The following is a 288,358-nucleotide window of genomic DNA, read 5'->3' on the forward strand; positions in this document are numbered from 1 at the left end:
TCCTCACCTGGGCCTCATCTGGACCTAGTGACTCTGGTCCCCACCTGGGCTTCACCTGGATCTGGCGACTCTGGTCCCCACCTGGACTTCACCTGGATCTGGTGACTCTGGCCCCACCTGGACCTCTCGTTGACCTGGTGACTCTCTTTCCAACATGGACCTCGCCTGGATCTGGTGACTCTGGTCCTCAGTTTGGCCTCACCTGGACCTGGTGTCTCTCGTCCCCACTTTGACCTAACTCAGAACTGCTGAATCTTGCCCCACCTAGGCCGCACCCAGACCTGGTGACTCTTGTCCCCAGCGTTGCCTCAATTCGACCTGATGAATCTGGTCCTCACATGGGCCTCACATGGACCTGGAACTCAGCTGGATAGAGTGGCTCTGGTTCCCACAATGGTCTCACGTGATACTGCTGACTGTGGTCTTACTCTATGCCTCAACAGGACCTACTGATTCTGTTCCCCATCTGGGCCTGCATGGCCCTAGTGACTCTAGTCCTCACCCAGGCGTCTTTGGGACCTGGATACTCTATTCCACACCTGGGCCTCACTTTGACCAGGGACCTCTGGTCCCATTCTGGCCCTCAAACTAAACTGGTTACTCTGGTTCCCCCTCTGGGCCTCACCCATACCTGGTGACTCTGGTCACCCCTTGGGCTTCACTTGGGCCTGGTGAATCTGGTCCTTAGCTGGTCCGCACCTGGATCTGGTGACTGATCGCCAACTGGGCCTCACCTGGACTTGGTGAATCCTGTTGCCACCTGCGCCTCCCCTGGACCTTGTGACTGTGGTCCCACATGGACCTCACCTGGATCTGGTGGCTCTGGTTCCCATATGGGGCTCTCCTGGACCTGGTTCCTGTGGTCTCCATCTGGCCTCACCTGGAACACAATGACTCTGATCCATATTTGGGCCTCTCCTGGACCTGTTGACTCTGGTCCTAACCTGGGCATCATTGGGACCTGGATACTCTCTTATATAACTTGGCCTCACCTGGACCTGATGACTGTGGTCCCACCTGGGTCTCACCTGGACGAGGTGACTGGTTCCCACAGGGACCTCACCTGGACCTGGTGACTCAGGTCCTCATATGGGCATATTGAGACCTGGTTTCTCAGTTCCACATCGGGTTCTCACCTGGACCTAGTGACTCTCGTCCCCACTGGGCCTCACCCTGACGTGGTGACTCTGGTCCCCATCTGGATATCACCAGAATCGGTGACTCTGGTCCCCCTCTGGGACTCACGCGGAGCTGGGAACACCGGTCCTCAACTGGGCCTAAACAGGGCCTGGTGAATCTACTCCTCACTTAGGCCTCGTCTGGACCTTGTGACTCTTTTCCCACCTGGCATCAATGGGACATGGTTACTCTGTTCCCCACCTGGGCCTCACCTGGACATGATAACTTTGCTCCACACTTTGGCCTCAACTGGTCCTGATGACTCTGGTCCCCCCACCTAGGCCTCAATCTGGACCTGGTGACTGTGGTCCCCACCTGGGTCTCACCTGGACCTGGTGACTCTCTTTCCCACATGAAGCACACCTGGACCTGGTACTGTGGTGTTTTTGTAGACCTCACATTTACCTGGTGACGCCGGTCCCCACTAGGGACTCACCTATATCTGGTGACTCTGGCCTCCATGATGGCCTCAACTGGACCTGGTGAGTGGGTTTGGCACCAGGACCTCAACCATACCTGGTGACTCTATCACCACGTGGGCCTCTTGGATCTGGTGAATCTGGTCCTTACCTGGTCCTCTCCCACACCCGGACTCTGGTCACCACATGGACCTAACCTGGACCTGGTGAATCTGGTCCCCATCTGGGCCTCACCCAGTCCTGGTGGCTTTTTTCCCCACCGGGACCTGATTGCTGTGGACTCTTTCTTGGCCACACCTGGAACTGGTGACTCTGATCTTATCTGCTCGTCACCCAGACCTGGTGAATCTGGTCCTCGCCTGGGCATTATTGGTACATGGTGACTCTGTTCTACACCTGAGCCTCACCTGGACATGATGACTCTGGAACCTCTCTGGGCCTCACCGTGACCTGGTGACTCTGGTCCCCATCTGGATGTCACCTGGACCAGGGGATTCTGGTACCCGTCTAGGCCTCAACCAGATATGGTGACTCTGGTCCTCAACTGGGCCTCACCTGGACCTAGTGAATATGATCCATCTTGGCCTCATTTGGACCTGGTGACTCTGGTCCCTACCTGGGCATCATAGGGATATGGTTTCACTGCATGGCCTGCAGGTTGGCCTCACCTGGACCTTGTAACTCTGGTCCCTACCTGTGCATCATTGGGACATGGTTCCTCTGCATGGCCTGCAGGTTGCCCTCACCTGGACCTGGTGAGTGGGGTTGACACCTGGGCCTCACCCATGCCTGGTGACACAGGTCCCCACGTGGGTCTTACTTGGACCTTGTGAATCTGGTCCTTACCTGGACCTCACCCGGAACTGGTAACTCTGGTCACCACCTGGAATCACCTGGGCCTGGTGAATCTGGTCCCCATCTGGGCCTCACAAAGTCCTGGTCATTTTGTTCCCCACCTGGGCCTGCTTGCTGTGGACTCCTTCTTGGCCTCACCTTGAACTGGTGACTCTGATCCTAACTGGGTCTCACCCAGATCTGGTGACTCTGGTCCTCACCTGTGGACCATTAAGACCTTGATACTTTGTTACACACCTGAGCCTCACCTGGACATGATGACTCTGGATCCCCTCTGGGCCTCAGCCTGACATGGTGACTCTGGTCCCCATCTGGATGTCACCTAGACCAGGTGAATCTGGTACCCCTCTAGGCCTCAACTTGACCTGGTGACTCTGGTCCTCAACTGGGCCTCACCGGGACCTAGTGAACATGCTCCCCACCTGCGCCTCATCTGGACCTGGTGACTCTGGTTCTACGTGGGCATCATCGGGACATGGTTACTCTATTCCTCTCTGGGACTGACCTAATCCTGGTAACTCTGGTCCTGACTTTGGCCTCTTCTCTACCTGGTGACTCTGGCTCCACCTGGGTCTCACCTGTAACTGGTGACTCTGATCCAAATCATGGCCTCACCAGACCTGGTGACTGTGGTTCCCATCGGGACCTCACCTGGTCCTCATGTCTCTGGTCTCACCTGGGCCTCACCAGGACTTGGTGTTTCTCGCACCCACCTGGGTAGCATCAGGATATGGTTATACTGTTCACTAACAGTGACCCAGCCGGACCTATTATCTCTGGTCTTCACCTCGCCACACATGGACATGGTGACACTGGTTACCACCTGGATCTCACCTGGACATGGTGAGTCTGATCCCCACCTGGGCCTCAATGTAACTGGTGATTCTCGTTCCCACATGGACATCATGTGGACCTGCTGGCTGCACTGTTTGTAGCTTCTCATGCACCTCGTGGCTCTGGTCCCCACCAGGGCCTCACCGGGAACTGTTGAGTGTGGTTGCCACCTGCACCTCACCTGGACTTTGCTGATTTTTGTCTGCCCCTGAGACTACCCTGGATCTGGTGACTGTGGTCCCCTCCTGGGCTTCACCTGGATTTGGGGACTCCGGTCCCCATCTGGGCCCCACCTGGCCCTGATGACCATGGTCCTCAACTGGGCACAATTGGGACCCGGTGACTGTGTTCCACAACTGGAACTCACCTGGACCATGTGACTCTAGTCCCCCTCTGGGTCTCACCGTGCCCTAGTGACTGTGAATCCAACTTTGGCCTGACTTGGACCTGCTGACGCGGGTTGCCACCTGCGCCTGACCTCGAACTGTTGACTCTGGTTCTTTCAAGGGCCTCCCCCGTACCTGGTGATGCTGGTCCCCACTTGACCCTCACCTCACGTGGTGACTCTTGTCAACACCGGGGACTCACCTGGACCTGCTTACTGTGTTCCACACCTGGCCTCAAGTAGACGTGTTGACCATGGTCCCCAAGGCGGCCCCACATGTACCTGTTGCCTCTGATCTCCACCGGGGCCTCACGTGTACCTGGTAACTCTGGTCCTCACCTGGGCCTCATCTGGACCTAGTGACTCTGGTCCCCACCTGGGCTTCACCTGGATCTGGTGACTCTGGTCCACACCTGGACCTCACCTGGATCTGGTGACACTGGTCCTCAGTTTGCCCTCACCCAGACCTGGTGACACTTGTCCCCAGCTATGCTCAATCGACCTGATGAATCTGGTCCTCAGGTGGGCCTCACATGGATCTGGGACTCAGCTGGTTAGAGTGGCTCTTGTTCCCACAAGGATCTCACCTGATACTAGTGACTTTGTTCTTATTGTATGCCTCACCAGGACCTAGTGATTCTGTTCCCCATCTATGCCTGCATGGGCCTAGTGACTCTGGTCCTGACCCAGGCATCATTGGGACCTGGATACTCTCTTATATACCTGGGCCTCACCTGGATCTGGTGACTCTGGCCTGCAGATTGGCCTCACCTGGACTTTGTTAGTGGGATGCCACGTGGGCCTTACCCATACCTGGTGACTCAGGTCCCCACGTGGGCCTCTTGGACCTGGTGAATCTGGTCCTTACCTGGTCTTCTCCCCGACCCGGGGAATCTGGTCACAACCTGGGCCTCACCTGGACCTGGTGAATCTGGCCCCCATCTGGGCCTAACCCAGTCCTGGTGACTATGTTCCTCACCTGGACCTGATTGCTCTGGACTCTTTCTTGGCCTAACCTGGAACTGGTGACTCTGATCCTATCTGTGGGTCACCCAGACCTGTTGACTCTGGTCCTCACCTGGGCATCATTGGTACCTGATTACTCTGTTCCACACCTGAGCCTCACCTGGACATGATGTCTCTGGGACCTCTCTGGGTCTCACCCTGACCTGGTGATCTGATCCCCATCTGGATGTCACCTGGACCAGGTGATTCTGGTACCCCTCTAGGCCTCAACCAGTTCTGGTGACTCTTGTCCTCAACTGGGCCTCACCTGGACCTAGTGAATATGCTCCATCTGGGCCTCATATGGACCTGGTGACTCTGGTCACTCACTGGGCATCATCGGGAAATTGTTCCACTGCATGGCCTGCTGGTTGGCCTCACCTGGACCTGGTAACTCTGGTCCCTACCTGTGCATCATCGGGACATGGTTCCTCTGCATGGCCTGCAGGTTGGCCTCAACTTGACCTGGTGAGTGGGGTTCCCACGTGGGTCTTACCCATGCCTGGTGACACAGGTCCCCACGTGGGCCTCACTTGGATCTGGTGAATGTGGTCCTTACCTAGTCCTCACCCGGAACTGGTAAATCTGGTCACCACCTGGGCATCACCTAGTCCTGGGGACTTTGTTCCCCACCTGGACCTGATTGCTGTGGACACCTTCTTGGCCTCACCTGGAAGTGGTAATTCTGATCCTAACTGGGCCTCACCCAGACCTGGTGACTCTGGTCCTCACCTGTGGACCATTATGACCTGGATACTCTGTTCCACACCTGAGCCTCACCTGGACATGATGACTCTGGATCCCCTCTGGGCCTCACCCTGTCCTGGTGACTCTGGTCCCCATCTGGATGTCACCTTGACCAGGTGATTCTGGTACCCCTCTGAGCCTCAACCAGATCTGGTGACTCTGGTCCTCTACTGGGTCTCACCTGGACCTAGTGAATATGCTCAATCTGGGCCTCATTTGGACCTGGTGACTCTGGTCCCTACCTGGGCATCATCGGGACATGGTTCCACTGCATGGCCTGCAGGTTGGCATCACCTGGACCTGGTAACTCTGGTTCCTACATGTACATCATCGGGACACGGTTCCTCTGCATGGCGCGAAGGATGGCCTCTCCTGGACCTGGTGAGTTTGGTTGCAACCTGTGCCTCACCCGTACCTGGGGACACAGGTCCCTGCTTGGGCCTCTTGGACCTGGTGAATCTGGTCCTTAACTGGTCGTCTCCCAGCCCCGGGTTCTCTGGTCACCACCTGGGCCTCACCTGGACCTGGTGAATCTGGTCACCATCTGGGCCTCACCCAGTCCTGGTGACTTTGTTCCCCACCTGAATCTGATTGCTGTGGACTCTTTCTTGGCCTCACCGGGAACTGGTGACTCTGATCCTATCTGCGCATTACCCAGACCTGGTGACTCTGCTCCTCACCTGGGCATCTTTGGTACCTGGTGACTCTGTTCCACACCTGAGCCTCACCTGGACATGATGACTCTGGAACCTCTCTGGGCCTCATCCTGACCTGGTGACTCTGGTCCCCATCTGGATGTCACCTGGACCAGGTGATTCTGGTTCCCCTCTAGGCCTCAACCAGGTCCTGTGACTCTGGTCCTCCATTGGACCTCACCTGGACCTAGTGAATATGCTCCATCTGGATCTCATTGGACCTGATGATTCTGATCCCTACCTGAGCATCATCGGGACATGGTTCCACTGCATGGACTTCAGGTTGGCCTCACCTGGACCTGTTAACTCTGGTCCCTCCCTGGGCATCATCGTGACATGGTTCCGCTGCATGGCCTGCAGGTTGTCCTCACCTGGACCTGGTAACTCTAGTCCCTACCTGGGCATCATCGGGACATATTTCCTCTGCATGGCCTGCAGGTTGGCCTCACCTGGACCTGGTGAGTGGGGTTGCCACCTGGGCCTCACTCATACCTGGTGACAAAGGCCCCACGTGGGCCTCACTTGGACCTGGTGAATCTGGTCCTTACCTGGTGGTCACCCGGAACTGGTAACTCTGGTCACCACATGGGAATCACCTGGGCCTGGTGAATCTGGTCCCCATCTGGGCCTCACCCAGTCCTGTTGACTTTCTTCCCCACCTGGACCTGATTGCTGTGGACTCTTTCTTGGCTAACCTGAAACTGCTGACTCTGATGCTAACTGGGCCTCACCCAGATCTGGTGACTCTGGTCCTCACCTGTGGACCATTATGACCTGGATACTCTGTTCCACACCTGAGCCTCACCTGGATATGTTGACTCTGGATCCCCTCTGGGCCTCAGCCTGACATGGGGACTCCAGACCCCATCTGGATGTCACCAGACCAGGTAAATATGGTACCCCTCTAGGTCTCACCTAGACCTGGTGACTCTGGTCCTCAACTGGGCCTCAACGGGACCTAGTGAACATGCTCCCCACCTGCGCCACATCTGTGCCTGGTGACTCTGGTTCTACCTTGGCATCATCGGGACATGGTTACTCTATTCCCACTTGGAGTGACCTGATCCTGGTAACTCTGGTCCTGACTTTGGCCTCTTCTGTTCCAGGTGACTCTGGCACCACATGGGCCTCACCTGTAACTGGTGATTGTCGTTCCCACATGGACATTATGTGGACCTGGAGGCTGCAGTGTTTCTAGCTTCTCATGTACCTCGTGACTCTGGTCCCCACCACGGCCTCACCGGGACCTGGTGAGTGTGGTTGCCACCTGCACCTCACCTGGACCTGGTGATTCTGGCCTGCACCTGAGACTACCCTGGATCTGGTGACTGTGGTCTCCACCTGGGCTTCACCTGGATTTGGGGACTCCGGTCCCCATCTGGGCGTCACCTGGCCCTGTTGACAATGGTACTCAACTGGGCAAAATTGGGACCTGGTGACTGTGTTCCACACCTGGACCTCACCTGGACCAGGCGACTCTGGTCTCCCTCTGGGTCTCACCGTGCCCTAGTGACTGTGAACCCCACTTTGGACAGACTTGGACCTGCTGACCCTGGTTCCCACCTGCGACTGACGTCGTACTGTTGACTCTGGTACTTTCAAGGGCCTCCCCTGGACCTGGTGATCCTGGACCCCACCTGGGCCTCACCTGGACGTGGTAACTTTTGTCACCAACGGTTACTCACCTAGACCTGGTTACTGTGTTCCACACCTGAGCCTCAAGTAGACCTGGTGACCATGGTCCCCAAGCCTGCCTCACATGGACCTGTTGCCTCTGATCCCCACCGGGGCCTCTCGTGTACCTGGTAACTCTGGTCCTCACCTGGGCATCATTGGTCCTGGTGACTCTGTTCCATACCTCAGGCTCCCCTGGACATGATGACTCTGGAACCTCTCTGGCTATCAACCTGACCTGGTGACTCTGGTCCCCATATGGATATCACCTGGACCAGGGGATTATGGTAGCCCTCTGGGCCTCAACCAGGTCTGGTGACCCTGGTCCTCAAATGGGCCTCACCTGGACCTAGTGAATATGCTCCATCTGGGCCTCATTTGGACCTGGTGACTCTGGTCCCTATGTGGGCATCATTGGGACATGGTTCCACTGCATGACCTGCAGGTTGGCCTCACCTGGACCTGGTAACTCTGGTCCCTACCTGGGCATCATCGGGACATGGTCCACTGCATGGCCTGTAGGTTGGCCTCACCTGAACCTGGTAACTCTCGTGCCTACCTGAGCATCTTTGGGACCTGTTTCCTCTGCATGGCCTGCAGGTTGGCCTCACCTGGAACTGGTGAGTGGGTTTGTCACCTGGGCCTCACCCTTGCCTAGTGACACAGGTCCCCACGTGGGCCTCACTTGGACCTGGTGAATCTGGTCTTATCTGGTGGTCACCCGGAACTGGTAACTCTGGTCACCACATGGGAATCACCTGGGCCTGGTGAATCTGGTCCCCATCTGGGCCTCACGCAGTCCTGTTGACTTTCTTCCCCACCTGGACCTGATTGTTGTGGACTCCTTCTTGGCTAACCTGGAACTGCTGACTCTGATGCTAACTGGGCCTCACCCAGATCTGGTGACTCTGGTCCTCACCTGTGGACCATTATGACCTGGATACTCTGTTCCACACCTGAGCCTCACCTGGATATGTTGACTCTGGATCCCCTCTGGGCCTCAGCCTGACATGGGGACTCCAGACCCCATCTGGATGTCACCAGACCAGGTAAATATGGTACCCCTCTAGGTCTCACCTAGACCTGGTGACTCTGGTCCTCAACTGGGCCTCAACGGGACCTAGTGAACATGCTCCCCACCTGCGCCACATCTGTGCCTGGTGACTCTGGTTCTACCTTGGCATCATCGGGACATGGTTACTCTATTCCCACTTGGAGTGACCTGATCCTGGTAACTCTGGTCCTGACTTTGGCCTCTTCTGTTCCAGGTGACTCTGGCTCCACATGGACCTCACCTGTAACTGGTGACTCTGATCCTAAGCATGGCCTCACCTGACCTGGTGACTGTGGTTCCCATCGGGACCTCACCTGGACTTCATGTCTCTGGTCCCACTTAGGCCTCACCAGGATCTGTTGTCTCTGCCACCCACCTGGGTAGCATTAGGATATGGTTACACTGTTCACTAACAGTGACCCAGCCGGACCTATTAACTCTGGTCTTCACCTGGGCCACACCTGGACATGGGGACACTTTTTCCCACGTGGGTCTCACCTGGACATGGTGAGTCGGATCCCCACCTGGTCCTCACCTGTAACTGGTGATTCTCGTTCCCACATGGAGATCATGTGGACCTGTTGGCCGCAGTGTTTCTAGCATCTTTTTTTAAATTTTTATTTATTTATGATAGTCACAGAGAGAGAGAGAGGCAGAGACACAGGCAGAGGGAGAAGCAGGCTCCATGCACCGGGAGCCCGACGTGGGATTCGATCCCCGGTCTCCAGGATCGCGCCCTGTGCCAAAGGCAGGCGCCAAACCGCTGCGCCACCCAGGGATCCCATGTGTTTCTAGCTTCTCATGTACCTCGTGACTCGGGTCCCCACCAGTGCCTCACCGGGACCTGGTGAGTTTGGTTGCCACCTGCACCACACCTGGACCTGGTGATTCTGGTCTGCACCTGACACTACCCTGGATCTTGTGACTGTGGTCCCCACCTGTGCTTCACCTGGATTTCGGGACTCCGGTCCCCACCTCGGTCTCACCTGGCCCTGTTGACCATGGTCCTCAACTGGGCAAAATTGGGACCTGGTGACTGTGTTCCACAACTGGACCTCACCTGGACCAGGTGACTATGCTCCCCCTCTGGGTCTCACCGTGCCCTAGTGACTGTGAATTCCACTTTGGCTTGACTTGGACCTGCTGACCCTGGTTGCCACCTGCGCCTGAACTTGAACTGTTGACTCTGGTTCTTTCAAGGGCCTCCCCTGTACCTGGTGATCCTGCTCCCACCTGGGACTCACCTGGACGTGGTGACCCTTGTAACCACGGGGGACTCACCTGGACCTGCTTACTGTGTTCCACACCTGGGTCTCAAGTGGACCTGTTGATCATGGTCCCCAAGCCGGCCTCACATGGACCTGTTGCCTCTGATCCCCACCGGATCCTCACGTGTACCTGGTAACTCTGGTCCTCACCTGGGCCTCATCTGCACCTAGTGACTCTGGTCCCCACCTGGGCTTCACCTCGATCTGGTGACTCTGGTCCCCACCTGGACTTCACCTGGATCTAGTGACTAAGGTTCCCACCTGGACCTCTCCTGGACCTGGTGACTCTCTTTCCAACATGGACCTCACCTGGATCTGGTGACTCTTGTACTCAGTTTGGCCTCACCTGGACCTGGTGTCTCTCGTCCCCACTTTGACCTAACTCAGAACTGCTGAATCTTTCCCCACCTAGGCCGCACACAGACCTGGTGACTCTTGTCCCCAGCTATGCCTCAATTCGACCTGGTGAATCTGGTCCTCACGTGGGCTTCACATGGACCTGGGACTCAGCTGGATAGAGTGGCTCTGGTTCCCACAAGGGGCTCACCTCATACTGGTGACTGTGGTCTTTTTCTGTGACTCACCAGGACCTAGTGATTCTGTTCCCCATCTGGGTCTGCATGGCCTTAGTGACTCTGGTCCTGACCCAGGCATCATTCGGAACTGGATACTCTATTCCATACCTGGGCCTCACTTTGACCACGGACCACTGGTCCCATTCTGGGCCTCAAACTAAACTGGTTACTCTGGTTCCCCTTCTGGGCCTCACCCTTACCTGGTAAATCTGGTCACCCCTTGGGCTTCACTTGGGCCTGGTGAATCTGGTCCTTAGCTGGTCCGCACATGGATCTGGTGACTGTTCGCCACCTGGGCCTCACATGGACTAGGTGAATCCTGTTGCCACCTGCACCTCACCGGGACCTTCTGAGTCTTTTCCTACCTGGCATCAATGGGACATCGTTACTCTGTTCCCCACCCGGGCCTCACCTGGACATGATAACTTTGCTCCACACTTTGGCCTCAACTGGTCCTGATGACGCTGGTCCCCCCACCTAGGCCTCAATCTGGACCTGGTGACTGTGGTCCCCACCTCTTTCTCACCTGAACCTGGTGTCTCTCGTTCCCACATGAACCACACCTGGACCTGGTGATGGTGGTGTTCTTGAAGACGCACATTTACCTGGTGACTCCGGTCCCCACTAGGGCCTCACCTGGATCTGGTGACTCTGGCCTGAAGGTTGTCCTCACCTGGACCTGGTGAGTGGGGTTGCCACCCCATACCTGGTGACTCAGTTCCACACGTGGGCCTCTTGGACCAGTTAATCTGGTCGTTAACTGGTCCTCTCCCAGACCCGGGGACTCTGGTCCCCAACTGGGCCTCATCTGGACCTGTGAATCTGGTCCCCATCTGGGCCTCACCCAGTCCTGGTGAATTTGTTCCCCATCTGAATCTGATTGCTGTGGACTCTTTCTTGGCCTCACCGGGAACTGGTGACTCTGATCCTATCTGCGCGTCACCCAGACCTGGTGACTCTGGTCCTCACCTGGGCATCATTGGTACCTGGTGACTCTGTTCCACACCAGAGCCTCACCTGCACATGATGACTCTGGAACCCCTCTGGGCCTCACCCTGACCTGGTGATTCTGGTCCCCATCTGGATGTCACCTGGACCAGGTGTATCTGGTACCCCTCTAGGCCACAACCAGATCTGCTGACTCTGGTTCTCAACTGGGCCTCACCTGGACCTAGTGAATATGCTCCATCTGGGCCTCATTTGGACCTGGTGACTCTGGTCACTACCTGGGCATCATCGGGACATGGTTCCACTGCATGACATGCAGGTTGGCCTCACCTGGACCTGGTAACTCTGGTCCCTACCTGGGCATCATCGGGACATGGTTCCACACATGGCCTGCAGTTTGGCCTCACCTGGACCCGCTAACTCTAGTTGCTACCTGGGCATCATCGGGACATGGTTCCTCTGCATTGCCTGCAGGTTGGGCTCACCTGGACCTGGTGAGTGGCGTTGTCACCTTGGCCTCACCCATGCCTGGTGACACAGGTCCCCACGTGGGCCTCACTTGGACCTGGTGAATCTGGTCCTTACCTGGTCCTCACCCGAAACTCCTAAATCGGGTCACCACCTGGGAATCACCTGAACCTGGTTAATCTGGTCCCCATCTGGTCCTCATCTAATCCTGGTGACTAAGTCACCCCACCTGGACCTGATTGCTGTGGACTCCTTCTTGGCCTCACCTGGAACTGGTGACTCTGATCCTAAGCATGGCCTCACCTGACCTGGTGACTGTGGTTCCCATCAGGACTTCACCCGGACCTCATGTCTCTGGTCTCACCTGGGCCTCACCAGGACCTGGTGTCTCTCGTACCCACCTGGGTAGCATTAGGATATGGTTACACTGTTCACTAACAGTGACCAAGCCGGACCTATTAACTCTGGTCTTCACCTGGGCCACACCTGGACATGGTGACACTGGTTCCCACGTGGGTCTCACCTGGACATGGTGAGTCGGATCCCCACCTGGTCCTCATTTGTAACTGGTGATTCTCGTTCCCACATGGACATCATGTGGACCTGGTGGCTGCAGTGTTTCTAGCTTCTCATGTACCTCGTGACTCTGGTCCCCACCAAGGACTCACCGGGACCTGGTGTGTGGTTGCCACCTCCGCCTCACCTGGACCTGGTGATTCTGGTCTGCACCTGAGACTAACCTGGATCTGGTGACGTGGTCCCCATCTGGGCTTCACCTGGATTTGGGGACTCCGGTCCCCACCTGGGCCTCACCTGGCCCTGTTGTCCATGGTCCTCACCTGGGCAAAATCGGAACCGGTGACTGTGTTCCACAACTGGACCTCACCTGGACCACATGACTCTGGTCCCCCTCTGGGTCTCACCGATCCCTAGTGACTGTGAAACCCACTTTGGCCTGACTTGGACCTCCTGACACTTGTTGCCACCTGCGCCTGACCTCGAACTGTTGACTCTGGTTATTTCAAGGTCCTCCCCTGTACCTGGTGATCCTGGTCCCACCAGGGCCTCAACTGGACATGGTGACACTTTTCAACACGGAGGACTCACCTGGACCTGCTTACTATGTTCCACTCCTGGGCCTCAAGTAGACCTGTTGACCATGGTCCCCAAGCCGGCCTCACATAGACCTGTTGCCTCTGATCCCCACCGAGGCCTCACGTGTACCTGGTAACTCTGGTCCTCACCTGGGCCTCAACCGGACATAGTGACTCTGGTCCACAACTGGGCTTCACGTGATCTGGTGACTCTGGTCCACACCTGGACCTCTCCTGGACCTGGTGACTCTCTTTCCAACATGGACCTCACCTGGATCTGGTGACTCTGGTCCTCAGTTTGGCCTCACCTGGACCTGGTGTCTCTCGTCCCCATTTTGACCTAACTCAGAACTGCTGAATCTTGCCCCACCTAGGCCGCACCCAGACCTGGTGACCTTTGTCCCCAGCTATGCCTCAATTCGACCTGATGAATCTGGTCCTCACGTGGGCCTCACATGGGCCTGTGACTCAGCTGGATAGAGTGGCTCTGGTTCCCACAAGGGGCTCACCTGATACTGCTGACTGGGGTGTGTTTCTATTCCTCACCAGGACCTAGTGATTCTGTTCCCCATCTGGTCCTGCATGGCCCTAGTGACTCTGGTCCTCACCCAGGCGTCACTGGGATCTGGATACTCTATACCCCACATGAGCCTCACTTTGACCAGGGACCTCTGGTCCCATTCTGGGCCTCAAACAAAATGGTTACTATGGTTCCCCCTCTGGGCCTCACCCTTACCTGGTGACTCTGGTCACCCCTTGCGGTTCACTTGGGCCTTGTGTCTGGTCCTTAGCTGGTCCGCACCTGGATGTGGTGACTTGTCGCCACCTGGGCTTCACCTGGACTTGGTGAATCCTGTTGCCACCTGCACCTCACCTGGACCTTGTGACTGTGGCCACACCTGGACCTCACCTGGATCTGGTGGCTCTGGTTCCCATATGGGGCTCTCCTGGACCTGGTTCCTGTGGTCTCCATCTGGCCTCACCTGGAACACAATGACTCTGATCCATATCTGGACCTCTCCTGGACCTGTTGACTCTGGTCCTTACCTAGGCATCATTGGGACCTGGATACTCTCTTATATACCTGGGCCTCACCTGGACCTGGTGACTGTGGTCCCACTTGGGCCTCACCTGGAAGAGGTGACTGGTTCCCACAGGGACCTCACCTGGACCTGGTGACTCAGGCCCTCATATGGGCATCATGGAACCTGGTTTCTCAGTTCCACATCGGGGCCTCACCTGGACCTAGTGATTCTCTTCCCCCTCTGGGCCTCTTCCTGACGTGCTGACTCTGGTTCCCACCTGGATATCACCAGAACCGGGTGACTCTGGTCCCCCTCTGGGACTCACCCGGAGCTTGGGACACTGGTCCTCAGCTGGGCCTCAACAGGACCTGGTGAATCTACTCCTCACTTAGACCTCGTCTGGACCTTGTGACTCTTTTCCCACCTGGCATCTATGGGACATGGTTACTGTGTTCCCCACCTGGGCCTCACCTGGACATGATAACTTTGCTCCACACTTTGGCCTCTACTGGTCCTGATGACACTGGTCCACCCACCTAGGCCTCAATCTGGACCTGGTGACTGTGGTCCCCACCTCTTTCTCACTTGGACCTGGTGACTCTCGTTCCCAGATGAACCACACTTGGATCTGGTGACTGTGGTGTTCTTGTAGACTCACATTTACCTGGTGACTCCGGTCCCCACTAGGGACTCACCTGGATCTGGTGACTCTGGCCTGCAGGTTGGCCTCACCTGGACCTGGTGAGTGGGGTTGCCACCTGGGGCTCACCCTTACATGGTGACTATGGTCCCCATCTGGATGTCACCTTGACCAGGTGAATCTGGTACCCCTCTGGGCCTCAACTAGTCCTGGTGACACTGGTCCTCAACTGGGCCTCACCGGGACCTAGTGAATATGCTCCCCACCTGCGCCTCATCTGGACCTGGTGACTCGGGTTCTACCTGGGCATCATCGGGTCATGGTTACTCTATTCCCCACTGGGACTGACCTGATCCTGGTAACTCTGGTCCTGACTTTTGGCTCTTCTGTACCAGGTGACTCTGGCTCCAACTGGGCCTCACCTGTATCTGTTGAATCTGATCCTAAGCATGGACTCACCTGACCTGAATTCTGTGGTGCCCATGGGACCTCACCTGGTCCTCATGTCTCTGGTCTCACCTGGGCCTCACCAGGACTTGGTGTCTCTCGTACCCACCTGGGTAGCATCAGGATATGGTTACACTGTTCACTAACAGTGACCCAGCCGGACCTATTAACTCTGGTCTTCACCTGGGCCACACCTGTACATGGTGACACTGGTTCCCACCTGGGTCTCACCTGAACATGGTGAGTCGGATCCCCACAGGGTCCTCTCCTCTAACTGGTGATTCTCGTTCCCACATGGACATCATGTGGACCTGGTGGCTGCAGTGTTTCTACCTTCTCATGTACCTCGTGACTCTGGTCCCCACCAGGGCCTCACCGGGTCCTGGTGAGTGTGGTTGCCACCTGCACCTCACCTGGACCTGGTGATTCTGGTCTGCAACTGAGACTACCCTGGATCTGATGACTGGGGTCCCAACCTGGGCTTCACCTGGATTTGGGCACACCGATTCCCATCTGGGCCTCACCTGGCCCTGTTGACCATGGTCCTCAACTGGGCAAAATTGGGACCCGGTGACTGTGTTCCACACCTGGACCTCACCTGGACCAGTTTACTCTGGTCCCCCTCTGGGTCTCACCGTTCTCTAGTGACTCTGAACCCCACTTTGGCCTGATTTGGACCTGTTGACCCTGTTTGCCACCTGCGCCTGACCTCGCACTGTTGACTCTGTTTCTTTCAAGGGCCTCCCCTGTACCTGGTGATCCTGGTGCCCACCTGGGCCTCACCTGGACCTGGTGACTCTTGTCACCACCGGGGACTCACTTGGACCTGGTTACAGTGTTCCACACTGGGCCTCAAGTAGAACTCTTGACCATGGTCCCCAAGCCTGCCTCACATGGACCTGTTGCCTCTGATACCTACCGGCGCTTCACGTGTACATGGTAACTCTGGTCCTCACCTGGGCCTCATCTGGACCTAGTGACTCTGGTACCCATCTGGGCTTCACCTGGATCTGGTGACTCAGGTCCCCACCTGGACCTCTCCTGGACCTGGTGACTCTCTTTCCAACATGGACCTCACCTGGATCTGGTGACTCTGGTCCTCAGTTTGGCCTCACCTGGACCTGGTGTCTCTTGTCCCCACTTGGACCTAACTCAGAACTGCTGAATCTTGCCCCACCTAAGCCGCACCCAGACCTGGTGACTCTTCTCCCCAGCTATGCCTCAATTCGACCTGATGAATCTGGTCCTCACGTGGGACTCACATGGACCTGGGACTCAGCTGGATAGAGTGGCTCTGGTTCCCACAAGGGGCTCACCTGATACTGCTGAATGTGGTCTTATTCTATGTCTCACCAGGACCTAGTGATTCTGTTCCCCATCTGGGCCTGCATGGCCCTAGGTACTCTGGTCCTCACCTAGGCATCATTGGGTCCTGGATACTCTATTACACACCTGGACCTCACTTTGACCAGTGACCACTTGTCCCATTCTGGGCCACAAACTAAACTGGTTACTCTGGTTACACTTTGGGCCTCACCCTTCCTGGTGACTCTAGGCACCCCTTGGGCTTCACTTGGCCCTGGTGAATCTAGTCCTTAGCTGGTCCACACCTGGATCTGGTGACTGGTCGCCACCTGCGCCTCACCTGGGCTTGGTGAATCCTGTTGCCATCTGCGCCTCCCCTGGACCTTGTGACAGTGGTCCCACCTGGACCTCACCTGGATCTGGTGGCTCTGGTTCCCATATGGGGCTCTCCTGGACCTGGTTCCTGTGGTCTCCATCTGGCCTCACCTGGAACACAATGACTCTGATCCATATTTGGGCCTCTCCTGGACCTGTTTACTCTGTCCTCACCTTGGCATTATTGGGACCTGGATACACTCTTATATACCTGGGCCTCAGCTGGACCTGGTGACTGTGGTCCCACCTGGCCTCAGCTGGACGAGGTGACTGGTTCCCACAGGGACCTCACCTGGACCTGGTGACTCAGGTCCTCATATGGGCATCATGGTTCCTGCTTTCTCAGGTCCACATTGGGGCCTCACCTGGACCTAGTGATTCTCGTCCCCCTCTGGGCCTCACCCTGACGTGGTGACTCTGGTCCCCACCTGGATATCACCAGAACCGGGTGACTCTCGTTCCCCTCTGGGCCTCACCCATTCCTGGTGACTTTGTTCCCCACCTGGACCTGATTGCTGTGGACTCTTTCTTGGCCTTACCTGGAACTGGTGGCTCTGATCCTATCTGAGCGTCACCGAGACCTGGTGACTCTGGTCCTCACCTTGGCATCATTGGTACCTGGTGACGCTGTTCCACACCTGAGCCTCACCTGGACATGATGACTCTGGAACCTCTCTGGGCCTCAACCTGACCTGGTGACTCTTGTCCCCATCTGGATGTCAACTGGACCAGGTGATTCTTGTACCACTCTAATACTCAACCCGATCTGGTGACTCTGGTCCTCAACTGGGCCTCACCTGGACCTAGTGAATATGCTCCAACTGGGCCTCATTTGGACCTGGTGACTCTGGTCCCTTCCTGGGCATCATCGGGACATGGTTCAGCTGCATGGCCTTCAGGTTGGCCTCACCTGGACCTGGTAACTCTGGTCCCTACCTGGGCATCATCGGGACATTGTTCCTCTACATGGCCTGCAGGTTGGCCTCACATGGAGCTGGTGAGTGGGGTTGGCACCTGGGCCTCACACATACATGGTGACACAGCGCCCCCGTGGGCCCAGTTTGACCTGGTGATTCTCGTCCTTACCTGGTCCTCACCCGTACCTGGTAACCCTGGTCACTATCTGGGAATCACCTGGACCTGGTGAATCTGGTCCCCATCTGGTCGTCACCCAGTCCTGGTGACTTTGTTCCCCTCTGGACCTGATTGCTGTGGACTCCTTCTTGGCCTCAACTGGAAGTGGTGACTCTGATCCTACCTGGGCCTCACCCAGATCTGGTGACTCTGGTAATCACCTGTGGACCATTATGACCTGGATACTCTGTTAAACACCTGAGCCTCACCTGGACATGATGACTTTGGATCCCTTCGGGACCTCACCCTGACATGTGACTCTGGTCCCCATCTGGATGTCACCTAGAGAAGGTGAATCTGTTACCCCTCTAGGGCTCAAATAGACCTGGTGACACTGGTCCTCAACTGGGTGTCACCGAGACCTAGTGAATATGCTCCCCACCTGCGCCTCATCTGGACCTGGTGACGCTGGGTCTACCAGGGCATCATCGGGACATGGTTACTCTGTTCCCCACTGGGAATGACCTGATCCTGGTAACTCTGGTCCTGATTTTGGCCTCTTCTCTACCAGGTGACTCAGGCTCCACCTGGGCCTCACCTGTAACTGGTGACTCTGATCCAAAGCGTGGCCTCTCCTGACCTGGTGACTGTGGTCCCCATCGGGACCTCCCCTGGACCTCATGTCTCTGGTCCCACCTGGGCCTCACCAGGACCTGGTGTCTCTGGTACCCACCTGGGTAGCATCAGGATATGGTTACACTGTTCGCTAACAGTGACCAAGCCGGACCTATTAACTCTGGTCTTCACCTGGACCACACCTGGACATGGTGACACTGGTTCCCACCTGGGTCTCACCTGGAAATGGTGAGTCAGATACCCACCTGGTCCTAACCTATAACTGGTGATTCTCGTTCCCACATGGACATCATGTGGACCTGGTGGCTGCGGTGTTTCTAGTTTGTCATGTACCTTGTGACACTGGTCCACACCAGGGCCTCACCGGGACCTGGTGATTGTGTTTGCCACCTGCACCTCACCTGGACCTGGTGATTCTGGTCTGCACCTGAGACTACCCTGGATCTGGTGACTGTGGTCCCCACCTGGGCTTCACCTGGATTTGGGGACTCTGGTCCCCATCTGAGCCTCACTTGGCCCTGTTGACCATGGTCCTCAACTGGCCAAAATTGGAACGCGGTGACTGTGTTCCACAACTGGACCTCACCTGGACCACGTGACTCTGGTGCCCCTCTGGGTCTCACCATTCCCTAGTGACTGTGAACCCCACTTTCCCCTTACTTGGACCTGCTGACCCTGGTTGAAACCTGCGCCTGACCTCGAACTGTTGACTATGGTTCTTTCAAGGGCCTCCCCTGTACCTGGTGTTCCTGGTCCCCACCTGGGCTTCACATGCATCTGGTGACTCAGGTCCCCCCTGGACTTCACCTGGATCTGGTGACTCTGGACCCCACCTGGACCTCTCCTGGACCTCGTGACTCTCTTTCCAACATGGACCTCACCTGGATCTGGTGACTCTGGTCCTCAGTTTGGCCTCACCTGGTCCTGGTGTCTCTCGTCCCCACTTGGACCTAACTCAGAACTGCTGAATCTTGCCCCACCTAGGCCGCACCCAGACCTGGTGACTCTTGTCCCCAGCTATGCCTCAATTCGACCTGATGAATCTGGTCCTCACGTGGGACTCACCTGGTCCTGGTACTCAGCTCGATAGTGTGACTCTGGTTCTCACAAGGGGCTCACCTGATACTGCTGAATGTGTTCTTATTCTATGCCTCACCAGGACCTAGTGATTATGTTCCCCATCTGGGTCTGCATAGCCCTAGTGACTCTGGTCCTCACCCAGGCGTCACTGGGACCTGGATACTCTATTCCACACCTGGGCCTCTCTTTGACCAGGGACCTCTGGTCCCATTCTGGGCCTCAAACTAAACTGGTTACTCTGGTTCCCCCTCTGGGGCTCACCCTGCCCTGGTGACTCTGGTCACCCGTTGTGCTTCACTTGGGCCTGGAGAATCTGTTCCTTAGCTGTTCCACACCTGGATCTGGTGACTGGTCGCCACCTGGGCCTCACCTGGACTTGGTGAATCCTGTTGCCTCCTGCGCCTCACCTGGACCTTGTGACTGTGGTCCCACCAGGACCTCACCTGGACGAGGTGACTGGTTCCCACAGGGACCTCACCTGGACCTGGTGACTCAGGTCCTCATATGGGCATCATGGGACCTGGTTTCTCAGTTCCACATCGGGGCCTCACCTGGACCTAGTGATTCTTGTCCCGCTCTGGGCCTCACCCTGACGTGGTGACTCTGGTTCCCACCTGGATATCACCAGAACCGGGTGACTCTGGTCCCCCACTGGGACTCACCTGGAGCTGGGGACACTGGTCCTCAGCTGATCCTCAACAGGACCTGGTGAATCTACTCCTCACTTAGGCCTCGTCTGGACCTTGTGTCTCTTTTCCCACCTGTCATCAATGGGACATGGTTACTGTGTTCCCCATCTGGGCCTCACCTGGTCATGATAACTTTGCTCCACACTTTGGCCTCAACTGCTCCTGATGAATCTCGTCCCCCCTCCTAGGCCTCACTCTGGACCTGGTGACTGTGGTCCCCACCTGGGTCTCACCTGGGCCTGGTGACTCTCGTTCCCACATGAACCACACCTGGACCTGGTGACTGTGGTGTTCTTGTAGACTCACATTTACCTGGTGACACCAGTCCCCACTTGGGCCTCACCTGGATCTGCTGACGGTGGCTTGCAGGTTGGCCTCACCTGGACCTGGTGAGTGGGGTTGCCACCTGAGCTTCACCTATACCTGGTGACTCAGGAACCCACGTGGTTCTCTTGGACCTGGTGAATCTGCTCCTTACATGGTCCTCTCCCAGACCCGGGGATACTGGTCACCACCTGGGCCTCCCCTGGACCTGGTGAATCTCTTCCCCATCTGGGCCTCTACCAGTCCTGGTGACTTTGTTCCCCACCTGGACCTGATTGCTTTGGACTCTTTCTTGGCCTCACCTGGAACTGGTGACTCTTATCCTCTCTGCGCGTGACTCAGGCCTGGTGACTCTGGTCCTCACCTGGGCAACATTGGTACTTGGTGACTCTGTTCCACACCTGAGCCTCACCTGGACATGATGACTCTGGAATCTCTCTGGGCCTCACCCTGACCTGGTGACTCTGGTCCCCATCTAGATGTCACCTGGACCAGGTGATTCTGGTACCCCTCTAGGACTCAACCAGATCTGGTGACTGTGATCCTCAACTGGGCCTCACCTGCACCTAGTGAATATGCTCCATCTGGGCCTCATTTGGACCTGGTGACTCTGTTCCCTACCTGGGCATCATCGGGACATGGGTCCATTGCATGACCTGCAGGTTGGCCTCACCTGGACCTGGTAACTCTGGTTCCTACCTGGGCATCATCGGGACATGTTCCACTGCATGGCCTGCAGGTTGGCCTCACCTGGACCTGAGAACTCTAGTCCCTACCTCGGCATCATCGGGACATGGTTCCTCTGCATGGCCTGCAGGTTGGCCTCACATGGACCTGGTGAGAGGGGTTGTCACTTGGGCCTCACACATGCCTGCTGACACAGGTCCCCACATGGGCCTCACTTGGAACTGGTGAATCTGGTCCTTACCTGGTCCTTCCCCGGAACCCGTAACTCTGTTCACCACCTGGAAATAACCTGGACCTGGTGAATCTGGTCCCCATCTGGGCCTCACCCAGTCCTCGGGACTTTGTTCACCACCAGGACCTGATTGCTGTGGACTCTTTCTTGGCCTTACCTGGAACTGGTGACTCTGATCCTATCTGCGGGTCACCCAGACCTGGTGACTCTAGTCCTCACCTGGGCATCATTGGTACCTGGTGACTCTGTTCCACACCTGAGCCTCACCTGGACATGATGACTCTGGAACCATTCTGGGCCTCATCAAGACATGGTGACTCTGGTCCTCATCTGGATGTCCCCTGGACCAGGTGTTTCTTGTACCCCTCTAGGACTCAACCATATCTGGTGTCTCTGGTCCTCAACTGGGCCTCACTGGGACCTAGTGATCATGCTGCCCACCTGCGCCCCATCTGGACCTGGTGATTCTGGTTCTACCTGGGCATCATCGGGACATGGTTACTCTATTCCCCAGTGGGACTGACCTGATCCTGGTAACTCTGGTCCGGACTTTGGCCTCTTCTGTATTACGTGACTCTGGCTCCACCTGTGCCACACCTGTAACTGGTGACTCTGATCCTAAGCATGGCCTCACCTGACCTGGTGACTGTGGTTCCCATCGAGACCTCACCTGGACTTCATGTCTCTGGTCCCACCTGGGCCTCACCAGGACCTGGTGTCTCTGGTACCCACCTGGGTAGCATCAGGATATGGTTACACTGTACACTAACAGTGACCCAGCCGGACATATCAACTCTGGTCTTCACCGGGGCCACTCCTGCACAAGGTGACACTGGTTCCCACCTGGGTCTCACGTGGACATGGTTAGTCGGATCCCCACCTGGGCCTCAGCTGTCACTGCTGATTCTCGTTCCCACATGGAATCATGTGGACTTGGTGGCTGCAGTGTTTCTAGCTTCTCATGTACCTCGTGACTCTGGTCCCCACCAGGGCCTCACCGGGACCTGGGAAGTGTGGTTGCCACCTGCACCTCACCTGGACCTGGTGATTCTGGTCTGCACCTGAGACAAACCTGGAGTTGGTGACTGTGGTCCCCACCTTGGCTTCACCTGGATTTGAGGACTCCAGTCCCCATTTGGGCCTCTCCTGGCCTTGTTGACCATGGTCCTCAACTCGCAAAATTGGGAACCAGAGACTGTGTTCCACATCTGGACCTCACCCGGACCAGGAGACTCTGGTCCCTGTCTGGGTCTCACCGTGCCCTAGTGACTGTGAACCTCACTTTGGCCTGACTTGGACCTGCTGACCCTGGTTGCCACCTGCGCCTGAACTCGAACTGTTGACTGTGGTTCTTTCAAGGGCCTCCCCTGGACCTGGTTATCCTGGTCCCAACTTGGGCCTCACCTGGACGTGGTGACCCTTGTCAACACCGGGGACCCACCTGGACCTGGTTACAGTGTTCCACACCGGGGCATCAAGTAGCCCTGTTGACCATGTTCCCCAAGCCGGCCTCACATGGACCTGTTGCCTCTGATCCCCACCGGGGCCTCACGTGTACCGGGTAACTCTGGTACTCACCTGGGCCTCATCTGGACCTAGTGACTCTGGTCCCCACCTGGGCTTCACATCGATCTGGTGACTGGTCCTCACCTGGGCTTCACCTGGATCTGGTGACTCTCGTCCCCACCTGGACCTCTCCTGGACCTGGTGACTCTCTTTCCAACATGGACCTCACCTGGATCTGGTGACTCTGGTCCTCAGTTTGGCCTCACCTGGACCTGGTGTCTCTCGTCCCCATTTTGACCTAACTCAGAACTGCTGAATCTTGCCCCACCTAGGCCGCACCCATACCTGGTGACTCTTGTCCCCAGCTATGCCTCAATTCGACCTGATGAATCTGGGCCTCACGTGGGCCTCACATGGACCTTGTACTCAGCTGAATAGAGTGGCTCTGGTTCCCACAAGGGGCTCACCTGATACTTTTGACTGTGGTCGTATCTATGCCTCACCAGGACCTAGTGATTCTGTTCCCCATCTGGGCCTGCATGGCCCTAGTGACTCTGGTCCTCACCCAGGCATCATTGGGACCTGGATACTCTATGCCACACCTGGGCCTAGTTTGACCAGGGATCTCTGGTCCCATTTTGGGCCTCAAACTAAACTGGTTACTCTGGTTCCCCTCTGGGCCTCAACCTTACCTGGTGACTCTGGTCACCCCTTGGGCTTCACTTGGGCCTCGTGAATCGGGTCCTTAGCTTGTCCGCACCTGGCCCTGGTGACAGGTCACCACGTGGGCCTCACCTGGACTTGGTGAATCATGTTGCCACCAGCGCCTCACCTGGACCTTGTGACTGTGGTCCCTCCTGGACCTCACCTGGATCTGGTGGCTCTGGTTTCCATATGGGGCTCTCCTGGATCTGTTCCCTGTGGTCTCCCTCTGGCCTCACCTGGAACACAATGACTCTGATCTATATTTGGGCCTCTCCTGGACCTGTTGACTCTGGTCCTTACCTGGGCATCATTGGGACCTGGATACTCTCTTATATCCCTGGGCCTCACCAGGACCTGGTGACTGTGGTCCCACCTGGGCCTCACCTGGACGGGGTGACTGGTTCCCACAGGGACATCACCTGGACATGGTGACTCAGGTCCTCATATGGGCATATTGGGACCTGGTTTCACAGTTCCACATCGGGGCCTCACCTGGACCTAGTGATTCTCGTCCCCCTCTGGGCCTCACCCTGACTTGTGACACTGGTCCCCACCTGGATATCACCAGAACCGGGTGACACACACGGAGCTGGGGCACTGGTCCTCAGGTGGGCCTCAACAGGACCTGGTGAATCTACTCCAATCTTAGGCTTCGTCTGGACCTTGTGACTCTTTTCCCACCTGGCATCAATGGGACATGGTTACTCTGTTCCCCACCTGGGCCTCACCTGGACATGATGACTCTGGATCCCTTCGGGGCCTCACCCTGACATGGTGACTCTGGTCCCCATCTGGATGTCACCTAGACCAGGTGAATCTGTTACCCCTCAAGGGCTCAAATATACCTGGTGACACTGGTCTTCAACTGGGTCTCACCGAGACCTAGTGAATATGCTCCCCACCTGCGCCTCATCTGGACCTGGTGACGCTGGGTCTACCTGGGCATCAACGGAACATGGTTACTCTGTTCCCCACTGGGACTGACCTGTTCCTGGTAACTCTGGTCCTGACTTTGGCCTCTTCTGTACCAGGTGACTCTTGTTCCACCTGGGCCTCACCTGTAACTGGTGACTCTGATCCTAAGCATGGCCTCACCTGACCTGGTGACTGTGGTTCCCATCGGGACCTCACCTGGACCTCATGTCTCTGGTCCCACCTGGGCCTCACCAGGACCTGGTGTCTCTGGTACCCACCTGGGTAGCATCAGGATATGGTTACACTGTACACTAACAGTGACCCAGCCGGACCTATCAACTCTGGTCTTCACCTGGGCCACTCCTGCACATGGTGACACTCGTTCCCACCTGTGTCTCACCTGGAAATTGTGAGTCAGATCCCCACCTGGTCCTAACCTGTAACTGGTGATTCTCGTTCCCACATGGATATATTTTGGACCTGGTGGCTGCAGTGTTTCTAGTTTGTCATGTACCTCGTGACTCTGGTCCCCACCAGGGCCTCAACGGGACCTGGTGAGAGTGGTTGCCAACTGCACCTCACCTGGACCTGCTGATTCTGGTCTGCACCTGAGACTACCCTGGATCTGGTGACTGTTGTCCCCAGCTGGGCTTCACCTGGATTGTGGGACACCGGTCCCCATCTTGGCCTCACCTGGCCCTTTTGACCATGGTCCTCAACTGGGAAAAATTGGGACGCGGTGACTGTGTTCCACAACTGAACCTCACCTGGACCACGTGACTGTGGTGCCGCTCTGGGTCTCACCATGCCCTAGTTACTGTGAACCCCACTTTGGCCTGACTTGGACCTGCTGACCCTGGCTGAAACCTGCGCCTGACCTCGAACTGTTGACTCTGGTTCTTTCAAGGGCCTCCCCTGTACCTGGTGATCTTGGTCCGCAACTGGGCCTCACCTGGACGTGGTGACCCTTGTCACCACTGGGGACTCACCTGGACCTGCTTACTGTGTTCCACACCTGGGCCTCAAGTAGACCTGTTGACCATGGTACCCAAGACGGCCTCACATGGACCTGTTGCCTCTGATCCCCACCGGGGCCTCACGTGTACCTGGTAACTCTGGTCCTCACCTTGCCCTCATCTGGACCTAGTGACTCTGGTCCCCACCTGTGCTTCACCTGGATCTGGTGACTCGGGACCCACCTGGACCTCACCTGGATCTGATGACTCTGGTCCTCAGTTTGGCCTCACCTGGACCTGGTGTCTCTCGTCCCCACTTTGACCTAACTCAGAACTGCTGAATCTTGACCCACCTAGGCCGCATCCAGACCTGGTGACTCTTGTCCCCAGCTATGCCTCATTTCGACCTGATGAATCTGGTCCTCACGTGGGACTCACATGGACCTGGGACTCACCTGGATAGAGTGTCTCTGGTTCCCACAAGGGACTCACCTGATACTGTTGACTGTGGTCTTATTCTATGCCTCACCAGGACCTAGTGATTCTGTTCCCCATCTGGGCCTGCATGGCCCTAGTGACTCTGTTCCTCACCCAGTCATCATTGGTACCTGGATACTCTATTCTACAACTGAGCCTCATTTTGTCCAGGGACCTCTGGTCCCATTCTGGTCCTTAAACTAAACTGGTTACTCTGGTTCCCGCTGTGGTCCTCACCCTTACCTGGTGACTCTGGTCACCCCTTGCGCTTCACTTGGGCCTGGTAAATCTGGTCCTTAGCTGGTCTGCACCTGGATCTGCTGACTGGTCGTCACCTGGACCCCACGTGTACTTGGTGAATCCTCTTGCCACCTGTGCCTCACCTGGACCTTGTGACTGTGGTCCCACCTGGACCTCAATTGGATCTGGTGGCTCTGGTTCTCACATGGGGCTCTCCTGGACCTGGTTCCTGTGGTCTCCATCTGGCCTCACCTGGCACACAATGACTGTGATCCATATTTGGGCCTCTCCTCGACCTGTTGACTCTGGTCCTTACCTGGGCATCATTGGGACCTGGATACTCTCTTAAACACCTGGGCCAAACCTTGACCTGGTGACTGTGGTCCCACCTGGGCCTCACCTGGACGAGGTAACTGGTTCCCACAAGGACCTCACCTGGACCTGGTGACTCAGGTCCTCATATGGGCATCATGGGACCTGGTTTCTCAGTTCCACATCGGGGCCTCACCTGGACCTAGTGATTCTCGTCCCATTATGGTCCTCACCCTGACGTGGTGACTCTGGTCCCCACCTGGATATCACCAGAACCGGGTGACGCTGGTCCCCCTCTGGGACTCACCCGGAGCTGGGGACACTGGTCCTCAACTGGGCCTCAACACGACCTGGTGAAGCTACTCCTCACTTAGGCCTCGTCTGGACCTTGTGACTCTTTTCCCACCTGGCATCAATGGGACATGATTAGCCTGTTCCCCACCTGGGCCTCACCTGGACATGAGAACTTTGCTCCACACTTTGGCCTCAACTGGTCCTGATGACTCTGTTCACCCGACCTAGGCGTCAATCTGGACCTGAATGCTGTGGACTCCTTCTTAGCCTCAACTGGAACTTCTGACTCTGATCCAGATTGAAGATCCCCAATCTGGGCCTCACCTGGCCTTGTCAACCATGGTCTTCAACTGGCAAAATTGGGACCCGGTGACTGTGTTCCACCCCTGGACCTCACTTGGACCAGGTGACTCTGGTCCCCCTCTGGGTCTCACCGTGCCCTAGTGACTGTGAACCCCACTTTGGCCTGACTTGGACCTGCTGACCCTGGTTGACACCTGCGCCTGACCTCGAACTGTTGACTGGTTCATTCAAGGGCTTCCCCTGTACCTGGTGATCCTGGTCCCCTCTGGGACTCACCTGGACGTGGTGACTCTTGTCACCACCGGGGACTCACCTGGACCTGGATCCTGTGTTCCACACCTGGGCCTCAAGTAGACCTGTTGACCATGGTACCGAAGCCGGCCTCATATGGACCTGTTGCCTCTGATTCCCACCGGGGCTTCACGTGTACCTGGTAAAACTGGTCCTCACTTGGGCCTCATCTGGACATAGTGATTCTGGTCCCCACCTTGGCTTCATCTGGATCTGGTGACTCTGGTCCTCAGTTTGGCCTCACCTGTACCTGGTGACTCAGGTCCTCATTTGGGCATTATGGGACCTTTTTTCTCAGTTCCACATCGGGGCCTCACCTGAAACTAGTGATTCTCGTCCCCCTCTGGGCCTCACGCTGACGTGGTGAGTCTTATCCCCACCTGGATATCACCAGAACCGGGTGACTCTGGTCCCCCTCTGGGACGCACACAGAGCTGGGGACACTGGTGCTCAACTGGGCCTCAACAGGACCTGGTGAATCTAGTCCTCACTTAGGCCTCATCTGTAACCTTGTGACTCTTTTCCCACCTGGCATCAATGGGACATGGTTACTCTATTCCCCACCTAGACATCACCTGGACATGATAACTTTGCTCCACACTTTGGCCTCAACTTGTCCTGATCAATTTGTTCCCCCCACCTAGGCCTCAATCTGGACCTGGTGACTATGGTCCCCACCTGGGTCTCACCTGGACCTGGTGACTCTCGTTCCCACATGAACCACACCTGGACCTGGTGACTGTGGTTTTCTTGTAGACTCACATTTACCTGGTGACTCCGGTCCCCACTAGGGCCTCACCTGGATCTGGTGAGTCTGGCCTGCAAGTTGGCCTCACCTGGACTTGGTGAGTGGGGTTGCCACCTGGGCCTCACCCATACCTGGTGACTCAGTTTCTCACGTGGGCCTCTTGGACCTGGTGAATCTCGTCCTTACCTTGTCCTCTCCCAGACCCGGGGACTCGGGTCACCACTTCGCCTCACCTGGACCTGGTGAATCTGGTCCCCATCTGGGCCTCACCCAGTCCTGGTGACTTTGTTCCCCACCTGGAACTGATTGCTGTGGACTCTCTCTTGGCCTCACCTGGAACTGGTGACTCTGATCCTATCTGAGCGTCACCAAGACCTGGTGACTCTGGTCCTCACCTGGGCATCATTGGTACCTGATGACTTTGTTCCACACCTGAGCCTCACCTGGACATGATGACTCTGGAACCTCTCTGGGCCTCACCCTTACCTGGTGACTCTTGTCCCCATCTGGATGTCAACTGGACCAGGTGATTCTTGTACCCCTCTAATACTCAACCAGATCTGGTGACTCTGGACCTCAACTGGGCCTCACCTGGACCTAGTGAATATGCTCCAACTTGGCCTCATTTGGACCTGGTGACTCTGGTCACTTCCTGGGCATCATCGGGACATGGTTTCTATACATGGCTTGCAGGTTGGCTTCACCTGGACCTGGTGAGTGGGGTTGGCACCTGGGCCTCACCCATACATGGTGACACAGGTCACCCATGGGCCCAGTATGACCTGGTGAATCTCGTCCTTACCTGGTCCTCACCTGCACCTGGTAACCCTGATCACCACCTGGGAATCACATGGACCTGGTGAATCTGGTCCCCATCTGGGCCTCACCCAGTCCTGGTGACTTTGTTCCCCTCTGGACCTGATTGCTGTGGACTCCTTCTTGGCCTCAACTGGAAGTGGTGACTCTGATCCTACCTGGGCCTCACCCAGATCTGGTGACTCTGGTCCTCACCTGTGGACCATTATGACCTGGATACTCTGTTCCACACCTGAGCCTCACCTGGACATGATGACTCTGGATCCCCTCTGGGCCTCACCCTGACATGGTGACTCTGGTCCCCATCTGGATGTCACCTAGACCAGGTGAATCTGGTACCCCTCTAGGGCTCAAATAGACCTGGTGACACTGGTCCTCAACTGGGTGTCACCGAGACCTAGTGAATATGCTCCCCACCTGCGCCTCATCTGGACCTGGTGACGCTGGGTCTACCTGGGCATCATCGGGAAATGGTTACTCTGTTTCCCACTGGGACTGACCTGATCCTGGTAACTCTGGTCCTTACTTTGGCTTCTTCTGTACAGGTGACTCTGGCTCCACCTGGGCCTCACCTGTAACTGGTGACTCTGATCCAAAGCATGGCCTCTCCTGACCTGGTGACTGCGGTTCCCATTGGGAACTCATCTGGACCTCATGTCTCTGTTCCCACCTGGGCCTCACCAGGACCTGGTGTCTCTGGTACACACCTGGGTAGCATCAGGATATGGTTACACTGTTCACTAACAGTGACCCAGCCGGACCTATTAACTCTGGTCTTCACCTGGGCCACACCTGGACATGGTGACACTCGTTCCCACCTGGGTCTCACCTGGAAATGGTGAGTCAGATACCCACCTGGTCCTAACCTATAACTGTTGATTCTCGTTCCCACATGGACATCATGTGGACCTGGTGGCTGCGGTGTTTCTAGTTTGTCATGTACCTCGTGACACTGGTCCCCACCAGGGCCTCACCGGGACCTGGTGAGTGTGGTTGCCACCTGCACCTCACCTGGACCTGGTGATTCTGGTCTGCACCTGAGACTACCCAGGATCTGGTGACTGTGGTCCCCACCTGGGCTTCACCTGGATTTGGGGACTCTCGTCCCCATGTGAGGCTCACCAGGCCCTGTTGACCATGGTCTTCAACTGGGCAAAATTGGGACCCGGTGACTGTGTTCCACAATTGGACCTCACCTGGACCACGTGACTCTGGTGCCCCTCTGGGTCTCACCATTCCCTAGTGACTGTTTACCACACTTTCCCCTGACTTAGACCTGCTGTCCCTGGTTGAAACCTGCGCCTGAACTCGAACTGTTGACTCTGGTACTTTCAAGGTCCTCCCCTGTACCTGGTGATCCTGGTCCGAACCTGGGCCTCACCTGGACGTGGTGACTCTTGTCACCATGGGGACTCACCTGGACCTGCTTACTGTGTTCCACACCTGGGCCTAAAGTAGACCTGTTGACCATGGTCCCCAAGCCGGCATCACATGGACCTGTTGCCTCTTTTTTTTTTTTTTTTAAATTTTTATTTATTTATGATAGTCACACAGAGAGAGAGAGAGAGAGAGAGAGAGAGGCAGAGACATACGCAGAGGGAGAAGCAGGCTCCATGCACCGGGAGCCCGACGTGGGACTCGATCCCGGGTCTCCAGGATCGCGCCCTGGGCCAAAGGCAGGCGCCAAACCGCTGCGCCACCCAGGGATCCCGGACCTGTTGCCTCTGATCCTCACCGGGGCCTCACGTGTACCTGGTAACTCTGGTCTTCACCTGGGCCTCATCTGGACCTAGAGACTCTGGTCCCCACCTGGGCTTCACCTGGATCTGGAGACTCTGGTCCCCATCTGGACTTCACCTGGATCTGGTGACTCTGATCCCAATCTGGACCTCTCCTGGACTTGGTGTCTCTCTTGCCCACTTTGACCTAACTCAGAACTGCTGAATCTTCCCCACCTATTACGCACCCAGACCTGGTGACTCTTGTCCCTAGCTATTCCTCAATTCGACCTGGTGAATCTGGTCCTCACGTGGACCTCACATTTACCTGGGACTCAGCTGGAAAGAGTGGCTCTGTTTCCCACTAGGGGCTCACCTGATACTGCTGAATGTGGTCTTATTCTATGCCTCACCAGAACCTAGTGATTCTGTTCCCCATCTGGGCCTGCATGGCCTTAGTGACTCTGGTCCTCACTCAGGCATCATTGGGACCTATATACTCTATTCCACACCTGGGCCTCACTTTTACCAGGAACCGCTGGTCCCATTCTGGGCCTCAAACTAAACTGGTTACTCTGGTTCCCCCTCTTAACCTCACCCTTACCTGGTGACTCTGGTCACCCCTTGGGCCTCCCCTGGTTCTGGTGACTCTGGCCTGCAGGTTGACCTCACCTGGACTTGATTAGTTGATGCCACCTGGGCCTCACCCTTACCTGGTGACTCAGGTCCCCACATGGGCCTCTTGGACCTGGTGAATCTGGCCCTTACATGGACTTCTCCCAGACCCGGGGAATCTGGTCACAACATGGGCCTCACTTGGACCTGGTGAATCTGGGTCCATCTGGGCCTAACCCAGTCCTGGTGACTATGTTCCCCAACTGGACCTGATTGCTCTGGACTCTTTCTTGCCCTCACCTTGAACTGGTGAATCTGATCCTATTACCTAGTCCTCACCCGGAACTGGTAAATCTGGTCACCACCTGGGCATCACCTAGTCCTGGTGACTTTGTTCCCCACGTGGACCTGATTGCTGTGGACACCTTCTTGGCCTCACCTGGAAGTGGTAACTCTGATCCCAACTGGGCCTCTCCCAGATCTGGTGACTCTGGTCCTCACCTGGGCCTCATCTGGACCTAGTGACTCTGGTCCCCACCTGGGCTTCACCTGGAACTGGTGACTCTGGTCCCCACCTGGATTTCACCTGGAACTGGTGACTCTGGTCCATACCTGAACCTCTCCTGGACCTGGTGACTCACTTTCCAACATGGACCTCACTTGGATCTGGTGACTATGGTCCTCAGTTTGGCCTCACCTGGACCTGGTGTCTCTCGTCCCCACTTTGACCTAACTCAGAACTGCTGATCTTGCCCCACCTAGGCCGCACGCAGACCTGGTGACTCTTGTCCCCAGCTATGCCTCAATTCGACCTGATGAATCTGGTCCTCACGTGGGCCTCCAAGGACCTGGGACTCAGCTGGATAGAGTGGCTCTGGTTCCCACAAGGGGCTTACCTGATACTGCTGACTGTGGTCTTATTCTATGCCTCACCAGGACCTAGTGATTCTGTTCCCCATCTGGGCCTGCATGGCCCTAGTAAATCTTTTCCTCACCCAGGCATCATTGGGATCTGGATACTCTATTCCACATCTGCGCCTCACTTTAACCAGGGACCTAGGGTCTCATTCTGGGCCTCAAACTAAACTGGTTACTCTGGTTCCCCCTCTGGGCCTCACCCCTACCTGGTGACTCTGGTCACCCCTTGGGCTTCACTTGGGCCTGGTGAATCTGGTCCTTAGCTGTTCCGCTCCTGGATCTGGTGACCGGTCACTACCTGGACCTCACCTGTTCTTGGTGAAATCTGTTGCCACCTGCGCCTCCCCTGAACCTTGTGACTGTGGTTCCACCCAGACATCACCTGGATCTGGTGGCTCTGGTTCCTATATGGGGCTCTCCTGGACCTGGTTCCTGTGGTCTCCATCTGGCCTCACCTGGAACACAATGACTCTGATCCATATTTGGGCCTCTCCTGGACCTGTTGACTCTGGTCTTTACCTGGGCATCATTGGGACCTGGATACTCTCTTATATACCTGGGCCTCACCTGGACCTGGTGACTCTGGTCCCACCTGGGCCTCACCTGGACCGGGTGACTGGTTCCCACAGGACCTCACCTGGACCTGGTGACTCAGGTCCTCATATGGGCAACATGGGACCTGGTTTCTCAGTTCCACATCGAGGCCTCACCTGGACCTAGTGATTCTCGTCCCCTCTGGGCCTCACCCTGACGTGCTGACTCTGGCTCCCACCTGGATATCACCAGGACCGGGTGACTCTGGTCCCCCTCTGGGACTCACCCGGGGCTGGCGACACTTGTCCTCAGCTGGGACTCAACAGGACCTGGTGAATCTACTCCTCACTTAGGCCTCGTCTGGACCTTGTGACTCTTTTCCCACCTGGCATCAATGGGACATGGTTACTCTGTTCCCCACCTGGGCCTCACCTGGACATGATAACTTTGCTCCACACTTTGGCCTCAACAAGTCCTGATGACTCTGGTCCCCCTACCTAGTCCTCAATCTGGACCTGGTGACTATGGTCCCCACCTGGGTCTCACCTGGACCTGGTGACTCTCGTTCCCACATGAACCACACTTGGACCTGGTGACTGTGGTGTTCTTGTAGACTCACATTTACCTGGTGACTCGGGTCCCCACTAGGGCCTCACCTGGATCTGATGACTCTGGCCTGCAGGTTGGCCTCACCTGGACCTGGTGAGTGCGTTGCCACTAGGGCCTCACCCATACCTGGTGACTCAGGTCCCCACGTGAGCCTCTTGGACCTGGTGAATCTGGTCCTTACCTGGTCCTCTCCCAGACCCGATGACTCTGGTCACCACCTGGGCCTCACCTGGATCTGGTGAATCTGGTCCCAATCTGGGCCTCACCCATTCTTGGTGACTTTGTTCCACACCTTGACCTGATTGCTGTGGACTCTTTCTTGGCCTCACCTGGAACTGGTGACTCTGATCCTATCTGCGCGTCACCCAGACCTGTTGACTCTGGTCCTCACCTGGGCATCATTCGTACCTGCTGACTCTGTTCCACACCTGAGCCTCACCTGGTCATGATGACTCTGGAAATTCTCTGGGCCTCACCCTGACCTGGTGACTCTGGTCCCCATTAGGACGTAACCCGGACTGGGTGATTCTGGTTCCCATCTAGGCCTCAAGCAGATCTGGTGATTCTGGTCCTCAACTGGGCCTCACGTGGACTTAGTGAATATGCTCCATGTTGGCCTATTTGGACCTGGTGACTCGGGTCCCTTCCTGGGCATCATCGGCACATGGTTCCGCGCACCGCCTGCAGGTTGGCCTCACCTGAACCTGGTGAGTGGGATTGCCACCTGTGGCTCACCCATACCTGGTGACTCAGGTCCCCACGTGGGCCTCTTGGACCTGGTGAATCTGGTCCTTACCTCGTCTTCTCCCAACTTGGGGACTCTGGTCATCACCTGGGCCTCACCTGGAGAAGGGGAACTGGTCCCCATCTGGGCCTCACCCAGTCCTGGTTACTTTGTTCCCCACCTGGAACTGATTGCTGTGGACTCTTTCTTTGCCTCACCTGCAACTGGTGACTCTGATCCTATCTGGTGACTCTGATCCTATCTGGGCATTACCCAGACCTGGTGACTCTGGTCCTCATGTGGGCATCTTGGTACCTGGTGACTCAGTTCCACACCTGAGCCTAACCTGGACATGATGACTCTGGAACCTCTCTGGGCCTCACCCTGTCCTGGTGACTCTGGTCCCCATCTGGCTGTCACCTGGAGCAGGTTATTTTTGTACCCCTCTGAGTCTCAACCAGATCTGGTGATTCTGGTCCTCAACTGGGCCTCACCTGGACCTAGTGAATATGCTCCATCTAGGCCTCATTTGGACCTGGTGACTCTGGTCCCTACGTGGGCAACATCGGGACATGGTTCCCATAATGGTCTGTAGGTTGGCCTCCTCTTGACCTCGTAACTCTGGTCCCTATCTGGGCATCATCGGGACACGGTTCCTCTGCATGGCCTGCAGGTTGGCGTCACCTGGACCTCGTACCTCTGGTCCCTACCTGGGCATCATCGGGACACGGTTCCTCTGCATGGCCTGCAGGTTGGCCTCACCTAGACCTGGTGAGTGGGCTTGTCACCTGGGACTCACCCATACCTGGTGACACAGGACTCACGTGGGCCTCACTTGGACCTGGTGAATCTGGTCCTTACCTGGTCCTCACCCGGAACTGGTAACCCTTGTCACCACCTGGGAATCACCTGGACCTGGTGAATCTGATCCCCATCTGTGCCTCACCCATTCCTGGTGACTTTGATTCCCACCTGGACCTGATTGCTGTGGACTCCTTCTTGGCCTCAACTGGAACTTGTGACTCTGCTCCTAACTGGGCCTCACCCAGATCTGGTGACTCTGGCCCTCACATGTGGACCATTATGACCTGGATACTCTGTTCCACACCTGAACCTCACCTGGACATGATGATTCTGGATGCCCTCTGGGCCTCACCATGACATTGTGACTCTGGTCCCCAGCTGGATGTCCCCTAGACCAGGTGAATCTGGTACCCCTCTAGGTGTCAACTAGACCTGGTGACTCTGGTCCTCATCTGGGCCTCACCTGGACCTAGTGAATATTCTCCCCACCTGCGCCTCACTGGACCTAGTGACTCTGATTCTACCTGGGCATCATTGGGACATGGTTACTGTATTACCCACTGGGAGTGACCTGATCCTGGTAACTCTGGTCCTGACTTTGGCCTCTTCTGTACCAGGTGACTCTGGCTCCACCTGGGCCTCACTTGTACCTGGTGACTCTGATCCTATGCATGGGCTCACCTGACCTGGTGACTGTGGTTCCCATCGAGACCTCACCTGTACCTCATGTCTCCGGTTACACCTGGGCCTCACCAGGACCTGGTGTCTCTGGTACCCACCTGGGTAGCATCAGGATATGGTTACACTGTTCACTAACACTCATCCAGCCGGACCTAATAACTCTGGTCTTCACCTGGGGCACACGAAGACATGGTGACACTGGTTCCCACCTGGGTCTCACCTGGACATGGTGACTCGGATCCCCACCTGCTCCTCACCTGTAACTTGTAATTCTCTTTCCCACATGGACATCATGTGGACCTGGTGGCTGCAGTGTTACTAGCTTCTCATGTACCTCGTGTTTCTGGTCCCCACCGGGGCCTCACCGGGACTTGGTGAGTGTGGTTGCCACCTGCACGTCACCAGGACCTGGTGATTCTGGTGTCCACCTGAGACTACCCTGGATCTGGTGACTGTGGTCCCCACCTGGGCTTCACCTGAATTTGGGGACTCCGGTCCCCATCTGGGCCTCACCTGGCCCTGTTGACCATGGTCCTCAACTGTGCAGAATTGGGACCCGGTGACTGTATTCCACAACTGGATCTCACCTGGACAAGGTGACTCTGGTCCCCTTCTGGGTCTCACTTTGCCCTAGTGACTGTGAACCCCACTTTGGCCTGACTTGGACCTGCTGACCCTGGTTGCCACCTGCTCCTGACCTCAAACTGTTGACTCTGGTTCTCTCAAGGGCCTCCCCTGTACCTGGTGATCCTGGTCCCCAATTGGTCCTCAACTGGACATGGTGACTCTTCTCACCACCGGGGACTCACCTGGACATGATTACTTTGTTCCACACCTGGGCCTCACGTAGACCTGTTGACGATGGTCCCCAAGCCGGCCTCACGTGGACCTTTTGGCTCTGATCCCCACCGGGGGCTCACGTGTATCTGGTAACTTTGATCCTCACCTGGGCCTCATCTGGACCTAGTGACTCTGGTCCCCACCTGGGCTTCACCTGGATCTGGTGAGTCTGGTCCCCACCTGGACCTCTACTGGACCTGGTGACTCTCTTTCCAACATGGACCTCACCTGGATCTGGTGACTCTGGTCCTCAGTTTGGCCTCACTTGGACTGGTGTCTCTCGTCCCCACTTTGACCTAACTCAGAACTGCTGAATCTTGCCCCACCTAGGCCGCACAGAGACCTGGTGACTCTTGTCCCCAGCTATGCCTCAATTCAACCTGATGAATCTGGTCCTGACGTGGGGCTCACATGGACCTAGGACTCAGCTGGATAGAGTGGCTCTGGTTCCCACAAGGGGCACACCTGATACTGGTGATTGTGGTCTTATTCTATGCCTCACCAGGACCTAGTGATTCTGTTCCCCATCTGGGCCTGCATGGCCCTAGTACTCTGGTCCTCACCCAGGCATCATTGGGACTTGGATACTCTATTCCTCATCTGGGCCTCACTTTGACCAGGGACCTCTGGTCCTATTCTGGGCCTCAAACTGAACTGGTTACTCTGGTTCCCCTCTGGGCCTCACCCTTCCCTGGTGACTCTGGTCACCCCTTGGGCTTCACTTGGGCCTGGTGAATCTGGTCCTTAGCTGCTCCGCATCTGGATCTGGTGACTGGTGGCCACCTGGGCCTCACCTGGACTTGGTGAATCCTGTTGCCACCTGCGCCTCACCTGGACCTTCTGTCTGTGGTCCCACCTGGACCTCACCTGGATCTGGTGGCTCTGGTTCCCATATGGGGCTCTCCCGGACCTTGTTCCTGAGGTCTCCATCTGGCCTCACCTAGAACACAATGACTCTGATCCATATATGGTCCTCTCCTGGACCTGTTGGCTCTGGTCCTTACCTGGTCATCATTGGGACTTGGATACTCTCTATACACCTGGACCTCACCTGGACCTGGTGACTGTGGTCCCACCTGGGCCTCTCCTGGACGAGGTGACTGGTTCCCACAGGGACCTCACCTGGACCTGGTGACTCAGGTCCTCATATGGGCATCATGGGACCAGGATTCTCAGTTCCACATCGGGGTCTTATCTGTACCTAGTGATTCTCGTCCCCCTCTGTGCCTCACCCTGATATGGTGACTCTTCTCCCCACCTGGATGTCACCAGGACCGCGTGACACTGGTCACCCTCTGGGAGTCACCCGGAGCTGGGGACACTGCTCCTCAACTGGGCCTCAACAAGACCTGGTGCATCTGTCCTCACTAAGGCCTCGTCTGGACCTTGTGAATCTTTTCCCACCTGGCATCAATGGGACATGGTTACTCTTCCCACCTGGGCCTCACATTGACATGATAACTTTGCTCCACACTTTGGCCTCATCTGGTCCTGATGATTCTGGTCCCCCGACATAGGCCTCAATCTGGACCTGGTGACTGTGGTCCCCACCTGGGTCTCACCTGGACCTGGTGACTCTCGTTCCCACATGAACCACACCAGGTCCTGGTGACTGGGTTGTTCTTGTAGAATCACTTTTAACTGGTGACTCCAGTCCCCACTAGGGCCTCACGTGAATCGGGTGACTTGGCCTGCAGGTTGGCCTCACATGGACCTGGTTAGTGGGGATGCCACTTGGGTCTCACCCATACTTGGTGACTCACGTCTCCACCTGTGCCTCTTGGACCTGGTGCATCTGGTCCTTACCTTGTCCTCTCCCAGACCCGGGGACTCTGGTCACCACGTGGGCCTCACCTGGACCTGGTGATTCCGGTCCCCATCTGGGCCTCACTCAGTCCTGGTGACTTTGTTCCCCACCTTGACCTGATTGCTGTGGACTCTTTCATGGCCTCACCTGGACCTGGTGACTCTGATCCTATCTGCTTGTCACCCAGACCTGGTGTCTCTGGTCCTCTCCTGGGCATCATTGGTACCTGGTGACTCTGTTCCACACCTGAGCCTCACCTGGACATGAGGCTCTGGACTCTCAAACCACTCTGGGCCTAACCCTGACCTGGTGACTCTGGTCTCCATCTGGATGTCACATGGACCAGGTGATTCTGGTACCCCTCTCGGCCTCAACCAGTTCTGGTGACTCTGGTCCTCAACTGGGCCTCACCTGGACCTATTGAATATGCTCCATCTGGGCCTCATTTGGACCTGGTGACTCTGGTCCCTATCTGGGCATCATCAGACATGGATCCACTGCATGGCCTGTAGGTTGGCCTCAGCTGGACCTGGTAACTCGGGTCCCTACCTGGGCATCATCGGGACACGGTTCCTCTGCATGGCCTCCTGGTTGGCCTCACCAGGACCTAGGGAGTGGGGTTGCCTCCTGGGGCTCACCCATACCTGGTGACACAGGTCCACACGTGGGCCTCACTTGAACGTGGTGAATCTGGTCCTTACCTGGTCCTCACCCGGAACTCCTAACTCGGGTCACCACCTGGGAATCACATGAACCTGGTTAATCTGGTCCCCATCTGGTCCTCATCCAGTCCTGGTGACTTTGTCACCCCACCTGGACCTGATTGCTGTGGACTCCTTCTTGGCCTCACCTGGAACTGGTGACTCTGATCCTTACTGGGCCTCACCCAGATCTGGTGACTCTGGTCCTCACCTATGGACCTTTAGGACCTGGATACTCTGTTCCACACCTGAGCCTCACCTGGACATGATGACTCTGGATCCCCTCTGGGCCTCACCCTGACATGATGACTCTGGTCCCCATCAGGATGTCACCTAGACTAGGTGAATCTGGTATCCCTCTAGGACTCAACTTGACCTGGTGACTCTGGTCCTGAACTGGGCCTCACGGGGACCTAGTGAACATGCTCCCCACCTGCGCCTCATCTGATCTGGTGACTCTGGTTCTACATGGGAATCACTGGGACGTGGATACTCTCTTATATACCTGAGCCTCACCTGGACCTGGTGACTGTGATCCCACCTGGGCCTCACCTGGACGAGGTGACTGGTTCCCACAGGGACCTCACCTGGACCTGGTGACTCAGGTCCTCATATGGGCATCATTGGACCTGGTTTCTGAGTTCCACATCGGGGCCTCACCTGGACGACTCTGACTCTGGTCCCCACCTGGATATCACCAGGACCGGGAGACTCTGGTCCCCCTCTGGGAATCACCCGGGGCTGTCGACACTTGTCCTCAGCTGGGCTTCAACAGGACCTGGTGAATCTACTCCTCACTTAGGCCTCGTCTGGACCTTGTGACTCTTTTCCCACCTGGCATCAATGGGACATGGTTACTCTGTTTCCCACCTGGGTCTCACCTGGACATGATTACTTTGCTCCACACTTTGGCATCAACAAGTCCTGATGACTCTGGTCCCCCTACCTAGTCCTCAATCTGGACCTGGGGACTATGGTCCCCACCTGGGTCTCACCTGGACCTGGTGAATCTCGTTCCCACATGAACCACACCTGGACCTGGTGACTGTGTTGTTCTTGTAGACTCACATTTACCTGGTGACTCCGGTCCCCACTAGGGCCTCACCTGGATCTGGTGACTCTGGCCTACAGGTTGGCCTCACCTGGACCTGGTGAGTGGGTTGCCTCTAGGACCTCACCCATACCTGGTGACTCAGGTCCCCATGTGAGCCTCTTGGACCTGGTGAATCTGGTCCTTACCTGGTCCTCTCCCAGACCCGATGACTCTGGTCACCACCTGGGCCTCACCTGGACCTGGTGAATCTGGTCCCAATCTGGGCCTCACCCATTCTTGATGACTTTGTTCCACACCTTGACCTGATTGCTGTGGACTCTTTCTTGGCCTCACCTGGAACTGGTGACTCTGATCCTATCTGCGCGTCACCCAGACCTGTTGACTCTGGTCCTTACCTGGGCATCATTCGTACCTGGTGACTCTGTTCCACACCTGAGCCTCACCTGGTCATGATGACTCTGGAACTTCTCTGGGCCTCACCCTGACCTGGTGACTCTGTTCCCCATTAGGACGTAACCTGGACTGGGTGATTCTGGTTCCCATCTAGGCCTCAAGCAGATCTGGTGATTCTGGTCCTCAACTGGGCCTCACGTGGACTTAGTGAATATGCTCCATCTTGGCCTCATTTGGACCTGGTGACTCGGGTCCCTAACTAGGCATCATCGGGACATGGTTCTGCGCATCGCCTGCAGGTTGGCCTCACCTGAACCTGGTGAGTGGGATTGCCACCTGTGGCTCACCGATACCTGGTGACTCAGGTCCCCACGTGGGCCTCTGGGACCTGGTGAATCTGGTCCTTACCTCGTCTTCTCCCAACCTGGGGACTCTGGTCATCACCTGGGCCTCACCTGGAGAAGGGAAACTGGTCCCCATCTGGGCCTCACCCAGTCCTGGTTACTTTGTTCCCCACCTGGAACTGATTGCTGTGGACTCTTTCTTTGCCTCACCTGCAACTGGTGACTCTGATCCTATCTGCGCGTCACCCAGATCTGTTGATTCTGGTCCTCATGTGGGCATCTTGGTACCTGGTGACTCAGTTCCACACCTGAGCCTCACCTGGACATGATGACTCTGGAACCTCTCTGGGCCTCACCCTGTCCTGGTGACTCTGGTCCCCATCTGGATGTCACCTGGACCAGGTGATTTTGGTACCCCTCTGAGCCTCAACCAGATCTGGTGACTCTGGTCCTCAACTGGGCCTCACCTGGACCTAGTGAATATGCTCCATCTGGGCCTCATTTGGACCTGGTGACTCTGGTCCCTCCCTCGGCATCATCGGTACATGGTTCCACTGCATGGCCTGCAGGTTGACATCACCTGGACCTGGTAACTCTGGTTCCTACATGGACATCATCGGGACACGGTTCCTCTGCATGGCGCGAAAGATGGCCTCTCCTGGACCTGGTGAGTGTGGTTGCCACCTGTGCCTCACCCGTACCTGGGGACACAGGCCCCTCGTCGGCCTCTTGGACCTGGTGAATCTGGTCCTTACCTGGTCGTCTCCCATACCCGGGGTCTCTGGTCACCCCCTGGGCCTCACCTGGACCTGGTCAATCTGGTCCCCATCTGGGCATCACCCAGTCCTGGTGACTTTGTTCCCCACCTGGATGATTGCTGTGGACAATTTCTTGGCCTCACCTTGAACTGGTGACTCTGATCCTATCTGCGCATAACCCAGACCTGGTGACTCTGGTCCTCACCTGGGCATCTTTGATACCTGGTGACTCTGTTCCACACCTGAGCCTCACCTGGACATGTTAACTCTGGAACCTCTCTGGGCCTCATCCTGACCTGGTGACTCTGGTCCCCATCTGGATGTCACCTGGACCAGGTGATTCTGGTACCCCTCTAGGCCTCAACCAGGTCTTGTGACTCTGGTACTCCACTGCACCTCACCTGGACCTAGTAAATATGCTCCATCTGGGTCTCATTGGACCTGGTGATTCTGATCCCAACCTCGGCATCATCGGGACATGGTTTTACTGCTTGGCCTGCAGGTTGGCCTCACCTGGACCTGTTAAATCTCGTCCCTACCTGGGCATCATCGGGACATGGTACCTCTGCATGGCCTTCAGGTTCGCCTCACCTGGACCTGGTGAGTGGGGTTGCCACCTGGGCCTCGCCCATGCCTGGTGACACAGGTCCACACGTGGGCCTCACTTGGACCTGCTGAATCTGGACCTTACCTGGTCCTCACCCGGAACTTTTAACTCAGGTCACCACCTGGGAATCACCTGGACCTGGTGAATCTGGTCCCCATCTGGGGTCATCCATTCTTGGTTACTTTGTTCCCCAACTGGACCTGATTGCTGTGGACTCCTTCTTGGCCTCACCAGGAACTGGTGACTCTGATACTAACTGGGCCTCACCCTGATCTAGTGACTCTGGTCCTCACCTATGGACCATTATGAACTGGATACTCTGTTCCACACGTGAGCCTCACCTGGACATGATGACTCTGGATCCCCTCTGGGCCTCAGCCTGACATGGTGACTCTGGTCCCCATCTGGATTTCACCTAGACCAGGTGAATCTGGTACCCCTCTAGGCCTCAACTTGACCTGGTGACACTGGGCCCCAAGTGGGCCTCACCGGGACCTAGTGAAAATGCTCCCCACCTGCGCCGCATCTGGGCATGGTGACTCTGGTTTTACCTGGGCATCCTCGGGAAATGGTTACTGTATTCCCCACTGGGACTGACCTGATCATGGCAACTCTGGTCCTGACTTTGGCCTCTTCTGTAGCAGGTGACTCTGGCTCTACCTGGGGCTCACCTGTAACTGGTGACTCTGATCCTAAGCATGGCCTCACCTGACCTGGTGACTGTGGTTCCCATCGGGATCTCACCTGGACCTTTGTCTCTGGTCCCCAACTGGGTAACATCAGGATATTGTTACACTGTTCACTAACAGTGATCCAGCTGGACCTATTAACTTTGGTCTTCACCTGGGCCAAAAATGGACATGGTGACACTGGTTCCCACCTGGATCTCACCTGGACATGGTGAGTTGGATCCCCACCTGGTCCTCACCTGTAACTGGTGATTGTCGTTCCCACATGGACATCATGTGGACCTGGTGGCTGCAGTGTTTCTAGCTTCTCATGTACCTCGTGACTCTGGTCCCCACCAGGGCCTCACCGGGACCTGGTGTGTGTGGTTGCCACCTGCACCTCACCTGGACTTGGTGATTCTGGTCTGCACCTGAGAATACCCTGGATCTCGTGACTGTGGTCTACACCTGGGCTTCACCTGGATTCGGGGACTCCGGTCCCCATCTGGGCCTCACCTCGTCCTGTTGACCATGGTACTCAACTGGGCAAAAATGGGACCTGGTGACTGTGTTCCACACCTGGACCTCACCTTTACCAGGCGACTCTGGTCCCCCTCTGGGTCTCACCGTGCCCTAGTGACTGTGAACCCCACTTTGGACTGACTTGGACCTGCTGACCCTGGTTCCGACCTGCGACTGACGTCGTAATGTTGACTCTGGTACTTTCAAGGGCCTCCCCTGGACCTGGTGATCCTGGTCCCCACCTGGGCCTCACCTGGACGTGGGAAATTTTGTCACCACCGGTTACTCACCTAGACCTTGTTACTGTGTTCCACACCTGAGCCTCAAGTAGACCTGTTGACCATGGTCCCCAAGCCGGCCTCACATGGACCTGTTGCCTCTGATCCCCCCGGGGCCTCTCGTGTACCTGGTAACTCTGGTCCTCACCTGGGCATCATTGGTCCTGGTGACTCTGTTCCATACCTGAGGCTCCCCTGGTTATGATGACTCTGGTACCTCTCTGGCTATCAACCTGACCTGGTGACTCTGGTCCCCATATGGATGTCACCGGGACCAGGGGATTATGGTACCCCTCTGGGCCTCAACCAGGTCAGGTGCCTCTGGTCCTCAACTGGGCCTCACCTGGACTTAGTGAATATGCTCCATCTGGGCCTCATTTGGACCTGGTAACTCTGGTTCCTACCTGGCATCATCGGGACATGGTTCCACTGCATGGCCTGTAGGTTGGCCTCACCTGGACCTGGTAACTCTCGTCCCTACCTGAGCATCTTTGGGACCTGGTTCCTCAGCATGGCCTGCAGGTTGGCCTCACCTGGAACTGGAGAGTGGGTTTGTCACCTGGGCCTCACCCTTGCCTAGTGACACAGGTCCCCACGTGGGCCTCACTTGGACCTGGTGAATCTGGTCCTTACCTGGTGGTCACCCGGAACTGGTAACTCTGGTCACCACATGGGAATCACCTGGGCCTGGTGAATCTGGTCCCCATCTGGGCCTCACCCAGTCCTGTTGACTTTCTTCCCCACCTGGACCTGATTGCTGTGGACTCCTTCATGGCTAACCTGGAACTGCTGACTCTGATGCTAACTGGGCCTCACCCTTACCTGGTGACTCTGGTCACCCCTTGGTTTTCACTTGGGCCTGGTGAATCTGGTCCTTAGCTGGTCCACACCTGGATCTGGTGACAGGTCGCCACCTGGGCCTCACCTGGACTTGGTGAATCCTGTTGTCACCTGCGCCTCACCTGGACCTTGTGACTGTGGTCCCACCTGGACCTCACCTAGATCTGGTGGCTCTGGTTCCCATATGGCGCTCTCCTGGTCCTGGTTCCTGTGGTCTCCTTCTGGTCTCACTTAGAACACAATGACTCTGATCCATATTTGGGCCTCTCCTGGACCTGTTGACTCTGGTCCTTACCTGGGCATCATTGGGACCTGGATACTCTCTTATATACCTTGGCCTCACCTGGACCTTGTGACTGTGGTCCCACCTGGGCCTCACCTGGACCTGGTGACTCAGGTCCTCATATGGGCATCATGGGGCCTGGTTTCTCAGGTCCACATTGGGGTCTCACCTGGACCTAGTGATTCTCGTCCCCCTCTGGGCCTCACCCTGACGTGGTGACTCTGGTCCCCACCTCGATATCTCCAGAAGCGCGTGACTCTGGTCTCCTTCTGGGACTCACCCAGAGCTGGGGACACTGGTCCTCAAATGGGCCTCAACAGGACCTGGTGAATCTACTCCTCACTTAGGCCTCATCCGGACCTTGTAACTCTTTCCCAACTGTCATCACTGGGACATGGTTACTCTGTTCTCCACCAAGGTCTCAACTGGACATGATAACTTTGCTCAACACTTTGGCCTCAACTGGTCCTGATGAATCTGGTCCCCCCACCTAGGCCTCAATCTGGACTTGGTGACTGTGGTCCCCACCTGTGTCTCAACTGGACCAGGTGAATCTCGTTCCCACATGAACCACACCTGGACCTGGTGACTGTGGTGTTCTTGTAGACTCACATTTACCTGGTGACTCCGGTACCCACTAGGGCCTCACCTGGATCTGGTGACTCTGGCCTGCATGTTGACCTCACCTGGACCTGGTGAGTAGGGTTTGCAACCAGGGGCTCACCCATACCTACTGACTCAGTTCCCCACGTGGGCCTCTTGGACCTGGTGAATCTGGTCCTTACCTGGTCCTCTACCAGACCCGGGGAATCTGGTCACCACCTTGGCCTATCCTGGGCCTGGTGAATCTGGTCCCCATCTGGGCCTCACACAGTCCTGGTGACTTTGTTCCCCACTTGGACCTGATTGCTGTGTACTCTTTTTGCCTCCCCTGGAACTGGTGACTCTGATCCTATCTGCGCGTCACCCAGATTTGGTGACTCTGGAACTCACCTGGGCATCACTGGTACCTGATTACTCTGTTCCACACCTGAGCCTCACCTGGACATGATGACTCTGGAACCTCTCTGGGCCTCACCCTGACCTGGTGACTCTGGTCCCCATCTGGATGTCACCTGGACCAGGTGATTCTGGTACCCCTCTAGGCCTCAACCAGATCTGGTGACTCTGGTCCTCAAATGGGCCTCACATGGACGTAGTGAATATATTCGATCTGGGTATCATTTGGACCTGGTGACTCTGGTCCATACCTGGGCATCATCGGGACATGGTTCCACTGCATGGCCTGCAGGTTGGCCTCACCTGGACCTGGTAACTCTGGTCCCTACCTGGGCTTCATCGGGAAATGGTTCCTCTGCATGGCCTGCAGGTTGGCCTCACCTGGACCTGGTGAGTGGTTTTGCCACCTGGGCCTCACCCATACCTGGTGACACAGGTCCCACGTGGGCCTCACTTGGACCTGGTGAATCTGGTCCTTACCTGGTCCTCACTCAGAACTGGTAACTCTGGTCACAACCTGGGAATCACCTGGACCGGGTGAATCTGGTCCCCATCTGGGCCTCCCCCAGTCCTGGTGACTTTGTTCCTTACCTGGACCTGATTGCTGTGGACTACTTGATGGCCTCACCTGGAACTGGTGACTCTCATCCTAACTGGGCCTAGCTCAATCTCCTGACTCTGGTCCTCCCCTGTGGACCACTATGAACAGGATACTCTGTACCATACCTGAGCCTCTCCTGGACATGATGACTCTGGATCCACTCTGGGCCTCACCCTGACGTGGTAACTCTGGTCTCCATGTGGATGTCACCTAGACCAGGTGAATCTGGTACCCCACTAGGCCTCAGTTAGACCTGGTGACTCTGGTCCTCACATGGGCCTCACGGGACCTAGTGAATATGCTCCCCAACTGTGCCTCATCTGGACCTGTTGACTCTGGTTCTACCTGGGCATCATCGGGACATGGTTACTGTATTCCCCACTGGGACTGACCTAATCCTGGTAACTCTAGTCCTGATTTGGCCTCTTCTTTACCAGGTGACTCTGGATCCACCATGGGTTCACCGGTAACTGGTGACTCTGATCCTAAGCATGGCCTCACCTGACCTGGTGACTGTGGTTCCCATCGGGACCTCACCTGGACCTCATGTCTCTGGTCCCACCTGGGCCTCACCGGGACCTGGTGTCTCTGGTACCCACCAGGGTAGCATCAGGATACGGTTACACTGTACACTAACAGTGACCCAGCCAGACCTATTAACTCTGGTCTTCACTTGGGCCACACCTGGACATGGTGACACTGGTTCCCACCTGGGTCTCACCTGGACATGCTGAGTCGGATCCACAACTGGTCCTACCCTGTAACTGGTGATTCTCGTTCCCACATGGACATCATGTGGACCTGGTGGCTGCAGTGTTTCTAGCTTCTCATGTACCTCGTGACTCTGGTCCCCACCAGGGCCTCACAGGGACCTGGTGAGTGTGGTTGCCACCTGCACCTCAAGTGGACCTGGTCATTCTGGTCTGCACCTGAGACTACCCTGGATCTGGTGACTGTGGTCCCCACCTGGGCTTCACCCGCTTTGGGGACTCCGGTCTCCATCTGGGCCTCACCTGGCCCTGTTGACCATGGTCCTCAACTGCGCAAAATTGGGACGCGGTGACTGTGTTCCACAACTGGACGTCACCTAGACCAGGTGATTCTGATCAACCTCTGGATCTCACCGTACCCTAGTGACTGTGAACCCCACTTTGGCCTGACTTGGACCTGCTGACCCTGGTTGCCACCTGCGCCTGACCTCGAACTGTTGACTCTGGTACTTTCAAGGGCCTACCCTGTATCTTGTGATCCTGGTCCCCACCTGGACCTCACCTGGACGTGGTAACTCATGTCATACCGCGTACTCACCTATACCTGCTTACTGTGTTCCACATTTGGGCCTCAAGTAGACTTGTTGACCATGGTCCCTAAGCCGGCCTCACATGGACCTGTTGCCTCTGATCCCCACCGGAGCCTCACGTGTACCTGGTAACTCTGGTCCTCACCTGGGCCTCATCTGGACCTAGTGACTCTGTGCCCACATGGGCTTCACCTGCATCTGGTGACTCTGGTCCCCCCCTGGACTTCACCTGCATCTGGTGACTCTGGTCCCCTTCTGGACCTCTCCTGGACCTTGTACTCTCTTTCCAACATGGACCTCACCTGGATCTGGTGACTCTGGTACTCAGTTTGGCCTCACATGGACCTGGGACTGTGTTTCCCATCGGGGCCTCACCTGGACCTCATGTCTCGGGTCCCAACTGGGCCTCACCCTGACCTGGTGACTCTGGTCACTCGTTGGACTTCACCTGGGCTTGGAGAATCTGGTCCTTAGCTGTTCCGCACCTTGATATGGTGACTGGTCGTCACCTGGGACTCACCTGGATTTGGTGAATCCTGTTGCCACCTGTGCATCACCTGAACCTTGTGACTGTGGTCCCACCTCTACCTCACCTGGATGAGGTGACTGGTTCCCACAGGGACCTCACCTGGACCTGGTGACTCAGGTCCTCATATGGGCATCATGGGACCTGGTTTCTCAGTTCCACATCGGGGCGTCACCTGGATCTAGTGATTCTAGTCCCCCTCTGGGCCTCACACTGACGTGGTGACTCTGGTCCCCACCTTGATATCACCAAAACCGGGTGACTCTGGTCCCCCTCTGGTACTCACCCGGAGCTGGGGACACTGGTCCTCAGCTGTTCCTCAACAGGACCTGGTGAATCTACTCCTCACTTAGGCCTCGTCTGGACCTTGTGACTCTTTTCCCACCTGGCATCAATGGGACATGGATACTCTGTTCCCCACATGGGCCTCACCTAAACATGATAACTTTGATCCACACTTTGGCCTCAACTGCTCCTGATAACTCTCGTCCCACCACCTAGGCCTCAATCTGGACCTTGTGACTGTGGTCCCCAACTGGGTCTCACCTGGACCTGGTGACTCTCGTTCCCACATGAACCACACCTGGACCTGGTGACTGTGGTGTTCGGTAGACTCACATTCACCTGGTGACACCAGTCCCCACTAGGGCCTCACCTGGATCTGCTGACTGTGGCCTGCAGGTTGGCCTCACCTGGACCTGGTGAGTGGGGTTGCACCTGAGCTTCACCCATACCTGGTGACTCAGGAACCCACGTGGCCCTCTTGGAACTGGTGAATCTGGTCCTTACATGGTCCTCTCCCAGACCCGGGGATTCTGGTCACCACCTGGGCCTCACCTGGACCTGGTGAATCTCTTCCCCATCTGGGCCTCACCCGGTCTTGGTGACTTTGTTCCCCACCTGGACCTGATTGCTTTGGACTCTTTCTTGGCCTCACCTGGAACTGGTGACTCTTATCCTCTCTGCGCGTGACTCAGGCCTGGTGACTCTGGTCCTCATCTGGGCATCATTGGTACCTGGTGACTCTGTTCAACACCTGAGCCTCACCTGGACATGATGATTCTGGAACCCCTTTGGGACTCACCCTGACCTGGTGACTCTGGTCCCCATCTGGATGTCACCTGGAAGAGGTGATTCTGGTACCCCTCTAGGCCTCAACCAGATCTGGTGTCTCTGATCCTCAACTGGGCCTCGGCTGGACTTAGTGAATATGCTCCATCTTGGCCTCATTTGGACCAGGTTACTCTGGTCCCTACCTGGGCATCATGGGGACCTGGTTCCACTGCATGGCCTACAGGTTGGCCTCACCTGGACCTGGTAACTCTGGTCCCTACCTTGGCATTATCGGGACTCGGTTACTTTGCATGGCCTGCAGGTAGGCCTCACCTGGACCCGGTGAGTGGGCATGCCACTTGGGCCTCACCCATACCTGGTGACACAGGCCCCTACGTGGGCCTCACTTGGACCTGTTGTATCTGGTAATTCTGGGCACCACCTGGGAATCACCTGGACCTGGTGAATCTGGTAACTCTGGTCACCACCTGGGAATCACCTGGACCTGGTGAATCTGTGTCCCCATCTGGGCCTCATCCAGTCCTCGTGACTTTTTTACCCACCTGGACCTGATTGCTGTGGACTCCTTCTTAGCCTCACCTGGAACTGTTGACTCTGATCCTAACAGGGCATCACTCAGATCTGTTGACTCTGGTCCTCACCTGTGGACCATTATGACCTGGATACTCTCTTCCACACGTGAGCCTCACCTGGACATGATGACTCTGGATCCCCTCTGGCCCTCTCCCTGACATGGTGTCTCTGGTCCCCATCTGGAAGGTACCTAGACCAGGTGAACCTGGTACCCCTCTAGGCCTCAACTAGACCTGGTGACTCTGGTCCTCTACTGGGCCTCAACGGGACGTAGTGAATATGCTCCCCACCTTCGCCTCATCTGGACCTGGTGTCTCTGGCTCCACCTGGGCCTCACCGGTAACTGGTGACTCTGATCCTAAGCATGGCCTCACCTGACCTGGTGACTGTGGTTTCCATCGGGACCTCACCTGGACCTCATGTCTCTGGTCCCACCTGGGCCTCACCAGGACCTTGTGTCTCTGGTTACCACCTGGGTAGCATCAGGATATGGTTACACTGTTCACTATCAGTGACCCAGCCGGACCTATTGTCTCTGGTCTTCACCTGGGCCACACCTGGACATGGTGACACTGGTTCCCACCTGGGTCTCACCTGGACATGGTGAGTCGGATCCCCACCTGGTCCTCGCCTGTAACTGGTGATTCTCGTTTCCACATGGACATCATGTGGATCTGGTGGCTTCAGTGTTTCTAGCTTCTCATGTACCTCGTGACTCTGGTTCCCACCAGGGCCTCACCGGGACCTGGTGAGTGTGGTTGTCACCTGCACCTCACATGGATCTGGGGATTCTGGTCTGCACCTGAGACAACCCTGGATCTGGTGACTGTGGTCTCCACCTGGGCTTCACCTGGATTTGGGGACTGTGGTCCCCATCTGGGCCACACCTGGCACTGTTGACCATGGTCCTCAACTCTGCAGAATTGGGACCCGGTGACTTTCTTCCACAACTGGACCTCACCTGGACCACGTGACTCTGGTCCGCCTCCGGGTCTCACCGTACCCTAATGACTCTGAACCCCACTTTGGCCTGACTTGGACCTGCTGACCTTGGTTGCCACCTGTGCCTGACCTCGAACTGTTGACTCTGGTTCTTTCAAGGGCCTCCCCTGTACCTGGTGATCCTGGTCCCCACCTGGGACTCACCTGGACGTGGTGACTCTTGTCACCACCGGGGACTCACCTGGACCTGGTTCCTGTGTTCCACACATGGGCCTCAAGTAGACCTGTTGACCATGGTCCCCAAGCCGGGCTCACATGGACTTCTTGCCTCTGATTCCCACCAGGGCCTTACGTGTACCTGGTAACTCTGGTCCTCACCTGGGCCTCATTTGGACCTAGTGAGTCTGGTGCCAACCTGGGCTTCATCTGGATCTGTTGACTCTGGTCCCCACCTGGACTTCACCTGGATCTGGGGACTCTGGTCTGCTTCTGGACCTCTCCTGGACCTGGTGACTCTCTTTCCAACATGGACCTCAACTGGAACTGGTGACTCTGATACTCAGTTTGGCCTCACATGGACCTGGTGTCTCTCGTCCCCACTTTGATCTAACTCAGAACTGCTGAATCTTGCCCCACCTAGGCCGCACCCAGACCTGGTGACTCTTGTCCCCAGCTATGCCTCAATTCGACCTGATGAATCTGGTCCTCACCTGGGCCTCACATGGACCTGGGACTCAGCTGGATAGAGTGGCTCTGGTTCCCTCAGGGGCTCACCTGATACTGGTGACTGTGGTCTTATTCTATGCCTCACCAGGACCTAGTGATTCTGTTCCCCATCTGGGCCTGCATGGCCCTTGTGACTCTGGTCCTCACCCAGGCATCATTGGGACCTGGATACACTATTCCACACCTGGGCCTCACACTGCCAAGGGAATTCTGATCCCATTCTGGGCCTCAAACTAAACTGCTTACTCTGGTTCCCCCTCTGGGCCTCAACCTTACCTGGTGACTCTGGTCACCCCTTGGGATTCACTTGGGCCTGGTGAATCTGGTCCTTAGCTGGTCCGCACCTGGATCGGGTGACTGGTCGCCACCTGGGCCTCACCTGGACTTGGTGAATCCTGTTGCCACCTGCGCCTCACCTGGACCTTGTGACTGTGGTCCCACCTGGACCACACCTGGATCTGGTTGCTCTGGTTCCCATATGGGGCTCTCCTGAATCTGGTCCGTGTTGTCTCCATCTGGCCTCACCTGGAACACAATGACTCTGATACATATTTGGGCCTCTCTTAGACCTGATGACGCTGGTCCTTACCTGGGCATCACTGGGACCTGGATACTCTCTTATATACCTGGCCTCACCTGGACCTGGTGACTGTGGTCCCACCTGGGCCTCACCTGGACGAGGTGACTGGTTCCCACAGGGACCTCTCCTGGACCTGGTGATTCAGGTCCTCATAGGGGCATCTATCGACCTGGTTTCTCAGTTCCACATCGGGGCCTCACCTGGACCTAGTGATTCTCGTCCCCTCTGGGCCTCACCCTGACGTGGTGACTCTGGTCACCCCTGGATATCACCAGAACCGGGTGACTCTGGTCCCCCTCTGGGACTATCCCGGAGCTGGGGACACTAGTCCTCAGCTGGGCCTCAACAGGACCTGGTGAATCTACTCCTCACTTAGGCCTCGTCTGGACCTTGTGACTCTTTTCCCACGTGGCATCAATGGGACATGGTTACTCTGTTGCCCACATGGGCCTCACCTGGATATTATAACTTTGCTCCACACTTTGGCCTCAACTGGTGCTGATGAATCTGGTCCCCGCACCTAGGCCTCAATCTGGACCTGGTGAGTGTGGTCCCCACCTGGGTCTCACCTGGACCTGGTGACTCTCGTTCCCACTTGAAACACACCTGGCCCTGTTGACTGTGGTGTTCTTGTAGAGTCACATTTACCTGTGACTCCGGTCCCCACTAGGGCCTCACCTGGATCTGGTGACTCTGACCTGCAGGTTGGCATCACCTGGACCTGGTGAGTGGGGTGGCCAAATGGGCCGCACCCATACGTGTTGACTCAGGTCCACACGTGGGCCTCTTGGACCTGGTGAATCTTGTCCTTAAATGGTCCTCTCCGAGACCCGGGGACTCTGGTCACCACCTGGGCCTCACCTGGATCTGGTGAATCTGGTCCCCATCTGGGCCTCACCCAGTCCTGGTGACTTTGTTCCCCACATGGACCTGATTGCTGTGGACGCCTTCTTGGCCTCACCTGGAACTGGTGACTCTGATCCTATCTGCGCGTCACCCAGACCTGGTGAATCTGGTCCTCAACTGGGCATCATTGGTACCTGGTGACTCTGTTCCACACCTGAGCCTCACTTGGACATGATGACTCTGGAACCTCTCTGGGCCTCACCCTTTCCTGGTGACTCTGGTCCCCATCTCGATGTCACCTGAACCAGGTGATTCTGGTACCCTTATAGGGCTCAACCAGATCTGGTGACTCTGGTCCTCAACTGGGCCTCACCTAGACCTAGTGAATATGCTCCATCTGGGCTTCATCTGGACATGGTGATTCTGCTACCTAACTCAGCATTGCCGGGACATGGTTCCACTGCATGGCCTGCAGGTGTGCCTCACCTGGACCTGATAACTCTAGACCCCACCTGGGCATCATCAGGACATGGTTCCTCGGCATGGCCTGCAGGTTGGCCTCACTTGGACCTAGTGAGTGGGGTTGTCACCTGAGACTAACCCATGCCTGGTGACACAGGTCCCAACGTGGGCCTCACGTGGACCTGGTGAATCTGGTCCTTCCCTTGTCCTCACCCGGAACTGGTAACTCTGGTCATCACCTGGGAATCACCTGGACATTGTGATTCTGGTACCCATTAGGCCTCATCCAGTCCAGGTGACTTTGTTCCCACCTGGACCTGATTGCTGTGTACTCCTTCTAGGCCCTCACCTGGAACTAGTGACTCTGATCCTCACTGGGCCTCACCCAGTTCTGGTGAATCTGGTCCTCACCTGTGGACCATTATGACCTGGATACTCTGTTCCACACGTGAGCCTCACCTGGATATGATGATTCTGGATCCCCTCTGGGCCTCAGCCTGACATGGTGACTCTGGTCCCCATCTGGATGTCACCTAGACCAGGTGAATCTGGTACCCCTCCAAGCCTCAACTAGACCTGGTGACTCTGGTCCTCAACTGGGCCTAACCGGGACCTAGTGAATATGCTCCCCACCTGTACCTCATCTGGACCTGGTAACTCTGGTTCTACCTGGGCATCATCGGGACATGGTTACTCTATTCCACACTGGGACTGACCTGATCCTGGTAACTCTGGTCCTGACTTTGGCCTCTTCTGTACCAGGTGACTCTGGCTCCACGTGGGCCTCAGCTGTAACTGGTGACTCTGATCCTAAGCATGGCCTCACCTGACCTGGTGACTGTTGTTCCCGTCGGGACCTCACCTGGACCTCGTGTATCTGGTCCCACCTGGGCCACACCAGGAGCTGGTGTCTCTGGTACCCACCTGTGTAGCATCAGGATATGGTTACACTGTTCACTCATATTGACCCAGCCGGACCTATTAACTCTGGTCTTCACCTGAGCCACACCTGGACATGGTGACACTGGTTCCCATCTGGGTCTCACCTGGACATGGTGAGTCCGGATCCCTACCTGGTCCTCACCTGTACCTGGTGATTCTCATTCCAGCATGGACATCATGTTCACCTGGTGGCTGCAGTGTTTCTAGCTTCTCATGTACCTCGTGACTCTGTTCCCCACCAGGGCCTCACCGGGACCTGGTGAGTGTGGTTGCCACCTGCACCTCAACTGGACCTGGTGATTTTGTTCTGCACCTGAGACTACCCTGGATCTGGTGACTGTGGTTCCCTCCTGGGCTTCACCTGGATTTGGGGACTCCGGTCTCCATATGGGCCTCACCTGGCCCTGTTGACCATGGTCCACAACTGGGCAAAATTGGGACCCTGTGACTGTGTTCCACAACTGGATCTCACCGGGAACAGGTGACTCTGGTCCCCCTCTGGGTCTCACCGTGCCCTATTGACAGTGAACCCCACTTTGGCTTGGCTTCGACCTGCTGACCCTGGTTGCCAACTGCGCCTGACCTCGAACTATTGACTCTGGTTCTTTCAAGGGCCTCCCCTGTACCTGGTGATCCTGGTGCCCACCTGGGCCTCACCTGGACGTGGTCACCCTTGTCAACACCAGGGACTCACCTGGACCTGCTTACTGTGTTCCACACCTGGGCCTCAAGTACACCTCTTGACCATGGTCCCCAAGAACGCCTAACATGGACCTGTTGACTCTGATCCCCCCGGGGCCTCACGTGTACCTGGTAACTCTGGTACTAACCTGGGCCTCACCTGCACTTAGAGACTCTGTTCCCCACCTGGACTTCACCTGGATCTGGTGACTCTGGTCCCCACCTGAAATTTACCTGGATCTGGTGATTCTGGTCCCCACCTGGACCTCTCCTGGACCTGGTGACTCTCTTTCCAACATGGACCTCACCTGGATCTGGTGACTCTGGTCCTCAGTTTGGCCTCACCTGGACCTGGTGTCTCTTGTCCCCACTTTGACGTAATTCAGAACTGCTGAATCTAGCCCCACCTAGGCCGCACCCAGACCTGGTGACTCTTGTCCCCAGCTATGCCTCAATTCGACCTGATGAATCTGGTCCTCACGTGGGCCTCACATGGACCTGGGACTCAGCTGGATAGAGGGGCTCTGGGTCCCACAAGGGTCTCACGTGATCCTGCTGACTGTGATCTAATCTATGCCTCACCAGGATCTAGTGATTCTGTTCCCCATCTGGGCTTGCATGGCCCTAGTGACTCTGGTCCTCACCCAGGCATCATTGGGACCTGGATACTCTATTCCACACCTGGGCCTCACTTTGTCCAGGGACATCTGGTCCAATTCTGTGCCTCAAACTAAACTGGTTACTCTGGTTCCCCCTCTGGGCCTCACCTTTACCTGGTGACTCTGGTCACCCCTTGGGCTTCACTTGGGCCTGGTGAATCTGGTCCTTAGCTGGTCCGCACCTGGATCTGGTGACAGGTCACCACGTGGGCCTCTCCTGGACTTGGTGAATCATGTTGCCACCTGCGCCTCACCTGGACCTTGTCACTGTGGTCCCTCCTGGACCTCACCTGTATCTGGTGGCTCTGGTTCCCATATGGGGCTCTCCTGGACCTGGTTCCTGTGGTCTCCATCTGGCCTCACCTGGAACACAATGACTCTGATCCATATTTGGGCCTCTCCTGGACCTGTTGAGTCTGGTCCTTACCTGGGCATCATTGGGACCTGGATACTCTCTTATATACCTCGGCCTCACCAGGACCTGGTGACTGTGGTCCCACTTGGGCCTCACCTGGACGGGGTGACTGGTTCCCTCAGGGACCTCACCTGGACCTGGTGACTCAGGTCCTCATATGGGCATCTTGGGACCTGGTTTCACAGTTCCACATCGGGGCCTCACCTGGACCTAGTGATTCTCGTCCCCCTCTGGGCCTCACCCAGACTTGTGACACTGGTCCCCACCTGGATATCACCAGAACCGGGTGACACACCCGGAGCTGGGGACACTAGTCCTCAGCTGGGCCTCAACAGGACCTGGTGAATCTACTCCTCACTTAGACCTCGTCTGGACCTTGTGACTCTTTTCCCACCTGACATCAATGGGACATGGTTACTGTGTTCCCCATCTGGGCCTCACCTGGTCATGATAACTTTGCTCCACACTTTGGGCTCAACTGGTCCTGATGACTCTGGTCCCCCCACCTAGGCCTCAATCTGGACCTGGTGACTGTGGTCCCCCCCTGGGTCTCACCTGGATCTGGTGACTCTCGTTCCCACATGAACCAAACCTGGACCTGGTGACTGTGGTGTTCTTGTAGACTCACATTTACCTGGTGCCTCGTGTTGTCACTAGGACCTCAACTGGATCTGTTGACTCTGGCCTGCAGGTTCGCCTCACTTGGACCTGGTGAGTGGGGTTGCCACCTGGGCCTCACCGAAACCTGGTGACTCAGGTCCCGACGTGGGCCTCTTGGACCTGTTAATCTGGTGCTTGCCTGGTCCTCTCCCAGACCCGGGTACTCTGGTCCCCAACTGGGCCTCACCTGGACCTGGTGATTGTGGTCCCCATCTGGGCCTCACCCAGTCCTGGTTACTTTGTTCCCAACCTGGACCTGATTGCTGTGGACTCCTTCTTGGCCTAACCTGGAACCGGTGTCTCTGATCGTATCTGCGCCTCACCCAGACCTGTTGACTCTGGTCCTCACCTGGGCATCATTGGTACCTGGTGACTCTGTTCCACACCTGAGCCTCACCTGGACATGATGACTCTGGAACCTCTCTGGGCCTCACCCTGACCTGGTGATTCTGGTCCCCATCTGGATTTCACCTGGACCAGGTGATTCTGGTACCCCTCTAGGCCTCAACGAGATCTGGTGACTCTGGTCCTCAACTGGTCCTCACCTGGACCTAGTGAATATGCTCCATCTGGGCCTCATTTGGACCTGGTGACTCTGGTCCCTACCTGGGCATCATCGGGACATGGTTCCACTGCATGGCCTGCAGGTTGGCGTCACCTGGACCTGGTAAATCTGGTCCCTACCTGGGCATCAACGGGACATGGTTTCTCTGCATGGCTTGCAGGTTGGCCTCACCTGGACCCGGTAAGTCTATTCCCTACATGGGCATCATTGGGACATGGTTCCTCTGCATGGCCTGCATGTTGGCTTCACCTGGACCTGGTTAGTGGGGTTTTCACCAGTGCCTCACCCATACCTGGTGACACAGGTCCCCACGTGCTCATCACTTGGACCTGGTGAATCTGACCCTTACCTGGTCCTCACCCGGAACTGGTAAGTCTGGTCACCACCTGGGAATCACCTGGGCCTGGTGAATCTGGTCCCCATTTGGGCCTCACCCAGTCCTGGTGACTTTGTTCCCCATCTGGGCCTGATTGCTGTGGACTCCTTCTTGGCCTCACCTGGAACTGGTGACTCTGATCCTAACTGGGCCTCACCCAGAACTGGTGACTCTGGTACTCACCTGTGGTCCATTATGGCATGGAGACTCTGTTCCAACCTGAGCCTCACCTGGATATGATGACTCTGGGTCCCCTCTGGGCATCAGCCTGACATGGTGACACTGGTCCCCATCTGGATGTCACCTAGACCAGGTGAAACTGGTACCCCTCTAGGCCTCAACTTGACCTGGTGACTCTGGTCCTCAACTGGGCCTCACCGGGACCTAGTGAACATGCTCCCCACCTGCGCCTCATCTGGACCTGGTGACTCTGGTCCCTACCTGGGCATCATCAGGACATGGTTGCTTTGCATGGCCTGAAGGTTGCCCTAACCTGGACCTGGTGTGTGGGGTTGCCACCTGGGTCTCACCCATACCTGGTGACTCAGGTCCCAACGTGAGACTCTTGGACCTGGTGAATCTGGTCCTTACCTGTTCCTCTCCCAGATTCGGGGACTCTGGACACCACCTGGGCTCACCTGGACCTGGTGGATCTGGTCCCCATCTGGGCCTCACCCAGTCCAGGTGACTTTGTTCCCCACCTGTACCTGATTGCTTTGGACTTTTTCTTGGCCTCACCTGCAACTGGTGACTCTGATCCTATCTGCGCCTCACCCAGATCTGGTGACTCTGGTCCTCACCTGGGCATCATTGGTACCTGGTGACTCTCTTCCACACCTGAGCCTCACCTGGACCTGATGACTCTGGAACCACTCTGAGCCTCCCCCTGACCTGGTGACTCTCGTCCCCATCTGGATATCACCTGGACCAGGTGATTCTGGTACCCTTCTAAGACTCAAGTAGATATGGTGAAACTGGTCCTCAACTGGGCCTCACCTGGACCTAGTGAATATGCTCCATCTGGGCCTTATATGGACCTGGTGACTCTGGTCCCTACCTGGGCATCATCGGGATATTGTTCCACTGCATCGCCTGCAGATTGGCCTCAACTGGACCTGGCAAATCTGGTCCCTACCTGAGCATCACCGGGACATGGTTCTTCTGCATGGCCTGCAGGTTGGCCTCACCAGGACCTGGTGAGTGGGGTTGCCACCTGGGCCTCACCCATACCTGGTGACTCAAGTCCCTACGTGGGCCTCTTGGACCTGGTGAATCTTGTCCTTTCCCGGTCCTCTCCTAGACCCGGGGACTCTTGTCAACACCTGGGCCTCACCTGGACCTGGTGAATCTGGTCCCCATCTGGGCCTCACCCAGTCCTGGTGACTTTGTTCCCCACCTGGACCTGATTGCTGTGCCCTTTCTTGGCCTCACCCGGACTGGTGAGTCTGATCCTATCTGTGAGTCACCCAGACCGGGTGACTCTTGTCCTCACCTGGGCATCATTGGTACCTGGTGACTCTGTACCACACCTGAGCCTCACCTGGAAGTGTTGACTCTGGAACCGCTCTGGGCCTCACCCTGACCTAGTGACTCTGGTCCCCATGTGGATGTCACATGGACAAGGTGATTCTGGTACCCCCTAGGACTCAAACAGATCTGGTGACTCTGGTCTTCAAAGGGGACTCACCTGTACATAGTGAATATGCTCCATCTGGGCCTCATTTGGACCTGGTGACTCTGGTCCGTACCTGGGCATCATCGGGATATGGTTCCACTGCATGCCCTGCAGGTTGGCCTCACCTGGACCTGGTAAGTCTGGTCTCTACCTGGGCATCATCTTGATATGTTTCCACTGCATGGCATGCAGGTTGGCCTCACCTGGACCTGGTAAATATTCTCCCTACCTGGGCATCATCGGGATATGGTTCCACTGCATGGCCTGCAGGTTGGCCTCACCTGGACCTGGTGAGTGTTATTGCCACCTGGGCCTCACCCATACCTGGTGACTCAGGTCCACGTGGGCCTCTTGGACCTAGTGAATCTGGTCCTTACCTGGTCCTTTCCCAGAACGGGGACTCTGGTCACCACCTGTGCCTTACCTGGACCTGGTGAATCTGTTACCCCTCTAGGCCTCAACAAGATCTGGTGACTCTGATCCTATCTGCGCGTCACCCAGACCTGGTGACTCTGGTCCTCACCTGAGCATCATTGAGACCTGGTGACTCTGTTCCACACCTGAGCCTCACCTGGACATGATGACTCTGGAACCTCTCTGGGACAACCCTGACCAGGTGACTGTGGTCCCCATCTGGATGTCACCTGGACCAGGTGATTCTGGTACCCTTCTAGGCCTCAACCAGATCTGGTGACTCTGGTCCTCAACTGGGCCTCACTTGGACCTAGTGAATATGCACCATCTGGGCCTCTTTTGGACCTGGTGACTCTGGTCCCTACCTGGGCATCATCGGGACATGGTTCCACTGCATGGCCTGCAGGTTGGCCTCACTTGGACCTGGTAAGTCTGGTCCCTACATGGTCATCATCGGGACATGGTTCCTCTGCACGGCCTGCAGGTTGGCCTCACCTGGACCTGGTCAGTGGGGTTGCCACCTGGGCCTCACCTATGCCTGGTGACACAGGTCCCCACGTGGGCCTCACTTGGACCTGGTGAATCTTGTCCTTACCTGGTCCTCACCCGGAACTGGTAAGTCTGGTCACCACCTGGATATCACCTGGATATTGTGTATCTGGTCCCCATCTAGGCCTCACCCAGTCCTGGTGACTTTGTTCCCCACCTGGACCTGATTTCTGTGGACTCCTTCTTGGCCTCACCTGGAACTGGTGACTCTGGTCCCCACCTGGACCTCTCCCGGACCTGGTGACTTTCTTTCAAACATGGACCTCACATGGATCTGGTGACTCTGGTTCTCAGTTTGGCCTCACCTGGAACTGGCGTCTCTCGTCCCCACTTTGACCTAACTCAGAACTGCTGAATCTAGCCCAACTTAGGCAGCACCCAGACCTGGTGACTTTTGTCCCCAGCTATGCCTCAATTCGACCTAATGAATCTGGTCCTCACGGGAGCCTCACCTGGACCTGGGACTCAGCTGTAGAGTGGCTCTGGTTCCCGCAAGGGGCTCAGCTGATACTGCTGACTGTGGTCTTATTGTTTGCCTCACCAGGACCTAGTGATTCTGTTCCCCATTTGGGCCCGCATGGCCCCAGTGACTCTCGTCCTCACCCAGGCATCATTTGGTGATGGACCCAATGATCCTCACCCTGGATACGCTATTACACACCTGGGCCTCACTTTGACCAGGGACCTCTGGTCCAGTTCTGAGCCTCAAACTAAACAGGTTACTCTGGTTCCCCCTCTGGGGCTCACCCTTACATGGTGACTCTGGTCACCCTTTGGGCTTCACTTCGGCCTGGTGAATCTTGTCCTTAGCTGGTCCGCGCCTGGATGTGGTGACTGGTCGCCACCTAGTCCTCACCTGGACTTGTTGAATCCTGTTGCCACCTGCGCCTCACCTGGACCTTGTGACTGTGGTCCCACCTGGACCTCACCTGGATCTCGTGGCTCTGGTTCCCATATGGGGCTCTCCTGGACCTGGTTCCTGTGGTCTCCATCTGACCTCACCTGGAACACAATGACGCTGATCCGTATTTCGGCCTCTCCTGGACCTGTTGACTCTGGTCCTTACCTAGGCATCATTGGGACCTCGATACTCTCTTATATACCTGGGCCTCACCTGGACCTGGTGACTGTGGTCCCACCTGGGCCTCACCTGGACGAGGTGACTGGTTCCCACAGAGACCTCACATGGACCTGGTGACTCAGGTCCTCATATGGGCATCATGGTACCTGGTTTCTCAGTTCCACATCGGGCCTCACCTGGAGCTAGTGATTCTCGTCCCCCTCTGGGCCTCATCCTGACGTGGTGACTCTGGTCCCCACTGGATATCATCAGAAACGGGTGACTCTGGTCCCCCTCTGAGACTCTCCGGAGCTGTGGACAATGGTCCTCAACTGGGCTTCAACAGGACCTGATGAATCTACTCTTCACATAGGCCTCGTCTGGACCTTGTGACTCTTTTCCCACCTGGCATCAATGGGACATGGTTACTCTGTTCCCCACCTGGGCCTCACCTGGACATGATAATTTTGCTCCACACTTTGGCCTCAACTGGTCCTGATGACTCTGGTCCCCCCACCTAGGCCTCAATCAGGACCTGGTGACTGTGGTCCCCACCTGGGTCTCACCTGGACCTGGTGACTCTCATTCCCAAATGATTCACACCTGGACCTGGTGACTGTGGTGTTCTTGTAGACTCACATTTACCTGGTGAGTCCGGTACCCACAAGGGCCTCACCTGCATCTGTTGACTCTGGCCTGCAGGTTGGCCTCCCCTGGACCTGGTGAGTGGGGTTGCCACCTGGGCCTCACCCACACCTGGTGATTCAGGTCCTCACGTTGGTCTCTTGGACCTGGTGAATCTGGGCCTTATCTGGTCCTCTCCCAGACCCGGGGACTCTGGTCACCACCTGGGCCTCACCAGGAACTGGTGAATCTAGTCCCCATCTGGGCCTCCCCCAGTCCTGGTGACTTTGTTCCCACATGGACCTGATTGCTGTGGACGCTTTCTTGGCCTCACCTGGAACTGGTGACTCTGATCCTATTGTGCATCTCCCAGATCTGGTGACTCTGGTCCTGACCTGGGCATCATTGATACCTGGTTAGTCTGTTCCACACCTGAGCCTCAAAGGGACATGATGACTCTGGAACCTCTCTGGGACTCACTCTGACCTGGTGACTCTGGTCCCCATCTGGATATCACCTGGACCAGGTGATTCTGGTACACCTCTAGGGCTCAAGGTGATCTGGTGACTCTGGTCCTCAACTGGGCCTCACCTGGACCTAGTGAATATACCCCATCTGGGCCTCATTTGGACCTGGTGACTCTAGTCCGTACCTGGGCATCATCGGGATATGGTATCACAGCATGGCCTGCAGGTTGGCCTCACCTGGACCTGGTGAGTGGGGTTTCCTCAACTGGGCAAAATTGGGACCCGGTGACTGTGTTCCACAAATGGCCTCACCTGGACCAAGTGACTCTGGTCCCCCTCTGGGTGTCACCATGTCCTAGTGACTGTGAACCCCACTTTGGCCTGACTTGGACCTGCTGACCCTGGTTGCCACCTGCGCCTGACCTCGAACTGCTGACTCTGGTTCTTTCAAGGGCCTCCCCTGGACCTGGTGATCCTGGTCCCCACCTGGGTCTCACCTGGACGTGGTGACTCTTGTCACCACCGGGGCCTCACCGGGCCCTGCTTACTGTGTTCCACACCTGGGCCTCAAGTAGACCTGTTGACCATGGTCCCCAAGCCAGACTCACATGGACATGTTGCCTCTGATCCCCACCGGGGCCTCACGTGTACCTGGTAACTCTTGTCCTCACCTGGGCCTCATCTGGACCTAGTGACTCTGGTTCCCATCTAGACTTCATCTGGATCTGGTGACTCTGGTCCACCCCAGGACCTCTCCTGGACCTGGTGACTCCTTTCCAACATGGACCTCATGTGGATCTGGTGAATCTGGTCCTCAGTTTGGCTTCACCTGGACTTGGTGTCTCTCGTCCCCACTTTGACCTAACTCAGAACTGCTGAATCTTGCCCCACCTAGGCCGCACCCAGACCTGGTGACTCTTGTCCCTAGCTATGCCTCAATTCACCCTGATGAATCTGGTCCTCACGTGGGCCTCACATGTACCTGGGACTCAGCTGGATAAAGTGGCTCTAGTTCCCACAAGGGGCACACCTGATACTGCTGACTGTGGTCTTATTCTATGCCTCACCAGGACGTAGTGATTCAATTCCCCATCTGGGCCTGCATGGCCCTAGTGCCTCTGGTCCTCACCCAGGCATCATTGGGTGATGGACCCAATGATCCTCACCCTGGATACTCTATTCCACACCTGTGCCTCACTTTGACCAGGGACTTCTGGTCCCATTCTGGGCCTCAAACTAAACTGGTTACTCTGGTTCCACTCTGGGCCTCACCCTTACCTGGTGACTCTGGTCACCCCTTGGGCTTCACTAGGGTCTGGTGAATCTGGTCCTTAGCTGGTCCGCACCTGGATCTGGTGACTGGTTGCCACCTGGGCCTCACCTGGACTTGGTGAATCCTGTTGCCACCTTCGCCTCACCAGGACCTTGTGACTGTGGTCCCACCTGGACCTCACCTGGATCTGGTGGCTCTGGTTCCCATATGGGGCTCTCCTGGACCTGGTTCCTGTGGTCTCCATCTGGCCTCACTTGGAACACAATGACTCTGAACAATATTTGGGCCTCTCTTGTACCTGTTGACTCTGGTCCTTACTTGGGCATCACTGGGAGCTGGATACTCTGTTATATACCTGGGCCTCACATGGACCGGTGACTGTGGTCCCACCTGAGCCTCACCTGGACGAGTTGACTAGTTCCCACAGGGAGCTCACCTGGACCTGGTGACTCAGGTCCTCATATGGGCATCATGGGACCTGGTTTCTCACTTCCACATCGGGGCCTCACATGGACCAAGTGATTCTCGTCCCACTCTGGGCCTCACCCTGATGTGGTGAATCTGGTCCCCATCTAGGCCTCACCCAGTACTGGTGACTTTGTTCCCCACCTGGACCTGATTGCTGTGGACTCTTTCTTGGCCTCACCTGGAACTGATGACTCTGAACCTATCTGCACGTCACCCAGATCTGGTGACTCTGGCCCTCACCTGGGCATCATTGGTACCTGGTGACTCTGTTCCTCACTTGAGCCTCACCTGGACATGATGACTCTGGAACCTCTCTGGGCCTCTCCCTGACCTGGTGACTCTAGTCCCTAACTGGGCATCATCGGGACATGGTTCCACTGCATTGCCTGCAGGTTGGCCTCACCTGGATGTGGTAACTCTTGTCCTTACCTGGGTATCATCGGGACATGGTTCCTCTTCATGGCCTGCAGGTTGGCCTCACCTGGACCTGGGGTGCCTTGCCACCTGGCCTCACCAATACCTGGTGACTCAGGTCCCCACGTGGGCCTCATTTGGACCTGGTGAATCTGGTCCTTACCTGGTCGTCACCCGGAACTGGTATGTCTGGTCACCACCTGGGAATAACCTGGGCCTGGTGAATCTGGTCCCAATCTGGGCCTCACCCTGTCCTGGTGACTTTGTTCCCCACCTGGACCTGATTGCTGTGGACTCCTTCTTGGCCTCACCTGGAACTGGTGACTCTGATCCTAACTGGGCCTCCCCCAGATCTGGTGACTCTGGTCCTCACCTGTGGACCATTATGATCTGGATACTCTGTTCCACACCTGAGCCTCACCTGGACATGATTACTCTGGATCCCCTCTGGACCTCACCCTGACATGGTGACTCTGGTCCCCATGTGGATGTCACCTAGACCAGGTATATCTGGTATCCCTCTAGGCCTCAACTAGACCTGGTGACTGTGGTCGTCAACTGGGCCTCACAGGGACCTAGTGGATATGCTCCCCTCTTGCGCCTCATCTGAACCTGGTGACTCTGGTTCCACCTGGGCATCACTGGGACCTGGATACTCTCTTATATACCTGGGCCTCACCTGGACCTGATGACTGTGGTCACACCTGGGCCTCACCTGGACCTGGTGAATCTGGTCCCCATCTAGGCCTCACCCAGTCCTTGTGACTTTGTTCCCCACCTGGACTTGATTGCTGTGGTCCCATTCTTGGCCTCACCTGGAACTGGTGACTCTGATCCTATATGCGCGACTCCCAGATCTGGTGACTCTGGTCCTCACCTGGGAGTTATTGGTACCTGGAGACTCTGTTCCACACCTAAGCCTCATCTGGAACTGATGACTCTGGAACCTTTCTGGGTCTCACACTGACCTGGTGACTCTGGTCCCCATCTGGATGTCACCTGGACTAGGTGATACTGGTTCTCCTCTAGGCCTCAACCCGATCTGGTGACTCTGGTCCTCAACTGGGCCTCAACTGGACCTAGTGAATATGCTCCATCTGGGCCTGATTTGGACCTGGTAACTCTGGTCACTACCTCAGCATCATCGGGTCATGGTTCCACTGCATGGCCTACAGGTTGCACTCACCTGGACCTGCTTACTGTGTTCCACACCTGGGACTCAAGTAGACCTGTTGACCATGGTCCCCAAGCCTGCCTCACATGGACCTGTTGCCTCTGATCCCCACCGGGGCCTCACGTGAACCTGGTAACTCTGGTCCTCACCTGGGCCTCATCTGGACCTAGTGACACTGGTCCCCACCTGGACTTCACCTGGATCTGGTGACTCTGGTACCCACCTGGACTTCAACTGGATCTGATGACACTGGTCCCCACCTGGACCTCACCTGGACCTGGTGACTCTGGTCCTCAGTTTGGCCTCACCTGGACCTGTTGACTCTTGTCCCCACTTTGACATAACTCAGAACTGCTGAATCTTGCCCCACCTAGGCCGCACCCAGACCTGGTGACTCTTGTCCACAGCTATGCCTCAATTCGACCTGTTGAATCTGGTCCTCACGTGGGTCTCACATGGACCTGGCACTCAGCTGGATAGAGTGGCTCTGGTTCCCACAGGGGCTCACCTGATACTGCTGAATGTGGTCTTATTCTATGCCTCACCAAGACCTGGTGATTCTGTTCCCCATCTAGGCCTGCATGGCCCTAGTAACTCTGTTCCTCACCCAGGCATCATTGGGACCTGGATACTCTATTCCACACCTGGGCCTCACTCTGACCAGGGACCTCTGGTCCCATTCTGGGCCTCAAACTAAACTGGTTACTCTGGTTACCCATCTGGGCCTCACCCTTACCTGGTGACTCTGGTCACCCCTTTGACTTCCCTTGGGCCTGGTGAATCTGGACCTTAGCTGGTCCGCACCTGGATGTCGTGACTGGTCGCCACCTGGGCCTCCCATGGACTTGGTGAATCCTGTTGCCAGTTTCGCCTCACCTGGACCTTGTGACTGTGTTCCCATCTGGACCTCACATGGATCTGGTGGCTCTGGTTCCCATATTGGTCTCTCCTGGACCTGGTTCCTGTGGTCTCCATCTGGCCTCACCTGGAAAACAATGATTCTGATCCATATTTGGGCCTATCCTGGATCTGTTGTCTCTGGTCCTTACCTGGCCTCATTGGGACCTGGATACTCACTTAATTACCTGGGCCTCACCTGGACCTGGTGAATGTGGTCCCACCTGGGCCTCACTTAGTCGAGGTGCCTGGTTCCCACAGGGATCTCACCTGGACCTGGTGACTCAGGTCCTCATATGGGCATCATGGGACCTGGTTTCTCAGTTCCACATCGGGGCCTCACCTGGACCTAGTGATACTCGTCCCCCTCTAGGCCTCACCCTGACGTGGTGACTCTGGTCTCCAGCTGGATATCACCAGAACCGGGTGACTCTGGTCCCCCTCTGGGACTCACCCGGAGCTGGGGACACGGCTCCTCAACTGGGCCTCAACAGAACCTGGTGAATCTACTCCTCACTTAGGCCTCGTCTGGACCTTGTGACTCTTTTCCGACCTGGCATCAATGGGACATGGTTACTCTGTTCCCCACCTGGGCCTCACCTGGACATGATAATTTGCTCCGCACTTTGGCCTCAACTGGTCCTGGTGACTCTGGTCCCCCACCTAGTCCTCAATCTGGACTTGTTGACTGTGGTCCCCACCTGGGTCTCACCTGCACCTGGTGACTCTCGTTCCCACATGAACCACACCAGGACCTGGTGACTGTGGTGTTCTTGTAGACTCACATTTACCTGGTGACTCTGGTCCCCATTAGGGCCTAACATGCATCTCGTAACTCTGGTCCATACTTGGGCATTATCGGGACACCGTTCCTCTGCATGGCCGGAAGGTTGGCCTCCCCTGGACCTGGTGAGTGGGGTTGACATCTGGGCCTCACCCATACCGGTGACACAGGTCCCCACGTGGGCCTCACTTGGACCTGGTGAATCTGGACCTTACCTGGTCCTCACCCGGAAATGGTAACTGTGGTCACCACCTGGGAATCACCTGGACCTGGTGAATCTGGTCCCCATCTGGGCCTCACCCAGTCCTGGTGACTTTGTTCCCCACCGGGACCTGATTGCTGTGGACAATTCTTGGCCTCACCTGGTACTGGTGAGTCTGATGCTATGTGGGCCTCACCCAGATCTGGTGACTCTGGTCTTCACCTGTGGACCATTATGACCTGGATACTCTGTTCCACACCTGACCCTCACCTGGACATGATGACTCTGGATCCCCTCTGGGCCTCACCCTGACATCGTGACTCTGGTCCCCATCTGGATGTCACCTAGACCAGGTGAATCTGGTACCCCTGTAGGCCTCAACTAGACCTGGGCATTTTGGTCCTCAAATGGACCTCACCGGGACCTAGTGAATATGCTCCCCACCTGCGCCTCATCTGGACCTGGTGACTCTGGTTCTACCTGGGCATCATCGGGACATTGTTACTCTATTCCCCACTGGGACTGACCTGATCCTGGTAACTCTGGTCCTGACCTTGGCCTCTTCTGTCCCAGGTGACTCTGGCTCCACCTGGTCCTCGCCTCTAGCTGGTGACTCTGATCCTAAGCATGGCCTCACCAGACCTGGTGACTGTCGTTCCCAATGGAACCTCACCTGGACCTCATGTCTCTGGTCCCTCCTGACCCTCACCAGGACCTGGTGTCTCTGGTACCCACCAGGGTAGCATCAGGATATGGTTACACTGTTCACTAACAGTGACCCAGGCGGAACTATTAACTCTGGTCTTCACCTGGGCCACACCTGGACAGGGTGTCACTGGTTCCCACCAGGGTCTCACCTGGACATGGTGTGTCAGATCCCCACCTGGTCCTCACCTGTAACTGGTGATTCTCGTTCCCACATGGACATCATGTGGACCTGGTGGCTGCAGTGTTTCTAGCTTCTCATGTACCTCGTGACTCTGTTCCCCACCAGGGCCTCACCGGGACCTGGTGAGTGTGGTTGCCACCTGCACCTCACCTGGACCAGGTGATTCTGGTCTGCACCTGAGACTACCCTGGATCTGGTGACTGTGGTCCCCACCTGGGCTTCACCTGTTTTTGGGGACTCCGGTCCCCATCTGTGTCTCACATGGCCCTTTTGACCATGGTCCTCAACTGGGCAAAATTGGGACACGGTGACTGTGTTCCACAACTGGACCTCATCTCGACCAGGTCACTCTGGTCCCCTCGGGGTGTCACCGTGCCCTAGAGACTGTGAACCCCACTTTGGCCTGACTTGGACCTGCTGACCCTGGTTGCCACCTACGCCAGACCTCGAACTGTTGACTCTGGTTCTTTCAAGGGCCTCCCCTGTACCTGGTGATCCTTGTCCCCACCTGCTCCTCAACTGGACGTGGTGACACTTGTCCCAACCGGGGACTCACCTGGACCTGCTTACTGTGTTCCACACCTGGGCCTCAAGTAGACATGTTGACCATGGTCCCCAAACCGGCCTCACATGGACCTGTTGCCTCTAATCCCCACCGGGACCTCACGTGTACCTTGTAACTCTGGTCCTCAACTGGGCGTCATCTGGACCTAGTGACTTTGGTCCCCACCTGGGCTTCACCTGGATCTGGTGACTCTGGTCCCCACCTGGACTTCACCTGGATCTGGTGACTCTTGTCTCCAACTGTACCTCTGCTGGACCTGGTGACTCTCTTTCAAACATGGACCTCACCTGGATCTGGTGACTCTGGTCCTCAGTTTGGCCTCACCTGGACCTGGCGTCTCTCGTCCCCACTTTGACCTAACTCAGAACTGCTGAATCTTTCCCCAATTAGGCCGCACCCATACCTGGTGACTCTTGTCCCCAGCTATGCCTCAATTCGACCTGATGAATCTGGTCCTCACGTGGGCCTCACATGGACCTGCTACTCAGCTGGATAGAGTGGCTCTGGTTCCCACATTGGGTTCACCTGATACTGGTGACTGTGGTTTTATTCTATGCCTCACCAGGACCTAGTGATTCTGTACCCCATATGGGCCTGCATGGTCCTAGTGACTCTGGTCCTCACCCAGGCATCACTGGGACCTGGATACTCTATTCAACATCTGGGACTCACTCTGACCAGGGACCTCTGGTCCCATTCTGGGCCTCAAACTAAACTGCTTACTCTGGTTCCCCCTCTGGGACTCACCCTTACCTGGTGACTCTGGTCACCCCTTGGGCTTCACTTGGGCCTGGTGAATCTGGTCCTTAGCTGGTCCGCACCTGGATGTGGTGACTGTTCGCCACCTGGTCCTCACCTGGACTTGGTGAATCCTGTTGCCACCTGCGCCTCACCAGGACCTTGTGACTGTGGTCCCACCTGGACCTCACCTGGATCTCGTGGCTCTGGTTCCCATATGGGGCTCTCCTGGACCTGGTTCCTGTGGTCTCCATCTGCCTCAGCTGAAACACAATGACTCTGATCCATATTTGAACCTCTACTGGACCTGTTCACTCTGGTCCTTACCTGGGCATCTTTGGGAGCTGGATACTCTTATATAACTGGGCCTCACCGGGACCTGGTGACTGTGGTCCCACCTGGCCCTCACCGTGACGAGGTGACTCGTTCCCACAGGGACCTCACCTGGACCTGGTGACTCAAGTCCTCATATGGGCATCATGGTACCTGGTTTCTCAGTTCTACATCGGGGCCTCACCTGGACCTAGTGATTCTCGTCCCCCTCTGGACCTCACCCTGACGTGGTGACTCTGGTCCCCACCTGGATATCACCAGAACCGTGTGAGTCTGTTCCCCCTCTGGGACTCACCCAGAGCTTGGGATATTGGTCTTCAACTGGGCCTCAACAGGACCTGGTGAATCTACTCCTCACTTAGGCCTCGTCTAGACCTTGTGACTCTTTTCCCACCTGGCATCAATGGGACATGGTTACTCTGTTCCCCACCTGGGCCTCACCTCCACATGATAACTTTGCTCCACACTTTGGCCTCAACTGGTCCTGATGACTTTGTTCCCCACACCTATGCCTCAGTCTGGACCTGGTGACTGTGGTGCCCACCCGGGTCTCACCTGTACCTCGTGATTCTCGTTACCACATGAACCTCACCTGGACCTGGTGACTGTGGTGTTCTTGTAGACTCACATTTACCTGGTGACACTGTTCCCCACTAGGGCCTCACCTGGATCTGGTGACTCTGGCCTGCCTGTTGGCCTCACCTTGACCTGGTGAGTGGGGTTGCTTCCTGGGCCTCACACATAGCTGGTGACTCAATTCCCCTCGTGGGCCTCTTGGACCTGGTGAATCTGGTCCTTACCTGGTCCTGTCCCAGACCCGGGGACTCTGGTCACCACCTGGGCCTCACCTGGACCTGGTGAATCTGGTCCCCATCTGGGCCTCACCCAGTCCTGCTGACTTTGTTCCCCACATGGACCTCATTGCTGTGGACTCTTTCTTGGCCTCACCTGGAACTGGTGACTCTGATCCTATCTGCGCGTCACCCAGATCTGGTGACTCTGGGCCTCACCTGAGCATCATTGGTACCTGGTGACTCTGTTCCACGCCTGAGCCTAACCTGGACATGATGACTCTGGAACCACTCTGGGCCTCTCCCTGAACTGATGCCTCTGGTCCCCATCTGGATGTCACCTGGACGAGGTGATTCTGGTAAGCCTCTAAGCCTCAACCAGATCTTGTGACAGTGGTCCTCAACTGGGCCTCACCTGGACCTAGTGAATATGCTCCATCTGGGTCTCATTTGGACCTGGAGACTCTGGTCCCTACCTGGGCATCATCGGGACATGGTTCCACTGCATGGCCTGCATATTGGCCTCACTTGGACCTGGTAACTCTGTTTCCTACCTGGGCATTATCGGGACATGGTTCCTCTGCATGGACTGCAGGTTGGCCTCAACTGGACCTGGAGAGTGGGGTTGCCACCTGAGCCTCACCCATGCTTGGTGACACAGGTACCCACGTGGGCTCACTTGGACCTGGTGAATCTGGTCCTTACCTGGTCGTCACCCGGAACTGGTAACTCTGGTCACCACCTGGGTATCACCTGGACCTGGTGAATCTGGTCCCCATCTGGGCCTCACCCAGTCCTCGTGACTTTGTTCCCCACCTGGACCTGATTGCTGTGGACTCCTTCTTGGCCTCACCTGGAACTGGTGACTCTGATCCTAACTGGGGCTCACCCAGATCTGGTGACTCTGGTCCTCACCTGTGGACCATTATGATCTGGACCTCTGTTCAACACCTGAGCCTCACCTGGACATGATGACTCTGGGTCCCCTCTGGGCCTCACCCTGACATGGTGACTCTGCTCCCCATCTGGATGTCACCTAGACCAGGTGAATCTGGTACCCCTCTAGGACTCAACTAGACCTGGGGATTCTGGTCCTCAAGTGTGCCTCACCGAGACCTAGAGCATATGCTTCCCACCTGCTACTCATCTGGACTTGGTGACTCTGGTTCTACCTGCGCATCATCGGGACATGGTTACTCTATTCCCCACTGGGACTGACCTGATCCTGGTAACTCTGGTCCTGACTTTGGCATCTTCTGTACCAGGTGACTCTGGCTCCTCCTGGGCCTCACCAGTAACTGGTGACTCTGATCCTAAGCATGGCCTCACCTGACCTGGTGACTGTGTTTCCCATCGGGACCTCACCTGGACCTCATATCTCTGGTCCCACCTGGGCCTCACCGGGACCTAGTGTCTCTGGTACCCACCAGGGTAGATTCAGGATATGGTTACACTGTTCACTAACAGTGACCCAGCCGGACCTATTAACTCTGGTCTTCACCTGGGCCACACTTGGACATGGTGACACTGGTTCCCACCTGGGTCTCACCTGGACATGGTGAGTCGGATCCCCACCTGGTCCTCACCTGTAACTGGTGATTCTCGTTCCCATATGGACATCCTGTGGACCTAGTGGCTGCAGTGTTTCTAGCTTCTCATGTACCTCGTTACTCTGGTCCCCACCAGGGCCTCACCGGGACCTGGTGAGTGTGGTTGCCACCTGCACCTCACCTGGACTTGGTGATTCTGGCCTGCACCTGAGACTACCCTGTATCTGGTGACTGTGGTCCCCACCTGGTCTTCACCTGGATTTGGGGACTCGGGTACCCATCTGGGCCTCACCTGGCCCTGTTAACCATGGTCCTCAACTGGGCACAATTGGGGCCCGGTGACTGTGTTCCACAAATGGACCTCACCTGCACCATGTGACTCTGGTCCCCCTCTTGGTCTCACCGTGCCCTAATGACTGTGAACCCCACTTTGGCCTGACTTGGACCTGCTGACCCTGGTTGCCACCTGCGCTTGACTTCGACCTGTTGACTCTGGTTCTTTCTTTTTTCTTATTTTTTTAATTTATTTTTTATTATTGGTGTTCTATTTACTAACATACAGAATAACCCCCAGTGCCCGTCACCCATTCACTCCCACCCCCCGCCCTCCTCCCCTTCTACCACCCCTAGTTCGTTTCCCAGAGTTAGCAGTCTTTACGTTCTGTCTCCCTTTCTGATATTTCCCACACATTTCTTCCCCCTTCCCTTATATTCCCTTTCACTATTATTTATATTCCCCAAATGAATGAGAACATATAATGTTTGTCTTTCTCCGACTGGCTTACTTCACTCAGCTTAATACCCTCCAGTTCCATCCACGTTGAAGCAAATGGTGGGTATTTGTCATTTCTAATAGCTGAGTAATATTCCATTGTATACATAAACCACATCTTCTTTATCCATTCATCTTTCGTTGGACACCGAGGCTCCTTCCACAGTTTGGCTATCGTGGCCATTGCTGCTATAAACATCGGGGTGCAGGTGTCCCGGCGTTTCATTGCATTTGTCTCTTTGGGGAAAATCCCCAACAGTGCAATTGCTGGGTCGTAGGGCAGGTATATTTTTATCTGTTTGATGAATCTCCACACAGTTTTCCAGAGTGGCTGCACCAGTTCACATTCCCACCAATAGTGTATGAGGATTCCCTTTTCTCCGCATCCTTTCCAACATTCGTTGTTTCCTGTCTTGTTAATTTTCCCCATTCTCACTGGTGTGAGGTGGTATCTCATTGTGGTTTTGATTTGTATTTCCCTGATGGCAAGTGATGCAGAGCATTTTCTCATGTGCATGTTGGCCATGTCTATGTCTTCCTCTGTGAGATTTCTGTTCATGTCTTTTGCCCATTTCATGATTGGATTGTTTGTTTCTTTGGTGTTGAGTTTGATAAGTTCTTTATAGATCTTGGAAACTAGTCCTTTATCTGATATGTCATTTGCAAATATCGTCTCCCATTCTGTAGGTTGTCTTTGAGTTTTGTTGACTGTATCCTTTGCTGTGCAAAAGCTTCTTATCTTGATGAAGTCCCAATAGTTCATTTTTGCTTTTGTTTCTTTTGCCTTCGTGGATGTATCTTGCAAGAAGTTACTATGGCCGAGTTCAAAAAGGGTGTTGCCTGTGTTCTTCTCTAGGATTTTGATGGAATCTTGTCTCACATTTAGATCTTTCATCCATTTTGAGTTTATCTTTGTGTATGGTGAAAGAGAGTGGTCTAGTTTCATTCTTCTGCATGTGGATGTCCAATTTTCCCAGCACCATTTATTGAAGAGACTGTCTTTCTTCCAATGGATAGTCTTTCCTCCTTTATCGAATATTAGTTGCCCATAAAGTTCAGGGTCCACTTCTGGATTCTCTATTCTGTTTCACTGATCTATGTGTCTGTTTTTGTGCCAGTAGACTCTAGTTCTTTCAAGGGCCTCAAAGGTACTTGGTGATCCTGGTCCCCACCTGGGACTCAACTGGACGTGGTGACTCTTTTCACCACCGGGAACTCACCTGGACCTGCTTACTGTGTTCCACACCAGGGCCTCAAGTAGACCTGTTGACCATGTTCCCAAGTCGGCCTCACATGGACCTGTTGCCTCTGATCCCAACCGGGGCCTCACGTGTACCTGGTAAGTCTGGTCCTCACCTGGGCCTCATCGGGACCTAGTGACTCTGGTCCCCACCTGGGCTTCACGTGGATCTGCTGACTCTGATCCCGACCTGGACTTCACCTGGTTCTGGTGACTCTGGTCCCCACCTGGACCTCTCCCGGACTGGTGACTCTGTTTCCAACATGGACCTCACATGGATCTGGTGACTCTGGTCCTCAGTTTGGCCTCACCTGGACCTGGCGTGTCTCGTCCTCACTTTGACCTAACTCAGAACTGCTTAATCTTGCCCCACCTAGGCCGCACACAGACCTGGTGACTCTTGTCCCCAGCTATGCCTCAAATCGAACGAATGAATCTGGTCCTCACGTGAGCCTCACATGGACCTGGAACTCAGCTGGATAGAGTGGCTCTGGTTCATGCAACGGGATCAAATGATACGGCTGACTGTGGTCTTATTCTATACCTCACGAGGACCTAGTGATTTGTCCCGATCTGGGCCTGCATGGCCCTAGTGACTCTGGTCCTCACCCATGCATCATTGGGACCTGATACACTATTCCACACCTGGGCCTCACTCTGACTAGGGACCTCTGGACCCATTCTGGCCCTCAAACTAAACTGGTTACTCTGGTTCCCCCTCTGGGACTCACCCTTACCTGGTGACTCTGGTCACCCCATGGGCTTCATTTGGGCCTGGTGAATCTGGTCCTTAGCTTGCCCTCACTTGGTTCTGGTGACTGGTCGCCAGCTGGGCCTCACCTGGACTTGGTGAATCCTGTTGCCACCTGCGCCTCACCTGGACCTTGTGACCTTGGTCCCACCAGGACCTCACCTGGATCTGGTGGCTCTGCTTCCCATATGGGGCTCTCCTGGACCTGATTCCTGTGGTCTCCATCAGGCATCACCTGGAACAAAATGACTCTGGTCCATATTTGGGCCTCTCCTGGACTGTTGACTCTTGTCCTTACCTGGGCATCATTGCGACCTGGATACGCTCTTATATACCTGGGCCTCACCTGTACCTGGTGACAGTGGTCCCACCTGGGCCTCACCTGGACGAGATGACTGGTTCCCACAGGGACCTCACCTTGACCTGCTGTCAGGTCCTCATATGGGTATCATGGGACCTGGTTTCAGTTCCACATCGGGACCTACCTGGAGCTAGTGATTCTCGTCACCCTCTGGGATCACCCTGACGTGGTGACTCTGGTCCCCACCTGGATATCACCGGAACCGTGTGACTCTGGTCCCCCTCTGGGACCCACCCGGAGCTGGGGACACTGGTCACCACCTGGGCTCACCTGGACCTGGTGAATCTGGTCCCCATCTGGGCCTCACACAGTCCTGGTGACTTTGTTCCCCACCTGGACCTAATTGCTTTGGACTGTTTCTTGGCCTCACCTGGAACTGGTGACTGAGATTATATCTGCGCGTCACCCAGTCATGGTGACTCTGGTCCTCACCTGGGCATCATTGGTACCTGGTGACTCTGTTCCACACCTGAGTCTCACCTGCACATGTTGACTCTGGAACCACTCTGGGCCTCACCCTGACCTGAAGACTCTGGTCCCCATCTGGATGTCACCAAGACCAGGTGAATCTGGTACCCCTCTGGGCCTCAACTAGACTTGGTGACACTGGTCCTCAACTGGACCTCACAGGGACCTAGTGAATATGCTCCCCACCTGCGCCTCATCTGGACCTGGTGACTCTGGTTCTACCTGGGCATCATCGGGTCATGGTTACTCTATTTCCCACTGGGACTGACCTGATCCTGGTAACTCTGGTCCTGACTTTTGGCTCTTCTGTACCAGGTGACTCTGGCTCCACCTGGGCTTCACCTGTAACTGTTGAATCTGATCCTAAGCATGGACTCACCTCACCTGATGTCTGTGGTGCCCATGGGACCTCACCTGGTCCTCATGTCTCTAGTCTCACCTGGGCCTCACCAGGACTTGGTGTCTCTCGTACCCACCTGGGTAGCATCAGGATATGGTTACACTGTTCACTAACAGTGACCCAGCCCGACCTATTAACTCTGGTCTTCACCTGGGCCACACCTGGACATGGTGACACTGGTTCCCACCTGGGTCTCACCTGGTCATGGTGAGTCGGATCCCCACAGGGTCCTCACCTCTAACTGGTGATTCTCGTTCCCAAATGGACATCATGTGGACCTGGTGGCTGCAGTGTTTCTAGATTCTCATGTACCTCGTGACTCTGGTCCCCACGAGGGCATCACCGGGACCTGGTGAGTGTGGTTGCCACCTGCACCTCACATGGAACTGGTGATTCTGGTCTGCATCTGAGACTACCCTGGATCTGGTGACTATGGTCCCAATCTGGGCTTCACCTGGATTTGGGCACTCCGATTCCCATCTGGGCCTCACCTGGCCCTGTTGACCATGGTCCTCAACTGGGCAAAATTGGGACCCGGTGACTGTGTTCCACACGTGGACCTCACCTGGACCAGGTGACTCTGGTCCCACTCTGGGTCTCACCGTGCCCTAGTGACTGTGAACCCCACTTTGGCCTGACTTGGACCTGTTGACCCTGGTTGCCACCTGCGCCTGACTTCGAACTGTTTACTCTGGTTCTTTCAAGAGCGTCCCCTGGACATGGTGATCCTGGTGCCCACATGGGCCTCACCTGGACCTGGTGACTCTTGTCACCCCCGGGAACTCACCTGGATCTGCTTACTGTGTTCCGCACCTGGGCCTCAAGTAGACCTGTTGACCATGGTCCCCAAGCCGGCCTCACATGGACTTTTTGCCTCTGATCCCCACCGGGGCTTCACGTGTACCTGGGAACTCTGGTCCTCACCTTCGCCTCATCTGGACCTTGTGACTCTGATCCCCACCTGGGCTTCACCTGGATCTGATGACTCTGGTCCCCACCTGGACTTCACCTGGATCTGGTGACTCTGGTCAACACCTGGACCTGACCTGCATCTGGTGACTCTGGTCCTCAGTTTGGCGTCACCTGGACCTGGCGTCTCTCGTCCCCACTCTGAACTACCTCAGCACTGCTGAATCTTGCCCCACCTAGGCCGCACCCAGACCTGGTTCCTCTTGTCCCCAGCTATGCCTCAATTCGACCTGATGAATCTGGTCCTCACGTGGGCCTCACATGGACCTGCTACTCAGCTGGATAGAGTGGCTCTTGTTCCCACATGGAGCTCACCTGATTCTGGTGACTGTGGTTTTATTCTATGCCTCACCAAGACCTAGTAATTCTGTTCCCCATCTGGGCCTGCATGGCCCTAGTGACTCTGGTCCTCACCCAGGCATCATTGTGAACGGGATACTCTATTCCACACCTGGGCTTCACTCTGACCAGGGACCTATGGTCCCATTCTGGGCCTCAAACTAAACTGGTTACTCTGGTTCCCCCTCTGGGCCTCACCATTACCTGGTGACTCTGGTCACCCCTTTGGCTTCACTTGGGCCTGGTGAATCTTGTCCTTAGCTGGTTCTCACCTGGATCTGGTGACTGGTCTCCACCTGGGCCTCACCTGGACTTGGTGAATCCTCTTGCCATCTGCGCCTCACCTGGACCTTGTGACTGTGGTCCCACCTGGAACTCACCTGGATCTGGTGGCTCTGGTTCCCTTATGGGGCTCTCCTGTACCTGGTTCCTGTGGTCTCCATCTGTCCTCACCTGGAACACAAAACTCTGATCCATATTTGGTACTCTCCTGGACCTGTTGACTCTGGTCCTCACATGGGCATCATTGGGACCTCGATACTCTCTTATATACCTCGACCTCACCTGGACCTGGTGACTCAGGTCCTCATATGGGCATCATGGTAACTGGTTCTCAGTTTCACATCGGGGCCTCACCTGGACCTAGTGATTCTCGTCCCGCTCTGGGCCTCACCCTGACGTGGTGACTCTGCTCCCCACCTTGATATCACCAGAACTGGGTGACTCTGGTCCCCCTCTGGGACTCACCCGTAGCTGGGGACACTGCTCCTCAACTGGGCCTCAACAGGACCTGGTGAATCTACTCCTCAGTTAGGCCTCGTCTGGACCTGTGACTCTTTTCCCACCTGGCATCAATGGGACATGGTTACTCTTTTCCCCACCTGGGCCTCACCTGGTCATGATAACTTTGCTCCACACTTTGGCATCAACTTGTCCTGATGACTCTGGTCCCCCCACCTAGGCCTCAATCTGAATCTGGTGACTGTGGTCCCCACCTGGGTCTCCCCTGGACCTGGTGACTCTCGTTCCCACATGAACCACACCAGGACCTGGTGACTGTGGTGTTCTTGTAGACTCACATTTACCTGGTGACTCTGGTCCCCACTAGGGTCTCACCTGGATCTGGTGACTCTGGCCTGTAGGTTGTCCTCACCTGGACCTGGTGAGTGGGGTTGCCACCTGGGCCTCACCCATACCTGGTGACTCAGGTCCCCACGTGGGCCTCTTGGACCTGGTAAATCTGGTAATTCTGGTCTCCACCTGGGAATCCCCTGGACCTGGAGAATCTGGTCGCCATCTGTGCCTCACACAGTCCTGGTGACTTTGATCCCCACCTGGACCTGATTGCTGTGGACTCCTTTTGGGCCTCACCTGGAACTGGTGAGTCTGATCCTAACTGGGCCTCACCCAGATCTGGTGACTCTGCTCCTCACCTGTGGACCACTATGACCTGGATACACTGTTCCACACCTGAGCCTCACCTGGACATGATGACTCTGGATCCTCTCTGTGCCTCACTCTGACATGGTGACTCTGTTCCCCATCTGGATGTCACCTAGACCAGGTGAATCTCGGACCCCTGTCGACCTCAGCCAGACCTGGTGACTCTGGTCCTCAACTCGGCCTCACCTGGACCTAGTGAAAATGCTCCCCACCTGCGCCTCATCTGGACGTGGTGACTCGGGTTCTACCTGGGCATCATCGGGGCATGGTTACTCTATTCCCCAATGGGACTGACCTGTTCCTAGTAACTCTGGTCCTGTCTTTGACCTCTTCTGTACCAGGTCACTCTGGCTCCACCTGGGCCTCACCTGTAACTGGTAACTCTGATCCTAAGCATGGCCTCACCTGACCTGGTGACTGTGGTTCCCATCGGGATCTTACCTGGACATCATGTCTCTGGTCCCACTTGGGCCTCACCAGGACCTGGTGTCTCCGGTACGCACCTGGGTAGCATCAGGATATGGTTACACTCTTCACTAACAGTGACCCAGCCGGACCTATTATCTCTGGTCTTCACCTGGGCCACACCTGGACATGGTGACACTGGATCCCACCTGGGTCTCAACTTGACATGGTGAGTCGGATCCCCACCTGGTCCTCACGTGTAACTGCTGATTCTCCGGCCCACATGGACATCATGTGGACCTGGTGGCTGCAGTGTTTCTAGCTGCTCATGTATCTTGTGACTCTGGTCCCCGCCAGGGCCTCACTGGGTCCTGGGGAATGTGGTTGCCACCTGCACCTCACTTGGACCTGGTGATTATGGTCTGCACCTGAGACTCCCCTGATCTACTGACTGTGGTCCCCACCTGGGCTTCTCCTGGATATTTGGACTCCGGTCCCCATCTGGGTTTACCTGGCCCTGTTGACCATGGTCCTCAACTGGGCAAAATTGGGACCCGGTGTCTGTGTTCCAAAACTGGACGTCACCTGGACCAGGTGACTCTGGTCCCCCTCTGGGTCTCACCGTGCCTAGTGACTGTGAACCCCACTTTGGCCTGACTTGGACCTGCTGACCTGGTTGCCACCTGCGTCTAACCTCCAACTGTTGACTCTGGTCCTTTCAAGGTCCTCCCCTGTACCTGGTGATCCTGGTCCCGACCTGGGCCTCAACTGGACGTGGTGACTCTTGTCACCACCGGGGACTCACCTGGACCTGCTTACTGTGTTCCACACCTGGGCCTCAAGTAGACCTGTTGACCATGGTCCCCAAGCCGGCCTCACATGGACCTGTTGCCTCTGATCCCCACCGGGGCCTCACGTGTACCTGTTAACTCCTGTCCTCACCTGGGCCTCATCTGGTCCTAGAGACTCTGGTCTACACCTGGGCTTCACCTGGATCTGCTGACTCAGGTCCCCACCTGGACTTACCTGGATCCGTGGACTCTGGTCCCCACCTGGACCTCTCCTGGACCTGGTGACTCTCTTTACAACCTGGTCCTCACCTGGATCTAGTGACTCTGGTCCTCAGTTTGGCCTCAACTGGAGCTGGTGTCTCTCGTCCCCACTTGAACCGAACTCAGAACTGCTGAATCTTGCCCCAACCTAGGCCGCATCCAGACCTGGTGACTCTTGTCCCCACCTATGCCTCAATTCGACCTGATGAATCTGGTCCTCACGTGGGCCTCACCTGGCACTCAGCTGGACCTGGGACTCAGCTGGATAGAGTGGCTCTGGTTCCCAAAAGGGGTCACTGATACTGCTGACTGTGGTCTAATTCTATGCCTCATCAGGACCTAATGAATCTGTTCCCCATCTGGGCCTGCATGGCCCTAGTGACTCTGGTCCTCACCCAGGCATCATTGGGACCTGGATACTCTATTCCACACTTGGGCCTCACTTTGACCAGGGACCTCTGGTCCCATTCTGGGCCTCAAACTAAACTGGTTACTCTGGTTCCCCCTCTGGACCTCACCATTACCTGGTGACTCTGGTCACCCCATGGGCTTCATTTGGGCCTGGTGAATCTGGTCCTTAGGTGGTCCGCACCTGGATCTGATGACTGGTCGCAACCTGGGCCTCTCCTGACTTGGTGAATCCTGTTGCCACCTGGGCCTCACTTGGACCTTGTGACTGTGGTCCCACCTGGACCTCACCTGGATCTGGTGGCTCTGGTTCCCATATGGGGCTCTCCTGGACCTGGTTCCTGTTATCTCCATCTGGCGTCGCCTGGAACTCAATGACTCTGATACATATTTGTGCCTCTCCTGCACCTGTTGACTCTGGTCCTTACCTGGACATCATTGGGACCTGGATACTCTCTTATGTACCTGGGCCTCACCTGGACCTGGTGACTGAGGTCCCACCTTGGCCTCACCTGGATGAGTTGACTGGTTCCCACAGGGACCTCACCTGGTCCTGGTGACTCAGGTCCTCATATGGGCATCATGGGACCTGGTTTCTCAGTTCCACATCGGGGCCTCACCTGGACCTAGTGATTCTCGTCCCACTCTGGGCCTCACCCTGACGTGGTGAGTCTGGTCCCCACCTGGATATTACCAGAACCGGGTGACTCTGGTCCCCGTCTGGGACTCACCCGGAGCTGGGGACACTGGTACTCAACTGGGCCTCAACAAGACCTGGTGAATCTACTCCTCACTCAGGCTTCGTCTGGACCTGTGACTCTTTTCCCACCTGGCATCAATGGGACAAGGTTACACTGTTCCCCACCTGGGCCTCACCTGGACATGATAACTTTGCTCCACACTTTGGCCTCAACTGGTACTGATTACTCTGGTCCCCCCACCTAGGCCTCAATATGGCCCTGGTGACTGTGGTCCCCACCTGGGTCTCACCTGGCCCTGGTTACTCTTGTTCCCACATGAACCTCACCTGGACCTGGTGGCTGTGGTGTTCTTGTAGACTCATATTTACCTGGTGACTCCGGTCCCACTAGGGCCTCATGTGGATCTGGTGACTCTGACATGCCAGTTGGCCTCACCGGGACCTGCTGAGTTGGGTGGCCACGTGGGCCTCACCCATACCTGGTGACTCAGGTCCCCACGTGGGCATCTTGGACCTGGTGAATCTGGTCCTTACCTGGTCCTCTCCCAGACCCGGGGACTCTGGTCTCCACCTGGGCCTCACCTGCACCTGGTGAATCTGGTCCCCATCTGGGCCTCACCCAGTGATGGTGACTTCGTTCCACACGTGGACCTCATTGCTGTGGACTCTTTCTTGGCCTCACCTGGAACAGGTGACTCTGATCCTATCTACGCGTCACCCAGACCTGGTGACTCTGACCCTAACCTGGGCATCATTGGTACCTGGTGACTCTGTTCCACACCTGAGCCTCACCTGGACATGATGACTCTGGAACCTCTCTGGGACTCACCCTGACTTGGTGAGGCTGGTCCCCAACTGGATGTCACCTGGACCAGGTGATTCTGTACCCCGATAGTTCTCAACCAGATCTGGTGACTCTGGTCTTCAACTGGGCCTCACCTGGACCTAGTGAATATGCTCCATCTGGGCCTCATTTGCACCTGGTGACTCTGGTCCCTACCTCGGCATCATCGGGACATGGTTCCACAGCATGGCCTGCAGGTTGGACTCACCTGGACATGGTAAGTCCTGTCTCTACCTGGGCATCATCGGGACATGGTTCCTTGCATGGCCTGCAGGTGGCCTCCCCTGGACCTGTTGAGTGGGGTTGCCACCTGGGCCTCACCCATACCTGGTGACTCAGTTTCCCACGTGCGCCATACGTGGACCTTGTGAATCTGCTCCTTACCTGGTGCTCACCCGGAACTGGTAACTCTGGTCACCACCTGGGAATCACCTGGACCTGGTGAATCTGGTCCCCATCTGGGCCTCACCCAGTCCTGGTGACTTTGTTACCTACCTGGACCTGATTGATGTGGACTCCTTCTTGGCCTCACCTAGAACTGGTGACTCTGATCCTAACTGGGCCTCACCCAGATCTGGTGACTCTGGTCCTCACCTGTGGACCATTATGACCTGGATACTCTGTTCCACACCTTACCTCACCTGGACATGATGACTCTGGATCCCCTCTGGGCCACAGCCTGACATGGTGACTCTGGTCCGCATCTGGATATCACCTAGACCAGGTGAATCTGGTACCCCTCTAGGCCTAAACTAGCCCGGGGGAATCTGGTCCTCAACTCGGCCTCACCGGGACCTAGTGAATATGCTCCCCACCTGCGCCTCATCTGGACGTGGTGACTCGGGTTCTACTTGGGCATCATCGGGACATGGTTACTCTATTCCCCACTGGGACTGACCTGATCCTGGAAACTCTGGTCCTGACTTTGGCCTCTTCTGTACCAGGTGACTCTGGCTCCACCTGGACCTCACCTGTAACTTGATACTGTGATCCTAAGCATGGCCTCACCTGACCTGGTGACTGTGGTTCCCATCGAGACTTCAACTGGACCTCATGACTCTGATCCCTCCTGGGCCTCACCAGGACATGGTGTCTCGGGTACCCACCTGGGTAGCATCAGGATATGGTTACACTGTTCTCTAACAGTGACCCACCCGGTCCTATTAACTCTGGTCTTCACCTGGGCCACACCTGGACCTGGTGACTCTGGTCCTCAGTTTGGCCTCACCTGGACCTGGTGTCTCTCGTCCCCACTTTGACCTAACTCAGAACTGCTGAATCTTGCCCCACCTAGGCCGCACGCAGACCTCGTGACTCTTGTCCCCAGCTCTGCCTCAATTCGGTCTGATGAATATGGTCCTCACGTGGGCCTCACATGGACCTGGGACTCAGCTGGATAGAGTGGCTCTGGTTCCCACAAGGGGCTCACCTGATACTGCTGACTGTGGTCTTATTCTATGCCTCACCAGGACCTAGTCATTCTGTTCCCCATCTGGGCCTGCATGGCCCAAGTGACTCTCGTCCTCACCCAGGCATCATTGGGACCTTGATACTCTATTCCACACCTTGGACTCACTCTGACCACGGACCTCTGGTCCCATTCAGGGCATCAAACTAAACTGGTTACTCTGGTTGCCCCTCTGGGCCTCACCCTTACCTGGTGACTCTGGTCACCCCTTGGGCTTCACTTGGGCCTGGTGAATCTGGTGCTTAGCTGGTCCTCACCTGGCTCTGGAGACTTGTCGCCACCTGGGCCTCACCTGGACCTGGTGAATCCTGTTGCCACCTGCGCCTCACCAGGACCTTGTGACTGTTGTCCTACCTGGACCTCACCTGGATTGGTAGCTCTGGTTCCCATATGGGGCTCTCCTTTACCTGGTTCCTGTGATCTCCATCAGGCATCACCTGGAACAAAATGACTGTGATCCATATTTCGGCCTCTCCTGGACCTGTTGACTCTGGTCCTTACCTGGCCATCATTGGAACCTGGAGACTCTCTTATATACCTGGGCCTCACCTTGACCTGGTGACTGTGGTCCCACCTGGGCCTCACCTGGACGAGGTGCCTGGTTCCCACAGGGACCTCACCTGGACCTGGTGACTCAGGTCCTCATATGGGCATCATGGTAACTGGTTCTCAGTTCACATCGGGGCCTCACCTGGACCTAGTGATTCTCGTCCCCCTCTGGGCCTCACCCTGACGTGGTGACTCTGCTCCCCACCTGGATATCACCAGAACTGGGTGACTCTGGTCCCCCTCAGGGACTCACCTGTAGCTGGGGACACTGCTCCTCAACTGGGCCTCAACAGGACCTGGTGAATCTACTCCTCAGTTAGGCCTCGTCTGGACCTGTGACTCTTTTCCCACCTGGCATCAATGGGACATGGTTACTCTTTTCCCCACCTGGGCCTCACCTGGTCATGATAACTTTGCTCCACACTTTGGCATCAACTTGTCCTGATGACTCTGGTCCCCCCACCTAGGCCTCAATCTGGACCTGGTGACTGTGGTCCCCACCTGGGTCTCCCCTGGACCTGGTGACTCTCGTTCCCACATGAACCACACCAGGACCTGGTGACTGTGGTGTTCTTGTAGACTCACATTTACCTGGTGACTCTGGTCCCCACTAGGGCCTCACCTGGATCTGGAGACTCTGGCATGCAGGTTGGCCTCACCTGGAACTGTTGAGTGGGGTGTCCACCTGGGCCTCACCCATACATGGTGACTCAGGTCCCCACGTGGGCCTCTTGGACCTGGTGAATCTGGTCCTTACCTGGTCCTGTCCCGGAGATGCGGACTCTGGTCACCACCTGGGACTCACCTGGACCTAGGTAATCTGGTCCCTATCTGGGTCTCACGCAGTCCTGGTCATTTATTCCCCACCTGGTCTGATTGCTGTGGACTCTTTCTTGGCCTCACCTGGAACTGGTGACTCTGATTCTATCTGCGCATCACCCAGACCTGGTGACTCTGGTCCTCACCTGGGCATTGTTGGTACCTGGTGACTCTGTTCCACACCTGAGCCTCACCTGGACATGATGACTCTGGAAAATCTCTGGGCCTCACTCTGACCTGGTGACTCTGATCCCCATCTGGATGTCACCTGGACCAGGTGATTCTGGTACCCCTCTAGGCCTCAACCAGATCTGGGGACTCTGGTCCTCAACTGGGCCTCACCTGGACCTAGTGAATATGCTCCATCTGGGCCTCATTTGGACCTGGTGACTCTGGTCACTACTTGGGCATCATCGGGACATGTTTCCACTGCATGGCCTGAAGGTTGACCTCACCTGGATCTGATAACTCTGGTCCCAACCAGGGCATCATTGTGACATGGTTCCTCTGCATGGCCTGCAGGTTGGCCTCACCTGGACCTGGGGAGTGGGGTTGCCACCTGGGCCTCACCCATACCTGGTGACACAGGTCCCCATGTGGGCCTCACGTGGACCTGTTGAATCTTGTCCTTACCTGGTCCTCACCCGGAACTGGTAAGTCTGGTCACCACCTGGAAGTCACCTGGACCTGGTGAATCTGGTCCCCATCTGGGCCTCACCCATTCCTGGTGAATTTGTTGCCCACCTGGACCTGATTGCTGTGGACTCCTTCTTGGCCTCACCTGGAACTTGTGACTCTGATCCTAACTGGGCCTCACCCAGATCTGGTGACTCTGGTCCTCACCTGAGGACCATTATGATCTGGATACTCGGTTCCACACCTGAGCCTCACCTGGACATGATGACTCTTAATCCCCTCTGGGCCTCACCCTGACATGGTGAATCTTGTCCGCATCTGGATGTCACCTAGACCAGGTGAATCTGGTACCCCTCTAGGCCTCAACTAGACCTGGCGACACTGGTCCTCAACTGGGCCTCAGCGGGACCTAGTAAACATGCTCCTCACCTGTGCCTCATCTGGAGCTGGTGACTCTGGTTCTACCTGGGCATCATCGGGACATGGTTACTCTATTCCCCACTGGGACTGACCTGATCCTGGTAACTCTGGTCCTGACTTTGGCCTATTTTGTACCAGGTCACTCTGGCTCGACCTGGGTCTCACCTGTAACTGGTGACTCTGATCCTAAGCATGGCCTCACCTGACCTGGTGACTGTGGTTCCCATTATGATATCACCTGGACCTTTAGTCTCTGGTCCGACCTGGGCCTCACCAGGACCTGGTGTCTGTGGTACCAACCTGGTAGCATCAGGATATGGTTACACTCTTCACTAACAGTGACCCAGCCGGAACTATTAACTCTGCTCTTCACCTGGGCCACACCTGGACATGGTGATTCTGTTCTGTACCTGAGACTTTCCTGGATTTGGTGACTATGGTCCCCACCTGGGCTTCACCTTGACTTGGGGACTCCGGTCCCCATCTGAGCCTCACCTGGCCCTGTTGACCATGGTCCTCAAATGGGCAAAATTGGTACCCGGTGACTGTGCTCCACAACTGGACCTCACCTGGACCAGGTGACTCTGGTCCCCCTCTGGGTGTCACCGTGCCCTAGTGACTGTGAACCCCACTTTGGCCTGACTTGGACCTGCTGACCCTGGTTGCCACCTGCGTCGGGCCTCGAACTGTTGACTCTGTTTCTTGCAAGGTCCTCCCCTGGACCTGATGATCCTGGTCCCCACCTGGGCCTCACTTGGACGTGGTGACTCTTGTCACCACCAGGGACTCACCTGGACCTGCTTACAGTGTTCCACACCTGGGCCTCAAGTAGATGTGTTGACCATGGTCCCCAAGCCGGCCTCACATGGACCTGTTGCCTCTGATCATCACCGGTGCCTCACGTGTACCTGGTAACTCTGGTCCCCACCTGGGCTTCACCTGGATCTGGTGACTCTGGTCCTCACCTGTGGACCATTATGACCTAGATACTCTGTTCCACACCTGAGCCTCAACTGGACATGATAACTTTGTTCCACAGTTGGGCCTCAACTAGTCCTGATGACACTGTTACCCTCTTAGGCCTCAATCCAGACCTGGTGACTGTCGTGCCAACCTGGGTCTCACCTGGAACTGGTTACTCTCGTTCCCACATGAACCACACATGGAGCTGGTGACTGTAGTGTTCTTGTAGACTCACTTTTACCTGCTGTCTCGGTGCCGACTAGGGCCTCACGTGGATCTGGTGACTTTGGCATGCAGGTTGGCCTCACCTGAACATTGTGAGTGGGGTTGCCCCTGGGCCTCACCCATACCTGGTGAGTCAGGTCCCCGCGTGGGCCTCTTGGACCTGGTAAATCTGGTCCTTACCTGGTCGTCTCCCAGCCCCGGGGTCTCTGGTCACCACCTGGGCCTACCTGGACCTGGTGAATCTGATCCCCATCTGGGCCTCACCCAGGCCTGTTGACTTTGTTCCACTCCTTTATCTGATTGCTGTGGACTCTTTCTTGGCCTCACCTGGAACAGGTGACTCTGATCCTATCTGCCCGTCACCCAGACCTGGTGACTCTGGTCCTCACCTGGGCATCTTTGGTACCTGGTGACTCTGTTCCACACCTGAGCCTCACCTGGACATGATGACTCTGGAACCTCTCTGGGCCTCATCCTGACCTGGTTACTCTGGTCCCCATCTGGATGTCACCTGGACCAGGTGATTCTGGTACCCCTCTAGGCCTCAACCAGGTCTGGTGACTCTGGTCCTCCACTGGACCACACCTGGACCTAGTGAATATGCTCCATCTGGGCCTCATTGGACCTGGTGATTCTGGTCCCTACCTGGGCATCATCGGGACATGGTTCCACTGCATCGCCTGCAGGTTGGCCTCACCTGGACCTGGTAACCCTGGTCCCTACCTGGACATCATCAAGGCATGGTTCCACTGCATGGCCTGCAGATTGGCCTCACGTGGACCTGGTGAGTGAGGTTGTCACCTGGGCCTCACTCATGCCTGGTGACACAGGTCCCCACGTGGGCCTCACTTGGACCTGGTGAATCTGGTCCTTACCTGGTCCTCACCCGGAACTCGTAACTCTGGTCACCACCGGGGACTCACCTGGACCTGCTTACTGTGTTCCACACCTGGGCCTCAAGTAGACCTGTTGACCATGGTCCCCAAGCTGGCCTCACATGGACCTGTTGTCTCTGATCCCCACCAGGGCCTCACGTGTACCTGGTAACTCTGGTCCTCACCTGGGCCTCATCTTGACCTAGTGACTCTGGTCCCCACCTCTGCTTCACCTGGATCTGGTGACTCTGGTCCCCACCGGGACTTCACCTGGATCTGGTGACTCTGGTCCCCACCTGGACCTCTCCTGGACCTGGTGACTCTGTTTCCAACATGGTCCTCACCTGGATCTGGTGACTCTGGTCCTCAGTTTGGCCTCACCTGGACCTGGTGTCTCTCGTCCCCACTTTGACCTAACTCAGAACTGCTGAATCTTGCCCCACCTAGGCCGCACAAAGACCTGGTGACTCTTGTCCCCAGCTATGCCTCAATTCGACCTGCTGAATCTGGCCCTCACGTGGGCCTCACATGGACCTGGGACTCAGCTGGATAGAGTGGCTCTGGTTCCCACAAGGGGTTCACCTGATACTGGTGACTGTGGTCTTATCCTATGCCTCACCAGGACCTAGTGATTTTGTTCGCCATCTGGGCCTGCATGGCCCTAGTGACTCTGGGCCTCACCCAGGCATCATTGGGACCTGGATACTCTATTCCACACCTCGGCCTCATTTTGACGAGGGACCTCTGGTCCCATTCTGGGCCTCAAACTAAACTGGTTACTCTGGTTCTCCCTCTGGGCCTCACCCTTACGTGGTGACTCTGGTCACCCATTGGTCTTCACATGGACCTGGTGAATCTGGTCCTTCGCTGGTCTGCACCTGGATGTGGTGACTGGTCGACACATGGGTCTCACCTGGACTTGGTGAATTCTGTTGCCACCTGTGCCTCACCTGGACCTTGTGACTGTGGTCCAACCTGGACCTCACCTGGATCTGGTGGCTCTGGTTCCCATATGGGGCTCTCCTGGACCTGGTTCCTGTGGTCTCCATCTGCCCTCACCTGGAACACAATGACTCTGATCCATATTTGGGCCTCCCCTGGAACTGTTGACTCTGGTCCTTACCTGGGCATCATTGGGACCTGGATACTCTCTTATATACCTGGGACTCACCTGGCCCTGGTGACTATGGTCCCACCTGGGCCTCACCTTGACGAGGTGACTGGTTCCCACAGGGACATCACCTGGACCTGGTGACTCAGGTCCTCATTTGGGCATTATGGGACCTTTTTTCTCAGTTGCACAACGGGGCCTCATCTGAAACTAGTGATTCTCGTCCCTCTCTGGGCCTCACCCTGACGTGGTGAGTCTTGTCCCCACCTGGATATCACCAGAACCGGGCGACTCTGGTCCCCCTCTGGGACTCACTCAGAGCTGGGGACACTGGTGCTCAACTGGACGTCAACACGACATGGTGAATCTAGTCCTCATTTAGGCCTCTTCTGTACCTTCTGACTCTTTTCTCACTTGGCATCAATGGGACATGGTTACTCTGTTCCCCACATGGACATCACCTGGACATGATAACTTTGCTCCACACTTTGGCCTCAAATGATCCTGATGACTCTGGTCCCCCCACCTATGCCTCAATCTGGACCTGGTGACTATGGTCCCCACCTGGGTCTCACCTGGACCTGGTGACTCTCGTTCCCACATGAACCACACCTGCACCTGGTGACTGTGGTTTTCTTGTACACTCACATTTACCTGGTGACTCCAGTCCCCACTAGGGACTCACCTGGATCTGGTGACTCTGGCCTGCAGGTTGGCCTCACCTGGACTGGAGAGGGGGGTTGCCACCTGGGCCTCACCCATACCTGGTGACTCAGTTCCACACGTGGGCCTCGTGGACCTGGTGAATCTGGTCCTTACCTGGTACTCTCCCAGACCCGGGGTCTCTGGTCACCACCTCGCCTCTCCTGGACCTGGTGAATCTGGTCCCCATCTGGGCCTCACCCAGTCCTGGTGACTTTGTTCCCCACCTGGACCTGATTACTGTGGACTCCTTCTTGGCCTCACCTGGAACTGGTGACTCTGATCCTGTCTGCGCGTCACCCAGACCTGGTGACTCTGGTCCTCACCTGTGGACAATTATGACCTGGATTCTCTGTTCCACATGTGTGCCTTACGTGGACATGATAACTCTGGATCCCTTCTGGGCCTCAGCCTGACATGGTGACTCTGGTCCCCATCTGGATTTCACCTAGACCAGGGGAATCTGGTACCCCTCTAGGCCTCAACCAGATCTGGTGACTCTGGTCCTCAACTGGGCCTCACCTGGACCTAGTGAATATGCTCCATCTGGGCCTCATTTGGACCTGGTGACTCTGATACCTACCTGGGAATCATCGGGACATGTTCCACTGCATGGCTTGCAGGTTGGCCTCACCTGGACCTGAGAACTCTAGTCCCTACCTCGGCATCATCTGGACATGGTTCCTCTGCATGGCTTGCAGGTTGGCCTCACTTGTTTCTAGTGAGGGGGGTTGTCACATGGGCCTCACACATGCCTGGTGACACAGGTCCCCACTTGGGCCTCACTTGGACCTGGTGACTCTGGTCCTTACCTGGTCCTCACCCGGAACTCGTAACTCTGTTCACCACCTGGGAATAACCTGGACCTGGTGACTCTGGTCCCCATCTGGATGTCACCTGGACCAGGTGTTTCTGGTACCCCTCTAGGCCTCAACCAGAACTGGCGACTCTTGTCCTCAACTGGGCCTCACTGGGACCTAGTGAACATGCTCCCCACCTGCGCCTCATCTGGACCTGGTGACTCTGGTTCTACCTGGGCATCATCGGGACCTGGTTACTCTATTCCCCACTGGGACTGACCTGATCCTGGTAACATTGGTCCTGACTTTGGCCTCTTCTGTACTTAGTGACTCTGGCTCCACCTGGGCCTCAGCTGTAACTGGTGACTCTGATCCTAAGCATGGCCTCACCTGACCTGGTGACTGTGGTTCCCATCGGGACCTCACCTGGACCTCATGTCTCTGGTCCAACCTGGGCCTCACCAGGACCTGGTGTCTCAGGTACCATCCTTGGTAGCATCAGGTTATGGTTACACTCTTCACTAACAGTGACCCAGCCGGACCTATTAACTCTGGTCTTCACCTGGGCCACACCTGGACATGGTGACACTCGTTCCCACCTGGGTCTCACCTGGACATGATGAGTCGTATCCCCACCTGGTCCTCACCTGTAACTTGTGATTCTCGTTCCCACATGGACATCATCTGGACATGGTGGCTGCAGTGTTTCTAGCTTCTCATGTACCTCGTGACTCTGGTCCCCACCAAGGTCTCACCGGGACCTGGTGTGTGTGGTTGCCACCTGCACCTCACCTGGACCTGGTGATTCTGGTCTGCACCTGAGACTACCCTGGATCTGGTGACTGTGGTCCCCACCTGGACATCACCTGGATTTAGGGACTCCGGTCCCCATCTGGGCCTCACCTGCCCCTGTTGATCAAGGTCTCATCTGGGCAAAATTGGGACCCGGTGACTGTGTTCCACAACTGGACCTCACCTGGACCATGTGACACTGGTTCCCCTCTGGGCCTCACCGTACCCTAGTGACTGTGAACCCCACTTTGGCCTGACTTGGACCTGCTGACCCTGGTTGCCACCTGCGCCTGACCTCGAACTGTTGACTCTGGTTCTTTCAAGGGCCTCCCCTGGACCTGGTGATCCTGGTCCCCACCTGGGACTTACCTGGACGTGGTGACCCTTGTCACCACCGGGGACTCACCTGGACCTGCTTACTGTGTTCCACACCTGGGCCACAAGTATACCTGATCACCATGGTCCCCAAGACAGAATCACATGGACCTGTTGCCTCTGATCCCCACCGGGGCCTCACGTGTACCTGGTAACTCTGGTCCTCACCTGGGTCTCATCTGGACCTAGTGACTCTCGTCCCCACCTGGGCTTCACCTGGATCTGGTCACTCTGGTCCCCACCTGGAATTCACCTGGATCTGGTGACTCTGGTCCCCACCTGGACCTCACCTGGATCTGGTGACTCTGGTCCTCAGTATGGCCTCACCTGGACCTAGTGTCTCTCATCCCCACTTTGACCTAACTCAGAACTGCTGAATCTTGCCCCATCTAGGCCGCACCCAGACCTGATGACTCTTGTCCCCAGCTATGCCTCAATTCGACCTGATGAATCTGGTCCTAACGTGGGCCTCACATGGACCTGGGACTCAGCTGCATAGAGTGGTGCTGGTTCCCACAAGGGCCTCCCCTGATACTGGTGACTGTGGTCTTATTCTATGCCTCAACAGGAACTAGTGATTTTGTTCCCCATCTGGGCCTGCATGGCCTTAGTGACTCTGGGCCTCACCCAGGCATCATTCGGACCTGGATACTCTATTCCACACCTGGGCCTCACTTTGACCCGGGATCTCTGGTCCCATTATGGGCCTCAAACTAAACTGGTTACTCTGGTTGCCCCTCTGGGCCTCACCCTTACCTGGTGACTCTAGTCACCCCGTGGGCTTCACTTGGGGCTGGTGAATCTGGACCTTAGCTGGTTTTCACCTTGATGTGGTGACTGGTCGCCACCTGGGCCTCACCTGGACTTGGTAAATCCTGTTGCCACCTGCACCTTACCTTGACCTTGTGACTGTGGTCCCACCTGAACCTCACCTGGATCTGGTGGCTCTGGTTCCCATATGGGGCTCTCCTGGACCTGGTTCCTGTGGTCTCCATCTGGCCTCACCTGGAACACAATGACTCTGATCCATATTTGGGTTTCTCCTGAACCTGTTGACTCTGGTCCTTACCTGGGCATCATTGGGACCTGGATACTCTCTTATATACCTGGGCCTCACTTGGACCTGGTGACTGTGGTCCCACCTGGGCCTCACCTGGAAGGGGTGACTGGTTCCTGCAGGGACCTCACCTGGACTTGGTGACTCAGGTCCTCATATGGGCATCATGGGACCTGGTTTCTCATTTCCACATCGGGACCTCATCTGGACCTAGTGACTCTCGTCCCCCTCTGGGCCTCACCATGACGTGGTGACTCTTGTCCCCACCTGGATATCACCAGAACCGGGTGACTCTGGTCCCCTTCTGGGACTCACCCGGAGCTGGAGACACTGGTCCTCAACTGAGCCTCAACAGGACCTGGTGAATCTACTCCTCACTTAGGCCTCATCTGGACCTTGTGACTCTTTTCCCACCTGGCATCAATAGGACACGGTTACTCTGTTCCCCACCTGGGCCTAACCTGCACACGATAACTTTGCTCCACACTTTGGCCTCAAATGGTCCTGATGACTCTCGTCCCCCCACCTAGGCCACAATCTGGACCTGGTGACTGTGGTCCCCACCAGGCTCTCACCTGGACATGGTGACTCTCGTCCCACATGAACCACACCTGGACCTGGTGACTGTGGTGTTCTTGTAGACTCACATTTACCTGGAGACTCTGGTCCCCACCTGGATCTGGTGACTCTTGCCTGCAGGTTGTCCTCACCTGGACCTGGTAACTCTAGTCCCTAGATGGGCATCTTCGGGACGTGGTTCCACTGCAAGGCCTGCAGGATGGCCTCACCTGGACCTGGTGAGTGGGGTTACCACTTGGGCCTCACCCATACTAGGTGAGACAGGTCCCCACGTGGGTCTAACTTGGATCTGGTGTATCTGGTAATTCTGGTCACCACCTGAGAATCACCTGGACTTGGTGAATCTGGTAAATCTGGTCACCACCTGGGAATCACGTGGACCTGGTGAATCTGGTCCCCATCTGGGCTTCACCCAGTCCTGATGACTTTGTTCCGCACGTGGACCTGATTGCTGTGGACTCCTTCTTGACCTCACCTGGAACTGGTGACTCTGATCCTAACTGGGCCTCACCCAGATCTGGTGACTCTGGTCCTCACCTATGGAAAATTATGACCTGGATACTCTGTTCCACACCGGAGTCACACCTGCACATGATGACTCTGGAACCACTCTGGGCCTCACCCTGACCTGGTGACTCTGGTCCTCATCTGGATGTCACTTGGACCAGGTGATTCTGGTACCCCTCTAGTCCTCAACCAGATCTGGTGACTCTGGTCCTCAACTGGGCCTCACCTGGACTTAGTCAATATGCTCCAACTGGGCCTCATTTGGACCTGGTGACTCTGGTTCTACCTGGGCATCTCGGGACATGGTTACTCTATACCCACTTGGAGTGACCTGATCCTGATAACTCTGGTCCTGACTTTGGCCTCTTCTGTACCAGGTGACTCTGGCTCCACCTTGGCCTCACCTGTAACTGGTGACTATGATCCTAAGCATGGCCTCACCTGACCTGGTGACTGTGGTTCCCATTGGGACCTCACCTGGACCTCATGTCTCTGGAACCACCTGGGCCTCACCAGGGCCTGGTGTCTCTGGTACCCACCTGGGTAGCATCAGGATATGGTTACACTGTTCACTAACAGTGACCCAGCCGGACCTATTGTCTCTGGTCTTCACCTGGGCCACACCTGGACATGGTGACACTGGTTCCCACCTGGGCCTCACCTGGACATGGTGAGTGGGATCCCCACCTGGTCCTCACGTATAACTGGTGATTCTCGTTCCCACATGGAGATCATGTGGACCTGTTGGCCGCAGTATTTCTAGCATCTTTTTTTTTAATTTTTATTTATTTATGATAGTCACAGAGAGAGAGAGAGGCAGAGACACAGGCAGAGGGAGAAGCAGGCTCCATGCACCGGGAGGCCGACCTGGGATTCGATCCCGGGTCTCCAGGATCGCTCCCTGGGCCAAAGGCAGGCGCCAAACCGCTGCGCCACCCAGGGATCCCATGTGTTTCTAGCTTCTCATGTACCTCGTGACTCTGGTCCCCACCAGTGCCTCACCGGGACCTGGTGAGTTTGGTTGCCACCTGCACCACACCTGGACCTGGTGATTCTGGTCTGCACCTGAGACTACCCGGGATCTTGTGACTGTGGTCCCCACCTGGGCTTCACCTGGATTTCGGGACTCCGGTCCCCATCTGGGCCTCACCTGGCCCTGTTGACCATGGTCCTCAACTGGGCAAAATTGTGACCCATTGACTGTGTTCCACAACTGGACCTCACATGGACCAGGTGACTCTGGTCCCCCTCTGGGTCTCACCGTGCCCTAGTGACTGTGAACCCCACTTTGGCCTGACTTCGACCTGCTGAACCTGGTTGCCTCCTGCCCCTGACCTCGAACTGTTGACTCTGGTTCTTTCAAGGGCCTCCCCTGTACCTGATGATCCTGGTGTCCACCTGGGCCTCACCTGGACGTGGTGACTCTGGTCACCACCGGGGACTCACCTGGACCTGCTTACTGTGTTCCACACCTGAACCTGATTGCTGTGGACACTTTCTTGGCCTCACCTGGAACTGGTGACTCTGATCCTATCTGCGCGTCACCCAGATCCGTCACTCTGGTCCTCACCTGTGGACCATTATGACCTGGACACTGTGTTCCACACCTGAGCCTCACCTGGACATGATGATTCTGGAGCCTCTCTAGGCCTCACCCTGACATGGTGACTCTGGTCCCCATCTGGATTTCACCTGGACCAGGTGATTCAGGTACCCCTCTAGGCCTCAACCAGATCTGGTGACACTCGTCCTCAACTGGGACTCACCTGGACTTAGTGAATATGCTCCATCTGGGCCTCAATTGGACCTGGTGACTCTTGTCTCTTCCTGGGCATCATCGGGACTTGGCTCCACTGCATGACTGCAGGTTGTCCTCACCTGGACCTGGTAACTCTGTTCCCTACCTGGGCATCATCGGGACATGGTTCCACTGCATGGCCTGCAGGTTGGCCTCACCTGGACCTGGTAACTCTAGTCCCTACCTGGGCATCATCGGGACATGGTTCCTCTGCATGGCCTGCAGGTTGCCCTCACCTGGACCTGGTGAGTGGGGTTGACACCTGGGCCTCACCCATGCCTTGTGACACAGGTCCCCACGTGGGTCTCACTTGGACCTGGTGAATCTGGTCGTTACCTGGACCTCACCCGGAACTGGTAACTCTGGTCACCACCTGGGAATAACCTGGGCCTGGTGAATCTGGTCCCCATCTGGGCCTCACCCAGTCCTGGTGACTTTGTTCCCCACCTGGGCCTGATTGCTGTGGACTTCTTCTTGGCCTCACCTTGAACTGGTGACTCGGATCCTAACTGGGTCTCACCCAGATCTGGTGACTCTGGCCTCACCTGTGGACCATTATGACCTGGATACTTTGTTACACACCTGAGCCTCACCTGGACATGATGACTCTGGATACCCTCTGAGCCTCAGCCTGAGATGGTGACTCTGATCCCCATCTGGATGTCACCTAGACCAGGTGAATCTGGTACCCCTCTAGGCCTCAACTTGACCTGGTGACTCTGGTCCCACCTGGGCCTAAACAGGACCTGGTGTCTCTGGTAACCACCTGGGTAGCATCAGGATATGGTTACACTGTTCACTAACAGTGACCCAGCCGGACCTATTAACTCTGGGTTCACCTGGGCCACACCTAGATATGGTGACACTGGTTCCCACCTGGGTCTCACCTGGACATGGTGAGTCGGATCCCCACCTGGTCCTCACCTGTAACTGGGAATTCTCGTTCCCACATGGACATGATGTGGACCTGGTGGCTGCAGTGTTTCTAGCTTCTCATGTACCTCGTGACTCTGGTCCCCACCAGGGCCTCACCGGGACCTGGTGAGTGTGGTTGCCACCTGCACCTCACCTGGACCTGGTGATTCTGGCCTGCACCTGAGAATACCCTGGATCTGGTGACTGTGGTCCCGATCTGCTCTTCACTTGGATTTGAGTGTCCGGTCCCCATATCTGGCTCTCCTGGCCCTGTTGACCATGGTCCTCAACTGGGCAAAATTGGGACTCAGTGACTGTGTTCCACAAATGGACCTCACCTGGACCAGGTGACTCTGGTCCCCCTCTGGGTCTCACCGTGCCCTTGTGACTGTGAACCCCACTTTGGCCTGACTTAGAGCTGCTGACCCTGGTTGCCACCTGTCCCTGACCTCAAACTGTTGACTCTGGTACTTTCAAGGGCCTCCCCTCTACCTGGTGATCCTGGTCCCCACCTGGGTCTCACCTGGACGTGGTGACCCTTGTCACCACCGGGGACTCACCTGGACCTGCTTACTGTGTTCCACACCTGGGCCTCAAGTACACCTCTTGACCATGGTCCCCAAGCACGCCTCACATGGACCTGTTGCCTCTGATTCCCACCGGGTCCTCACGTTTACCTGGTAACTCTGGTCCTCACCTGGGCCTAATCTGGACCTAGTGACTCTGGTCCCAACCTGGACTTCACCTGGATCTGGTGACTCTGGTCCCCACCTGGACCTCACCTGGATCTGGTGACTCTGGTCCTCACTTTGGCCTCACCTGGACCTGGTGTCTCTCGTCCCACTTTGACCAAACTCAGAACTGCTGAATCTTGCCCCACCTAGGCCGCACCCACACCTGGTGACTCTTGTCCCCAACTATGCCTCAATTCGACCTGATGAATCTAGTCCTCACGTGGGCCTCACATGGACCTGGGACTCAGCTGGATAGAGTGGCTCTGGCTCCCACAAGGGGCTCACCTGTTACTGCTGACTGTGGTCTTATTCTATGCCTCACCAGTACCTAGTTATTCTGTTCCACATCTGGGCCTGCATGTCGCTATTGACTCTGGTCCTCACCCAGGCATCATTGGGACCTGGATACTCTATTCCACATCTCAGTCCCACTTTGACCAGGGATTTCTGGTCCCATTCTGGGCCTCAAACTAAATGGTTACCCTGGTTCCCCCTCTGGTCCTCACCCTTACTTGGTGACTCTGGTCACCCCTTGGGCTTCACTTGGGCCTGGTGAGTCTGGTCTTTAGCTGGTCCTCACCTGGATCTGGTGATTGGTCGCCACCTGGGCCTACCTGGACTTGGTGAATCCTGTTGCCACCTGTGCCTCAAATGGACCTGTGACTGTGGTCCCACCTGGACCTCACCTGGATATTGTGGCTCTGGTTCCCATATGGGGCTCTCCTTTACCTGGTTCCTGTGATCTCCATCAGGCCTCCCCTGGAACACAATGACTCTGATCCATATTTGGGCCTCTCCTGGACCTGTTGACTCTGGTCCATCCCTGGGCATCATTAGGACCTGGATACTCTCTTATATACCTGGGCCTCACCTGGACCTGGTGACTGTGGTCCCACCTGGGCCTCACCTGGATGAGGTGACTGGTTCCCACAGGGACCTCTCCTGGACCTGGTGACTCAGGTCCTCATATGGGCATCATGGGACCTGGGTTCTCAGTTCCACATCGGGGCCTCAATTCGACCTAGTGATTCTCGGCCCCTCTGGGCCTCACCCTGACGTGGTGACTCTGCTCCCCACCTGGATATCACCAGAACCGGGTGACTCTGGTCCCCATCTGGGACTCAACCGGACCTGGGGACACTGTTCCTCAACTGGGCCTCAACAGGACCTGGTGAATCTACTCCTCACTTAGGCCTCTTCTGGACCTTGTGACTCTTCCCACCTGGCATCAATGGGAAATGGTTATTCTGTTCCCCACCTGGGTCTCAACTGGACATGATAACTTTGCTCCACACTTTGGCCTCAACTGGTCCTGATGACTCTGGTCCCCCCACCTAGGCCTCAATCTGGAACTGGTGACTGTGGTCCCCACCTGGGTCTCACCTGGATCTGGTGACTCTCGTTCCCACATGAACCACACCTGGACCTGGTGACTGTGGTGTTCTGGTAGACTCACATTTACATGGTGACTCTGGTCCCCGCTAGGGCCTCAACTGTATCTGGTGACTCTGGCCTGCAGGTTTGCCTCACCTGGACATGGTGAGTGGGGTCGTCACCTGGGCCTCACCTATACCTGGTGACTCAGGTCCCCACGTGGGCCTCTTCTACCTGGTGAATCTGGTCCTTACTTGGTCCTTTCCTAGACCCGGGGACACTGGTCACCACCTGGGCTTCACCTAGACCTGGTGAATCTGGTCCCCATCTGAGCCTCACCCAGTCCTGGTGACTTTGTTCCCCACCTGGACCTGATTGCTGTGATCTCTTTCTTGGCCTCACCTGGAACTGGTGACTCTGATCCTATCTGCGCGTCACCCAGACCTGGTGACTCTGGTCCTCACCAGGGCATCATTGGTACCTGGTGACTCTGTTCCACACCTGAGCCTCACCTGGACATGAGGCTCTGGACTCTCGAACCACTCTGGGCCTAACCCTGCCTGCTGACTCTGGTCTCCATCTGGATGTCACCTGGACCAGGTGATTCTGGTACCCCTCTCTGCCTCAACCACTTCTGTTGACTCTGGTCCTCAACTGGACCTCACCTGGAGCTAGTGAATATGCTCCATCTAGGCCTCCTTTGGACCTGGTGACTCTGGTCCCTATCTGGGCATCATCAGGACATGGTTCCTCTGCATGGCCTGCAGGTTGGCCTCACCTGGACCTGGTGAGTTGCGTTGTCACCTTGCCTCACCCAAGCCTGGTGACACAGGTCCCCACGTGGGTCTCACTTGGACCTTGTGAATCTGGTCTTACCTGGTCCTCACCCGGAACTCCTAACTCGGGTCACCACTTGGGAATCACATGAACCTGGTTAATCTGGTCCCCATCTGGTCCTCATCCAGTCCTGGTGACTTTATCAACCCACCTGGACTTGATTGCTGTGGACTCCTTCTTGGCCTCACCTGGAATTGGTGTCTCTGAATCTAACTGGGCCTCACCCATATCTGGTGACTCTGGTCCTCACCTATGGACCATTATGACCTGGATACTCTGTTCCACACCTGAGCCTCACCCTGACATGATGACTCTGGTCCCCATCCGGATGTCACCTAGACTAGGTGAATCTGGTATCCCTCTAGGCGTCAACTTGACCTGGTGACTCTGGTCCCCATATGGAAGTCACCTGGACCAGGGGAGTCTGGTACCCCTCTGGGCCTCAACCAGGTCTGGTGACTCTGGTCCTCAACTGGGCCTCACCTGGACCTAGTGAATATGCTCCATCTGGGCCTCATTTGGACCTGGTGACTCTGGTCCCTACCTGGGCATCATCGGGACATGGTTCCACTGCATGATTGCAGGTTGGCCTCACCTGGACCTGGTAACTCTGGTCCCTACCTGGGCATCATCGGGACATGGTTCCACTGCATGGCCTGTAGGTTGGCCTCACCTGGACCTGGTAACTATCGTCCCTACCTGGGCATCATTGGGACCTGGTTCCTCTGCATGGCTTGGAGGTTGGCATCACCTGGACCTGGTGAGTGGGTTTGTCACCTGGGCCTCACCCATGCTTAGTGACACAGGTCCCCACGTGGGCCTCACTTGGACCTGGTGAATCTGGTCCTTACCTGTTTGTCACCTGGAACTGGTAACTCTGGTCACCACCTGGGAATCACCTGGTCCTGGTGAATCTGGTCCCCATCTCTGCCTCACCCAGTCCTGTTGATTTTCTTCTCCACCTGGACCTGATTGCTGTGGACTCCTTTTTGGCCTCACCTGGAACTGGTGACTCTGATCCTAACTGGGCCTCACCAAGATCTCGTGACTCTGGTCCTCACCTGTGGAACATTATGACCTGGATACTCTGTTCCACACCTGAGCCTCACCTGGATATGATGACTCTGGATCCCATCTGGGCCTCAGCCTGACATTGGGACTCTGGTCTGGATGTCACCAGACCAGGTGAATCTGGTACCCCTCTAGGCCTCAACTAGACCTGGTAACTCTCACCTCAACTGGGCCTCAACGGGACCTAGTGAACAAGCTCCCCACCTGCGCCACATCTGGACCTGCTGACTCTGGTTCTACCTGGGCATCATCGGGACATGGTTACTCTATTCCCACTTGGAGTGACCTGATCCTGGTAACTCTGGTCCTGACTTTGGCCTCTTCTGTACCAGGTGACTCTGGCTCCACCTGGGCCTCACCTGTAACTTGTGACTCTGATCCTAAGCATGGCCTCACCTGACCTGGTGACTGTGGTTCCCATCGGGACCTCACCTGGACCTCATGTCTCTGGTCCCATTTGGGCCTCACAAGGATTTGGTGTCTCTGCTATCCACCTGGGTAGCATTAGGATATGGTTACACTGTTCACTAACAGTGACCCAGCCGGACCTATTAACTCTGGTCTTTACCTCGGCCACACCTGGATATGGTCACACTTGTTCCCACCTGGGTCTCACCTGGACATGGTGAGTCGTATCCCCACCTGGTCCTCGCCTGTAACTGGTGATTCTCGTTCCCACATGGAGATCATGTGGACCTGATGGCCGCAGTGTTTCTAGCTTCTTTTTTTTTTTAATTTTTATTTATTTATGATAGTCACAGAGAGAGAGAGAGACAGAGACACAGGCAAAGGGAGGAGCAGGCTCCATGCACCGGGAGCCCGATGTGGGATTCGATCCCTGGTCTCCAGGATCGCGCCCTGGGCCAAAGGCAGGCGCCAAACCGCTGCGCAACCCAGCGATCCAATGTGTTTCTAGCTTCTCATGTACCTCGTGACTCTGTTCCCCACCAGTGCCTCACCGGGACCTGGGGAGTTTGGTTGCCACATGCACCACACCTGGACCTGGTGATTCTGGTCTGCACCTGAGACTACCCTGGATCTGGTGACTGTGTCCCCACCTGGGCTTCACCTGGATTTCGGGACTCCGGTCCCCATCTGGGCCTCACCTGGCCCTGTTGACTATGGTCCTCAACTGGGCAAATTTGGGACCTGGTGACTGTGTTCCACAACTGGACCTCACCTGGACCAGGTGACTCTGGTCCCCCTCTTGGTCACACCGTGCCCTAGTGACTGTGAACCCCACTTTGGCCTGACTTGGACTTGCTTACCCTGGTTGCCAACTGCGCCTGACTTCGAACTGTTGACTCTGGTACTTTCAAGGGCCTCCCCTCTACCTGGTGATCCTGGACCCCACCTGGGCCTCACCTGGACGTGGTGAATCTAGTCACCACGGGGGGACTCACCTGCACCTGCTTACTGTGTTCCACACCTGGGTCTCAAGTGGACCTGTTGACCATGGTCCCCAAGCCGGACTCACATGGACCTGTTGCCTCTGATCTCCACCGGCTCCTCACGTGTACCTGGTAACTTTGGTCCTCACCTGGGCCTCATCTGGACCTAGTGACTCTGGTCCCCACCTGGGCTTCACCTCGATCTGGTGAGTCTGGTCCCCACCTGGACTTCACCTGTATCTACTGACTGTGGTCCCAACCTGGTCCTCTCCTGGACCTGGTGACTCTCTTTCCAACATGGACCTCACCTGGATCTGGTGTCTCTGGTCTTCACTTTGGCTTCACCTGGACCTGGTTTCTCTCGTCCCCACTTGGACCTAACTCAGAACTGCTGATTCTTTCCCCACCTAGGCCGCACACAAACCTGGTGACACTTGTCCCCAGCTATGCCTCAATTAGACCTGATGAATCCGGTCCTCACATGGGCTTCACATGGACCTGGGACTCAGCTGGATAGAGTGGCTCTGGTTCGCACAAGGGGCTCACCTGATACTGGGGACTGTGGTCTTATTCTATGCCTCACCAGGACCTAGTGATTCTGTTCCCCATCTAGGCCTGCATGGCCCTAGTGACTCTGGTCCTCACCCAGGCATCATTCGGAACTGGATACTCTATTCCACTCCTGGGCCTCTCTTTCACCAGAGTCCTTTGGTCCCATTCTGGGCCTCAAACTAAACTGGTTACACTGTTTTCCCCTCTGGACCTCACCCTTACCTGGTGACACTGGTCACCCCTTGGGCTTCACCTGGGCCTGGTGATTCTTGTCCTTAGCTGGTCCGCACCTGGATCTGGTGACTGGTCGCCACCTGGGCCTCACCTGGACTTGGTGAATCATGTTGCCACCTGCGCCTCACCTGGACCTTGTGACTGTGGTCCCACCTGGACTTCACCAGGATCTGGTGGCTCTGGTTCCCATATGGGGCTCTCCTGGACCTGGTTCCTGTGGTCTCCATCCGGCCTCACCTGGAACACAATGACTCTGATCCATATTTGGGCCTCTCCTGGACCTCTTGTCTCTGTTACGTAATTGGTCATCATTGGGACCTGGATACTCTCTTATATACCTGGGCCTCACCTGGACCTGTTGACTGTGGTCACACCTGGGCCTCACCTGGACCTCCTGACTGTGGTCCCACCTGGGCCTCCCCGAGACGAGATGACTGGTTCCCACTGGGACCTCACCTGGACCTGGTGACTGAGGTCCTCATATGGGCATTATGGGGCCTTGTTTCTGAGTTCCACATCGGGGCCTCACCTGGACCTAGTGATTCTCGTCCCCCTCTCGGCCTCACCCTGACGTGGAGACTCTGGTCCCCACCTGGATATCACCAGAACCGGGTGACTCTGGTCCCCCTCTAGGACTCATCCGGACCTGGGGACACTGGTCCTCAACTGGGCCTCAACAGGCCCTGGTGAATCTACTCCTCACTTAGGCCTCGTCTGGACCTTGTGACTCTTTTCCCACCTGGCATCAATGGGATATGGTTACTCTGTTCCCCACCTGGGCCTCACTTGGACATGATATCTTTGCTCCATACTTTGGTCTCAACTGGTCCTGATGACTCTGGTCCCCCACCTAGGCCTCAATCTGGACCTGGTGACTGTTGTCCTCACCTGGGTCTCACCTGGACCTGGTGACTCTCGTTCCCACATGAACCACACCTGGACCTGGTGACTGTGGTGTTCTTATAGACTCATATTTACCTGGTCACTCCGGACCCCACTATGGCCTCACCTGGATCTGATGACTTTGTCCTGCAGGTTGGCCTCACCTGGACCTGTTGAGTGGGGTTGCCACCTTGGCCACACCCATACCTGGTGACTCAGGTCCCCACGTGGGCCTCTTGGATCTGGTGAATCTGGTCCTTACCTGGTCCTCTCCCAGACCTGGGGACTCTGGTCAATACCTGGACCTCACCTGGACCTGGTGAATCTGGTCTCCATCTGGGCCTCACCCAGTCCTGGTGACTTTGTTCCCCACCTGGACCTGATTGCTGTGGACTCTTTCTTGGCCTCATCTGGAACTGGTGACTCTGATCCTATCTGCGCGTTACCCAGATCTGGTGACTCTGGTCCTCACCTTGGCATCACTGGTACCTGCTTACTCTCTTCCACACTTGAGCCTCATCTGGACATGACTACTCTGGAACCTCCCTGGGGTCAGCCTGACACGGTGACTCTGGTCCGCATCTGGAAGTCACCGAGACCAGGTGAATCTTGTACACCTCTTGGCGACAACTTGACCTGGTGACTCTGGTCCTCAACTGGGCCTCACCGGGACCTAGTGAACATGCTCCCCAACTGCGCCTCATCTGGACCTGGTGACTCAGGTTCTACCTGGGCTTCATCGGGACATTGTTACTCTGTTCCCCACTGGGACTGACCTGATCCTGGTAACTCTGCTCCTGACTTTGGCCTCTTCTGTACCAGGTTATTCTGGCTCGACCTGGGCCTCACTTGTAACTCGTGACTCTGATCCTAAGCATGGCCTCAGCTGAAATGGTGACTGTGGTTCCCATCGGGACCTCACCTGGACCTCATGTCTCTGGTCCCTCCTGGGCCTCACCAGGACCTGGTGTCTCTTGTACCCACCTGGGTAGCATCAGGATATGGTTACACTGTTCACTATCAGTGACCCACCCGGACCTATTAACTCTGGTCTTCACAAGGGCCACACCTGGACATGCTGACACTGGTTCCCACCTGGGTTTCACCTGGACATGGTGAGTCGGATCCCCACGTGGTCCTCACGTGTAACTGGTGATTCTCGTTCCCACATGGACATGATGTGGACCTGATGGCTTCAGTGTTTCTAGCCTGTCATGTACCTAGTGACTCTGGTCCCCACCAGGGCCTCACCAGGACCTAGTGTGTGTGGTCGCCACCTGTTCCTCACCTGGACCCGGTGATTCTGGTCTACACCTGAGACTACCCTGGATCTGGTGACTGTGGTCCCCACCTGGGCTTCACCTGGATTTCGGGACTCCGGTCCCCATCTGGGTCTGACCTGGCCCTGTTGACCATGGTCCTCAACTGGGCAAAATTGTGACCCGTTGACTGTGTTCCACAACTGGACCTCACCTGGACCAGGTGACTCTGGTCCCCCTCTGGGTCTCACCGTGCCCTAGTAACTGTGAACCGCACTTTGGGCTGACTTCGACCTGCTGAACCTGCTTGCTACCTGCCCCTGACATCGAAATGTTGACTCTGGTTCTTTCAAGGGCCTCCCCTGTACCTGGCGATCCTGGTGTGCACCTTGCCCTCACCTGCACGTGGTGACTCTTGTCCCCAACGGGGACTCACCTGGACCTGCTTACTGTGTTCCACACCTGGGCCTCAAGTAGACCTGTTGACCATGGTCCCCAAGCCGTCCTCACATGGATCTGTTGCCTCTGAACCCCACCGGGGCCTCACGTGTACCTGGTAACTCTGGTCCTCACCTGGGCATCATTGGTACCTGGTGACTCTGTTCCACACCTGAGGCTCCCCTGGACATGATGACTCTGGAACCTCTCTGGGCATCAACCTGACCTGGTGACTCTGGTCCCCATATGGATGTCACCTGGACCATGGAATCAAGGTACTTCTCTGGGCTTCAACCAGGTCTGGTGATTCTGGTCCTCAACTGGGCCTAACCTGGACCTAGTGATTATGCTCCATCTGGGCTTCATTTGGACCTGGTGACTCTGGTCCCTACCTGGGCATCATCGGACATGGTTCCACTGCATGGCCTGTAGGTTGGCCTCACCTGGACCTGGTAACTCTCGTCCTTACCTGGGCATCATTGGGACCTGTGTCCTCTGTATGGCCTGCAGTTTGGTCTCACCTGGACCTGGTGAGTGGGTTTGTCTCCTGGGCCTCACCCATGCCAGTGACACAGGTCCCCACGTGGGCCTCACTTCGACCTGGTGAATCTGGTACTTACCTGGTTCTCACCCGGAACTGGTAACTCTGGTCACCACCTGGGAATCACCTGGGCCTGGTGAATCTGGTCCCCATCTGGGCCTCATCCAGTCCTGGTGACTTTGTTCCACACCTAGACCTGATTGCTGTGGACTCCTTCTTGGCCTCACCTGGAACTGGTGACTCTGATCCTAACTGGGCCTCACCCAGTTCTGGTGACTCTGGTCCTCATCTGTGGACCATTATGAGCTGGATAAACTCTTCCACCCCTGAGCCTCACCTGGACATGATGACTCTGGAGCCCCTCTGGGCCTCAGCCTGATATGGTGACTCTGGTCCCCATCCGTATGTCACCTCACCAGGTGAATCTGGAACCCCTCTATGCCTCAACTTGACCTGGTAAATCTGGTCCTCAACTGGGCCTCACCGGGACCTAGTGAACATGCTCCCCACCTGCGCCTCATCTGGACCTGGTGACTCTGGTTCTACCTGGGCATCATCGGGACATGGTTACTCTATTCCCCACTGGGACTGACCTGATCCTGGTAACTCTGGTCCTGACTTTGGCCTCTTCTGTACCAGGTGACTCTGGTTCCACCTCGGCCTCACCTGTAACCTGTGACTCTGATCCTAAGCATGGCCTCACCTGACCTGGTGACTGTGGTTCCCATCTGGACCTCACCTGGACCTCATGTCTCTGGTCCCACCTGGGCCACACCAGGACCTGGCGTCTCTGGGACCCTCCTGGGTAGCATCAGGATATGGTTACAATGTTCACTAACATTGCGCCAGCCGGAACTATTAACTCTGGTCTTCACCTGGGCCACACCTGCACATGGTGACACTGGTTCCCACCTGGGTCTCACCTGGACATGGTGAGTCGTATCCCTACCTGGTCCTCACCTATAACTGGTGATTTTCGTTCCCACATGGAGATCATATGGACCTGTTGTCCACAGTGTTTCTAGCTTCTTTTTTTTTAATTTTTATTTATTTATGATAGTCACAGAGAGAGATTGGCCGAGACACAGACAGAGGGAGGAGCAGGCTCCAAGCACAGGGAGTTCGACGTGGGATTCGATCCCGGGTCTCCAGGGTCGAGCCCTGGGCCAAAGGCAGGCGCCAAACCGCTGCGCCACCCAGGGATCCCATGTGTTTCTAGCTTCTCATGTACCTCGTGACTTTGGTCCCCACGAGGGCCTCACTGGGACCTGGTGAGTTTGGTTGCAACCGGCAACTCACCTGGACTTGGTGATTCTGGTCTGCACCTGAGACTACCCTGGATCTGGTGACTGTGGTCCCCACCTCAGCTTCACCTGGATTTGGGGATTCCGGTCCCCATCTGGGCCTCACCTGGCCCTGTTGATCATGGTCCTCAACTGGGCAAAATTGGGACCCGGTGACTGTGTTCCACAACTGGACCTCACCTGGACCAGGTGACTCTGGTCCCCCTCTGGGTCTCACCGTGTCCTAGTGACTGTGAACCCCACTTTGGCCTGACTTGGACCTGCTGACCCTGGATGCCACCAAAGTCTGATTTCGAAAAGTTGACTCTGGTTCTTTCAAGGGCCTCCCCTGTACCTGGTGATCCTGGTCCGCCTCTGGGCCTCACCTGGACGTGGTGACTCTTGTCACCACCGGGGACTCACCTGGACCTGCTTACTGTGTTCTACACCTGGGCCTCAAGTACACCTCTTGACCATAGTCCCCAAGCCGGCCTCACATGGACTTGTTTCCTCTGATCCCCACCGGGGCCTCACGTGTACCTGGTAACTCTGGTCCTTACCTGGTCCTCACTCGGAACTAGTAAGTCTGGACACAACATGGGAATCATCTGGACCTGGTGAATCTGGTCCCCATTGGGCCTCACCCAGTCCTGGTGACTTTGTTCCCCACCTGGACCTGATTGCTGTGGACTCCTTTGGGCCTCACCTGGAACGGGTGACTCTGATCGTAACTGGGACTCACCCAGATCTGGTGACTCTGGTCCTCACCTGTGGACCATTATGAACTGGATACTCTGTTCCACACCTGAGACTCACCTGGACATGATGAAGCTGGATCCCCACTGGGCCACAGCCTGACATGGTGACTCAGGTCCCCATCTGGATATCACCAGAATCGGTGACTCTGTTCCCCCTCTGGGACTCACCCGGAGCTGGGACACTGGTCCTCAACTGGGAACAACTGGACCTGGTGAATATGTCCTCACTTAGGTCTCGTCTGGACCTTGTGACACTTTTCCCACCTGGCATCAATGGGACATGGTTACTCTGTTCCCTCTGAGCCTCACCTGGACATGATAACTTTGCTCCACACTTTGACCTCAACTGGTCTTGATGACTCTGATCCCCGCACCTAGGCCTCAAACTGAACCTAGTGACTGTGGTCCCCACCTGGGTCACACCTGGACCTGGTGACTGTGGTCCCCACATGGGTCTCACCTGGACCTGGTGGTCTCGTTCCTACATGAACCACGCCTGGACCTGGTGACTCTGGCGTTCTTGTAGACTAACTTTTACCTGGTGAATCCGGTCCCCACTAGGGACTCACGTGGATCTGGTGACTCTGGCCTGCAGGTTGGTCTCACCAGGACCTGGTGAGTGGGGTTGCCACCTGGGCCTCACCCATACCTGGTGACTCAAGTCCCTACGTGGGCCCCTTGGACCTGGTGAATCTTGTCCTTACCCGGTCCCCTCCTAGACCCGGGGACTCTTGTCACCACCTGGGCCTCACCTGGACCTGGTGAATCTGGTCCACATCTGGGCATCACCCATTCCTGGTCACTTTGTTCCCCACCTGGACCTGATTGCTGTGCCCTTTCTTGGCCTCACCTGGACTGGTGAGTCTGATCCTATCTGTGCGTCACCCAGACCGGGTGACTCTTGTCCTCACCTGGGCATCATTGGTACCTGGTGACTCTGTACCACACCTGAGCCTCACCTGGAAATGTTGACTCTGGAACCGCTCTGGGCCTCACCCTGACCTAGTGACTCTGGTCCCCATCTGGATGTCACATGGACAAGGTGATTCTGGTACCCCCTAGGCCTCAAACAGATCTGGGGACTCTGGTCTTCAAAGGGGACTCACCTGTACCTAGTGAATATGCTCCATCTGGGCCTCATATGGACCTGGTGTCTCAGGTCCCTACCTGGTCATCCTCGGGACATGGTTCCACTGCATGGCCTGCAGGTTGTCCTCACCTGGACCTGGTAACTCTGTTCCCTACTAAGGCATCATCGGGACATGGTTCCTCTTCATGGCCTGCAGGTTGGCCTCACCTGGACCTGGTGAGTGGGGTGGTAATCTGCGCCTCACACATACATTGTGACAAGGTCCCCACGTGGATCTCACTTGGACCTGGTGAATCTCGTCCTTAACTGGTCCTCACCCGGAACTGGTAACTCTGGTCCACACCTGGGAATAACCTGGACCTTGGGAATCTGGTCCCCATCTTGGCCTCACCCAGTCCTGGTGACTTTGTTCCCCACCTGAACCTGATTGCTGTGTACACCTTCTTGGCCTCACCTGGAACTGGTGACTCTGGTTCTTTCAAGGGCCTACCCGGTACCTGGTGATCCTGGTCCCCAATTGGGCCACAACTGGACGTGGTGACTCTTGTCACCACTGGGGACCCACCTGGACAGGCTTACAGTGTTCCACACCTGGGCCTCAGGTAGACCTGTTGACCATGGTCCCCAAGCCGGCCTCACTTTGACCTTTTGGCTGTGATCCCCGCCGGGGCCTCACGTGTACCTGGTAACTCTGATCCTCACCTGGGCCTCATCTGGACCTAGTGACTCTGGTCCCCACCTGGGCTTCACCTGGATATGGAGACTCTGGTCCCCACCTGGACTTCACCTGTATCTGGTGACTCTGGTCCCCACCTGGACCTCTCCTGGACCTGGTGACTCTCTTTCCAACATGGACCTCACCTGGATCTGGTGACTCTTCTTCAGTTTGGCCTCACCTGGACCTGGTGTCTCTCGTCCCCACTTTAACCTAACTCAGAACTGCTGAATCTTGCCCCACCTAGGCCGCACCCCGACCTGGTGACTCTTGTCCCCAGCTATGCCTCAATTCGACCTGATGAATCTGGTCCTCACGTGGGCCTCACATGGACCTGGGACTCAGCTGGATAGAGTGGCTCTGGTTCCCACAAGGGGCACACCAGATACTGGTGACTGTGGTCTTATTCTTTGCCTCACCAGGACCTAGTGATTCTGTTCCCCATCTGGGTCTGCATGGCCCTAGTGACTCTGGTCCTCACCCAGGCATCATTGGGACCTGGATACTGTATTCCACACCTGGGCCTCACTTTGACCCGGGACCTCTGGTCCCATTCTGGGCCTCAAACTAAACTGGTTACTCTGGTTCCCCCTCTGAACCTCACCCTTACCTGGTGACTCTGGTCACGCCTTGGGCTTCACTTGGGCCTGGTGAATGTGGTCCTTAGCTGCTTCACATTTGGATCTGGTGACTGGTCGCCACCTGGGCCTCACCTGGACTTGGTGAATCCTGTTGCACCAGCGCCTCACCTGGACCTTGTGACTGTGGTCCCACCTGGACCTCACCTGGATCTCGTGGCTCTGGTTCCCATATGGGGCTCTCCTGGACCTGGGTCCTGTTGTCTCCTTCTGGCCTCATCTGGAAGACAATGACTCTGATCCATATTTGGGCCTCTCCTGGACCTGTTGTCTCTGGTCCTTACCTGGGCATCATTGGGACCTGGATACTCTCTTACATACCTGGTCCTCACCTGGACATGGTGACTCTGGTCCCACATGGGCCTCACCTGGACGAGGTGACTCTGGAACCACTCTGGGACTCACACTGACATGGTGACTCTGGTCCTCATCTAGATGTCACCTGGAACAGGTGATTCTGGTACACCTCTGGGTCTCAACCCGATCTGGTGACTCTGGTCCTCAATGGGCCTCACCTGGACCTATTGAATATGCTCCATCTGGGCCTCAATTGGACGTGGTGACTCCGGTCCCTATGTGCGCTCCTTCGGGACATGGTGCCACTGCATGACCTCCATGTTGGCCTCACCTGGACCTGCTAACTCTGGTCCCACCTGGGCATCTTCGGGACACGGTTCCTCTGCATGGCCTGCAGGTTGGCCTCAGCCGGACCTGGTGAGTGGGGTTGCCACCTGGTCCTCACACATACCTGGATACACAGGTCCCCACGTGGGCCTCACTTGGAACTAGTGAATCTGGTCCTTACCTGGTCCTCACCGGGATTGTTAACCCTGGTCTCCACCTGGGAATCACCTGGACCTGGTGAATCTGGTCCCCATCTGGGCCTCACCCAGTACTGGTGACTTTGTTCCCCCCTGGACCTGATTGCTGTGGACTCCTTCTTGGCCTCACCTGGAATTGGTTACGATGATCCTAACTGGGCCTCACCCAGATCAGGTGACTCTGGTGCTCAACTGTGGACCATTATGACCTGGATACTCTGTTACACACCTGAGCCTCCCCGGGACATGATGACTCTGGATCCACTCTGGGCCTCACCCTGACATGGTGACTATGGTTCCCATCTGGATGTCACCTAGACCAGGTGAATCTGGTACCCCTCTAGGCTTCAACTGGACCTGGTGACTCTAGTTCTCAACAGGGCCTCACCGGGACCTAGTGAATATGCTCCCTACCTGCCCCTCATCTGGACCTGGTGACTCTGGTTCTACCTGGGCATCATTGGGACATGGTTACTCTATTCCCCACTGGGACTGACCTGATCCTGGTAACTCTGGTCCTGACTTTGGCCTCTTCTCTACCAGGTGACTCTGGCTCCACCTGCGCCTCACCTGTAAGTGGTGACTCTGACGTTAGCATGCCCTCACCTGACCTGGTGACTGTGGTTCCCATCGTGACCTCATCTGGACCTCATGTCTCTGGTCCCACCTGGGCCTCACCAGGACCTGGTGTGTCTGGTACCCACCTGGGTAGCATCAGGATATGGTTACACTGTTCACTAACAGTGACACAGCTGGACCTATTAACTCTGGTCTTCACCTGAGGCACACCAAGACATGGTGACACTGGTTCCCACCTGGGTCTCACCTGGACATGGTGAGTCGGATCCCCACCTGGTCCTCACCTGTAACTGGTGATTCTCGTTCCCACATGGACATCTTGTGGACCTTGTGGCTGCAGTGTTTCTAGATTCTCATGTACCTCGTGACTCTGGTCCCCACCAGGGCCTCACCGGGACCTGGTGAGTGCGGTTTCCACCTGCACCTCACCTGGAACTGGTGATTCTGGTCTGCACCTGAGACTACCCTGGATCTGGTGACTGTGGTCTCCACCTGGGCTTCACCTGGATTTGGGGACTCCGGTCCCCATCTGGGCCTCACCTGGCCCTGTTGACCATGGTCCTCAACTGGGCAAAATTGGGACCCGGTGACTGTGTTCCAAAACTGGACCTCACCTGGACCAGGTGACTCTGGTCCCCCTCGGGGTCTCACCGTGCCCTAGTGACTGAACCCCACTTTGGCCTGACGTTGACCTGCTGACCCTGGTTGCCACCTGCGCCTGACCTCGAACTGATGACTCTGGTTCTTTCAAGGCCTGCCTTGTACCTGGTGATCCTGGTCCCCACCTGGGCCTCACCTGGACGTAGTGAGTCTTCTCACCACCGGGGACTCACCTGGACCTGCTTATTGTGTTCCACACCTGGGCCTCAAGTAGACCTGTTGCCTCTGATCCCCACCGGGGCTTCAGGTTTCTGGTAACTCTAGTCCTCAACTGGCCTCATCTGGTCCGAGTGACTCTGGTCCCCACCTGGGCTTCACATGGATCTGGTGAGTCTTGTCCCCACCTGGACTTCACCTGAATCTGGTGACTCTGGTCCCGACCTGGACCTCTCCTGGACCTGGTGACTCTCTTTCCAATGTGGACCTCACCTGGATCTGGTGACTCTGGTCCTCACTTTGGCCTCACCTGGACCTGGTGTCTCTCGTCCCCACTTTGACCTAACTCAAAACTGCTGAATCTTGCCACACCAAGGCCGCAACCAGACATGGTGACTCTTGTCCCCAGCTATGCCTCAATTCGACCTGATGAATCTAGTCATCACGTGGGCCTCACAAGGACCTGGGACTCAGCTCCATAGAGTGGCTCTGGTTCCCAAAAGGGGCTCACCTGATACTGCTGACTGTGGTCTTATTCTATGCCTCAACAGGACCTAGTCATTCTGTTCCCCATCTGGGCCTGCATGGCCCTAGTGACTCTGATCCTCACCCAGGCATCACTGGGACCTGGATACTATATTCCACACCTGGGCGTCACTTTGACCAGGGAACTCTGGTCCCATTCTGGGACTCAAACTAAACTGGCTACTCTGTTTCCCCCTCTGGGCCTCACCCCTACCCGGTGACTCTGGTCACCCCTTGGGCTTCACTTGGGGCTGGTGAATCTGGTCCTTATCTGGTCCGCACCTGGTTGTGGTGACTGGTCGCCACCTGGGCCTCACCTGGACTTGGTGAATCCTGTTGCCTGCTGCGCCTCACCTGGACCTTGAGACTGTGGTGCCAAATGGACCTCACCTGGATGGTGGCTCTGGTTCCCATATGGGGCTCTCCTGGACCTGGTTCCTGTGGTCTCCATCTGGCCTCACCTGGAACACAATGACTCTGATCCATATTTGGGCCTCTCCTGGACCTGTTGACTCTGGTCCTTACCTGTGTATCATTGGGACCTGGATACTCTCTTATATACCTGGGCCTCACCTGGACCTGGTGACTGTGGTCCCACCTGGGCTTCACCTGGACGAGGTTAATGATTCCCACAGGGAAATATCCTGGACCTCGTGACTCAGGAGTTCATATGGGCATCATGGGACCTGGTTTCTCAGTTCCACATCGGGGCCTCACCTGGACCTAGTGATTCTCGTCCTCCTCTGGGCCTCACCCTGACGTGCTGACTCTGGTCCCCACCTGGATATCACCAGAACCGGGTGACTCTGGTCCCCCTGTGGGCTCTCCGGGAGCTGGGGACACTGGTCCTCAGCTGGGCCTCAACAGGACCTTGTGAATCCACTCCTCACTTAGGCCTCGTCTGGACCTTCTGACTCTTTTCCCACCTGGCGTCAATGGGACATGGTTACTCTGTTCCTCACCTGGGCCTCTCCTAGACATGATAACTTTGCTCCACACTTTGTCCTCAACTGGTCCTGATGACTCTGGTCCCCCCACCTAGGCCTCAATTTGGACCTGGTGACTGGTCTCCACCTGGGCCTAACCTGGACTTGGTGAATCCTGTTGCCCCCTGCGCCTCACCTGGACCTTGTTACTGTCGTCCCCTCGGGGCCTCACCTGGACCTGGTGACTGTCGTCCCCACCTGGGTCTCACCTGGACCTGGTGACTCTCGTTCCCACATGAACCACACCTGGACCTGGTGACTGTGGTGTTCTTGTAGTCTCACATTTACCTGGTGACTCAGGTACTCACTAGGGCCTCACATGGATCTGGTGACTCTGGCCTGCAGGTTGGCCTCACATGGACCTGATGAGTGGGGTTGCCACCTGTGCCTCACCCAAACCTGGTGACTCAGGTCCCCACGTGAGCCTCTTAGACCTGGTGAATCTGGTCCTTACGTGGTCCTCTCCCAGACACGGGGACTCTGGTCACCACCTGGGACTCACCTGGACCTGGTGAATCTGGTCCCCATCTGGGCCTCACCCAGTCCTCGTGACTTTGTTCTCCACCTGGACATGATTGCTGTGGACTCTTTCTTGGCCTCACCTGGAACTGGTGACTCTGATCCTATCTGCGCGTCACCCAGACCTGGTGACTCTGGTCCTCACCTGGGCATCGTTGGTACCTGGTGACTCTGTTCCACACCTGAGCCTCACCTGGACATGATGACTCTGGAACCTCTCTGGGACTCACCCTGACCTGGTGACTCTGGTCACCATCTGGATATCACCTGGACCAGGTGATTCTGGTACCCCTCTAGGCCTCAACCGGATCTGGTTACTCTGGTCCTCAACTGGGTCTCACCTGGACCTAGTGAATATGCTCCATCTGGGCCTCATTTGGACCTGGTGACTCTGTTCCCTACCGGGGCATCATCGGGACATGGTTCCACTGCATGGCCTGCAGGTTGGCCTCACCTGGACCTGGTAAGTCTAGTCCCTACAAAGGGCATCATCGGGACATGGTTCCTCTGCATGGCCTGCAGGTTGTCCTCACCTGGACCTGGTGAGTGGGGTTGTCACCTATGCCTCACCCATACCTGGTGACACAGGTCCCCACATGCGCATCACTTGGAACTGGTGAATCTGGTCCTTACCTGGTCCTCACCTGGAACTGCTAAGTCTGGTCACCACCTGGGAATCACCTGGACCTGGTGAATCTGATTCCAATCTCTGCCTCACCCAGTCCTGGTGAATTAGTTCCCCACCTGGACCTGATTGCTTTGGACTCCTTCTTGGCCTCACCTGGAATTGGTGACTCTGATACTAACTTGGCCTCACCAAGATCTGGTGACTCTGGTCCTCACATGTGGACTTTTATGACCTGGATACTCTGTTCCACACCTGAGCCTCTCCTGGATATGATGACTCTGGATCCCCTCTGGGCCTCAGCCTCACATTTTGACTGTGGTCCCCATATGGATGTCACCTAGACCAGGTGAATCTGGTACCCCTCTAGGCCTCAAATAGACCTGGTAAATCTGTTCCTCAACTGGGTCTCACAGGGATCTAGTGAACATGCTCCCCACCTGCGCCTCATCTGGACCTGGTGACTCTGGTTCTTCCTGGGCATCATCGGGACATGGTTACTCTATTCCTCACTGGGACTGACCTAATCCTGGTAACTCTGGTCCTGATTTTGGCCTCTTCTGTACCAGGTGACTCTGGCTACACCTGGGCCTCACATGGACCTGGTGACTCTAGTTCCCACATGAACCACACGTCGACCTGGTGACTGTGGTGTTCTTGTAGTCACTATTACTTGGTGACTCCGTTCCCCACTAGAGCCTCACCTGGATCTGGTGACTCTGTCCTGCAAGTTGGCCTCACCTGGACCTGTTGAGTGGGGTTTCCACCTGGGCCTCACCCATACCTGGTACCTCAAGTCCCCACGTGGGCCTCTTGGACCTGGTGAATCTGGTCCTTACCTGGTTCTCCCAGACCCGGGGACTCTGGTCACCTACTGGGCCTCACCTGGACCTGGTGAATCTGGTCCCCATCTGGGCCTCACCCAGTCCTAGTGACTTTGTTCTCCACCTGGACATGATTGCTGTGGACTCTTTGTTGGCCTCACCTGGAACTGGTGACTCTGATCCTATCTGCGCGTCACCCAGACCTGGTGACTTTGGTCCTCACCTGGGCATCATTGGTACCTGGTGACTCTGTTCCACACATGAGCCTCACCTGGACATGATGACTCTGGAACCACTCTGGCCCTCACCCTGACCTGGTGACTCTGGTCCCCATCTGGATATCACCTGAACCAGGTGATTCTGGTACCCCTCTAGGCCTCAACCAGATCTGGTGACTCTGGTCCTCAACTGGGCCTCACCTGGACTTAGTGAATATGCTCCATCTTGGCCTCATTTGGACCTGGTACATCTGGTTCCTACATGGGCATCATCGGGACACGGTTCCTCTGCATGGCCTCTCCTGGGCCTGGTGAGTGTGGTTGCCACCTGTGCCTCACCCATACCTAGGGACACAGGTCCACTCGTGGGCCTCGTGGACCTGGTGAATCTGGTCCTTATCTGGTCGTCTCCCATCCCCGGGGACTCTGGTCACCACCAGGGCCTCACCTGGACCTGGTGAATCTGTTCCCAATCTGGGCCTCACCCAGTCGTGGTGACTTTGTTCCCAACCTGGACCTGTTTGCTGTGGACTCCTTCTTGGCCTCACCTGGAACTGGTGACTCTGATCCTAACTGGACCTCACACAGATCTGGTGACTCTGGTCCTCACCTCTGGACCATTATGACCTGGATACTCTGTTCACCTCTGAGCCTCACCTGGACATGATAACTTTGCTCCACACTTGGGCCTCAACTGGTCCTGATGACTCTGGTCCCCCTCCTAGGCCTCATTCTGGACCTGGTGTCTGTCGTCCCCACATGGGTCTCACCTGGACCAGGTGACTCTCGTTCCCACATGAATCACACCTGGACCTGGTGACTGTGGTGTTCTTGTAGACTCATTTTTACCTGCTGTCTCTGGTGCCCAGTAGGGACTCACGTGGATCTGTTGACTTTGGCATGCAGGTTGGCCTCAACTGGACCTGGTGAGTGGGGTTGAGAACTGGGCCTCACCCATACCTGGTAACTCAGGTCCCCTCGTGGGCCTCTTGCACCTGGTGAATCTGGTCCTTACCTGGTGGTCTCCCAGACCCGGAGAATCTGGTCACCACCTGGGCCTCACCTGGATCTGGTAAATCCGATCCCCATCTGGGCCTCACCCAGTCCTGGTGACTTTTTCCCCACCTGGACCTGATTGCTTTGGACTCCTTCTTGGCCTCACCTGGAACTGGTGACTCTGACACTAACTGAGCCTCGCCCAGATCTGGTGACTCTGGTCCTCACCTGTGGACCATTATGACCTGGATACTCTTTTCCACACCTGAACCTCACCTGGACATGATGACTCTGGATCCCCTCTGGGCCTCAGCCTGACATGTTGAGTCTGGTCCCCATCTGGATGGCACCTAGACCAGGTCAATCTGATACCCCTCTAGGCCTCAACTTGACCTGGTGACTCTGACCCTCAACTGGGCCTCAACGGGACCTAAGGAACATGCTTCCCACCTGTGACTCATCTGGACCTGGTGACTCTGGTTCTACCTGGGCATCTTCGCGACATGGTTACTCTATTCCCCACTGGGACTGACCTCATCCTGGTAACTCTGGTCCTGACTTTGGCCTCATCTGTACCAGGTGACTCTGGTTCCACCCGGGCCTCTCCTGTAACTGGTAACTCTGATCCTAAGCATGGCGTCACCTGACCTGGTGACTGTGGTTTCCATTGGGACCTCACCTGGAACTCATGTCTCTAGTCCCACCTGGGCCTCACCAGGACCTGGCGTCTCTGGTTACCACCTGGGTAGCATCAGGATATGGTTACACTGTTCACTAACAGTGACCCAGCCGGACGTATTAACTCTGGTCTTCACTTGCGCCACACCTGAACTTGGTGACACTGGTTCCCACCTGGGTCTCACCTGGACATGGTGAGTCGGATCCCCACCTGGTCCTCACCTGTAACTGGTGATTCTCGTTCCCACATGGATATCATGTGGACCTGGTGGCTGCAGTGTTTCTAGCTTCTCATATACCTCTTGACTCTGGTCCCCACCAGGGCCTCACCGGGATCTGGTGAGTGTGGTTGCCACCTGCACCTCACCTGGACCTGGCGATTCTGGTCTACACCTGAGACTACCCTGGATCTGGTGACTGTGGTCCCCACCTGGGCTTCACCTGGATTTCGGGACTCCGGTCCCCATCTGGGCCTCACCTGGCCCTGTTGACCATGGTCCTCAACTGGGCAAAATTGGGACCCGGTGACTGTTCCACATCTGGACCTCACCTGGACGACATGACTCTGGTCCGCCTCTGGGTCTCACCGTGCCCTCGTGACTGTGAACCCCACTTTGGCCTGACTTGGACCTGCTGACCCTGGTTGACACCTGCGCCTGACCTCGAACTGTTGACTCTGGTTCATTCAAGGGCCTCCCCTGTACCTGGTGATCCTGGTCCCCACCTGGGCCTCAGCTGGATGAGGTGACGCTTGTCACCACCGGGGCCTCACCGGGACCTGCTTACTGTGTTCCACACCTGGGCCTCAAGTAGACCTGTTTTCCATGGTCCCCAAGCCGTCCTCACATGGAACTGTTGCCTCTGATCCCCACCGGGGCCTCACGTGTACCTGGTAACTCTGGTCCTCACCTGGGCCTCATCTGGACCTAGTGACTCTGGTCCCCACCTGGGCTTCACCTGTATCTGGTGACTCTGGTCCCCACCTGGACATCATCAGGACATGGTTCCACTGCAAGGGCGGCAGGTTGGCCTCACCTGGACCAGGTAACTCTGGTTCCTACCTGGGCATCATCGGTAAACCGTTCCTCTGCATTGCCTACAGGTTGGCCACACCTGGACCTGTTGAGTGGGGTTGACACCTGGGTCTCACCCATACCTGGTGACACAGGTCCCCACGTGGGCCTCACTTCGACCTGGTGAATCTGGTCCTTACCTGGTCCTCACCCGGAACTGGTAACTCTGATCACCACCTGGGCCTCACCTGGGCCTGGAGAATCTGGTCCCCATCTGGGCCTCACCCAGTCCTGTTGACTTTGTTACCCACCTGGCCCTGATTGCTGTGGACCCCTTCTTGTCCTCACCTGGAACTTGTGACTCTGATCCTAACTGGGCCTCACCCAGATCTGGTGACTCTGGTACTCACCTGTGGACCATTATGACCTGGATACTCTGTTCCACACCTGAGCCTCACCTGGACATGATGACTCTGGATCCCCTCTGGGCCTCAGCCTGACATGGGGACTCTGGTCCCCATCTGGATGTCACCCAAACCAGGTGGATCTGGTACCCCTCAAGGCCTCAACTTGACCTGGTGACTCTGGTCCTCAATTGGGCCTCACCTGGGCCTAGTGAATATGCTTAATCTGGGCATCAGTTGGACTTGGTGACTCTCGTTCCTACCTTGGCATCATCGGGACATGCATCCACTGCATGGCCTGCAGGTTGGCCTCAGCTGGACCTTGTAACTCTGGTCCCTACCTGGGCATCACCGGGACAGGGTTCCTCTGCGTGGCCTCCAGGTTGGCCTCACCTGGCCCTAGTGATTGGGGTTGCCACCTGGGGCTCACCCATACCTGGTTACACAGGTCCCCACGTGGGCCTCACTTTGACCTGGTGAATCTGGTCCTTTCCTGGTCCTCACCCGGACCTGGTAACCCTGGTCACCACCTGGGAATCACCTGGACCTGGTGAATCTGGTCCCCCTCTGGGCCTCACCTAGTCTTGTTGACTTTCTTCCTCACCTGGACCTGATTGCTGTGGACTCCTCTTGGCCTCAACTGGATCTGGTGACTCTGATCCTAACTGGGCCTCACACAGATCTGGTGACTCTGGTCCTCACATGTGGACCGTTCTGACCTGGATACTCTGTTCCACACCTGAGCCTCACCTGGACATGATGACTCTGGAACCTCTCTGGTCCTCACCCTGACCTGGTGACTCTGGTCCCCATCCGGATGTCACATAGACTAGGTGAATCTGGTATCCCTCTAAGCCTCAACTTGACCTGGTGTCTCTGGTCCTGACCTGGGCCTCACGGGTACCTAGAGAACATGCTCCCAACCTGCGCCTCATCTGGACCTGGTGACTGGTTCTACCTGGGCATCATCGAGACATGGTTACTCTATTCCCCACTGGGACTGACCTGATCCTGGTAACTCTGGTCCTGACTTTGGCCTCTTCTCTACCAGGTGACTCTGGCTCCACCTGGGCCTCACCTGTAACTGGTGACTCTGATCCTAAGCATGGCCTCACCTGACCTGGTGTCTATGGTTTCCATCGGTACCTCACCTGGTCCTCATGTCTCTGGTCCAAATGGGACTCACCAGGACCTTGTATCTGGTACCCACCTGAGTAGCATCAGGATATGGTTACACTGTTCACTAACAGTGACCCGGCCGGACCTATTAACTCTCGTCGTCACCTTGTCCACACTTGGACATGGTGACACTGGTTCCCACCAGGGTCTCACCTGGACATGGTGACTCGGATCCCCACCTGGTCCTCACCTGTAACTTGTAATTCTCGTTCCCACATGGACATCATGTGGACCTGGTGGCTGCAGTGTTTCTATCTTCTCATGTACCTCGTGACTCTGGTCCCCACCAGGGCCTCACCGGGACTTGGTGAGTGTGGTTGCCACCTGCACCTCACCAGGACCTCTTGATTCTGGTCTCCACCTGAGACTACCCTGGATCTGGTGACTGTGGTCCCCACAAGGGCTTCAACTGAATTTGGGGACTCCAGTCCCCATCTGGGCCTCACCTGGCCCTGTTGAACATGGTCCTCAACTGGGCATAATTGGGACCCAGAGACTGTGTTCCACAACTGGACCTCACCTGGACCAGGTGACTCTGGTCCCCCTCTGGGTCTCAACATACCCTAGTGACTGTCAACCACACTTTGGCCTGACATGAACATGCTGACCCCGGTTGCCACCAGCGATTGACCTCGAACAGTTGACTCTGATTCTTTCAAGGGCCTCCCCTGTACCTGGTGATCATGGTCCCCACTTGGGCCTCACCTGGACGTGGTGACTCTTGTCACCACCGGAGCTCACCTGGACCTGGTTACTGTGTTCCACCTGGGCCTCAGGTAGACCTGTTGACCATGGTCCCCAAGCAGGCCTCACATGGACCTGTTGCCTCTGATCCCCACCAGGGCCTCACGTGTACCTGGTAACTCTGGCCCTCACCTAGGCTTCATCTGGACCTAGTGACTCTGGTCCCTACCTGGGCTTCACCTGGATCTGGTGACTCTGGTCCCCACCTGGAATTCACCTGAATCTGGTGACTCTGGTCCCCAGCTGGACCTCTCCTGGACCTGGTGACTCTCTTTCCAACATGGAGCTCACCTGGATCTGGTGACTCTGGTCCTCAGTTTGGCCTCACCTGGACCTGGTGTCTCTTGTCCCCACTTTGACCTAACTCAGAACTGCTGAATCTTGCCCCACGTAGGCCGCAACCACACCTGGTGACTCTTGTCCCCAGCTATGCCTCAATTCGACCTGATGAATCTGGTTCTGACGTAGGGCTCATATGGACCTGGGACTCAGCTGGATAGAGTGGCTCTGGATCCCACATGGGGCACACCTGATACTGGTGATTGTGGTCTTATTCTATGCCTAACCAGGACCTAGTGATTCTGTTCCCCATCTGGGCCTGCATGGCCCTAGAACTCTGGTCCTCACCCAGGCGTCATTGGAACCTGGATACTCTATATCACACCTGCGCCTCACTTTGACCAGGGACCTCTGGTCCCATGCTGGGCCTCAACTAAACTGGTTACTCTGGTTCCCCTCTGGGCCTCACCCTTACCTAGTGACTCTGGTCACCCCTTGGGCTTCACTTGGGCCTGGTGATTCTGGTCCTTAGCTGGTCCGCATCTGGATCTGGTGACTGTTGGCCACCTGGGCCTCACCTGGACTTGGTGTATCCTGTTGTCACCTGCGCCACACCTGGACCTCCTGAATGTGGTCCCAACTGGACCTCACCTGGATCTGTTGGCTCTGGTTCCCATATGGGGCTCTCCTGGACCTGGTTCCTGTGGTCTCCATCTGGCCTCACCTGGAACACAATGACTCTGATCCATATATGGTCCTCTCCTGGACCTGTTGACTCTGGTCTTTTCCTGGCCATCATTGGGACCTGGATACTCTCTATATACCTGGGCGTCACCTGGAAATGGTGAGTGTGGTCCCACCTGGGCCTCACCTGGACGAGGTGACTGGTTCCCACAGGGACATCACCTGGTCCTGGTGACTCAGGTCCTCATATGGGCATCATGGGACCTGGTTTCTCAGGTCCACATTGGGGTCTCACCTGGACCTAGTGGTTCTCGTCCCACTCTGGGCCTCACCCTGACGTGCTGACTCTGGTCCCCACCTGGATATCACCAGAATCGTGTGACTCTGGTCCCCCTCTGGGACTCACCTAGAGCTGGGGACACTGGTCCTCAAATGGGCCTCAACAGGACCTGGTGAATCTACTCCTCACTTAGGCCTCGTCCGCACCTTGTGACTCTTTTCCCAACTGGCATCAATGGGACATGGTAACTCTGTTCCCCACCTGGGCCTCACTTGGACATGATAACTTTGCTCCACACTTTGGCCTCAACTCGTCCTGATGAATCTGGTCCCCCCACCTAGGCCTCAATCTGGAACTGGTGACTGTGGTCCTCATCTGGGTCTCACCTGGATCTGGTGACTTTCGTTCCCACATGAACCACACCTGGACCTGGTGACTGTGGTGTTCTTGTAGACTCACACTTACCTGGTGACTCCGGTCCCCACTAGGGCCTCACCTGGATCTGGTGACTCTGGCCTGCAAGTTGGCCTCACCTGGACCTGGTGAGTGGGGTTGCCACCTGGGCCTCACACATATCTGGTGACCCACGTCCCCTCGTGGGCCTCTTGGACCTGGTGAATCTTGTCCTTACCTGGTCCTCTCCCAGACCCGGGGACTCTGGTCACCACCTTGGCCTCCCTTGGGCCTGGTGAATCTGGTCCCCATCTGGGCCTAACCCAGTCCTGGTGACTATGTTCCCCACTTGGAACTGATTGCTCTGGACTCTTTTTGCCTCCCCTGGAACTGGTGACTCTGATCCTATCTGCGCGTCACCGAGATCTGGTGACTCTGGAACTCACCTGGGCATCATTGGTACCTGATTACTCTGTTCCACACCTGAGCCTCACCTGGACATGATGACTCTGTTACCCCTCTAGGCCTCAACCAGATCTGGTGACTCTTGTCCTCAACTGGGCCTCACCTGGACCTAGTGAATATGCTCCATCTGGGCCTCATTTGGACCTGGTGACTCTGGTCACTCACTGGGCATCATCGGGAAATGGTTCCACTGCATGGCCTGCTGGTTTGCCTCTCCTGGACCTGGTAACTCTGGTCCCTACCTTGGCATCATCGGGTCATCTTGCCTGGGGAGTGGGGTTCCCACCTGGATCTTACCCATGCCTGGTGACAGAGGTCCCCACGTGGGCCTCACTTGGACCTGGTGAATGTGGTCCTTACCTAGTCCTCACCCGGAAGTGGTAAATCTGGTCACCACCTGGGCATCACCTAGTCCTGGAGACTTTGTTCCCCACCTGGACCTGATTGCTGTGGACATCTTCTTGGCCTCACCTGGAAGTGGTAACTCTGATCCTAACTGGGCCTCTCCCATATCTGGTGACTCTTGTCCTCACTGGTGGACCATTATGACCTGGATACTCTGTTCCACACCTGAGCCTCACCTGGACATGATGACTCTAGATCCCCTCTGGGCCTCACACTGACATTGTTACTCTGGTCCCCATCTGGATGTCACCTAGACCAGGTGAATCTGGTACCCCTCTGGGCCTCAACCAGATCTGGTGACTCTGGTCCTCAACTGGGCCTCACCTGGACCTAGTGAATATGCTCCATCTGGGCCTCATTTTGACCTGGTGACTCTGGTACCTACGTGGGCAACATCGGGACACGGTTCCACATAATGGTCAGGAGGTTGGCCTCTTCTAGACCTGGTAACTCTGGTCCCTATCTGGGCATCATCGGGACACGGTTCCTCTGCATGGCCTGCAGGTTGGCGTCACCTGGACCTCGTACCTCTGGTCCCTACCTGGGCATCATCGGGACACGGTTCCTCTGCATGGCCTGCAGGTTGGCCTCACCTAGACCTGGTGAGTGGGCTTGCCAACTGGGCCTCACCCATACCTGGTGACACAGGTCTCACGTGGGCCTCACTTGGACCTGGGGAATCTGGTGTTTACCTGGTCCTCACCCGGAACTGGTAACCCTTGTCACCACCTGGGAATCACCAGGACCTGGTGAATCTGGTCCCCATCTGGGCCTCACCCATTCCTTGTGACTTTGATCCCCACCTGGACCTGATTGCTGTGGACTCCTTCTTGGCCTCAACTGGAACTTGTGACTCTGTTCCTAACTGGGCCTCACCCAGTTCTGGTGACTCTGGTCCTCACATATGGACCATTATGACCTGGATACACTTTCCCACACCTGAACCTCACCTGGACATGATGATTCTGGATGCCCTCTGGGCCTCACCCTGACATGGTGACTCTGGTCCCCATCTGGATGTCCCCTAGACCAGGTGAATCTGGTACCCCTCTGGGCGTCAACTAGACCTGGTGACTCTGGTCCTCATCTGGGCCTCACCTGGACCTAGTGAATATTCTCCGCACCTGCGCCTCGCTGGACCTGGTGACTCTGATTCTACCTGGGCATCATTGGGACATGGTTACTGTATTACCCACTGGGACTGACCTGATCCTGGTAACTCTGGTCCTGACTTTGGCCTCTTCTGTACCAGGTGACTCTGGCTCCACCTGGGCCTCACCTGTACCTGGTGACTCTGATCCTAAGCATGGGCTCACCTGACCTGGTGACTGTGGTTCCCATCGAGACCTCACCTGGACCTCATGTCTCCGGTTACACCTGGGCCTCACAAGGACCTGGTGTCTCTGGTACCCACCTGGGTAGCATCAGGATATGATTACACTGTTCACTAACACTCATCCAGCCTGACCTAATAACTCTGGTATTCACCTGGGGCACACGAGGACATGGTGACACTGGTTCCCACCTGGGTCTCACCTGGATATGGTGAGTCGGATCCCCACCTGGTCCTCACCGGTAACTGGTGATTTTCGTTCCCACATGGACATCATGTGGACCTGGTGGCTGCAGTGTTTCTAGCTTCTCATGTACCTCGTGTCTCTGGTCCCCACCGGGGCCTCTCCGGGACCGGGTGAGTGTGGTTGCCACCTGCACCTCACATGGACCTGTTGATTCTGGTCTGCACCTGAGACTACCCTGGATCTGGTGACTGTGGGCCCCACCTGGGCTTCACCTGGATTTGGGGACTCCGGTCCCCATCTGTGCCTCACCTGGCCCTGTTGACCATGGTCCTCAACTGTGCAAAATTGGGACCCGGTGTCTGTGTTCCACAACTGGACCTCACCTAGACCAGGTGACTCTGGTCCCCCTCTGGGTTTTTCCGTGCCCTAGTGACTGTGAACCCCACTTTGGCCTGACTTGGACTGCTGACCCTGGTTGCCACCTGCGCCTGACCTCGAACTATTGACTCTGGTTCTTTCAAGGGCCTTCCCTGGACCTGGTGATCCTGGTCGGACCTGGCTCACATCTGGACGTGGTGACTCCTGTCACCAATGGGGACTCACTTGGACCTGCTTACTGTGTTCCACACCTGGGCCTCAAATAGACCTGTTGACCATGGTCCCCAAGCCGGCCTCACATGGACCTGTTGCCTCCGAACCCCACCGGATCCTCACGTGTACCTGGTATCTCTGGTCCTCACCTGGGCCTCATCTGGACCTAGTGACTCTGGTCCCCACCTGGGCTTCACATGGATCTGGTGACTCTGGTCCCCACCTGGACTTCACATGGATCTGGTGACTCTGGACCCCACCTGGACCTCTCCTGGACCTGGTGACTCCCTTTCCAACATGGACCTCACCTGGATGTGGTGAATCTGGTACTCAGTTTGGCCTCACCTGGACCTGGTGTGTCTCGTCCCCACTTTGACCTAACTCAGAAGTGCTGAATATTGCCCCACCTAGGCCGCACCCAGACCTGGTGACTCTTGTCCCCAGCTATGCCTCAATTCGACCTGATGAATCTGGTCCTCACGTGGGACTCACCTGGTCCTGGGACTCAGCTGGATAGAGTGGCTCTGGTTCTCACAAGGGGCTCACCTGATAATGCTGAATGGGGTCTTATTCTATGCCTCACCAGGACCTAGTGATTCTGTTCCCCATCTGGGCCTGCATGGCCCTAGTGACTCTGGTCCTCACCCAGGCGTCATTGTGACCTGGATACTCTATTCCACACCTGGGACTCTCTTTGACCAGGGACCTCTGGTCCCATTCTGGGCCTCAAACTAAACAGGTTACTCTGGTCCCCCCTCTGGGCCTCACCCTGTCCTGGTGACTCTGGTCACCCATTCGGCTTCACTTGGGCCTGGAGAATCTGGTCCTTATCTGTTCCGCACCTGGATCTGGTGACTGGTCGCCACCAGGGCCTCACCTGGACTTGGTGAATCCTGTTGCCTCCTGCGCCTCACCTGGACCTTGTGACTGTGGTCCAACCTGGACCTCACCTGGACGAGGTGACTGGTTCCCACAGGGACCTCACTTGGACCTGGTGAATCAGGTCCTCATATGGGCTTCATGGGACCTGGTTTCTCAGTTCCACATCGAGGCCTCATCTGGACCTAGTGATTCTCGTCCCCATCTGGGCCTCACCCGGACGTGGTGATTCTTGTCCCCACCAGGATATCACCAGAACCGGGTGACTCTGGTCCCCCTCTGGGACTCACCCGGAGCTGGGACACTGGTCCTCAGCTGATCCTCAACAGGACCTGGTGAATCTACTGCTCACTTAGGCCTCGTTTGGACCTTCTGACTCTTTTCTCACCTGACATCAATGGGACATGGTTATTCTGTTCCCCACCTGGGCCTCACCTGGACATGATAACTTTGCTCCACACTTTGGCCTCAACTGCTCCTGATGACTCTCGTCCCCCCACCGAGGCCTCAATCTGGACCTGGTGACTGTGGTCCCCACCTGCGTCTCACCTGGACCTGGTGACTCTCGTTCCCACATGAAACACACCTGGACCTGGTGACTGTTGTTTTCTTGTAGACTCACATTTACCTGGTGACACCGGTCCCCACTAGGGCCTCACCTGGATCTGGTGACTCTGGCTGGAGGTTGGCCTCACCTGGACCTGGTGAGTGGGGTTGCCACCTGAGCTTCACCCATACCTGATGACTCAGGAACCCACGTGGTTCTCTTGGACCTGGTGAATCTTGTCCTTAGATGGTCCACTCCCCGACCCGGGGATTCTGGTCACCTCCTGGGCCTCACCTGGACCTGGTGAATCTCTACCCCATCTGGGCCTCAACCAGTCCTGGTGAGTTTGTTCCCCACCAGGACCTGATTGCTTTGGACTCTTTCTTGGCCTCACCTGGAACTGGTGACTCTTATCCTCTCTGCGCGTGACTCAGGCCTGGAGACTCTGGTCCCCATCTGGATGTCACCTGGACCAGGTGATTCTGGTACCCCTCTAGGTCTAAACCATATCTGGTGTCTGTGGTCCTCAACTGGGCCTTGTCTGGACCTAGTGAATATGCTCCATCTGGGCCTCATTTGGACCTGGTGACTCTCTTCCCTACCTGGGCATCATCGGGACAAGGTTCCACTGCATGGCCTTTAGGTTGGCCGCACCTGGACCTGGTTACTGTGGTTCTACCTGGGCATCATCGGGACGTGGTTACTCTATTCCCAGTGGGACTGACCTGATCGTGGTAACTCTGGTCCTGACTTTGTCCTCTTCTGTGCCATGTGACTCTGGCTCCTCCTGGACTTCACCTGTAAGTGGTGACTCTGATCCTAAGCATGGCCTCACCTCACCTGGTGACTGTGGTTTCCATCGGTACCTCACCTGGACCTCATGTCTCTGGTCCCAACTGGGACTCACCAGGACTTGTATCTGGTACCCACCTGAGTCGCATCAGGATATGGTTACACTGTTCACCAACAGTGACGCGGCCGGACCTATTAACTCTCGTCTTCACCTGGTCCACACTTGGACATGGAGACACTGGTTCCCACCAGGGTCTCACCTGGACATGGTGACTCATATCCCCACCTGCTCCTCACCTGTAACTTGTAATTCTCGTTCCCACATGGACATCATGTGGACCTGGTGGTTGCAGTGTTACTAGCTTCTCATGTACCTCGTGACTCTGGTCCCCACCAGGGCCTCACCGGGACTTGGTGAGTGTTGTTGCCACCTGCACCTCACCAGGACGTGGTGATTCTGGTCTCCACCTGAGACTACCCTGGATCTGGTGACTGTGTTCCCCACCTGGGCTTCACCTGAATTTGGGGACTCCGGTCCCCATCTGGGCCTAAACTGGCCCTGTTGACCATGGTCCTCAACTGTGCAGAATTGGGACCCGGTGACTGTATTCCACAACTGGATCTCACCTGGACCAGGTGACTCTGGTCCCCCTCTGGGTCTCACTGGGCCCTAGTGACTGTGAACCCCACTTTGGCCTGACTTGGACCTGCTGACCCTGGTTGCCACATGCGCCTGATCTCAAACTGTTGACTCTGGTTCTCTCAAGGGCCTCCCCTGTACCTGGTGATCCTGGTCCCCAATTGGTCCTCAACTGGACGTGGTGACTCTTGTCACCACCGGGGACTCACCTGGACATGATTACTTTGTTCCACACCTGGGCCTCAGGTAGACCTGTTGACGAGGGTCCCCAAGCCGGCCTCACGTGGACCTTTTGGCTCTGATCCCCGCCGGGGGCTCACGTGTATCTGGTAACTCTGATCCTCACCTGGGTCTAATCAGGACCTAGTGACTCTGGTCCCCACCTGGGCTTCACCTGGATCTGGTGACTCTGGTCCCCACCTGGACCTCTCCTGGACCTGGTGACTCTCTTTCCAACATGGACCTCACCTGGATCTGGTGACTCTTGTCCTCAGTTTGGCCTCACTTGGACTGGTGTCTCTCGTCCCCACTTTGACCTAACTCAGAACTGCTGAATCTTGCCCCACCTAGGCCGCACACAGACCTGGTGACTCTTGTCCCCAGCTATGCCTCAATTCAACCTGATGAATCTGGTCCTGACGTGGGGCTCACATGGACCTGGGACTCAGCTGGATAGAGTGGCTCTGGTTCCCACAAGGGGCACACCTGATACTGGTGATTGTGGTATTATTCTACGCCACACCAGGACCTAGTGATTCTGTTCCCCATCTGGGTCTGCATGGCCCTAGTGACTCTGGTCCTCACCCAGGCATCATTGGGACCTGGATACTGTATTCCTCATCTGGGCCTCACTTTGACCAGGGACCTCTGGTCCTATTCTGGGACTCAAACTAAACTGGTTACTCTGGTTCCCCTCTGGGACTCACCCTTACCTGGTGACTCTGGTCACGCCTTGGGCTTCACTTGGGCCTGGTGAATCTGGTCCTTAGCTGGTCCGCACCTGGATCTGGTGACTGGTGGCCACCTGGGCCTCACCTGGACTTGGTGAATCCTGTTGCCACCTGCGCCTCACCTGGACCTTCTGACTGTGGTCCCAACTGGACCTCACCTGGATCTGTTGGCTCTGGTTCCCATATGGGGCTCTCCTGGACCTGGTTCCTGTGGTCTCCATCTGGCCTCACCTGGAACACAATGACTCTGATCCATATATGGTCCTCTCCTGGACCTGTTGACTCTGGTCCTTACCTGGGCATCATTGAGACCTGGATACTCTCTATATACCTGGGCCTCACCTGGACCTGGTGACTGTGGTCCCACCTGGGCCTCACCTGGACGAGGTGACTGGTTCCCACAGGGACCTCACCTGGACCTGGTGACTCAGGTCCTCATATGGGCATCATGGGACCAGGGTTCTCAGTTCCACATCGGGGTCTCATCTGTACCTAGTGATTCTCGTCCCCCTCTGTGCCTCACCCTGATGTGGTGACTCTGGTCCCCACCTGGATGTCACCAGAACCGGGTGACACTGGTCACCCTCTGGGAGTCACCCGGAGTTGGGGACACTGGTCCTCAACTGGGTCTCAACAGGACCTGGTGAATCTACTCCTCACTAAGGCCTCGTCTGGACCTTGTGACTCTTTTCCCACCTGGTATCAATGGGACATGGTTACTCTTCCCACCTGGGCCTCACATGGACATGATAACTTTGCTCCACACTTTGGCCTCAAGTGTTCCTGATGACTCTGGTCCCCCGACCTAGGCCTCAATCTGGACCTGGTGACTGTGGTCCCCACCTGGGTCTCACCTGGACCTGGTGACTCTCGTTCCCACATGAACCACACCAGGTCCTGGTGACTGTGTTGTTCTTGTAGAATCACTTTTAACTGGTGACTCCAGTCCCCACTAGGGCCTCACGTGAATCGGGTGACTTGGCCTGCAGGTTGGTCTCACATGGACCTGGTTAGTGGGGATTCCACTTGGGTCTCACCCATACTTGGTGACTCACGTCTCCACCTGTGCCTCTTGGACCTGGTGAATCTGGTCCTTACCTTCTCCTCTCCCAGACCCGGGGACTCTGGTCACCACGTAGGCCTCACCTGGACCTGGTGATTCCGGTCCCCATCTGGGCCTCACTCAGTCCTGGTGACTTTGTTCCCCACCTTGACCTGATTGCTCTGGACTCTTTCATGGACTCACCTGGACCTGGTGACTCTGATCCTATCTGCTTGTCACCCAGACCTGGTGACTCTGGTCCACACCTGGGCATCATTGGTACCTGGTGACTCTGTTCCACACCTGAGCCTCACCTGGACATGAGGCTCTGGACTCTCGAACCACTCTGGGCCTAACCCTGACCTGGTGACTCTGGTCTCCATCTGGATGTCACCTGGACCAGGTGATTCTGGTACCCCTCTCGGCCTCAACCAGTTCTGGTGACACTGGTCCTCAACTGGGCCTCACCTGGACCTATTGAATATGCTCCATCTGGGCCTCATTTGGACCTGGTGACTCTGGTCCCTACCTGGGCATCATCGGGACATGGATCCACTGCATGGCCTGTAGGTTGGCCTCAGCTGGACCTGGTAACTCTGGTCCCTACCTGGGCATCATCGGGACACGGTTCCTCTGCATGGCCTCCAGGTTGGCCTCACCTGGACCTAGTGAGTCGGGTTGCCACCTGGGGCTCACCCATACCTGGTGACACAGGTCCCCACGTGGGCCTCACTTGGACGTGGTGAATCTGGTCCTTACCTGGTCCTCACCCGGAACTCCTAACTCGGATCACCACCTGGGAATCACATGAACCTGGTTAATCTGGTCCCCATCTGGTCCTCATCCAGTCCTGGTGACTTTGTCACCCCACCTGGACCTGATTGCTGTGGACTCCTTCTTGGCCTCACCTGGAACTGGTGACTCTGATCCTAACTGGGCCTCACCCAGATCTGGTGACTCTGGTCCTCACCTATGGACCATTAGGACCTGGATACTCTGTTCCACACCTGAGCCTCACCTGGACATGATGACTCTGGATCCACTCTGGGCCTCACCCTGACATGATGACTCTGGTCCCCATTCGGATGTCACCTAGACTAGGTGAATTTGGTATCCCTCTAGGCTGAACTTGACCTGGTGACTCTGGTCCTGAACTGGGCCTCACAAGGACCTAGTGAACATGCTCCCCACCTGAGTCTCATCTGGACCTGGTGACTGTGGTTCTACATGGGAATCACTGGGACCTGGATACTCTCTTATATACCTGGGCCTCACCTGGACCTGGTGACTGTGGTCCCACTTGGGCCTCACCTGGACGAGGTGACTGGTTCCCACAGGGACCTCACCTGGACCTGGAGACTCAGGTCCTCTTATGGGCATCATGGGACCTGGTTTCTCAGTTCCACATCGGGGCATCACCTGGACCTAGTGATTCTCGTCCCCCTCTGGGCCTCACCCTGACGTGGTGACTCTGGTCCCCACCTGGATATCACCAGAACCGGGTGACACTGGTCACCCTCTGGGACTCTCCCGGAGCTGGGGACACTGGTCCTCAGGTGGGCCTCAACAGGACCTGGTGAATCTACTCCTCACTTAGGCCTCGTCTGGACCTTGTGACTCTTTTCCCACCTGGCATCAATGGGACATGGTTACTCTTCCCATCTGGGCCTCACATGGACATGATAACTTTGCTTCACACTTTGGCCTCAACTGGTCCTGATGACTCTGGTCCCCCGACCTAGGCCTCAATCTGGACAAGGTGACTGTGGTCCCCACCTGGGTCTCACCTGGACCTGGTGACTCTCGTTACCACTTGAAACGCACCGGGCCCTGTTGACTGTGGTGTTCTTCTAGACTGACATTTACCTGTGACTCCGGTCCCCACAAGGGCCTCCCCTGGATCTGGAGACTCTGACCTGCAGGTTGGCCTCACCCTGACCTGGTGACTCTGGTCCCCATCTGGATGTCACCTGGTCCAGGTGATTCTGGTACCCCTCTAGGACTCATCAGATCTGGTGACTGTGATCCTCAACTGGGCCTCACCTGCACCTAGTGAATATGCTCCATCTGGGCCTCATTTGGACCTGGTGACTCTGTTCCCTACCTGGGCATCATCGGGACATGGTTCCATTGCATGGCCTGCAGGTTGGCCTCACCTGGACCTGGTAACTCTGGTTCCTACCTGGGCATCATCGGGACATGTTCCACTGTTTGGCCTGCAGGTTGGCCTAACCTGGACCTGAGAACTCTAGTCCCTACCTCGGCATCATCGGGACATGGTTCCTCTGCATGGCCTGCAGGTTGGCCTCACATGGACCTGGTGAGAGGGGTTGTCACTTGGGCCTCACACATGCCTGGTGACACAGGTCCCCACATGGGCCTCACTTGGACCTGGTGAATCTGGTCCTTACCTGGTCCTTCCCCGGAACCCGTAACTCTGTTCACCACCTGGGAATAACCTGGACCTGGTGAATCTGGTCCCCATCTGGGCCTCACCCAGTCCTCGGGACTTTGTTCACCACAAGGACGGGATTGCTGTGGACTCTTTCTTGGCCTCACCTGGAACTGGTGACTCTGATCCTATCTGCGGGTCACCCAGACCTGGTGTCTCTAGTCCTCACCTGGGCATCATTGGTACCTGGTGACTCTGTTCCACACCTGAGCCTCACCTGGACATGAGGCTCTGGACTCTCGAAACACTCTGGGCCTAACTCTGACCTGGTGACTCTGGTTCTACCTGGGCATCATCGGGACATGGTTACACTATTCCACACTGGGACTGACCTGATCCTGGTAACTCTGGTCCTGAGTTTGACCTCTTCTGTACCAGGTGACTCTGGCTCTACCTGGGCCTCACCTGTAACTGGTGACTCTGATCCTAAGCATGGCCTCACCTGACCTGGTGACTGAGGTTCCCATCGGGACCTCACCTGGACCTCATGTCTCTGGTCCCACCTGGGCCTCACCAGGACATGGTGTCTCTGGTACCCACCTGGGTACCATCAGGATATGGTTACACTGTTCACTAACAGTGACCCAGCCGGACCTATTAACTCTGGTCTTCACCTGGGACACACCTGGACATGGTGAGTCGGAGAGCCACCTGGTCCTCACCTGTAACTGGTGATTATCGTTCCCACATGGACATCATGTGGACCTGGTGGCTGCAGTGTTTCTTGCTTCTCATGTACCTCGTGACTCTGGTCCCCACTAGGGCCTCACCGGGCCCTGGTGAGTGTGGTTGCCACCTGCAGCACACCTGGAACCGTTGATTCTGTTCTGCACCTGAGACTACCCTGGATCTGGTGACTGTGGTCCCCACCAGGGCTTCACCCGGATTTGGGGACTCTGGTCCCCATCCGGGCCTCACCTGGCCCTGTTGACCATGGTCCTCTACTGGGCAAAATTGGGACCCGGTGACTGTTTTCCACACCTGGACCTCGCCTGGACCACATGACTCTGGTCCCCCTCTGGGTCTCACCGTCCCCTCGTGACTTTGAACCCAACTTTGGCCTGACTTGGGCCTGCTGACCCTGGTTGCCACCTGCGCCTGACCTCGAAATGTTGACTCTGGTGCTTTCAAGGGCCTCCCCTGTACCTGGTGATCCTGGTCCCCACCTGGGCCTCATGTGGACGTGGTGACTCTAGGCACCACCGCGGACTCACCTGGACCTGCTTACTGTGTTCCACACCAGGGCCTCAAGTAGACCTGTTGACCATGGTCCCCAAGACGGCCTCACATGGACCTGTTGCCTCTGATCCCCACCGGGGCCTCACGTGTACCTGGTAACTCTGGTCCTCACCTGGGCCTCATCTGGACCTAGTGACTCTGGTTCCCACCTGGGCTTCACCTGGATCTGGTGGCTCTGGTCCCCACCTGGACCTCTCCTGGAACTGGTGACTCTCTTTCCAACATGGACCTCACTTGGATATGGTGACTCTGATCCTCAGTTTGGCCTCACCTGGACATGGTGTCTCTCGTCCCCACTTTGACCTAACTCAGAACTGCTGCATCTTGCCCCACCTAGGGCACACCCAGACCCGGTGACTCTTGTCCCCAGCTATGCCTCAATTAGACCTGAGGAATCTGGTCCACAAGTGTGCCTCATATGGACCTGGGACACAGCTGGATACAGTGGCTCTGGTTCCCACAAGGGGCTCACTTGTTACTGGTGACTTATTCACCAGTGGTCTTATTCTATGCCTCACCAGGACCTAGTGATTCTGTTCCGCATCGGGGCCTGCATGGCCCTAGTGACTCTGGTCCTCACCCAGGCATCATTGGGACCTGGATACTCTATTCCACACCTGGGCCTCACTTTCACCAGGGACCTCTGGTCCCATTCTGGGCCTCAAACTAAACTGGTTACTCTGGTTCCCCCTCTAGGCCTCACCCTTACCTGGTGACTCTGGTCACCCCCTGGGCTTCACTTGGGCCTGGTGAATTTGGTCCTTACCTGAGCATCATAGGGATATGGTTCCACTGCATGGCCTGCAGGTTGGCCTCACCTGGACCTTGTAACTCTGGTCCCTACCTGGGCATCATCGGGATATGGTTCCACACAAGGCCTGAAGGTTGGCATCACCTGGACCTGGTAACTCTAGTCCCTACCTGGGCATCAATGGGACATGGTTCCTCTGCATGGCCTGCAGGTTGGCATCACCTGGACCTGGTGAGTGGGGTTGTCTCCTGTGCCTCTCCCATGCCTGGTGACACAGGTCCCCACGTGGGCCTCACTTGGACCGGGTGAATCTGGTCCTTACCTTGTTCTCACCCGGAACTCGTAACTCTGGTCACCACCTGGGAATCACCTGGCCCTGGTGTTTCTGGTCCCCATCTGGGCGTCATCCAGTCCTGGTGACATTGTTCCCCACCTGGACCTGATTGCTGTGGACTCTTTCTTGGCCTCACCTTTAACTGGTGACTCTGATCCTATCTGCGCGTCACCCAGACCTGGTGACCCTGGTCCTCACCTGGACATGATTGGTACCTGGTGACTCTGTTCCACACCTGAGCCTCACCTGGACATGATGACTCTGGAAGCTCTCTGGGCCTCACCCTAAACTGGTGACTCTGGTCTCCATCTGGATGCCACTTGGACCAGGTGATTCTGGTACCCCTCTAAGCCTCAACAAGATCTGGTGACTCTGGTCCTCAACTGGGCCTCACCTGGACCTAGTGAATATGCTCCATCTGGGCCTCATTTGGACCCGGTGACTGTAGTCCCTACCTGGGCTTCATCGGAACATGGTTCCACTGCATGGCCTGCGGGTTGACTTCACCTGGACCTGGTAACTCTAGTCCCTACATGGGCATCATCGGGACATGGTTCCTCTGCATGGCGTTCAGGATTTCCTCACCTGGAACTGGTGAGTGGGTTTGTTCCTGGGCCTCACCCATACCTGGTGACTCAGGTACCCAAGAGGCCTCACTTGGACCTGGTCAATCTGGTCCTTACCTGGTCCTCAACCGGAACTTGTAACTCTGGTCACCACCTGGGAATCACCTGGACCTTTTGAATCTGAATCCCATCTGGGCCTCATCCAGTCCTGGTGACTTTGTTCCCCACCTGGACCTGATTGCTGTGGACTCCTTCTTGGCCTCACCTGGAACTGGTGACTCTGATCCTAACTGGGCCTCACCGAGATCTGGTGACTCTGGTCCTCACCTGTGGACCTTTATGACCTGGATACTCTGTTCCACAACTGAGCCTCACCTGGACATGATGACTCTGGAACCTTTCTGTTCCTCACCCTGACATGGTGACTCTGGTCACCATCTGAATATCACCTAGACCAGGTGAATCTGGTACCCCTCTAGGCCTCAACTTGACCTGGTGACTCTGGTCCTCAACTGGGCCTCTCCGGGACCTAGTGAACATGCTCCCCACCTGCGCCTCATCTGGACCTGGTGACTCTGTTTCTACCTGGGCATCATCGGGACATGGTTACTCTATTCAACACTGGGACTGACCTGATCCTGGTAACTCTGGTCCTGACTTTGGCCTCTTCTGTACCAGGTGACTCTGGCTCGACCTGGGCCTCACCTGTAACTGGTGACTCTGATCCTAAGCATGGCCTCACCTGACCTGGTGACTGTGGTTCCCATCGGGACCTCATCTGGACCTCATGTTTCTGGTCCCACTTGGGCCTCACCAAGACCTGGTGTCTCTGCTACCCACCTGGGTAGCATCAGGATATGGTTACACTGTTCACTATCAGTGACCCAGCCGGACCTATTAACTCTGGTCTTCACCTGGGCCACACCTGGACATGGTGACACTGTTACCCACCTGGGTCTCACCTGGATATGGTGAGTCGGATCCCCACCTGGTCCTCACCTGTAACTAGTGATTCTCGTTCCCACATGGAGATCATGTGGACCTTTTGGCCGCAGTGTTTCTAGAATCTTTTTTTTTTAATTTTTATTGATTTATGATAGTCACAGAGAGAGAGAGAGGCAGAGACACAGGCAGAGGGAGAAGCAGGCTCCATGCACCGGGAGCCCGACGTGGGATTCGATCCCGGGTCTCCAGGATCGCGCCCTGGGCCAAAGGCAGGCACAAACCGCTGCGCCACCCAGGGATCCTATCTGTTTCTAGCTCATCATGTACCTCGTGACTCTGGTCCTCACCAGTGCCTCACCGGGACCTGGTGAGTGTGGTTGCCACCTGCACCACACCTGGACCTGGTGATTCTGGTCTGCACCTGAGACTACCCTGGATCTGGTGACTGTAGTCCCCACCTGGGCTTCACATGGACTTGGTGAATCCTGTTGCCACCTGCGCCTCACCGGGACCTTGTGACTCTTTTCCCACCTGGCATCAATGGGACATGGTTAATCCTGTTCCAGTCCTGGGCCTCAAGTAGACCTGTTGACCATGGTCCCCAAGCCGGCCTCACATGGACCTGATGCCTCTGACACCCACCAAGGCCTCACGTGTACCTGGTAACTCTGCTCCTCACCTGGGCCTCAACTGGACCTAGTGACTCTGGTCCCCAACTGGGCTTCACCTGGATCTGGTGACTCTGGTCCACACCTGGACCTCTCCTGGACCTGGTGACTCTCTTTCCAACATGGACCTCACTTGGATCTGGTGACTCTGGTCCTCAGTTTGGCCTCACCTGGACCTGGTGTCTCTCGTCCCCATTTTGACCTAACTCAGAACTGCTGAATCTTGCCCCACCTAGGCCGCACCCACAACTGGTGATTTTGTCCCCAGCTATGCCTCAATTCGACATGATGAATCTGGTCCTCACGTGGGCCTCACATGGACCTGCGACTCAACTGGAGAGAGTGGCTCTGGTTCCCACAAGGGGCTCACCTGATACTGCTGACTGGGGTGTGTTTCTATGCCTCAACAGGACCTAGTGATTCTGTTCCCCATCTGGGCCTGCATGGCCCTAGTGACTCTGGTCCTCACCTAGGCATCACAGGGACCTGGATACTCTATACCCCACAAGAGCTTCACTTTGACCAGGGACCTCTGGTCCCATTCTGGGCCTCAAACTAAATGGTTACTCTGGTTCCCTCTCTGGGCCTCACCCTTACCTGGTGACTCTGGTCACCCCTTGGTGTTCACTTGGGCCTGGTGATTCTGGTCCTTAGCTGGTCCGCACCTGGATGTCGTGACTGGTCGCCACCCGGGCTTCACCTGGACTTGGTGAATCCTGTTGCCACGTGCACCTCACCTGGACCTTGTGACTGTGTCCTCACGTGGACCTCACCTGGATCTGGTGGCTCTGGTTCCCATATGGGGCTCTCCTGGACCTGGTTCCTGTGGTCTCCATCTGGCCTCACCTGGAACACAATGACTCTGATCCATATTTGGGCCTCTCCTGGACCTGTTGACTCTGGTCCTTACCTGGGCATCATTGGGACCTGGATACTCTCTTATATACCTGGGCCTCACCTGGACCTGGAGACTGGGGTCTCACCTGTGCCTCACCTGGGCGAGGTGACTGGTTCCCACAGGGACCTCACCTGGACCTGGTGACTCACGTCCTCATATGGGCATCATGGGACCTGGTTTCTTAGTTCCACATCGGGGCCTCACCTAGACCTAGTGATTCTCGTCCCCCTCTGGGCCTCTTCCTGACATGCTGACTCTGGTTCCCACCTGGATATCACCAGAACCGGGGGACTCTGGTCCCCCTCTGGGACTCACCCGGAGTTGGGGACACTTGTCCTCAGATGGGCCTCAACAGGACCTGGTGAATCTACTCCTCACTTAGACCTCGTCTGACCTTGTGACTCTTTTCCCACCTGGAATCAATGGGACATGGTTACTGTGTTCCCCACATGGGCCTCACCTGGACATGATAACTTTGCTCCACACTTTGGGCTCAACTTGTCCTGATGACTCTGGTCCCCCCACCTAGGCCTCAATCTGGACCTGGTGACTGTGGTCCCCCCCTGGGTCTCACCTGGACCTGGTGACTCTCGTTCCCACATGACCCACACCTGGACCTGGTGACTGTTGTGTTCTTGTAGACTCACATTAACCTGGTGAATCCGGTCCCACTAGGGCCTCACCTGGATCTGGTGACTCTGGCCTGAAGGTTGGCCTCACCTGGACCTGGTGAGTGGGGTTGCCACCTGGGCCTCACCCATTCCTGGATGACTCAGGTCCTCACGTTGGCCTCTTCGACCTGGTGAATCTGGTCCTTACCTGGTCTTCCCCCAGACCCGAGGACTCTGGTCACCTCCTGGGCCTCACCTGGACCTGGTGAATCTGGTCCCCATTTGGGCCTCACCCAGTCCTGGTGACTTTGTTCCCCACCTGGACCTGATTGCTGTGGATTCTTTCTTGGCCTCACAAGGAACTGGTGACTCTGATCCTGTCTGCGCGTCACCTAGACCTGCTGACTCTGGTCCTCACCTGGACATCATTGGTACCCGGTGACTCTGTTCCACACCTGAGAATCACCTGGACATGATGACTCTGGAACCTCTCTGGGCCTCATCCTGACCTGGTGACTCTGGTCCCCATCTGGATATCTCCTGGACCAGGTGATTCTGGTACCCCTCTAGGCCTCACCAGATCTCTTGACTCTGGTCCTCAACTGGGCCTAACCTGGACCTAGTGAATATGGTCCATCAGGGTCTCATTTGGACCTGGTGACTCTCGTCCCTACCTGGCCATCATCGGGACATGGTTCCACTGCATGGCCTGCAGGTTGGCTTCACCTAGTGCTGGTAAATCTGGTCCCTACCTGGGCATCATCGGGACATGGTTCCACTGCATGGCCTGCAGGTTGGCCTCACCTGGACGTGGTAACTCTAGTACCAACCTGGGCATCATCGGGACATGGTTCCTCTGGATGGCCTGCATGTTGGCCTCAGCTGGACCTCGTGAGTGTGGTTGCCACCTGGGGCTCACCCATACCTGTTGACTCAGGTCCCCACGTGGGCCTGTTGGACCTGGTGAATCTGGTCCTTACCTGGTCCTCTCCCAGACCCGGGGACTCAGCTCACCACCTGGGCCTCACCTGGCCCTGGTGAATCTGGTCCCCATCTGGGCCTCACAAAGTCCTGGTGACTTTGTTCCCCACCTGGACCTGATTGCTATGGACTCATTCTTGGCCTCACCTGGACCTGGGGACTCTGATCCTAACTGGGCCTCACCCAGATCTGGCGACTCTGGTCCTCAACTGTGGACCATTATGACCTGGATACTTTGTTCCACACCTGAGCCTCACCTGGACATGTTTACTCTGGATCCACTCTGAGCCTCACCCTGACATGGTGACTCTGGTCCCCGCCTGGATGTCACCTAGACCAGGTGAATCTGGTACCCCTCTACGCCTAAACCAGACCTGGTGACTCTGGTCCTCAACTGGGCCTCAACGTGACCTATGAATATGCTCCCCACCTGCACCTCATCTGGACCTGGTGATTCTGGTTCTATCTTGGCATCATCGGGACATGGTTACTCAGTTCCCCACTGGGACTGACTTGATCCTGGTAACTGTGGCCACGACTATGGTCTCTCTGTACCAGGTGATTCTGGCTCCACCTGGGCCTCACCTGTAACCTGTGACTCTGATCCTAAGCATGGCCTCACCTGACCTGGTCTCTGTGGTTCCCATCGGGACCTCACGTGGACATCATGTCTCTGGTCGCACCTGGGCCTCACCAGGACCTGGTGTCTCTGGTACCCACCTGGGTACCATCAGGATATGGTTACACTGTTCATTATCATTGACCCAGCCGGACCTATCAACTCTGGTCTTCACCTGGGCCACACCTGCACATGGTGACACTGGTTCCCACCTGGCTTCACCTGGATCTGGTGACTCGGGTCCCCACCTGGACTTCACCTGGATCTGGTGACTCTGGTCCCCTCCTGGACCTCTCCTGGACCTGGTGACTCTCTTTCCAACATGGTTCTCCCCTGGATTTGGTGACTCTGCTCCTCAGTTTGGCCTCCCATGGACCTGGTGTCTCTCGTTCCCTCTTTGACCTAACTCAGAACTGCTGAATCTTGCCCCACCTACGCCGCACCCAGATCTGGTGACTCTTGTCCCCAGCTATGCTTCAATTCGACCTGATGAATCTGGTCCTCACTTGGGCCTCACATGGACCTTGGACTCAGCTGGGTAGAGTGGCTCTGGTTCCCTCAAGGGGCTCACCTGATACTGCTGACTGTGGTCTTATTCTATGCCTCACTAGGACCTAGTGATTCTGTTCCCCATCTGGGCCTTTATGGACCTAGAGATTCTGGTCCTCTCCCAGGCATCATTGGGACCTGGATACTCTATTCCACACCTGGGCCTCACTTTGACCAGGGACCTCTGGTCTCATTCTGTGCCTATAACTAAACTGGTTACTCTGATTCTACCTCTGGGCCTCACCGTTACCTTGTTTCTCTGGTCACCCCTTGAGCTTCACATGGGCCTGGTGAATCTGGTCCTTAGCTGATCCGCACCTGGATCTGGTGATTGGTCGCCACCTGGGCCTCACCTGGACTTGGTGAATCCTGTTGCCACCTGCGCCTCACCTGGACCTTGTGACTGTGGTCCCACCTGGAACTCAACTGGATCTGGTGGCTCTGGTTCCCATACGGGCCTCTCCTGGACCTGGTTCCTGTGGTCTCCATCTGGCCTCACCTGGAACACAATGACTCTGATCCATATTTGGGCCTCTCCTGGACCTGTTGACTCTCGTCCTTACCTGGGCATCATTGGGACCTGGATACTCTCTTATATACCTGGCCCTCACCTGGACCTGGTGACTGTGGTCTCACCTGGACCTCATCTGGATGAGGACACTGGTTCCGACAGGGACCTCACCTGGCCCTGGTGACTCAGGTCCTCAAATTGGTATCATGGGACCTGGTATCTCAGTGCCACATTGGGGCCTCACCTGGACCTAGTGATCTCGTCCCACTCTGGGCCTCACCCTGACGTGGTGACTCTGGTCCCCACCTGGATATCACCAGAACCGGGTGACTCTGTTCCCCCTCTGGGACTCACCCGGAGCTGGGGTCACTGGTCCTCAACTGGGCTCAACAGGATCTGGTGTATCTACTCCTCACTTAGGCCTCGTCTGGACCTTGTGACTCTTATCCAACCTGGCATCAATGGGACATGGTTACTCTGTTCCCCACCTGGGCCTCACCTGGACATGATAAGTTTTCTCCGCACTTTGTCCTCCACTGGTCCTGATGACTCTGGTCCCCCCACCTAGGCCTCAATCTGGACCTGGTTCCTGTGTTCCCCACCTGGGTCTCACCTGGATCTGGTAACTCTGGTCCCTACCTGGGCATCATCGGGACATGGCTCCTCTGCATGGCCTGCAGGTTGGCCTCATCTTGACCTGGTGAGTGGGGTTCCCACGTGGGTCTTACCCATGCCTGGTGACACAGGTCCCCACGTGGGCCTCACTTGGACCTGGTGAATGTGGTCCTTACCTAGTTCCAACCCGGAACTTGTAAATCTGGTCACCACCTGGGCATCACCTAGTCCTGGTGACTTTGTTCCCCACCTGGACCTGATTGCTGTGGACACATTCTTGGCCTCACCTGGAAGTGGTAACTCTGATCCTAACTGGGCCTCTCCCAATTCTGGTGACTCTGGTCCTCACCTGTGGACCATTATGACCTGGATACTCTATCCACACCTGAGCCTCACCTGGACATGGTGACTCTGGATCCCCTCTGGGCCTCACCCTGACATGGTGACTCTGGTCCCCATCTGGATGTCACCTAGACCAGGTGAATCTGGTACCCCTCTGGGCCTCAACCAGATCTGGTGACTCTGGTCCTCAACTGGGCCTCACCTGGACCTAGTAAATATGCTCCATCTGGGCCTCATTTGGACCTGGTGACTCTGGTCCCTACGTGGGAAACATCGCGACCTGGTTCCACATAATGGTCTGCAGGTTGGCCTCTTCTTGACCTGTTAACTCTGGTCCCTACCTGGGCCTCACCGGGACCTGGTGAGAGTGGTTGCCAACTGCACCTCACCTGGACCTGCTGATTCTGGTCTGTACCTGAGACTACCCTGGATCTGGTGACTGTTGTCCCCAGCTGGGCTTCACCTGGATTTGGGGACACCGGTCCCCATCTTGGCCTCACCTGGCCCTTTTGACCATGGTCCTCAACTGGGCAAAATTGGGACGCGGTGACTGTGTTCCACAACTGAACCTCACCTGGACCACGTTACTCTGGTGCCGCTCTGGGTCTCACCATGCCCTAGTTACTGTGAACCCCACTTTGGCCTGACTTGGACCTGCTGACCCTGACTGAAACCTGCGCCTGACCTCGAACTGTTGACTCTGGTTCTTTCAAGGGCCTCCCCTGTACCTGGTGATCCTGGTCCGCAACTGGGCCTCACCTGGACGTGGTGACCCTTGTCACCACTGGGGACTCACCTGGACCTGCTTACTGTGTTCCACACCTGGGCCTCAAGTAGACCTGTTGACCATGGTCCCCAAGCCGGCCTCACATGGACGTGTTGCCTCTTATCCCCACCGGGGCCTCACGTGTACCTGGTAACTCTGGTCCTCACCTGGGCCTCTTCTGGACCTAGTGACTCTGGTCCCCACCTGTGCTTCACCTGGATCTGGTGACTCGGGACCCCACCTGGACCTCACCTGGATCTGGTGACTCTGGTCCTCAGTTGGCCTCACCAGGACCTGGTGTCTCTCGTCCCCACTTTGACCTAACTCAGAACTGCTGAATCTTGACCCACCTAGGCCGCATCCAGACCTGGTGACTCTTGTCCCCAGCTATGCCTCAATTCGACCTGATGAATCTGGTCCTCACGTGGGCCTCACATGGACCTGGGACTCACCTGGATAGAGTGTCTTTGATTCCCAAGGGGCTCACCTGACACTGTTGACTGTGGTCTTATTCTATGCCTCACCAGGACCTAGTGATTCTATTCCCCATCTGGGACTCCATGGCCCTAGTGACTCTGTTCCTCACCCAGTCATCATTGGTACCTGGATACTCTATTCTACAACTGGGCCTCACTTTGTCCAGGGACCTCTGGTCCCATTCTGGTCCTTAAACTAAACTGGTTACTCTGGTTCCCGCTCTGGTCCTCACCCTTACCTGGTGACTCTGGTCACCCCTTGGGCTTCACTTGGGCCTGGTGAATCTGGTCCTTAGCTGGTCCGCACCTGGATCTGCTGACTGGTCGTCACCTGGACCCCACGTGTACTTGGTGAATCCTCTTGCCACCTGCGCCTCACCTGGACCTTGTGACTGTGGTCCCACCTGGACCTCAATTGGATCTGGTGGCTCTGGTTCCCACATGGGGCTCTCCTGGACCTGGTTCCTGTGGTCTCCATCTGGCCTCACCTGGAACACAATGATTGTGATCTATATTTGGGCCTCTCCTGGACCTGTTGACTCTGGTCCTTACCTGGGCATCATTGGGACCTGGATACTCTCTTAAATACCTGGGCCAAACCTTGACCTGGTGACTGTGGCCCACCTGGGCCTCACCTGGACGAAGTGACTGGTTCCCACAAGGACCTCACCTGGACCTGGTGACTCAGGTCCTCATATGGACATCATGGGACCTGGTTTCTCAGTTCCACATCGGGGCCTCACCTGGACCTAGTGATTCTCGTCCCATTATGGTCCTCACCCTGACGTGGTGACTCTGGTCCCCACCTGGATATCACCAGAACCGGGTGACGCTGGTCCCCCTCTGGGACTCACCCGGAGCTGGGGACACTGGTCCTCAACTGGGCCTCAACACGACCTGGTGAATCTACTCCTCACTTAGGCCTCGTCTGGACCTTGTGACTCTTTTCCCACCTGGCATCAATGGGACATGATTAGTCTGTTCCCCACCTGGGCCTCACCTGGACATGAGAACTTTGCTCCACACTTTGGCCTCAACTGGTCCTGATGACTCTGGTCACCCGACCTAGGCGTCAATCTGGAACTGATTGCTGTGGACTTCTTCTTAGCCTCAACTGGAACTGGTGACTCTGATGCAGATTGAAGTTCCCCAATCTGGGCCTCACCTGGCCTTGTCAACCATGGTCCTCAACTGTCAAAATTGGGACCCGGTGACTGTGTTCCACCCCTGGACCTCACTTGGACCAGGTGACTCTGGTCCCCCTCTGAGTCTCACCGTGCCCTAGTGACAGTGAACCCCACTTTGGCCTGACTTGGACCTGCTGACCCTGGTTGACACCTGCGCCTGACCTCGAACTGTTGACTGGTTCATTCAAGGGCTTCCCCTGTACATGGTGGTCCTGGTCCCCCCCTGTGACTCACCTGGACGTGGTGACTCTTGTCACCACCGGGGACTCACCTGGACCTGGTTACTGTGTTCCACACCTGGGCCTCAATTAGACCTGTTGACCATGGTACCGAAGCCGGCCTCATATGGACCTGTTGCCTCTGATTCCCACCGGGGCTTCACGTGTACCTGGTAAACTGGTCCTCACTTGGGCTCATCTGGACCTAGTGATTCTGGTCCCCACCTTGGCTTCACCTGGATCTGGTGACTCTGGTCCTCAGTTTGGCCTCACCTGTACCTGGTGACTCAGGTCCTCATTTGGGCATTATGGGACCTTTTTTCTCAGTTCCACATCGGGGCCTCACCTAAAACTAGTGATTCTCGTCCCCCTCTGGGCCTCACGCTGACGTGGTGAGTCTTATCCCCACCTGGAGATCACCAGAACCGGGTGACTCTGGTCCCCCTCTGGGACTCACCCAGACCTGGGGACACTGGTGCTCAACTGGGCCTCAACAGGACCTGGTGAATCTAGTCCTCACTTAGGCCTCATCTGTACCTTGTGACTCTTTTCCCACCTGGCATCAATGGGACATGGTTACTCTGTTCCCCACCTAGACATCACCTGGACATGATAACTTTGCTCCACACTTTGGCCTCAACTTGTCCTGATCAATTTGTTCCCCCCACCTAGGCCTCAATCTGGACCTGGTGACTATGGTCCCCACCTGGGTCTCACCTGGACCTGGTGACTCTCGTTCCCACATGAACCACACCTGGACCTGGTGAATGTGGTTTTCTTGTAGACTCACATTTACCTGGTGACTCCGGTCCCCACTAGGGCCTCACCTGGATCTGGTGACTCTGGCCTGCAAGTTGGCCTCACCTGGACTTGGTGAGTGGGGTTGCCACCTGGGCCTCACCCATACCTGGTGACTCAGTTTCACACGTGGGCCTCTTGGACCTGGTGAATCTCGTCCTTACCTGGTCCTCTCCCAGACCCGGGGACTCTGGTCACCACCTGGGCCTCACCTCGACCTGGTGAATCTGGTCCCCATCTGGGCCTCACCCAGTCCTGGTGGCTTTGTTCCCCACCTGGACCTGATTGCTGTGGACTCTCTCTTGGCCTCACCTGGAACTGGTGACTCTGATCCTATAAGAGCGTCACCAAGACCTTGTGACTCTGGTCCTCACCTGGGCTTCATTGGTACCTGGTGACTGTTCCACACCTGAGCCTCACCTGGACATGATGACTCTGGAACCTCTCTGGGCCTCACCCTGACCTGGTGACTCTTGTCCCCATCTGGATGTCAACTGGACCAGGTGATTCTTGTACCCCTCTAATACTCAACCAGATCTGGTGACCCTGGACCTCAACTGGGCCTCACCTGGACGTAGTGAATATGCTCCAACTGGGCCTCATTTGGATCTGGTGACTCTGGTCACTTCCTGGGCATCATCGGGACATGGTTCAGGTGCATGGCCTTCAGGTTGGCCTCACCTGGACCTGGTAACTCTGGTCCCTACCTGGGCATCATCGGGACATGGTTCCTCTACATGGCCTGCAGGTTGGCCTCACCTGGACCTGGTGAGTGGGGTTGGCACCTGGGCCTCACGCATACATGGTGACACAGGTCCCCGTGGGCCCAGTATGACCTGGTGAATCTCGTCCTTACCTGGTCCTCACCCGCACCTGGTTACCCTGATCACCACATGGGAATCACATGGACCTGGTGAATCTGGTCCCCATCTGGGCCTCACCCAGTCCTGGTGACTTTGTTCCCCTCTGGATCTGATTGCTGTGGACTCCTTCTTGGACTCAACTGGAACTGGTGACTCTGATCCAAACTGGGCCTCACCCAGATCTGGTGACTCTGGTCCTCACCTGTGGACCATTATGACCTGGATACTCTGTTCCACACCTGAGCCTCACCTGGACATGATGACTCTGGATCGCCTCTGGGCCTCACCCTGACATGGTGACTCTGGTCCCCATCTGGATGTCACCTAGACTAGGTGAATCTGGTACGCCTCTAGGGCTCAAATAGACCTGGTGACACTGGTCCTCAACTGGGTGTCACCGAGACCTAGTGAATATGCTCCCCACCTGCGCCTCATCTGTACCTGGTGACGCTGGGTCTACCTGGGCATCATCGGGACATGGTTACTCTGTTTCCCACTGGGACTGACCTGATCCTGGTAACTCTGGTCCTTACTTTGGCCTCTTCTGTACCAGGTGACTCTGGCTCCACCTGGGCCTCACCTGTAACTAGTGATTCTGATCCAAAGCATGGCCTCTCCTGACCTGGTGACTGTGGTTCCCATAGGGACCTCACCTGGACTTCATGTCTCTGGTCCCACCTGGGCCTCACCAGGACCTTGTGTCTCTGGTACACACCTGGGTAGCATCAGGATATGGTTACACTGTTCACTAACAGTGACCCAGCCGGACCTATTAACTCTGGTCTTCACCTGGGCCACACCTGGACAAGGTGACACTCGTTCCCACCTGGGTCTCACCTGGAAATGGTGAGTCAGATACCCACCTGGTCCTAACCTATAACTGTTGATTCTCGTTCCCACATGGACATCATGTGGACCTGGTGGCTGCGGTGTTTCTAGTTTGTCATGTACCTTGTGACACTGGTCCCCACCAGGGCCTCACCGGGACCTGGTGAGTGTGGTTGCCACCTGCACCTCACCTGGACCTGGTGATTCTGGTCTGCACCTGAGAGTACCCTGGATCTGGTGACTGTGGTCCCCACCTGGGTTTCACCTGGATTTGGGGACTCTCGTCCCCATGTGAGGCTCACCAGGCCCTGTTGACCATGGTCCTCAACTGGGCAAAATTGGGACGCGGTGACTGTGTTCCACAACTGGACCTCACCTGGACCACGTGACTCTGTTGCCCCTCTGGGTCTCACCATTCCCTAGTGACTATGAATCCCACTTTCCCCTGACTTAGACCTGCTGGCCAGGGTTGAAACCTGCGCCTGAACTCGAACTGTTGACTCTGGATCTTTCAAGGGCCTCCCCTGTACCTGGTGATCCTGGTCCGAACCTGGGCCTCACCTGGACGTGGTGACTCTTGTCACCATGGGGACTCACCTGGACCTGCTTACTGTGTTCCACACCTGGGCCTCAAGTAGACCTGTTGACCATGGTCCCCTAGCCGGCCTCACAAGGACCTGTTGCCTCTGATCCCCACCGAGGCCTCACGTGTACCTTGTAACTCTGGTCCTCACCTGGGCCTCATCTGGACCTAGATACTCTGGTCCCCACCTGGGCTTCACCTGGATCTGGAGACTCTGGTCCCCATCTGGACTTCACCTGGATCTGGTGACTCTGATCCCAATCTGGACCTCTCCTGGACTTGGTGTCTCTCTTGCCCACTTTGACCTAACTCAGAACTGCTGAATCTTGCCCCACCTATTACGCACCCAGACCTGGTGACTCTTGTCCCTAGCTATTCCTCAATTCGACCTGATGAATCTGGTCCTCACGTGGACCTCACATTCACCTGGGACTCAGCTGGAAAGAGTGGCTCTGGTTCCCACTAGGGGCTCACCTGATACTGCTGAATGTGGTCTTATTCTATGCCTCACCAGAACCTAGTGATTCTGTTCCCCATCTGGGCCTGCATGGCCTTAGTGACTCTGGTCCTCACTCAGGCATCATTGGGATCTGGATACTCTATTCCACACCTGGGCCTCACTTTTACCAGGAACCGCTGGTCCCATTCTGGGCCTCAAACTAAACTGCTTACTCTGGTTCCCCCTCTTAACCTCACCCTTACCTGGTGACTCTGGTCACCCCTTGGGCCTCCCCTGGGCCTGGTGACTCTGGCCTGCAGGTTGGCCTCACTTGGACTTGATTAGTGGGATGCCACCTGGGCCTCACCCATACCTGGTGACTCATGTCCCCACATGGGCCTCTTGGACCTGGTGAATCTGGCTCTTACCTGGACTTCTCCCAGACCCGGGGAATCTGGTCACAACATGGGCCTCACCTGGACCTGGTGAATCTGGTCCCCATCTGGGCCTAACCCAGTCCTGGTGACTATGTTCCCCAACTGGACCTGATTGCTCTGGACTCTTTCTTGCCCTCACCTTGAACTGGTGACTCTGATCCTATTACCTAGTCCTCACCCGGAACTGGTAAATCTGGTCACCACCTGGGCATCACCTAGTCCTGGTGACTTTGTTCCCCACGTGGACCTGATTGCTGTGGACACCTTCTTGGCCTCACCTGGAAGTGGTAACTCTGATCACAACTCGGCCTCTCCCAGATCTGGTGACTCTGGTCCTCACCTGGGCCTCATCTGGACCTAGTGACTCTGGTCCCCACCTGGGCTTCACCTGGATCTGTTGACTCTGGTCCCCACCTGGATTTCACCTGGAACTGGTGACTCTGGTCCATACCTGAACCTCTCCTGGACCTGGTGACTCTGGTCCTCACCTGGGCCTCATCTGGACCTAGTGACTCTGGTCCCCACCTGGGAATCACCTGGACCGTGTGAATCTGGTCCCCATCTGGGCCTCCCCCGGTCCTGGTGACTTTGTTCCCCACCTGGACCTGATTGCTGTGGACTCCTTCTTGGCCTCACCTGGAACTGGTGACTCTCATCCTAACTGGGCCTAGCTCAATCTCCTGACTCTGGTCCTCCCCTGTGGACCACTATGAACAGGATACTCTGTACCACACCTGAGCCTCACCTGGACATGATGACTCTGGATCCACTCTGGGCCTCACCATGACGTGGTAACTCTGGTCCCCATGTGGATGTCACCTAGACCAGGTGAATCTCGTACCCCTCTAGGCCTCCACTAGACCTGGTGACTCTGGTTCTCACCTGGGCCTCACCGGGACCTAGGGAATATTCTCCCCAACTGTGCTTCATTTGGACCTGGTGACTCTGGTTCTACCTGGGCATCATCGGGACATGGATAGTGTATTCCCCACTGGGACTGACCTGATCCTGGTAACTCTGGTCCTGATTTGGCCTCCTCTTTACCAGGTGCCTCTGGATCCACCTTGGGTTCACCGGTAACTGATCACTCTTTTCCTAAGCATGGCCTCACCTGACCTGGTGACTGTGGTTCCCATCGGGACCTCACCTGGACCTCATTTCTCTGGTCCCAGGTGGGCCTCACCAGGACCTGGTGTCTCTGATACCCACCTTGGTATCATCAGGATACGGTTACACTGTTCACTAACAGTGACCTAGCCGGACCTATTATCTCTGGTCTTCACCTGGGCCATACCTGGACATGTTGACACTGGTTCCCACTTGGGTCTCACCTGGACATGCTGAGTCGGATCCACAACTGGTCCTCCCCTGTAACTGGTGATTCTCGTTCCCACATGGACATCATGTTGACCTGGTGGCCGCAGTGTTTCTAGCTTCTCATGTACCTCGTGACTCTAGTCCCCACCAGGGACTCACAGGGCCCTGGTGAGTGTGGTTGCCACCTGCACCTCAAGTGGACCTGGTCATTCTGGTCTGCACCTGAGACTACCCTGGATCTGGAGACTGTGGTCCCCACCTGGGCTTCACCCGCTTTGGGGACTCCGGTCTCCTTCTGGGCCTCACCTGGCCCTGTTGACCATGGTCCTCAACTGGGCAAAATTGGGACGCGGTGACTGTGTTCCACAACTGGACCTCACCTGGACCAGGTGATTCTGATCTACCTCTGGGTCTCACCGTACCCTAGTGACTGTGAACCCCACTTTGGCCTGACTTGGACCTGCTGACCCTGGTTGCCACCTGCGCTGATCTCGAACTGTTGACTCTGGTAATTTCAAGGGCCTACCCTGAATCTTGTGATCCTGGTCCCCACCTGGGCCTCACCTGGACGTGGTGACTTATGTCAAAACCGCGTACTCACCTGTACCTGCTTACTGTGTTCCACATCTGGGCCTCAAGTAGACTTGTTGACCATGGTCCCCAAGCCGGCCTCACATGGACCTGTTGCCTCTGATCCCCACCGGGGCCTCACGTGTACCTGGTAACTCTGATCTTCACCTGGGCCTCATCTGGACCTAGTGACTCTGGTCCCCACCTGGGCTTCACCTGGATCTGGAGACTCTCGTCCCCACCTGGACTTCACCTGGATCTTGTGACTCTGGTCCCCACCTGGACCTCTCCTCGACCTGGTGACTCTCTTTCCAACATGGACCTCACCTGGATCTGTTGACTCTGGTCCTCAGTTTGGCCTCACCTGTACTGGTGTCTCTCGTCCCCACTTTGACCTAACTCAGAACTGCTGAATCTTGCCCCACCTAGGCCGCACCCAGACCTGGTGACTCTTGTCCCCAGCTACGCCTCAATTCGACCTGATGAATCTGGTCCTCACGTGGGCCTCATATGGACCTGGGACTCACCTGGATAGAGTGGCTCTGGTTCGCACAAGGGGCACACCGGATACTGGTGATTGTGGTCTTATTCTATTACTCACCTGGACATAGCGATTCTGTTCCGCATCTGGGCCTGCATGGCCCTAGTGACTCTGGTCCTCACCCAGGCATCATTGGGACCTGGATACTCTATTCCACAGCTAGGGCTAACTTTGACCCGGGACCTCTGGTCCCATTCTGGGCCTCAAACTAAACTGGTTACTCTGGTTCCCCTCTGGGCCTCACCCTTACCTGGTGACTCTGGTCACCCCTTGGGCTTCACTTGGGCCTGGTGAATCTGGTCCTTAGCTGGTCCACATTTGGATCTGGTGACTGGTCGCCACCTGGGCCTCACCTGGACTTGGTGAATCCTGTTGCCACCAGCGCCTCACCTGGACCTTGTGACTGTGGTCCCACCTGGACCTCACCTGGATCTGGTGGCTCTGGTTCCCATATGGGGCTCTCCTGGACCTGGTTCCTGTGGTCTCCATCTGGCCTCACCTGGAACACAATGACTCTGATCCATATTTGGGCCTCTCCTTGATCTGTTGACACTGGTCCTTACCTGCGCAACATTGGGACCTGGATACTCTCTTATATACCTGGGCCTCACCTGGACCTGGTGACTGTGTTCCCACCTGGGCCTCACCTGGACGAGGTGACTGGCTCCCACAGGGACCTCACCTGGACCTGGTGATTCAGGTCCTCATATGGGAATCATGGGACCTGGGTTCTCAGTTACACATCGGGGCCTCACCTGGACCTAGTGATTCTCGTCCCGCTCTGGGCCTCACCCTGACGTGGTGACTCAGGTCCCCACCTGGATATCACCAGAACCGTGTCACTCTGGTCCCCCTCTGGGACTCTCCCGGAGCTGGGGACACTGGTCCTCAACTGGGCCTCAACAGGACCTGGTGAATCTACTCCTCACTAAGGCCTCGTCTGGACCTTGTGACTCTTTTCCCACCTGGCATCTTTGGGACATGGTTACTCTGTTCCCCACCTGGGCCTCACATGGACATGATAACTTTGCTCCACACTTTGGCCTCAACTGGTCCTGATGACTCTGGTCCCCCGACCTAGGCCTCAATCTGGACCTGGTGACTGTGGTCCCCACCTGGGTCTCACCTGGACCTGGTGACTCTCGTTCCCACATGAACCACACCAGGATCCGATGACTGTGTTGTTCTTGTAGAATCACTTTTAACTGGTGACTCCAGTCCCCACTCGGTCCTCACGTGGATTGGGTGACTTGGCCTGGAGGTTGGCCTCACATGGACCTGGTTAGTGGGGATGCCACTTGGGACTCACCCATACCTGGTGACTCAGGTCTCCACGTGGGCCTCCTGGACCTGGTGAATCTGGTCCTTACCTGGTCCTCTCCCAGACCCGGGGACTCTGGTCACCACCTGGGCCTCACCTCGACCTGGTGAATCCGACCCCATCTTGGCCTCACTCAGTCCTGGTGACTTTGTTCCCCACCTTGACCTGATTGCTGTGGACGCTTTCATGGCCTCACCTGGACATGGGGACTCTGATCCTATCTGCGTGCACCCAGACCTGGTGACTCTGGTCCTCACCTGGGCCTCATTGGTATCTGGTGACTCTGTTCCACACCTGAGCCTTACCTGGACATGAGGCTCTGGCCTCTGGAACCACTCTGGGCCAAACCCTGACCTGGTGACTCTGGTCTCCATCTGGATGTCACATGGACCAGGCGATTCTGGTACCCCTCTAGGCCTGAACCAGTTCTGGTGACTCTGGTCCTCAACTGGGCCTCACCTGGACCTATTGAATATGCTCCGTCTGGGCCTCATTTGGACTTGGTGACTCTGGTCCCTACCTGGGCATCATCGGGACATGGATCCACTGCATGGCCTGCAGGTTGGCCTCAGCTGTACCTGCTAACTCTGGTCCCTACCTGGGCATCACCGGGACACGGTTCCTCTGCATGGCCTCCAGGTTGGCCTCACCTGGACCTAGAGACTGGGGTTGCCACATGGGGCTCACCCATACCTGGTGACACAGGTCCCCACGTGGGCCTCACTTGGACCTGGTGAATCTGGTCCTTATGGTCCTCACCCGGACCTGGTAATCCTGGTCACCACCTGGGAATCATCTGGACAGGGTGAATCTGGTCCCCATCTGGGCCTCAACAGTCCTGTTGACTTTCTTCCCCACCTGGACCTGATTGCTGTGGACTCCTTCTTGGCCTCAACTGGAACTGGTGACTCTGATCCTAACTGAGCCTCAACCAGATCTGGTGACTCTGGTCCTCACCTGTGGACCATTATGACCTGGATACTTTGTTACACACCTGAGCCTCACCTGGACATGATGACTCTGGATCCCCTCTGGGCCTCAGCCTGACATGGTGACTCTGGTCCGCATCTGGATGCCACCTAGACCAGGTGAATCTCGTACCCCTCTAGGCCTCAACTAGACCTGGTGACTCTGGTCCTCAACAAGGCCTCAACGAGACCTAGTGAATATGCTCCCCACCTGCGCCTCAACTGGACCTGGTGACGCTGGTTCTATCTGGGCATCATCGGGACATGGTTACTCTGTTCCCCTCTGGGACTGACCTGATCCTGGTAACTCTGGTCCTGACTTTGGCCTCTCTGTACCAGGTGATTCTGGCTCTAACTGGGCCTCACCTGTAACTGGTGACTCTGATTCTAAGCATGGCCTCACCTGACCTGGTGTTTGTGGTTCCCATAGGGACCTCACCTGGACCTCATGTCTCTGGTCCCTCCTGGGCCTCACCAGGGCCTGGTGTCTCTGGTACCCACCTGGTTAGCATCAGGATATGGTTACACTGTTCACTAACAGTGACCCAGCCGGACCTATTAACTCTGGTCTTCACCTGGGCCACACCTGGACATGGTGTCACTGTTTCCCACCTGGGTCTCACCTGGATATGGTGAGTCGGATCCCCACATGGTCCTCACCTGTAACTGGTGATTCTCGTTCCCACATGGATATCATGTGGGCCTGTTGGCCGCAGTGTTTCTAGCATCTTTTTTTTTAATTTTTATTTATTTATGATAGTCACAGAGAGAGAGAGAGGCAGAGACACAGACAGAGGGAGAAGCAGGAACCATGCACCGGGAGCCCGACGTGGGATTCGATCCCGGGTCTCCATGATCGCTCCCGGGGCCTAAGGCAGGCGCCAAACCGCTGCGCCACCCAGGGATCCCATCTGTTTGTAGCTTCTCATGTACCTCGTGACTCTGGTCCCCACCAGTGCCTTACTGGGACCGGGTGAGTTTGGTTGCCACCTGCACCACACCTGGACCTGGTGATTCTGGTCTGCACCTGAGACTACCCTGGATCTGGTGACTGTGGTCCCCATCTGGGCTTCACCTAGCCCTGTTGACCATGGTCCTCATCACGGAAAAATGGCACCCGGTGACTGTATTCCACACCTGGACCTCACCTGGAGCAGGTGACTCTGTTCCCCCTGTGGGTCTCACCGTGCTCTAGTGACTGTGAACCCCACTTTGGCCTGACTTGGACCTGCTGACCCTGGTTGCCACCTGCGCGTTACCTCGAACTGTTGACTCTGGTTGTTTCAAGGGCCTCCCCTGTACCTGGTGATCCTGGTTCCCACCTGGTCCTCACCTGGGCCTGGTGACTCTTGTCACCACCGGGGACTCACTTGGACCTGGATACAGTGTTCCACACTGGGCCTCAAGTAGAACTCTTGACCATGGTCCCAAGCCTGCCTCACATGGAACAGTTGCCTATGATACCTACCAGCGCCTCACGTGTACCTGGTAACTCTGGTCCTCACCTGGGCCTCATCAGGACCTAGTGACTCTGGTCCCCACCTGGGCTTCACCTGGATCTGGTGACTCTGGTCCCCACCTGTACCTCTCCTCGACCTGGTGACTCTCTTTCCAACATGGGCCTCACCTGGATCTGGTGACTCTGGTCCTCAGTTTGGCCTCACCTGGACCTGGTGTCTCTCGTCCCCACTTTGACCTAACTCAGAACTGCTGAATCTTGCCCCACCTAGGCCGCACCCAGACCTGGTGACCCTTGTCCCCAGCTATGCCTCAATTCGACCTGATGAATCTGGTCCTCACGTGGGCCTCACATGGACCTGGGACTCAGCTGGATAGAGTGGCTCTGGTTACCACAAAGGGCTCATCTGATACTGGTGACTGGGGTCTTTTTCTATGCCTCTCCAGGACCTAGTGATTCTGTTCCCCTTCTGGGCCTGCATGGCCCTAGTGACTCTGGTCCTCACCCAGGCATCATTGGGACCTGGATACTCTATTCCACACCTGGGACTCACTTTGACCAGGGACCTCTGGTCCCATTCTGGGCCTCAAACTAAACTGGTTACTCTGGTTCCCCCTCTGGGACTCACCCTTACCTGGTGAGTCTGGTCACGCCTTGGGCTTCACTTTGTCCTGGTGAATCTGGTCCTTAGCTGGTACTCACCTGGATCTGGTGACTGGTCGCCACCTGGGCCTCACCTGGACCTGGTGAATCTCTTCCCCATCTGGGCCTCACCCAGTCCTGGTGACTTTGTTCCCCACCTGGACCTGATTGCTTTGGACACTTTCTTGGCCTCAACTGGAACTGGTGATTCTCGTTCCCACATGTACATCATGTGGGCCTGGTGGCTGCAGTGTTTCTAGCTTCTCATGTACCTCGTGATTCTGGTCCCCACCAGGGCCTCAAAGGGACCTGGTGATTTTGGTTGCCACCTGCACCACACCTGGAACTGATGATTCTGGTCTGCACCTGAGACTACCCTGGATCTGGTGACTGTGGTCCCCACCTGGGCTTCACCCGGATTTGGGGACTCCGGTCCCCATCCGGGCCTCAACTGTACCTGTTGACCATGGTCCTCAACTGGGCAAAATTGGGACCCGGTGACTGTGTTCCACAACTGGACCTCTCCTGGACCACATGACTCTGGTCCCCCTCTGGGTCTCACCGTGCCTTCATGACTGTGAACCCCACTTTGGCCTGACTTGGACCTGTTGACCCTGGTTGCTACCTGCGCCTGACCTCGAACTGTTGACTCCTGTTCTTTCAAGGGCCTCCCCTGTACCTGGTGATCCTGGTCCCCACCTGGGCCTCACGTGGACGTGGTGACTCTAGTCACCACCGCGGACTCACCTGGACCTGCTTACTGTGTTCCACACCTCGGCCTCAAGTAGACCTGTTGACCATGGTCCCCATGCCGGCCTCACATGGACATGTTGACTCTAATCCCCACCGGGGCCTCACGTGTACCTGGTAACTCTGGTCCTCACCTGGGCCTCATCTGGACCTAGTGACTCTGGTCCCCACCTGGGCTTCACCTGGAACTGGTGGCTCTGGTCCCCACCTGGGTTTCACCTGGAACTGGTGACGCTCTTTCCAACATGGACTTCACTTGGTGAATCTGGTCCTTAGCTGGTCCACATTTGGATCTGGTGACTGGTCGCCACCTGGGCCTCACCTGGACTTGGTGAATACTGTTGCCACCTGCGCCCCCCCTGGAACTTGTGACTGTGGTCCCACCAGAACCTCACCTGGATCTGGAGGCTCTGGTTCCCATAAGGGGCTCTACTGGACCTGGTTCTTGTGGTCTCCATCTAGCCTCACCTGGAACACAATGACTCTGATCCATATTTGGGCCTCTCTTGGACCTGTGGACTCTGGTCCTTACCTGGGGATCATTGGGACCTGGATACTCTCTTATATACCTGGGCGTCACCTGGACCTGGTGACTGTGGTCCCACCTGGGCCTCACCTGGATGAGGTGCCTGGTTCCCACAGGGACCTCACCTGGACCTGGTGACTCAGGTCCTCAAATCGGCATCATGGGACCTGTTATCTCAGTTCCAAATCGGGGCCTCACCTGGACCTAGTGATTCTCGTCCCCCTCTGGGCCTCACCCTGACCTGTTGACTCTGGTCCTCACCTGGATATCACAAGAACCGGGTGACTCTGGTCCCCCTTTGGGACTCACCCGGAGCTGGGGAGACTGGTACTCAACTGGGCCTCAACACGATCTGGTGAATCTACTCCTCACTTAGGCCTCGTCTGCACCTTGTGACTCTTATCACACCTGGCATCAATGGGATATGGTTACTCTGTTCCCCACCTGGGCCTCACTTGGACATGATAACTGTTCTCCGCACTTTGGCCTCAACTGCTCCTGATGACACTGGTCCCCCCACCTAGGCCTCAATCTGGACCTGGTGACTGTGGTCCCCACCTGGGTCTCACCTTGACCTGTTGCCTCTCGTTCCCACATGAACCACACCTGGACCTGGTGACTGTGGTGTCCTTGTAGACTCACATTTACCTGGTGACTCCGTTCCCGTCTAGGGCCTCACCTGGATCTGGTGACTCTGGCCTGCTGGTTGGCTTCACCTGGAATTGGTGAGTGGGGTTGTCACCTGGGCCTCACCCATACCTGGTGACTCAGGTCCCTACGTGGGCCTCTTGGACCTGGTGAATCTAGTACTTACCTGGTCCTCTCCCCGACCCGGGGACTCTGGTCACGACCTGGGCCTCACCTGGACCAGGTGAATCTGTTCCATATCTTGGCCTCACCGAGTCCTGGTGACTTTGTTCCCCACTTGGACCTGATTGCTGTGGACTCTTTTTGCCTCACCTGGAACTGGTGACTCTGATCCTATCTGCAAGTCACCCAGATCTGGTGACTCTGGAACTCACCTGGGCATCATTGGTACCTGATTACTCTGTTCCACACCTGAGCCTCACCTGGACATGATGACTCTGGTACCTCTCTGGGCCTCACCCTGACCTGGTGACTCTGGTCCCCATCTGGATGTCACCTGGACCAGGTGATTCTGGTACCCCTCTAGGCCTCAACCAGATCTGGTGACTCTGGTCCTCAACTGGGCCTCACCTGGACCTAGTGAATATACTCTATGTGGGCCACATTTGGACCTGGTGACTCTGCTCCCTACCTGGGCATCATCGGGAGATGGTTCCACTGCATGGCCTGCAGGTTGGCCTCACCTGGACCTGGTAAATCTGGACTCTACCTGGGCTTCATCGGGACACCGTTCCTCTGCATGGCCTGCAGGTTGGCCTCACCTGGACCTGGTGAGTGGGGTTTCCACATGGTCCTCACACATACCTGGTGACATAGGTCCCCACGTGGGCCTAACTTGGACCTGGTGAATCTGATCCTTACCTGGTCCTCACCCAGAACTGGTAACTCTGGTCACCACCTGGGAATCACCTGGACAGGGTGAATCTGGTCCCCATCTGGGCCTCCCCCAGTCCTGATGACTTTGTTCCCCACCTGGAACTGATTGCTGTGGACTCCTTCTTGGCCTCACCTTGAACTGGTGACTCTCATCCTAACTGGGCCTAACTCAATCTGCTGACTCTTGTCCTCCCCTATGGACCATTATGAACTGGATACTCTGTTCCACACGTGAGCCTCACCTGGACATGATGACTCTGGATCCACTCTGGGCCTCACCCTGACGTGGTGACTCTGGTCCTCATGTGGATGTCACCTAGACCAGGTGAATCTGGTACCCCTCTAGGCCTCCACTAGACCTGGTGACTCTGGTCCTCAACTGGGCCTCACCGGGACCTAGTGAATATGCTCCCCAACTGTGCCTCATCTGGACCTGGTAACTCTGGTTCTACCTGGGCATCATCGGGACATGTTTACTGTATTCCCCCCTGGGACTGACCTGATCCTGGTAACTCTGGTCCTGATTTGGCCTCTTCTGTACCAGGTGACTCTGGATCCACCTTGGGTTCACCGGTAACTGGTGACTCTGATCCTAAGCATGGCCTCACCTGACCTGGTGACTGTGGTTCCCATCGGGACCGCACCTGGACCTCATGTCTCTGGTCCCAACTGGGCTTCACCAGGACCTGGTGTCTCTGGTACCCACCTTGGTAGCATCAGGATACGGTTACACTGTTCACTAACAGTGACCCAGCCGGACCTACTAACTCTGCTCTTCACCTGGGCCACACCTGGACATGTTGACACTGGTTCCCACCTGGGTCTCACCTGGACATGGTGAGTCGGATCCAAAACTGGTCCTCCCCTGTAACTGGTGATTCTCGTTCCCACATGGACATCATGTGGACCTGGTGGCTGCAGTGTTTCTAGATTCTCATGTACCTCGTGACTCTGGTCCCCACCAGGGCCTCACAGGGACCTGGTGAGTGTGGTTGCCACCTGCACCTCAAGTGGACCTGGTCATTCTGGTCTGCACCTGAGACTACCCTGGATCTGGTGACTATGGTCCCCATCTGGGCTTCACCTGCTTTGGGGACTCCGGTCTCCATCTGAGCCTCACCTGGCCCTGTTGACCATGGTCCTCAACTGGGCAAAATTGGGACCCGGTGACTGTGTTCAACAACTGGACCTCACCTGGACCAGGTGATTCTGGTCTCCCTCTGGGTCTCACCGAGCCCTAGTGACGGTAAACCCAACTTTGCCCTGACTTGGACCTGCTGACCCTGGTTACCACCTGTGCCTCACCTCGAACTGTTGACTCTGGTACTTTCAAGGGCCTCCCCTGTACCTTGTGATCCTGGTCCCCACCTGGGCCTCACCTGGACCTGGTGACTCTTGTCACCACCGGGGACTCACTTGGACCTGGTTACAGTGTTCCACACTTCGCCTCAAGTAGAACTCTTGACCATGGTCCCCAAGCATGCCTCACATGGACCTGTTGCCTCTGATACCTACCAGCGCCTCACGTGTACCTGGTAACTCTGGTCCTCACCTGGGCCTCATCTGCACCTAGTGACTCTGGTCCCCACCTGGGCTTCAACTCGATTTGGTGACTCTGGTACCCACCTGGAATTCACCTGGATCTGGTGACTCTGGTCCCCACCTGGACCTTTCCTGGACCTGGTGACTCTCTTTCCAACACGGACCTCACCTAGATCTGGTGATTCTGGTCTTCAGTTTGGCCTCACCTGGAACTGGTGTCTGTCATCCCCACTTTGACCTAACTCAGAACTGCTGAATCTTGCCCCACCTAGGCCGCACCCAGACATGGTGACTCTTGTCCCCAGCTATGCCTCATCGACCTGATGAATCTGGTCCTCACTTGGGCCTTACATGGACCTGGGACTCAGCTGGATAGAGTGTCTCTGGTTCCCACAAAGGGATCACCTGATACTGGTGACTGGGGTTTTTTCTATGCCTCAGCAGGACCTAGTGATTCTGTTCCCCATCTGGGCCTCCATGGCCCCAGTGACTCTGGTCCTCACCCAGGCATCATTGGGACCTGGACACTCTATTCCACACCTGGGCCTCACTTTGACCAGGGAACTCTGGTCGCATTCTGGGCCTCAAACTAAACTGGTTACTCTGGTTCCCCCTCTGGGACTCACCCTTACCTGGTGACTCTGGTCACCCCTTGGGCTTCACTTGGGCCTGGTGAATCTAGTCCTTAGCTGGTCCTCACCTAGATCTGGTGTCTGGTTGCCACCTGGGCCTCACCTGGACTTGGTGAATCCTGTTGCCACCTGCGCCTCACCTGGACCTTGTGACTGTGGTCCCACCTGGACCTCACCTGGATCTGGCGGCTATGGTTCCCATAAGGGGCACTCCTGGACCTGGTTCCTGTGGTCTCCATCTGGCCTAACTTGGAACACAATGACTCTGATCCATATTTGGGCCTCTTCTGGACCTGTTGACTCTGGTCCTTACCTGGGCATCATTGGGACCTGGATACTCTCTTATATAACTTGGCCTCACCTGGACCTGGTGAGTGTGGTCCCACCTGGGCCTCACCTGGACGAGGTGACTGGTTCCCACAGGGACCTCACCTGGACCTGGTGACTCAGGTCCTCATATGGGCATCTATCGACCTGGTTTCTCAGTTCCACATCGGGATCTCACCTGGACATAGTGATTCTCGTCCGACTCTGGGTGTCACCCTGACGTGCTTACTCTGATCCCCACCTGGATATCACCAGAACCGGGTGACGCTGGTCCCCCTCTGGGACTCACGCGGAGCTGGGGACCCTGGTCCTCAACAGGGCGTAAACAGGACCTGGTGAATCTACTCATTAAGGCCTCGTCTGGACCTTGTGACTCTTTTCCCACCTGGCATCAATGGGACATGGTTACTCTGTTCCCCACCTGGGCCTCACCTGGACATGATAACTTTGCTCCACACTTTGGCCTCAACTGGTCCTGATGACTCTGGTCCCCCCACCTAGGCCTCAATCTGGACCTGGTGACTGTGGTCCCCACCTGGGTCTCACCTGGACCTGGTGACTCTCGTTCCCACATGAACCACACCTGGACCTGGTCACTGTGGTGTTTTTGTAGACTCATATTTACCTGGTGACTCCGGTCCCCACTAGGGCCTCATGTGGATCTGGTGACTTTGGCCTGCGGGCTGGCCTCACCTGGACCTGGTGAGTGGGGTTGCCACCAGGACCTCACCCATACCTGGTGGCTCTCTCCCCAAAAGGGCCTCTTAGATCTGGTGAATCTGGTCCTTACCTGGTCCTCTCCCAGACCTGGGGACTCTGGTCACCACCTGGGCCTCACCTGGACCTGGTAAATATGGTCCCCATCTGGGCCTCACCCAGTCCTGGTGGCTTTGTTCCCCACCGGGACCTGATTGCTGTGGACTCTTTCTTGGCCTCACATGGATCTGGGGACTCTGATCCTATCTGCTCGTCACCCAGACCTGGTGACTCTGGTCCTCACCTGGGCATCATTGGTACATGGTGACTCTGTTCTACACCTGAGCCTCACCTGGACATGATGACTCTGGAACCTCTCTGGGACTCACCCTGACCTGGTGACTCTAGTCCCCATCTGGATGTCACCTTGACCAGGGGATTCTGGTACCCATCTAGGCCTCAACCAGATATGGTGACTCTAGTCCTCAACTGGGCCTCACCTGGACCTTGTGAATATGATCCATCTTGGCCTCATTTGGACCTGGTGACTCTGGTCCCTACCTGGGCATCATAGGGATATGGTTCCACTGCATGGCCTGCATATTGGCCTCACCTGGACCTGGTAAATCTGGTGCCTACCTGGGCATCATCGGGACATGTTTCCACTGCATGGCCTGCAGGTTGGCCTCACCTGGACCTGGTAAATCTGGTCCCAACCTGGGCATCATCGTGACACCGTTCCTCTGCATGGCCTGCAGGTTGGCCTCACCTGGACCTGGTGAGTGGGGTTGCCACCTGTGCCTCACCCATACCTGGTGACACAGGTCCCCACGTGGGCCTCACTTGGACCTGGTGAATATGGTCCTTACTTTGTCCTCACCCGGAACTGGTAACTCTGGTCATCATCAGGGAATCTCCTGGACCTTGTGAATCTGGTCCCCATCTGGGCCTCACCCAGTCCTGGTGACTTTGTTCCCCACCTGGACCTGATTGCTATGAAATCCTTATTGGCCTCACCTGGAACTGGTGCCTCTGATCCTAACTGGCCTCACCCAGATCTGGTGACTCTGGTCCTCACCTGTGGACCATTAGACCTGGATACTCTGTTCCACACCTGAGCCTCACCTGGTCATGATGACTCTGGATCCCCTCTGGGCCTCAGCCTGACATGGTGACTCTGGTCCCCATCTGGATATCACCAATACCAGGTGAATCTGGTACCCCTCTATGCCTCAACTAGACCTGGTGACTCTGGTCCTCAACTGGGCCTCACCGGGACCTAGTGAACATGCTCCCCACCTGCGCCTCATCTGGACCTGGTGACTCTGGTTCTACCTGGGCATCATCGGGACATGGTTACTTTATTCCCCACAGGGACTGACCTGATCCTGGTAACTCTAGTCCTAACTTTGACCTCTTCTGTACCAGGTGACTCTGGCTCAACCTGGGCCTCACCTGTAACTGGTGACTCTGACCTAAGCATGGCCTCACATTATCTGGTACTGTGGTTCCAATCGGGACCTCACCTGGACATCATGTCTCTTGTCCCACCTGGGCTTCACCAGGCCCTGGTGTCTCTGGTACCCACCTGGGTAGCATCAGGATATGGTTACACTGTTCACTAACAGTGACCCACCTGGACCTATTAACTGTGGTCTTCACCTGGGGAACACCTGGACATGGTGACACTGGTTCCCACCTAGGTCTCACCTGGACATGGTGAGTCTGATCCCCAACTGTGCCTCAATGTAACTGGTGATTCTCGTTCCCACATGGACATCATGTGGACCTGGTGGCTGCAGTGTTTTTATCTTCTCATGCACCTCGTGGCTTGGTCCCCACCAGGGCCTCACCGGGACCTGGTGAGTGTGGTTGCCACCTGCACCTCACCTGGACCTGGTGATTCTTGTCTGCCCCTAAGACTACCCTGGATCTGGTGACTGTGGTCCCCACCTGGGCTTCACCTGGATTTGGGGACTCCGGTCCCCATCTGGGCCTCACCTGGCCCTGATGACCATGGTCCTCAAGTGGGCACAATTGGGACCCGGTGACTGTGTTCCACAACTGGTCCTCACCTGGACCTTGTGACTCTGGTCCCCCTCTGGGTCTCACCGTGCCCTAGTGACTGTGAATCCAACTTTGACCTGACTTAGAACTGCTGACGCTGGTTGCCACCTGCGCCTGACCTCGAACTGTTGTCTCTGGTTCATTCAAGGGCTTACCCTGTACCTGGTGATCCTGGTCCCCACCTGGGACTCACCTGGACGTAGTGACTCTTGTCACCACCGGGGACTCACCTGGACCTGCTTACCTTGTTCCACATCTGGGCCACAAGTAGACTTGTTGACCAAGGTCTCCAAGCCGGCCTCACATGGACCTGTTGCCTCTGATCCCCACCGGGGCCTACGTGTACCGGGTATCTCTGGTCCTATCCAGGGTCTCATCTGGACCTAGAGACTCTGGTCCCCACCTGGGCTTCACCTGATTCTGGTGACTCTGGTCCCCACCTGGACTTCACCTGGATCTGGTGACTCTGATCCCAACTGGACCTCTCCTGTACCTGGTGACTCTCTTTCCAACATGGACCTCACCTGGATCTGGTGCCTCTGGTCCTCAGTTTCGCCTCTCCTGGACCTGGTGTCTCTCATCCCCACTTTGACCTAACTCAGAACTGCTGAATCATGCCCCACCTAGGCCGCACCCAGACCTGGTGACTCTTGTCCCCAGCTATGCTTCAATTCGACCTGATGAATCTTGTCCTCACGTGGGCCTCACATGGACGTGGGACTCAGCTGGATTGAGTGGCTCTGGTTCCCACAAGGGGCTCACCTGATTCTGGTGACTCTGGTCTTATTCTATGCCTAACCAGGAAATAGTGATTCTGTTCCCCATCTGCGCCTTCATGACCCTAGTGACTCTGGTCCTCACCCAGGCATCATCGGGATCTGGATAATCTATTCCACACCAGGGCGTCACTCTGACCAGGGACCTCTGGTCCCATTCTGGTCCTCAAACTAAACTGGTTACTCTGGTTATCCCGCTGGGCCTCACCCTTACCTGGTGACTCTGGTCACTCCTTGGGCTTCACTTGGGCCTGGTGAATCTGGTCCTTAGCTGGTCCACACCTGGATCTGGTGACAGGTCGCCACCTGGGCCTCACCTGGACTTGGTGAATCCTGTTGCCACCTGCGCCTCACCTGGTCCTTGTGACTATGGTCCCACCTGGACCTCACTTGGATCTGGTGGCTCTGGTTCCCATATGGCGCTCTCCTGATCGTGGTTCCTGTGGTCTCCTTCTGGCCTCACCTAGAACACAATGACTCTGATCCATATTTGGGCCTCTCCTGGACCTGTGGACTCTGGTCCTTACCTGGGCATCATTGGGACCTGGATACTCTCTTATATAACTTGGCCTCACCTGGACCTGGTGAGTGTGGTCCCACCTGGGCCTCACCTGGCCGAGGTAACTTGTTCCCCAGGGACCTCACCTGGACCTGGTGACTCAGGTCCTCATATGGGCATCATGGGACCTGGTTTCTCAGGTCCACATTGGGGACTCACCTGGACCTAGGGATTCTCGTCCCCCTCTGGGCCTCACCCTGACGTGGTGACTCTGGTCCCCACCTGGATATCACCAGAACCGGGTGACTCTGGTCCCCCTCTGGGACTCATCCAGAGCTGGGGACACTGGTCCTCAAATGGGCCTCAACAGGACCTGGTGAATCTACTCCTCACTTAGGCCTCGTCCGGACCTTGTGACTCTTTTCCCAACTGGCATCAATGGGACATGGTTACTCTGTTCCCCACCTATGTCTCTACTGGACATGATAACTTTGCTCAACACTTTGGCCTCACCTGCTCCTGATGAATCTGGTCCCCCCACCTAGGCCTCAATCTGGAACTGGTGACTGTGGTCCCCACCTGGGTCTCAGCTGGACCTGGTGACTCTCGTTCCCACATGAAACACACCTAGATCTGGTGACTGTGGTGTTCTTGTAGACTCACATTTACCTGGTGACTCCGGTCCCACTGGGGCCTCACCTGTTCTGGTGACTCGGGCCTGCAATTTGGCGTCACCTGGACCTGGTTAGTGGGGTTCCCACCTGGGCCTCACACCTACCTGGTGACCACGTCCCCACGTGGGACTCTTGGATCTGGTGAATCTGGCCCTTACCTGGTCCTCTCCCAGACCCGGGGACTCTGGTCACCACCTTGGCCTCACCTGGGCCTGGTGAATCTGGTCCCCATCTGTGCCTCACCCAGTCCTGGTGACTTTGTTCCCCACTTGGACCTGATTTCTGTGGACTCTTTCTTGGCCTCACTTGGAACTGGTGACTCTGATCCTATCTGTGTGTCACCCAGACCTGGTGACTCTCGTCCTCACTTAGGCATCATTGGTACCTGATTACTCTGTTTCACACCTGAGCCTCCCCTGGACATGATGACTCTGGAACCTCTCTGGGCCTCACCATGACCTGGTGACTCTGGTCCCCATCTGGATGTCACCTGGACCAGGTGATTCTGGTACCCCTCTAGGCCTCAACCAGATCTGGTGACTTTTGTCCTCAACTGGGCCTCACCTGGACCTAGTGAATATGCTCCATCTGGGCCTCATTTGGACCTGGAGACTCTGGTCACTCACTGGGCATCAAAGGGAAATGGTTCCACTGCATGGCCTGCTGGTTTGCCTCACCTGGACCTGGTAACTCTGATCCCTACCTGGGTTTCATCGGGACACTGTTCCTCTGCTTGGCCTGCAGGTTGGCCTCATCTTGACCTGGTGAGTGGAGTTCCCACCTGGGTCTTACCCATGCCTGGTGACACAGGTCCCCACGTGGGCCTCACTTGGATCTGGTGAATTTGGTCCTTACCTAGTCCTCACCCGGAACTGGTAAATCTGGTCACCACCTGGGCATCACCTAGACCTGACTTTGTTCCCCACCTGGACCTGATTGCTGTGGACACCTTCTTGGCCTCACCTGGAAGTGGTAACTCTGATCCTAACTGGGTCTTTCCAAGATCTGGTGACTCTGGTCCTCACCTGTGAACAATTATGACCTGGATACTCTGTTCCACACCTGAGCCTCCCCTGGACATGATGACTCTGGATCCCCTCTGGGCCTCACCCTGACATGGTTACTCTGGTCCCCATCTGGATGTCACCTAGACCAGGTGAATCTGGTACCCCTCTGGGCCTCAACCAGATCTGGTGACTCTGGTCCTCAACTAGGCCTCACCTGGACCTAGTGAATATGCTCCATCTGGGCCTCATTTGGACCTGGTGACTCTGGTCCCTACGTGGGTAACATCGGGACATGGTTCCACATAATGGTCTGCAGGTTGGCCTCTTCTTGACCTGGTAACTCTGGTCCCTACCTGGGCATCATCGGGACACGGTTCCTCTGCATGGCCTGCAGGTTGGCGTCACCTGGACATCGTACCTCTGGTCCCTACCTGGGCATCATCGGGACACGGTTCCTCTGCATGACCTGCAGGTTGGCCTCACCTGGATCTGGAGAGTGGGCTTGCCACCTGGGCCTCACCCATACCTGGTGACACAGGTCCCACGTGGGCCTCACTTGGACCTGGTTTATCTGGTCCTTACCTGGTCCTCACCCGGAACTGGTAACCCTTGTCACCACCTGGGAATCACCTGGACCTGGTGAATCAGGTCCCCATCTGGGCCTCACCCAGTCCTGGTGACTTTGTTCCCCACCTGGACCTGATTGCTGTGGACTAATTCTTGGCCTCACCTGGAACTTGTGACTCTGCTTCTAACTGGGCCTCACCCAGATATGGTGACTCTGGTCCTCACCTGTGGACCATTATGACCTGGATACTCTGTTCCACACCTGAACCTCACCTGGACATGATGACTCTGGATGCCCTCTGGGCCTCACCCTGACATGGTGACTCTGGTCCCCATCTGGAGGTCCCCTAGACCAGGTGAATCTGGTACCCCACTAGGCGTCAACTAGACCTGGTGACTCTGGTCCTCATCTGGGCCTACCTGGACCTAGTGAATATTCTCCCCACCTGCGCCTCGATGGACCTAGTGACTCTGGTTCTACCTGGGCATCATTGGGACATGGTTACTGTATTACCCACTGGGACTGACCTGATCCTGGTAACTCTGGTCCTGACTTTGGCCTCTTCTGTAAGAGGTGACTCTGTGTCCACCTGGGCCTCACCTGTAACTGGTGACTCTGATCCTAAGCATGGCCTCACCTGACCTGGTGACTGTGGTTCCCATCGGGACCTCACCTGGACGTCATGTCTCCGGTTACACCTGGGCCTCACCAGGACCTGGTGTCTCTGGTACCCACCTAGGTAGCATCAGGATATGGTTACACTGTTCACTAATAGTGACCCAGCCAGACCTATTAACTCTGGACTTCACCTGGGCCACACCTGGACATGGTGACACTGGTTCGAACCTGGGTCTCACCTGGACATGGTGAGTCGGATCCCCACCTGGTCCTCACGTATAACTGGTGATTCTCATTCCAGCATGGACATCACGTGGACCTGGTGGCTGCAGTGTTTCTAGCTTCTCATATACCTCGTGACTCTGGTCCCCACCAGGGCTTCACCGGGACCTGGTGAGTGTGGTTGCCACCTGCACCTCACCTGGAACTGGTGATTCTGGTCTGCACCTGAGACGACCCTGAATCTGGTGACTGTGGTTCCCTCCTGGGCTTCACCTGGATTTGGGGACTCCGGTCCCCATCTGGGCCTCACCTGGCCCTGTTGACCATGGTCCTCAACTGGGCAAAATTGGGACCCTGTACTGTGTTCCACAACTGGACCTCACCTGGACCAGGTGACTCTGGTCCCCCTCTGGGTCTCACCGGGCCCTTGTGACTGTGAACCCCACTTTGGCCTGGCTTCGACCTGCTGATGCGGGTTGCCACCTGCGCCTGACCTCGAAATGTTGACTCTGGTTCTTTCAAGGGCCTCCCCTGTACCTGGTGATCCTGGTGCCCACCTGGTCCTCACCTTGACGTGGTGACCTTTGTCACCACCGGGGACTCACCTGGACCTGCTTACTGTGTTCCACACCTGGGCCTCAATTACACCTCTTGACCATTGTCCCCAAGCCCGCCTAACATGGACCTGTTGCCTCTGATCCCCACCGGGGCCTCACATGTACCTGGTAACTCTGGGCCTCACCTGGGCCTTATCTGCACCTAGAGACTCTGGTCCCCACCTGGACTTCACCTGGATCTGGTGACTCTGGTCCCCACCTGGATTTAACCTGGATCTGGTGACTCTGGTCCCCACCTGGATATCACCAGAACCGGGTGACACAACCGGAGTTGGGGACAGTGGTCCTCAGCTGGGCCTCAACAGGACCTGGTGAATCTACTCCAAACTTAGGCTTCGTCTGGACATTGTGACTCTTTTCCCACCTGGCATCAATGGGATATGGTTACTCTGTTCCCCACCTGGGCCTCACCTGGACATGATAACTTTGCTGCACACTTTGGCCTCAACTGGTCCTGATGACTCTCGTCCCCCTACCTAGGCCTCAATCTGGACCTGGTGACTGTCGTCCCCAACTTGGTCTCAGCTGGACCTGGTGACTCCCGTTCCCACATGAACCACACCTGGATCTGGTGACTGTGGTGTTCTTGTAGACTCACATTTACCTTGTGACTCCCGTCCCCACTAGGGCCTCACCTGGATCTGGTGACTCTGGCCTGCAGGTTGGCCTCACCTGGACCTGGTGAGTGTGGTTGCCACCTGGGCCTCACCCATACCTGGTGACTCAGTTCCCCACGTGGGTCATGTGGACCTGGTGAATTTGGTCCTTACCTGGTCCACTCCCGGAACCGGGGACTCTGGTCACAACCTGGGCCTCAGCTGGACCTGGTGAATCTGGTCCCTTCTGGGTCTCACACAGTCCTGGTGACTTTGTTCCCCACCTGGACCTGATTGCTGTGGACTCTTTCTTGGCCTCACCTGAAACTGGTGGTTCTGGTCCCTATCTGGATGTCACCTGGACCAGGGGATTCTGGTACCCCTCTGGGCCTCAACCAGATCTGGTGACACTGGTCCTCAAATGGGCCTCACCTGGACCTAATGAATATGCTCCATCTGGGCCTCATTTGGACCTGGTGACTCTGGTCCCTACGTGGGCAACATCGGGACATGGTTCCACATAATGGTCTGCAGGTTGGCCTCTTCTTGACCTGGTAACTCTGGTTCCTACCTGGGCATCATCGGGACACGGTTCCTCTGCATGGCCTGCAGGTTGGCGTCACCTGGACCTGGTGAGTGGGCTTGCCACCTGGGCCTCACCCATACCTGGTGACACAGGTCCCACGTGGGCCTCACTTGGACCTGGTGAATCTGGTCCTTACCTGGTCCTCACCCGGAACTGGTAACTCTTGGCACCACCTGGGAATCACATGGACCTGGTGAATCTGATCCCCATCTGGGCCTCACCCAGTCCTGGTGACTTTGTTCCCCACCTGGACCTGATTGCTGTGGACTCCTTCTTGGTGTCACCTGAAAATTGTGACTCTGCTCCTAACTGGGCCTCACCCAGATCTGGTGACTCTGGTCCTCACCTGTGGACCATTATGACCTGGATACTCTGTTCCACACCTGAACCTCACCTGGACATGATGACCCTGGATCCCCTCTGGGCCTCACCCTGATATGGTGACTCTGGTCCCCATCTGGAGGTCCCCTAGACCAGGTGAATTTGGTACCACTCTAGGCCTCAATTAGACCTGGTGACTCTGGTCTTCATCTGGGCCTCACCTGGACTTAGTGAATATTCTCCCCACTTGCGCCTCGATGGACCTGGTGACTCTGGTTCTACCCGGGCATCATTGGGACAGGGTTACTGTATTACCCACTGGGACTGACCTGATCTTGGTAACTCTGGTCCTGACTTTGGCCTCTTCTGTAATAGGTGACTCTGTGTCCACCTGGGCCTCACCTGTACCTGGTGACTCTGATCCTAAGCATGGCCTCACCTGACCTGGTGACTGTGGTTCCCATCGGGACCTCACCTGGACCTCATGTCTCCAGTTACACTTGGGCCTCACCAGGACCTGGTGTCTCTGGTACCCACCTGGGTAGCATCAGGATACGGTTACACTGTTCACTAACACTCATCCAGCCGGACCTAATAACTCTGGTCTTCACCTGGGGCACACCAGGACATGGTGACACTGGTTCCCATCTGGGTCTCACCTGGACATGGTGAGTCGGATCCCCACCTGGTCCTCACCTGTAACTGGTGATCCTCGTTCCCACATGGACATGATGTGGACCTGGTGGCTGCAGTGTTTCAAGCTTCTCATGTACCTCGTGTCTCTGGTCCCCACAGGGGCCTCACTGGGACCGGGTGAGTGTGGTTGCCACCTGCACCTCACATGGACCTGGTGATTCTGGTCTGCACCTGAGACTACCCTGGATCTGGTGCCTGTGGTCCCCACCTTGGCTTCACCTGGATTTGGGGACTCCGGTCCCCATCTGGGCCTCACCTGGCCTTGTTGACCATTGTCCTCAACTGTGCAAAATTGGTACCCGGAGACTGTGTTCCACAACTGGTCCTCACCTGGACCAGGTGACTCTGGTCCCACTCTGGGTCTCACCGTGCCCTAGTGACTGTGAACCCCACTTTGGCCTGACTTGGACCTGCTGACCCTGGTTGCCACCTGTGCCTGACCTCGAACTGTTGACTCTGGTTCTTTCAAGGGCCTTCCCTGGACCTGGTGATCCTGGTCGGACCTGGGCCACACCTGGAAGTGGTGACTCCTGTCACCAATGGGTAGTCACCTGGACCTGGTTACTGTGTTCCACACCTGGGCCTCAAGTAGACCTGTTGACCATGGTCCCCAAGCCGGCCTCACATGGACCTGTTGATTCTGATCCCCACCGGGTCCTCACGTGTACCTGGTAACTCTAGTCCTCACCTGGGCCTCATCTGGACCTAGTGACTCTGGTCCCCATCTGGGCTTCACATGGATCTGGTGACTCTGGTCCCCACCTGGACTTCACCTGGATCTCGTGACTCTGGACTCCACCTGGACCTCTCCTGGACCTGGTGACTCTCTTTCCAACATGGACCTCACCTGGATCTGGTGACTCTGGTCCTCAGTTTGGCCTCACCTGGACCTGGTGTCTCTCGTCCCCACTTGGACCTAACTCAGAACTGCTGAATCTTGCCCCACCTAGGTCGCACCCAGACCTGGTGACTCTTGTCCCCAGCTATGCCTGAATACGACCTGATGAATCTGGTCCTCACGTGGGCCTCACATGGTCCTGGGACTCAGCTGGATAGAGTGGCTCTGGTTCCCACAAGGGGCTCACCTGATACTGCTGAATGTGGTCTTATTCTATGCCTCACCAGGACTTGTGATTCTGTTCCCCATCTGGGCCTGCATGGCCATAGTGACTCTGGTCCTCACCCAGGCGCCACTGGGACCTGGATACTATATTCCACACCTGGGCCTCACTTTGACCAGGGACCTCTGGTCCCATTCTGGGCCTCAAACTAAACTGGTTACTCTGGTTCCCCCTCTGGCCCTCACCCTGACCTGGTGACTCTGGTCACCCCTTGGGCTTCACTTGGGCCTGGAGAATCTGGTCCTTATCTGTTCCGCACCTGGATCTGGTGACTGGTCGCCACCTTGGCCTCACCTGGACTTGGTGAATCCTGTTGCCACCTGCGCCTCACCTGGACCTTGCGACTGTGGTCTCACCTGGACCTCACCTGGACGAGGTGACTGGTTCCCACAGGGACCTCACCTGGACCTGGTGACTCAGGTCCTCATATGGGCATCATGGGACCTGGTTTCTCAGTTCCACATCGGGGCCTCCCCTGGACCTAGTGATTCATGTCCCCCTCTGGGCCTCACCCTGACGTGGTGACTCCGGTCCCCACCTGGATATCACCAGAACCGGGTGACTCTGGTCCCCCTCTGGGACTCACCCGGAGCTGGGGACACTGGTCCTCAGCTGGTCCTCAACAGGACCTGGTGAATCTACTCCTCACTTAGGCCTCGTCTGTACCTTGTGACTCTTTTCCCATCTGGCATCAATGGACAAGGTTACTCTCTTCCCCACCTTGGCCTCACATGAACATGATAACTTTTATCCACACTTTGGCCTCAACTGGTCCTGATGACTCTGGTCCCCCCACCTAGGCCTCAATCTGGACCTGGTGACTGTGGTCCCCACCTGGGTCTCACCTGGATCTGGTGACTCTCGTTCCCACATGAACCACACCTGGACCTGGTGACTGTGGTGTTCTTGTAGACTCACATTTACCTGGTGACAGCGGTCCCCACTAGGGCCTCACCTGGTTCTGCTGACTGTCCCTGTCGGTTGGCCTCATCTGGACCTGGTGCGTGGGGTTGCCACCTGAGGTTCACCCATACCTGGTGACTCAGGAACACACGTGGTCCTCCTTGACCTGGTGAATCTGGTCCTTACATGGTCCTCTCCCAGACCCAAGGACTCTGGTCACCACCTGGGCCTCACCTGGACCTGGTGAATCTCTTCTCCATCTGGGCCTCACCCAGTCTTGGTGACTTTGTTCCACACCTGGACCTGATTGCTTTGGACTCTTCCTTGGCCTCACCTGGAACTGGTGACTCTTATCCTCTGCGCGTGACTCAGGCCTGGTGACTCTGGTCCTCACCTGGGCATCTTTGGTACCTGGTGACTCTGTTCCACACCTGAGCCTCACCTGGACATGATGACTCTGGAACCACTCTGGGCCTCACCCTGACCTGGTGACTCTGGTCCCCATCTGGATGTCACCTGGACCAGGGGATTCTGGTACCCCTCTAGGCCTCAACCAGGTCTGGTTTCTCTTGTCCTCAACTGGGCCTCGGTTGGTCCTAGTGAATATGCTCCATCTTGGCCTCATTTGGACCTGGTTACTCTGGTCCCTACCAGGGCATCATGGGGAACTATTTCTACTGCATGGCCTGCAGGTTGGCCTCACCTGGACCTGGTAACTCTGGTCCCTACCTTGGCATTATCGGGACCCGGTTGCTTTGCATGGCCTGCAGGTAGGCATCACCTGGAACTGGTGAGTGGGGTTGCCTCTTGGGCCTCACCCATACCTGGTGACACAGGCCCCTACGTGGGCCTCACTTGGACCTGGTGTATCTGGTAATTCTGCTCACCACCTGGGGATCACCTGGACCTGGTGAATCTGGTAACTCTGGTCACCACCTGGGAATCACCTGGACCTGGTGAATCTGTGTCCCCATCTGGGCCTCACCCAATCCTGGTGACTTTTTTCCCCACCTGGCCCTGATTGCTGTGGACTCCTTCTTAGCCTCACCTGGAACTGTTGACTCTGATCCTAACTGGGCCTCACCCAGATCTGTTGACTCTGGTCCTCACCTGTGGATCATTATGACCTGGATACTCTGTTCCACACCTGAGACTCACCTGGACATGATGACTCTGGATCCCCTCTGGTCCTCTCCCTGACATGGTGAATCTGGTCCCCATCTGGACGGCACCTAGACCAGGTGAATCTGGTACCCCTCTAGGCCTCAACTAGACCTGGTGACTCTGGGCCTCTACTGGGCCTCAACGGGACGTAGTGAATATGGTCCCCAACTTCGCCTCATCTGGACATGGTGACTCTGGCTCCACCTGGGCCTCACCTGTAACTGGTGACTCTGATCCAAAGCATGGCCTCTCCTGACCTGGTGACTGTGGTTCCCATCGGGACCTCACCTGGACCTCATGTCTCTGGTCCCACCTGGGCCTCACCAGGACCTGGTGTCTCTGGTACCCACTTCGGTAGCATCAGGATATGGTTACACTGTTCACTAACAGTGACCCAGCCGGACCTATTAACTCTGGTCTTCACCTGGGCCACACCTGGACATGGTGACACTCGTTCCCACCTGGGTCTCACCTGGAAATGGTGAGTCAGATACCCACCTGGTCCTAACCTATAACTGTTGATTCTCGTTCCCACATGGACATCATGTGGACCTGGTGGCTGCGGTGTTTCTAGTTTGTCATGTACCTTGTGACACTGGTCCCCACCAGGGCCTCACCGGGACCTGGTGAGTGTGGTTGCCACCTGCACCTCACCTGGACCTGGTGATTCTGGTCTGCACCTGAGACTACCCTGGATCTGGTGACTGTGGTCCCCACCTGGGCTTCACCTGGATTTTGGGACTCTCGTCCCCATGTGAGGCTCACCAGGCCCTGTTGACCAAGGTCCTCAACTGGGCAAAATTGGGACGCGGTATCTGTGTTCCACAACTGGACCTCACCTGGACTACGTGACTCTGGTGCCCCTCTGGGTCTCAACATTCCCTAGTGACTGTGAACCCCACTTTCCCCTGACTTAGACCTGCTGACCCTGGTTGAAACCTGCGCCTGAACTCGAACTGTTGACTCTGGTTCTTTCAAGGGCCTCCCCTGTACCTGGTGATCGTGGTCCGAACCTGGGCCTCACCTGGACGTGGTGTCTCTTGTCACCATGGGGACTCACCTGGACCTGCTTACTGTGTTCCACACCTGGGCCTCAAGTAGACCTGTTGACCATGGTCCCCAAGCCGGCCTCACATGGACCTGTTGCCTCTGATCCCCACCGGGGCCTCACGTGTACCTTGTAACTCTGGTCCTCACCTGGGCCTCATCTGGACCTAGAGACTCTGGTCCCCACCTGGGCTTCACCTGGATCTGGAGACTCTGGTCCCCATCTGGACTTCACCTGGATCTGGTGACTCTGGTCCCAATCTGGACCTCTCCTGGACTTGGTGTCTCTCTTGCCCACTTTGACCTAACTCAGAACTGCTGAATCTTGCCCCACCTATTACGCACCCAGACCTAGTGACTCTTGTCCCTAGCTATTCCTCAATTCGACCTGATGAATCTGGTCCTCACGTGGACCTCACATTTACCTGGGACTCAGCTGGAAAGAGTGGCTCTGGTTCCCACTAGGGGCTCACCTGATACTGCTGAATGTGGTCTTATTCTATGCCTCACCAGAAACTAGTGATTCTGTTCCCCATCTGGGCCTGCATGTCCTTAGTGACTCTGGTCCTCACTGAGACATCATTGGGACCTGGATACTCTATTCCACACCTGGGCCTCACTTTTACCAGGAACCGCTGGTCCCATTCTGGGCCTCAAACTAAACTGGTTACTCTGGTTCCCCCTCTTAACCTCACCCTTACCTGGTGACTCTGGTCACCCCTTGGGCCTCCCCTGGGCCTGGTGACTCTGGCGTGCAGGTTGGCCTCACCTGGACTTGATTAGTAGGATGCCACCTGGGCCTCACCCATACCTGGTGACTCAGGTCCCCACATGGGCCTCTTGGACCTGGTGAATCTGGCCCTTACATGGACTTCTCCCAGACCCGGGGAATCTGGTCACAACATGGGCCTCACCTGGACCTGGTGAATCTGGTCCCCATCTGGGCCTAACCCAGTCCTGGTGACTATGTTCCCCAACTGGACCTGATTGCTCTGGACTCTTTCTTGCCCTCACCTTGAACTGGTGACTCTGATCCGATCTGTGCGTCACCCAGACCTGGTGACTCTCGTCCTCACCTGGGCATCATTGGTACCTGGTGACTCTGTTCCACACCTGAGCCTCACCTGGACATGATGTCTCTGGGACCTCTCTGGGCCTCACCCTGACCTGGTGATCTGGTCCCCTTCTGGATGTCACCTGGACCAGGTGATTCTGGAACCCCTCTAGGCCTCAACCAGATCTGGTGACTCTTGTCCTCAAGTGGGCCTCACCTGGACCTAGTGAATATGCTCCATCTGGGCCTCATTTGGACCTGGTGTCTCTGGTCACTCACTAGGCATCATCTGGAAATGTTTCCACTGCATGACCTGCTGGTTTGCCTCACCTGGACCTGGTAACTCTGGTCCCTACCTGGGCAACATCGGGACATCTTGACCTGGTGAGTGGGGTTCTCACCTGGATCTTACCCATGCCTGGTGACACAGGTCCCCACGTGGGCCTCCCTTGGACCTGGTGAATGTGGTCCTTACCTAGTCCTCACCCGGAACTGGTAAATCTGGTCACCACCTGGGCATCACCTAACCTGGTGACTTTGTTCCCCACGTGGACCTGATTGCTCTGGACACCTTCTTGGCCTTACCTGGAAGTGGTAACTCTGATCCCAACTGGGCCTCTCTCAGATCTGGTGACTCTGGTCCTCACCTGGGCCTCATCTGGACCTAGTGACTCTGGTCCCCACCTGGGCTTCAACTGGACCTGTTGACTCTGGTCCCCACCTGGATTTCACCTGGAACTGGTGACTCTGGTCCATACCTGAACCTCTCCTGGACCTGGTGACTCTCTTTCCAACATGGACCTCACTTGGATCTGGTGACTATGGTCCTCAGTTTGGCCTCACCTGGACCTGGTGTCTCTCGTCCCCACTTTGACCTAACTCAGAACTGCTGAATCTTGCCCCACCTAGGCCGCACCCAGACCTGGTGACTCTTGTCCCCAGCTATGCCTCAATTCGACCTGATGAATCTGGTCCTCACGTGGGCCTCCATGGACCTGGGACTCAGCTGGATAGAGTGGCTCTGGTTCCCACAAGGGGCTCACCTGATACTGCTGACTGTGGTCTTATTCTATGCCTCACCAGGACCTAGTGATTTTGTTCCCCATCTGGGCCTGCATGGCCCTAGTAAATCTTTTCCTCACCCAGGCATCATTGGGATCTGGATACTCTATTCCACATCTGCGCCTCACTTTCACCAGGGACCTAGGGTCCCATTCTGGGCCTCAAACTAAACTGGTTATTCTGGTTCCCCCTCTGGGCGTCACCCCTACCTGGTGACTCTGGTCACCCCTTGGGCTTCACTTGGGCCTGGTGAATCTGGTCCTTAGCTGTTCCGCACCTGGATCTGGTGACCGGTCGCTACCTGGGCCTCACCTGGATTTGGTGAAACCTGTTGCCACCTGCGCCTCTTCTGGACCTAGTGACTGTGGTCCCACCCAGACATCACCTGGATATGGTGGCTCTGGTTCCCATATGGGGCACTCCTGGACCTGGTTCCTGTGGTCTCCATCTGGCCTCACCTGGAACACAACGACTCTGTTCCATATTTGCCCTCTGCTGGACCTGTTGACTCTGGTACTTACCTGGGCATCATTGGGACCTGGGAACACTCTTATATACCTGGACCTCACCTGGACCTGGTGACTGTGGTCCCACCTGGGCCTCACCTGCATGAGGTGACTGGTTCCCACAGGGACCTCACCTGGATCTGGTGACTCAGGTCCTCATATGGACATTATGGGACCTGGTTTCTCAGTTCCCCATCGGGGCCTGCCCTGGACCTAGTGATTCTCGTCCCACTCTGGGCCTCACTCTGACGTGGTGACTCTGGTCCCCACCTGGATATCACCAGAACCGGGTAACTCTGGTCCCCCTCTGGGACTCACCCGGAGCTGGGACACTGGCACTCAACTGGGCCTCAACAGGACCTGGTGAATCTACTCCTCACTTAGGCCTCGTTTGGACCTTGTGACTCTTTTCCCACCTGGCATCAATGGGACTTGGTTACTCTCTTCCCCACCTGGGTTTCACCTCGACATGATAACTTTGCTCCACACTTTGGCCTCAACTGCTCCTGATGACTCTCGTCCCCCCACCGAGGCCTCAATCTGGACCTGGTGACTGTGGTCCCCACCTGGGTCTCTCCTGGACCTGGTGACTCTCGTTCCCACATGAACCACACCTGGACCTGGTGACTGTTGTTTTCTTGTAGACTCACATTTACCTGGTGACACCGGACCCCACTAGGGCCTCACCTGGATTGGTGACTCTGGCTTGCAGGTTGGCCTCACCTGGACCTGGTGAGTGGGGTTGCCACCTGAGCTTCACCCATACCTGATGACTCAGGAACCCACGTGGTTCTCTTGGATCTGGTGAATCTGGTCCTTACATGGTCCACTCCCAGACCCGGGGATTCTGGTCACCTCCTGGGCCTCACCTGGACCTGGTGAATCTCTACCCCATCTGGGCCTCAACCAGTCCTGGTGAGTTTGTTCCCCACCAGGACCTGATTGCTTTGGACTCTTTCTTGGCCTCACCTGGAACTGGTGACTCTTATCCTCTCTGCGCGTGACTCAGGCATGGATACTCTGGTCCCCATCTGGATGTCTCCTGGACCAGGTGATTCTGGTACCCCTCTAGGACTAAACCATATCTGGTGTCTGTGGTCCTCAGCTGGGCCTCGTCTGGACCTAGTGAATATGCTCCATCTGGGCCTCATTTGGATCTGGTGACTCTCTTCCCTACCTGGGCATCATCGGGACAAGGTTCCACTGCATGGCCTTTAGGTTGGCCACACCTGGACCTGGTAACTGTGGTTCTAACTGGGCATTATGGGGACGTGGTTACTCTATTCCCAGTGGGACTGACCTGATCGTGGTAACTCTGGTCCTGACTTTGGCCTCTTCTGTGCCATGTGACTCTGGCTCCTCCTGGACTTCACCTGTAAGTGGTGACTCTGATCCTAAGCATGGCCTCACCTCACCTGGTGACTGTGGTTTCCATCGGTACCTCACCTGGACCTCATGTCTCTGGTCCCAACTGGGACTCACCAGGACTTGTATCTGGTACCCACCTGAGTCGCATCAGGATATGGTTACACTGTTCACCAACAGTGACGCGGCCGGACCTATTAACTCTCGTCTTCACCTGGTCCACACTTGGACATGGAGACACTGGTTCCCACCAGGGTCTCACCTGGACATGGTGACTCATATCCCCACCAGCTCCTCACCTGTAACTTGTAATTCTCGTTCCCACATGGACATCATGTGGACCTGGTGGTTGCAGTGTTACTAGCTTCTCATGTACCTCGTGACTCTGGTCCCCACCAGGGCCTCACCGGGACTTGGTGAGTGTGGTTGCCACCTGCAACTCACCAGGACCTGGTGATTCTGGTCTCCACCTGAGACTACCCTGGATCTGGTGACTGTGGTCCCCACCTGGGCTTCACCTGAATTTGGGGACTCCGGTCCCCATCTGGGCCTAAACTGGCCCTGTTGACCATGGTCCTCAAGTGTGCAGAATTGGGACCCGGTGACTGTATTCCACAACTGGATCTCACCTGGACCAGGTGACTCTGGTCCCCTTCTGGGTCTCACTGGGCCCTAGTGACTGTGAACCCCACTTTGGCCTGACTTGGACCTGCTGACCCTGGTTGCCACCTGCGCCTGACCTCAAACTGTTGACTCTGGTTCTCTCAAGGGCCTCCCCTGTACCTGGTGATCCTGGTCCCCAATTGGTCCTCAACTGGACGTGGTGACTCTTGTCACCACCGGGGACTCACCTGGACATGATTACTTTGTTCCACACCTGGGCCTCAGGTAGACCTGTTGACGAGGGTCCCCAAGCCGGCCTCACGTGGACCTTTTGGCTCTGATCCCCGCCGGGGGCTCACGTGTATCTGGTAACTCTGATCCTCACCTGGGTCTAATCAGGACCTAGTGACTCTGGTCCCCACCTGGGCTTCACCTGGATCTGGTGACTCTGGTCCCCACCTGTACCTCACCTGGATCTGGTGACTCTGGTCCCCACCTGGACCTCTCCTGGACCTGGTGACTCTCTTTCCAACATGGACCTCACCTGGATCTGGTGACTCTGGTCCTCAGTTTGGCCTCACTTGGACTGGTGTCTCTCGTCCCCACTTTGACCTAACTCAGAACTGCTGAATCTTGCCCCACCTAGGCCGCACACAGACCTGGTGACTCTTGTCCCCAGCTATGCCTCAATTCAACCTGATGAATCTGGTCCTGACGTGGGGCTCACATGGACCTGGGACTCAGCTGGATAGAGTGGCTCTAGTTCCCACAAGGGGCACACCTGATACTGGTGATTGTGGTCTTATTCTATGCCTCACCAGGACCTAGTGATTCTGTTCCAAATCTGGGCCTGCATGGCCCTAGTGACTCTGGTCCTCACCCAGGCATCATTGGGACCTGGATACTCTATTCCTCATCTGGGCCTCACTTTGACCAGGGACCTCTGGTCCTATTCTGGGCCTCAAACTAAACTGGTTACTCTGGTTCCCCTCTGGGACTCACCCTTACCTGGTGACTCTGGTCACGCCTTGGGCTTCACTTGGGCCTGGTGAATCTGGTCCTTAGCTGGTCTGCATCTGGATCTGGTGACTGGTGGCCACCTGGGCCTCACCTGGAGTTGGTGAATCCTGTTGCCACCTGCGCCTCACCTGGACCTTGTGACTGTGGTCCCAACTGGACCTCACTCGGATCTGTTGGCTCTGGTTCCCATATGGGGCTCTCCTGGACCTGGTTCCTGTGGTCTCCATCTGGCCTCACCTGGAACACAATGACTCTGATCCATATATGGTCCTCTCCTGGACCTGTTGACTCTGGTCCTTACCTGGGCATCACTGGGACCTGGATACTCTCTATATACCTGGGCCTCACCTGGCCCTGGTGACTGTGGTCCCACCTGGGCCTCTCCTGGACGAGGTGACTGGTTCCCACAGGGACCTCACCTGGACCTGGTGACTCAGGTCCTCATATGGGCATCATGGGACCAGGGTTCTCAGTTCCACATCGGGGTCTCATCTGTACCTAGTGATTCTCGTCCCTCTCTGTGCCTCACCCTGATGTGGTGACTCTGGTCCCCACCTGGATGTCACCAGAACCGGGTGACACTGGTCACCCTCTGGGAGTCACCCGGAGCTGGGGACACTGGTCCTCAACTAGGCCTCAACAGGACCTGGTGAATCTACTCCTCACTAAGGCCTCGTCTGGACCTTGTGACTCTTTTCCCACCTGGCATCAATGGGACATGGTTACTCTTCCCACCTGTGCCTCACATGGACATGATAACTTTGCTCCACACTTTGGCCTCAACTGGTCCTGATGACTCTGGTCCCCCGACCTAGGCCTCAATCTGGACCTGGTGACTGTGGTCCCCACCTGGGTCTCACCTGGACCTGGTGACTCTCGTTCCCACATGAACCACACCAGGTCCTGGTGACTGTGTTGTTCTTGTAGAATCACTTTTAACTGGTGACTCCAGTCCCCACTAGGGCCTCACGTGAATCGGGTGACTTGGCCTGCAGGTTGGCCTCACATGGACCTGGTTAGTGGGGATGCCACTTGGGTCTCACCCATACTTGGTGACTCACGTCTCCACCTGTGCCTCTTGGACCTGGTGTATCTGGTCCTTACCTTCTCCTCTCCCAGACCCGGGGACTCTGGTCACCACGTAGGCCTCACCTGGACCTGGTGATTCCGGTCCCTATCTGGGCCTCACTCAGTCCTGGTGACTTTGTTCCCCACCTTGACCTGATTGCTCTGGACTCTTTCATGGCCTCACCTGGACCTGGTGACTCTGATCCTATCTGCTTGTCACCCAGACCTGGTGATTCTGGTCCACACCTGGGCATCATTGGTACCTGGTGACTCTGTTCCACACCTGAGCCTCACCTGGACATGAGGCTCTGGACTCTCGAACCACTCTGGGCCTAACCCTGACCTGGTGACTCTGGTCTCCATCTGGATGTCACCTGGACCAGGTGATTCTGGTACCCCTCTCGGCCTCAACCAGTTCTGGTGACTCTGGTCCTCAACTGGGCCACACCTGGACCTACTGAATATGCTCCATCTGGGCCTCATTTGGACCTGGTGACTCTGGTCCCTACCTGGGCATCATCGGGACATGGATCCACTGCATGGCCTGTAGGTTGGCCTCAGCTGGACCTGGTAACTCTGGTCCCTACCTGGGCATCATCGGGACACGGTTCCTCTGCATGGCTTCCAGGTTGGCCTCACCTGGACCTAGTGAATGGGGTTGCCACCTGGGGCTCACCCATACCTGGTGACACAGGTCCCCACGTGGGCCTCACTTGGACGTGGTGAATCTGGTCCTTACCTGGTCCTCACCCGGAACTCCTAACTCGGGTCACCACCTGGGAATCAATTGAACCTGGTTAATCTGGTCCCCATCTGGTCCTCATACAGTCCTGGTGACTTTGTCAACCCACCTGGACCTGATTGCTGTGGACTCCTTCTTGGCCTCACCTGGAACTGGTGACTCTTATCCTAACTGGGCCTCACCCAGATCTGGTGACTCTGGTCCTCACCTATGGATCATTAGGACCTGGATACTCTGTTCCACACCTGAGCCTCACCTGGACATGATGACTCTGGATCCACTCTGGGCCTCACCCTGACATGATGACTCTTGTCCCCATTCGGATGTCACCTAGACTAGGTGAATCTGGTATCCCTCTAGGACTCAACTTGACCTGGTGACTCTGGTCCTGAACTGGGCCTCACGGGGACCTAGTGATCATGCTCCCCACCTGCGCCTCATCTGGACCTGGTGACTCTGGTTCTACATGGGAATCACTGGGACCTGGATACTCTCTTATATACCTGGGCCTCACCTGGACCTGGTGACTGTGGTCCCACCTGGGCCTCAACTGGACGAGGTGACTGGTTCCCACAGGGAACTCACCTGGACCTGGTGACTCAGGTCCTCATATGGGCATCATGGGACCTGGTTTCACAGTTCCACATCGGGGCCTCACCTGGTCCTAGTGATTCTCGTCCCCCTCTGGGCCTCACCCTGACGTGGTGACTCTGGTCCCCACCTGGATATCACCAGAACCGGGTGACACTGGTCCCCCTCTGGGACTCTCCCGGAGCTGGGGACACTGGTCCTCAGGTTGGCCTCAAAAGGACCTGGTGAATCTACTCCTCACTTAGGCCTCGTCTGGACCTTGTGACTCTTTTCCCACCTGGCATCAATGGGACATGGTTACTCTTCCCATCTGGGCCTCACATGGACATGATAACTTTGCTCCACACTTTGGCCTCAACTCTTCCTGATGACTCTGTTCCCCCCACCTAGGCCTCAATCTGGACCTGGTGACTGTGGTCCCCACCTGGGTCTCACCTGAACCTGGTGACTCTCGTTCCCACATGAACCACACCTGGACCTGGTGACTGTGGTGTTCTTGTATACTCACATTTACCTGGTGACACTGGTCCCGACTAGGGCCTCACCTGGATCTGGTGACTCTGGCCTGCCGGTTGGCCTCACCTTGACCTGGTTAGTGGAGTTGCCACCTGGGCCTCACACATAGCTGGTGACTCAATTCTCCTCGTGGGCCTCTTGGACTTGGTGAATCTGGTCCTTACCTGGTCCTGTCCCAGACCCAGGGACTCTGGTCAACACCTGGGCCTCACCTGGACCTGGTGAATCTGGTCCCCATCTGGGCCTCACCCAGTCCTCGGGACTTTGTTCACCACCAGGACCTGATTGCTGTGGACTCTTTCTTGGCCTCACCTGGAACTGATGACTCTGATCCTATCTGCGGGTCACCCAGACCTGGTGACTGTAGTCCTCACCTGGGCATCATTGGTACCTGGGGGCTCACCTGGACATGATGACTCTGGAACCATTCTGGGCCTCATCCAGACCTGGTGACTCTGGTCCTCATCTGGATGTCACCTGGACCAGGTGTTTCTTGTACCCCTCTAGGCCTCAACAATATCTGGTGTCTCTGGTCCTCAACTGGGCCTCACTGGGACCTAGTGATCATGCTGCCCACCTGCGCCCCATCTGGACCTGGTGACTCTGTTTCTACCTGGGCATCATCGGGACATGGTTACTCTATTCCCCAGTGGGACTGACCTGATCCTGGTAACTCTGGTCCGGACTTTGGCCTCTTCTGTACCACGTGACTCTGGCTCCACCTGTGCCACACCTGTAACTGGTGACTCTGATCCTAAGCATGGCCTCACCTGACCTGGTGACTGTGGTTCCCATCGAGACCTCACCTGGACTTCATGTCTCTGGTCCCACCTGGGCCTCACCAGGACCTGGTGTCTCTGGTACCCACCTGGGTAGCATCAGGATATGGTTACACTGTACACTAACAGTGACCCAGCAGGACCTCTTAACTCTGGTCTTTTCATGGGCCACTCCTGCACATGGTGACACTGGTTCCCACCTGGGTCTCACGTGGACATGGTGAGTCGTGTCCCCACCTGGGCTTCACCTGTCACTGCTGATTCTCGTTCCCACATGGAATCATGTGGACTTGGTGGCTGCAGTGTTTCTAGCTTCTCATGTACCTCGTGACTATGGTCCCCACCAGGGCCTCACCGGGACCTGGTAAGTGTGGTTGCCACCTGCACCTCACCTGGACCTGGTGATTCTGGTCTGCACCTGAGACAAACCTGGAGTTGGTGACTGTGGTCCCCACCTTGGCTTCACCTGGATTTGGGGACTCCAGTCCCCATCTGGGCCTCACCTGGCCCTGTTGACCATGGTCCTCAACTCGCAAAATTGGGAACCAGAGACTGTGTTCCACATCTGGACCTCACCTGGACCAGGAGACTCTGGTCCCTGTCTGGGTCTCACCGTGCCCTAGTGACTGTGAACCTCACTTTGGCCTGACTTGGACCTGCTGACCCTGGTTGCCACCTGCGCCTGAACTCGAACTGTTGACTCTGGTTCTTTCAAGGGCCTCCCCTGGACCTGGTGATCCTGGTCCCCACCTGGGACTCACCTGGACGTGGTGACTCTTTTCACTACCGGGGACCCACCTGTACCTGGTTACAGTGTTCCACACCGGGGCCTCAAGTAGACCTGTTGACCATGGTCCCCAAGCCGGCCTCACATGGACCTGTTGCCTCTGATCCCCACCGGGGCCTCACGTGTACCTGGTAACTCTGGTCCTCACCTGGGCCTCATCTGGACCTAGTGACTCTGGTCCCCACCTGGGCTTCACCTCGATCTGGAGACTGGTCCCCACCTGGGCTTCACCTAGATCTGGTGAATCTCGTCCCCACCTGGACCTCTCCTGGACCTGGTGACTCTCTTTCCAACATGGACCTCACCTGGATCTGGTGACTCTGGTACTCAGTTTGGCCTCACCTGGACCTGGTGTCTCTCGTCCCCATTTTGACCTAACTCAGAACTGCTGAATCTTGCCCCACCTAGGCCGCACCCAGACCTGGTGACACTTGTCCCCAGCTATGCCTCAATTCAACCTGATGAATCTGGTCCTCACGTGGTCCTCACATGGACCTTGTACTCAGCTGAATAGAGTGGCTCTGGTTCCCACAAGGGGCTCACCTGATACTGGTGACTGTGGTCTTATCTATGCCTCACCAGGACCTAGTGATTCTGTTCCCCATCTGGGCCTGCATGGCCCTAGTGACTCTGGTCCTCACCCAGGCATCACTGGGACCTGTAAACTATATTCCACACCTGGGCCTCACTTTGACCAGGGACCTCTGGTCCCATTCTGGGCCTCAAACTAAACTAGTTACTGGTTCCGCTTTGGGCCTCACCCTTACCTGGTGACTCTGGACACCCCTTGGGTATCATATGGGCCTGGTGAATCTGGTCCTTAGCTTGTCCTCACTTCTTTATGGTGAGTGGTCGACACCTGGGCCTCACCTGGACTTGTTGAATCCTGTTGTCACCTGCGCCTCACCTGGACCTTGTGACAGTGGTCCAACCTGGACTTCACCTGGATCTGGTTGCTCTGGTTCCCATATGGGGCTCTCCTGGACCTGCTTCCTGTGGTCTCCATCAGGCCTCACCTGGAACACAATGACTCTGATACATATTTGTGCCTCTCCTGGACCTGTTGACTCTGGTCCTTAACTGGGCATCATTGGGGCCTGGATACTCTCTTATATACCTGGTCCTCACCTGGACGTGGTGACTGTCGTCCCACCTGGACCTCACCGGTACGAGGTGACTGGTTCCCACAGGGACATCACCTGGACCTCGTGACTCAGGTCCTCATATGGGCATCATGGGACCTGGTTTCTCAGTTCCACATCGGGGCCTCAAGTGGACCTAGTGATTCTGGTCCCCCTCTGGGCCTGACCCTGACGTGGTGACTCTGGTCCCCACCTGGATATCACCAGAACCGGGTGACTGTGGTCCCCCTCTGGGACTCACCCAGAGCTGTGGACACTGGTCCTCAACTGGGCCTCAACAGGACCTGGTGAATCTACTCCTCACTTAGGCCTCGTCTGGAACTTGTGACTCTTTTCCCACCTGGCATCAATGGGACATGATTACTCTGTTCCCCACCTGGGCCTCACCTGGACATGATAACTTTGCTCCGCACTTTGGCCTCAACTGGTCCTGATGACTCTGGTCCCCCCACATAGGCCTCAATCAGGACCTGGTGACTGTGGTCCCCACCTGGGTCTCACCTGGACCTGGTGACTCTCGTTCACAAATGAATCACACCTGGACCTGGTGACTGTGGTGTTCTTGTAGACTCACATTTACCTGGTGAGTCCGGTACCCACAAGGGCCTCACCCGCATCTGGTGACTCTGGCCTGCTGGTTGGCGTCACCTGGACCTGGTGAGTGGGGTTGCCACCTGGGCCTCACCCATACCTGGTGATTCATGTCTTCACGTTGGTCTCTTGGACCTGGTGAATCTGGTCCTTACCAGGTCCTGTCCCAGACCCGGGGACTCTGGTCACCACCTGGGCCTCACCTGGACCTGGTGAATCTGGTCCCCATCTGGGCCTCACCCAGTCCTGGTGACTTTGTTCCCCACGTGGACCTCATTGCTGTGGACTCTTTCTTGGCCTCACCTGGAACTGGTGACTCTGATCCTATCTGCGCGTCACCCAGATCTGGTGACTCTGGGCCTCACCTGAGCATCATTGGTACCTGGTGACTCTGTTCCACGCCTGAGCCTAACCTGGACATGATGACTCTGGAACCACTCTGGGCCTCTCCCTGAACTGATGCCTCTGGTCCCCATCTGGATGTCACCTGGACGAGGTGATTCTGGTACCCCTCTAAGCCTCAACCAGATCTGGTGACAGTGGTCCTCAACTGGGCCTCACTGGACCTAGTGAATATTCTCCATCTGGGTCTCATTTGGACCTGGTGATTCTGGTCCCTACCTGGGCATCATCGGGACATGGTTCCACTGCATGGCCTGCATATTGGCCTCACCTGGACCTGGTAACTCTGTATCCTACCTGGGCATTATCGGGACATGGTTCCTCTGCATGGCCTGCAGGTTGGCCTCACCTGGACCTGGTGAGTGGGGTTGTCACCTGGGCCTCACCCTTACCTGGTAACACAGGTCCCCACCTGGGAATCACCTGGGCCTGGTGAATCTGGTCCTTACCTGGTCCTCACTCAGTCCTGGTGACTTTGTTCCCCACCTGGACCTGATTGCTGTGGACGCCTTCTTGGCCTCACCTGGAACTGGTGACTCTGATCCTAACTGGGCCTCACCCAGATCTGGTGACTCTGGTCCTCACCTGGGCATCATTGATACCTGGTTAGTCTGTTCCACACCTGAGCCTCACCGGGACATGATGACTCTGGAACCTCTCTGGGACTCACTCTGACCTGGTGACTCTGGTCCCCATCTGGATATCACCTGGACCAGGTGATTCTGGTACACCTCTAGGGCTCAAGGTGATCTGGTGACTCTGGTCCTCAACTGGGCCTCACCTGGACCTAGTGAATATACCCCATCTGGGCCTCATTTGGACCTGGTGACACTAGTCCGTACCTGGGCATCATCGGGATATGGTATCACGGCATGGCCTGCAGGTTGGCCTCACCTGGACCTGGTGAGTGGGGTTTTCCTCAACTGGGCAAAATTGGGACCCGGTGACTGTGTTCCACAAGTGGCCTCACCTGGACCAAGTGACTCTGGTCCCCCTCTGGGTGTCACCATGTCCTAGTGACTGTGAACCCCACTTTGGCCTGACTTGGACCTGCTGACCCTGGTTGCCACCTGCGCCTGACCTCGAACTGTTGACTCTGGTTCTTTCAAGGGCCTCCCCTGGACCTGGTGATCCTGGTCCCCACCTGGGACTCACCTGGACGTGGTGACTCTTTTCACTACCGGGGACTCACCTGGACCTGTTTACTGTGTTCCACACCTGGGCCTCGAGTAGACCTGTTGACCATGGTCCCCAAGCCAGCCTCACATGGACATGTTGCCTCTGATCCCCACCGGGACCTCACGTGTACCTGGTAACTCTGGTCCTCACCTGGGCCTCATCTGGACCTAGTGACTCTGGTTCCCACCTGGACTTCACCTGGATCTGGTGACTCTGGTCCACCCCAGGACCTCTCCTGGACCTGGTGACTCCTTTCCAACATGGACCTCATGTGGATCTGGTGACTCTGGTCCTCAGTTTGGCCTCACCTGGACTTGGTGTCTCTCGTCCCCACTTTGAACTAACTCAGAACTGCTGAATCTTGCCCCACCTAGGCCGCACCCAGACCTGGTGACTCTTATCCCTAACTATGCCTAAATTCGACCTGATGAATCTGGTCCTCACGTGTGCCTCACATGTACCTGGGACTCAGCTGGATAAAGTGGCTCTGGTTCCCACAAGGGGCACACCTGATACTGCTGACTGTGGTCTTATTCTATGCCTCACCAGGACGTAGTGATTCTGTTCCCCATTTGGGCCTGCATGGCCCTAGTGCCTCTGGTCCTCACCCAGGCATCATTGGGTGATGGACCCAATGATCCTCACCCTGGATACTCTATTCCACACCTGTGCCTCACTTTGACCAGGGAATTCTGGTCCCATTCTGGGCCTCAAACTAAACTGGTTACTCTGGTTCCACTCTGGGCCTCACCCTTACCTGGTGACTCTGGTCACCCCTTGGGCTTCACTAGGGTCTGGTGAATCTGGTCCTTAGCTGGTCCGCACCTGGATCTGGTGACTGGTCGCCACCTGGGCCTCTCCTGGACTTGGTGAATCCTGTTGCCACCTGTGCCTCACCTGGACCTGGTGACTGTGGTCCCAACTGGACCTCACCTGGATCTGGTGGCTCTGGTTCCCATATGGGGCTCTCCTGGACCTGGTTCCTGTGGTCTCCATCTGGCCTCACTTGGAACACAATGGCTCTAAACAATATTTGGGCCTCTCTTGTACCTGTTGACTCTGGTCCTTACTTGGGCGTCACTGGGAGCTGTATACTCTGTTATATACCTGGGCCTCACCTGGACCGGTGACTGTGGTCCCACCTGAGCCTCACCTGGACGAGGTGACTGGTTCCCACAGGGAGCTCACCTGGACCTGGTGACTCAGATCCTCATATGGGCATCATGGGACCTGGTTTCTCACTTCCACATCGGGGCCTCACATGGACCTAGTGATTCTCGTCCCACTCTGGGCCTCACCCTGATGTGGTGAATCTGGTCCCCATCTAGGCCTCACCCAGTACTGGTGACTTTGTTCCCCACCTGGACCTGATTGCTGTGGACTCTTTCTTGGCCTCACCTGGAACTGGTGACTCTGAACCTATCTGCACGTCACCCAGATCTGGTGACTCTGGCCCTCACCTGGGCATCATTGGTACCTGGTGACTCTGTTCCTCACCTGAGCCTCACCTGGACATGATGACTCTGGATCCTCTCTGGGCCTCTCCCTGACCTGGTGACTCTAGTCCCTAACTGGGCATCATCGGGACATGGTTCCACTGCATTGCCTGCAGGTTGGCCTCACCTGGATGTTGTAACTCTCGTCCTTACCTGGGTATCATCGGGACATGGTTCCTCTGCATGGCCTGCAGGTTGGCCTCACCTGGACCTGGGGTGCCTTGCCACCTGGCCTCACCAATACCTGGTGACTCAGGTCCCCACGTGGGCCTCATTTGGACCTGGTGAATCTGGTCCTTACCTGGTCGTCACCCGGAACTGTTATGTCTGGTCACCAACTGGGAATAACCTGGGCCTGGTGAATCTGGTCCCAATCTGGGCCTCACCCTGTCCTGGTGACTTTGTTCCCCACCTGGACCTGATTGCTGTGGACTCCTTCTTGGCCTCACCTGGAAATGGTGACTCTGATCCTAACTGGGCCTCCCCCTGATCTGGTGACTCTGGTCCTCACCTGTGGACCATTATGATCTGGATACTCTGTTCCACACCTGAGCCTCACCTGGACATGATTACTCTGGATCCCCTCTGGACCTCACCCTGACATGGTGACTCTGGTCCCCATGTGGATGTCGCCTAGACCAGGTGAATCTGGTACCCCTCTAGGCCTCAACTAGACCTGGTGACTGTGGTCGTCAACTGGGCCTCACCGGGACCTAGTGGATATGCTCCCCTCTTGCGCCTCATCTGAACCTGGTGACTCTGGTTCCACCTGGGCATCATTGGGACCTGGATACTCTCTTATATACCTGGGCCTCACCTGGACCTGATGACTGTGGTCACACCGGGGCCTCACCTGGACCTGGTGAATCTGGTCCCCATCTGGGCCTCACCCAGTCCTTGTGACTTTGTTCCCCACCTGGACTTGATTGCTGTGGTCCCATTCTTGGCCTCACCTGGAACTGGTGACTCTGATCCTATATGCGCGACTCCGAGATCTGGTGACTCTGGTCCTCACCTGGGAGTTATTGGTACCTGGACACTGTTCCACACCTGAGCCTCATCTGGAACTGATGACTCTGGAACCTTTCTGGGTCTCACCCTGACCTGGTGACTCTGGTCCCCATTTCGATGTCACCTGGACCAGGTGATACTGGTACTCCTCTATGCCTCAACCCGATCTGGTGACTCTGGTCCTCAACTGGACCTCAACTGGACCTAGTGAATATGCTCCATGTGGGCCTGATTTGGACCTGGTAACTCTGGTCACTACCTCGGCATCATCGGGTCATGGTTCCACTATATGGCCTACAGGTTGCACTCACCTGGACCTGCTTACTGTGTTCCACACCTGGGACTCAAGTAGATCTGTTGACCATGGTCCCCAAGCCGGCCTCACATGAACCTGTTGCCTCTGATCCCCACCGGGGCCTCACGTGTACCTGGTAACTCTGGTCCTCACCTGGAACTCATCTGGACCTAGTGACTCTGGTCTCCACCTGGACTTCACCTGGATCTCGTGACTCTGGTCCCCACCTGGACTTCAACTGGATCTGATGACAGTGGTCCCCACCTCGAACTCACCAGGACCTGGTGACTCTGGTCCGCAGTTTGGCCTCACCTGGACCTGTTGACTCTTTTCCCCACTTTGACCTAACTCAGAACTGCTGAATCTTGCCCCACCTAGGCCGCACCCAGACCTGGTGACTCTTGTCCCCAGCTATGCCTCAATTCGACCTGATGAATCTGGTCCTCACGTGGATCTCACATGGACCTGGGACTAAGCTGGATAGAGTGGCTCTGGTTCCCACAGGGGCTCACCTGATACTGCTGAATGTGGTCTTATTCTATGCCTCACCAAGACCTGGTGATTCTGTTCCCCATCTAGGCCTGCATGGCCCTAGAAACTCTGTTCCTCACCCAGGCATCATTGGGACCTGGATACTCTATTCCACACCTGGGCCTCACTCTGACCAGGGACCTCTGGTCCCATTCTGGGCCTCAAACTAAACTGGTTACTCTGGTTACCGATCTGGGCCTCACCCTTACCTGGTGACTCTGGTCACCCCTTTGACTTCCCTTGGGCCTGGTGAATCTGGACCTTAGCTGGTCCGCACCTGGATGTGGTGACTGGTCGCCACCTGGGCCTCCCCTGGACTTGGTGAATCCTGTTGCCAGTTGCGCCACACCTGGACCTTGTGACTGTGTTCCCACCTGGACCTCACATGGATCTGGTGGCTCTGGTTCCCATATTGGTCTCTCCTGGACCTGGTTCCTGTGGTCTCCATCTGGCCTCACCTGGAAAACAATGATTCTGATCCATATTTGGGCCTATCCTGGATCTGTTGTCTCTGGTCCTTACCTGGCCTCATTGGGACCTGGATACTCACTTATATACCTGGGCCTCACCTGGACCTGGTGACTGTGGTCCCACCTGGGCCTCACTTGGACGAGGTGCCTGGTTCCAACAGGGATCTCACCTGGACCTGGTGACTCAGGTCCTCATATGGGCATCATGGGACCTGGTTTCTCAGTTCCACATCGGGGCCTCACCTGGACCTAGTGATACTCGTCTCCCTCTAGGCCTCACCCTGACGTGGTGACTCTGGTCTCCAGCTGGATATCACCAGAACCGGGTGACTCTGGTCCCCCTCTGGGACTCACCCGGAGCTGGGGACACTGCTCCTCAACTGGGCCTCAACAGAACCTGGTGAATCTACTCCTCACTTAGTCCTCGTCTGGACCTTGTGACTGTTTTCCGACCTGGCATAAATGGGACATGGTTACTCTGTTCTCCACCTGTGCCTCACCTGGACATGATAACTTTGCTCCGCACTTTGGCCTCAACTGGTCCTGATGACTCTGTTCCCCCACCTAGTCCTCAATCTGGACCTGTTGACTGTGGTCCCCACCTGGGTCTCACCTGGACCTGGTGACACTTGTTCCCACATGAACCACATGTGGACCTGGTGACTGTGGTGTTCTTGTAGACTCACATTTACCTGGTGACTCCGGTCCCCATTAGGGCCTCACCTGCAACTCGTAACTCTGGTCCATACCTGGGCATTATCGGGACACGGTTACTCTGCATGGCCGGAAGGTTGGCCTCCCCTGGACCTGGTGAGTGGGGTTGCCATCTGGGCCTCACCCATACCGGTGACACAGGTCCCCACGTGGGCCTCACTTGGACCTGGTGAATCTGGACCTTACCTGGTCCTCACCCGGAAATGGTAACTCTGGTCACCACCTGGGAATCACCTGGACCTGGTGAATCTGGTCCCCATCTGCGCCTCACCCAGTCCTGGTGACTTTGTTCCCCACCGGGACCTGATTGCTGTGGACTCATTCTTGGCCTCACCTGGTACTGGTGAGTCTGATGCTATGTGGGCCTCACCCGGATCTGGTGACTCTGGTCTTCACCTGTGGACCATTATGACCTGGATACTCTGTTCCACACCTGAGCCTCACCTGGACATGATGACTCTGGATCCCCTCTGGGCCTCACCCTGACATGGTGACTCTGGTCCCCATCTGGATGTCACCTAGACCAGGTGAATCTGGTACCCCTGTAGGCCTCAACTAGACCTGGGCATTTTGGTCCTCAACTGGGCCTCACCGGGACCTAGTGAATATGCTCCCCACCTGCGCCTCATCTGGACCTGGTGACTCTGGTTCTACCTGGGCATCATTGGGACATGGTTACTCTATTCCCCACTGGGACTGACCTGATTCTGGTAACTCTGGTCCTGACCTTGGCCTCTTCTGTCCCAGGTGACTCTGGCTCCACCTGGTCCTCGCCTCTAGCTGGTGACTCTGATCCTAAGCATGGCCTCACCAGACCTGGTGACTGTGGTTCCCAATGGAACCTCACCTGGACCTCATGTCTCTGGTCCCTCCTGACCCTCACCAGGACCTGGTGTCTCTGGTACCCACCAGGGTAGCATCAGGATATAGTTACACTGTTCACTAACAGTGACCCAGGCGGAACTATTAACTCTGGTCTTCACCTAGGCCACACCTGGACAGGGTGTCCCTGGTTCCCACCAGGGTCTCACCTGGACAAGGTGTGTCGGATCCCCACCTGGTCCTCACCTGTAACTGGTGATTCTCGTTCCCACATGGACATCATGTGGACCTGGTGTCTGCAGTGTTTCTAGCTTCTCATGTACCTCGTGACTCTGGTTCCCACCAGGGCCTCACCGGGACCTGGTGAGTGTGGTTGCCACCTGCACCTCACCTGGACCTGGTGATTCTGGTCTGCACCTGAGACTACCCTGGATCTGGTGACTCTGGTCCCCACCTGGGCTTCACCTGTTTTTGGGGACTCCGGTCCCCATCTGGGCCTCACCTGGCCCTGTTGACCATGGTCCTCAACTGGGCAAAATTGGGACACGGTGACTGTGTTCCACAACTGGACCTCATCTCGACCAGGTCACTCTGGTTCCCCTCTGGGTGTCACCGTGCCCTAGAGACTGTGAACGCCACTTTGGCCTGACTTGGACCTGCTGACCCTGGTTGCCACCTACGCCAGACCTCGAACTGTTGACTCTGGTTCTTTCAAGGGCCTCCCCTGTACCTGGTGATCCTTGTCCCCACCTGCTCCTCAACTGGACGTGGTGACACTTGTCCCAACCGGGGACTCACCTGGACCTGCTTACTGTGTTCCACACCTGGGCCTCAAGTAGACATGTTGACCATGGTCCCCAAACCGGCCTCACATGGAACTGTTGCCTCTGATCCCCACCGGGGCCTCACGTGTACCTGGTTAGTCTGGTCCTCACCTGGGCGTCATCTGGACCTAGTGACTCTGGTCCCCACCTGGGCTTCACCTGGATCTGGTGACTCTGGTCCACACCTGGACTTCACCTGGATATGGTGACTCTGGTCCCCAACTGCACCTCTGCTGGACCTGGTGACTCTCTTTCAAACATGGACCTCACCTGGATCTGGTGACTCTAGTCCTCAGTTTGGCCTCACCTGGACCTGGCGTCTCTCGTCCCCACTTTCACCTAACTCAGAACTGCTGAATCTTGCCCCACCTACACCGCACCCAGATCTGGTGACTCTTGTCCCCAGCTATGCCTCAATTCGACCTGATGAATCTCGTCCTCACGTGGGCCTCACATGGACCTGCTACTCAGCTGGATAGAGTGGCTCTTGTTCCCACATTGGGTTCACCTGATACTGGTGACTGTGGTTTTATTCTACGCCTCACCAGGACCTAGTGATTCTGTACCCCATATGGGCCTGCATGGTCCTAGTGACTCTGGTCCTCACCCAGGCATCACTGGGACCTGGATACTCTATTCCACATCTGGGACTCACTCTGACCATGGACCTCTGGTCCCATTCTGGGCCTCAAACTAAACTGGCTACTCTGGTTCCCCCTCTGGGACTCACCCTTACCTGGTGACTCTGGTCACCCCTTGGGCTTCACTTGGGCCTGGTGAATCTGGTCCTTAGCTGGTCCGCACCTGGATGTGGTGACTGTTCGCCACCGGGTCCTCACCTGGACTTGGTGAATCCTGTTGCCACCTGCGCCTCACCAGGACCCTGTGACTGTGGTCCCACCTGGGCCTCACCTGGATCTGGTGAGTCTGGTTCCCATATGGGGGTCTCCTGGTCCTGGTTCCTTTGGTCTCCATCTGCCTCAGCTGAAACACAATGACTCTGATCCATATTTGAACCTCTACTGGACCTGTTGACTCTGGTCCTTACGTTGGCATCTTTGGGAGCTGGATACTCTCTTATATAACTGGGCCTCACCGGGACCTGGTGACTGTGGTCCCACCTGGCCCTCACCGGGACGAGGTGACTCGTTCCCACAGGGACCTCACCTGGACCTGGTGACTAAAGTCCTCATATGGGCATCATGGGACCTGGTTTCTCAGTTCCACATCGGGGCCTCACCTGGACCTAGTGATTCTCATCCCCCTCTGGACCTCACCCTGTTGTGGTGACTCTGGTCCCCACCTGGATATCATCAGAACCGTGTGAGTCTGTTTCCCCTCTGGGGCTCACCCAGAGCTTGGGATATTGGTCTTCAACTGGGCCTCAACAGGACCTGGTGAATCTACTCCTCACTTAGGCCTCGTCTAGACCTTGTGACTCTTTTCTCACCTGGCATCAATGGGACATGGTTACTCTGTTCCCCACCTGGGCCTCACCTCCACATGAAAACTTTGCTCCACACTTTGGCCTCAACTGGTCCTGATGACTTTGTTCCCCACACCTATGCCTCAGTCTGGACCTGGTGACTGTGGTGCCCACCCGGGTCTCACCTGTACCTGGTGATTCTCGTTCCCACATGAACCACACCTGGACCTGGTGACTGTGGTGTTCTTGTAGACTCACATTTACCTGATGTCACTGGTCCCCAAGGGCCTCACCTGGATCTGGTGACTCTGGCCTGCCGGTTGGCCTCACCTTGACCTGGTGAGTGGGGTTGCCACCTGGGCCTCACACATAGCTGGTGACTCAATTCCCCTCGTGGGCCTCTTGGACCTGGTGAATCTGGTCCTTACCTGGTCCTGTCCCAGACCCGGGGACTCTGGTCACCTCCTGGGCCTCACCTGGACCTGGTGAATCTGGTCACCATCTGGGCCTCACCCAGTCCTGGTGACTTTGTTTCCCACGTGGACCTCATTGCTGTGGACTCTTTCTTGGCCTCACCTGGAACTGGTGACTCTGATCCTATCTGCGCATCACCCAGATCTGGTGACTCTGGGCCTCACCTGAGCAACATTGGTACCTGGTGACTCTGTTCCACGCCTGAGCCTAACCTGGACATGATGACTCTGGAACCACTCTGGGCGTCTCCCTGAACTGATGCCTCTGGTCCCCATCTGGATGTCACCTTGACGAGGTGATTCTGGTACCCCTCTAAGCCTCAACCAGATCTGGTGACAGTGGTCCTCAACTGGGCCTCACTGGACCTAGTGAATATTCTCCATCTGGGTCTCATTTGGACCTGGTGACTCTGGTCCCTACCTGGGCATCATCGTGACATGGTTCCACTGCATGGCCTGCATATTGGCCTCACCTGGACCTGGTAACTCTGTTCCCTACCTGGGCATTATCGGGACATGGTTCCTCTGCATGGACTGCAGGTTGGCCTCACCTGGACCTGGGGAGTGGGGTTGCCACCTGAGCCTCACCCATGCTTGGTGACACAGGTACCCACGTGGGCTCACTTGGACCTGGTGAATCTGGTCCTTACCTGGTCGTCACCAGGAACTGGTAACTCTGGTCACCACCTGGGTATCACCTGGACCTGGTGAATCTGGTCCCCATCTGGGCCTCACCCATTCCTCGTGACTTTGTTCCCCACCTGGACCTGATTGCTGTGGACTCCTTCTTGGCCTCACCTGGAACTGGTGACTCTGATCCTATCTGCGCGTCACCCAGATCTGGTGACTCTGGACCTCACCTGGGCATCATTGGTACCTGGTGAGTCTGTTCCGCACCTGAGTCTCACCTGGACATGGTGACTCATGAACCTCTCTGTGCCACACCTTGACCTGGTGACTCTGGTCCCCGTCGAGATGTCACCTGGACCAGGGGATTCTGGTACCCCTCTAGGTCTCAACCATATCTGGTGACTCTGGTCCTCAACTGGGCCTCACTTGCACCTAGTGAATATGATTTATCTGGGCCTCATTTGGACCTGATGACTCCGGTCCCTACCTGGGCATCATCGGGACATGGTTCCACTGCATGGCCTACAGGTTCCATCACCTGGACCTGGTGAGTGGGTTTGCCACCTGGCCCTCACCCATACCTGGTGACACAGGTCCCACGTGGGCTTCACTTGGACCTGGTGAATCTGGTTCTTATCTGTTCCTCACCCGGAACTGGTAACTCTGGTCATCACCTTTGAATCACCTGGACCTGGTGAATCTGGTCCCCATCTGGGCCTCACCCAGTCCTGGTGACTTTGTTCCCCACCTGGACCTGATTGCTGTGGACTCCTTGTTGGCCTCACCTGGAACTGGTGACTCTGATCCTAACTGGACCTCACCCAGATCTGGTGACTCTGGTCCTCACCTGTGGACCATTATGACCTGGATACTCTGTTCCACACCTGAGCCTCAACTGGACATGATAACTTTGTTCCACAGTTGGGCCTCAACTGGTCCTGATGACACTGTTACCCTCTTAGGCCTCAATCCGGACCTGGTGGCTGTCGTCCCAACCTGGGTCTCACCTGGAACTGGTGGCTCTCGTTCCCACATGAACCACCCCTGGAGCTGGTGACTGTAGTGTTCTTGTAGACTCACTTTTACCTGCTGTCACCGGTGCCGACTAGGGCCTCACGTGGGTCTGGTGACTTTGGCATGCAGGTTGGCCTCACCTGGACCTTGTGAGTGGGGTTGCCCCTGGGCCTCACCCATACCTGGTGAGTCAGGTCCCCGCGTGGGCCTCTTGGACCTGGTAAATCTGGTCCTTACCTGATCGTTTCCCAACCCCGGGGTCTCTGGTCACCACCTGGGCCTACCTGGACCTGGTGAATCTGATCCCCATCTGGGCCTCACCCAGGCATGTTGACTTTGTTCCACTCCTGTATCTGATTGCTGTGGACTCTTTCTTGGCCTCACCTGGAACAGGTGACTCTGATCCTATCTGCTCGTCACCCAGACCTGGTGACTCTGGTCCTCACCTGGGCATCTTTGGTACCTGGTGACTCTGTTCCACACCTGGACATGATGACTCTGGAACCTCTCTGGGCCTCATCCTGACCTGGTTACTCTGGTCCCCATCTGGATGTCACCTGGACCAGGTGATTCTGGTACCCCTCTAGGCCTCAACCAGGTCTGGTGACTCTGGTCCTCCACTGGACCACACCTGGACCTAGTGAATATGCTCCATCTGGGCCTCATTGGACCTGGTGATTCTGGTGGTACCTGGGCATCATCGGGACATGGTTCCACTGCATGGCCTGCAGGTTGGCCTCAACTGGACCTGGTAACCCTGGTCCCTACCTGGACATCATCAGGGCATGGTTCCACTGCATGGCCTGCAGATTGGCATCACGTGGACCTGGTGAGTGGGGTTGTCACCTGGGCCTCACTCATGCCTGGTGACACAGGTCCCCACGTGGGCCTCACTTGGACTTGGTGATTCTGGTCCTTACCTGGTCCTCATCCGGAACTCGTAACTCTGGTCACCACCGGGGACTCACCTGGACCTGCATACTGTGTTCCACACCTGGGCCTCAAGTAGACCTGTTGACCATGGTCCCCAAGCTGGCCTCACATGGACCTGTTGTCTCTGATCCCCACCTGGGCCTCACGTGTACCTGGTAACTCTGGTCCTCACCTGGGCCTCATCTTGACCTAGTGACTCTGGTCCCCACCTTTGCTTCACCTGGATCTGGTGACTCTGGTCCCCACCGGGACTTCACCTGGATCTGGTGACTCTGGTCCCCACCTGGACCTCTCCTGGACCTGGTGACTCTCTTTCCAACATGGACCTCATCTGGATCTGGTGACTCTGGTCCTCAGTTTGGCCTCACATGGACCTGGTGTCTCTCGTCCACACTTTGACCTAACTCAGAACTGCTGAATCTTTCCCCACCTAGGCCGCACAAAGACCTGGTGACTCTTGTCCCCAGCTATGCCTCAATTCGACCTGATGAATCTGGCCCTCACGTGGGCCTCACATGGACCTGGGACTCAGCTGGATAGAGTGGCTCTGGTTCCCACAAGGGGCTCACCTGATACTGGTGACTGTGGTCTTATCCTATGCCTCACTAGGACCTAGTGATTCTGTTCGCCATCTGGGTCTGCATGGCCCTAGTGACTCTGGGCTCACCCAGGCATCATTGGGACCTGGATACTCTATTCCACTCCTCGGCCTCATTATGACGAGGGACCTCTGGTCCCATTCTGGGCCTCAAACTAAACTGGTTACTCTGGTTCCCCCTCTGGGCCTCACCCTTAGGTGGTGACTCTGGTCACCCATTGGTCTTCACATGGACCTAGTGAATCTGGTCCTTCGCTGGTCCGCACCTGGATGTGGTGACTGGTCGCCCCCTGGGCCTCACCTGGACATGGTGAATCCTGTTGCCACCTGTGCCTCACCTGGACCTTGTGACTGTGGTCCCACCTGGACCTCACCTGGATCGGGTGGCTCTGGTTCCCATATGGGGCTCTCCTGGACCTGGTTCCTGTGGTCTCCATCTGGCCTCACCTGGAACACAATGACTCTGATCCATATTTGGGCCTCTCTTGGACCTGTTGGCTCAGGTCCTTACCTGGGCATCATTGGGACCTGGATACTCTCTTATATACCTGGGACTCACCTGGCCCTGGTGACTATGGTCCCACCTGGGCCTCACCTTGACAAGGTGACTGGTTCCCACAGGGACCTCACCTGGACCTGGTGACTCAGGTCCTCATTTGGGCATTATGGGACCTTTTTTCTCAGTTCCACAACGGGGCCTCACCTGAAACTAGTGATTCTCGTCCCCCTCTGGGCCTCACCCTGACGTGGTTATTCTTGTCCCCACCTGGATATCACCAGAACCGGGTGACTCTGGTCCCCCTCTGGGACTCACTCATAGCTGGGGACACTGGTACTCAACTGGACGTCAACAGGACCTGGTGAATCTAGTCCTCATTTAGGCCTCTTCTGTACCTTCTGACTCTTTTCCCACTTGGCATCAATGGGATATGGTTACTCTGTTCCCCACATGGACATCAACTGGACATGATACATTTGCTCCACATTTGGCCTCAAATGATCCTGATGACTCTGGTCCCCCCACCGAGGCCTCAATCTGGACCTGGTGACTATGGTCCCCACCTGGGTCTCACCTGGACCTGGTGACTCTCGTTCCCACATGAACCACACCTGGACCTGGTGAATGTGGTTTTCTTGTACACTCACATTTACCTGGTGACTCCAGTCCCCACTAGGGACTCACCTGGATCTGGTGACTCTGGCCTGCAGGTTGGCCTCACCTGGACTGGAGAGTGGGGTTGCCACCCGCGCCTCACCCATACATGGTGACTCAGTTCCACATGTGGGCCTCTTGGACCTGGTGAATCTCGTCCTTACCTGGTCCTCTCCCAGACCCGGGGACTCTGGTCACCACCTCGCCTCACCTGGACCTGGTGAATCTGGTCCCCATCTGGGCCTCACCCAGTCCTGGTGACTTTGTTCCCCACCTGGACCTGATTGCTGTGGACTCCTTCTTGGCCTCACCTGGAACTGGTGACTCTGATCCTGTCTGCGCGTCACCCAGACCTGGTGACTCTGGTCCTCACCTGTGGACAATTATGACCTGGATACCCTGTTCCACATGTGTGCCTCACGTGGACATGATAACTCTGGATCCCCTCTGGGCCTCAGCCTGACATGGTGACTCTGTCCCCATCTGGATGTCACCTAGACCAGGTGAATCTGGTACCCCTCTAGGCCTCTACTTGACCTGGTGACTGTGGTCCTCAACTGGGCCTCACTGGGACCTAGTGAACATGCTCCCCACATGCGCCTCTTCTGGACCTGGTGACTCTGGTTCTACCTTGGCATCATCGGGACATAGTTACTCTATTCCCCACTGGGACTGACCTGATCCTGGTAACTCTGGTCCTGACTTTGGCCTCTTCTGTACCAGGTGACTGTCGCTCCACATGGGCCTCACCTGTAACTGGTGACTCTGATCCTAAGAATGGCCTCACCTGATCTGGTGACTGTGGTTCCCATCGGGACCTCACCTGGACATCATATCTCTGGTCCCACCTGGGCCTCACCAGGACCTGGCCCAGAGTCATCATGTCCAGGTGAGGCTAACATGGTGACTATGGTCCCCATCAGGATGTCATCTAGAACAGGTGAATCTGGTACCCCTCTTGGCCTCAAGTAGACCTGGTGACTCTGGTCCGCAACAGGGCCTCACAGGGACCTACTGAATATGCTCCCACCTGCGCCGATTCTGGACCTGGTGACTCTGGTCCCTACCTTGGCATCCGTGGGACACGGTTCTCCTTCATGGCCTACAGGTTGTCCTCACCTGGACCTGGTGATTGGGGGTGCCTCCTGTGCGATTGCTGTGGACACCTTCTGGGGCTCACCTGGAACTGGTGACTCTGATCCTAACTGGGCCTCACCCAGATCTGGTGACTCTGGTCCTCACCTGTGGACCATTATGAACTGGATACACTGTTCCACACGTGAGCCTCACCTGGACATGTTGACTCTGGATCCCCTCTGGGCCTCAGCCTGACATGGTGACTCTGGTCCCCATCTGGATTTCACCTAGACCAGGTGAATCTGGTACCCCTCTAGGCCTCAACTTGACCTCGTGACACTGGTCCTCAACTGGGCCTCACCGGAACCTAGTGAATATGCCCCCCATCTGCGCCGCATCTTGGCATGATGACTCTGGTTTTACCTGGGCATCCTCGGGAAATGGTTACTGTATTCCCCACTGGGACTGACCTGATTCTGGTAACTCTGATCCTGACTTTGGCCTCTTCTGTACCAGGGGACTCTGGCTCCACCTGGACCTCACCTGTAACTTGTGACTCTGATCCTAAGCATGGCCTCACCTGACCTGGTGACTGTGGTTCCCATCGGGACCTCACCTGGACCTCATGTCTCTGGTCCAACCTGGGCCTCACCAGGACCTGGTGTCTCTGGTACCCACCTGGGTAGCATCAGGATATGGTTACACTGTTCACTAACAGTGACCCAGCCTGACCTATTAACTCTGGTCTTCACCAGGGCCACACCTGGACATGGTGACACTGGTTCCAACCTGGGTCTCACCTGGACATGGTGAGTCGGATCCCCACCTGGCCCTCACCTGTAACTGGTGATTTGCGTTCCCATATGGATATCATTTGGACCTGGTTGCTGCAGAGTTTCTAGTTTCTCATGTACCTCGTGACTCTGTCTCCTCCAGGGCCTCACCGGGACCTGGTGAGTGTGGTTGACACCTGCACCTCACCTGGACTTCGTGATTCTGGTCTGCACCTGAAACTACCCTGGATCTGGTGACTGTGGTCCCCACCTGGGCTTCACCTGGATTTGGGGACTCCGGTCCCCATCTGGGCCTCACCTGGCCCTGTTGACCACGGTCCTCAACTGGGCAAAATGGGGACCCGGTGAGTGTGTTCCACAACTGGACCTCACCTGGACCATGTGACTCTGGTTCCACTCTGGGTCTCACCATGTACTAATGACTGTGAACCCCACTTTGGCTTTACTGGGACCTGCTGACCCTGGTTGCCACCTACGCCTGACCTCGAACTGTTGACTCTGGTTCTTTCAAGGGCCTCCCCTGGTCCTGGTGATCCTGGTCCCCACCTGGGCCTCACCTGGACGTAGTGACTCTTGTCACCACCGGGGACTCACCTGGACCTGCTTACTGTGTTCCACTCCTGGGCATCAAGTAGACCTGTTCACCATGGTCCCGAAGCAGGACTCACATGGACCTGTTGCCTCTGATCTCCACCAGGGCCTCACGTGTACCTGGTAACTCTGGTCCTCACCTGGGCCTCATCTGGACCTAGTGACTCTGGTCCCCACCTGGGCTTCACCTGGATCTGGTGACTCTGGTCCCCACCTGGAATTCACCTGGATCTGGTGACCCTGGTCCCCACATGGACCTCACCTGGATCTGGTGACTCTGGTCCTCAGTATGGCCTCACCTGGACCTGGTGTCTCTCATCCCCACTTTGACCTAACTCAGAACTACTGAATCTTGCCCCATCTAGGCCGCACCCAGACCTGATGACTCTTGTCCCCAGCTATGCCTCAATTCGACCTGATGAATCTGGTCCTCACGGGGGCCTCACATGGACCTGGGACTCAGCTGGATAGAGTGGCTCTGGTTCCCACAAGGGGCTCACCTGATACTGCTGACTGTGGTCTTATTCTATGCCTCACCAAGACCTAGTGTTTCTGTTCCCCATCTGGGACTCCATGGCCCTAGTGACTCTGGTCCTCACCCAGGCATCATTGGGACCTGGATACTCTATTCCACACTGGGCCTCACTTTGACCAGGGACCTCTGGTCCCATTCTGGGCCTCAAACTAAACTGGTTACTCTGCTTCCCCCTCTGGGACTCACCCTTACCTGGTTACTCGGGTTACCCCTTGGGCTTCACTTGCGCCTGGTGAATCTGGTCCTTAGCTGGTCCGCACCTGGATGTGGTGACTGGTCGCCACCTGGGCTTCACCTGGACTTGGTAAATCGTGTTGCCACCTGCGCCTCACCTGGACCTTGTGACTGTGGTCCCACCTGGACCTCACATGGATCTGGTGGCTCTGGTTCCCATATGGGGCTCTCCTGGACCTGGTTCCTGTGGTCTCCATCTGACCTCACCTGGAAAACAATGACTCTGATCCATATTTGGGCCTCTCCTGGACCTGTTGACTCTGGTCCTTACCTGGGCATCACTGGGACCTGAATACTCTCTTATATGTCTTGGCCCCACCTGGCCCTGGTGACTGTGGTCCCACATGGGCCTCACCTGGACAGGTGACTGGTTCCCACAGGGACCTCTCCTGGACCTGGTGACTCAGGTCCTCATATGGGCATCATGGGACCTGGTTTCTCAGTTCCATATCGGGGACTCACCTGGACCTAGTGATTCACGTCCCCCTCTGGGCCTCAACCTGATGGTGATTCTGGTCCCCACCTGGATATCACCAGAACCGGGGGACTCTGGTCCCCCTCTGGGACACACCCGGTGCTGGGGACACTGGTCCTCAGCTAGGCCTCAACAGGACCTGGTGAATCTCCTCCTCACTTAGGCCTCGTCTGGACCTTGTGACTCTTTTCCCACCTGGCAGCAATGGGACATGGTTACTCTGTTCCGCACCTGGGCCTCACATGGACATGATAACTTATCTCCGCACTTTGGCTTCAACTGGTCCTGATGACCCTGGTCCCCCAACCGAGGCCTCAATTTGGACCTGGAGGCTGTCGTCCCCACCTGGGTCTCACCTGGACCTGGAGACTCTCGTTCCCACAGGAACCGCACCTGGACCTGGTGACTGTGGTGTACTTGTAGACTCACATTTACCTGGTGACTCCGGTCCCCACTAGGGCCTCACCTGGATCTGGTGACTCTGGCCTGCAGGTTGGCCTCACTTGGACCTGGTGAGTGGGGTTGCCACCTGGGCCTCACCCAAACCTGGTGACTCAGGTCCCCACGTGGGCCTCTTTGACCTATTAATCTGGTCCTTACCTGGTCCTCTCCCAGACCCGGGGACTCTGTCACTACCTGGGCCTCACCTGGGCTGGTGAATCTGGTCCCCATCTGGGCCTCACCCATTCCTGGTGACTTTGTTCGCCACCTGGACCTGATTTTTGTGGACTCCTTCTTGGCCTCACCTGGAACTGGTGACTCTGATCGTATCTGCACGTCACCCAGATCTGGTGACTCTCGTCCTCACCTGGGCATCATTGGAACCTGGTCACTCTGTTCCACACCTGAGCCTCACCTGGACATGATGACTCTGGAACCTCTCTGGGCCTCACCCTGACCTGGTGACTCTGGTCCCCATCTGGATGTCACCTGGTCCAGGTGATTCTGGTACTCCTCTAGGACTCAATCAGAAATGGTGACTGTGATCCTCAACTGGGCCTCACCTGCACCTAGTGAATATGCTCCATCTGGGCCTCATTTGGACCTGGTGACTCTGATCCCTACCTGGCCATCATCGGGACATGTTCACTGCATGGCTTGCAGGTTGGCCTCACCTGGACCTGAGAACTCTAGTCCCTACCTCGGCATCATCTGGACATGGTTCCTCTGCATGGCTTGCAGGTTGGCCTCACCTGTACCTGGTGAGGGGGGTTGTCACATGGGCCTCACACATGCCTGGTGACACAGGTCCCCACTTGGGCCTCACTTGGACCTGGTGACTCTGGTCCTTACCTGGTCCTCACCCGGAACTCGTAACTCTGTTCACCACCTGGGAATAACCTGGACCTGGAGACTCTGGTCCCCACCTGGATCTGGTGACTCTTGCCTGCAAGTTGTCCTCACCTGGACCTGGTAACTCTAGTCCCTAGATGGGCATCTTCGGGACATGGTTCCACTGCAAGGCCTGCAGGATGGCCTCACCTGGACCTGGTGAGTGGGGTTACCACTTGGGCCTCACCCATACTAGGTGACACAGGTCCCCACGTGGGTCTAACTTGGATCTGGTGTATCTGGTAATTCTGGTCACCTTCTGAGAATCACCTGGACTTGGTGAATCTGGTAAATCTGGTCACCACCTGGGAATCACGTGGACCTGGTGAATCTGGTCCCCATCTGGGCTTCACCCAGTCCTGATGACTTTGTTCCCCACCTGGACCTGATTGCTGTGGACTCCTTCATGACCTCACCTGGAACTGGTGACTCTGATCCTAACTGGGCCTCACCCAGATCTGGTGACTCTGGTCCTCACCTATGGACAATTATGACCTGGATACTCTCTTCCACACCGGAGTCACACCTGCACATGATGACTCTGGAACCTCTCTAGGCCTCACCCTGACCTGGTGACTCTGGTCCCCATCTGGATTTCACCTGGTCCAGGTGATTCTGGTACCCCTCTAGGGTCAACCAGATCTGGTGACTCTGGTCCTCACATGGGCCTCACCTGGACCAAGTGAATATAATCCATCTGGGCCTCATTTGGACCTGGAACTCTGGTCCCTACCTGGGCATCATCAGAACATGGTTACTCTGCATTGCCTGCAGGTTGGCCTCACCTGGACCTGGTGAGTGTGGTTGCCACCTGGGTCTCACCCATACCTGGTGACACGGGTCCCCACGTGGGCCACACTTCGACCTGGTGAATCTGGTCCTTACCTGGTCCTCACCCGGAACTGGTAACTCCGGTCATCATCTGGGAATCTCCTGGACCTTGTGAATCTGGTCCCCGTCTGGGCCTCTCCCAGTCCTGGCGACTTTGTTCCCCACCTGGACCTGATTGCTGTGGACTCCTTCTTGGCCTCACCTGGAACTAGTTACTCTGATCCTAAGTGGGCCTCACATAAATCTGCTGAATCTGGTCTTAACCTGTGGACCATTATGACCTGGATACTCTGTTCCACAACTGAGCCTCACCTGGACATCATGACTCTGGAACCCCTCTGGGCCTCACCCTGACCTTGTGACTCTGGTCCCCATTAGGATGTAACCTAGACCAGGTGAATCTGGAAACCCTCTAGGCCTCAACTTGTCCTGGTGACTCTGGGCCTCAACTGGGCCTCACCGGGACCTAGTGAACATGTTCCCCACCTGCGCCTCATCTGGACCTGGTGACTCTGGTTCTACCTGGGCGTCACCGGGACATGGTTACTCTATTCCCCACTGGGACAGACCTGATCCTGGTAACTCTGGTCCTGACGTTGGCATCTTCTGTACCAGGTGACTCTGGCTCAAACCTGGTTCTCACCAGTAACTGGTGACTCTGATCCAAAGCATGGCCTCACCTGACCTGGTGACTGTGGTTCTCATCGGACCTCACCTGGTCCTCATGTCTCTGGTCCCACCTGGGCCTCACCAGGACCTGGTGTCTCTGGTACCCACCTGGGTAGCATCAGGATATGGTTACACTGTTCACTATCAGTGACCCAGCCGGACCTATTAACTCTGGTCTTCACCTGGGCCACAACTGGACATGGTGACACTGGTTCCCACATGGGTCTCACCTGGACATGGTGAGTCGGATCCCCACCTGGTCCTCACCTGTAACTGGTGATTCTCGTTCCCATATGTACATCATGTGGACCTGGTGGCTGCAGTGTTTCTAGATTCTCATGTACCTCGTGACTCTGGTCCCCACCAGGACCTCACCGGGACCTGGTGAGTTTGGTTGCCACCTTCACCTCACCTGGACCTGATGATTTTGGTCTGCACGTGAGACTACCCTGGATATGGTGATGTGGTCCCCACCTCGGCTTCAATGCTTTGGGGACTCAGGTCCCCATCTGGGCCTCACCTGGCCCTGTTGACCATGGTCCTCAACCTGGCAAAACTGCGACCCGGTGACTGTGTTCCATAACTGGACCTCAACTGGACCAGGTGACTCTGGTCCCACTCAGGGTATCACCGTGCCGTAGTGACTGTGAACCCCACTTTGTCCTGACTTGAACCTTCTGACCCTGGTTGCCACCTGTGTCTGATTTCGAACTGTTGACTGTGGTTCTTTCAAGTGCCTCCCCTGTACATGTTGATCCTGGTGCCCACCTGGGACTCACCTGGACGTGGTGACTCTTGCCAACACCGGGGCCTCACCTGGACCTGCTTACTGTGTTCCACACCTGGGCCTCAAGTAGTCCTGTTGACCATGGTCCCCAACCCGGCCTCACATGGACCTGTTGTCTCTGATCCCCAGCTGGGCCTCACGTGTAACTGGTAACTCTGGTCCCCACCTGTGTCTCATCTGGACCTAGTGACTCTGGTCCCCACCTGGACCTCACCTGGATCTGGTGACTCTGGTCCTCAGTTTGGCCTCACCTGGACCTGGTGTCTCTCGGCCCCACTTTGACCTATATCAGAACTGCTGAATCTTGCCCCACCTAGGCCGCACCCAGACCTGGTGACTCTTGTCCCCAGCTATGCCTCAATTCGACCTGATGAATCTGGTCCTCACGTGGGCCTCACATGGACCTGGGACTCAGCTGGTTGAGTGGCTCTGGTTCCAACAAGGGGCTCACCTGATACTACTGAGTGTGGTCTTATTCTATGCCTCACCAGGACCTAGTGATTCTGTTCCCCATCTGGGCCTGCATGGCCCTAGTGACTCTAGTCCTGACCCAGGAACCATTGGGACCTGGATACTCTATTCCACACCTGGGCCTCACTTTGAATAGGGACCTTTGGCGCATTCTGGGCCGCAAACTAAACTGGTTACTCTGGTTCCCCCTCTGGGCCTCACCCTTACCTGGTGACTCTGGTCACCCCTTGGGCTTCACATGGGCCTGGTGAATCTGGTACTTAGCTGGTCCTCACCTGGATCTGGTGACTGGTCGCCACCTGGGCCTCACCTGGACTAGGTGAACCCTGGTGCCAACAGCGCTCACCTGGACCTTGTAACTGTGGTCCCACGTGGACCTCACCTCGATCTGGTGTCTCTGGTTCCCATATGGGGCTCTCCTGGACCTGGTTCCTGTGGTCTCCATCTGGCCTCACCTGGAACACAATGACTCTGATCCATATTTGGGCCTCTCATGGACCTGTTGACTCTCGTCCTTACCTGGGCATCATTGGGACCTGGATACTCTCTTATATACCTGGGCCTCACCTGGACCTGCTGACTGTGGTCCCACCTGGGCCTCACCTGGATGAGGTCACTGGTTCCCACAGGGACCTCACCTGGACCTGGTGACTCAGGTCCTCAAATGGGCATCATGGGACCTGGTTTCTCAGTTCCACATCGGGGCTTCACCTGGACCTAGTGATTCTCGTCCCCGTCTGGGACTCACCCTGACGTGGTGACTCTGGTCCCCACCTGGATATCACCAGAACCGGGTGACTCTGTTCCCCCTCTGGGACTCACCCGGAGCTGGTGACACTGGTCCTCAACTGGGCCTCAAAAGGACCTGGTGAATCTACTCCTCACTTAGGCCTCATCTGGACCATGTGACTCTTTTTCCACCTGGCATCAATGGGACATGGTTACTCTGTTCCCCACCTGGGCCTCACTTGGACATGATAAATTTGCTGCACACTTTGGCCTCAAATGGTCCTGATGACTCTGGTCCCCCCACGTAAGCCACAAACTGCACCTGGTGACTGTGGTCCCCACCTGGGTCTCACCTGGACCTGGTGACTCTGGCCTGCAGGTTGGCGTCACCTGGACCTGGTAAGTGGGGTTGCCACCTGGGCCTAACCCATAACTGGTGAATAATTCCCCACGTGGGTCTCTTGAACCTGGTGAACCTGGTCCTTACCTGGTCCTCTCCCAGACCCAGGGACTCTGCTCAACTCCTGGGCCTCACCTGGACCTGGTGAATCTGGTCCCCATCTGGGCCTCACCCAGTCCTGGTGACTTTGTTCCCCACCTGGACATGATTTCTGTGGACTCTTTGTTGGCCCCACCTGGATTTGTGACTCTGATCCTATTTGCGCGTCACCCAGATCTGGTCACTCTGGTCCTCACCTGTGTACCATTATGACCTGGATACTCTGCTCCACACCTAAGACTCACCTGGACATGATGACTCTGGATCCCCTCTGGGCCTCACCCTGACATGGTGACGCTGGTCCCCTTCTGGATATCACCTAGACCAGGTTAACCTGGTTCCCCTCTAGGCCTCAACTTGACCTGGTGACTCTGATCCTCAACTGGGCCTCACCAGGACCTAGTGAACATGCTCCCCACCTGCGCCTCATCTGGACCTGGTGACTCTGGTTCTCCCTGGGCATCATCGGGACATGGTTACTCTATTCCCCACTGGGAGTGACCTGATCCTGGTAACTCTGCTCCTGACTTTGGCCTCTTCTTTACCAGGTGACTCTGGCTCCACCTGGGCCTAACCTGTAACTGGTGACTCTGATCCTAAGCATGGCCTCACCTGACCTGGTGACTGTGGTTCCCATCGGGACCTCACCTGGACCTCATGTCTCCGGTCCCACCTGAGCCTCACCAGGACCTGGTGTCTCTGGTACCCTCCTTGGTAGCATCAGGATATGGTTACACTGTTCACTAACAATGACGCAGCCGGACCGATTAACTCTGGTATTCACCTGGGCCACATTGGACATGGTGACACTGGTTCCCACCTGGGTCTCACCTGGACATGGTGAGTCGGGTCCCCAATGGTCCTCCCCTGTAACTGGTGATTCTCGTTCCCACATGGACATCATGTGGATCTGGTGGCTGCAGTGTTTCTAGCTTCTCATGTACCTCGTGGCTCTGGTCCCCACCAGGGCCTCACGGGGACTTGGTGAGTGTGGTTTCCACCTGCACCTGACCTGGACGTGGTGATTCTGGTCTGTAACCGAGACTACCCTGGATCTAGTGACTGTGGTCCCCACCTGGGCTTCACCTGGATTTGGGGCTCCGGTCCCCATCTGGGCCTCACCTGCCTCAGTTGACCGTGGTCCTCAACTGGGCAAAATTGGGACCCGGTGACTGTGTACCACAACTGGACCTCACCTGGACCAGGTGACTCTGGTCCCCCTCTGGGTCTCACCGTGCCCTAGTGCTGGGAACCCCACTTTGGCCTGACTTGGATCTGCTGACCCTGGTTGCCACCCGTGCCTGACCTCGAACTGTAGACTCTGGTTCTTTTAAGGGCCTCCCCTGTACCTGGTGATCCTGGTCCCCACCTGGACCTCACCTGGACGTGGTGACACTTGTCACCACGGGGGACTCACCTGGACCTGGTTATTGTGTTCCACACCTGGACCACAAATAGACCTGTTGACCATGGTCCCCAAACCGGCCTCACATGGACCTGTTGCCTCTGATCTCCACCGGGGTCTCACGTGTACCTGGTAACACTGGTCCTCACCTGGGCCTCATCTGGACCTAGTGACTCTGGTCCCCACCTGTGCTTCACCTGGATCTGGTGACTCTGGTCCCCACCTGGACTTCACCTGGATATGGTGACTCTGGTCCCCACCTGGACCGCTCCTTGACCTGGTGACTCTCTTTCCAACATGGACCTCGCCTGGATCTGGTGACCCTGGTCCTCAGTTTGGCCTCACCTGGACCTGGTGTCTCTCGTCCCCACTTTGACCTAACTCAGACCTGCTGAATCTTGCCCCACCTAGGCCGCACCCAGACCTGGTGACTCTTGTCCCCAGCTATGCCTCAATTCGACCTGATGAATCTGAAACTCACGTGGGCCTCACATGGACCTGGGACTCAGCTGGATAGAGTGGCTCTGGTTCCCACAAGAGTCTCACGTGATACTGCTGAGTGTGGTCTTATTCAATGCCTCAACAGGACCTAGTGATTCTGTTCCCCATCTGGGCCTGCATGGCCCTAGTGACTCTAGTCCTCACCCAGGTGTCTTTGGGACCTGGATACTCTACTCCACACCTGGGACTCATTTTGACCAGTGACCTCTGGTCCCATTCTGGGTCTCAAACTAAACTGGTTACTCTGGTTCCCCCTCTGGGCCTCACCCATACCTGGTGACTCTGGACACCCCTTGGGCTTCACTTGGGCCTGGTGAATCTGGTCCTTAGCTGGTCCGCACCTGGATCTGGTGACTGATCGCCAACTGGGCCTCACCTGGACTTGGTGAAACCTGTTGCCACCTGCGCCTCCCCTGGACCTTGTGACTGTGGTCCCACCTGGACCTCACCTGGATCTGGTGGCTCTGGTTCCCATATGGGGCTCTCCTGGACCTGGTTCCTGTGGTCTCCTTCGGGCCTCACCTGGAACACAATGACTCTGATCCATATTTGGGCCTCTCCTGGACCTGTTGACTCTGGTCCTAACCTGGGTATCATTGGGACCTGGATACTCTCTTATATAACTTGGCCTGGTGAGTGTGGTCCCACCTGGGTCTCACCTGGACGAGGTGACTGGTTCCCACAGGGACCTCACCTGGACCTGGTGACTCAGGTCCTCATATGGGCATATTGGGACCTGGTTTCTCAGTTCCACATCGGGTCCTCACCTGGACCTAGTGACTCTCGCCCCCTCTGGGCCTCACCCTGACGTGGTGACTCTGGTCCCCATCTGGATATCACCAGAACCGGTGACTCTGGTCCCCCTCTGGGACTCACGCGGAGCTGGGGACACTGGTCCTCAACTGGGCCAAAACAGGACCTGGTGAATCTACTCCTCACTTAGGCTTCGTCTGGACCTTGTGACTCTTTTCCCACTTGGCATCAATGGGACATGGTTACTCTGTTTCCCACCTGGGCCTCACCTGGACATAACTTTGCTCCTTACTTTGGCCTCAACTGGTCCTGATGACTCTGGTTCCCCCACCTAGGCCTCAATCTGGACTTGGTGACTGTGGTCCCCACCTGTGTCTCACCTGGACCTGGTGACTCTATTTTCCACATGAACCACACCTGGACCTGGTACTGTGGTGTTTTTGTAGACCTCACATTTACCTGGTGACGCCGGTACCCATTAGGGACTCACCTGGATCTGGTGACTCTGGCCTTCATGATGGCCTCACCTGGACCTGGTGAGTGGGTTTGCCACCAGGACCTCACCCATACCTGGTGACTCTATCGTCACGTGGGCTTCTTGATCTGGTGAATCTGGTCCTTACCTGGTCCTCTCCCAGACCCGGGGACTCTGGTCACCACCTAGGCCTCACCTGGACCTGGTGAATCTGGTCCCCATCTGGGCCTCACCCAGTCCTGGTGGCTTTGTTCCCCACCGGGACCTGATTGCTGTGGACTCTTTCTTGGCCTCACCTGGAACTGGTGACTCTGATCCTATCTGCTCGTCACCCAGACCTGGTGACTCTGGTCCTCACCTGGGCATCATTGGTACATGGTGACTCTGTTCTACACCTGAGCCTCTCCTGGACATGATGACTCTGGAACCTCTCTGGGCCTCACCCTGACCTGGTGACTCTGGTCCCCATCTGGATGTCACCTGGACCAGGGGATTCTGGTACCCGTCTAGGCCTCAACCATATATGGTGACTCTGGTCCTCAACTGGGCCTCACCTGGACCTAGTGAATATGATCCATCTTGGCCTCATTTGGACCTGGTGACTCTGGTCCCTACCTGGGCATCATAGGGATATGGTTCCACTGCATGGCCTGCAGGTTGGCCTCACCTGGACCTTGTAACTCTGGTCCCTATCTGTGCATCATCGGGACATGATTCCACACATGGCCTGCAGGTTGGCATCACCTTGACCTGGTAACTCTAGTCCCTACTGGGCATCATCGGGACATGGTTCCTCTGCATGGCCTGCAGTTTGGCATCTCCTGGACCTGGGGAGTGGGGTTGTCACCTGTGCCTCACCCTTGCCTGGTGACACAGGTCCCCACGTGGCCCTCACTTGGACCGGGTGAATCTGGTCCTTACCTTGTTCTCACCCGGAACTCGTAACTCTGGTCACCACCTGGGAATCACCTGGGCCTGGTGTTTCTAGTCCCCATCTGGGCGTCATCCAGTCCTGGTGACATTGTTCCCCACCTGGACCTGATTGCTGTGGACTCTTTCTTGGCCTCACCTGGAACTGGTGACTCTGATCCTATCTGCGAGTCACCCAGACCTGGTGACACTGGTCCTCACCTGGACATGATTGGTACCTGGTGACTCTGTTCCACACCTGAGCCTCACCTGGACATGATGACTCTGGAACCTCTCTGGGCCTCACCCTAACCTGGTGACTCTGGTCTCCATCTGGATGCCACTTGGACCAGGTGATTCTGGTACCCCTCTAGTTCTCAACGAGATCTGGTGTCTCTGGTCCTCAACTGGGCCTCACCTGGACCTAGTGAATATGCTCCATCTGGGCTACACCTGGACCTGGTAAGTCTGGTCCCTACCTGGGCATCATCGGGACATGGTTCCACTGCATGGCCTGCAGGTTGGCCTCACCTGGACCTGGTGAGTGGGGTTGCCACCTGTGCCTCACCCATACCTGGTGACACAGGTCCCCACGTGAGCCTCACTTGGACCTGGTGAATATGGTCCTTACTTGGTCCTCACCCGGAACTGGTAACTCTGGTCGTCATCTGGGAATCTCCTCGACCTTGTGAATCTTGTCCCAATCTGGGCCTCACCCAGTCCTGGTGACTTTGTTCCCCACCTGGACCTGATTGCTGTGAACTCCTTATTGGCCTCACCTGGAATTGGTGCCTCTGATCCTAACTGGCCTCACCCAGATCTGGTGACTCTGGTCCTCACCTGTGGACTATTATGACCTGGATACTCTGTTCCACACCTGAGCCTCACCTGGTCATGATGACTCTGGATCCCCTCTGGGTCTCAGCCTGACATGGTGACTCTGGTCCCCATCTGGATATCACCAAGACCAGGTGAATATGGTACCCCTCTATGCCTCAACTAGACCTAGTGACTCTGGTCCTCTACTGGGCCTCAACGGGACCTAGTGAACATGCTCCCCAACTGCGCCTCATCTGGACCTGGTGACTCTGGTTCTACCTGGGCATCATCGGGACATGGTTACTTTATTCCCCACTGGGACTTACCTGATCCTGGTAACTCTAGTCCTGACTTTGACCTCTTCTGTACCAGGTGAATCTGGCTCATGCAGAGCCTCACCTGTAACTGGTGACTCTGACTTAAGCATGGCCTCACCTGACCTGGTGACTGTGGTTCCCATCGGGACCTCAACTGAACCTCATGTCTCTTGTCCCACCTGGACTTCACCAGGCCCTGGTGTCTCTGGTCCCCACCTGGGTAGCATCAGGATATGGTTACACTGTTCACTAACAGTGACCCATCCGGACCTATTAACTGTAGTCTTCACCTGGGGAACACCTGGACATGGTGACATTGGTTCCCACCTGGGTCTCACCTGGACGTGGTGGGTGGGATCCCCACCTGCTGACGCAAGTTGCCACCTGTGCCTGACCTCGAACTGTTGACTCTGGTTCATTCAAGGGCCTGCCATGTACATGGTGATCCTCGTCCCCACCTGGGACTCACCTGGACGTGGTGACTTTTGTCACCCCGGGGACTCACCTGGACCTGCTTACCTTGTTCCACATCTGGGCCTCAAGTAGACTTGTTGACCATGGTCTCCAAGCCGGCCTCACATGGACCTGTTGCCTCTGATCCCCACCGGGGCCTCACGTGAACCGGGTATCTCTGGTCCTAACCAGGGCCTCATCTGGACCTAGTGACTCTGGTCCCCACCTGAGCTTCACCTGGATCTGGTGACTCTGGTCCCCACCTGGACCTCTCCTGGACCTGGTGACTCTCTTTCCAACATGGACCTCACATGGATCTGTTGCCTCTGGTCCTCATTTTCGCCTCTCCTGGACCTGGTGTCTCTCATCCCCACTTTCACCTAACTCAGAACTGCTGAATCATGCCCCACCTAGGCCGCACCCAGACCTGGTGACTCTTGTCCCCAGCCATGCCTCAATTCGACCTGATGAATCTTGTCCTCACGTGGGCCTCACATGGACCTGGGACTCAGCTGGATTGAGTGGCTCTGGTTCCCACAAGGGGCTCACCTGATTCTGGTGACTCTGGTCTTATTCTATGCCTAACAAGGAAATAGTGATTCTGTTCCCCATCTGCGCCTACATGACGCTAGTGACTCTGGTCCTCACCCAGGCATCATTGGGATCTGGATAATCTATTCCACACCAGGGCGTCACTCTGACCAGGGACCTCTGGTCCCATTCTGGGCCTCAAACTAAACTGGTTACTCTGGTTATCCCTCTGGGCCTCACCCTTACCTGGTGACTCTGGTCACCCCTTGGGCTTCACTTGGGCCTGGTGAATCTAATCCTTAGCTGGTCCACACCTGGATCTGGTGACAGGTCGCCACCTGGGCCTCACCTGGACTTGGTGAATCCTTTTGCCACCTGCGCCTCACCTGGACCTTCTGACTGTGGTCCCACCTGGACCTCACCTGGCTCTGGTGGCTCTGGTTCCCATATGGCGCTCTCCTGTCCTGGTTCCTGTGGTCTCCTTCTGGCCTCACCTAGAACACAATGACTCTGATCCATATTTGGGCCTCTCCTGGACCTGTTGACTCTGGTCCTTACCTGGGCATCATTGGGACCTAGATACTCTCTTATATACCTGGGCCTCACTTGGACCTGGTGACTGTGGTCCCACCTGTGCCTCACCTGGACGAGGTGACGGGTTCCCACAGGGACCTCACATGGACCTGGTGACTCAGGTCCTCATATGGGCATCATGGGACCTGGTTTCTCAGGTCCACATTGGGGCCTCACCTGGACCTAGTGATTCTCGTCCCCCTCTGGGCCTCACCCTGAAGTGGTGACTCTGGTCCCCATCTGGATGTCTCCTGTACCAGGTGATTCTGGTACCCCTGTAGGCCTCAACCAGATCTCGTGACTCTGGTCAACTGGGCCTCACCTGGACCTAGTGAATAAGCTCCCCAACTGTGCCTTATCTGGACCTGGTGACTCTGGTTCTACCTGGGCATCATCGGGACATGTTTACTGTATTCCCCACTGGGACTGACCTGATCCTGGTAACTCTGGTCCTGATTTGGCCTCTTCTGTACCAGGTGACTCTGGATCCACCTTGGGTTCACCGGTAACTGGTGACTCTGATCCTAAGCATGGCCTCACCTGACCTGGTGACTGTGGTGCCCATCGGGACATCACCTGGACCTCGTGTCTCTGGTCCCAACAGGGCCTCTCCAGGACCTGGTGTCTCTGGTACCCACCTTGGTAGCATCAGGATACGGTTACACTGTTCACTAACAGTGACCCAGCCGGACCTGTTAACTCTGGTCTTCACCTGGTCCACACCTGGACATGGTGACACTGTTTCCCACCAGGGTCTCACCTGGACATGGTGAGTCAGATCCCCACCTGGTCCTCACCTCTAACTGGTGATTCTCATTCCCACATGGACATCATGTGTAACTGGTGGCTGCAGAGTTTCTAGCTTCTCAAGTACCTTGAGCATCTGGTCCGCACCAGGGCCCCACCGGGACCTGGTGTGTGTGGTTGCCACCTGCTCCTCACCAGGACCTGGTGATTCTGGTCTGCACCTGAGACTACCCTGGATCTTGTGACTGTGGTCCCCATCTGGGCTTCACCTGGATTTGGGGACTCCGGTCCCAATCCGGGCCTCACCTGGCCCTGTTTTCCATGGTCTTCAACTGGACAAAATTGGGACCCGGTGACGGTGTTCCACAACTGGACCTCACCTGGACCAGGTGACTCTGGTCCCCCTCTGGGTCTCACCGTGCCCTAGTGACTGTGAACCCAACTTTGGCCTGACTTGGACCTGCTGACCCTGATTGCCACTTGCGCCTGACTTCGAACTGTTGACTCTGGATCTTTCAAGGGCCTCCCCTGTACCTGGAGATCCTGGTCCCCAACTGGGCCTCAACTAGACGTGGTGACTCTCGTCACCACTGGGGACTCACCTGGACAGGCTTACAGTGTTCCACACCTGGGCCTCAGGTAGACCTGTTGACCATGTTCCCCAAGCCTCCCTCACGTAGTCCTTTTGGCTGAGATCCCCACCGGGGCCTCACGTGTACCTGGTAACTCTGATCCTCACCTGGGCCTCATCTGGACCTAGTGACTCTGGTCCCCACCTGGGCTTCACCTGGATCTGGAGACTCTGGTCCCAACCTGGACTTTACCTGGACCTGGTGACTGTGGTCCCACCTGGGCCTCACATGACGAGTTGACTGTTTCCCACAGCGACCTCACCTGAACCTGGCGACTCAGGTCCTCATATGGGCATCATGGGACCTGGGTTCTCAGTTCCACATCGAGGCCTCATCTGGACCTAGTGATTGTCGTCCCCCTCTGGGCCTAACCCTGACGTGGTAACTCAGGTACCCACCTGGATATCACCAGAACCGGGTGACACTGGTCCCCCTCTGGGACTCACCCAGAGCTGGGGACACTGGTACTCAACTGGGCCTCAACAAGACCTGGTGAATCTACTCCTCACTTAGGCCTCGTCTGGACCTTGTGACTCTGTTCCCACCTGGCATCTTTGGGACATGGTTATACTGTTCCCGACCTGGGCCTCATATGGATATGATAACTTTGCTCCACACTTTGGCCTCAACTGGTCCGGATGATTCTGCTCCCCCGACCTAGGCCTCAATCTGGACCTGGTGACTGTGGTCCCCACCTGGGTCTCACCTGGACCTGGTGACTCTCGTTCCCACATGAACCACACCAGGATCTGGTGACTGTGTTGTTCTTGTAGAATCACTTTTAACTGGTGACTCCAGTCCCCACTAGGGCCTCACGTGGATCGGGTGACTTGGCCTGCAGGTTGGCCTCACATGGACCTGGTTAGTGGGGATGACACATGGGCCTCACCCATACCTGGTGACTCAGGTCGCCACGTGGGCCTCTTGGACCTGGTGAATCTGGTCTTTACCTGGTCCTCTCCCAGACCCGGGGACTCTGGTCACCACCTGGGAATCACCAGGGCCTAGTGAATCTGGTCCCCATCTGGGCCTCCCCGAGTCCTGGTGACTTTGTTCCCCACCTTGACCTGATTCCTGTGGACTCTTTCATGGCCTCACCTGGACCTGGTGACTCTGATCCTATCTGCGTGTCACCCAGACCTGGTGACTCTGGTCCTCACCTGGGCGTCATTGGTACCTGGTGACTCTGTTCCACACCTGAGCCTCACCTGGACATGAGGCTCTGGACTCTGGAACCACTCTGGGCCTAACCCTGACCTGGTGACTCTGGTCTCCATCTGGATGTCACATGGACCAGGTGATTTTTGTACCCCTCTAGGCCTCAACCAGTTCTGGTGACGCTGGTCCTCAACTGGGCCTCACCTGGACCTATTGAATATGCTCCATCTGGGCCTCATTTGGACCTGGTGACTCTCTTCCCTACCTGGGCATCATCGGGACATGGTTCCACTGCATGGCCTTTAGGTTGGCCGCACCTGGACCTGGTAACTGTGGTTCTACCTGGGCATCATCGGGACACTCTTCCTCTGCATTGCCTGCAGGGTGGCCTCACCTGGACCTGGTGAGTGGGGTTGCCACTTGGGCCTCACTCATACCTGGTGACCCAGGTGCCCACGTGGGACTCACTTGGACCTGGTGAATCTGGTCCTTACCTGGTCCTCACCCGGAACTGCTAACTCTGGTCACCACCTGGGAATCACCTGGGCCTGGTGAATCTGGTCCCCATCTGGGCCTCACCCAGTCCTGGTGATTTTGTTCCCCACCTGGACCTGATTGCTGTCGACTCCTTCTTGGCCTCACTTGGAAGTGGTGACTCTGATCGTATCTGGGCCTCACCCAGATCTGTTGACTCTGGTCCTCACCTGTGGACCATTATGACCTGGATACTCTGTTCCACACCTGAGCCTCACCTGGACATGATGACTCTGGATTCACTCAAGGCCTCACCCTGACATGGTGACTCTGGTCCCCATCTGGACGTCCCCTAGACCAGGTGAATCTGGTACCCCTCTAGGCGTCAACTAGACCTGGTGACTCTGGTCCTCATCTGGGCCTCACCTGGACCTACTTAATATTCTCCCCACCTGCGCCTCGATGGACCTGGTGACTCTGATTCTACCTGGGCATCATTGGGACATGGTTACTGTATTACCCACTGGGACTAACCTGATCCTGGTAACTCTGGTCCTGACTTTGGCCTCTTCTTTACCAGGTGACTCTGGCTACACCTGGGCCTCACCTGTACCTGGTGACTCTGATCCTAAGCATGGCCTCACCTGACCTGGTGACTGTGGTTCCCATCGGGACCTCACCTGGACCTCATGTCTCCGGTTACACCTGGGCCTCACCTGGACCTGGTGTCTCTGGTACCCACCTGGGTAGCATCAGGATATGGTTACACTGTTCACTAACACTCATCCAGCAGGACCTAATAACTCTGGTCTTCACCTGGGGCACACCAGGACATGGTGACACTGGTTCCCACCTGGGTCTCACCTGGACATGGTGAGTCGGATCCCCACCTGTTCCTCACCTGTAACTGGTGATTTTCGTTCCCACATGGACGTCATGTGGACCTGGTGGCTGCAGTGTTTCTAGATTCTCATGACCCTCGTTACTCTTGTCACCACCAGGGACTCAACTGGACCTGGTTACTGTGTTCCACACATGGGCCTCAAGTACACTTGTTGACCATTGTCCCCAAGCCGGCCTCACATGGACCTGTTGCCTCTGATCCCCACCGTGACCTCACGTGTACCTGGTAACTCTGGTCCTCACCTGGGCCTCATCTAGACCTAGTGACTCTGGTCCCCACCTGGGCTTCACTTGGATCTGGTGACTCTGGTCCCCACCGGGACTTCACCTGGATCTGGTGACTCTGGGACCCACCTGGAACTGTCCTGGACCTGGTGACTCTCTTTCCAACATGGACCTCACCTGGATCTCGTGACTCTGGACCTCAGTTTGGCCTCACATGGACCTGGTGTCTCTCGCCCCCACTTGGACCTAACTCAGAACTGCTGAATCTTGCCCCACCTAGGCCGCACGCAGACCTGGTGACCCTTGTCCCACTATGCCTCAATTCGACCTGATGAATCTGGTCCTCACGTGGGCCTCACATGGATCTGGGACTCAGCGGGATAGAGTGGCTCTGGTTTCCACAAGGGGGTCACCTGATACTGCTGACTATGGTCTTATTCTATGCCTCACCAGGACCAAGTGATTCTGTTACCCATTTGGGCCTACATGGCCCTAGTGACACTGGTCCTCACCCAGGCATCATTGGGACCTGGATACTCTATTCCACACCAGGGCCTCACTTTGACCAGGGACCTCTGGTCCGATTCTGGGCCTCAAACTAAACTGGTTACTCTGGTTCCCCCTCTGGGCCTCACCCTTACCTGGTGACGCTGGTCACCCCTTGGGCTTCACCTGGGCCTGGTGAATCTGGTCCTTAGCTGATCCTCACCTGGATCTGGTGACTGGTCGCCACCTGGGCCTCACCTGGACTTGGTGAATCCTGTTGCCACCTGCGCCTCACCTGGACCTTGTGACTCTGGTCCCACCTGGACCTCACCTGGATCTGGTGGCTCTGGTTCCCATATGGGGCTCTCCTGGACCTGGTTCCTGTGGTCTCCATCTGGCCTCACCAGGAACACAATGACTCTGATCCATATTTGGGCTTCTCCTGGACCTGTTGACTCAGGTCCTTATCTAGGCATCATTGGGACCTGGATACTCTCTTATATACCTGGGCCTAACCTGGAACTGGTGACTGTGGTCCCCCTGGGCCTCACCTGGACGACGTGACGGTTTCCCACAGGGACCTCAACTGGACCTGGTGATTCAGGTCCTCATACGGGCATCATGGGACCTGGTTTCTTAGTTATACATCAGCGCCTCACCTGGACCTAGTGATTTTCGTCCCCCTGTGGGCCTCACTCTGACGTGGTGACTCTGGTCCCCACCTGGATATCACCAGTACTGGGTGACTCGCCCCCTCTGGGACTCCCCCGGAGCTGGTTACACTGGTCTTCAACTGGGCCTCAACAGGACCTGGTGAATCTACTCCTCACTTAGGCCTCGTCTGGACCTTGTGACTGTTTTCGCACCTGGCATCAATGGGACATTGTTACTCTGTTCCACACCTGGGCCTCACCTGGACATGATAACTTTGCTCCACACTTTGGCCTCAACTGGTTCTGATGACACTGGTCGCCCCACCTTGTCCTCAATCTGGACCTGGTGACTGTGGTCCCCACCTGGGTCTCACCTGGACCTGGTGACTAAGTTCCCACATGAACCACACCTGGACCTGGTGACTGTGGTGTACTTGTAGACTCACGTTTACCTGGTGACTCCTGTCCCCACTAGGGCCTCACCTGGATCTGGTGACTCTGGCCTGCAGGTTGGCCTCACCTGGACCTGGTGAGTGGGGTTGCCACCTGGGCATCACCCATACCTGGTGTCTCAGGTCACCACGTGGGCCTCTTGGACCTGGTGAATCTGGACCGTACCTGGTCCTCTCCCAGACCCGGGGACTCTGGTCACCACCTGGGCCTCACCTGGACCTGGTGAATGAATCTGTTCCCCATCTGGGCCTCACCCAGTCCTGGTGACTTTGTTCCCCACCTGGACCTGATTGCTGTGGACTCCTTCTTGTCCTCACCTGGACCTGGTGACTCTGATCTTATCTGCGCGTCGCCCAGACCTGGTCACTCTGGTCCTCACCTGGGCATCATTGGTACCTGGTGACTCTGTTCCACACCTGAGCCTCACCTGGACATGATGACTCTGGAACCTCTCTGGGCCTCACCCTGACCTGGTGACTCTGGTCCCCATCTGGATGTCACCTGGTCCAGGTGATTCTGGTACCCCTCTAGGACTCAACCAGATCTGGTGACTGTGATACTCAACTGGGCCTCTCCTGCACCTAGTGAATATGCTCCATCTGGGCCTCATTTGGACCTGGTGACTCTGATCCCTACCTGGGCATCATCAGGACATGGTTCCATTGCATGGCCTGCAGGTTGGCCTCACCTGGACCTGGTAAATCTGGTTCCTACCTGGGCATCATCAGGACATGTTCCACTGCATGGCCTGCAGGTTGGCCTCACCTGGACCTGAGAACTCTAGTCCCAACCTCGGCATCATTGCGACATGGTTCCTCTGCATGGCCTGCAGGTTGGTCTCACCTGGACCTGGTGAGAGGGGTTGTCACTTGGGCCTCACACATGCCTGGTGACACAGGGCCCCACGTGGGCCTCACTTGGACCTGATGAATCTGGTCCTTACCTGGTCCTCACCCGGAACTTGTAACTCTGTTCACCACCTGGGAATCGCCTGGACCTTGTGAATCTGGTCCCCATCTGGGCCTCACCCAGTCCTCGGGACTTTGTACCCCACCTGGACCTGATTGCTGTGGACTCTTTCTTGGCCTCACCTGGAACTGGTGACTCTGATCCTATCTGCGGGTCACCCAGACATGGTGACTCTGTTCCTCACCTGGGCATCATTGGTACCTGGTGACTCTGTTTCACACCTGAGCCTCACCTGGACATGATGACTCTGGAACCTTTCTGGGCCTCACCCTGACATGGTGACTCTGGTACCCATCTCGATGTCACCTGGACCGGGTGTTTCTGGTACCCCTCTAGGCCTCAATTGTGATTCTGGTCCCCATTGGACCTCAACCAGTCCATGTGACTTTGTTCCCACCTGGACCTGATGGCTGTGTACTCCTTCTTGGCCCTCACCTGGAACTAGTGACTCTGATCCTAACTGGGCCTCACCCAGATCTGGTGACTCTGGTCCTCACCTGTGGACCATTATGACCTGGATACTCTGTTCCACACGTGAGCCTCACCTGGACATGATGACTCTGGATCCCCTCTGGGTCTCAGCCTGACATGGTGACTCTGGTCCCCATCTGGATGTCACCTAGACCAGGTGAATCTGGTACCCCTCCAAGCCTCAACTAGACCTGGTGACTTGGTCCTCAACTTGGCCTAACCGGGACCTAGTGTATATGCTCCCACCTGCACCTCATCTGGACCTGGTAACTCTGGTTCTACCTGGGCATCATCGGGACATGTTTACTCTGTTCCACACTGGGACTGACCTGATCCTGGTAACTCTGGTCCGGACTTTGGCCTCTTCTGTACCAAGTGACTCTGGCTCCACCTGGGCCAGACCTGTAACTGGTGACTCTGATCCTAAGCATGGCCTCACTTGACCTGGTGACTGTGGTTTCCATCGGGACCTCACCTGGACCTCATGTGTCTGGTCCCACCTGGGCCTCACCAGGACCTGGTGTCTCTGGTACCCACCTGGGTAGCATCAGGATATGGTTACACTGTACACTAACAGTGACCCACCCGGACCTAATAACTCTGGTCTTCACCTGGGGCACTCCTGGACATGGTGACACTGGTTCCCACCTGGGTCTCACCTGGACATGGTGAGTGGGATCCCCACCTGGGCCTCAGCTGTAACTGGTGATTCTCGTTTCCACATGGACATCATGTGGACCTGGTGGCTGCAGTGTTTCTAGCTTCTCATGTACCTCGTGACTCTGGTCCCCACCAGGGCCTCACCGGGACCTGGTGAGTGTGGTTGCCACCTGCACCTCACCTAGACCTGTTGATTCTGGTCTGCACCTGAGACAAACCTGGAGCTAGTGACTGTGGTCCCCTCCTTGGCTTCACCTGGATTTGGGAACTCCAGTCCCCATCTGGGCCTCACCTGGCCCTGTTGAACCAGGTCCTCAACTGGGCAAAATTGGGACCCAGAGACTGTGTTCCACAACTGGACCTCACCTGACCAGGTGACTCTGGTCCCCCTCTGGGTCTCAAGTGCCCTAGTGACTGTGAACCCCACTTTGGCCTGACTTGGACCTGCTGACCCTGGTTGACACCTGCGCCTGACCTCGAACTGTTGACTCTGGTTCTTTCAAGGGCCTCCCCTGTACCTGGTGATCTTGGTCCCCACTTGCGCCTCACCTGGACGTGGTGACTCTTGTCACCACCGGGTACTCACCTGGACCTGGTTACTGTGTTCCACACCGGGGCCTCAAGTAGACCTGTTGACCATGGACCCCAAGCTGGCCTCACATGGACCTGTTGACTCTGATCCCCGCCGGGGAATCACGTGACCTGGTAACTCTGGTCCTCACCTGGGCCTCATCTGGACCTAGTGAATCTGTGCCAACCTCGGCTTCACCTGGATCTGGTGACTCTGGTCCCCACCTGGATTTCACCTGGATCTGGTGACTCTGGTCCCCTTCTGGACCTCTCCTGCACAAGTTGACTCTCTTTCCAACATGGAACTCACCTGGATCTGGTGACTCTGGTACTCAGTTTGGCCTCACGTGGACCTGGTGTCTCTCGTCCCCACTTTGACCTAACTCAGAACTGCTGAATTTTGCCCCACCTAGGCCGCACCCAGACCTGGTGACTCTTGTCCCCAGCTATGCCTCAATTCGACCTGATGAATCTGGTCCTCACGTGGGCCTCACATGGACCTGGGACTCAGCTGGATAGAGTGGCTCTGGTTCCCTCAGGGGCTCACCTGATACTGGTGACTGTGGTCTTATTCTATGCCTCACCAGGACCTAGTGATTCTGTTCTCCATCTGGGCCTGCATGGCCCTAGTGACTCTGGTCCTCACCCAGGCATCATTGGGACCTGGATACTCTATGCCACACCTGGGCCTCATTTTGACCAGGGACCTCTGGTCCCATTCTGGGCCTCAAACTATACTGGATACTCTGGTTCCCCCTCTGGGCCTCACCCTTACCTGGTGACTCAGGTCACCCCTTGGGCTTCAATTGGGCCTGGTGAATCTGGTCCTGAGCTGGTCCGCACCTGGATCTGGTGACTGGTCGCCACTTGGGTCTCACCTGGACTTGGTGAATCCTGTTGCCACCTGCGCCTCACCTGGACCTTGTGACTGTGGTCCCACCTGGACCTCACCTGGATCTGGTTGCTCTGGTTCCCATATGGGGCTCTCCTGAATCTGGTCCGTGTTGTCTCCATCTGGCCTCACCTGGAACACAATGACTCTGATACATATTTGGGCCTCTCCTAGACCTGATGACGTTGGTCCTTACCTGGGCATCACTGGGACCTGGATACTCTCTTATATACCTGGGCCTCACCTGGACCTGGTGACTGTGGTCCCACCTGGGCTTCACCTGGACGAGGTGACTGGTTCCCACAGGGACCTCAACTGGACCTGGTGACTCAGGTCCTCATATGGGCATCTATCGACCTGGTTTCTGAGTTCCACATCGGGGCCTCACCTGGACCTAGTGATTCTCGTCCCCTAGGGCCTCACCGTGACGTGGTGACTCTGGTCACCCCTGGATATCACCAGAACCGGGTGACTCTGCTCCCCCTCTGGGACTCTCCCAGAGCTGGGGACACTGGTCCTCAATTGGGCCTAAACAGGACCTGGTGAATCTACTCCTCACTTAGGCCTCGTATGGACCTTGTGACTCTTTTCCCACCTGGAATCAATGGGACATGGTTACTCTGTTCCCCACCTATGTCTCTACTGGACATGATAATTTTGCTCTACACTTTGGCCTCAACTGGTCCTGATGAATCTGGTCCCCCAACCTAGGCCTCAATCTGGACCTGGTGACTGTGGTCCCCACCTGGGTTTCACCTGGACCTGGTGACTCTCGTTCCCACTTGAAACACACCTGGCCCTGTTGACTGTGGTGTTCTTGTAGACTCACATTTACCTGTGACTCCGGTCCCCACTAGAGCCTCACCTGGATCTGGTGACTCTGGCCTGCAGGTTGGCCTCACCTGGACCTGGTGAGTGGGGTTGCCACCTGGGCCTCACCCATACCTGGTGTCTCAGGTCACCACGTGGGCCTCTTGGACCTGGTGAATCTGGACCGTACCTGGTCCTCTCCCAGACCCGGGGACTCTGGTCACCACCTGGGCCTCACCTGGACCTGGTCAATCTAGTCCCCATCTGGGCCTCACCCGGTCCTGGTGACTTGGTTCCGCACCTGGACCTGATTGCTGTGGACTCTTTCTTGGCCTCACTTGGAACTGGTGACTCTGATCCAATGTGCGCGTCACCCAGACCTGGTGACTCTGGTCCTCACCTGGGCATCTTTTTTACTTGGTGACTCTGTTCCATACCTGAGCCTCACCTGGACATGATGACTCTGGAACCTCTCTGGGCCTCACCCTGACATGGTGACTCTGGACCCATCTGGATGTCACCCGGACCAGGTGATTCTGGTACCCCTCTGGGACTCAACCAGATCTGGTGACTCTGGTCCTCAACTGGGCCTCACCTGGACCTAGTGAATATGCTCCATCTGGGCCTCATTTGGGCCTGGTGACTCTGGTCCCTACCTGGGCATCATCGGGACATGGTTCCACTGCATGGCCTGCAGGTTGGCCTCAGCTGGACCTGGTATCACTCGTCCCTACCTGGGCATCATCGGGACATGTTTCCTCTGCATGGCCTGCAGGTTGGCCTCACCTGGACCTGTTGAGTGGGGTTGTCACCTGGGCCTCACCCATACCTGGTAACACAGGTCCCCAAGTGGGCCTCACTTGGACCTGGTGAATCTGGTCCTTACCTGCTCCTCACCCGTAACTCGTAACCTGGTCACCACCTGGAAATCACCTGGGCCTGGTGAATCTGGTCCCCATCTGGGCCTCACTCAGTCCTGGTGACTTTGTTCCCCACCTGGACCTGATTGCTGTGGACGCCTTCTTGGCCTCACCTGGAACTGGTGACTCTGATCCTAACTGGGCCTCACCCAGATCTGCTGACTCTGGTCCTCACCTGTGGATCAATACGACCTGGATACTCTGTTCCACACCTGAGCCTCACCTGGACATGATGACTCTGGATCCACTCTGGGCCTCCCTCTGCCACGGATACTCTGGTCCCCATCTGGATGTCACCTAGACCAGGTGAATCTGGTACCCCTCTAGGCCTCAACCAAACCTGGTGACTCTAGTCCTCAACTTGGCCTCACCGAGACCTAGTGAATATGCTCCCCAACTGCGCCTCATCTGGACATGGTGACTCTGGTTCCACGTGGGCATCATCGGGACATGGTTACTCTATTCCCCACTGGGAGTGACTTGATCCTGGTAACACTATTCCTGACTTTGTCATTTTCTGTACCAGGTGACTCTGGCTCCACCTGGGCCTCACCTGTAACTGATGACTCTGATCCTAAGCATGGCCTCACCTGACCTGGTGACTGTGGTTCCCATCGGGACCTCACCTGGACCTCATGTCTCTGGTCCCAACTGGACCTCACCAGGACCTGGTGTCTTGGTACCCACCTCAGTAGCATCAGGATAAGGTTACACTGTTCAATAACAGTGACCCAGCGGGACCTATTAACTCTGGCCTTCACCTGGGCCACACCTGGACATGGTGATACTGGATCCCACCTGGGTCTCACCTGGACATGGTGAGTCGGATCCCCACCTGGTCCTCCCCTGTAACTGGTGTTTCTCGTTCCCACATGGACATAATGTGGACCTGGTGGCTGCAGTGTTTTTAGCTTCTCATGTACCTCGTGACTTGGTCCCCACCAGGGCCTCACCGGGACCTGGTGTGTGTGGTTGCCACCTGCATCTCACCTGCACCTGGTGATTCTGGTCTGCACCTGAGACTACCCTGGATCTAGTGACAATGGTCCCCACCTGGGCTTCACCTGGATTTGGGGACTCGTCTCCCCATCTGGGGCTCACCTGGCCCTGTTGACCATGGTCCTCAACTGGGCAAAATCGGGACGCGGTGACTGTGTTCCACAAGTGGACCTCACCTGGACCACGTGACTCTGGTTCCCCTCGGGTCTCACCGTTCCCTAGTGACTGTGAAACCCACTTTGGTCTGACTTCGACCTGCTGACCCTGGTTGGAAGCTGCGCCTGACCTCGAACTGTTGACTCTGGTTCTTTCAAAGGCCTCCCCTGTAACTGGTGATCCTGGTCTACACCGGGCCTCACCTGGACGTGGTGACTCTTGTCACCACTGGGGACTCACATGGACCTGCTTACAGTGTTCCACACCTGGGCCTCAATAGACCTGTTGACCATGGTCCCCAAGCCGGCCTCACATGGACCTGTTGACTCTGATCCCCACCGGGGCCTCACGTGTACCTGGTAACTCTGGTCCTCACCTGTGCCTCATCTGGACCTAGTGACTCTGGTCCCCACCTGGGCTTCACCTGGATCTGGTGACTCTGGTCCCCACCTGGACCTCTCCTGGACCTGGTGACTCTCCCCAACATGGACCTCACCTGGATCTGGTGACTCTGGTACTCAGTTTTTCTTCACCTGGACCTGGTGTCTCTCGTCCCCACTTTGACCTAACTCAGAACTGCTGAATATTGCCCCACCTAGGCCGCACCCAGACCTGGTGACTCTTGTCCCCAGCTATGCCTCAATTCGACATGTTGAATCTGGTCCTCACGTGGGCCTCACATGGACCTGGTACTCAGATGAATAGAGTGGCTCTAGTTCCCACAAGGGGCTCACCTGATACTGCTGACTGTGATCTTAGTTCTTGCCACACCAGGACCTGGTGATTCTGTTCCCGATCCTGGCCTGCATGGCTCTAGTGACTCTGGTCTTCACCCAGGCATCATTGGGACCTGGATACTCTATTCCACACCTGGGCCTCACTTAGACTAGGGATCGCTGGTCCCATTCTCTGCCTCAAATTAACTGGATACTCTGGTTCCCCCTCTGGGCCTCACCCTTACCTGGTGACTCTGGACACCCCTTGGGCTTCACTTGTGCCTGGTGAATCTGGTCCTTAGCTGCTCCGTACCTGGATGTGGTGACTGGTCGCCACCTGGGCCTCACCTGGACTTGGTGAATCCTGTTGCCACCTGCGCCTCACCTGGACCTTGTGACTGTGGTCCCACCTGGATCTCACCTGGATCTGGTGTCTCTGGTTAACATATGGGGCTCTCCTGGACCTGGTTCCTGTGGTCTCCATCTGGCCTCACCTGTAACACAATGACTCTGATCCATATTGGGCCTCTCCTGGACCTGTTGACTCTGGTCCTTACCTGGAAATCATTGGGACCTGGATACTCTCTTATATACCTGGGCCTAACCTGGAACTGGTGACTGTGGTCCCCCTGGGCCTCACCTGGACGACGTGACGGTTTCCCACAGGGACCTCAACTGGACCTGGTGATTCAGGTCCTCATACGGGCATCATGGGACCTGGTTTCTTAGTTATACATCAGCGCCTCACCTGGACCTAGTGATTTTCGTCCCCCTGTGGGCCTCACTCTGACGTGGTGACTCTGGTCCCCACCTGGATATCACCAGTACTGGGTGACTCGCCCCCTCTGGGACTCCCCCGGAGCTGGTTACACTGGTCTTCAACTGGGCCTCAACAGGACCTGGTGAATCTACTCCTCACTTAGGCCTCGTCTGGACCTTGTGACTGTTTTCGCACCTGGCATCAATGGGACATTGTTACTCTGTTCCACACCTGGGCCTCACCTGGACATGATAACTTTGCTCCACACTTTGGCCTCAACTGGTTCTGATGACACTGGTCGCCCCACCTTGTCCTCAATCTGGACCTGGTGACTGTGGTCCCCACCTGGGTCTCACCTGGACCTGGTGACTAAGTTCCCACATGAACCACACCTGGACCTGGTGACTGTGGTGTACTTGTAGACTCACGTTTACCTGGTGACTCCTGTCCCCACTAGGGCCTCACCTGGATCTGGTGACTCTGGCCTGCAGGTTGGCCTCACCTGGACCTGGTGAGTGGGGTTGCCACCTGGGCATCACCCATACCTGGTGTCTCAGGTCACCACGTGGGCCTCTTGGACCTGGTGAATCTGGACCGTACCTGGTCCTCTCCCAGACCCGGGGACTCTGGTCACCACCTGGGCCTCACCTGGACCTGGTGAATGAATCTGTTCCCCATCTGGGCCTCACCCAGTCCTGGTGACTTTGTTCCCCACCTGGACCTGATTGCTGTGGACTCCTTCTTGGCCTCACCTGGACCTGGTGACTCTGATCTTATCTGCGCGTCGCCCAGACCTGGTCACTCTGGTCCTCACCTGGGCATCATTGGTACCTGGTGACTCTGTTCCACACCTGAGCCTCACCTGGACATGATGACTGTGGAACCACTCTGGGCCTAACCCTGACCTGGTGACTCTGGTCTCCATCTGGATGTCACCGGGACCAGGTGACTCTGGGAACCCTCTAGGCCTCAACCAGGCCTGGGGACACTGGTCCTCACCTGGGCCTCACCTGGACCTAGTGAATATGCTCCATCTGGGACTCAGTTGGACCTGGTGACTCTGGCCCCTACCTGGGCATCATCGGGATATGGATCCACTGCATGGCCTGCAGGTTGGCCTCAGCTGGACCTGGTAACTCTGGTCCCTACCTGGGCATCACTGGGACACGGTTCCTCTGCATGGCCTCCAGGTTGGCCTCACCTGGAACTAGTGAATGGGCTTGCCACCTGGGGCTCACCCATACCTGGTGTCACAGGTACCCACGTGGACCTCACTTGGACCTGGTGAATCTGGTCCTTTCCCGGTACTCACCCGGACCTGGTAACCCTGGTCACCACCTGGGAATCACCTGGACCTGGTGAATATGGTCCCCCTTTGGGCCTCACCCAGTCCTGTTGACTTTCTTCCCCACCTGGACCTGATTTCTGTGGACTCCTCTTGGCCTCAACTGAAACTGGTGACTCTGAACCTAACTGGGCCTCACCCAGATCTGGTGACTCTGGTCCTCACCTGTGGACCATTATGACCTCTATACTCTCTTCCACACCTGAGCCTCACCTGGACATGATGACTCTGGAACCTCTCTGGGCCTCACCCTGACCTGGTGACTCTGGTCCCCATCTGGATGTCACCTAGACCAGGTGTATCTGGTACCCCTCCAAGCCTCAACTATACCTGGTGACTCGGTCCTCAACTTGGCCTCACCGGGACCTAGTGAATATGCTCTCCACCTGCACCTCATCTGGACCTGGTAATTCTGGTTCTACCTGGGCATCACCGGGACATGGTTACTCTATTCCACGCTGGGACTGACCTGATCCTGGTAACTCTGGTCGTGACTTTGGCCTCTTCTGTACCAGGTGACTCTGGCTCAACCTGGGCCTCAACTGTAACTGGTGACTCTGATCCTAAGCATGGCCTCACCTGACCTGGTGACTGTGGTCCCCATCGGGACCTCACCTGGGCCTCGTGTCTCTGGTTCCACCTGGGACACCCCAGGACCTGGTGTCTCTGGTACCCACCTGGGTAGCATCAGGATATGGTTACACTGTTCACTAGTATTGACCCAGCAAGACCTATTAACTCTGGTCTTCACCTGGGCCACACCTGGACATGGTGACACTGGTTCCAACCTGGGTCTCACCTGGACATGGTGAGTCGGATCCCCACCTGGTCCTCACCTGTAACTGGTGATTCTCATTCCAGCATGGACATCATGTTCACCTGGTGGCTGCAGGGTTTCTAGCTTCTCATGTACCTCGTGACTCTGGTCCCCACCAGGGCCTCACCGGGACATGGTGAGTGTGGTTGCCACCTGCACCTCACTTGGAACTGGTGATTCTGGTCTGCACCTGAGACTACCCTGGATCTGGTGTCTGTGGTTCCCTCCTGGGCTTCACGTGGATTTGGGGACTCTGGTCCCCATCTGGGCCTCACCTGGCCCTGTTGACCATGGTCCTCACCCGGCAAAATTGGGACCCTGTGACTGTGTTCCACAACTGGACCTCACCTGGAACAGGTGACTCTGGTCCCCCTCTGGGTGTCACCGTGCCCTAGTGACTGTGAACCCCACTTTGGCCTGGCTACGACCTGCTGACCCTGGTTGCCAACTGCGCCTGACCTCGAACTGTTGACTCTGGTTCTTTCAAGGGCCTCCCCTGTAACTGGTGATCCTGGTCCCAACCTGGGCCTCTCCTGGACGTGGTGACTCTTGTCACCACCGGGGACTCACCTGGACCTGCTTACTGTGTTCCACACCTGGGCCTCATGTACACCTCTTGACCATGGTACCCAAGCCCTCCTAACATGGACCTGTTGCCTCTGATCCCCACCGGGGCCTCACGTGTACCTGGTAACTCTGGTCCTCACCTGGGCCTCATCTGCACCTAGAGACTCTGGTGCCCACCTGGACTTCTCCTGGATCTCGTGACTCTGATCCCCACCTGGACTTTACCTGGATCTGGTGACTCTGGTCCCCACCTGTACTTCTCCTGGACCTGGTGACTCTCTTTCCAACATGGACCTCACCTGGATCTGGTGACTCTGGTCCTCAGTTTGGCCTCACCTGGACCTGGTGTCTCTCGTCCTCACTTTGACCTAACTCAGAACTGCTGAATCTTGCCACACCTAGGCCACACCCAGACCTGGTGACTCTTGTCCCCAGCTATGCCTCAATTCGACCTAATGAATCTGGTCCTCACGTCGGCCTCACATGGACCTGGGACTCAGCTGGATGGAGTGGCTCTGGTTCCCACAAGGGACTCAACTGATACTGGTGACTGTGTTCTTATTCTATGCCTCACCAGGACCTAGTGATTCTGTTCCCCATGTGGACTTGCATGGCCCTAGTGACTCTGGTCCTCACCCAGGCATCATTGGGACCTTGATACTCTATTCCACACCTGGGCCTCACTTTGTCCAGGGACCTCTGGCCCCCTTCTGGGCCTCAATCTAAACTGGTTACTCTGGTTCCCCCTCTGGGCTTCACCCTTACCTGGTGAATCTGGTCACCCCTTGGGCTTCACTTGGGCCTGGTGAATCTGGTCCTTAGCTGTTCCGCACCTGGATCTGGTGACTGGTCACGACGTGGGCCTCACCTGGACTTGGTGAATCATGTTGCCACCTGCGCCTCACCTGGACCTTGTGACTGTGGTCCCTCCCGGACCTCACCTGGATCTGGTGGCTCTGATTCCCATATGGGGCTCTCCTGGACCTGGTTCTGTGGTCTCCATCTGGCCTCACCTGGAACACAATGAATCTGATCCATATTTGGGCCTCTCCTGGACCTGTGGACTCTGGTCCCTACCTGGGTATCATTGGGACCTGGATACTCTCTTATTTACCTGGGCCTCACCTGGACTTGGTGACTGTGGTCCCACCTGGGCCTCACCTGAACCGGGTGACTGGTTCCCACAGGGACATCACCTGAACCTGGTGACTCAGGTCCTCATATGGGCATCATGGGACCTGGTTTCACAGTTCCAAATCGGGGACTCACTTGAACCTAGTGATTCTCGTCTCCCTCTGGGCCTCACCCTGACGTGGTGACTCTGGTCCTCACCTGGTTATCACTAGAACCGGGTGACTCTGGTCCCCCTCTGGGACTCACCCGGAGCTGGGGACACCGGTCCACAACTGGGCCTCAACAGGACCTGGTGAATCTACTCCTCACATAGGCCTCGTCTGCACCTTGTGACTCTTTTCCCACCTGGCATCAATGGGACATGGTTACTCTGTTCCTCACCTGGGCCTCACCTGGACATGATAAATTTGCTCCGCAGTTTGGCCTCAGCTGGTCCTGATGACTCTGGTCCCCCACCTAGGCCTCAATCTGGAACTGGTGACTTGTCCCCACCTGGGGCTCACCTGGACCTAGTGACTCTCGTTCCCACATGAACCACACCTGGACCTGGTGCCTGTGGTGTTCTTGTAGACTCACAATTACCTGGTGACTCCGGTCCCCACAAGGGCCTCACCTGGATCTGGTGACTCTAGCCTGCAGGTGGCCTCACAAGGACCTGGTGAGTGGGGTTGCCACCTGGGCCTCACCCATACCTGGTGACTCAGGTCTCCACGAAGGCCTCTTGGACCCAGTGAACCTGTTACTTACCTGGTCCTCTCCCAAACCCGGACACTCTGGTCACCACCTGGGACTCACCTGGACCTGGTGAATCTGGTCCCCATCTGGGCCTCACCCAGTCCTGGTGACTTTGTTCCGACCCTGGACCTGATTGCTGTGGACTCTTTCTTGCCCTCACCTGGAACTGGTGACTCTGATCCTATCTGCGCTTCACCCAGACCTGGTGACTCTGGTCCTCACCTGGGCATCATTGGTACCTGGTGACTCTGTTCCATACCTGAGCCTCACCTGGACATGATGACTCTGGAACCTCTCTGGGCCTCACCCTGATCTGGTGACTCTGGACCCATCTGGATGTCACCTGGACCAGGTGATTCTGTTACCCTTCTAGGCCTCAACCAGATCTGGTGACTCTGGTCCTCAACTGGGCCTCACCTGGACCTAGTGAATATGCTCCATCTGGGCCTCATTTGGGCCTGGTGACTCTGGTCCCTTCCTGGGCATCATCGGGACATGGTTCCACTGCATGGCCTGCAGGTTGGCCTCAGCTGGACCTGGTATCTCTCGTCCCTACCTGGGCATCATCGGGATATGGTGCCTCTGCATGGCCTGCAGGTTGGCCTCACCTGGACCTGGTGAGTCGGGTTGCCACCTGGGCCTCACCCATACCTAGTGACACAGGTCGCCACGTGGGCCTCACTTGGACCTGGTGAATCTGGTCCTTACCTGCTCCTCACCCCTAACACGTAACCTGGTCACCACCTGGGAATCACCTGGGCCTGGTGAATCTGGTCCCCATCTGGGCCTCACTCAGTCCTGGTGACTTTTTTCCCCATCTGGACCTGATTGCTGTGGACTCGTTCTTGGCCTCACCTGGAACTGGTGACTCTGATCCTAACTGGGCCTCACCCAGATCTGCTGACTCTGGTCCTCACCTGTGGATCATTATTACCTGGATACTCTTTCCACACCTGAGCCTCACCTGGACATGATGACTCTGGATCCACTCTGGGCCTCCCCCTGTCATGGTGATTCTGGTCCCCATCTGGATGTCACCTAGACCAGGTGAATCTGGTACCCCTCTAGGCCTCAATCAACCCTGGTGACTCTAGTCCTCAACTGGGCCACACCGGGACCTGGTGAATATGCTCCCCACCTGCGCCTCATCTGGACATGGTGACTCTGGTTCTACGTGGGCATCATCGGGACATGGTTACTCTATTCCCCACTGGGACTGACCTGATCCTGGTAACTCTGGTCCTGACTTTGGCCTCTCTGTACCAGGTGATTCTGGCTCTAACTGGGCCTCACCTGTAACTGGTGACTCTGATTCTAAGCATGGCCTCACCTGACCTGGTGACTGTGGTTCCCATCGGGACCTCACCTGGACCTCATGTCTCTGGTCCCACCTGGGAATCACCAGGGCCTGGAGTCTCTGGTACCCACCTGGGTAGCATCAGGATATGGTTACACTGTTCACTAACAGTGACCCAGCCGGACCTATTAACTCTGGTCTTCACCTGGGCCACACTGGACATGGTGACACTGGTTCCCACCTGGGACTCACCTCTACATGGAGAGTCAGTTCACCACCTGGTACTCACCTGTAACTGGTGATTCTCGTTCCCACATGGACATCATGGAGACCTTTTGGCTGTAGTGTTTCTAGCTTCTCATGTACCTCGTGACTCTGGTCCCCACCAGGACCTAACCGGGACCTGGTGAGTGTGGTTGCCACCTGCACCTCACCTGGACCTGGTGATTCTGGTCTGCACCCGAGACTATCCTGGATCTGGTGACTGTGGTCCCCACCTCGGCTTCACCTGGATTTGGGGACTCTGGTCCCCATCTGGGCCTAACCTGACCCAGTTGACCATGGTCCTCAACTGGGCAAAATTGGGACCCGGTAACTGTGTTCTACAACTGGACCTCACCTGGACCAGGTGACTCTGGTCCCCCTCTCGGTCTCACCGTGCCCTAGTGACTGTGAACCCCACTTTGGCCTGACTTGGACCTGGTGACCCTGGTTGCCTCCTGCGCCTGACCTCGAACTGTTGACTCTGGTTCTTTCAAGGGCCTCCCCTGGACCTGGTCATCCTTGGCCCCACCTAGGCCGCACCCAGACATGGTGACTCTTGTCCCCAGCTATGCCTCATCGACCTTATAAATCTGGTCATAACGTGGGCCTTACATGGACCTGCGACTCAGCTGGATAGAGTGGCTCTGGTTCCCACAAAGGGCTCACCTGATACTGGTGACTGGGGTTTTTTCTATGCCTCACCAGGACCTAGTGATTCTGTTCCCCATCTGGGCCTGCATGGCCCTAGTGTCTCTGTCCTCACCCAGGCATCATTGGGGCCTGGATACTCTATTCCACACCTGGGCCTCACTTTGACCAGGGACCTCTGGTCCCATTCTGGGCCTCAAACTAAACTGGTTACTCAGGTTCCCCCTCTGGGACTCACCCTTACCTGTTGAATCTGGTCACCCCTTGGGCTTCACTTGGGCCTGGTGAATCTGGTCCTTAGTTGGTCCTCACCTGGATCTGGTGAGTGGTCGCCACCTGGGCCTCACCTGGACTTGGTGAATCCTGTTGCCACCTGCCCCTCACTGGACCTTGTGACTGTGGTCCCACCTGGACCTCACATGGATCTGGTGGCTCTGGTTCCCATATGGGGCTCGCTTGGACCTGGTTCCTCTGGTCTCCAACTGGCCTCACCAGGAACACAATGACTCTGATGCATATTTGGGCCTCTCCTGGACCTGTTGACTCTGGTCCTAACCTGGGCATCATTGGGACCTGGATACTCTCTTATATAACTTGGCCTCACCTGGACCTGGTGAGTGTGGTCCCACCTGGGTCTCACCTGGACGAGGTGACTGGTTCCCACAGGGACATCACCTGGACCTGGTGACTCAGGTCCTCATATGGGCATATTGAGACCTGGTTTCTCAGTTCCACATCGGGTCCTCACCTGGACCTAGTGACTCTCGCCCCCTCTGGGCCTCACCCTGACGTGGTGACTCTGGTCCCCATCTGGATATCACCAGAATCGGTGACTCTGGACCCCTCTGGGACTCACGCGGAGCTGGGAACACCGGTCCTCAACTGGGCCTAAACAGGACCTGGTGAATCTACTCCTCACTTAGGCCTCGTCTGGACCTTGTGACTCTTTTCCCACCTGGCATCAATGGGACATGGTTACTCTGTTCCCCACCTGGGCCTCACCTGGACATGATAACTTTGCTCCACACTTTGGCCTCAACTGGTCCTGATGACTCTGGTCCCCCCACCTAGGCCTCAATCTGGACCTGGTGACTGTGGTCCCCACCTGGGTCTCACCTGGACCTGGTGACTCTCTTTCCCACATGAACCACACCTGGACCTGGTACTGTGGTGTTTTTGTAGACCTCACATTTACCTGGTGACGCCGGTCCCCACTAGGGACTCACCTGTATCCGGTGACTCTGGCCTCCATGATAGCCTCACGTGGACCTGGTGAGTGGGTTTGCCACCAGGACCTCAACCATACCTGTTGACTCTATCGCCACGTGGACCTCTTGGATCTGGTGAATCTGGTCCTTACCTGGTCCTCTCCCACACCCGGGGACTCTGGTCACCACCTGGACCTAACCTGGACCTGGTGAATCTGGTCCCCATCTGGGCCTCACCCAGTCCTGGTGGCTTTGTTCCCCACCGGGACCTGATTGCTGTGGACTCTTTCTTGGCCACACCTGGAACTGGTGACTCTGATCCTATCTGCTCGTCACCCAGACCTGGTGACTCTGGTCCTCACCTGGGCATCATTGGTACATGGTGTCTCTGTTCTACACCTGAGCCTCACCTGGACATGATAACCTCTCTGGGCCTCACCCTGACCTGGTGACTCTGGTCCCCATCTGGATGTCACCTGGACCAGGGGATTCTGGTACCCGTCTAGGCCTCAACCAGATATGGTGACTCTGGTCCTCAACTGGGCCTCACCTGGACCTAGTGAATATGATCCATCTTGGCCTCATTTGGACTTGGTGACTCTGGTCCCTACGTGGGCATCATAGGGATATGGTTTCACTGCATGGCCTGCAGGTTGGCCTCACCTGGACCTTGTAACTCTGGTCCCTACCTGTGCATCATCGGTACATGGTTCCACACATGGCCTGCAGGTTGGCATCACCTGGACCTGGTAACTCTAGTCCCTACTGGGCATCATCGGGACATGGTTCCTCTGCATGGCCTGCAGGTTGGCATCTCCTAGACCTGGGGAGTGGGGTTGTCACTAGTGCCTCACCCTTGCCTGGTGACACAGGTCCCCACGTGGCCCTCACTTGGACCGGGTGAATCTGGTCCTTACCTTGTTCTCACCCGGAACTCGTAACTCTGGTCACCACCTGGGAATCACCTGGGCCTGGTGTTTCTGGTCCCCATCTGGGCGTCATTCAGTCCTGGTCACATTGCTCCCCCCCGGACCTGATTGCTGTGGACTCTTTCTTGGCCTCACCTGGAACTGGTGATTCTGATCCTATCTGCGCGTCACCCAGACCTGGTGACACTGATCCTCACCTGGACATGATTGGTACCTGGTGACTCTGTTCCACACCTGAGCGTCACCTGGACATGATGACTCTGGAAATTCTCTGGGCCTCACCCTAACCTGGTGACTCTGGTCTCCATCTGGATGCCACTTGGACCAGGTGATTCTGGTACCCCTCTAGTCCTCAACGAGATCTGGTGCCTCTGGTCCTCAACTGGGCCTCACCTGGACCTAGTGAATATGCTCCATCTGGGCCTCACCTTCACCTGGTAAGTCTGGTCCCTACCTGGGCATCATCGGGACATGGTTCCACTGCATGGCCTGCAGGTTGGCCTCACCTGTACCTGGTGAGTGGGGTTGCCACCTGTGCCTCACCCATACCTGGTGACACAGGTCCCCACGTGGGCCTCACTTGGACCTGGTGAATATGGTCCTTACTTGGTCCTCACCCGGAACTGGTAACTCTGGTCATCATCTGGGAATCTCCTCGACCTTGTGAATCTGGTCCCCATCTGGGCCTCACCCAGTCCTGGTGACTTTGTTCCCCACCTGGACCTGATTGCTGTGAACTCCTTATTGGCCTCACCTGGAACTGGTGCCTCTGATCCTAACTGGCCTCACCCAGATCTGGTGACTCTGATCCTCACCTGTGGACCATTATGACCTGGATACTCTGTTCCACACCTGAGCCTCACCTGGTCATGATGACTCTGGATCCCCTCTGGGTCTCAGCCTGACATGGTGACTCTGGTCCCCATCTGGATATCACCAAGACCAGGTGAATATGGTACCCCTCTATGCCTCAACTAGACCTAGTGACTCTGGTCCTCAACTTGGCCTCAACGAGACCTAGTGAACATGCTCCCCACCTGCGCCTCATCTGGACCTGGTGACTCTGGTTCTACCTGGGCATCATTGGGACATGGTTACTTTATTCCCCACTGGGACTTACCTGATCCTGGTAACTCTAGTCCTGACTTTGACCTCTTCTGTACCAGTTGAATCTGGCTCAACCAGGGCCTCACCTGTAACTGGTGACTCTGACTTAAGCATGGCCTCACCTGACCTGGTGACTGTGGTTCCCATCGGGACCTCAACTGAACCTCATGTCTCTTGTCCCACCTGGACTTCACCAGGCCCTGGTGTCTCTGGTCCCCACCTGGGTAGCATCAGGATATGGTTACACTGTTCACTAACAGTGACCCAGCCGGACCTATTAACTGTAGTCTTCACCTGGGGAACACCTGAACATGGTGACATTGGTTCCCACCTGGGTCTCACCTGGACATGGTGAGTCTGATCCCCACCTGGGCCTCAATGTAACTGGTGATTCTCGTTCCCACATGGACATCATGTGGACCTGGTGGCTGCAGTGTTTCTAGCTTCTCATGCACCTCGTGGCTCTGGTACCCACCAGGGCCTCACCGGGACCTGTTGAGTGTGGTTGCCACCTGCACCTCACCTTGACTTTGCTGATTCTTGTCTGCCCCTGAGACTACCCTGGATCTGGTGCCTGTGGTCCCCACCTGGGCTTCACCTGGATTTGGGGACTCCGGTCCCCATCTGGGCCTCACCTGGTCCTGATGACCATGGTCTTCAACTGGGCACAATTGGGACCCGGTGACTGTGTTCCACAACTGGACCTCACCTGGACGATGTGACTCTGGTCCCCCTCTGGGTCTCACCGTGCCCTAGTGACTGTGAATCCAACTTTGGCCTGACTTGGACCTGCTGACGCAAGTTGCCACCTGTGCCTGACCTCGAACTGTTGACTCTGGTTCGTTCAAGGGCTTACCCTGTACATGGAGATCCTGGTCCCCACCTGGGACTCACCTGGACGTGGTGACTTTTCTCACCCCGGGGACTCACCTGGACCTGCTTACCTTGTTCCACATCTGGGCCTCAAGTCGACTTGTTGACCATGGTCTCCAAGCCGGCCTCACATGGACCTGTTGACTCTGATCCCCACCGGGGCCTCACGTGTACCGGGTATCTCTGGTCCTAACCAGGGCCTCATCTGGACCTAGTGACTCTGGTCCCCACCTGAGCTTCACCTGGATCTGGTGACTCTGGTCCCCACCTGGACCTCTCCTGGACCTGGTGACTCTCTTTCCAACATGGACCTCACATAGATCTGTTGCCTCTGGTCCTCATTTTCGCCTCTCCTGGACCTGGTGTCTCTCATCCCCACTTTCACCTAACTCAGAACTGCTGAATCATGCCCCACCTAGGCCGCACCCAGACCTGGTGACTCTTGTCCCCAGCCATGCCTCAATTCGACCTGATGAATCTGGTCCTCACGTGGGCCGCACATGGACCTGGGACTCAGCTGGATTGAGTGGCTCTAGTTCCCACAAGGGGCTCACCTGATTCTGGTGATTCTGGTCTTATTCTATGCCTCACCAGGACCTAGTGATTCTGTTCCCCATCTGCGCCTGCATGACCCTAGTGACTCTGGTCCTCACCCAGGCATCATTGGGATCTGGATAACCTATTCCACACCAGGGCGTCACTCTCACCAGGGACCTCTGGTCCCATTCTGGGCCTCAAACTAAACTGGGTATCTGGTTATCCCTCTGGGCCTCACCCTTACCTGGTGACTATGGTCACCCCTTGGGCTTCACTTGGGCCTGGTGAATCTAGTCCTTAGCTGGTCCACACCTGGATCTGGTGACAGGTCGCCACCTGGCCCTCCCCTGGACTTGGTGAATCCTGTTGCCACCTGCGCCTCACCTGGACCTTCTGACTGTGGTCCCACCTGGATCTCACCTGGCTCTGGTGGCTCTGGTTCCCATATGGCCCTCTCCTGGTCCTGGTTCCTGTGGTCTCCTTCTGGCCTCACCTAGAACACAATGACTCTGATCCATATTTGGGCCTCTCCTGGACCTGTTGACTCTGGTCCTTACCTGGGCATCATTGGGACCTAGATACTCTCTTATATACCTGGGCCTCACCTGGACCTGGTGACTGTGATCCCACCTGTGCCTCACCTGGACGAGGTGACGGGTTCCCACAGGGACCTCACCTGGACCTGGTGACTCAGGTCCTCATATGGGCATCATGGGACCTGGTTTCTCAGGTCCACATTGGGGCCTCACCTGGACCTAGTGATTCTCTTCCCACTCTGGGCCTCACCCTGAAGTGGTGACTCTGGTCCCCATCTGGATGTCTCCTGTACCAGGTGATTCTGGTACCCCTGTAGGCCTCAACCAGATCTGGTGACTCTGGTCCTCAACTGGGCCTCACCTGGACCTAGTGAATATGCTCCATCTGGGCCTCATTTGACCTGGTGACTCTTGTCCCTTCCTGGGCATCATCGGGACATGGCTCCACTGCATGACGTGCAGGTTGGCCTCACCTGGACCTGGTAACTCTGGTCCCTACCTGGGCATCATCGGGACATGGTTCCACTGCATGGCCTGCAGGTTGGCCTCACCTGGACCTGGTAACTCTAGTCCCTACCTGGGCATCATCGGGACATGGTTCCTCTGCATGGCCTGCAGGTTGCCCTCACCTGGACCTGGTGAGTGGGGTTGACACCTGGGCCTCACCCATGCCTGGTGATACAGGTCCCCACGTGGGTCTTACTTGGACCTTGTGAATCTGGTCCTTACCTGGACCTCACCCGGAACTGGTAACTCTGGTCACCACCTGGGAATCACCTGGGCCTGTTGAATCTGGTACCCATCTGGGCCTCACAAAGTCCTGGTCACTGTGTTCCCCACCTGGGCCTGATTGCTGTGGACTCCTTCTTGGCCTCACCTTGAACTGGTGACTCGGATCCTAACTGGGTCTCACCCAGATCTGGTGACTCTGGTCCTCACCTGTGGACCATTAAGACCTTGATACTTTGTTACACACCTGAGCCTCACCTGGACATGATGACTCTGGATCCCCTCTGGGCCTCACCCTGATATGGTGACTCTGGTCCCCATCTGGATGTCACCTAGACCAGGTGAATCTGGTACCCCTCTAGGCCTCAACTTGACCTGGTGACTCTGGTCCTCAACTGGGCCTCACCGGGACCTAGTGAACATGCTCCCCACCTGCGCCTCATCTGGACCTGGTGACTCTGGTTCTACGTGAGCATCATCGGGACATGGTTACTCTATTCCTCTCTGTGACTGACCTAATCCTGGTAACTCTGGTCCTGACTTTGGCCTCTTCTCTACCAGGTGACTCTGGCTCCACCTGGGTCTCACCTGTAACTGGTGACTCTGATCCAAATCATGGCCTCACCAGACCTGGTGACTATGGTTCCCATCGGGACCTCACCTGGTCCTCATGTCTCTGGTCTCACCTGGGCCTCACCAGGACTTGGTGTTTCTCGTACCCACCTGGGTAGCATCAGGATATGGTTACACTGTTCACTAACAGTGACCCAGCCGGACCTATTATCTCTGGTCTTCACCTCGCCACACATGGACATGGTGACACTGGTTACCACCTGGATCTCACCTGGACATGGTGAGTCTGATCCCCACCTGGGCCTCAATGTAACTGGTGATTCTCGTTCCCACATGGACATCATGTGGACCTGCTGGCTGCACTGTTTCTAGCTTCTCATGCACCTCGTGGCTCTGGTCCCCACCAGGGCCTCACCGGGAACTGTTGAGTGTGGTTGCCACCTGCACCTCACCTGGACTTTGCTGATTTATGTCTGCCCCTGAGACTACCCTGGATCTGGTGACTGTGGTCCCCACCTGGGCTTCACCTGGATTTGGGGACTCCGGTCCCCATCTGGGCCTCACTTGGCCCTGATGACCATGGTCCTCAACTGGGCACAATTGGGACCCGGTGACTGTGTTCCACAACTGGAACTCACCTGGACCATGTGACTCTAGTCCCCCTCTGGGTCTCACCGTGCCCTAGTGACTGTGAATCCAACTTTGGCCTGACTTGGACCTGCTGACGCGGGTTGCCACCTGCGCCTGACCTCGAACTGTTGACTCTGGTTCTTTCAAGGGACTCCCCCGTACCTGGTGATGCTGGTCCCCACCTGAGCCTCACCTGGACGTGGTGACTCTTGTCAACACCGGGGACTCACCTGGACCTGCTTACTGTGTTCCACACCTGGGCCTCAAGTAGACGTGTTGACCATGGTCCCCAAGGCGGCCCCACATGTACCTGTTGCCTCTGATCCCCACCTGGGCTTCACCTCGATCTGGTGACTCTGGTCCACACCTGGACCTCACCTGGATCTGGTGACACTGGTCCTCAGTTTGCCCTCACCCAGACCTGGTGACACTTGTCCCCAGCTATGCTCAATTCGACCTGATGAATCTGGTCCTCAGGTGGGCCTCACATGGATCTGGGACTCAGCTGGTTAGAGTGGCTCTTGTTCCCACAAGGATCTCACTTGATACTAGTGAATTTGGTCTTAAGCATGGCCTCACTTTGGTCCTAAGCATGGCCTCACCTGACTTGGTGACTCTGGTCCCCATTAGGATGTAACCTGGACCAGGTGATTCTGGTACCCCTCTAGGCCTCAACCAGTTCTGGTGACTCTGGTCCTCAATTGGCTTCACCTGGACCTAGTGAATAAGCTCCATCTGGGCCTCATTTGGACCTGGTGACTGTCGTCCCTGCCTGGCATCATCGGGACATGGTTCCGCACATGGCCTGCAGGTTGGCCTCACCTGGACCTGGTGAGTGGGATTGCCACCTGTGGCTAACCCATACCTGGTGACTCAGGTCCCCACGTGGGCCTCTTGGACCTGGTGAATCTGGTCCTTACCTCTTCTTCTCCCAACCTGGGTACTCTGGTCATCACCTGGGCCTCACTTGGACAAGGTGAACTGGTCCCCATCTGGGCCTCACCCAGTCCTGGTTACTTTGTTCCCCACCTGGAACTGATTGCTGTGGACTCATTCTTTGCCTCACCTGGAACTGGTGACTCTGATCCTATCTGCGCGTCACCCAGATCTGGTGACTCTGGTCCTCATCTGGGCATCATTGGTACCTGGTGACTCAGTTCCACACCTGAACCTCACCTGGACATGATGACTCTGGAACCTCTCTGGGCCTCACCCTGTCCTGGTGACTCTGGTCCCCATCTGGATGTCACGTTGACCAGGTGATTCTGGTACCCCTCTGAGCCTCAACCAGATCTGGTGACTCTGGTCCTCAACTGGGCCTCACCTGGACCTAGTGAATATGCTCAATCTGGGCCTCACCTGGACCTGTTAACTCTGGTCCCTACCTGGGCATCATCGGGACATGGTTCCGCTGCATGGCCTGCAGGTTGGCCTCACCTGGACCTGGTAACTCTAGTCCCTCCCTGGGCATCATCGGGACATATTTCCTCTGCATGGCCTGCAGTTGGCCTCACCTGGACCTGGTGAGTGGGGTTGCCACCTGGGCCTCACTCATACCTGGTGACAAAGGCCCCACGTGGGCCTCACTTGGACCTGGTGAATCTGGTCCTTACCTGGTGGTCACCCGGAACTGGTAAATGTGGTCACCACATGGGAATCACCTGGGCCTGGTGAATCTGATCCCCATCTGGGCCTCACCCAGTCCTGTTGACTTTCTTCCCCACCTGGACCTGATTGCTGTGGACTCCTTCTTGGCTAACCTGGAACTGCTGACTCTGATGCTAACTGGGCCTCACCCAGATCTGGTGACTCTGGTCCTCACCTGTGGACCATTATGACCTGGATACTCTGTTCCACACCTGAGCCTCACCTGGATATGTTGACTCTGGATCCCCTCTGGGCCTCAGCCTGACATGGGGACTCCGGACCCCATCTGGATGTCAACAGACCAGGTAAATATGGTACCCCTCTAGGTCTCACCTAGACCTGGTGACTCTGGTCCTCAACTGGGCCTCAACGGGACCTAGTGAACATGCTCCCCACCTGCGCCACATCTGTGCCTGGTGACTCTGGTTCTACCTTGGCATCATCGGGACATGGTTACTCTATTCCCACTTGGAGTGACCTGATCCTTGTAACTCTGGTCCTGACTTTGGCCTCTTCTGTTCCAGGTGACTCTGGCTCCACATGGGCCTCACCTGTAACTGGTGATTGTCGTTCCCACATGGACATTATGTGGACCTGGAGGCTGCAGTGTTTCTAACTGCTCATGTACCTCGAGCATCTGGTCCGCACCAGGGCCTCACCGGGACCTGGTGTGTGTGGTTGCCACCTGCACCTCACCAGGACCTGGTGATTCTGGTCTGCACCTGAGACTACCCTGGATCTTGTGACTGTGGTCCCCACCTGGGCTACACCTGGATTTGGGGACTCCGGTCCCAATCCGGGCCTCACCTGGCCCTGTTGTCCATGGTCTTCAACTGGACAAAATTGAGACCCGGTGACTGTGTTCCACAACTGGACCTCACATGGACCACGTGACTCTGGTCCCCCTCTGGGTCTCACCGTGCCCTAGTGACTGTGAACCCAACTTTGGCCTGACTTGGACGTGCTGACCCTGGTTGCCACCTGCGCCTGACCTCGAACTGTTGACTCAGGTTCTTTCAAAGGCCTCCCATGCACCTGGTGATCCTGGTCCCCAATTTGGCCTCAACTGGACGTGGTGACTCTTGTCACTACTGGGGACTCACCTAGACAGGCTTACAGTGTTCCACACCTGGGCCTCAGGTAGACCTGTTGACCATAGTCCCCTAGCCGGCCTCACGTGGCATTTTGGCTGTGATCCCCGCCGGGGACTCACGTGAACCTGTTAACTCTGATCTTCACCTGGGCCTCATCTGGACCTAGTGACTCTGGTCCCCACCTGGGCTTCACCTGGATCTGGAGACTCTCCTCCCCACCTGGACTTCACCTCGATCTGGTGACTCTGTTCCACACCTGGACCTCTCCTGGACCTGGTGACTCTCTTTCCAACATGGACCTCACCTGGATCTGGTGACTCTGGTCTCAGTTTGGCCTCACCTGTACTGGTGTCTCTCGTCACCACTTTGACCTAACTCAGAAATGCTGAATCTTGCCCCACCTAGGCCGCACCCAGAGCTGATGACTCTTGTCCCCAGCTATGCCTCAATTCGACCTGATGAATCTGGTCCTCACGTGGGCCTCACATGGACCTGGGACTCGCCTGGATAGAGTGGCTCTGGTTCCCACAAGGGGCACACCTGATACTGGTGATTGTGGTCTTATTCTATGCGTCACCAGGATGTACTGATTCTGTTCCCCATCTGGGCCTGCATGGCCCTAGTGACTCTGGTCCTCACCGAGGCATCATTGGGACCTGGATCCTCTATTCCACACCTAGGGCTCACTTTGACCCGGGACCACTGGTCCCATTCTGGGCCTCAAACTAAACTGGTTACTCTGGTTCCCCTCTGGGCCTCACCCTTACCTGGTGACTCTGGTCACCCCTTGGGCTTCACTTGGGCCTGGTGAATCTGGTCCTTAGCTGGTCCACATTTGGATCTGGTGACTGGTCGCCCCCTGGCCTCACCTGGACTTGGTGAATCCGAACCCATCTTGGCCTCACTCAGTGCTGGTGACTTTGTTCCCCACCTTGACCTGATTGCTGTGGACGCTTTCATGGCCTCACCTGGACCTGGTGACTCTGATCCTATCTGCGTGTCACCCAGACCTGGTGACTCTGGTCCTCACCTGGGCATCCTTGGTACCTGGTGACTCTGTTCCACACCTGAGCCTCACCTGGACATGAGGCTCTGGCCTCTGGAACCACTCTGGGCCTAAACCTGACCTGGTGACTCTGGTCTCCATCTGGATGTCACATGGACCAGGTATGCCGGTACCCCTCTAGGCCTCAACCATTTCTGGTGACTCTGGTCCTCAACTGGGCCTCACCTGGTCCTAGTGAATATGCTCCATCTGGGTCTCATTTGGACCTGATGACTCTTGTCCCTCCTGGGCATCATCGGGACATGGCTCCACTGCATGACCTGCAGGTTAGCCTCACCTGGACCTCGTATCTCTGTTCCCTACCTGGGCATCATCGGGACATTGTTCCACTGCATGGCCTGCAGGTTGGCCTCACCTGGACCTGGTAACTCTAGTCCCTACCTGGGCATCATCGGGAAATGGTTCCTCTGCATGGCCTGCAGGTTGCCCTCACCTGGACCTGTTGAGTGGGGTTGACACCTGGGCCTCACCCATGCCTGGTGACACAGGTCCCCACGTGGGTCTCACTTGGACATAGTGAATCTGGTCCTTACCTGGACCTCACCCGGAACTGGTAACTCTGGTCACCACCTGGGAATCACCTGGACCTGGTGAATCTGGTCCCCATCTGGGCCTCACCCAGTCCTGGTGACTTTGTTCCCCACCTGGACCTGATTGCTGTGGACTCCTTCTTGGACTCACCTTGAACTGGTGACTCGGATCCTAAATGCATCTCACCCAGATCTGGTGACTCTGGTCCTCCCCCGTGGACCATTATGATCTGGATGCTTTGTTACACACCTGAGCCTCACCTGGACATGATGACTCTGGATCCCCTCTGGGCCTCAGCCTGACATGGTGACTCTGGTCCCCATCTGGATGTCACCTAGACCAGGTGAATCTGGTACCCCTCTAGGCCTCAACTTGACCTGGTGACTCTGCGCCTCAACTGGGCCTCACCGGGACCTAGGGAACATGCTCCACACCTGCGCCTCATCTGGACCTGTTGACTCTGGTTCTACCTGGGCATCATCGGGAAATGGTTACACTATTCCCCTCTGGGACTGACCTGATCCTGGTAACTCTGGTCCTGACTTTGGCCTCTTCTCTACCTGGTGAATCTGGCTCCACCTGGGTCTCACCTGTAACTGGTGACTCTGATCCTAAGCATGGCCTCACCTGACCTTGTGACTGTGGTTCCCATCGGGACCTCACCTGCTCCTCATGTCTCTTGTCTCACCTGGGCCTCACCAAGACTTGGTGTCTCTCGTACCCACTTGGGTAGCATCAGGATATGGTTACACTGTTCACTAACAGTGACCCAGCCGGACCTATTATCTCTGGTCTTCACCTCGCCACACCTGGACATGGTGACACTGGTTCCCACCTTGGTCTCACCTGGACATGGTGTGTCGGATCCCCACAGGGTCCTCACCTCTAACTGGTGATTCTCATTCCCACATGGACATCATGTGGACCTGGTGGCTGCAGTGTTTCTAGCTTCTCATGTACCTCGTGACTCTGGTCCCCAACAGGGCCTCACCGGGACCTGGAGAGTGTGGTTGCCACCTGCACCTCACCTGGACCTGGTGATTTTGGTCTGCACCTGAGACTACCCTGGATCTGGTGACTATGGTCCCAACCTGGGCTTCACCTGGCCCTGTTGACCATGGTCCTCATCACGGCAAAAATGGGACCCGGTGACTGTGTTCCACACTTGGACCTCACCTGGAGCAGGTGACTCTGGTCCCCCTGTGGGTCTCACCGTGCTCTAGTGACAGTGAACCCCACTTTGGCCTGACTTGGACCTGCTGACCCTAGTTGCCACCTGCGCGTGGGCTCGAACTGTTGACTCTGGTTCGTTCAAGGGCCTCCCCTGTACCTGGTGATCCTGGTTCCCACCTGGGCCTCACCTGGACCTGGTGACTCTTGTCACCACCGGGGACTCACTTGGACCTGGTTTTAGTGTTCCACACTGGGCCTCAAGTAGAACTCTTGACCATGGTCCCCAAGCCTGCCTCACATGGACCAAATGCCTCTGATACCTACCAGCGCCTGACGTGTACCTGGTAACTCTGGTCCTCACCTGGCCCTCATCTGGACCTAGTGACTCTGGTCCCCACCTGGGCTTCACCTGGACCTGGTGAATCTGGTCCCCATCTGGGCCTCACCCAGTCCTCGTGACTTTGTTCCCCACCTGGACCTGATTGCTGTGGACTCCTTCTTGGCCTCACCTGGAACTGGTGACTCTGATCCTAACTGGGCCTCACCCAGATCTGGTGACTCTGGTCCTCACCTGTGGACCATTATGATCTGGATCTCTGTTCCACACCTGAGCCTCACCTGGACATGATGACTCTGGGTCCCCTCTGGGCCTCACCCTGACATGGTGACTCTGCTCCCCATCTGGATGTCACCTAGACCAGGTGAATCTGGTACCCCTCTAGGCCTCAACTAGACCTGGGGATTCTGGTCCTCAAGTGCGCCTCACCGAGACCTAGAGAATATGCTTCCCACCTACTCCTCATCTGGACCTGGTGACTCTGGTTCTACCTGGGCATCATCGGGACATGGTTAGTCTATTCCCCACTGGGACTGACCTGATCCTGGTAACTCTGGTCCTGACTTTGGCCTCTTCCGTACCAGGTGACTCTGGCTCCTCCTGGGCCACAACAGTAACTGGTGACTCTGATCCTAAGCATGGCCTCACCTGACCTGGTGACTGTGGTTCCCATCGGGACCTCACCTGGACCTCATATCTCTGGTCCCACCTGGGCCTCACCAGGACCTGGTGTCTCTGGTACCCACCAGGGTAGCATCAGGATATGGTTACACTGTTCACTAACAGTGAACCTGCCGGACCTATTAACTCTGGTATTCACCTGGGCCACACCTGGACATGGTGACACTGGTTCCCACCTGGGTCTCACCTGGACATGGTGAGTCGGATCCCCACCTGGTCCTCACCTGTAACTGGTGATTCTCGTTCCCATATGGACATCCTGTGGACCTAGTGCCTGCAGTGTTTCTGGCTTCTCATGTACCTCGTGACTCTGGTCCCCACCAGGGCCTCACCGGGACCTGGTGAGTGTGGTTGCCACCTGCAACTCACCTGGACTTGGTGATTCTGGTCTGCACCTGAGACTACCCTGGATCTGGTGATTGTGGTCCCCACCTGGTCTTCACCTGGATTTGGGGACTCCGGTCCCCATCTGGGCCTCACCTGGCCCTGTTGACCATGGTCCTAAACTGGGCACAATTGGGGTCCGGTGACTGTGTTCCACAAATGGACCTCACCTGGACCAGGTGACTCTGGTCCCCCTCTGGGTCTCACCGTGCCCTAATGACTGTGAACCCCACTTTGGCCTGACTTGGACCTGCTGACCCTGGTTGCCGCCTGCGCTTGACTTCGACCTGTTGACTCTGGTTCTTTCTTTTTTCTTTTTTTAATTTATTTTTTATTATTGGTGTTCTATTTAGTAATATACAGAATAACCCCCAGTGCCCCTCAGCCTTTCACTCCCACCCCCCGCCCTCCTCCCCTTCTACCACCCCTAGTTCGTTTCCCAGAGTTAGCAGTCTTTACGTTCTGTCTCCCTTTCTGATATTTCCCACACATTTCTTCCCCCTTCCCTTATATTCCCTTTCACTATTATTTATATTCTCCAAATGAATGAGCACATATAATGTTTGTCTTTATCCGACTGGCTTACTTCACTCAGCATAATACCCTCCAGTTCCATCCACGTTGAAGCAAATGGTAGGTATTTGTCATTTCTAATAGCTGAGTAATATTCCATTGTATACATAAACCACATCTTCTTTATCCATTCATCTTTCGTTGGACACCGAGGCTCCTTCCACAGTTTGGCTATCGTGGCCATTGCTGCTATAAACATCGGGGTGCAGGTGTCCCGGGGTTTCATTGCCTTTGTCTCTTTGGGGAAAATCCCCAACAGTGCAATTGCTGGGTCGTAGGGCAGGTATTTTTTTAACTGTTTGAGGAACCTCCACACAGTTTTCCAGAGTGGCTGCACCAGTTCACATTCCCACCAACAGTGTATGAGGATTCCCTTTTCTCCGCATCCTCTCCAACATTGGTTGTTTCCTGTCTTGGTAATTTTCCCCATTCTCACTGGTGTGAGGTGGTATCTCATTGTGGTTTTGATTTGTATTTCCCTGATGGCAAGTGATGCAGAGCATTTTCTCATGTGCATGTTGGCCATGTCTATGTCTTCCTCTGTGAGATTTCTGTTCATGTCTTTTGCCCATTTCATGATTGGATTGTTTGTTTCTTTGGTGTTGTGTTTGATAAGTTCTTTATAGATCTTGGAAACTAGTCCTTTATCTGATATGTCATTTGCAAATATCTTCTTCCATTCTGTAGGTTGTCTTTGAGTTTTGTTGACTGTATCCTTTGCTGTGCAAAAGCTTCTTATCTTGATGAAGTCCCAATAGTTCATTTTTGCTTTTGTTTCTTTTGCCTTCGTGGATGTATCTTGCAAGAAGTTACTATGGCCGAGTTCAAAAAGGGTGTTGCCTGTGTTCTTCTCTAGGATTTTGATGGAATCTTGTCTCACATTTAGATCTTTCATCCATTTTGAGTTTATCTTTGTGTATGGTGAAAGAGAGTGGTCTAGTTTCATTCTTCTGCATGTGGATGTCCAATTTTCCCAGCACCATTTATTGAAGAGACTGTCTTTCTTCCAATGGATAGTCTTTCCTCCTTTATCGAATATTAGTTGCCCATAAAGTTCAGGGTCCACTTCTGGATTCTCTATTCTGTTTCACTAATCTATGTGTCTGTTTTTGTGCCAGTAGACTCTAGTTCTTTCAAGGGCCTCAACTGTACCTGGTGATCCTGGTCCCCACCTGGGCCTCACCTGGACGTCGTGACCCTTTTCACCACTGGGGACTCACCTGGACCTGCTTACTGTGTTACACACCAGGGCCTCAAGTAGACCTGCTGACCATGGTCCCCAAGCCGGCCTCACATGGACCTGTTGCCTCTGATCCCCACCGGGGCCTCACGTGTACCTGTTAACTCAGGTCCTCACCTGGGCCTCATCGGGACCTAGTGACTCTGGTCCCCACCTGGGCTTCACGTGGATCTGGTTACTCTGGTCCCTACCTGGACCTCTCCCGGACCTGGTGACTCTCTTTCCAACATGGACCTCACCTGGATCTGGTGACTCTGGTCCCCTTCTGGGTCTCACCGTGCCCTAATGACTGTGAACCCCACTTTGGCCTGACTTGGACCTGCTGACCCTGGTTGCGACCTGCGCTTGACTTCGACCTGTTGAGTCTGGTTCTTTCAAGGGCCTCCCCTGTACCTGGTGATCCTGGTTCCCACCTGGGACTTACCTGGACGTGGTGACTCTTGTCACCACTGGGGACTCACCTAGACCTGGTTACTGTGTTCCACACCTGAGCCTCAAGTAGACCAGTTGACCATGGTCCCCAAACCGGCCTCACATGGACCTGTTGCCTCTGATCCCCACCGGGGCCTCTCGTGTACCTGGTAACTCTGGTCCTCACCTGGGCCTCATCTGGACCTAGTGACTCTGATCCCCACCTGGGCTTCACCTGGATCTGGTGACTCTGGTCCCCACCTGGACTTCACCTGAATCTGGTGTCTCTGGTCCCCACCTGGACCTCTCTTGGACCTGCTGACTCTCTTTCCAACATGGACCTCACCTGGATCTGGTGACTCTGGTCCTCAGTTTGGCCTCACCTGGACCTGACGTCTCTCGTCCCTGCTTTGACCTAACTCAGAACTGCTGAATCTTGCCCCACCTAGGCCGCACCCATACCTGGTGACTCTTGTCCCCAGGTATGCCTCATTTCGACCTAATGAATCTGGTCCTTTCGTGAGCCTCACATCACCTGGGACTCAGCTGGATAGAGTGGCTCTGGTTCCCGCAAGGGACTCAAATGATACTGCTGATTGTGGTCTTATTCTATGCCTCACCAGGACCTAGTGATTCTGTTCCCCATCTGGGCCTGCATGGCCCTAGTGACTATGGTCCTTCCAGGCATCATGGGACCTGGATACACTATTCCACACCTGGGCCTCACTCTGACAAGGGACCTCTGGTCACATTCTTGGCCTCAAACTAAACTGGTTACTGTGGTTCTCCCTCTGGGAATGACCCTTACCTGGTGACTCTGGTCACCCCTTGGGCTTCATTTGGGCCTGGTGAATCTGGTCCTTAGCTTGTCCTCACTTGGATCTGGTGACTGGTCGCCACCTGGGCCTCACCTGGACTTGGTGAATCGTGTTGCCACCTGCGCCTCACCTGGACCTTGTGACTCTGGTCCCACCTGGAAGTCACCTGGATCTGGTGGCTCTGGTTCCCATATGGAGCTCTCCTGGACCTGGTTCCTGTGGTCTCCATCAGGCATCAACTGGAACAAAATGACTCTTATCTATATTTGGGCCTCTCCTGGAACTGATGATGCTGGTCCTTACCTGGGCATCACTGGGACCTGGATACACTCTATTATACCTGGGCCTCACCTGGACCTGATGACTGTGGTCCCACCTGGGCCTCACCTGGACGAGGTGACTGGTTCCCACAGGGACCTCACCTGGACCTGATGACTCAGGTCCTCATATGGCATCATGGGACCTGGTTTCTCAGTTCCACATCGGGGCCTCACCTGGACCTAGTGATTCTCGTCCCCCTCTGGGCCTCACCCTGACGTGGTGACTCTGGTCACCCCTGGATATCACCAGAACCGGGTGACTCTGGTCCCCCTCTAGGACTCTCCCGGAGATGGGGACACTGGTCCTCAGCTGGGCCTCAACAGGACCTGGTGAATCTACTCCTCACTTAGGCCTCGTCTGGACCTTGTGACTCTTTTCCCACCTGGCATCAATGGGACATGGTTCCACTGTTGCCCACCTGGGCCTCTCCTGGACATGATAACTTTGCTCCACACTTTGGCCTCAACTGGTCCTGATGAATCTTGTCCCCCCACCTAGACCTCAATCTGGACCTGGTGAGTGTGGTCCCCACCTGGGTCTCACCTGGACCTGGTGACTCTCGTTCCCACTTGAAACACACCTGGCCCTGTTGACTGTGGTGTTCTTGTAGACTCACATTTACCTGTGACTCCGTTCCCCCTAGGGCCTCACATGGATCTGGTGACTCTGACCTGCAGGTTGGCCTCACCTGGACCTGGTGAGTCGGGTTGCCACATGGGCCTCACCCATACGTGTTGACTCAGGTCCACACGTGGGCTTCTTGGACCTGGTGAATCTGGTTAATATCTGGTCCTCTCCCAGACCCGGGGACTCTGGTCACCAACTGGGCCTCACCTGGATTTGGTGAATCTGGTCCCCATCTGGGTCTCACGCAGTCCTGGTGACTTTGTTCCCCACCTGGACCTGATTGCTGTGGACTCTTTCTTGGCCTCACCTGGAACTGGTGACTCTGATCATATCTGCGCGTCACCCAGACCTGGTGACTCTGGTCCTCACCTGGGCAACATTGGTACATGGTGACTCTGTTCTACACCTGAGCCACACCTGGACATGATGACTCTGGAACCTCTCTGAGCCTCACCCTTCCCTGGTGACTCTGGTCTCCATCTGGATGTCACCTGGAATAGGGGATTCTCGTATTCCTCTAGGCCTCAACCAGATCTGGTGACTCTGGTCCTCAACGGGGCCTCACCTGGACCTAGTGAATATGCTCCATGTGGGCCTCATTTGGACCTGGTGACTCTGGTCCCTACCTGGGCATCATAGGGATATGGTTCCACTGCATGGCCTGCAGGTTGGCCTCACCTGGGCCTGGTAACTCTGGTCCCTACCTGGGCATCATCGGGACACGGTTCCTCTCCATCGCCTGCAGGTTGGCCTCACCTGGACCTGGTAACTCTGGTCCCTACATGGGCATCATCGGGACACGGTTCCTCTCCATCGCCTGCAGGTTGGCCTCACCTGGACCTGGTAAGTGGGGTTGCCAATTGTGCCTCACCCATACATGGTGACACAGGTTCCCACGTGGGCCTCACGTGGACCTGGTGAATTTGGTCCTTCCCTTGTCCTCACACGGAACTGGTAACTCTGGTCATCACCTGGGAATCACCTGGACATTGTGATTCTGGTCCCCATTGGGCCTCATCCAGTCCAGGTGACTTTGTTCCCACCTGGACCTGATTGCTGTGTACTCCTTCTTGGCCCTCACCTGGAACTAGTGACTCTGATCCTAACTGGGCCTCACCCAGATCTGGTGACTCTGGTCCTCACCTGTGGACCATTATGACCTGGATACTCTGTTCCACACGTGAGCCTCACCTGGACATGATGACTCTGGATCCCCTCTGGGTCTCAGCCTGACATGGTGACTCTGGTCCCCATCTGGATGTCACCTAGACCAGGTGAATCTGGTACCCCTCCAAGCCTCAACTAGACCTGGTGACTTGGTCCTCAACTTGGCCTAACCGGGACCTAGTGAATATGCTCCCACCTGCACCTCCTCTGGACCTGGTAACTCTGGTTCTTCCTGGGCATCATCGGGACATGTTTACTCTGTTCCACACTGGGACTGACCTGATCCTGGTAACTCTGGTCCTGACTTTGGCCTCTTATGTACCAGGTGACTCTGGCTCCACATGGGCCTCACCTGGAACTGGTGACTCTGATCCTATCTGCGCGTCACCCAGATTTGGTGACTCTGGAACTCACCTGGGCATCATTGGTACCTGATTACTCTGTTCCACACCTGAGCCTCACCTGGACATGATGACTCTGGAACCTCTCTGGGCCTCACCCTGACCTGGTGACTCTGGTCCCCATCTGGATGTCACCTGGACCAGGGGATCTGGTACCCCTCTAGGCCTCAACCAGATATGGTGACTCGGGTCCTCAACTGGGCCTCATCTGGACCTAGTGAATATGATCCATCTTGGCCTCATTTGGACCTGGTGACTCTGGTCCATACCTGGGCATCATAGGGATATGGTTCCACAGCATGGCCTGCAGGTTGGTCTCACCTGGACATTGTAACTCTGGTCCCTACCTGGGCATTATCGGGACATGGTTCCACACATGCCCTGCAGGTTGGCATCACCTGCACCGGGTAATTCTAGTCCCTACCTGTGCATCATCAGTACATGGTTCCTCTGCATGGCCTGCAGGTTGGCATCACCTGGACCTGGTGAGTGGGGTTGTCACCTGTGCCTCACCCATGCCTGTTGACACAGGTCCCCACGTGGGCCTCACTGGGAACGGGTGAATCTGGTCCTTACCTTGTTCTCACCCGGAACTCGTAACTCTGGTCACCACCTGGGAATCACCTGGGCCTGGTGTTTCTGGTACCCATCTGGGCGTCATCCACTCCCGTTGACATTGTTCCCCACCTGGACCTGATTGCTGTGGACTCTTTCTTGGCCTCACCTGGAACTGGTGACTCTGATCCTATCTGCGCGTCACCCAGACCTGGTGACTCTGGTCCTCAACTGGGCATCATTGGTACCTGGTGACAGTTCCACACCGGAGCCTCACCTGGACATGATGACTCTGTATCCCGTCTGGGCCTCACCCTGACGTGGTGACTCTGGTCCCCATCTGGATGTCACCTAGACCAGGTGAATCTGGTATCCCTCTAGACCTCAACTAGGCCTGGTGACTCTGGTCCTCATCTGGGCCTCACCGGGACCTAGTTAATATGCTCCCCAACTGTGCCTCATCTGGACCTGGTGACTCTGGTTCTACCTGGGCATCATGGGACATGGTTACTGTATTCCCCACTGGGACTGACCTGATCCTGGTATCTCTGGTCCTGATTTGGGCTCTTCTGTACCAGGTGACTCTGGGTCCATCTTGGGTTTACCGATAAGTGGTGACTCTGATCCTAAGCATGGCCTCACCTGACCTGGTGACTGTGGTTCCCAACGGGACGTCACCTGGACCTCGTGTCTCTGGTCCCACCTGGGCCTCACCAGGACCTGGTGTCTCTGGTACCCACCTGGGTAGCATCAGGATACGGTTACAGTGTTCACTAACAGTACCCATCCGGACCTATTAACTCTGGTCTTCACCTGGGCCACACCTGGACATGTTGACACTGGTTCCCACCTGGGTCTCACCTGGACATGGTGAGTCGGATCCACAAATGGTCCTCCCCTGTAACTGTTGATTCTCGTTCCCACATAGACACCATGTGGACCTGGTGGCAGCAGTGTTTCTAGCTTCTCATGTACCTCGTGACTCTGGTCCCCACCAGGGCCTCACCGGGACCTGGTGAGTGTGGTTGCCACCTGCACCTCACCTGGACCTGGTGATTCTGGTCTGCACCTGAGACTCCCCTGGATCTGTAGACTGTGGTCCCCACCTGGGCTTCACCTGCTTTGGGGACTACGGTCTCCATCTGGGCCTCACCTGACCCTGTTTACCATGGCCCTCAACTGGGTAAAATTGAGAACCGGGGACTGTGTTCCACAACTGGACCTCACCTGGACCATGTGACTCTGGTCCCCCTCTGGGTCTCACCATGCCCTAGTGACTGTGAACCCCACATTGGCCTGACTTGGACCTGCTGACTCTGGTTGCCACCTGCGCCTGACCTGAAACTGTTGACTCTGGTTCTTTCAAGGGCCTCCCCTGTACCTGGTGATCTTGGTCCCCACCTGGGCCTCACCTGACGTAGTGACTCTTGTCACCACCGGGGACTCACCTGGACCTGCTTACTGTGTTCCACACCTGGGCCTAAGTAGACCTATTGACCATGGTCCCCAAGCCGGCCTCACATTGACCTGTTGCCTCTGATCCCACCGGGGCCTCACGTGTATCTGGTAACTCTGGTCCTCACCTGGGCCTCACCTGGACCTAGTGACTCTGGTCCCCACCTGGGCTTCACCTGGATCTGGTGACTCTGGTCCCCACCTGGTCTTCAATTGGATCTGGTGACTCTGGTCCCCACCTGGACCTCTCCTGGACCTGGTGACTCTCTTTCCAACATGGACCTCACCTGGATCTGGTGACTCTGGTGCTCAGTTTGGCCTCATCTGGACTTGGTGTCTCTCGTCCCCACTTTGACGTAACTCAGAACTGCTGAATTTTGCCCCACCTAGGCCTCACCCAGAGCAGGTGACTCTGGTCCCCATCAATGCCTCAATTTGACCTGTTGAATCTGGTTTTCACGTAGGCCTCACATGGACCTGAAACTCAGCTGGATAGAGTAGCTCTGATTCCCACAAGGGGCTGAGGTGATACTGGTGAATGTGGTCTTATTCTATGCCTCATCAGGACGTAGTGATTCTGTTCCCCATCTGGGCCTGCATGGCCCTAGTGACTATGGTCCTCACCCAGGCATCATTGGGACCTGGATACTCTATTCCACACCTGGGCCTCACTTTGACCAGGGACCTCTGGTCCCATTCTGGGCCTCAAACTAAACTGGTTATTCTGGTTCCCCCTCTGGGCCTCACCCAGTCCTGGTGACTCTGGTCCCCATCTGGATGTCACCTGGACCAGGTGATTCTGGTACCCCTCTAGGCCTCAACCAGATCTGGTGACTCTGGTCCTCAACTGAGCCTCACCTGGACCTAATGAATATGATCCATCTGGGCCTCATTTGTACCATGTGACTCTGGTCGCTACCTGGGCATCATCGGGACATGGTTCCAATGCAAGGCCTGCAGGTTGGCCTCACCTGGACCTCGTGAGTGGGGTTGACACCTGGGGCTCACCCATACCTTGTGACTCAGGTCCCCACGTGGGCCTCTTGCACCTGGTGAATCTGATCCTCAACTGGTCCTCTCCCAGACCCGGGGACTCTGGTCGCCACATGGTCCTCACCTGGACCTGGTGAATCTGGTCCCCCTCTGGGCCACACCCAGTCCTGGTGACTTTGTTCCCCACCTGGACCTGATTGCTGTGGACTCTTTCTTGGCCACACCTGGAACTGGTGACTCTGATCCTATCTGCGCGTCACCCAGACATGGTGACTCTGGTCCTCACCTGGGCATCATTGGTACCTGGTGACTCTGTTCCACACCTGAGCCTAACCTGGACATGATGACTCTGGAACCTCTCTGGGCCTCACCCTGACCTGGTGAGTCTGGTCCCCATCTGGATGTCACCTGGACCAGGTGATTCTGGTACCCCTCTAGGCCTCAACCAGATCTTGTGACTCTTTTCCTCAACTGGGCCTCACCTGGACCTATTGAATATGCTCCATCTGGCCTCATCTGAATCTGGTGATTCTGGTCCCCACCTGGACCTCTCCTGGACCTGGTGACTCTCTTTCCAACATGGACCTCACCTGGATCTGGTGACTCTGGTCCTCAGTTTGGCCTCACGAGTACCTGGTTTCTCTGGTACCCACCTGAGTAGCATCAGGATATGGTTACACTGTTCAATAACAGTGACCCAGACGGACCTATTAACTCTATTCTTCACCTGGGCCACACCTGGACATGGTGACACTGGTTCCCACCTGGGTGTCACCTGGACATGGTGAGTCCGATCCCCACCTGGTCCTCACCTGTAACTGGTGATTCTCCTTTCCACATGGACATCATGTGGACCTGGTGGCTGTAGTGTTTCTATCTTCTCATGTACCTCGTGACTCTCGTCCCAACCAGGGCCTCACCGGGACCTGGTGAGTGTGGTTTCCACCTGCACCTCACCTGGACCTGGTGATTCTGGTCTGTACCCGAGATTACCCTGGATCTGGTGACTGTGGTCCCCACCTAGGCTTAACCTGGATTTGGGGACTCCGGTCCCCATCTGGGTCTCACCTGGCCCTTTTGACCATGGTCCTCGACTGAGCAAAATTGGGACCCGGTGACTGTGTTCCAAAAGTGGACCTCACCTGGACCATGTGACTCTGGTCCCCCTCTGTGTCTCATGGTTCCCTAGTGACTGTGATCCCCACTTTGGCCTGACTTGGACCTGCTGACTCTGGTTGACACCTGCGCCTGACCTCGAACTGTTGCCTCTGGTTCTTTCAAGGGCCTCCCCTGTACCTGGTGATCCTGGTCCCCACCTGGGACTCACCTGGACGTGGTGACTCTTTTCACCACCGGGGACTCACCAGGACCTGGTTACTGTGTTCCACACCTGGGCCTAAGTAGACCTGTTGACCATGGTCCCCAAGCCGGCCTCACATGGACCTGTGGCCTCTGATCCCCACCGGGGCCTCACGTGTACCTGATAACTCTGGTCCTCACCTGGGCCTCATCTGGACCTAATGACTCTGATCCCCACCTGGGCTTCACCTGGATGTGGTGACTCTAGTCACACCTGGACCTCTCCTGGACCTGGTGACTCTCTTTCCAACATGGACCTCAACTGGATATGGTGACTCTGGTCCTCAGTTTGGCCACACCTGGACCTGGTGTCTGTCGTCCCCACTTTGACCTAACTCAGAACTGCTGAATCTTGCCCCACCTAGGCCGCACCCAGTCCTGGTGACTCTTGTCCGCAGCTATGTCTCATTTCGACCTGATGAATAAGTTACTCACGTGGGCCTCCCATTGACCTGGGACTCAGCTGGATAGTGTGGCTCTGGTTCCCAGAAGGGGCTCACCGGATACTGCTGACTGTGGTCTTATTCTATGCCGAACCAGGACCTAGTGATTCTGTTCCCCATCAGGGCCTGCATGGGCCTAGTGACTCTGGTCCTCACTCAGCCATCATTGGGACCTGGATACTCTATTCTACACCTGGGCCTCACTTTGACCAGGCACCTCTGGTCCCATTCTGGGCCTCAAACTAAACTGGTTACTCTGGTTACCACTCTGGGTCTCACCCTTACCTGGTGACTCTGGTCACTCCTTGGGCTTCACTTGGGCCTGGTGATTCTGGTCCTTAGATGGTCCGAACCTGGATCTGGTGACTGTTCGCCTCCTGGGCCTCTCCTGGACTTGGTGAATCCTGTTGCCACCTGCGCGTCACCGGGACCTTGTGACTGTGGTCCCACCTGGACCTCACCTGGATCTGGTGGCTCTGGTTTCCATATGGGGCTCTCCTGGACCTGGTTCCTGTGGTCTCCATCTGGCCTCACCTGGAACACAATGACTCTGTTTCATATTTGGGCCTCTCCTGGACCTGTTGACTCTGGTACTTACATGGGCATCATTGGGACCTGGGTACACTCTTATATACCTGGGCCTCTCCTGGACCTGGTGACTGTGGTCCTACCTGGGCCTCACCTGGATGAGGTGACTGGTTCCCACAGGGACCTCACCTGGACCTGGTGACTCAGATCCTCATATGGGCATTATGGGACCTGGTTTCTCAGTTCCACATCGGGGCCTTCCCTGGACCTAGTGATTCTCGTCCCACTCTGGGCCTCACTCTGACGTGGTGACTCTGGTCCCCACCTGCATATCATCAGAACCGGGTAACTCTGGTCCCCCTCTGGGACTCACCCGGAGCTGGGGACACTGGCACTCAACTGGGCCTCAACAGGAGCTGGTGAATCTACTCCTCACTTAGGCCTCTTCTGGACCTTCTGACTCTTTTCCCACCTGGCATTAATTGGACATGGTTACTCTGTACCCCACCTGGGCCTCACCTGGACATGATAACTTTGCTCCACACTTTGGCCTCAACTGATCCTGATGATTCTGGTCCCCCCATCTAGACCTCAATCTGGACCTGGTGACTGTGGTCCCCACCTGGGTCTCATTGGACCTGTGACTCTCATTCCCACATGAAACACACCTGGACCTGATGACTGTGTTGTTCTTGTAGTCTCACATTTACCTGGTGTCTCCGGTCCCCACTAGGGCCTTACCTGGATCTGGTGACTCTGATCCTATCTGCGCGTCACTCAGACCTGGTGACTCTGGTCCTAACCTGGGCATCATTGGTACCTGGTGACTCTGTTCGAACCTGAGCCTCACCTGGACATGATGACTCTGGAACCTGGCTGGGACTCACCCTGACCTGGTGACTCTGATCCCCATCTGGATGTCACTGGACCAGGTGATTCTGGTACCCCTCTAGGCCTCAACCAGTTCTGGTGCCTCTGGTCCTCAACTGGGCCTCACCTGAACCTAGTGAATATGCTCCATCTGGTCCTAATTTGGACCTGGTGACTCTGGTACCTACCTGGGCATCATCGGGACATGGTTCCACTGCATGGCCTGCAGGTTGGCCTCACATGAACCTGGTAACTCTGGTCCCAACCTGGGCATCATCGGGACATGGTTCCTCAGCATGGCCTGCAGGCTGGCCTCACCTTGAACTGGTGAGTGGGGTTGCCACCTGGGCCTCACACATAGCTGGTGACTCAATTCCCCTCGTGGGCCTCTTGGACCTGGTGAATCTGGTCCTTACCTGGTGCTCACCTGGAACTGGTAACTCTGGTCACCACCTGGGAATCACCTGGACCTGGTGAATCTGGCCCCCATCTGGGCCTCACCCAGTCTTGGTGACTTTGTTCCCAACCTGGACCTGATTGCAGTGGACTCTTTCTTGGCCTCACCTGGACCTGGTGACTCTGATCCTATCTGCGCGTCACCCAGATCTGGTGACTCTGGTCCTCACCTGTGGACCATTATGACCTGGATACTCTGTTCCAACGTGAGCCTCACCTGGACATGATGACTCTGGATCCCCTCTGGGCCTCAGCCTGACATGGTGACTCTAGTCCCCATCTGGATGTCACCTAGACCAGGTGAATCTGGTACCCCTCCAAGCCTCAACTAGACCTGGTGACTCGGTCCTCAACTTGGCCTAACCGGAACCTAGTGAATATGCTCCCACCTGCAACTCATCTGGACCTGGTAAATCTGGTTCTACCTGGGCATCATCGCGACATGGTTACTCTATTCAACACTGGGACTGACCTGATCCTGGTAACTCTGGTCCTGACTTTGGTCTCTTCTGTACCAGGTGACTCTGGCTCCACCTGGGCCTCACCTGTAACTGGTGACTCTGATCCTAAGCATGGCCTCACCTGACCTGGTGACTGTGGTTCCCATCGGGACCGCACCTGGACCTCATGTCTCTGGTCCCAACTGGGCTTCACCAGGACCTGGTGTCTCTGGTACCCACCTTGGTAGCATCAGGATACGGTTACACTGTTCACTAACAGTGACCCAGCCGGACCTATTAACTCTGGTCTTCACCTGGGCCACACCTGGACATGGTGACACTGTTTCCCACCTGGGTCTCACCTGGACATGGTGAGTCCGATCCCCACCTGGTCCTCACCTGTAACTGGTGATGCTCGTTCTCACATGGAGATCATGTGGACCTGTTGGCCGCAGTGTTTCTAGAATTTTTTTTTTAATTTTTATTGATTTATGTTAGTCACAGTGAGAGAGAGAGGCAGAGACACAGGCAGAGGGAGAAGCAGCCTCCATGCACCGGGAGCCCGACGTGGGATTCGATCCCGGGTCTCCAGGATCGCGCCCTGGGCCAAAGGCAGGCGCCAAACCGCTGCGCCACCCAGGGATCCTATGTGTTTCTAGCTTCTCATGTACCTCGTGACTCTGGTCCCCACCAATGCCTCACCGGGACCTGGTGAGTTTGGTAGCCACCTGCACCACACCTGGACCTGGTGATTCTGGTCTGCACCTGAGACTACCCTGGATCTGGTGACTGTGGTCCCCACCTGGGCTTCACATGGACTTGGTGAATCCTGTTGCCACCTGCGCCTCACCGGGACCTTGTGACTCTTTTCCCACCTGGCATCAATGGGACATGGTTACTCTGTTCCCCACCTGGGCCTCACCTGGACATGGTAACTTTGCTCCACACTTTGGCCTCAACTGGTCCTTATGACTCTGGTCCCCCCACGTAGGCCTCAATCTGGACCTGGTTACTGTGGTCCCCACCTGGTTCTCACCTGGACCTGGTGTCTCTCATTCCCACATGAACCACACCTGGACCTGGTGACTGTGGTATTTTTGTAGCCGCACATTTACCTGGTGACTCTGGTCCCCACTAGGGCCTCACTTGGATCTGGTGACTCTGGCCTGAAGGTTGTCCTCACCTGGACCTGGTGAGTGGGGTTGCCAACCCATACCTGGTAACTCAGTTCCCCACGTGGGCCTCTTGGACCTGTTAATCTGGTCGTTACCTGGTCCTCTCCGAGACCCGGGGACTCTGGTCCCCAACTGGGCCTCACCTGGATATGATAACTTTGCTCCACACTTTGGTCTCAACTGGTCCTGATGAATCTGGTCCCCCCACGTAGGCCTCAATCTGGACCTGGTAACTGTGGTCCCCACCTGGGTCTCTTGGACCTGGTGACTCTTGTTCCCACATGAACCACACCTGGACCTGGTGACTGTGGTGTTCTTGGAGACTCACATTTACCTAGTGACTCTGGTCCCCACTAGGGCCTCACGTGGATCTGGTGACTCTGGCCTGCAGGTTGGCCTCACCTGGACCTGGTGAGTGGGGTTGCCACCTGGGACACACCCATACCTGGTGACTCAGGTCCCCACGTGTGCCTCTTGGACCTGGTGAATCTGGTCCTTACCTGGACCTCTACTAGACCCGGGGACTCCGGTCACCACCTGGGCCTCACCTGGACCTGGTGAGTGAATCTGGTCTCCATCTGGGCCTCACCCAGTCCTGGTGACTTTGTTCCCCACCTGGACCTGATTGCTGTGGACTCTTTCTTGGCCTTACCTGGAACTGGTGGCTCTGATCCTATCTGCACGTCACCCAGATCTGGTGACTCTGGTCCTCAACTGGGCCTCACCTGGACCTAGTGAATATGCTCCATCTGGGCCTCATTTGGGCCTGGTGACTCTGTTCCCCACCTGGTCCTCATCGGGACATGATAAGTTTTCTCCGCACTTTGGCCTCAACTGGTCCTGATGACTCTGGCCCCCCACCTAGGCCTCAATCTGGACCTGGTTCCTGTGTTCCCCACCTGGGTCTCACCTGGATCTGGTAACTCTGGTCCCTACCTGGGCATCATCGGGAATGGCTCCTCTGCATGGCCTGCAGGTTGGCCTCATCTTGACCTGGTGAGTGGGGTTCCCACGTGGGTCTTACCCATGCCTGGTGACACAGGTCCCCACGTGGGCCTCACTTGGACCTGGTGAATGTTGTCCTTACCTAGTTCTCACCCGGAACTGGTAAATCTGTTCACCACCTGGGCATCACCTAGTCCTGGTGACTTTGTTCCCCACCTGGACCTGATTGCTGTGGACACATTCTTGGCCTCACCTGGAAGTGGTAACTCTGATCCTAACTGGGCCTCTCCCAGATCTGGTGACTCTGGTCCTCACCGGTGGACCATTATGACCTGGATACTCTGTTCCACACCTGAGCCTCACCTGGACATGATGACTCTGGATCCCCTCTGGGCCTCACCCTGACATGGTTACTCTGGTCCCCATCTGAATGTCACCTAGACCAGGTGAATCTGGTACCCCTCTGGGCCTCAACCAGATCTGGTGACTCTGGTTCTCAACTGCGCCTCACCTGGACCTAGTAAATATGCTCCATCTGGGCCTCATTTGGACCAGGTGACTCTGGTCCCTACGTCGGCAACATCGCGACCTGGTTTTACATAATGGTCTGCAGGTTGGCCTCTTCTTGACCTGGTAACTCTCTTCCCTACCTGGGCATCATCGGGACATGGTTCCACTGCATGGCCTTTAGGTGGGCCGCACCCGGAGCTCTTACCTCTGGTCCCTACCTGGGCATCATCGGGACGTGTTTACTCTATTCCCAGTGGGACTGACCTGATCGTGGTAACTCTGGTCCTGACTTTCGCCTCTTCTGTTCCATGTGACTCTGGCTCCCCCTGGACCTCACCTGTAAGTGGTGACTCTGATCCTAAGCATGGCCTCACCTGACCTGGTGACTGTGGTTTCCATCGGTACCTCACCTGGTCCTCATGTCTCTGGTCACAACTGGGACTCACCAGGACCTTGTATCTGGTACACACCTGAGTAGCATCAGTATATGGTTACACTATTCACTAACAGTGACCCGGCCGGACCTATTAACTCTCGTCTTCACCTGGTCCACACTTGGACATGGTGACACTGGTTCCCACCAGGGTCTCACCTGGACATGGTGACTCAGATCCCCACCTGGTCCTCACCTGTAACTAGTAATTCTCGTTCCCACATGGACATCATGTGGACCTGGTGGCTGCAGTGTTTCTAGCTTCTCATGTACCTCGTGACTCTGGTCCCCACCAGGGCCTCACCGGGACTTGGTGAGTGTGGTTGCCACCTGCACCTCACCAGGACCTGGTGATTCTGGTGTCCACCTGAGACTACCCTGGATCTTGTGACTGTGGTCCCCACCTGGGCTTCACTTGAATTTGGGGACTTCGGTCCCCATCTGGGCCTCACCTGGCCCTGTTGACCATGGTCCTCACCTGGGCAAAATTGGGACCCGGTGACTGTGTTCCACAACTGGACCTCACCTGGACAAGGTGACTCTGGTCCCCCTCTGGGTCTCACTGTGCCCTAGTGACTGTGAACCCCACCTTGGCCTGACTTGGAGCTGCTGACCCTGGTTACCACCTGCGCCTGACCTCGAACTGTTGACTCTGGTTCTCTCAAGGGCCTCCCCTGTACCTGTTGATCCTGGTCCCCAATTGGGCCTCAACTGGACGTGGTGACTCTTGTCACCACCGGGGACTCACCTGGACATGATTACTGTGTTCCACACCTGAGCCTCAGGTAGACCTGTTGACCATGGTCCCCAAGCCGGCCTCACGTGGACCTTTTGGCTCTGATCCCCGCCGGGGGCTCACGTGTATCTGGTAACTCTGATCCTTACCTGGGTCTAATCAGGACCTAGTGACTCTGGTCCCCACCTGGGCTTCACCTGGATCTCGTGACTCTGGTCCCCACCTGGACTTCACCTGGATCTGGTGACTCTGGTCCCCACCTGGACCTCTCCTGGACCTCGTGACTCTCTTTCCAACATGGACCTCGCCTGGATCTGGTGACTCTGGTCCTCAGTTTGGCCTCACCTGGACCTGGTGTCTCTCGTCCCCACTTTGACCTAACTCAGAACTGCTGAATCTTGCCCCACCTAGCCCGCACCCAGAACTGGTGACTCTTGTCCCGAACTATGCCTCAATTCGACCTGATGCATCTGGTCCTGACGTGGGGCTCACATGGACCTGTTACTCAGCTGGATAGAGTGGCTCTGGTTCCCACAAGGGGCACACCTGATACTGGTGATTGTGGTCTTATTCTATGCCTCAACAGGACCTAGTGATTCTGTTCCCCATCTGGGCCTGCATGGCCCTAGTGACTCTGGTCCTCACCCAGGCTGGAACCTCACCTCACCTCACCTCACTTGGACGAGGTGCCTGGTTCCCACAGGGATCTCACCTGAACCTGGTGACTCAGGTCCTCATATGGGCATCATGGGACCTGGTTTCTCAGTTCCACATCGGGGCCTCACCTGGACCTAGTGATACTCGTCCCCCTCTAGGCCTCACCCTGACGTGGTGACTCTGGTCTCCAGCTGGATATCACCAGAACCGGGTGACTCTGGTCCCCCTCTGGGACTCACCCGGAGCTGGGGACACTGCTCCTCAAGTGGGCCTCAACAGAACCTGGTGAATCTACTCCTCACTTAGGCCTCGTCTGGACCTTGTGACTCTTTTCCGACCTGGCATCAATGGGACATGGTTACTCTGTTCCCCACCTGGGCCTCACCTGGACATGATAACTTTGCTCCGCACTTTGGCCTCAACTGGTCCTGATGACTCTGGTCCCCCACCTAGTCCTCAATCTGGACCTGTTGACTGTGGTCCCCACCTGGGTCTCACCTGGACCTGGTGACACTTGTTCCCACATGAACCACATGTAGACCTGGTGACTGTGGTGTTCTTGTAGACTCACATTTACCTTGTGACTCCGGTCCCCATTAGGGCCTCACCTGCAACTCGTAAGTCTGGTCCATTCCTGGGCATTATCGGGACACGGTTCCTCTGCATGGCCGGAAGGTTGGCCTCCCCTGGACCTGGTGAGTGGGGTTGCCATCTGGGCCTCACCCATACCGGTGACACAGGTCCCCACGTGGGCCTCACTTGGACCTGGTGAATCTGGACCTTACCTGGTCCTCACCCGGAAATGGTAACTCTGGTCACCACCTGGGAATCACCTGGACCTGGTGAATCTGGTCCCCATCTGGGCCTCACCCAGTCCTGGTGACTTTGTTCCCTACCGGGACCTGATTGCTGTGGACTCATTCTTGGCCTCACCTGGTACTGGTGAGTCTGATGCTATGTGGGCCTCACCCGGATCTGGTGACTCTGGTCTTCACCTGTGGACCATTATGACCTGGATACTCTGTTCCACACCTGACCCTCACCTGGACATGATGACTCTGGATCCCCTCTGGGCCTCACCCTGACATGGTGACTCTGGTCCCCATCTGGATGTCACCTAGACCAGGTGAATCTGGTACCCCTGTAGGCCTCAACTAGACCTGGGCATTTTGGTCCTCAACTGGGCCTCACCGGGACCTAGTGAATATGCTCCCCACCTGCGCCTCATCTGGACCTGGTGACTCTGGTTCTACCTGGGCATCATTGGGACATGGTTACTCTATTCCCCACTGGGACTGACCTGATTCTTGTAACTCTGTTCCTGACCTTGGCCTCTTCTGTCCCAGGTGACTCTGGCTCCACCTGGTCCTCGCCTCTAGCTGGTGACTCTGATCCTAAGCATGGCCTCACCAGACCTGGTGACTGTGGTTCCCAATGGAACCTCACCTGGACCTCATGTCTCTGGTCCCTCCTGACCCTCACCAGGATCTGGTGTCTCTGGTACCCACCAGGGTAGCATCAGGATATGGTTACACTGTTCACTAACAGTGACCCAGGCGGAACTATTAACTCTGGTCTTCACCTAGGCCACACCTGGACAGGGTGTCACTGGTTCCCACCAGGTTCTCACCTGGACAAGGTGTGTCGGATCCCCACCTGGTCCTCACCTGTAACTGGTGATTCTCGTTCCCACATGGACATCATGTGGACCTGGTGTCTGCAGTGTTTCTAGATTCTCATGTACCTCGTGACTCTGGTTCCCACCAGGGCCTCACCGGGACCTGGTGAGTGTGGTTGCCACCTGCACCTCACCTGGACCTGGTGATTCTGGTCTGCACCTGAGACTACCCTGGATCTGGTGACTCTGGTCCCCACCTGGGCTTCACCTGTTTTTGGGGACTCCGGTCCCCATCTGGGCCTCACCTGGCCCTGTTGACCATGGTCCTCAACTGGGCAAAATTGGGACACGGTGACTGTGTTCCACAACTGGACCTCATCTCGACCAGGTCACTCTGGTCCCCCTCTGGGTGTCACCGTGCCCTAGAGACTGTGAACGCCACTTTGGCCTGACTTGGACCTGCTGACCCTGGTTGACACCTACGCCAGACCTCGAACTGTTGACTCTGGTTCTTTCAAGGGCCTCCCCTGTACCTGGTGATCCTTGTCCCCACCTGCTCCTCAACTGGACGTGGTGACACTTGTCCCAACCGGACACTCACCTGGACCTGCTTACTGTGTTCCACACCTGGGCCTCAAGTAGACATGTTGACCATGGTCCCCAAACCGGCCTCACATGGACCAGTTGCCTCTGATCCCCACCGGGGCCTCACGTGTACCTGGTAAGTCTGGTCCTCACCTGGGCGTCATCTGGACCTAGTGACTCTGGTCCCCACCTGGGCTTCACCTGGATCTGGTGACTCTGGTCCCCACCTGGACTTCACCTGGATCTGGTGACTCTGGTCGCCAACTGCACCTCTGCTGGACCTGGTGACTCTCTTTCAAACATGGACCTCACCTGGATCTGGTGACTCTAGTCCTCAGTTTGGCCTCACCTGGACCTGGCGTCTCTCGTCCCCACTTTGACCTAACTCAGAACTGCTGAATCTTGCCCCAATTAGGCCGCTCCCATACCTGGTGACTCTTGTCCCCAGCTATGCCTCAATTCGACCTGATGAATCTGGTCCTCACGTGGGCCTCACATGGACCTGCTACTCAGCTGGATAGAGTGGCTCTGGTTCCCACATTGGGTTCACCTGATACTGGTGACTGTGGTTTTATTCTATGCCTCACCAGGACCTAGTGATTCTGTACCCCATATGGGCCTGCATGGTTCTAGTGACTCTGGTCCTCACCCAGGCATCACTGGGACCTGGATACTCTATTCCACATCTGAGACTCACTCTGACCATGGACCTCTGGTCCCATTCTGGGCCTCAAACTAAACTGGCTACTCTGGTTCCCCCTCTGGGACTCATCCTTACCTGGTGACTCTGGTCACCCCTTGGGCTTCACTTGGGACTGGTGAATCTGGTCCTTAGCTGGTCCGCACCTGGATGTGGTGACAGGTCGCCACCTGGGCCTCACCTGGACTTGGTGAATCCTGTTGCCACCTGCGCCTCACCTGGACCTTGTGACTGTGGTCCCACCTGGACCTCACCTGGATCTGGTGGCTCTGGTTCCCATATGGCGCTCTCCTGCTCCTGGTTCCTGTGGTCTCCTTCTGGCCTCACCTAGAACACAATGTCTCTGATCCATATTTGAACCTCTACTGGACCTGTTGACTCTGGTCCATACCTGGGCATCTTTGGGAGCTGGATACTCTCGTATATAACTGGGCCTCACCGGGACCTGGTGACTGTGGTCCCACCTGGCCCTCACCGGGACGAGGTGACTCGTTCCCACAGGGACCTCACCTGGACCTGGTGACTAAAGACCTCATATGGGCATCATGGGACCTGGTTTCTCAGTTCCACATCGGGGCCTCACCTGGACCTAGTGATTCTCGTCCCCCTCTGGACCTCACCCTGATGTGGTGACTCTGGTCCCCACCTGGATATCACCAGAACCGTGTGAGTCTGTTTCCCCTCTGGGGCTCACCCAGAGCTTGGGATATTGGTCTTCAACTGGGCCTCAACAGGACCTGGTGAATCTACTCCTCACTTAGGCCTCGTCTAGACCTTGTGACTCTTTTCCCACCTGGCATCAATGGGACATGGTTACTCTGTTCCCCACCTGGGCCTCACCTCCATATGATAACTTTGCTCCACACTTAGGCCTCAACTGGTCCTGATGACTTTGTTCTCCACACCTATGCCTCAGTCTGGACATGGTGACTGTGGTGCACACCCGGGTCTCACCTGTACCTGGTGATTCTCGTTCCCACATGAACCACACCTGGACCTGGTGACTGTGGTGTTCTTGTAGACTCACATTTACCTGATGACACTGGTCCTCAAGGGCCTCACCTGGATCTGGTGACTCTGGCCTGCAGGTTGGCCTCACCTGGACCTGGTGAGTGGGGTTGCCACCTGGGCCTCACACATAGCTGGTGACTCAATTCCCCTCGTGGGCCTCTTGGACCTGGTGAATCTGGTCCTTACCTGGTCCTGTTCCAGACCCGGGGACTCTGGACACCACCTGGGCCTCACCTGGACCTGGTGAATCTGGTCCCCATCTGGGCCTCACCCAGTCCTGGTGACTTTGTTCCCCACGTGGACCCCATTGCTGTGGACTCTTTCTTGGCCTCACCTGGAACTGGTGACTCTGATCCTATCTGCGCGTCACCCAGATCTGGTGACTCTGGGCCTCACCTGAGCATCATTGGTACCTGGTGACTCTGTTCCACGCCTGAGCCTAACCTGGACATGATGACTCTGGAACCACTCTGGGCCTCTCCCTGAACTGATGCCTCTGGTCCCCATCTGGATGTCACCTTGACGAGGTGATTCTGGTACCCCTCTAAGCCTCAACCAGATCTGGTGACAGTGGTCCTCAACTGGGCCTCACTGGACCTAGTGAATATTCTCCATCTGGGTCTCATTAGTCCTGGTGACTCTGGCCCCTACCTGGGATTCATCGGGACATGGTTCCACTGCATGGCCTGCATATTGGCCGCACCTGACCTGGTGACTGTGTTTCCCATCGGGACCTCACCTGGACCTCATATCTCTGGTCCCACCTGGGCCTCACCAGGACCTGGTTTCTCTGGTACCCACCAGGGTAGAATCAGGATATGGTTACACTGTTCACTAACAGTGACACAGCCGGACCTATTAACTCTGGTCTTCACCTGGGCCACACCTGGACATGGTGACACTGGTTCCCTCCTGGGTCTCACCTGGACATGGTGAGTCGGATCCCCACCTGGTCCTCACCTGTAACTGGTGATTCTCGTTCCCATATGGACATCCTGTGGACCTAGTGGCTGCAGTGTTTCTAGCTTCTCATGTACCTCGTGACTCTGGTCCCCACCAGGGCCTCACCGGGACCTGGTGAGTGTGGTTGCCACCTGCACCTCACCTGGACTTGGTGATTCTGGCCTGCACCTGAGACTACCCTGGATCTGGTGACTGTGGTCCCCACCTGGTCTTCACCTGGATTTGGGGACTCCGGTCCCCATCTGGGCCTCACCTGGCCCTGTTAACCATTGTCCTCAACTGGGCACAATTGGGGCCCGGTGACTGTGTTCCACAAATGGACCTCACCTGCACCATGTGACTCTGGTCCCCCTCTTGGTCTCACCGTGCCCTAATGACTGTGAACCCCACTTTGGACTGACTTGGACCTGCTGACCCTGGTTGCCACCTGCGCTTGACTTCGACCTGTTGACTCTGGTTCTTTCTTTTTTCTTTTTTTTTTAATTTATTTTTTATTATTGGTGTTCAATTTACTAACATACAGAATAACCCCCAGTGCCCGTCAGCCATTCACTCCCACCCCCCGCCCTCCTCCCCTTCTACCACCCCTAGTTCGTTTCCCAGAGTTAGCAGTCTTTACGTTCTGTCTCCCTTTCTGATATTTCCCACACATTTCTTCCCCCTTCCCTTATATTCCCTTTCACTATTATTTATATTCCCCAAATGAATGAGAACATATAATGTTTGTCTTTCTCCGACTGGCTTACTTCACTCAGCATAATACCCTCCAGTTCCATCCACGTTGAAGCAAATGGTGGGTATTTGTCATTTCTAATAGCTGAGTAATATTCCATTGTATACATAAACTACATCTTCTTTATCCATTCATCTTTCGTTGGACACCGAGGCTCCTTCCACAGTTTGGCTATCGTGGCCATTGCTGCTATAAACATCGGGGTGCAGGTGTCCCGGCGTTTCATTGCATTTGTCTCTTTGGGGAAAATCCCCAACAGTGCAATTGCTGGGTCGTAGGGCAGGTATTTTTTTAACTGTTTGAGGAACCTCCACACAGTTTTCCAGAGTGGCTGCACCAGTTCACATTCCCACCAACAGTGTATGAGGATTCCTTTTCTCCGCATCCTCTCCAACATTGGTTGTTTCCTGTCTTGGTAATTTTCCCCATTCTCACTGGTGTGAGGTGATATCTCATTGTGGTTTTGATTTGTATTTCCCTGATGGCAAGTGATGCGGAGCATATTCTCATGTGCATGTTGGCCATGTCTATGTCTTTCTCTGTGAGATATCTGTTCATGTCTTTTTCCCATTTCATGATTGGATTGTTTGTTTCTTTGGTGTTGAGTTTGATAAGTTCTTTATAGATCTTGGAAACTAGTCCTTTATCTGATATGTCATTTGCAAATATCTTCTCCCATTCTGTAGGTTGTCTTTGAGTTTTGTTGACTGTATCCTTTGCTGTGCAAAAGCTTCTTATCTTGATGAAGTCCCAATAGTTCATTTTTGCTTTTGTTTCTTTAGCCTTCGTGGATGTATCTTGCAAGAAGTTACTATGGCCGAGTTCAAAAAGGGTGTTGCCTGTGTTCTTCTCTAGGATTTTGATGGAATCTTGTCTCACATTTAGATCTTTCATCCATTTTGAGTTTGTCTTTGTGTATGGTGAAAGAGAGTGGTCTAGTTTCATTCTTCTGCATGTGGATGTCCAATTTTCCCAGCACCATTTATTGAAGAGACTGTCTTTCTTCTAATGGATTGTCTTTCCTCCTTTATCGAATATTAGTTGCCCATAAAGTTCAGGGTCCACTTCTGGATTCTCTATTCTGTTTCACAGATCTATGTGTCTGTTTTTGTGCCAGAAGACTCTAGTTCTTTCAAGGGCCTCAACTCTACCTGGTGATCCTGGTTCCCACCTGGGACTCACCTGGACGTGGTGACTCTTTTCACCACCGGGGACTCACCTGGACCTGCTTACTGTGTTTCACACCAGGGCCTCAAGTAGACCTGTTGACCATGGTCCCCAAGCCGGCCTCACATGGACCTGTTGCCTCTGATCCCCACCGGGGCCCCACGTGTACCTGGTAACTCTGGTCCTCACCAGGGCCTCATCGGGACCTAGTGACTCTGGTTCCCACCTGGGCTTCACGTGGATCTGGTGACTCTGGTCCCCACCTGGACTTCACCTGGATCTGGTGACTCTGGTCAGCACCAGGACCTCTCCTGCACCTGGTCACTCCTTTCCAACATGGACCTCACCTGGATCTGGTGACTCTGGTCCTCAGTTTGGCCTCACCTGGAACTGGTGTCTCTCGTCCCCACTTTGACCTAACTCAGAACTGCTGAATCTTGTCCCACCTAGACCGCATCCAGACCTGGTGACTCTTGTCCCCAGCTATGCCTCAATTCGACCTGATGAATCTGGTTTTCAAGTGGGCCTCACATGGACCTTGGACTCAGCTGGATAGAGTGGCTCTGGTTTCCATAAGGGGCTCACCGGATACTGCTGACTGTGGTCTTATTCTATGCCTCACCAGCACCTAGAATTCTGTTCCCCATCTGCGCCTGGATGCCCCTAGTGACTCTGGTCCTCACCCAGGCATCGTTGGGACCTGGATACTCTATTCCACACCGGGGCCTCACTTTGACCAGGCACCTCTGGTCCCATTCTGGGCTACAAACTAAACTGGTTACTCTGGTTACCACTCTGGGTCTCACCCTTACCTGGTGACTCTGGTCACCCCTTGGGCTTCACTTGGGCCTGGTGAATCTGGTCCTTAGCTGGTCCTCACGTGGATCTGGTGACTGGTCGCCACCTGGGTCTCACCTGGACTTGGTGAATCCTGTTGCCACCTGCGCCTCACCTGGACCTTGTGACTGTGGTCCCACTTGGACCTCACCTGGATCTGGTGGCTCTGGTTCACATATGGGGCTCTCCTGAATCTGTTCCGTGTTGTCTCCATCTGGCCTCACCTGGAACACAATGACTCTGATACATATTTGGGCCTCTCCTGGACATGATGACGCTGGTCCTTACCTGGGCATCACTGGGACCTGGATACTCTCTTATATACCTGGGCCTCACCTCGACCTGGTGACTGTGGTCCCACCTGGGCCTCACCTGGATGAGGTCACTGGTTCCCACAGGGACCTCACCTGGACCTGATGACTCAGGTCCTCATATGGACAGCATGGGACCTGGTTTCTCAGTTCCACATCGGGGCCTCACCTGGACCTAGTGATTCTCGTCCACCTCTGGGCCTCAACCTGACGTGGTGACTCTGGTCACCCCTGGATATCACCAGAACCGGGTGACTCTGGTCCCCCTCTGGGACTCTGCCGGAGCTGGGGACACTGGTCCTCAGCTGGGCCTCAACAGGACCTGGTGAATCTACTCCTCACTTAGGCCTTGTCTGGACCTTGTGACTCTTTTCCCACCTGGCATCAATGGGATAGGGTTACACTGTTGCCCACCTGGGCCTCTCCTGGACATGATAACTTTGCTCCACACTTTGGCCTCAACTGGTCTTGATGAATCTTGTCCCCCCACTTACACCTCAACCTGGACCTGGTGAGTGTGGTCCCCACCGGGTCTCACCTGGACCTGGTGACTATCGTTCCCACTTGAAACACACCTGGCCCTGTTGACTGTGGTGTTCTTGTAGACTCATATTTACCTGTGACTCCGGTCCCCACTAGGGCCTCACCTGGATCTGGTGACTCTTACCTGTATGTTGGCCTCACCTGGGCCTGGTGAGTCGGGTTGCCACATGGGCCTCACCCATACGTGTTGACTCAGGTCCACACGTTGGCTTCTTGGACCAGGTGAATCTGGTCATTACCTGGTCCTCTCCCAGACCCGGGGACTCTGGTCACCACCTGGGCCTCACCTGGATCTGGTGAATCTGGTCCCAATCTGGGTCTCACCCAGTCCTGTTGACTTTGATCCCCACCTGGACCTGATTGCTGTGGACTCTTTCTTGGCCTCACCTGGAACTGGTGACTCTGATCCTATCTGCGCGTCACCCAGACCTGGTGACTCTGGTCCTCACCTGGGCATCATTGGTACATGGTGACTCTGTTCTACACCTGAGCCTCACCTGGACATGATGACTCTGGAACTCTCTGAGCCTTACCCTTCCCTGGTGACTCTGGTCCCTATCTGGAAGTCACCTGGAACAGGGGATTCTCGTATCCCTCTAGGCCTCAACCAGATCTGGTGACTCTGGTCCTCAACTGGGCCTCACCTGGACCTAGTGAATATGCTCCATGTGGGCCTCATTTGGACCTGGTGACTCTGGTCCCTACCTGTGCATCATAGGGATATGGTTCCACTGCATGGCCTGCAGGTTGGCCTCACTTGGGCCTGGTAACTCTGGTCCCTACCTGGGCATCATCGGGACACGGTTCCTCTCCATCGCCTGCAGGTTGGCCTCACCTGGACCTGGTGAGTGGGGTTGCCAATTGTGCCTCACCCATACATGGTCACACAGGTCCCCACGTGGGCCTCAATTGGACCTGGTGAATCTGGTCCTTATCTGGTCCTTCCCAGAACTGGTAACTCAGGTCACCACTTGGGAATGACCTGGGCCTGGTGAATCTGGTCCCCATCTGGGCCTCACCCAGTCCTGGTGACTTTGTTCCCACATGGACCTGATTGCTGTGGACGCCTTCTTGGCCTCACCTGAAACTGGTGTCTCTGATCCTATCTGCGCTTCACCCAGACCTGGTGAATCTGGTCCTCAACTGGGCATCATTGGTACCTGGTGACTCTGTTCCACACCTGAGCCTCACTTGGACATGATGACTCTGGAACCTCTCTGGGCCTCACCCTGACCTGGTGACTCTGGTCCCCATCTCGATGTCACCTGAACCAGGTGATTCTGGTACCCTTATACGGCTCAACAAGATCTGGTGACTCTGGTCCTCAACAGGGCCTCACCTAGACGTAGTGAATATGCTCCATCTGGGCCTCATTTGGACATGGTGATTCTGATCCCTACCTCGGCATTACCGGGACATGGTTCCACTGCATGGCCTGCAGGTGTGCCTCACCTGGACCAGATAACTCTAGACCCCACCTGGGCATAATCAGGACATGGTTCCTCGGCATGGCCTGCAGGTTGGCCTAACTTTGACCTAATGAGTGGGGTTGTCACCTGAGACTCACCCATGCCTGGTGACACAGGTTCCCACGTGGGCCTCACGTGGACCTGGTGAATCTGGTCATTCCCTTGTCCTCACCCGGAACTGGTAACTCTGGTCATCACCTGGGAATCACCTGGACATTGTGATTCTGGTCCCCATTGGGCCTCATCCATTCCAGGTGACTTTGTTCCCACCTGGACCTGATTGCTGTGTACTCCTTCTTGGCCCTCACTTGGAACTAGTGACTCTGATCCTAACTGGGCCTCACCCAGATCTGGTGACTCTGGTCCTCACCTGTGGACCATTATGACCTGGATACTCTGTTCCACACGTGAGCCTCACCTGGACATGATGACTCTGGATCCCCTCTGGGCCTCAGACTGACATGGTGACTCTGGTCCCCATCTGGATGTCACCTAGACCAGGTGAATCTGGTACCCCTCCAAGCCTCAACTAGACCTGGTGACTCGGTCCTCAACTTGGCCTAACCGGAACCTAGTGAATATGCTCCCACCTGCACCTCATCTGGACCTGGTAACTCTGGTTCTACCTGGGCATCATCGGGACATGGTTACTCTGTTCCACACTGGGACTGACCTGATCCTGGTAACTCTGGTCCTGACTTTGGCCTCTTCTGTACTAGGTGACTCTGGCTCCACATGGGCCTCACCTGTAACTGGTGACTCTGATCCTAAGCAAGGCCTCACCTGACCTGGTGACTGTGGTTCCATCGTAATCTTTCTTCGGCCTCGTGTCTCTGGTCCCACCTGGGCCACAACAGGACCTGGTGTCTCTGGTACCCACCTGGGTAGCATCAGGATATGGTTACACTGTTCAGTAATAGTGACCCAGCCAGACCTATTAACTCTGGTCTTCACCTGGGCCACACCTGGACATGGTGACACTGGTTCCAACCTGGGTCTCACCTGGACATGGTGAGTCTGATCCCCAGCTGTGCCTCAATGTAACTGGTGATTCTCGTTCCCACATGGACATCATGTGGACCTGGTGGCTGCAGTGTTTTTATCTTCTCATGCACCTCGTGGCTTGGTCCCCACCAGGGCCTCACCGGGACCTGGTGAGTGTGGTTGCCACCTGCACCTCACCTGGACCTGGTGATTCTTGTCTGCCCCTGAGACTACCCTGGATCTGGTGACTGTGGTCCCCACCTGGGCTTCACCTGGATTTGGGGACTCCGGTCCCCATCTGGGCCTCACCTGGCCCTGATGACCATGGTCCTCAAGTGGGCACAATTGGGACCCGGTGACTGTGTTCCACAACTGGACCTCACCTGCAACATGAGACTCTGGTCCCCCTCTGGGTCTCACCGTGCCCTAGTGACTGTGAATCCAACTTTGGCCTGACTTGGAACTGCTGACGCTGGTTGCCACCTGCGCCTGAACTCGAACTGTTGTCTCTGGTTCATTCAAGGGCTTACCCTGTACCTGGTGATCCTGGTCCCCACCTGGGACTCACCTGGACGTGGTGACTCTTGTCACCACCGGGGACTCACCTGGACCTGCTTACCTTGTTCCACATCTGGGCCACAAGTACTTGTTGACCATGGTCTCCAAGCCGGCCTCACATGGACCTGTTGCCTCTGATCCCCACCGGGGCCTCACGTGTACCGGGTATCTCTGGTCCTATCCAGGGCCTCATCTGGACCTAGAGACTCTGGTCCCCACCTGGGCTTCACCTGATTCTGGTGACTCTGGTCCCCACCTGGACTTCACCAGGATCTGGTGACTTTGGTCCCAACTGTACCTCTCCGGGACCTAGTGACTCTCTTTCCAACATGGACCTCACCTGGATCTGGTGCCTCTGGTCCTCAGTTTCGCCTCTCCTGGACCTGGTGTCTCTCATCCCCACTTTGACCTAACTCAGAACTGCTGAATCATGCCCCACCTAGGCCGCACCCAGACCTGGTGACTCTTGTCCCCAGCTATGCCTCAATTCGAACTGATGAATCTTGTCCTCACGTGGGCCTCACATGGACGTGGGACTCAGCTGGATTGAGTGGCTCTGGTTCCCACAAGGGGCTCACCTGATTCTGGTGACTCTGGTCTTATTCTATGCCTAACCAGGAAATAGTGATTCTGTTCACCATCTGCGCCTGCATGACCCTAGTGACTCTGGTCCTCACCGAGGCATCATTGGGATCTGGATAATCTATTCCACACCAGGGCGTCACTCTGACCAGGGACCTCTGGTCCCATTCTGGTCCTCAAACTAAACTGGTTACTCTGGTTATCCCTCTGGGCCTCACCCTTACCTGGTGACTCTGGTCACCCCTTGGGCTTCACTTGGGCCTGGTGAATCTGGTCCTTAGCTAGTCCACACCTGGATCTGGTGACAGGTCGCCACCTGGGCCTCACCTGGACTTGGTGAATCCTGTTGCCACCTGCGCCTCACCTGGTCCTTGTGACTATGGTCCCACCTGGACCTCACCTGGATCTGGTGGCTCTGGTTCCCATATGGCGCACTCCTGATCCTGGTTCCTGTGGTCTCCTTCTGGCCTCACCTAGAACACAATGACTCTGATCCATATTTGGGCCTCTCCTGGACCTGTGGACTCTGGTCCTTACCTGGGCATCATTGGGACCTGGATACTCTCTTATATAACTTGGCCTCACCTGGACCTGGTGAGTGTGGTCCCACCTGGGCCTCACCTGGACGAGGTAACTTGTTCCCCAGGGACCTCACCTGGACCTGGTGACTCAGGTCCTCATATGGGCATCATGGGACCTGGTTTCTCAGGTCCACATTGGGGCCTCACCTGGACCTAGGGATTCTCGTCCCCCTCTGGGCCTCACCCTGACGTGGTGACTCTGGTCCCCACCTGGATATCACCATAACCGGGTGACTCTGGTCCCCCTCTGGGACTCACCCAGAGCTGGGGACACTGGTCCTCAAATGGGCCTCAACAGGACCTGGTGAATCTCCTCCTCACTTAGGCCTCGTCCGGACCTTGTGACTCTTTTCCCAACTGGCATCAATGGGACATGGTTACTCTGTTCCCCACCTATGTCTCTACTGGACATGATAACTTTGCTCAACACTTTGGCCTCAACTGCTCCTGATGAATCTGGTCCCCCCACCTAGGCCTCAATCTGGAACTGGTGACTGTGGTCCCCACCTGGGTCTCAGCTGGACCTGGTGACTCTCGTTCCCACATGAAACACACCTAGACCTGGTGACTGTGGTGTTCTTGTAAACTCACATTTACCTGGTGACTCCGGTCCCACTGGGGCCTCACCTGTTCTGGTGACTCGGGCCTGCAAGTTGGCCTCACCTGGACCTGGTTAGTGGGGTTCCCACCTGGGCCTCACACATACCTGGTGACCACGTCCCCACGTGGGCCTCTTGGATCTGGTGAATCTGGCCCTTACCTGGTCCTCTCCCAGACCCGGGGACTCTGGTCACCACCTTGGCCTCACCTGTGTCTGGTGAATCTGGTCCCCATCTGTGCCTCACCCAGTCCTGGTGACTTTGTTCCCCACTTGGACCTGATTGCTGTGGACTCTTTCTTGGCCTCACTTGGAACTGGTGACTCTGATCCTATCTGTGTGTCACCCAGACCTGGTGACTCTCGTCCTCACTTAGGCATCATTGGTACCTGATTACTCTGTTTCACACCTGAGCCTCCCCTGGACATGATGTCTCTGGGACTTCTCTGGGCCTCACCCTGACCTGGTGATCTGGTCACCTTCTAGATGTCACCTGGACCAGGTGATTCTGGAACCCCTCTAGGCCTCAACCAGATCTGGTGACTCTTGTCCTCAAGTGGGCCTCACCTGGACCTAGTGAATATGCTCCATCTGGGCCTCATTTAGACCTGGTGACTCTGGTCACTCACTGGGCATCATCTGGAAATGGTTCCACTGCATGACCTGCTGGTTGCCTCACCTGGACCTGGTAACTCTGGTCCCTACCTGGGCATCATCGGGACATGTTGACCTGGTAAGTGGGGTTCTCACCTGGATCTTACCCAAGCCTGGTGACACAGTTCCCACGTGGGCCTCACTTGGACCTGTTGAATGTGGTCCTTACCTAGTCCTCACCCGGAACTGGTAAATCTGGTCACCACCTGGGCATCACCTAACCTGGTGACTTTGTTCCCCACGTGGACCTGATTGCTCTGGACACCTTCTTGGACTTACCTGGAAGTGGTAACTCTGATCCCAACTGGGCCTCTCTCAGATCTGGTGACTCTGGTCCTCACCTGGGCCTCATCTGGACCTAGTGACTCTGGTCCCCACCTGGGCTTCAACTGGATCTGTTGACTCTGGTCCCCACCTGGATTTCACCTGGAACTGGTGACTCTGGTCCATACCTGAACCTCTCCTGGACCTGGTGACTCACTTTCCAACATGGACCTCACTTGGATCTGGTGACTATGGTCCTCAGTTTGGCCTCACCTGGACCTGCTGTCTCTCGTCCCCACTTTGACCTAACTCAGAACTGCTGATCTTGCCCCACCTAGGCCGCACACAGACATGGTGACTCTTGTCCCCAGCTATGCCTCAATTCGACCTGATGAATCTGGTCCTCACGTGGGCCTCCATGGACCTGGGACTCAGCTGGATAGAGTGGCTCTGGTTCCCACAAGGGGCTTACCTGATACTGCTGACTGTGGTCTTATTCTATGCCTCACCAGGACCTAGTGATTCTGTTCCCCATCTGGGCCTGCATGGATCTAGTGAGTCTGGTCCTCACACAGGCATCAATGGGACCTGGATACTCTATTCCACACATGGGCCTCACTCTGACCAGGGACCTCTGGTCCCATTTTGGGCCTCAAACTAAACTGGTTACTCTGGTTACCCCTCTGGGCCTCACCCTTACCTGGTGACTCTGGTCACACTTTGGGCTTCACTTGGGCCGGGTGAATCTGGTCTTTAGCTTGTCCTCACTTGGATCTGGTGACTGTTCGCCACCTGGGCCTCACCTGTACTTGGTGAATCCTATTGCCACACGCGCGTCACCTGGACCTTGTGAGTGTGGTCCCACCTGGACCACACCTGGATCTGGTGGCTCTGGTTCCCATAAGGGGCTCTGTAACTGGTTCCTGTGGTCTCCATCTGGCCTCACCTGGAACACAATGACTCTGATCTATATATATATATTTTTTAAGACTCTGATCTATATTTGAGCCTCTCCTGGACCTGTTAACTCTGGTTTTTACATGAGCATCATTGGGACCTGGACACTCTCTTATATACCTGGGCCTCACCTGGACCTGGTGACTGTGGTCCCACCTGGGCCTCACCTGGACGAGGTGACTGGTTCCCACAGGAACCTCACCTGGATCTGGTGACTCAGGTCCTCATATGGGCATCATGGGACCTGGTTTCTCAGTTCCACATCGGGGCCTCTCCTGCACCTAGTGATTCTCGTCCCCCTCTGGGCCTCACCCTGACGTGGTGACTCTGGTCACCACCTGGATATCAACAGTACCGGTGATTGGTCCCCCTCTGGGACTCACGCGGAGCTGGCGACACTGGTCCTCAACTGTGCCTCATCAGGACCTGGTGAATCTACTCCTCACTTAGGCCTCGTATGGACCTTGTGACTCATTTCCCACCTGGCATCAATGGAACAAGGTTACTCTAGTCCCCACCTGGACCTCACATGGACATGATAACTTTGCTCCACACTTCGGTCTCAACTGGTCCTGATGACCCTCGTCCCCTCACCTAGGCCTCAATCTGGACGTGGTGACTGTGGTCCCCACCTGGGTTTCACCTGGACCTGTTGACTCTCCTTGCCACATGAACCCCACCTGGACCTGGGGACTGTGGTGTTCTTTTTTTTTTTTAATTTTTATTTATTTATGATAGTGACAGAGAGAGAGAGAGGCAGAGACACAGGCAGAGGGAGAAGCAGGCTCCATGCACCGGGAGCCTGACGTGGGATTCGATCCCGGGTCTACAGGATCGCGCCCTGGGCCAAAGGCAGGCGCCAAACCCCTGCGCCACCCAGGGATCCCGACTGTGGTGTTCTTGTAGACTCACATTTACCTGGTGACTGCGGTACCCACTAGGCCTTCTCCTGGATCTGGTGACTCTGGCTTGCAGGTTGGCCTCACCTGTACCTGGTGAGTGGGGTTGCCACCTGGGCCTCACCCATACCTGGTGACTCAGGTCCCCACGTGGGCCTCTTGGACCTGGTGAATCTGGTCCTTACCTGGTCCTCTCCAGACCCGGGGACTCTGGTCACCAACTGGACCTCACCTGGAACTGGTGTATCTGGTCCCTATCTGGGCCTCACCTAGTTCTGGTTAATTTGTTGCCCACCAGGACCTGATTGCTGTGGAACCCTTCTTGGCCTCACCTGGAACTTGTGACTCTGATCCTAACTGGGCCTCACCCAGATCTGGTGACTCTGGTCCTCACCTGAGGACCATTATGATCTGGATACTCTGTTCCACACCTGAGCCTCACCTTGACATGATGACTCTCGATCCCCTCTGGGCCTCACCCTGACATGGTGACTCTGGTCCCCATCTGGATGTCACCTAGACCAAGTGAATCTGGTACCCGTCTAGGCCTCAACTAGACCTGGTGACCCTTGTCCTCAACTGGGCCTCACCGGGATCTAGTGAACATGCTCCCCACATGGGCCTCACCTGGATCTGGTAACTCTGGCCTGCAGGTTGGCCTCACCTGGACCTCTTGAGTGGGGTTGCCACCTGGGCCTCACCCATACCTGGTGACTCAGGTCCCCACGTGAGCCTCTTGGACCTGGTGAATCTGGTCCTTACCAGGTCCTCTCACAGACCCGGAGACTCTGGTCAACACCTGGGCCTCACCTGGACCTGGTGAATCTGTTCCCCATCTGGGCCTCACCCAGTCCAGGTGACTTTGATCCCCTCCTGGACCTGTTTGTTGTGGACCCTTTCTTCGCCTCATCTGCAACTGGTGACTCTGATCCTATCTGCGCGTCTCCCAGATCTGGTGACTCTGGTCCTCACATGGGCATCATTCGTACCTGGTGACTCTGTTCCTCACCTGAGCCTCACCTGGACATGATGACTCTGGAAACGCTCTGGGCCTCACCCTGATCTAGTGACTCTGGTCCCCATCTCGATGTCACATGGACAAGGTGATTCTGGTACCCCCTAGGCCTCAAACAGATCTGGTGACTCTGGTCTTTAAAGGGGACTCACCTGTACCTAGTGAATATGCTCCATCTGGGCCTCATTTGGACCTGGTGACTCTGGTCCATACCTGGGCATCATCAGGATATGGTTCCACTGCATGGCCTGCAGGTTGGCCTCACCTGGACCTGGTAAGTCTGGTCTCTACCTGGGCATCATCTGGATATGGTTCCACTGCATGGCCTGCAGGTTGGCCTCACCTGGACCTGGTGAGTGTTATTGCCACCTGGGCCTCACCCATACCTGGTGACTCAGGTCCCCACGTGGGCCTCTTGGACCTGGTGAATCTGGTCCTTACCTTGTCCTTTCCCAGAACGGGGACTCTGGTCAACACCTGTGCCCCACCTGGACCTGGTGAATCTGGTACCCCTCTCGGCCTCAACAAAGTCTGGTGACTCTGATCCTATCTGCGCGTCACCCAGACCTGGTGACTCTGTTCCTCACCTGGGCATCATTGGGACCTGGTGACTCTGTTCCACACCTGAGCCTCACCTGGACATGATGACTCTGGAACCTATCTGGGCCTCATCCTGACCCGATGACTCTGGTCCCCATCTGGATGTCACCTGGACCAGGTGATTCTGGTACCCTTCTAGGCCTCAACCAGATCTGGTGACTCTGGTCCTCAACTGGGCCTCACTTGGCCTAGTGAATATGCACCATCTGGCCCTCTTTTGGACCTGGTGACTCTGGCCCCTACCTGGGCATCATCGGGACATGGTTCAACTGCATGGCCTGCAGGTTGGCCTCACTTGGACCTGGTAAGTCTGGTCCCTACATGGTCATCATCGGGACATGGTTCCTCTGCATGGCCTGCAGGCTGGCCTCACCTGGACCTGGTCAGTGGGGTTGCCACCTGGGCCTCACCCATGCCTGGTGACACAGTTCCCCACATGGGCCTCACTTTGACCTGGTGAATCTTCTCCTTACCTGGTCCTCACCCGGAACTGGTAAGTCTGGTCACCACCTGGATATCACCTGGACCTTGTGTATCTGGTCCCCATCTAGGCCTCACCCAGTCCTGGTGACTTTGTTCCCCACCTGGACCTGATTTCTGTGGACTCCTTCTTGGCCTCACCTGGAACTGGTGACTCTGGTCCCCACCTGAACCTCTCCCGGACCTGGTGACTTTCTTTCAAACATGGACCTCACATGGATCTGGTGACTCTGGTACTCAGTTTGGCCTCACCTGGAACTGGCGTCTCTCGTCCCCACTTTGACCTAACTCAGAACTGCTGAATCTAGCCCAACTTAGGCTGCACCCAGACCTGGTGACTCTTGTCCCCAGCTATGCCTCAATTCGACCTAATGAATCTGGTCCTCACGAGAGCCTCACCTGGACCT

Source organism: Canis lupus, chromosome 37 (assembly GCF_048164855.1).
Source record: "Canis lupus baileyi chromosome 37, mCanLup2.hap1, whole genome shotgun sequence".
Lineage (NCBI taxonomy): Eukaryota > Metazoa > Chordata > Mammalia > Carnivora > Canidae > Canis > Canis lupus.